The sequence below is a fragment of the Apostichopus japonicus genome, chromosome 9 (assembly GCF_037975245.1).
Source record: "Apostichopus japonicus isolate 1M-3 chromosome 9, ASM3797524v1, whole genome shotgun sequence".
Lineage (NCBI taxonomy): Eukaryota > Metazoa > Echinodermata > Holothuroidea > Aspidochirotida > Stichopodidae > Apostichopus > Apostichopus japonicus.
The window spans coordinates 26,548,386-26,794,667 of NC_092569.1; the positions used below are offsets into that span (position 1 = coordinate 26,548,386).

The window sequence follows — 246,282 nt, forward strand, 5'->3', positions numbered from 1 at the left end:
AATGCGATCGATTGTATGGTGACGAGTTCGATTCTACGGTGATGTGATCGATTGTATGGTGTTGTGGTCTATGGAACGCGAAAAGGACCACAACATATGATGATGTTAATGATGATCTAATTGTTTACGTTCATGTACTAAAAAACTTACGAGGTCAGATGCTTGTAGGAATAAATGGCAAATGTTCACACCTGCATACTGAGCCATACTCGATGTGTGATCCAACTTTGGATTGCATGGTGAGATCCCTGATAGGAGCCAATAACGATGCTGGAACCTGTTACATCTTAATAGATAATGGGAGAAAATGAGAAGGACAAGAAAGGAGTCGGGGGTCATGCACACATTAATTCAACAAATGTAGGTTCTATTGATAGGGTTAGGCATAATATCGACAGCATGTGTTTCATATCCTCTGCAAAATTCTGCGAGTTGTTAAAATCATTACCTCAAAAATAGCAATTTCTGGAGATATCTTCAGATCGAATTTAGCATCAAATGTGGCACCATTTTGCATCTAGCCCATCCTCCGTATGCGAAAATGTTCCCCTCCCCCTCCCCTTAGACCCCTCCCCCAGGACAGCGATTCGTATCCACCTAAGTGCCCCCCATCAAATGCTGCCCCCCCTGTGCCCCCCCCCCCCAGACTGAAAAGTCTGGTGACGCCACTGTATGAAAGGCCAATATAGTTGGAGCAATAAACCCTGATGAACCGCGTTTGATTAATATGACATTTACTTACGGGGTTTTATTAATCATGAGTTTGTAAGGCTTATTATATATATATTCTATTTGAAAATTGAATTTCTTTTTAATATCGTCTACCATGTTCAAAACGTGATATCTGTGCTATTATCAGAAGCAATTACCGCATCGCTGAGAATTAATATTCCCTTTATGATAACGAGAGTCTTTTTTTTCTGATTTTGAACAATGAGATGAGCCTATACAAAAAAATTGATGTAACTTTATGAGATATGAAAGATCACTGTTGTATATGCTCATGGATTTACAACTATATGATATAGTATAAAGAAAGTAATATCCAAAGATTAATCACTAATTCGTATATTGACGTTGCGTCCATTTTAGTTCACGATTTGGTACAAAAATCCAATATTTTGTAGATATTTATTCCAGTTATTGGATGACTTTCATGCTTACCAACGAAAAACCCCAAGTGACATAAACCAGTAGAGTTTGAGAAAGGAGCTTTCACAAATATTTTCTTGTGGATTTTTTAATGCTGTCAGAGCTCAGACGTCGCATAATAACTGTTCAAATAATATGCTTAAAAAAAATCGTGCAAAAGTGCTCCTTTCCATAAATTTTAGCGCAATTTTCTGAATGACATAGCAATTTCCCCCAGTGGCGTACTAAGCGGGTGGGGGTGGGGGTCCGCCCGGATTTCCGTCAGGGAGGTGCCATGCTACAGCCCCATGCCCCCAAATTCATTACTGTTTTGAAAATCATTGTGTAATCAGTTCAAGGCTTTGCCAAAGATAGCATCATTTTACATTTAAGTCCCCTTACATTAAACACAATTTTCTCAAAGGGGAGGGGAAGCCTTAGACCCCCAGGCCGGCATTCCCGGCACGGGGTGACAAGGAAGAATTCGCCACGGGTGCCAGCTATTCTAGGTACGCCACTGGATTTACCATATTGTTATATTTATATATAGTTTCTTTTCTGGTTCCTTTATACTCTGTTGGCTATGCCTTGTCGTATTCCTATTCATTGGAGTCAAAAGGTTCCCGACCTACAACAGGCTCATTTTGCATCATGGATGTACACGTAATCATGCAAGGTATAACGGCCATGGCACCATTTCTTTTCTATTTACCCGTTGTGATACATCTGGTATCAATGGAGGCGTTAACGTTGGTCAAGATGATAATGAAATGAGGACCAGAGTGGGGGAGGGGAGGGGTGACTGACCGGTCGGCCAATCGGAGATGGGCACAGAGCAATGGGGGTGGGGTGGGGGAGGTTATTAGCCGCCAAATCATATCCGATATTCAGCAAGTGTAGTACAATATTTATTCCATAGTTCTACCTACGCGTGTTGTTATCACTTAGAGAGTAAACGAAAGAAATAAAACGTCTACAAATATATATTTTTTAGCTTCACTCCCATTCAAGCAGGTTTGGTTATATTTAAGGATGAATTTAGTCTTAATACGTCATATTGACTGTCCAAGAAATAGGAATGAGTTGAGTGTCGGTAATGTTTCTGTATATAGTCTGGTTTGCGAGATATTAATCTTTAAAGTGTGCTCAAGTCCTGGAATGCTCCTTTAAGGATAAGTCGATGATGACGTCAGTTCCTCAGTGTAGGCCTGAATGTTAATCCATTGTTTAACAAGAGCACAACATGCACTATGTTTCCTTGCTTAGTAGAATATTAAAGTGTTGTAATACATGTACCATTTAGCATTTACTAACCAACAACTGTATTCCATGTTTGGGTACAATCCGATTTAAGGTTGTGGAGTTATTGGAATTTCAATATTTGGCTATGATTGCAGCAAACAAATTATCTCTTAATATAGAAAAAACTAATTATATGGTGTTTAATGCTAGTCACTCATTCAGATGGGATCACAATATTACCATGAATGATAAAATTATTAATCGGGTTAACACTACTAAGTTCTTGGGTGTGCACATAGACAATAAACTTTCGTGGCGTGATCATATATCAGCAGTCTGTAACAGAGTGGCTAGAAATACTGGTATTATATGCAAATTAAAACATTATTTACCTCCAAATATACTCAGAACACTCTATGTAACTCTAATGTTACCCCAATTAACTTATTGCACGACTATTTGGTCAGGAACCTATTCTACAAATCTTAATCACCTATGTGTCCTCCAGAAGAGAGCTATCCGCCATATTTCACATGCTGCACCACGTGATCATACTAGCCCATTATTCAAAAGATTAAATTTATTAAAACTAAATGATATTATAAGAGTCCAGCTTGCAACATTTGCATATAAAGCATGGAATGGATTGCTACCCGAGGCGTTTAAAGATTTTATATATAGTAATAGACTAATCCACAACCATCAAACACCCCATTGTAATAACGCACATGTTTTATCCCAACGAAGTACTTTAAATTCTTTTAACCCTCGTATTCGTGCTATAAAAACGTGGAATAATCTCCAGGATAATGTTAAGAATAAGCCTTCTTACTCTGTATTCAAAAGGAATCTCCAAACTGTAATTATTTTTCACTATTGATGGATTTATTCTTGTGTGTGTTTGTGATTAGATCATTATAAAGATTGTTAGAATTGTTTATTAACATAATTAATTTCAATTAGTGTCAATTCGATTATTTCATCATTGTAGATGATACTATTAACTTTTCTTTTTCTATTCTTAAGTTTTTCTTTCTTTTTTCTTTTTGGGGAGTCTCCTACTTTGTTAAGCCTTGCAGGCTTTATAGGAGACTTCCCGTCACACTGTAAATTGTGATGAAACAAATAAATATACAAATATACAAATATACAAATATTTTGGCCTCTCTCCAAACAAGAGCTCAAAGGGCACAATGGTTCCTTGCTTAGTGGAATATTAAAGCGTTGTATGTCCTCACCCAATATCATCATATTTATGCCCACATGTACCAGATATTATAACCAACAACTGTATTCCATGTTTGGATACAATCTGATTTAAGGTTGTGGAGTTACTGGAATTTTAATATTTTGGCCTCTATGCAAACAAGAGCTCTACGGACACTATGGTTCCTGGAGTTATTGGAATATTTAAGCGTTGCATGTCATCACCCAATATCATAGTATTTATGCCCAGATGTACCATATATTAACCAAACACTGTATTCCATATTTGGATACAATCTGATTTCAGTTTTTGGCGTTATTGGAATTTTAAAATTTTGTCCCCTCCCAAATACTTTGGCCCAATAAAATTTGCACCTAAATGCCCCCAAAAATATTTGTCCCAAACAATGTGGCTCAAAGATATAATTGCCCCCTCCCCCAATATTGAATCCCAAAAACTGTGGACCCCAAAATATTGGGCCCCACAAATCCGTGCCGGAATGCATTTGAGGTGTTAATAAAACATTTGGGCCCACTCAGCCCAAATATGGGCTCAGGAGTTTTTGGGGCCCAGACAGCCTGTTGTAACGAAGTACATCCTGCGGTGATAACAGAGCTGTTTAGCGGTCTATATACCAAAATTAATTTGTGCTCTCAGTCAACCTTCAAGTTCTTTTCTGATGTTCACGCAATTGAATATTATACTCTCTTCATAATGATCTCGTTAATGACTGTAAAAATGAGTTGGAAATTTAGAACCAGTGGGCCTTATATGATTTACAAAAAAGTTGTATTCAGAACTTGGGATTAATCTCGACACTTTGTCCTGGGAGAGGATGCGAGGAGGGGGATGGGGGCTATGGGCAGTGTCGTAACTAGGTCAGTGCAGCTTGTGTGCCAGGGCCCTTTGGTATGAGCGATAACAGCCTGAAGATAAGTGTTTAAAATCAGAATATTTATCAGTTTTCTTAAATAATGTTCAGTTCGTTAAGTTCTCTCACGATAACCATTAAATTGGGAATCAAACCAAAACCTGTCCTCAACAGGGAAAGCCTGATAGTGCCATATATATATGTCAGGAGGAGACAAGTTTAAAAACTTCTCAGCCAAAACCCAAACCATGACTGGGCTTAGTTGAACGCAGACTCTCCTCTGTGGGCCCATTTCTATTGCTGCACCAAGGGTAGACTGCTCCCTGCAGCACCACTGGTTGGACTGGGCCAGGGAGTTGGGAGGGGGGATTGGTTGCATGTCACCTATTTTTATCTGGCTATGCTTCTGGTCGAGTGGGCATATTACAGTTGTAATGAGACACTTCATCCCAAGTAATTATCAGTGATTTTCCTGGCACCAGTTAAAATCATTGACTCAAGTCACTGTGTTAGTTCTATGGGGGATTTTTATTACAATCTTCTTGGATTCGCTAACTACCTGACATTTTAGTGACTTGAGTGTTGCTTTTGCCATGCTGGCGCTAATGACAGTGGGTCATGGGCCAGTCTGCCCCTGATGATGACTCCCAGATATGGATGGAACGAGTGACAAAAGAACATGGACAGAATTAGTGTTGATAATTATTACGCTATGTTTATTCGATGAATCTTGCACTAAGTAACAAATAAATAAATACATAAATATATATATATATATATATATATATATATATATATATATATATATATATATAAATATATATACATTTGCCTTTGTCGTTTACCTCCATTCCACTAACATAAAGTCTGTTCAAAGTATCACTTTCGAGATCCAGCTTTAGGAATCACAAATGATTTTCGAGTTGGTTAGCATCATGTTTGATCTCTAGAGTAAGGCAAAATATGTCACCAAAAACAGAACTAGTATTGTTCGATACAGGTGCCAAACGCCTACAGTGAAGTTACGACCTTCCTAATACCGGTTTTGGAACCTCTGGACATACAATCAGCGTCCCTGGCCTAGTTGGTTAGGGTGTCCGTGTACAAAGCGGAAGGCCCAGGTTCAAATCCCGGTGGAGGCTGGAAGTTTTTTCACTGTTCCTGGATTTTCCTTCTCATTACGTTTTCATTCATATATATATATATATATATATATATATATATATATATATATATATATATATATATATATATATAAAAATACATAAATGTATGTATGTGTATGTATACATATATATATATATATATATATATAAATACATAAATATAAATACATAAATATATGTATGTATGTATGTGTATGTATATATATATATATATATATATATCCAGTAAGGATTATAATATCTTAAATGAAAAAAATGCAGCACAGTGAAACATAATTGCTTTAAAGCCTGGACTGTAGATACAACAAACTGATGGACAATATAGTGCAAGATATACATGCTGCAGATGTGACCATTCAACCAACAATGAAACTATACGGTGAATTCTCATTCTAAACAAACAAATATATTATCACTAGTCTTATATCCTTTACATAAACCAACCGATGTAATCATTTTTACCAACTTCACATAATCACCATTATCATATACATGTAATCATACACTGTTTACCTCCATTTGTAATCATCCTTACCAAACTGATGTAATCATAAACTGTTTACCAATCTTATGTAATCATCGTTACCAAACTGATGATGTAATCATTAACTATATATATATATATATATATATATATATATATATATATATATATATATATATATATATATATATACAGTTACAGTTACGAAGGAATTGGAAGCAAAACTAGATGGGTGCTACACAAGACTTTTACGGAAATGTTTAAATGTACATTGGAGTCAACATAGGACAAATACTGAACTGTATGGCTACGAACCAAAACTATCCTGTAAGACACAACAACGCCGTCTCAAACTAGCAGGGCACTCATACAGGAACACCAAGGAACCAGTCTCCCAACTTATCATGTGGACACCAAAACATGGAAGGAGAAATAGGGGAAAACATAAGCTCAGCTATATAGATGTAGTTGCTAGGGACATCGGGGTGCTTCAAACTGATCTTCCTAACTTGATGAGGGACAGAAATAAATGGGCAAATCTCAACATGATTCCGACTTCTGTCGACTAGATATATATATATATATATATATATATATATATATATATATATATATATATATATATCCAGTAAGGATTATAATATCTTAAATGAAAAAAATGCTGCACAGTGAAACATTAACCAACTGCTTTAAAGCCTGGACCTTAGATACAGCAAACTGATGGACAATATAGTGAAGATATACATGCTGCAGATGTGACCATTAAACCAACAATGAAACAATATGGCAAATTCTCATTCAAAACAAACAAATATATCATCACTAGTCTTATATCCTTTACATAACCCAACCGATGTAATCAGTTTACCAACTTCACATAATCATTACCCAACTGATGTAATCATAAACTGTTTACCTATCTTACAAAATCACCATTATCATATACATGTAATCATACACTGTTTACCTCCCTTCGTAATCATCCTTACGAAACTGATGTAATCATAAACTGTTTACCAATCTTATGTAATCATCTTATCAAACTGATGTAATCATAAAATGTTTACCAATCTTATGTAATCCTTACCAAACTGATATAATCATTAACTGTTTACCAATCTTATGTAATCATCGTTACCAAACTGATGATGTAATCATTAACTGATTACCTTCCTTCCGTTAGCATCGTTTCCAAACTGATGTAATCATAAAGTGTTTACCAATCTTATGTAATCATCCTTACCAATCAGATGTAATCATACACAGTTTACCAATCTTATGATGTACCTAAAGAAGCCTTAATAATCATTGCCTGCTTACCGTGTTTACACAAATTAACTTTGAAGTAATCTCAACATCACCTAAACGGATGGTTACCATAAATTCATTTTCATTGAGCTAATCTCAACATGACCTAAACCGATGGTTACAATGAATTCATTATCATTCCTACCCATCCAGTTTGACTATTTCACAATTAACAGGTTACTTCTCAATGGGGCGCTCTCCAGCCATCCCCATGAGCCAACAGAGGGTGCTGTCACAAGATCTTACCTATAGTTTCGTGAACCTGACCAGCTACAGTCTCAGACCGTATATCACATCGGTACTGTGAGCTGATCACTAATAGTATATATATGCAACTTCCTTTTAATTATTGAAGTAGACAGGTTTTTGAAACATATTTTCGAAGTTAGAAGTCAAACTAATTGTTTTAAACACCTTAACTTGTTGCATTTCAAAATACTTTTTTAAACCTTGAGTCAATGTTTAAGCATGTGTGTATCCAAAATTATCTTGAGACTGTGCCCGTTTTACCTTGATTCAGGGATAATATCACAGTCCCCTTTGTCAAATTGCTAGAGAGCCCCTTCCTCTGCTGGAAAGTCTACCAATCAATTCTCAATAAAAATCGAACATTAATATGTACATAGTAATTAAAATAGAATACAGAGAGTCAAGATAATAAATTATTTCTGTGTAAAACAGTGTTATGTAATCTAATGTTTGCATAAACTATGCATAAAGGTTAGGAAAATATTTCAATGCATTTGATTCTGCAACACAACCTTTTAAGATGTATATTTTTTTGTGAGAAATGCATGTCGAGAATTCCAATAGGCTATCCCATCCATCCCATGACGTGATATGGGTAACTACTCTTATTGAGAACAAGTATCTGAACTTATACCTGCGCACATAATATTAGTATATATTCAGGGCTGACAACAATACATAAGAATTTGTGTGTGTGTCTGAACTTGTTTTGTATTCTGACTAAGAGCTTGAACAAAGAAATTGCGATTCTTCAGATGGAAAGAATCACAAGGTCCTCAGACAAATTCTATTGTTAATGGATATCGTTAAAATTAGGTAGGGTACATGGACTAAAAGAGTGTCAAAAACAATGGGATCCTCAGTCTGAATGTAAAACACGGCTGGCTGGTCTGTGTCTGTTTAGAGTAGTTTTGAGAAGGCTGTGTACATGGAGGGGGGGGGGGGATGAAATTTTGGTTATCTGTAACATCTCTGTTTGCTGATATGGATGATATATTAGCTGAACTCCAGTGTGTTTGTTAGTTTTGATCCTCTTATCAAGTACTTCGTGGAAAGAACCGTATCTAGACAGGTCTTATCTTCATTTCTGTGTATTTGATGTTAGATCGACCTCCAGGTAGATCATACCAGTGTATGCTTGATTGAGCACCATCTGCTGCCATATAGTCACCATTGAGGTTAGAAAGTGCACAGCTCTTGTACCACCAGGCACCATGGTGACTATCAGCACAGTGAGTACTGTCTGCTTTATCATTGTCCCTGTCAAAGGTACTGAAGGCATAGTTAAGATGATAACTCAAAGTACCACCACCAGGGGCACCTCCATCTGTGTCTGTGAATTAAACAAGTAAAGATATTCTCTTAAACTACAATCAATCACAATTAAGGGACCTATCACAATATAGACACATTAAATAATTAGTAAATATGATTGGATATATTGCATCTGTAGAGTGATATCTCTACATATCACTACACAACAGAACATTTGTGCTTAATCTCTGTGACAGTCTACATCACATATCACTGTGGTATTTGAGTTATGTTATATCTCAGCATGTCACTGTTAGGAAGTTGTGCACGTCTTTGTGTGATGACTCAGCATGTAACTGTAAGAACATTATGCTTGGTCAACTGTCTTATCATATCACTGTCTGTCATTATGCTTTGTTTCTGTGATGTACTAGCATATCACTGTCTGTCGTTATGCTTGGTTTATGTGATGTCTTAGCAAATCACTGTCAGTCACAATGCTTTGTTTTTGTGATGTCTTACCATATCACTGTCAGTCACAATGCTTGGTTTATATGATGTCTTAGCATATCACTGTCAGTCACAATGCTTGGTTCATATGATGTCTTGGCATATCTCTGTCAGTCACAATGCTTTGTTTCTGTGATGTCTTAGCATATCACTGTCAGTCATTATGCTTATTTTATGAGCTGTCGGTAATGATGCTAGGATTATGTGATGTCTTAGCATATCACTGTATGTCGTTATGCTTTGTTCATGTGATGTCTTAGTATATCACTGTCATTCATTATGCTTGGTTTATGTGATTTCTTAGCATATCGCTGCCTGTCATTATGCAGGGTTTATGTGTTGTCTTAGCATGTCACTGTTTGTCATTATGCTTGACATGTGATGTCTTGGCATATCACTGTCAGCCATTATGCTTTTTTTCTGTGATGTCTTAGCATATCATGGTCTGTCCTTAAATGTGACCTATATGATATCTCACAGCTCTTAACAATAATAAACTTTAATAATTTTGTTTTAACTGTAATTTTATATTTAAACATATTAATCAACCCAGGAACCATACTGTAGGTTAATCCAATAACTGTTTATCCTGCTTCATAGGACTAGTATAGACCAGCCAAGATCTATTACCTTACTAATCACATTTTAATTATTATAATGATAGCAAATGATTTCTCACTCAATTATCTGCATTTTATGCCTTGTTTATGTAGCAATGTAACAGGAAGGCATATTCTCAGGCAAATATTGTGGTGACTTGAGGACACCCACACTGGAGTGAAGATAGCAGCAGACATGAGCTGGGTCTATCCAAACTCTGTTCAAGGTTTGCTCCTACTGTACAAACTAAGGCAGCAATTAATGGGATCATAGCTGATTGATGCATTAGCTGAAATTGAAACGACCATCGCAGCTTCCACCCTTTTTAATTTCAAACAGCTAATGATGCCGCTGTTAAAACAAGTTTCCCCCAAAAGTGTCATATTTTAAAAAAAATTGGTCACAAAGGGAACAATTAGTAGCCTACAATAGAGTAATGAATTGAAAGGTTTTTATAGACTTGTAGACTTCACGCCATGGTTCAGACGCGGAAATGGATTTCATTTTACCTCTAATATGGCTAAAATTATTATCATGTGTAATAAAGAAACATGACATAGACCCTTACTACAAAACTGGACATTTCACCATGTAGCAACACAAATTTGATTGCAAACCAAATAAAAATGTAATCCATATATTCCATCACGATGATAGCAGGATATTTTCATTCATGCGATAATCTTAAAACCACTTGCCACCATCCCCATCCATAAAGTAACATACCCTGCCTCTCCACCCTCCCACTGCTACAATAACTGAAAAAAAATATTTAAAAAATGTACATGGCCTTGAAAATGTTTGTTAATGTATTTGTGGCTTCCATAAAATTCTTATCACAACTTAAGTTGCACGCCAATGAACTTCCCTGGTAATCTGGGTCCAGGGGTGACCACTTGGGTTACTTAAAACAATGAAGGTCATGCAGCTGGCTGCCCTAAAGAATGAACATAACACGATAAAATATACTTACCGAGTATATTATGAAACAAACAGAACATGACATTTAATAGTACAGTGAAGTTGTATACAACAAACACAGAGAGAAACCTATAATTTGGACAAACCTGCAGTTCCATTAAAAGTTCCCAGTCCAGACAGTCTGTAATTGTCACTTTCATCGTTGATCCGGAACAAGTCAAACTTTGCGTAGTATGGATCTCCAATTTTATTCACCATGTTGATCCGGATTTGATATTCACCTTGATTGGTGAGGTGATACAGCTTACCATTTCCCAACCAAAACTCATGGTCCAGCTCACCAAAGCCTTCCTTATAGCTGTCCCAGTTACGATAGAAGTCAACGGAACCATCAACACGACGTTGGAACACCTGTATAATGTAAAAACAAAAAGAATAACTTTAATCATAATAAAGAATAAATTTATTTCAATAACATTTTCACTGAGAAGTGGACTGTTTTACTTATGTTACATAAAGGAAAGGATGACCTCTGAATGAAGCAGTAATTGACAATGTTCCACTGAAGTCCACATTCTCACCTGTAATTTACCCTTCTGTCAGTGGTATGGCATTCCCACATAGTATCTACAGACTTGTTATTATCTGAAACAGTAGTCGACAACCTTTGAGACCCACATGCCAGGATCATCCATGAGGATTGAGCCAGCACCCACCGGACCCCAATCCCCCTCAGAATGGATGCTCAGAAATCTTTGTGTAGTTGGCCCCCCCCCCCCTTCCCAGAATAGATGCTCAGAAAGCTAGTTTGGTCTATGGACTTCATGTTTAGTAAAAGAAACAAAACTTTAGATAAATCTTCTAACGTCTAGAAAAAACCAGCGACCCACCAAAACTGATTTTTGTGACCCACAATTTCATCTACTTTTCAATTAATACTTGGAAGGATTGGTAAAGGTGAGACCCTACCTTAAAATCAGAACGCATTGAAGTTTCCATGAGGCAGTGAGCTGTATATTTAGGGAATCTAGTACATGAAAAATTTCTTAGGATATCATGCTAACAAGGCCTCAGATTCCACACATTGTTGTATCTTTCACTGACATAAAAGGACCACTACATTAAACTAACCTAGAATGTGTGTGACGTTGTACCTGAACTGACTTAAATTGCAAAGTGAATTTCACCTTCTACCATAGTTGATTGTACACACACCAGGACAGAAAACTGTAGAACTGATGTCTGTGTGTGTAATATAGATAATTAGACCACTGTTGGATATTGTTGCTTAAATATATTAACTCTGTCCCATTACAAACAATGGAATATTGTCAAACTTCCACACTATTCATTTGAAAGAGAAACATTCTGAAAGATTTTGAGCTCAACTCTGGGTTTGTATTGAAATGCCCAATTCTTCATATCCCCTTTGATGATTATTTCAACAAATCTAAAATGACCTCATTATTTGAGAGAAAGAGCCTAATATCGTGACAGGCAGATTGCTTTCGTAATAAAACTCTAAATTTATATCAAGTGAGCAACACATCAACTCTGAAATTTCCCAATTTATAGATACTGTAATCAAACACTGTAATAACCACAAATGGACTGGAACTGTAGGTTCATAATTAATCATGAAAATTAAGATTCAAAGGAAGATGCAAAGACCAATGGGAAGAATATCAATGTACTGCTACCATCTGCATGGTTTCATTAGTGTAACCATAAGTTTATTAAGTTGGAACTTGTTTCTAATTCCAGAGGATGCTGAAAGGCTCTTTTTTGTTTGTGGCAAATTCACTGCCATTGCAAATGTATAGGTAGGAACAGAACCCATCACCCTTGCGTGACAAACTAATTCCGTACCAAGCGACCACTGTGATTCTGCTGACTAGTGTGATTGCATAATATTACAGGATGTTATAACTGTCAATGAGAATGTGTGTATTACTATTGTACAGAGCAAACCTCTGGTGCTTAGAATCTGACAATATGCACGGAATTACATTGACATTGACATTGACATTGACATCATTTATTTCCATCATCAATTAAATACAAGAATGTTGAGCGTAACATTTTTAAGCTCACAGAAAGCACAATACAATATAGAGACAACATTCGTTGAATGGATATATATGTAGATAAATCAAGATTTAATGGAAATGGAGAAAAAAGAAGCAAAATGCTTATAAATACTTTCCCTTTACTTTACTACATTTTTGAGGCAAACTTAGCCGTATTTATGAAACATAGGATATCATACTAATAACAGTGTATCCACCTCCGTCAGTCATATTATAGATAAACAATATATCGTCTATACTATAGGATGTCATAATAGACTTACCGTCCATCCTCCTCCGTCAGTCATATTATACATATACAATATATCGCATATAATATAGGATGTCATACTAGACTTACCGTCCATCCACCTCCGTCAGTCATATTATACATATACAATATATCGCACATACTATAGGATGTCATACTAGACTCACCGTGAATCCACCTCCGTCAGTCATATTATACATATACAATATATCGTCTATAGTATAGGATGTCATACTAGACTTACCCTCCATCCACCTCCGTCAGTCATATTATACATATACAATATATCGTCTATACTATAGGATGTCATACTAGACTTACCCTCCATCCACCTCCGTCAGTCATATTATACATATACAATACATTGTCTATACTATAGGATGTCATACTAGACTAACTGTCCATCCTCCTCCATCAGTCATATTATACATATACAATATATCGTCTATACTATAGGATGTCATACTAGACTTACCGTCCATACTCCTCCATCAGTCATATTATACATGTACAACATATCATCTATACTATAGGATGTCTTACTAGACTTACCGTCCATCCTCCTCCGTCAGTCATATTATACATATACAATAAATCGTCTATATTATAGGATGTCATACTAGACTCAACGTCCATCCTCCTCCGTCAGTCATATTATACATATACAATATATCGTCTATACTATAGTTAGTCATACTAGACTTACCGTCCATCCACCTCCGTCAGTCATATTATACATAAACAATATATCGTTTATACTATAGGATGTCATACTAGACTTACCGTCCATCCTCCTCCGTCAGTCATATTATACAATATACAATATATCGTCTATACTATTGGATGTCATACTAGACTTACCGTCCATCCTCGTCCGTCAGTCATATTATACATATACAATATATCGTCTATACTATAGGATGTCATACTAGACTTACCGTCCATCCTCCTCCGTCAGTCATATTATACAATATACAATATATCGTCTATACTATTGGATGTCATACTAGACTTACCGTCCATCCTCGTCCGTCAGTCATATTATACATATACAATATATCGTCTATACTATAGGATGTCATACTAGACTTACCGTCCATCCTCCTCCGTCATTCATATTATACAATATATCGTCTATAAGTTATTGGATGTCATACTAGACTTACCGTCCATCCTCCTCCGTCATTCATATTATACAATATATCGTCTATAAGTTATTGGATGTCATACTAGACTTACCGTCCATCCTCCTCCGTCATTCATATTATACATATATACAATATATCGTCCATACTATAGGATGTCATACTAGACTTACCGTCCATCCTCCTCCGTCATTCATATTATACAATATATCGTCTATAAGTTATTGGATGTCATACTAGACTTACCGTCCATCCTCGTCCTTCAGTCATATTATACATAAAAAATATATAGTCTATACTATAGGATGTCATACTAGACTTACCGTCCATCCTCCTCCGTCGGTCATATTATACATATAAAATATATTGTCTTTACTAGAGGATGTCATACTAGACTTACCGTCCATCCTCCTCCGTCATATTATACATATACTATATATCGTCTGTACTATAGGATGTCATACTAGACTTACCGTCCTTTCTCCTCCGTCAGTCATATTATACATAAACAATATATAGTCTATACTATATGATGTCATACTAGACTTACCGTCCATCCTCCTCCGTCAGTCATATTATACATAAACAATATATAGTCTATACTATAGGATGTCATACTAGACTTACGGTCCATCCTCCTCCGTCTGTCACATTTTACATATAAAATATATCGTCTATACTATAGGATGTCATACTAGACTTACCGTCCATCCTCCTCCGTCAGTCATATTTTACATATACAATATATCGTCTGTACTATAGGATGTCATACTAGACTTACCGTCCATCCTCCTCCGTCTGTCATATTATACATAAACAATATATCGTTTATACTATAGGATGTCATACTAGACTTACCGTCCATCCTCCTCCGTCAGTCATATTATACAATATATCGTCTATACTATAGGATGTCATACTAGACTTACCGTCCATCCTCCTCCGTCAGTCATATTAAACATAAACAATATATCGTTTATACTATAGGATGTCATACTAGACTTACAGCCCATCCTCCTCCGTCAGTCATATTATACAATATATCGTCTATACTATAGGATGTCATACTTGACTTACCGTCCATCCTCCTCCGTCAGTCATATTATACATAAACAATATATCGTTTATACTATAGGATGTCGTACTAGACTTACCGTCCATCCTCCTCCGTCAGTCATATTATACATATAAAATATATCGTCTATACTAAAGGATGTCATACTAGACTTACCGTCCATCCTCCTCCGTCATTCATATTATACATATACAATATATCGTCTATACTATTGGATGTCATACTAGACTTACCGTCCATCCTCGTCCGTCAGTCATATTATACATATACAATATATCGTCTATACTATAGGATGTCATACTAGACTTACCGTCCATCCTCCTCCGTCATTCATATTATACAATATATCGTCTATAAGTTATTGGATGTCATACTAGACTTACCGTCCATCCTCCTCCGTCATCCATATTATACAATATATCGTCTATAAGTTATTGGATGTCATACTAGACTTACCGTCCATCCTCCTCCGTCATTCATATTATACATATATACTGTAACGATTATTCTTTCCAAGGTACAGTAGCGTAGTTCGTCAGCTCGGGGTTCTTGGCCGTAGATGTTGTATTTTGATAGGCCACGAATAACACAGTTAATGAAGAAGACGAGCGACACGACAGAAGGCACAACACGTATTTTAACGTTCTGGAAATCTCTTATTAGCCTTCCGAGTACAGAGCTACAGTCGACTGTATCAAAAGCGAACGATATAAAAAAAACCTCGAACTAACACAACTACAAATTAACATCTAACCAACGAAACAACCTACTCCTAAAAATAACATAACCTCACTACTCAAACTACAACTGTGTGTACTACTCAAACTACAACTCTGTACTGAACGACGTGCACATCGCTCCTCCTTATAACTACGCCCCCGAACAATAGGTTGGAATGCATGGGGCATTCATGTAAACTGCTAAACCCTATTGATAGGGTATACATGTAAATTCGTTACTATTCAAAAGAGATTACCCCACAGCTTCCATTCAGATGCATAGTGATAAGAGAGCATACAATGGCGCCTGTCACCATGGAGAGAAACAACCGCCGCCACGAATGCAACACTAGGCTACACCTGGCGGAAGTTCCTCCCCATATAGTGATCCACGTGCGCACAGCCGGCTCGGGTGTCTTAAAACAAAGCCCCAGCGTTACCAAACGTTCACACGCTCCCGCACGACACGACACGGTCGGCCAGCGTTACACTCTCCTCAACTTGCTTCCACCATATGACCCCATATGATCGCAGACACCAACAATGATAAAAACAGCTGCGCACAAATGGATCACCATTCCTGACGACTATATGCACACGTTGAACCTCACATACATTGATTACACAAAACTAAACGTAAATCGGATCAGTGCTTTCTGTCCGAAAATAATAATTACTAAGTTCGTGTACAGTTCAAATAAAAAGTCCAATATAGTTCTCTCTCGGCGTCACTGTGTCCTCTACAGGCCTTCGGTGTGTCGCTGTGTCTCCCTCTGCAGGAAATTCTCCCAACCAGCCGGGTTGTCCATAGGCATCCTCTTGGGGTTTGCCGCTCCAGGAGGTACTATACCACCATACGCCGGGTAGGGGGCATAGACGGGCGGCACATAAAACTGCCGATAAGGACCCCCGTATGTCTGTAAATCTCGGACCGGGCAGCTGTAGGTATGGGTAACCTCGGTCCGCGAGAGAGCATTTCCCTCACTGTCGACACCAAGAGAAACATTCCTCAGTGACCACCGTTCACGGAAGTCCAAGCCGGTGGTCTCCTCGGTCTGCGTGGGGGTAGAGGTAGGGCCCTCTTCGCGAACTGCGAGCAGTGTCGCAGCTCTTCGTAGTCGATAGAGCTGTCCTCGTACCCTGATAACTTCCCCTTTGTCCAGCTGGAGGTTGCCTTGGATCTGCTCCTCTGTTTGGACCTCCCGGTTCGTTCTCCCAGTTAATTCCAAGGCTAGATCCTCTGCCGAGTCCACGTTGATGTCCAAGATGTCGACAACCGGTGGGTGTCGACTGCTGCAGGGTAGATCCGGTCGGTGTACCCTTCGGGAGCAATGTGCCGATTGGACATTCTCCTTAGCAGCTTCTCTGCACGTAATCTCGTGTCGTCGGCGTACATCTTCCCGGAAGAATCCGGCGCCGCAATTGGAGCACTTCTCCGTCTTCTCATTTCCCGTCGAAGGGCAACTCGTTGCTAAATGCCTCTTCAAAAACCGCTCCCGCACGAAGGTCTTCTTACATGGGTTGCACTTGAACATCTTTACTTGTAGGCTAGTTTAAAACTATGTGTGAGATGTGTTCTCTCCCAAATATTTATACGGTTTTCAAGTCATTCACGAATTATCCACTCCTATTCAATCTTCAATTTTCCTTTCAAAGTTTCCGCAATTCAGAACAATCGGCATCCGCGGTCTCCTCTCACTCATACGGGCCATACACTCCATAGCCTAAGCGGGCATTGTCTCAGTATAATCCGCTTAAAGGAGGGATACTGGACCGGGAATTTTTTTAATCCGCTGCTTCCACAATGCAACGTCAAGCCCCAATAAAGCTCCTTTACATTATCTCCTTCGGAATGTTGATTGTCACTAATTAACACAGTTCAGAGACGTGAAACCGTTTTGCCGCTTCTTAAAATTTTCTCGCTCGTTGTTTCCTCGGACGCAGATTATATTTCCCAACAGGTTCCTTGTCTACGCTCCCATTTGTAGAAGTCTGTACACAATCCGCCCCGGGGCTTTCTTGATCGGAGTGTTCCGACGGCCCTGGTTCGGGTTGCAGCCGCCTGTTATCCCTCGTTTTGTTCTCCGGGATAATTGGAGCCCGGATTTCTGTTTCCGTCACATCTCGCGGTTCTGTTGATTCCTTCAACTCCCACCAGGACTTATCGTGAGTCGCCAAGAACGGCTTCAGTCTGTCAGAATGAACTATTTTGGGTATCGTCTTCGCTGATTTCTGAATGCGGTAAGTCACTTCTGTCAATTTCTTGGTAACTACATATGGGCCATCCCAAATAGGCCGCAATTTGGGGTTGAGTCCAACTTTCCTCACGGGTGCATGTAACCAAACGGAATCCCCTTCCGCATAGGAGGTCCATTGTTTACTAGCTCTGTCGTAGTGTTTCTTCTGCCGCTCGATCGCTTTACCAAGGTGTGTACGGACTGCTTCATAAGATAATCTCATCTTCTCTCTCAACTGAGCAGCATACTCTAGGTGCCTGTTCTGTCTTCCATCGAATAATTCGACAGATTCCTCAGTGGGTGGTAAACCAACGATAATGTCCAAAGGCATTGTAGTTTCTCTGCCCAACATTAGCAAATTGGGTGTACTCTTAGTGGAGTCGTGCTGGGTGGAGCGGTACGCCATGGTTATGAAAGGAAGATGGCGATCCCAATCCTTCTGGTTATCAGCAACATAGTTAGTCAACATGCATTCCATGGTACGGTTGAACCGTTCTATCATCCCATCGCTGCCACCACTGTAACGATTATTCTTTCCAAGGTACAGTAGCGTAGTTCGTCAGCTCGGGGTTCTTGGCCGTAGATGTTGTATTTTGATAGGCCACGAATAACACAGTTAATGAAGAAGACGAGCGACACGACAGAAGACACAACACGTATTTTAACGTTCTGGAAATCTCTTATTAGCCTTCCGAGTACAGAGCTACAGTCGACTGTATCAAAAGCGAACGATATAAAAAAAACCTCGAACTAACACAACTACAAATTAACATCTAACCAACGAAACAACCTACTCCTAAAAATAACATAACCTCACTACTCAGACTACAACTGCGTGTACTACTCAAACTACAACTCTGTACTGAACGACGTGCACATCGCTCCTCCTTATAACTACGCCCCCGAACAATAGGTTGGAATGCATGGGGCATTCATGTAAACTGCTAAACCCTATTGATAGGGTATACATGTAAATTCGTTACTATTCAAAAGAGATTACCCCACAGCTTCCATTCAGATGCATAGTGATAAGAGAGCATACAATGGCGCCTGTCACCATGGAGAGAAAACAACCGCCGCCACGAATGCAACACTAGGCTACACCTGGCGGAAGTTCCTCCCCATATAGTGATCCACGTGCGCACAGCCGGCTCGGGTGTCTTAAAACAAAGCCCCAGCGTTACCAAACGTTCACACACTCCCGCACGACACGACACGGTCGGCCAGCGTTACAATACAATATATCGTCCATACTATAGGATGTCATACTAGACTTACCGTCCATCCTCCTCCGTCATTCATATTATACAATATATCGTCTATAAGTTATTGGATGTCATGCTAGACTTACCGTCCATCCTCGTCCGTCAGTCATATTATACATATAAAATATATCGTCTATACTATAGGATGTCATACTAGACTTACCGTCCATCCTCCTCCGTCAGTCATATTATACATATAAAATATATCGTCTATACTATAGGATGTCATACTATACTTACCGTCCATCCTCCTCCGTCATATTATACATATACTATATATCGTCTGTACTATAGGATGTCATACTAGACTTACCGTCCTTTCTCCTCCGTCAGTCATATTATACATCTATATACAATATATAGTCTATACTATATGATGTCATACTAGACTTACCGTTCATCCTCCTCCGTCAGTCATATTATACATATACAATATATATTGTCTATACTATAGGATGTCATACTAGACTTACGGTCCATCCTCCTCCGTCAGTCATATTTTACATATAAAATATATCGTCTATACTATAGGATGTCATACTATACTTACGGTCCATCCTCCTCCGTCAGTCATATTATACATATACAATATATCGTTTATAGTATAGGATGTCATACTGGACTTACCGTCCATCCTCCTCCGTCAGTCATATTATACATATACAATATATATAGTCTATACTATAGGATGTCATACTAGACTTACGGTCCATCCTCCTCCGTCAGTCATATTTTACATATACAATATATTGTCTGTACTATAGGATGTCATACTAGACTTACCGTCCTTTCTCCTCCGTCAGTCATATTATACATCTATATACAATATATAGTCTATACTATATGATGTCATACTAGACTTACCGTTCATCCTCCTCCGTCAGTCATATTATACATATACAATATATATTGTCTATACTATAGGATGTCATACTAGAGTTACCGTCCATCCTCCTCCGTCAGTCATATTATACATAAACAATATATCGTCTATACTATAGGATGTCATACTAGACTTACGGTCCATCCTCCTCCGTCAGTCATATTTTATATATAAAATATATCGTCTATACTATAGGATGTCATACTAGACTTACGGTCCATCTTCCTCCGTCAGTCATATTATACATATAAAATATATCATCTATACTATAGGTTGTCATACTAGACTTACCGTCCATCCTCCTCCGTCAGTCATATTATACATAAACAATATATCGTCTATACTATAGGATGTCATACTAGACTTACAATCCATCCTCCTCCGTCAGTCATATTACAGAAGACTTCAAAGGGTGGTCCATTCCAGTTAGTTGGTCTGATGGTGTATATGCTAGTATTATTACACCCAGCATTGAACCAGTCCAGGCAATTGGTCATCTGACAATTATCACAGAAATGAAACATAGAAAGTACAGAGATAACACAAATGATCACATACAAAGGTACCTGTCATACAGCAAATTTCATCAATTTGTTGTTATTTATGGTATTATCAGCCTTGCCAGAAATAGAAACTCCCTGCGGTGATTGAACCCATTCAGCTCAATTTATCTCAAAACATTATTAAATTAAATTTTTACAATGAAATAATTTATTTTAGTGCTCAATATTGTGACAGGCAGATTGCTTTTGTAATAAAACTCTAATTCTATATCAAGTGAGCAACACATTAACTCTGACATTCTCCAATTTATAGATACTGTATCAAACACTGTAATAACCACAAGTGGATTGGAACGGTAGGTTCAAAATTAATAAAGAAAATTAAGTTTCGAAGGAAGATGCAAAGACCAATGGGAAGAATATCAATGTACTGCTACCATCTGCATGGTTTCATTAGAGTTATCACAAGTTTATTGAATTGGAACTTGTTTCTAATCCCAGAGGATGCTGAAAGGCTTTTTATTTTTTTGTGGCAAATTCACTGCCATTGCAAATGTATAGGTAGGAACAGAACCCATCACCCTTGCGTAACAAACTACTGTAATTCCGTACCACTCGACATCAATGATTCTGCTGACCAGTGTGATTGCATAATATTACACGATTTTATAACTGTCAATGAGAATGTGTGTATTACTATTGTACAGAGCACACCTCTGGTGCTTAGAATCTGACAATATGCACAGAATAACTACATTTTGAGGCAAACTTAGCCGTATTTATGAAACATAGGATATCATACTAATTAAAGTGTATGCTCCTCCGTTAGTCAAATTATACATACAATATATCTTCCATACTATAGGATGTCGACTTACCGTCCATCTACCGCCTAAGTCATATTATTCATATACAATATATCGTTAAGGATGTAATACTAGACTTACCGTCCATCCTCCTCCATTAGTCATATCGTACATATACAATATATCGTATGGTATTATCTAGTGTTTACACGGGTCCAAAAATCGGGAACCGGGTACCCGAGGGCCGTTACCCGTCGGGTATCTGGGTACCCGGAACAATTTGTTTACCCTCGTGTATCACGATTTTCAAGAAGTTACATATTGGATGCTGTAATAAATACATTATTTTCTCTACTGACAACGTTTTCATGTTGAAATACGTAGGTGTAAGATAAGGTATAAAACCTCCCTCAATAATTTTTATTTGCATCTGTTTCTTTCATTAACTTGTTAATAAATAAATTATTTAATTATAATACGCATTACTACTAGCATCGCACTGCCGCCGCTGCTTATGCTAGCTCGTGCACCTCTATTGGATCAAACCATATATATATCCAATTTAGCTCTTAAACAGTTTCTAATACTACTACTATCTATTATGCAGGCCCAGGGTTTGCATTAGCCGCGAGATTGCGCGATTTGCGCAATTTGATCGCATCTGGAATAAACGATTAGTAAAAAGCCACTTGCGATTACTATTTTTTAGTTATCACGTCTATAATCCATAAACATTGCGTAAAATTCCTTGTCAGCCTTTCCTTCTTTGAAATAAACGAATGAATAAATAATCATTTCTTCCACATGGTAGCCTACCACCAAACTAAGTCAATGGGAAATCTAGCTAAGCCTAACCATCTATTTATTTGCTGGAGTTGTGACACAGTTATAAGACATCCATGGAATACTTTCGTTATTGCTGTTACATTCGACCACATGGTTGGCTAACACCACACTAAGTCAATGGGGGTAGTCTAGCCTAGCCATCTGTTTATTAGCTGAAATTGTGACGCAGTTACTCTATATCTGTGGAAAGCTTTCGTTATTGCTGTTATCTTCGAACACATGGTAGCCTAACAATACACTAAGTCAATGGGAAATCAGCCTAACCATCGGTTTGCAATTTTTTTTGAAACAATCACACTTTGCGTATGATTATTCGGGTAATAAATTAGGAACCGGGTAGTATCACGTCCGGTGGGTACCTTCGTTATTGCTGTTATCTTCGAACACATTGTAGCCTAACACCACACTAAGTCAATGGGAAATCTGCCTAACCGTCGATTTGCCAATTTTTTTTTTTTTAAATCACACTTTGCTTAGGATTCTGGTAATAAATTAGGAACCGGGTAGTATCGCGTCGGGCAGGTACCCGGATAACCCGTGCAAACACTAGTATTATCAGCCCTACCAGAAATAGAAACTCCCTGTGGTGATTGACCCCAATTAAAACAATGTTAATAAATATGTTTCACAAGAGCAATTTATTCAGTGTTCATATTTGTGCAACAGTCTTACAGGCTCCGATTTCGTCTCTAATACAATAAATGTGGTTCCTGCTACCTATCTTCATACTTGTATTATGTACAGTAATTTGACTATTACAATTTCAGAGCAATTTGCTTTGTGATAAATTATTACCTGCAATCAGGAAGAAGATTATGACAATCAGAGAATAATTTATCGGATATCACATCGCAAAATGTTATTCAAAATAGGCAAATCGCTACACAAATGTGGAGATATATACCAGTGTTTGCTTACAGGAACCATAGTAAATTCATAAGAGAAAGTTCAGAGCTTTCAATACTGAGCTATGTACAAAAAATTTGAACACTAATTTCATTGAAAGGACAATGACAATATGTTGAGCATGGACGAGAACCAGGACAATGACATTTTATTGTACGCTTCAAGACCTGCATTAACTATCTCCTTGCAGTATAATATTGTTCCATGGTTTACAAGTTTGACAATTATTTATACTTTTATTAGAGTTTTTAAATAGCTAACAGAAACTTGCATGCTGAATGAGAAAGGACAATTATGTCACATGGGACGGTCGAAGTACCTCATCCTATAATATACTGTACACTCCACGAACAGACATTTTATTTGGGGTATATAATTCGGGCAATAAGGAAACATTTATGCCTGGATACTTTGTGTCAAATTCATTGCAAATCTCTGACGATTCTAAGCTATTACAAACCGAATGTTCTAATTGGTCCTACTGATAGTGTTAATGTTGCCAAGCTTCATGTAATGTACTTTAAATGCAAATCACAACATCAAACCTTCTCTCCTAAAAAGAGTAACAATTAACATCATAACCAAATAGTCTCATGGGTACCATTACCTTTTGGATGACATTGAGGAAAAATATCCCAATTTCAGGTTATTACTGCAGTATTCCAAGCTTATTTCATTGCTATGTAAGATCTCTATTCAACACTGGAAGTGATAATTTACAGCCAACATACAGTATTGTACAGCAAAGCAAAATCATAATTGCTCAGATCATCATCAAAATTCTAATCTAAAATCTTTCTCCCCAAAACATAATATTCTCTAATTCGAAACTGTATGTAATTAAGTATGTAATTCTCACCTCAATAGAAGGATCACGAGGACAATCACCACCAGTAGTGGTTTGCTTTGGGGTGGTCTCCACTGATTCGCTGGCTATCGTTAGGTTAAAACAAGAAAACAAAAAGAAAATATCTAATTTTGCTAAGTCTTGACATCAGGTACAATAATTTAGTGATGCAGTCATGCTTTACTATCTAGGTGTGCTCAAATTTGAAGTACTTCAGACAGATATTTTTAGAGATCAATTCTGATAAATACATACATCCACGTCAAGAGTAAGGCAACAGTGATATTGCTTGTCCATGCATACCAAAAGCCTACATGTATGTATGCCTCATGGTTTGTCTACCGTGTCAGCCTATTGACAAATTCGGTACTGATTTAGAATCCGTACCAATCGACCCTACTTCCTAACCCTATTCCCTACTTCCTTACCCTACTCCCTAACCCCTAACCATATTCCCTACTTCCTAACCCTTATTCCTAACCACTAACCCTACCTCTTAACCCTACTTTCTAACCCCTAACCTTATTCTGCCGATTCGAAGTAAGCTTTCCCATTCATATGGTACGGATTCTAAAGTTAGGCCACAAATTCTACCAAAAATTCCAAGTATGAACTATGATGGTATAATACGGTAAACTAGGGATGGTTAGGGCATTAACTGTTCTTTGATAGGATAGCTTTGATGAAGCTCTCGCTGATTTTGCTATCCTGCAGCTATGTGATTTTCATTGATGGTTTGACCGCATTCCCCAAGAAATAAAGAGAAATATACTTGGAAAGGTCGGGAGAATCTAACTACTCAAAACAAGGAAAAAGTTCCCTTACTTACGGCATGTGTTGAAGTTTACGCCGTGGTTCCCCTGAACAGTTGTATCTTCAGACACTTTTGTGGGGAAAGTGTCTGAAGATACAGAACTGATGTTTACTCGATCACATGGCAATTTTGGCCGTTTCGGCTTTGTAGATTATAATTGGGATTGAAAAAGTGGTTACAATTTGACTAACGCGGACAGCAACTACAGTGTTTATCACTGCAACTACATATGTATAACCATGGAGCTATAGTAGCTCCGTGGTATAACCGTGGAGCCATTTACAGCTCCATGGTATAACACAGCTAGTAGGCGACTTACTGTAAGGGACACAGGGAGTTAATTACCGTACACCAACAAAACAAGAGGCCAATCTACTGTCTTTGCGTGAAGTTAGGGTGGTATGGTGATTACAGTGAACCAATGCATAGCTCTGTATCTATAATATTATAGGTCTAACAATACAGGCTAACCATATATTTTACAATTTGGCAATGGTCGCAAAGAAAGAAGCTCAGGTGTACTTGTAAGCATGAATCCTTCCTTCTTCCCTTGCATACCTAACATCTACATTTACTGTACCTTCCCTGACAGTCGAGCCAGATGCATCACCACTAGTAGTTTGCATTGGTGTGGTGTCCACAGGTTTGCTTGAGTACAGATTGGTAGCTATCAGTAGGTCAAAATAAATGTGACAGGAAATAAAATATTGATTTAGAGCTTTAACCAGAATGCAAAATGCATTGAGGTTTCGATGACTTCAATGCACTAGACTTCTGCTTGTTAGTATAACCAGAACTAGCTGTTACAATAACACTATGGCATGCTAACACAGGTCAGTCTATACGTGGTTATACACACCTCCATCAAAAACAGTAGGGTTATTGTACTCAATGTTATGAATCCGCACACCCAGTATTACAAACCAAACCAAATCTCTAATAACTTCACACATTAAGGTTGCAGAGGAGTCCACTTATGGACAATTTTGATTGGAATATGCCCACGAAACTTGAAAGAATCAACTTGAAAGAAGCTAATACAGGTCACTGGAGGTCAACCTGAGGTCAAAGGTCACCCAAATGCAGGTCTACTATTGTATTGCAATAGTGTAACTCCCAACCTTGATGGACATTTGGTTCTAAAGTTATTGCAAAAATACTAGTTTTTGACCCCTGATTGACCTTTGTTGACATTGGATCACATGACTGTTATGTTTTGAAACAATCCCTTACCCCATTCACAACTAGTCCCAAAATATCAACCTTGTGGATCCTGTCAATGGTAGTTTCACAAGTTATTGAGAAAAACTAGGCCAACATTACAGCCAACTCCATGAAGTGAAAGCAAATCTCAAGTTCACAGGTGCTTGACCTAGTTTCTCCTTGGCAGCTGGCCAAGAAATGTTTTGAAATTCGTGGTACCTGAGCAACTTACATCCAACCAGAACTACCAATGATCTACAAATATTTTCTAGAGAAGGCATGCTTCGCCATTCAAGTGCACTATTCCATCGAAATCACATCAACTCTTTAGCAAAATATCCATACGGATGCGTGACAAGTGTTGCAAAAGCTCTAGCACTTTTATATATCTATGGTCTGCAAGCAAGCCTTGGAAGACACTGTAACACACACACATCTATGTAGTTATGTACATAGCAATTCAGGACTTCTAGCGACACAGTTAAGTCAATGGGGATATTGTCGCGAGTTCAGATTCAAATCTACGGATGCCCGTAAGATCATTTTCAATTGTCAATAGGCTCTCCTATTCTTATCAGGCGAATCGCCCATGTCATCTACTTATAGGCTGGACGAAGGGAGATACAGTATATTATGAAAAGGTTTTTACAAGTTGACCCCTGGTGACCCTAAATGACCTTCGACATCCACCAAAAACGATAGGCTTTTTGTACTTAATGTGGTCAACCTACATACCAAAAATGAAATCAATCCAAACTTTGTTTCTTGAGATATCATGTTTACAAGCTTTTCACTATTTGACCCCTGGTGACCTTAAATGACCTCTGACCTACACCAAAAACAATAGGCTTCTTGTACTCAATTAGGTACTCCTATGTACCAAATATGAGAACTGTCCAAGCTTCCCTTCTTGAGATATCGTGTTTACAAGCTGGGCGTCACAAACGCACACACACACACATACACACACGCATGATTACAAAGGTTACGATTATCATCGAAACCAAAAACTGTTATTGGAAAGGTGAAAGAGCAGGTTTGTGGCCTGTTGGATAATGACATGAAAGTTTATCTACATACCAGTACAGCTGTCTAGACATTGAACAGTTTTAACCAATGCAAAGTTATAAATGGAGATATTAGTTTGAATGACAGAAGTGACCTAACTTAACGAGGACGTCTTCACTCATCATTACATGATGTAGTTCAAATGTGAAGGGGTCAGTTGAAAGACAATATGATTCTTAACTACTATTGAAAATTGGTTCATAACAGCTGAGTTGGGTCAAGTCACGTACGTCAGTCAGTCGGGTCACGTCGGTCAGTGTGGTCATTGTCCGTCAGTCGGGTCACTTCAGTTAGTCGGGGCAGTGAGCAGCTAGCTTAACTCCTTATTATAGACAATTTTCCTGTCATATCATTGTCCCTTGGGGAAACTATTTACACATTGTAATTACTTAAAATCTGTTCATTTTTGTCAAGAGGGACCCAAGTATTGACAGATAGGTATTGAAATGAGGTTTTAATTTTTATATTTTTTTCTTTAAAATTAAGCTAATTAGACATTTAAATATGCAAATGAGGTTATGATACAAACACTGTACTATTTTTGCCCATTTGAAATTATTTTGATGAAATCTGCTGGACTTTTGATAGTTTGATGAGTTTAAGACATGTTATTTTATAAGTAAAATATAATTTGATGTTTGAATGTGAGGAATATGACTGATTTGTCCCCCTCTACTTGACCTGTATGTATTATGTAATACAATGTTAATCAAGCGTAACGGCAAGTCATATATACCTATTGCGCTACGACAGTACATGCGTACACAATACATAGTACATACAGTGTGCAACAGAGCGGCTTACCATATCATGATTTCATCGTCAGAATCTTCTTCCTCCAACGGCTGGATGGTCAAATTGCCCATAAAAAGAAGGTCTAACGCCTCTTAGAAGTATTTAGCCATGATAATATGTGCTAAATAGTTACCGTTTCAATTACGTGAGTGATTGCATTGACCCTAACAACATGAAGCATATATCAAATGTGGTTGACCGAAATTCTATACCGTAGAAATGCTCGAGTTGAATTGCTAGAGATTACTCACAAAGTAAAGGCGCTATTGCTAAATCGTTTCTATGTAGACAGGCGTTTCAGTGTGGCGCTTCTGGAGAGCTAAAAATCTACTCTGTAGGGTGAGGCATTCTGGAGAAATATTTTCGGAAATCTTACAGTGTTTTGGCCCTAAACTTAGACCGAAAAATGTCATTTTTGACATATTTTCCACAAATATAGAGCCATCTCTCTACATATGCCTGTGAGGCTCCTGATTTGATTCCTTGTATGTATTAGCTAGTTGTTTGAGATAGGGTCAGTTGACTTGAAAGTTTTCACTGTTCTCACGATTGTTTAGAAAAAAAAGGTCAAAACGACCGGTTTTTTGAATGTAAACAAATCTTTGAAGACAAAAAAAAGAGTCCATGTGACCCCCTCGGAAAAATGTTGTTTATTGATGCAGGCTGTCTTATGTGCAAAATAAAGCTATAGGAAGCTCCCTAGTGTATTCCTATCTCGAGTAATGATTTTCTAAACACATGGGGGTTTCAGTGCTCGAATTTGTACAGACATGGCTTTAGGTACAGAATTAATGTTGATATGTTGTAGACTATTTAAACATGTATATATTTCTATCAGTCAAGGTTGTACCCAGCAAACACAAAGCGTTATCATAACATTTTTAAAAGAGCCTCTAAAATATGTTTTTATAACGTTTAATGTGGTGTTATAAAAAACGTCGACATAACGTGTTTATGAGATATTAATGTTATATTAATGTTTTTACGAAAAATTGTTTTGAAATAATAGCCTGAAAACGTTTTTGTGACATATTTATTACACCACAAATAACGTTATCAAAACAAAAGACGAAACGTTTTAATAACGTTTTAAAAACGTTTTTGTGTTTGCTGGGATAATTCAATTGCACAGTGGTAATCATCTGAGTGTCATTAATTTAAGTGGCTGGACTATGTAGTCTAACATGCAGAGACCATTGTTAAGACAGCTCATGTTGAAATGCAATACAAAAACATGATAAAACACATGTACAATGTTTGGCCTCTAATAATACGTAGTGAAACTTACAAGGAGTTAGAGTTTGTCATGGCAAAAATGGTGCTTAATAAAGACAACAAGGATGCCATGCTGTTTTAATAAACACATTTCAGATCAAAAAAGTGTAACACAATTCAATTAAAGACACTGTGGCAATGGTTTCAAAGAAAGAGGCTCAGGTGAACTAATAAGCATGAATCCTCCCTTCTTCCCTTGCATACCTAACATCTATATTTACTGTACCTTCCCTGACAGTCGAGCCAGTTGTTTCACTGCTAGTAGTTTGCATTTTAGTGGTCTCCACAGGTTTGCTTGAGTACATATTGGTAGCTATCAGTAGGTCAAAATACAGGCCATAAGTTTGTCTCAAGAAGAGATGATTTTTACCATGAATTAGCAAAGACAATACAAATTAGGCCTAGGTGTTCAGTGTGTACGTCTGAAAGGTACAACATAATATGATCACAAACGAGTATATGTGCTTAAAGTGATGCAAAGGAGAAGCAATGTTGTGGCCTCAAATGATATGAAGAATGACTTACAAGGTGTATAGATGTTTGTCAAAGCAAAAATGTGATCTAATAATATCAACCAAGGATACAATGTTGTTTATATGAAGTCAAAGAACATGTTTTGGTCCAAAATATTAACATTTAAGCCAGCACTGAGGAAGCAATGTCATCATCAATTTAGCTTTAACTGCGTTTTCCATAGCTTTTAAAGCGTACCTATATCTTATATAGCCAACCACCTTGGAAATTGAATAGCCAGAAACATCACAGTACTAGTCAAAAACTGTTTCCTTTTACTATAACTTTTCAAGATTAAAGGTCTGTTCGAAGTCATCCTTTCACTGACCCAACAGTCTTTCGTAGTTTTTGATATTTTCCTTACATCATTATGATTTAACGTCGTCACAAAAAAAAAAAAAAAAACCTTTTCATCCTGAACTAACCTTATCAGATCAACCTCCAAAGGTGTAAACAACATTTCGATAAAGGCAACTAGGCAGTTGGTTTGAGGGAAACTTGTCTCAAAAGAAGCTCATGTGAGCTTGTAAAAGCCTTCAATACTCTGTTACCTACAACTTCAAAACTTCTATTTTACCTCAACTTAAACGTATATAATCACCGACATTACCTTGCTCTTCGTTTGATTCGGAAGTCCCGTATTGACGGTTCGTGCATTTAAAGTGCCCCCGAACTCGAGAATCGTCAGCTGTTTAGATGAAACAAAACCAAAACTGAAAGTGACGATGTGAGGGAGATTTTAATTTGGCCGCAAACTTCATCAGAATACTAAGAAAATTTCGCTCAAAAAACAGATGAACAAGCTGACATCCAAATGTGTGGTAGATGACATCAACACTTTCACTTTAAAAACTATCGAACCTGATCAGTGTTCCACTACACAAAATGATTCATAGTACTCAGACTTTTAAACCAACACATCAAAAGCATAGACTATGACCTTATATAATTGATAAACATGACTTTTCGCTCCCAAGTTTCATGAATGAGAAATCATTCTTCCAGAGTGTCCAGGAAGATCGCACTTTTGAGTAGTGAAGTTCACTAGATGGCAAAGGGTGGCTTCAAACCAAAGTAGCTGTAAACAAGAGATATATTCTTTTCATTCGGACATGAAGTTTGAGGACTCCTCGGACACTCGAACAGTGGCATTTCCAAAATATCGATTGTTCCATTTGACAAGATATCATCATATAAAAAGTCCTGTCTGGGAGCAGTTGTCGCATTGTATATCTGTGATGTCATTATAATGCCACTAGGATCTTAAATCTGTTACTTTCTCTTTGTTTTTCTTTCCATATTTCAAGGTTAATTGTTAACAGTGGCGACACTGAACATGCAATACCATGACTACAGGTAGAGGTCATGTTAAGAGGCTTTACAATACTTAAATCAATATTCCAGATCAAAATTTAAATTTGATATGTTTTTTTAATATATTTTTCAGTCTATTGATTTGAACTTGGATTGGATAGGGTTACTAGTTTGTCTAAAGGGGATGTGAAGTTTATAAAATACCAATACCTATATGGTAAATTCACATTATGGATGCATCCAATTGTGAAGTATGAAATTAGAGGTAAATTTAAAGGAAAACAAAACATTATTTATCAGTGTGCAATAATGACGTCACACCTCCTTGCTCCAAGTTCACTTTTGAAAGGTGGCAACTGCAACTGTCAATATCGCAAAAACGGTACATAGGAATTGAATGCAAATTTCACCAGAATGCTTAAATTATGTTCCGCTTTAACTAAATTTATTTTTCATGACTTTGACAGTATCTCTATCACATATGACATACATATTTATCACGATGATTGAGTTTGTGTCTACTTTTGTATACTGTGCTGATTTTATGCACATTATTTGTCCTGTGAGATTGGACACTGAAACTTTCTATTTTGTAATGAAGTTTATATGAATGAGTACTGTACAAAGGTACCGTAGCAATAAAAGAACCATGTACATTGTAGATTCCAAAATTGTGAAGTCCCTTTGTATATGAATGGTACGCGTTTTTATGACAAACTAGTCAGACAAATTTAATTGAGTTGTTCATACTTGCCAGTTAAATATAACACATGGTGAAAGAACACACTACATACAAACAGGTCAGTTTCTATGATGTTATGCATTTACTGCAATATGGTGACATTCTTTTTATTGAATTCAACATTAATTTGTGACATTGGCTACAGTTTGCTGACATTCCCTGAGTCACAAAAAAACATTCTCTGCTCAGGGAAATGTGGACCTTTGAAAATAAGGGATGGGGCGGGGAGGGTGAGGGATGTGCACTCACCCATTACACTCTCTCTATATGGGCCTAACAAAGGTGATGTCCATTCAAAAATAGTAATCTGAGGTTTGAAAAGCAATTGGTTGATTTGTTAACCAAATTTAAACAGATGAACTCAATATTACTACCATAAACTTAAACTAAAATATGGCAACATTTCTCACTTTCTTACAGCCCGACTGTGCATAAATTTGATCAAAATGTACAGTCTAAAGATTTTTGTTGGTACTTTTCTTTTTTAAATCATCACACATTCATTACGAGGTTATTTTTTGCAAAAGATTTTGCCCATTTGTAGAGATGAAGCAAATGAAAAATGGTAACAGCAAACATCCAGTTCTGAGTCCCAAAATAGTCACCCAACTCACCAGGAGCACATGGCTTGACCTCAACATGGAGCTATACACAGTGAACAATTTTCTCTAAACTCAAAGCAAGGGAAACTATTACAAGTCAAGGTTACTGGGGTAACATAAAGAGAGAGAGAGACACTATGGAATGGTGCTGGCATGGTAATTGAGAAGAACATGTAAACAGAGCAAATTACCTGTACATACTTGTTTTAAAGTTCAGTAATGAACCGAAAGGTCAATACATGTTCTACGTACCAATGCATGCATCCGATTGATGTTTTGATTATCGAACAAAACTATAGCAAAGACTGGACACCTTGCTTTAGCTTACATTTTTCATTTGCATGTAGTTAAGTACTTTTCCCCAAAAATTATCAAGTTCAAGGTATATTGGTGATAGCATTCGTACAGTGTATGACATTATTAGAAGAAGACCAAACGCCAGGGATTTTATTTGGGATTGATTTTGAAAAGGCTTTTGATAGTAGGCCTATTTCGATTAGGTTCATTAGAAATGTACTCCTCCTTTTTAAGTTCGGTCCTCCATAATCCAGTGGTTTGATACTTTTTATAGTGATATTTATTTCCTCTGTTCTTGTAAATGGTTTTTCATTTCTATTGATCGTGGTTGCAGACAAGGAGACCCTTTGTCTCCATATCTCTTTATTTTAAGTGTAGAATGATTGAGCATTCTTATTAATAATGATAATTCTATCCAGGGTATTGATATAGGAGGAAGCTGTTATAAACTAGTTCAGTATGCTGATGAATCAACCTTTTTCATGCACGGGATGAAATATCTTTTATTAATATTATGAAACAGCTAGATTATTTTGGTTCTTTGTCTGGGCTAAAAATAAAGCCTAGCAAGTCTCTTCTTGTTGGGTTGGGGAGTTGAAAGGGTCTTTGTTTCCTTTCAATAAAAAATATCATATCTGTTGGAATAAAGATGATGATTTTACACTATTGGGGATTGTGTTTATAATACTAATCTAACAAGTATGATTAATAACTATGGTAATGCACTGACTAAAGTGTTTAATGCTTTAGAGATTTGGGCTAAACGTAAATCTTACAGTGCTGGGTCGCATTACCATTGTTAAATCTTTATTATTGCCTTGTTTTAATTACTATATTATGACGCTCCCATTACCCAGTGCAGAGTACATTAAAAAAGTGCCTTCCATGTTTTTCCGTTTTGTGTGGAAAATAACCAGACCGTATAAGTCGAAGACAATTAATACAAGGATATCCCGATGGGGGATTGAAAATGGTAGTTTTTGTAAACAATGTATTGCTCTTAAGATCTTTACGTTTGGTCGTTTGTTGAAGAGCAAGAGCTCTAGTTTTGTCTGCTGTATTTTACGTAGGTACAATATAAGTATTGACTCTTTCTTTGATAATGGGGATTTTTATGTAAAGTTAGTGAGTTCAAAATCTGTTATCCTTTTTGAAAGAACCATTTTTAGAAACTACACATAATTTTATTCATGATGTTTTCTCTACTATTTACAATGATACTACTATGTTAACATTGCCAATTTGGAATAGCAGTTTATTTAAAGTTGGAAATAGCCCAGTATATTACAAGCGTTGGTATGACAAGGGTATACGTTTTATTGGCGATTTGATTAGTAATGGTACTTTTTATAATTTGATAATTTTACTCAAGAGTTTAACATATCAACCAATGTTTTGGAGTATTATGAGCTCTATTTAGGAAAAAATGGAAGGGTTTATCCAATGATATAATTTTAAGGGTTATTTTTCCTAATAATAGTTATATAAATACTCTGCATGCAAGTGGTTATTTTTGTTCTAAAGCAGTTTACAATAGATTGCTGGAGTTTTCAGGTGATGAGCACAAATCCTATATTAAGTGGTACCAGACTATTGATATCAGTAAAAAGGATTGGTCTTTTTATTGTTTTGTCCCTTTTCGGTGTTCGAGTGACGTTAAACTTACATGGTTTCAATATAGACTGTTGCTAGGAATATTCCAACTAACAAGTATTTGCATTTCATAAAAGTTATCACTTCTGATAATTGTAATATTTGTCAAGAATATACTGAAACCATTGAACATATATTTTATGATTGTGCTCACTCGGCTAAGATTTGGAATAATTTACAAAATTTTGCCTAATAATGCAGGTGTGAATATAATAGTTAGAGATATCTCCATAGTGTTATTTTGGTTCAAAGTTCGCTCATGAATTAAATTAAATTATAATATTAATCAAAAGTTACATCTTCAATTGCAAATTACAAAAAAATTGATCAATACTTTCCCCAAAAGCTCTCTGATATTGAAATGGACAAAGCTATAATCACTGTATACAACACATGAATGTTAGATTAATAATTACATTGTAATCATGCTTTATTTATTGTTCCATCAACTTGTAAGCTACATTCATTGCTCATGCTCTCTTCATCCTTGTACAACATATAAGTTCCAGGTAATACAGGCTACATATATACTGCTGGAGCAGAGATGCAGTCCTGAACATAGCTGTAGCACTAATGTCAAGAAATACTGCAGATTTCAAGAAAAATGTGTGAGTTCGCGACCCGCGAGCATGTCACAATTTATGTCTCTCAAAATTATACGATTTTTTTTCAGCCATTTGTTAGTTTTGATTGGAGATTTGCTATTTACCAGATTGCACAAACGATTCATTTGATTTAATTGCTTGGCAAATTGAATTTGGAACACATTTTGAAAGGAAACTGTTTTATAGAATTGGAGGCGGCTGCGTCTTTCGGCGTAAGTCAGCCCTTCACTATACAAATATGAGTTCTGCTAATTCTAGCCACCGTAGACATGTTAGTAAAGAGCAACGGCAGAAAATCAACAACCTGAAGGATAATAGCATAAAATGTATTGATTGCTCGTTTAACAATATTGATGCGATAAATGCTATCTAAAGTGACGTCGGAAGGAAGAACATCATCGGATGTGTTCACATTTTTGGGCAATGAATTGTCACACTTAGAAACGTGAAGGATGCTGAATGGTTACAGGAGTCGGGCTTACAAATTGAGTCGTGATTGGTGTAACAAGACATATATTGACTGTTACTTTATTCAACGTCCCTGTTTTTATTGATGATTCTGAACTAAACGACAAATTTACAGAGCTTGCCTGCAAAATTTGATCTGAATGGACCCATAAATTCTACAATGATTTTCCCAAGTTCCAAAACGGACACGATTTGTAACGGCTTGAATTACCAAGCAAGGTAAAAAGTCTACCATATGCTGTTGTTATTGGAGGCATTCATATAAGACTCAAACACAATGGCCAAAGTAGGGTTTGTAACAATTGCAAGGGAGAGGATCATCTAATGAGAAACTGCCCAAACTATAGATGTAAACAATGTGATGAGCTGGGACACTCCGAATCAAGATTCCCCAACAATAGAATGCTTTAACTGTTATCGTTTTGGCCACAAAAACTTCAACTGTAGGATCAGCAAGACAAAGAGAAGACAAGAGAATCCGATCAAGGGAACAATGATGAAGTTCACAAACAATCTAACCTTAAAGGAGACACTAGAAAAGACAGTCAAGTGACAGATCAAGCCACTGGATCGAACTTAGACACGGGCGAAAGTGAAACTTCGATCGTCATGGACACAGAAAGCGAAGATTTACCAAAGCAAAGACATAGTGAAAATAGCAATAACAAACAGACCAAACCAGCAGAAAAATATAGTAAAACCCAAAAGAAAACCTTTCTACAACATCCAATTCCCAACCCGCGAGAACTTGATCCTCGGCAACAGAAAACACAAGAATGAAGAGAGCAGTTTTAACCATTGAAGTCTACACTATACCGAAGAAGTTAACCAGTCAACAAAAGAAAATCACACAACCAGCGATCGAGAAAACCTACAATTTCCGCCTCCAAGAAGCAAGGACAGACAGGAACTGCTAATAAAGGAGGCCATAAAAACTAACTGAATTTACTATTGGACTCAATTCATTTCAGTGAAAATGGCAATCAAACTTGACTTTCTACTAGTCATTATACTTTTTAACATTAATTCCACGGAGGACATGAGCGAAAATAATATATCTTGTAAGTAGTATGGTATCGATTCTTTTAATAATTAACCACCCAATAAGTGTATATCATTACTACATCACAATAGTCGGAGTCTAAGAAAACAATTTTCCGATATTGCTACTTTGATCTCTTTGTTAAATCAAGATTTTTCCATAATTGGCTTTACTGAAACCTGGTTTATAAATGACATATCTCCTCATCTCGAGTCATACATATTCATGTTTCTTTGTTCTTATATTATATTACGCCCTCCCTATATCAGTTGTTCACTTGCTCTTGCAATGTAGAATGCAGTTCAATAAAATAAATGGCTTTCATTAATGATTGAGTTCTCTCATATTTAGTGTCTTTACCCAAGTTTACATATATATTTTTTATGTTCTTTACTCCAGTATATAACACCGGCGACAAAGATTTTCTTATGAAGAAACTTGGGTTCTATTTCTTAGCTGGTTCCAATGTATAGGCCTACATTTGTTATAGTATTGATTCAACCAATGACGAGTTCGTTAGCTATGAAGAGAGATATTAGCTTGACAAACAGTATAGTTCTTCTTGGCAAATAGTGTCAAAGACGATAACAATAATGGTTGTAGTATACTTTAGTCTTATTCCCTCTGCCTGTGAAATGGCAGAAAGGAACGTTGATGAATTCAAAAGGACAATTAGTAACGTTCTAGTGGTAAAAGAGTCGCAAAATGCAAAACAAGCACTGCAAACAGTGACTTCAAAATAGGACAAACTGTAACCCGCGTTGTGGACTCGAGGGATAGGTCATGTAGTACCAAACCAGTGCAAGTTGAAGACTTTTACAGATGTTACAGTGTCTTATGGATCTCAGAAAACAAAATTACCAAGGAGGTGTAAGAGCCACATTACAAAACAATCTTTACAATGGAAGCATTTAGCCTAACTTATTATGCTCATAAACAGTGGCGGGCACAGGACCTAAATCCTAATGTCAATATGCCACCGAATGCGGCATTTGACGCTTTTCAGGATTTTTTTTTTATGGAGGAGGTGGGGGGTAACCACAGCTCTGACGTCAAAGACCCATGTGCTACCCCTCCTCCATCATTGTTCTTAAGCCTCGGAGGAGGATGAAAAGCCATGAAATAAACATAAACTATTTTCTAGAATCTTTGCTGTTAATATAAGTCTAGCCTAATATTATGTGTAACGCAAAGAATATTGCCTATACCAGGGATGACAGTTTATCAGATGGTAAAATCAGGTCTGTTTGCGATTTGTTGCAGAGTTGGAGACCTCTTGGATGAACTCTATGGAGTGGAACGTACGGTTGAGAATTGTAATGGTTTTGCCATAGCCTAGGCAAAGCTATATTGAGTTGGACTGATCGAACAACATGAAATGTTTGATATCAATGCTCTTTGGGAGAATTTGAAAACTTCAGCTAATGTTTCTCTTAAATTTGTAAGCCTCTACAAAAATGTTCTCCGGTGTCCCGACCACGCCCATGCCCCCTCCCCCCCCCCCGAAAAACCCTGCTTGGCCGGACTTTTCATTTTCCTACTGCTAATGAAACTTAAAAATCGCGAAATTTGTGATTTTTGGGGCGCCTAACTGGCAGCGCTGGCTTATATTCCTACAGTCCAGTTGGACTGGAAGTATAGCATATATAGTTCACCTTTGCTCTTATACGAATATTACGGGTATGACCCTGGGGTCGTTGAAGGGAACTCTCATGTAGGGGGTTTGGAGGTCCGGACCCAGAAGAAGAAAAGATAAATGTGACAAATTATGCATGTAATGTAAAATATTGCCTACCTTGAGACCTTCCTCCAAGAAGCAGAACGACAGCACTCAGAAGATGAATAAGAAAAGGTGATCGACACTGCTTTAATCCTCCTTTCTCCATTTTGAACAAATCCAGAAGCGGAAAGGGAAAAGCAACCTAAGTTTATCAAATGTGTCTTTTCCTGTGGTAAATTGGTATATATCATATATGTATGTCTTGCCGTCTCTGTGATACTAATGAAGATTAACTGACTTTGCCAACACTTTTTACCATCTTCATAGAGTGATGTCCAACAAAGGCACACATTTAGTGACTTTTCATTGGTGATTATGTGGCTGACGTATGTAATGTTACATGCATATTCAAGATCAACGATTGTGATTATACAATGTGGAAGTTATGTACACATTTAGTGTTCAAATCATATCAAATATCAAGTGGTAACTCTGGATGCCGCTGAGTGGTCGATTGGTAGACGATACCTATACAATATGAATATTCAATGAAAATTGCTTATTCTCAATTGGCTGTTTGTCCCTCCAACACCCAGTTAGACTGTGACAGCTCGTTAGATGTCAAGGGTTAATTACCTTCTTTCATATGACACGTCTTGAGAAAAATTTGTTGTTGCTATGCAAAGCAAAGTCACATATTCCATACCCTTCGAGGTTTCTGCATTCTCCGATTGATCAATTTTCCTACTCCTCTGGTACCAAGTTTCTCTTGAAAAGAGGACAAAGAATGTAAATGACGTTTTCAAAAAACATTTGTATCCGCGTACTTCGTAAAGGGTTTCAGAGATGTTGTGATGATCGTTTATGGTAGCCTATATATGACAGACTTCTGGTGACCAGTGAGCATGCATATGGCAGTAATGCCGTTTATAAATCACAACAATATTAGTGTATCAGGAGAACTTGAGTTGTCTTCAGACCCAGATCAGCCCTTTATTGTTCTACAGCTAATAGGCAGGGGTGCAGCAACTGTTTTGTAGGCCTACTTTGGAGGGGGGGGGGGGGATACGATGTTAACGTTTACATAAGATACAGTAATACCGCCTGAACATTGAAAACCAATATGAGTTCACCGTAATTTTGTTACACTCGTAGCCCCAGTCCTCTGACATTGTGACTATGTAAGAGATGTTTGTTCACGAGGGTAAAACCAAACTACTTAACTGATCCGCATACAATCCCGGTCCCCCTAGCAAGGAGACTGTGACTATGTGTTGTCATACCGGTCTTACGTCAAAGCAGGAACTTGCTACAGACACCTTGGTCAAAGTTACTATCACGAACCCCTTGCAGAGGGAATAGATACTACACATGATCAGGTTATACTGTTAAATGTTTACTGGTAATCATGATCATAGCCAATATGTTTACAGGTATATGTAGCAGCGCATGCACAGGTGGAAGCCTGAGGGAGAGGGAGAGGGGAGGGGGTTCTAAAATTCTTCCGACTGATTTAGGTAGGGGGCATAAAACGGGAACAGTGCTGGCACTTGATCTTAGCCAAAAGTTATGATAACCTCCAAGAACCTGAGCACAACTCCTTTAGGAAGGGAACAGTTCTTTTTCGTGCTTATTCAAGGGCATATACACGAGAGCGACAGCTAGTTCGAGGTGAAAGTCTTCTGTGAACGTCTTCGTCACAATGGTATTATATATACATTATTAACTGGGGAGATGAATAAACGGCTGTGCGGATCTGACAATGAGACAAATTGACTGTACACAATATGTTTGTAACCAGTGTAATAGGATCCAATCGACAAATATGAGTGGTTCAATATCAATTTGAATATTCATATTATCGAAAATGATCAATTTAACGTCATTGACGGAGATATCATCAAGATCAGTGTAAAAAAACAGAGAGATCAAATAATTACATAAGCACAACGAGTCGTGTACACGGGCAAATGTTAGTTAACATTGTAGAAATAATATCATTGTTTTGCATCTAATCCCCCTTACTAAACACATTTCTGAAAGCGGAGTTATTGGTCGCCCCTCTCTTTATATGCGTCCCAAAAAACGGACTTCGGCCCCCCTTTCGGGCCAGCCAACCCTCTCAAAATTGCAATTCGTAACAGAGGTTACAGTCTGTATGGTGTCATATCAACATAGGCGGCCTTAATTAAACTTAAATTCTCTTATTTTTGAAATCGGGGAGGTGTTGTCTTTACCCCCTGGTCTTTATACAATTATTGAATTATCTAGTTCCAATATTATTTAAACATGTTAACTTCAAAAAATTATGAATTATATAAATAACTAAATCCATATCTCGATAGGCATGCTCAATATACCATACCAAAACAATATCATCGAGGGGGAGGGGATGGGATGGGGGGTGGGTGGATAGAGTGGAAGTCTGGTGGACGACGGCTCAGTCCTCATGAGATATTAATCGGTCGTTGGCTGGAATGTTGGACGATTGCTGGTCTTTAAATATGTAGATTTTCGTGTTTGGTCGCCTACTGGTGATAATGTTATCCAAAATTGTGTACCGACTATAACTATCAGTCAGCTAGCTAAACCGTTACAATTTTCTCTTGTTATTGAACAATAACGAAAATGAATTTAAAATCAACACCAAAATTGGCTTTTTAGGGAGTGTTTCCTTTTTAACAAAGGAGTTATTAACTATTGGTGGCGATATATGGTTTTCTTCTTTTCAAATTTAGAGACATCTATTTTGCAAAGAAGAGTTATATTTTGATGTTTTTTGCACAATTGTATATTAACAAGTAACGTTTTTCTGTTTTAATTTTTTATCTCTTTACGGTGGCCCTGAAGAGACATGCGAGTTGTAGACTTACTGTTTACCGCTTAACTTGACGAAAATTGTCAAATTATAGAGTTGGTGATTTGCATGTATACTTGTTAACATTTACAAAAAAAATCGACATTTGTCGAGTTGACACGTTACGATAACATGACATCTTGAAGAAAATTGTCAATTCGTAAATTGTCGAGTTTTGGCGTTAGATATGTAAAACTTGACAAACACGTCAATAAACAAGATAATTGATGACTCGTCAAGTTACAGTTAACATGACATCCTGACATTACATATCAAATTGTCGCGATATCGTGTAACTCATACCAGAGAATTGTTCCCTGCTTATACTTTACACGATAGGACTATGTACAACTCATTTGCCCTCTTAGAACCACCGTACTTTTTAGTATCACTTGAAGGCCTACGTGTGCAAGCAATTAGAAAGCGGTGGCGATGACATTTATTTATTCATATACCTCTATTGTGTTTGAATGTAGCTTAAGACAGTTGAACGTCAAATTTATAGAAAACTATACTATTTAATGAAAGCTCTAAATTAATTTCTAGTAAAAAAAGGCAATTTAGTGTGTTAATGATCGCCACAAATGTCGTAAAATATTCAATATTGATAAAAAATTAATCAGAATTTGTTATTGATGTTTTTTGGAGGTTGTTATGGCAACGGATTTTATTTTCACTAATACTCCAGTCGGCGATAGATAACCAAATTTATAAAAACACAAAAAATAAGGCTATTTCAGGTGAAAGATTATTTTGGACTGATGGAAGAGGAATACATTATAAGTTTCCAGTTGAAGCTTGAATTCATTTCCTAGGCAACGTTTTCAGTTAACATCAGATTGATACTGGAGACCAAAAGTGAACTTGAAGCAAGCAGATGTGATGTCAGACGTACAATGATAAATTTGTTTCAGGGTATTTATTGTTGTTGTTGTTGTTGTAAGATACAAAATAAGTACTTCATAATTGTGTTGCATTTGAAAACGATTACATCACAGTCATTTGCATAATTGTGAACCTCACATCACTTCAGGTAAATTTGGAACCCCTTGTCTAACCCAAGTTAAAAACAACAAAGTGAAATTATACAAAGGAGAACAATTTACATGTTAGTGCTGGTCAAAGGCTTCTTGTCAGTATGTAGAATCAAATTATGAATGGAACAAGCAGCCGCTTCTTTATGGTGAAAAAAAAAACATTTAACGGTAATTATTAAAGTTTAAAATATTTTGTGTGTATATTTCGGCAATGTGATGTCCCTTCTAAAATCCGTACATAAATAGCCCCTAACTTTGTTATTGTGATCTGCAACTGGTTGGTGGGGGGGGGGGGGGGGATGCCCCAAACTGCTATCGTATTTTACATTTAATTGGAGCTCGCTCGAAAGAATGTTAAAGTGCCCACCAACATTCAACTTTGAAATCCTGTGCTCGCCTTGTTGAACCTCAGATGTATACTATGTATACTAGATATATCCTTGACTATTAGCAGTGCATTTTTTTATCAGCATATCAAAATTAATTCTGTGCATAAAGTTACTCTTGAAACTAACGAACTATAAGAAGTCCAGCAAGTTTAATTAAAGAGCATAAACTGTTCAAATGATCACTTCTAAAAAATTGAAAAAAAAGAAAAGAAAAAAAAGCAAAATAAAAGTGGTATAGAAACACATCCTGCACTGAAAACAGTTTCTGTCGTAAAAATATCCTCGAATGTTCACCTTGAGATATTATACTATACGTAGAATATCAGTGGGCAGGATCAGCCCTCACCCTCAACAGGCAGAATATTCCAGAAAAAATCTTAATATGCCAGTATATAAATATACAACATGCATATGCGGTACAACCTGGTGGTAAATTCTTCAACATTGTTTCAAAACTTTCAAAATATAGCACTATTTTCAATCTAAGAACACACGGTCACCCTTTTACCGAAATTTCTCACACCCCTCTCCTTACACCCACCACTTCGCGACTTAGTATTTTATACCCCCCCTCTCCCCACCGTACAAGGAATGTGTTTACGCCCGTCCGACAAGATACTCATGCTTACCATCTAGTAGTTCACAGGTTCTATATATATACATCCGTGGCAGACAATCCTTTCAAATATTCGTCAAATTTCTGATGTACGTGAAGGGCTAATGAACAATTGAAACTAAAGTAAATAGCTCTCGTCATGTATCCACGAAGGCCTATTTATTAACCTAACGAAGGTTTTTTAATGATATTTCTGACATAAATGTTGGTTAAACCGAACGACTTACAGAGCGAAAAACACAATGAACGTTTCATGCCCGTTATACCAAATAAATATGTTGTTAAACTGTGAACGAAGGAAATCATTGCAAATTATTAGCTGCATTGTATATAAAGCCACACCTGTAGAATACCATTTGGTATCATTTTCTTGCGGAAGATTGTATCGTTGCAAGGAACTTTGTAGTGGCGACTCAAATTCTACCTTTTCCTATGGCTTGAGTTATTCTTATATCTCTCTGTGGACTTTATCATTATTCTGTAACAAGAAGAAATATGAAGCAGAGCTACCGTTATCAAGCTGTTGATGGTTCATCTTGTAACTATACTGCTTTGACGAAAGGTGATCATATTTTAATTTTTACTTTATCTTTATTTGAACTTTCGCAAAGAAGAGTGTACCTCAGTAAGCCGGGCATAACTTTCCCCGAAGTCATCAGTTACAAAATGCATAAAAACATATGATGGTTGAAAATATGGCAGTAAACGAGCAGTAAATACTAAAGTAAGCAAAACTATAAGCTTACAAAAGTTCAGTAAAATAGAGGAAAACATAAAGTAAGAGCACAGAAAAAAAAAAATTATGCAGATGAAGAGACAAACAACGATAAGATAAAATTAAAAGAGTCATAAGTATCCTTAATTAAAACGGTTTATGCTTGCGGCACTCTTAACATTACTTGGGAAATGGTTCCATTCTTTTGGCCCCAATATAAGAAAACCGTCTTTTATTCAATTCGGTTCACTGAACCCCCCCCCCCCCCCGATAGACCTCTTGTTCTTTAAACTTTGCTTTATATATATATATATATATATATATATATATATATATATATATATATATATATATATATATATATATACATACACACATGTATATATTTCAACAAACAATTTTAATCTTCTTCTTTTTTCTTTTCTAATATATATATATATGTATATATATATTTCGAAATATATAAATTTATGTGTGTATTTGTAGGGGGAGTGTAGATTGATTATCATTTTTGCTGATTTTTTTCTTACTATTCTTACTATTTGTATGCATGTCATTAAGCACAGTAAAATGTTGGTTATCGTGGTACCTTCAAATGTAGGAACCCGAGAGAGGAGAAAGGTAGGGTGATATTTTAATTGCTTTTCATATACTGACACAAAGTGTTAATGGAAAATATCATTTTAATATCATTATATTTTATTATATATATATTGTTTTGGTTGAGTTGGTTAGAATCGTGTTTGATCTCTAGAATAATGCAAAATATGTCACCACAAACAGAACTAGTATTGTTCGATACAGGTGACAAACGCCTACAGTGGAATACGACCTTCCTTACCGGTTTTGAACCTCTGGACATACAATCAGCGTCCCCCAACTCGAAGAGTTGGTCAAGGTCTGCTGTACAGTAACATCACTACTTATGCTTCAAATAATGGTTTCTTGTCAAGGTATTTCGGGGTTTCGCGAGGTGTCCATCAAGGGTGTCCTCTCAGCCCTTACCTTTTTATCACGTATACTGAAATATTAAACTCATTAAATAAGACTAATATTCTCATCAATGAGATAGATATTTCTATCAAATCAAGTATCAAATTTGTTTTCGTGTCAGGGCTTAATATCGATAAATCAAATGCTTTTCTCATTGGTTCTTTTGTTAAGCTCTACAGAGTTGTTAAGCTTTCAGAGTTGTTGACAATTGACAATTCATAACCATGGACGTTAAATATGAATCTAAGAGACTGACTTTGGTCAGCTTGCGGCTCTGAAATGCCAATGATGGCTTCTTCGTGAGTTCCCGAGGATCTAAAATACATACAAACATTCATACCGTGATTACATTAATTTGTTCAATATTTGAATTTGTAAAAGCTCTATAAAGTATCTAGGTATATCGCTTTCTCGCACCATTGCGGAAGACTTTTTCCGTTTGAATTATGTCCCAAACATGATTCTAACCAACTCGAAAGAGATGCTTTGAACTGACTTTTGTTAATGAAAATGGAGGCAAACGACAAAGGCAAATGAATATATATAATTGAAATCGTAATGAGTTGTAAAATCCAGAACAGTGAATAAACTTCCAGCCACCGGGATCCGAACCCGGGCCTCCCGCTTTATATGCGGACACCCTAACCACTAGGCTATGGACGCTGATTGTATGTCCAGAGGTTCGAAACCGGTAAGGAAGGCCGTAATTCCACTGTAGGCGTTAATCACCTGTATCGAACAATACAAATATATATATATATATTTATATATATAAATATATATATACATATATTTATATATGTATATATATATTTATATAATATTATTAATAATATAATTTTATTTATATCATATGTATTTATTCAAAATAATTCTATATAACTTTAAACTTTTTTCCTTGACATGGTTTACTCTTTAATTTTGACTGTGGAAAAGTTGTGATCATATATGACTTTCATTAAAATAATAAGGCTTCGCACAGATTGGTACCAGTTACACAGGAAATGAAAACATGATTCAACTTGGTCCATATGTGACGTCGCAGATTATTGCCCATTCAACTCTTTTACGTTACAAAGGTCTAGCTTGTGTACGTCTAGATATAGACTTGCTTCAAATTTGGTTTGATTCGAAGTATAAAAGAATAGTTTAATTGATTTGGTCACAAATAATCTTGCTGTTTACAGTTCTGCCACGTTACATTTTTTACATGATTGTTTGCAGCCAGCGAACAACATCCTTCTGTGCCACCTGTTGAGAAGCACAACTAAAATGGCGACATCATCTAACACGTGCACTAAGAAGATTCAGACGACCACTGCTACCTCTGGCTCTAATGTAGGTTTACCTTTTAGCGATTCGTGTAGAGGAGTAGCTGGACTTTTTCTTATGGGGTGGGAGAAGAGGCGGGGGGTGGGGTGGGGGTGGAGCAGGTCATGCAGAACATACTTCTACCAAAAAACCATACTTTTGACAATGTTTGCCATGGAGGGGGGGGGGGGTGGTTGGGATGGGTAGGGTTAAGACAAAAGTATATTTTTTGTGGAGGAGGAGAACAATACTGACAAATTATTCAGAGCAGATATAAAAACCTCTAGATCGTGCGTAATAACAAAGCTATACTGGCTCATTTGATTTTGTTACATTATGATTTTACTCAATATTGCAATTTGAAATTGCGGCAATTGAAATACAAATTTATTTTCATCCTGTGTATGAATGCGTTTTGAACATATTTGAATATAAAAACAGAAACATATGTCCAATACTCGTCAGAGATCCACGGGATATCCCCCACTCTCGCTCTATTTCTCTCTATATTTTCATTTGTCCCTGCTCTTTCTCTCATTCATATCTTCATATTTACTAACCAGTCTGTATACGACTCTTCTTTGATTTTATGAATATGAGGTCCAGCTTTTCTAAAAAACAAAGCAAATATCGGTTAAAAATCCAAACAAATTTACATTTAATATTTATTCGAATTTCTAATTCGTTGTTGACAATTTCGACTATTTTATGAAAAGTTTACCTTCTTACGGTTATATGTTTCTGTTATTTATTAAATTTTAAGTTCTTGTCTTACATTTCGACCATTTGGTAACAAACTTGCAACTACTAACCCCAAAATATCATTTTTATTTTGCATTTTATCGCATTTTTATGATATTAAAACTCGAATAAGTATAGGAACAAGTGGAAATTTCGACATTTATTTTCAAACATCCCACTATTTTAACTATAAATTCCTAATAGTTTATTTCAAAATGTAAACTTTTCCTGACGACTAGAATTAGGCTTCCTTCTAAATGTCGATTGTTTATTAGATATTTTATAGAAATTGTATGTGTTTTATGTACAAATTTGGAGATGATTTATCTCGAAACGTTGCCTTTTGAAGTATTATTTTTTCCTTCCGCCGCTTCGTTAGTTATCGACTTTTCATCATTAAATATCAGTTTTTTTTTTAAATTTCTGCTGTTCATGAAATTGTGACATGTTAGGGCGAAATCCATCGTCAAAGTATCGACAAAAAAGAAAATGGTCGACGGATTTTTTTGGAACCGGAAGACCTTGTGTTAGCCTACTGGAAAGATTAAGCTGAATGATTGTGTACACAAGTTATATATTATCCAAATTGGAAAAGATATGTCACTTCATGGATTGCTTGCTTGCTATTAAGTAACTTGATTATTTCAATGTTATTATTAGATGAAAGACTGCTCGGATGTCTTCAATGCTGGTTTTACTACCAATGGCATATACACCATCAATCCAACTAACTGGAATGGGGCGTCATTTGATGTCTTCTGTAACATGACTGACGGAGGAGGATGGACGGTAAGTCTAGTATGACATCCTATAGTATACAGGCGCGTATCCAGGAGGGGGGGGGGGGCGTTGGGGGTGCGCGCCCCCCGGGTAAGAAAAAGAGGAGAGAAAAAAAGAGAAGAAAAAGGATAAAAAGAGGGGAAAAAAGAGGAGGAGGAGAGGAAGGAAGGGAAAAGAAAAAGAAGAAAGAGAGAAAAAGGAGAAAAGGAGGGAGTAAAAGAAAAACCCCAAGACACCGGGAAGAGAAAGGGGAACAGTGACATCATTTCAGCGCTTATCCCTATTATATACACAGGGTAGCCAATGACGGATCAAGGATTTCCGAAGGGGCGTGTGCCTCACCCTACCCCTTACACCGACAACTCCATTTTTGAAGTTCCATTTTTCCTCTCTCACTCATGATCTATATATATATACTATATATGGTCTGTCATAACGCGTGTGTGTGTATATACGCCTCAAAATTGTGCTATGAAACCAACTGTGGCTGGTCTCGAACTCGACCATGTCGTCGGGGAACATGACGCATTTCGGTAAGGGGGCGATCGCCCCCCCCCCTTCAGCATATTTTTTTTAATATGATATTGCTAGTAATTTCAAAATAGAAAGTGCTTAGATGCAACTTACAAGGCCTGGGAAGTGTCATTTCCAGCGATCTGGGAGGCATTTCGGCCAAAATTTTCATGTACGCTTCGCGCCAAATTATGGTGGCGCTATGCTTAGATAATTTGCCTACCCGCTTCGCCCCTCCCTTGGCAAATTCCTGGCTAAGCGCCTGTTCGAATTTGTAAAGCAAACAGCAGATATCACATCATATAAGTGAGCATGAAAATGGCGTTCCAGGATGAACAGCCTCAAAACTGTCCGACTTGCCCGAAAAAACAACCAAAAATTTCGCGCGCTCCACGCGCTTTCAATATGTTAATGTCAATATCATATAAGCAAGCATCGGTTATTACATCGCATGCCATCGTATACCGTACGGTCCGTGAAAGTTGCGCAGTATACCGCGGGATGCTAATGTAAACAACGAAATGTCTTATGTAGATAGAGAAAAAGCATGGAGGTCCAATTATGTCAAAACTCTCTTATACATTAGTAATGGCGAATTAGGGGCTGCAGCCCCCCCCCCCCCCCCCCCGCCTCTTACACCTATGTGTGTAGTGTTCGGTTTCGGAAATATCTGTTATTTTTCATTTCCTTCAACCAAGTTTTATAATAGCCGTTATAAGAGGTTTTAATATTTGGACACCAATAAATTAACTGTGTCTGAATTTTCGAAAATTTCTGACCAGCATTGTTCATCACACTTCCCTCCACTCGTGCAATTTTGACCGGTCTGTTAGGGGTTGAAGGAGGTTTTTCTATATTGGTTGTCCATAGATGAAATTTTTTGGAACATTATGGGTATGTTTTGAAGTGAGTTTATTCACGAGAATGCGAATTTTCAAATTCTGAACAGATAATGGGCTTAAAACCTTGAAAAGTGGGGGTGACGGATATTGTGGGCCGCGACGTAGAATCACCTACAAAAGCAATGATCCACAGGACATGCGATGAGGTCGAACATGATTTGTGACTGGTGACAATCTTCAAAAAGTTTATGGATTGAAAAAAAACTATTGGGAAATACTTGGTTCTCAGGCAAAAGGTGTACATCTGGTTGGTCATTTTCAAGCCCGAGAAGTACCATTTCCGGTGATCTGGGGGGTATCAAAACCCGAAATTTTCTTATACGCTGCTCGCCAACCGATGGTGGCGCTCCGCTTAGATAGTAATTCGCGCCCCCCCCCCCTGGTTAGAAAATCCTGGATACGCCCCTGTATACTGTATTGCTTTATTTCGATTTCTTTATTGTTACTTCCACATTATTTGTTATTGTATTGTATGTATAATTTTGCTTTTGAATTGGTAGAAATAAATCAATCAAATCACACTGTACAAAAATGGTGTCTGCGTCCTGATCTAAAAGAATATCGAAAGGTCCAATTGTGTATGTAATTATATGCGCTTGCTTTGAAGGTCAACTGCGTTAAATGTTCCCAAAAGTAAAACATAATTGACGTTTTAACTATTCTATATCAATGTAGACTTTTCTTTTTGAGTCGCTCGCGAAAGTCTATCTTGACATTTAGATGTCAAAATGAGGAAATGTCTCTCAAAGGGTAACCAACAGGTGACATTTTAGGGTCCTTGTGGCAAATTAAATGCGTCAAACAAGTACCCCGTCACAGATTAGATTTTGTATGGGGGGGGGGGGGAATGGGTGTGCTGGCTTAGGCAGGAGTCAACCCAGTGCTCAGGAAAGTACCACGTTTGTCTATTCACCACGTCCGCATACGACCCATTGTTCTGTAAAGAATTCGGGAAGGGAGGGGTTGCCCTGTAATACCTAGGAAGTAGTTTCACAGCAAGTGACTTGGGTTAAGACGGTGGATCAGTAGTTTGGTTTTCGTGGACAGGTTCTCCTTTAGGTGACTCTGGCGAACATCCCCTGATTTTCGCTATGTGAGAAGCTCCCGCCTTTCCCAGGAGAACTCTGGGTTGCACCCTTGACCAGTATTAGTAGAAAACGATTGACGAACAAATGCATCCCTGTATTTTGACAAGTAGCGACAATCTAAGGACGCTATTTCACTAAAACTTCTCTGTCAGTTACTTATGGGTTTAAATGGGGGCGTTATAAAGAATTTTTCTTCAATCTCGCCATATTAATCTTGACCAGGACCAAACCAAGAGTTTTGACATTACGTGGTCACATGTATGTATTCATCTTGTTTAAGCTTTGAAGCCGTCAAATAGAGATTGTGCAGGGTTTACGCTCCCTGCTGATTGACTGTTTCATGGTTACCTTATCGAGATGTGAGGCAACTTCACAGTGGTGTGTGTCTGAGGGTAGGTGGGTACTACCAAAAGGAACAGGGTCAACAGGGATTATGAAATTTACACTATTTCATCTTCACAACAAGTCAGAATACCCCCTCGAGGCTCCCAAAATGACCAATGTATGCTGAAAACTCTAAATATGTAGCGTTTAACGTTACAAGTTTCTACAAATATCATGGAAACTAAGACTTGGTCCTACGTTGTTCTCTCTTTGTCAAAATCAACGGAATAACTGTCTAGAAATAAACCATATTTGACTCAATTTTGACCCGACAATTTGCACCATTAATGCTTTCGCTGTGAAAATTTAAGGAAACACCCATTCGGATACTAACAATTGTCCTTCAATGTTGAAACAGACCAGTTAAGCTGTCACAAGATGTAAATATAACAAAATGTAACTTTGCAAACATCTGCAGTAAGACTAAATATGTAACCCTTTCTTCACTTTCACAAGTATGATTTATTCTGTTCTAATTAAGTGTTAACTAAGTGCAATTTTTTGTAAGAACATTTATTGCAAACATGAAGATATTCGTTTATAGCTCAATTAACCCTTTACCGCATGGGGGGGGGGGTGCCGCCAGGATGCAAAAATGCATTGTAGTTTAGTTGATGTAACATAAGCAGTTTTCTTCACTTTCACAATTTGACCACTGGTGACCCTAAATGACCTTTGACCTCCACCAAGAACAATATGCTTCTTGTAATTAATGTGATACTTCTACACAACAAATATGAAAGTGGTCTGACATTCCCTTCTAGAGATATCGTGTTTACAAGCTGGGCGTCACAAACGCACTCACACACATACATACACACATACGCCATCATGAACGCAAAGGTTAGGATTATCATCGAAACCAATAAATGTCTTTCACAGAAAAGAAACTACCTGGATGCCATTCTCACCTGCAGGTGCAGAACACTTTCATGATTTTTGTTGTTGTTGACAATTTAGGAAGATTTACTGAAAATATTCACTTAAAGAAAAAAAAAAAAAAACTCAAGAAGCATGCTTGGTAAGTTTCACTCATTTTATTAACTGTTTGAAAAACAGGCAGAAATAAATTTCTGAAAATATCAAACATTATCATCGACAACTGGATGCCTTCAGTCATATGGCGGCTGATGTTTCCAGTCTATGCATCGGCGATGGTGACCTCAACCTCGACACCAGGTTCGATGCTGATCGATGTCTGGTCAAACAGATAATTAAGGAAAGAAGAAGATGTAATTAAATCAAAAAGAGGTGTGTGTAAATCCCCTAACTACCCCCCTCCCACATCTAACAGAGACAATACCTGACCAATTTATCTTTGGCATATATGAATAATCTTGTTCCATTTGGGAGATATATCCTAGTTTTAAAAGTAACTGTCTGGGGGCTTAGGGGCTACCATTTACTAAATCTATGATGTCATACTGCCACGGGGATCTGTAACCTTTGACCTCATCTGATCGGACTTCATGCAAATCTGTTCTCTGGACCTACCCTTTGTAAAGCAAGACCTGCTCCAGTCGTAAGCCTTGAGACCTTATGCTATGCATAGAGATCACACTCCCATGCAGCATTCCTGCCCCTTTCTTGGCAAATATCGAAGGCCTTTTTTACCCCGGTTGTCCCCCGACAGCCGGGCCTTAATATTCGGTTGTCTGAACAGCAAATTTGGTTCTCCTACTATTTTTAGCAATGTAACAAAGGATGACAAGTATATACATCATAAGAGAGAGAGAGATGTGTAGGTCTCATGAAAAGAACACCAGCTTTGTGGGTGTGACAAATATTTCATTTGACCTATCTGGGGTTATTTGGCTACAAAAGCAATCTGAATTTAATGTAAAGGACTAGTCCTCCGTGTGACAAACTCCAAAGTTGATGATATTGGCCATCCAAACAGAAATTTGAGCCTTTGGCACAATCATTTAAAAAATTGTCCTGCTATTAGAGCAGTTGTATTGTATTAATTTTTCCTAAAATGTCTTCATGTTGTTTTCCATACTAAACTGATTTTGTTTCTTCCTCTTTCAATACTGAAATCTTAGAGATAATGCTGTCTGACTTTAACTGGCTGGAATCATCTTGTTTGTAATATACCCAGTAAGCTTGGCTCAAGGTCATTGACCCGACACAAACAGTTACTTTAAAGCCTCATTACGTGTTCTGTCATATTCACGGCCATATGGACACTCATATCGATGGTCTTTTTGACAATTAATTGCATTAGTTATTGACAATATGATATGGTATATACTTTTCTGCCAAAACATCGGCACACCAATAGAGATTGAGAGGATCGTAATCCCAATGTGAACATCACTCACATGATAAGTGTCAGAATTGCTTTTAAAAACACTCCATCTCTTCAATGGACAAAAAGCAAACCAACCAGAAGGCAACAATGCATTGTGGTTTCGATGATGTAACATGAGCAGTTTTCTTCATGAATCTGAAGTAATATATAGTGAGGGTGTACATGTTTACAAGGGTTTCACGATTTGACCTCTGATGAACCCAAATGACCTTTGACATCCACCAAAAACAATAGTCTTCTTTAACTCAATGTGGTACTTCTATCGAAACCAAAGACAGTCACCATTGTAATTATGTGATCGTTTACTACACAATAGCCAATGTTTTTTCGTCATTCTTTAATGACCATTGGAATTGAATGGTATAAAATGAGCCTATTAACTACTGACAGGCTGAGGCAATACTCTTCAAAGAGAAGGATACAATCTGCTTGACAATCTCTGACGGGCTCTGGAGATCAATGATCCTCTTATGGATCCTCATCTGAAACCTGTCCCATGTCTTGGATCCTTCTCCACATGGTGTCTTCCTGGTGGTGATCCGGAGGGTCTTGGTGGGCATCCTGACGGGTCCTTTGACCTTCAGGTTCTTGGCGAGAGCACCTGCTTTCAAGTCAGCACACACTGAATGGAAAATAAAAAAAAAAAATGACAATCCACTTTCTTCAAGTATTCGGAACAAAAGTGTAACAATGAAAGGAAAGTATACAATGACAGTGTTAGAGTATAATAGTGACATCACAGACCATTTTATAAGAGACATCACAGACTATAATCAAGGATAGAAACAAAAAAAAAAGGTACTTTGGGAGTTGAATAACTCAATTTAAATGCATCTAATATTTAACTCTGTGGTAACTGTCTTCAGGAAATAGCTGAAAGGGTTGGATTAACATTTAGAAAGATAAGACCAGTTACAGTAGAAAAGTCAAAGCAAAACAAAGCCTGCTGCCTCACTAGGACTAATGAATATATAATCTGGTCATTTAGAGCAAAGTGCTATGCAAAATTGCTGAACAAGTGTAGGGATGCACCGGACCCAAATTTTTGGATCCGGCCGGAACCGGATTTTTCCGTATAGTACATGAAATCCGGCCGGATAAAATCCAGCCGGAACCGGATTTGTTCATTACACAAAAGAAAGTCATTAATAAGAAGTAGAAGTATGAAACAAGGAGCAAATCTTAGGAGAGGTATACGCATATTATAATGAAGGTGAAATTAAGACCCCATTTATGAGATTATAAATGACTTGAAGTGGTTTAATCTACATTCTTTAATAAAATAACTACTGTACAATATAATTGTTGACAAGCTTGATACAGTACAGTATGTAAATTTCTTTGCTGGAAAAATACTGCATACTACCTATGAAGTTTGTTTTAAAACGGGAAGCTACATTTCACAAATCTCATACTTTATACTAAATAAAAAGATTGTTTAATTGTTGTAATAAAACTACTATCTGAATTTAGAATTGTCTTTTATTATTCATTATTTGGTAACAAATGTTTACACTGCAATATTATCTGTAAAATAAATAAAAAAAAGCATTGTATCTTTCCAGAAGAAGAAGAAACTTCTTATCTATCTTTATCTATCCTTTAAAATGGTATTGAATGTTAATTAGAACACTTAATGATTTACGTTTTTCATGAACTTTTAGGAACTTTCATGGTGACAAGAGATATCCAAGAGAATGCCAACAATCATGGGAAAGTAAAGATTCAATGGAACAGTATTTTGACTGATAAGTATATGAATGGTCTATTTTAACTGCACAATATTAAACTGATGAAGGCTGCAAGAAATGACTTCACTGCAAACTGTATTTGTTGTATATAGCTTCATATTATTACAGTAGTTGTATTATTTTGGTTGATCTTTAGAAACAGTGGGTCAGACCATTGAGAACATTAAATTAAACATGTTAAACCTAATTTTTCCTTACTTTGAATGTTTTTATTAATTTTTGGAAATAGTTTACATTGATTTAAGTTAATACCAACACCTTTTAAGGAATAATTCAGGCCAGATTTTGAAAAAGATCCGGCAAGATTTTGAAAAATATCCGGCCGGATTTTGAAAAATATCCGGCCGGAACCGGAACCGGATAATTCCTCATGCACTATCCGGCCAAATAGTCCAGCCGGACCGGATATCCGGTGCATCCCTATACAAGTGCACAGATATATAAAATGATGTACACAGGAACCAAGGAACAGTTTCAAATTAGAGACAAAATTCAGAATCTTATACAGAAACTGCACTTAACTAAATTCTTCCCTGTATTGCACATGTTCAATTTAGAAACATTTCCTTGTGTCAAGGCTTTTTCAATATTCCACTGCTGAAACAATCTCATCTTTACAATTCTACAGCTTGCTTACCTACTTACCTCCCCCAACCCCTTCCCCCAAAATCAGGGACTAACTTTGTTATCCAGGCATGCTAAATTTACTTTGAGGTTTACAAAGGTTTTTTTTTCTGACATTAATAAACGTTCTAAAATCACTCAAGTGTACAAAACATTTTTCGTTAAAAGCATCTATTTGGTAACTAATAAATATTGCCAGTTTCCAATCATTTTGTAATATATCACACCTTTCTCCAAGCTTTTGACATTCCTACTGGTGAGGGTGATCCTGATTCTGTGGGCCTGTTAGACTGCAGGTCTGATAAAAATGTTGCTGGTTGTATTCTGACAACTTGGGATTTCTCTTGCAGTTACAATCTTCATTGAATATGTCACAATCGGGTGGGAACCCACCTCCACCATGGATGGATAGATACAGCCTCACAAGACTGTCTTGCGACAAGAAACAATGAAATTGTGCCTTTTTTCTTCAGGAAACCGGTGTTACACATAGAGCACAGACCAAACAGGTTTTATTGGAACAGGCCTAGTAACAGCCATACGCCAGTACAAACTGAAATTAAGGTGTGTAAATATTTATGGTTGCCAAAGTCGAAAGCAATCAACTAATCACTGTTACTGCTCGCTTAGTTTAGTATAAAAAAAAGGATTGGGAGGGACACTCAACTTACCATCAATGACCCTATAGGAGAGAAAAACAAACTGAAGACACCAAAAATCAGACCTGATTACAATTCTTAAAGTGCTTGTCCAAAGCGTTCTTAAACCCATTCACACTACTTGCAAGTTCAACTAATTCACAACCCTATTAGCAAAAAGTTATGCCAAATATTAATCCTACTTTGTAACTTCTGGAGTTTAAGACAATGACCTCTGGTACAGCTACTATTAGCAACCATGAAAAAGTCCGTGAAGGATAAATGGTGAAACACAATCTTGAAAACCTGAATCAAGTCACCACATTACCTCCTAACCAGGCTTACTCTGATACACCCTATTCACCTATGCATTCCCATCCGGGAGGGGGTGGGGTAAGTGGCTATCTGTCCCCTAAATTACAGTAATGAAACATAAAAAGAATGATTGTTTGGTTGTTATGCTAGGCCTAGTATGACTATCATTGAAGAGGCCTCAGTATGCTGTGAGCATTCTTGATTCCTGCAAGATATACTAACACTGTTGTTCTAGTGCTACTAGGCTAGGCTGGTATAGACTAGGCTCTTTGAGTGTACATTAACTTCAAAGTGGCTATTCTTACGACTAGTTGTAACAATAATTCCCTTTTACGCATGCGCAGTTGCTTTAACGTGGCTTTTTTTAACACTAGGAGTACTATTTTTACGACTAGGAGTAAAAATATTTTCCGGTTAGGGGTTGGGTTAGGGGTTAGGGTTACCCCTACTACATGCCCAGTTGCTTTATTTACTTTAGTTCGCATGAATTCTCCGATGTCGTGAGAATAGTTTATAAATAATTGTTACGACTAGTCGTGAGAATAGCCACGGCCCATTAACTAAGGCTTTCATTGCATCAAGTCTCATATTTTGACCAGTGATTCCTACCATGTGTAGCCTAACGTAAGGAATACTAGTTTTAATAGAACTTGTACAATGAATGATGGTGTATAGTAACTTCGCCATGGAAAGCACAATAAGTTTGTTAAATGATAGCAGTGATGACGATCTCGCTGATTATAAGTTTTAATGAGCAGATTAGTTCTATTCTTTATGATTTCATAGATAGTTCGACCAGATTGCGAGATAGAAAGAACTAAACTGGCATTGGTCGGTAGTTTAACTGCACGAAGCAGGGTAAACTTCCCTAACTACATACTGGCCTGGAAATTTACTGACTGTAATTCCGCTTAGTGGGTGAGATTATCAATGAAGTTGTCTCAAAATATGAAATTGATGTTTCTTAGTTTTACTGTGGGAATTAGTTTTACTGGCTCTGTTGGTTAAACTGAGAGATTTGTAGAATAAAATTGCGACTGAAAAGTGGTTTGAATTCGACCAACGAACACAACTACAGTGCTGTGTCTGTTTACCAGTACAGCTGCATACGTATAACTCTAATTTAGGGATCGCGCGAAATTACCGTATTCTACCATTCAGCCCACGTTAGGCTAGGCTATGTTTTGTCACGTTGACTTTCATGCAAACGTGCTGATAGGCTGACATTGGTTGCACATGTGCATTTGTATGTCAACCATCATAATGTATTTGTTGTAGTGGCAGAGTTGCTTATTCGGCCTTCCATAGAAAAGTTAGTTTTATGTTTTCGGGTGTTCAAAGCCTACAAGCCAACACGGTATTTACGAGTCAAATTATCACCATTTGTGACCTACGAGTACGTTTATATTATTTCGAGTATATATCCAACCATTCTATAGCGTTTAGAGTGTATCATTCTACAGTTATTTTGTTTCCTTGTTTTTCGTGTTTTTTTGTGAGGAACGGTGTAAATATCTCTGTAAATACAAGTTGTTTTATTACTTTACTACGGACTTTCGTCAGTGTGTGTTTTTATCTTACGGATTTTCGTCTTCGTTTTCAGCTAATTTTAGTCGGCTTTTCAGCTCCGTGCACGGACATCACATTTGCCATTTTATCTTTCATGAAGGAACCATATTACTCAAATTTACGACAAGGAATTTAAAGGAACATTACCATTGTTTCTAATTGCTGACCGACGTAATCAAAGTCTGATGTGTGGCAGAATTTGAACAGCGGTGAGCCAGCAAAATTCTGCAGTTCTTCTGAACGTGTTGGGTTGATCGAAAAGAAAGATCAATGGAAAAGATTGTGATATAGCGCCACTACTTTTATACCAAACAACGTATGGAAATGACAGAGAGGTTCAATGTTCCCAATATTTTCTTTTCTAAGAGGGATGTGAATGAAAGAAATGACTTGCCTGTGTCAACTGTCCTTTCTAAAAGTGTCAATGGTTTATAGAATGGTTTGGATGGTTTTTTTTAAGATTTACAATAAGGTTTGAGGTTTCTGTCATTATGTGATATTGTTTTTCATAGGGAACATGATGTCCCTCCTGAACCCCTTTCCCAACTAAACTTCTAATCTAACTAACAACACAGTAGTTCTAAATCATTCAATTTTATGAGCAAAAGCAAGTTTTACGCGGTCAAATCATCATTTGTTTGTTTCATTGAAATTTGGACATAAAATAGTCGAGATATTCAATGCGTCTTTTAGGCCACTATAACATCTACAAAAAAAAAAAAAAAAACTCGTCTGATGAACCACTTAAAACCAACCAGAATGGTATAACTGCACTATAGACAAATAGTTGTAAACGCGGCAAACTCAGCATTGTGAAACCCGGTGTAAGTATAGGTTGGGGTTGAGATCAGCTAGTTTGGTTTGAATAGTATCGCCCAGCCTCTTTCTTGAATACTAGAGCAATATATAGACATTTACCTCCGGATAAATCATAAAGGATTAAAGGCCGGGAAGCTCGAGGTTTAACTTCAGTCTTGGTATATCGCCTATAGGGCCAAAATTATAAAAGAAGTGAGTGGTATAGAAATGCTTTTTTTCTAGCTATTCGGTTTTCAAAACTATTCAGCTTTGAAATATGAAAAATATCTGGTTCTGACCAGATCATAACGTTGTGTCCTTGGGCAATGCAAAATCTCCATTGCCTCTCTTCACCCAGGTGTATAAATGGGGACTTGCGAGGTAACTTGTAAATATATTTGCGTGCGCCGGTTTGTGGCTGAACCCTATATGTACTGTGGGAAGTCTCCGAGGGGACAAGTAGATAGTGGATGTGACCAGTTACCAGTGACCAGGGCTTAAGTTGATAAGTCGTGTGACGGGGCCTTGGCCTTGTAAAAGACTGTAAACCTTTAACTTTAATTTGGCAGTGATGACGTCGGCTCCTGTGTGCAGGCCAAAATAATCAGGTTGATCCATTGTTTGATATATTCTGATAACTTATTCACCTAAGTTCTGTTGTTCTGCATATGAAAAACAAACATCACTGAATGACATTGAACACCATGTCATAGATAATTTGTTCTAACATGTTCTGTTGTTCTAAGCAGTCATAAAACTGGTTTATTTGCTATTGAGTATATATATATATATATACATATATATATATATATATATTTATATATATAGGGCTTTAGTGAGATGCATATATATATATATATATATATACATATATATATATATATATATATATATATATATATATATATATATATATATATATATATACATATATTCCATATCCTAAAAGCCAAAATTTAACAATCGCTATATGATCTCACTAAAGCCCTCAATTGAAAAGCGACACTTCCTGCGTCATCACATTTCAGTGACCTTATACTGCCAAAAATAATGCATCCTTGTTTCTAATGTTAAAAATAATCATTAATAACAAACAATGCGCTTATCGGTGTATCAATTGGATTTTAAACTGCCTGGCGAAACATAAAGTATAGTCATAAACATGAGAGGGAAACTAATTAAAAAAAGGAAGGAAGAAGGTGTATCTGATATAATAAGAAAAGAACTGTATGTTTATGTTTATATATATATATATATATTTATATATATATATACATATATATATATATATATGTATATATATATATATATATATATATATATATATATATATATATATATATATATATATATATATATATGTATATATATATATTTATATATATCAGCCTATTCATTGCAACGAGATGACCGAAAAATGACTGATATTACATTGAGATATGGAGGGTTAAAGTGAGCAGCAATATAGGAAAACCGGGGAAATTCTTCTTCTTTTTTAATTTGTTTTTTCCACTCCATTTATTGATATTTTTCGCTTCAATTGAAAAATCAACTTTAATTCGGATTGCTACAATTTATATCAACGATAACATTTACGACGTAACAAAATAACACTTATTCCCCCAAACAATATAAAGAAACAAACAGAATTAATGGAAAAGGAATTCGCAAAAAAAAAACAGGGGAAATTCTTTTTAATGGGGCGATAATAATCGCTGACGTGGTCAGCAAGTCTGCGTTTACTTTCCGCCACATATAAGACTTTACAATTTGTGCAGACGATAATATAGACGACATTACTAGAGATGCAAGTAAAATGATTGGTGACCAGAAAAGTACTATTAGGTCCAATAATACTGATAAGTTTGTCTTTAAACACGCATTTACAAGTGTTACATCTCTTGCGTTGGCAAGGGTATGTTCCCGGGTTCTGATTAACGTTTGTGAGGGAGTGTGTGTTTGAGGCCCGGACCAGGTGATCAGAAATATCAGTACGGTCCCGTTTATATGACATTAAGGAAGATATTGCAATATCTCCTTCAGGAGCGTCTTGTTGCAGAGAATATGCGGATTTTCTCCTTGGGTACTCTCTTCCCTAAAGGTCTAAATTCCAAGTTCGATATACTTTAGTTCTCTCCCTCAGCTAATACCCTGTCCTTATCCTCAGTTCATTGTGCTCTTCTCCCGTCCGTTCAGTGTGTGGTTCTCTTATTCATTTGTGCGTATCCTTAAAGACTGTGTGTTTTATCGTGTCTTGTTAGTTGTACTCTTGTATTTTTGTATCACTCGTTGAAGGGTTTATACCCGAAACGAAGTAATTTAATAAATTTACTCTTGCATAGTATAAACCATGTTTTCGAGCTCCATGTATTTCTATCCTATGCAACGCAGTATTTCGACCTATATATATATATATATATATATATATATTAATAATAACAAAAAGTAAGATTTAGCAACAGCTGACATGTACTTTACTACTCTACTCGGTTTAATTTCACGATTCATAGAAAATGTCATAAAAGTTACACTGAATAAAAAATCGCACCATAAAACCATTTTATCGCAGAGATCATTAATACATTAAAAGAGATATATCAATCGTATACATGCATGCAACAGAGCAAAGATAAATGACAGAATAGGATGTTAAGAGAAGGTTGAAAAGAGGCAGAGTCGTCAGTGTGTTTATTTATGAATCTTCTTAGTAATCAATAAACGATGTTTTATAGAGATTCAAAATGATGCATGAGTGATTGCTAAAACTTATTAAGAATATGATATGCGATCACTCATCCGTTGACAATATAACCGTTATATCATTAAAGATATAGATCAGGGTATAGACAAAATCACACCGGCATATAGCACACCGAGAGGGTGAAATGAAAAGCTGTATTTTGAGCTGTATATGGTTAAGTTGATTTTGTTTCATTCTGACCAAGTCTCAGTTTAGTTGCACATAATTTGTTACCCCATAATATCTCACTAAGTATTCGATATGGTTGTCACGTCACCGCTGAATCGATCACAGTACAAGCAACACAACATCGTTCAACCGATCACATCACCGTACAATCGATCACATCACATAACAATCGATCACAACACCATACAATCGATCACATCACAGTACAAGCAACACAGCATCGTACAACCGATCACATCACCGTACAGTCGACCACTATGGAACGCGAAAAGGACTTGTTTTGAACGATGAGTCATGTAGCTCGCGAAGCGGACGTGTATAGCCGCTGGTATGGCGTGAGCACTGACACATTCAATGTAAATATCGACACCTGTTGTGATGGCGCGGGTTACGACTTCCATACCCGACGGTCAAGGATAAACTTTTTCATTTTTTCGCAGCTCATTTGAAGAAAATACGAATTACTGTGCTTCTTTGTCCTTATGAAAAACCAACTCAGATGATGGGAGTTGAATATAACAAACTATATATATATTTTTTTACCAACCCAAATCTCAGATGGGGGGGGGCTCGGGGGGGGGGCACTAGGTTTTCCAGGGGGCATGTCCCCCCTGGCCCCCCTTGGCGACGCCACTGCTTTCATAACAAAAATTATCATAATAATATTTAAATACACTCATAAAACAGATCGGGCTTTTCATACAAAATAAATGAAAAGTTAAAGCGGAATAAATTTCATTTACAGAGTAACATGGATATGCAGACCTTCACACACACACACATCGCAATGCGATCGATTGTATGGTGTTTTGATCGATTGTATGGTGTTGTGGCCTATGGAACGCGAAAAGGACCACAACATATGATGATGTTAATGATGATCTAATTGTATACGTTCATGTACTAAAAAACTTACGAGGTCAGATGCTTGTAGGAATAAATGGCAAATGTTCACACCTGCATACTGAGCCATACTCGATGTGTGATCCAACTTTGGATTGCATGGTGAGATCCCTGATAGGAGCCAATAACGATGCTGGAACCTGTTACATCTTAATAGATAATGGGAGAAAATGAGAAGGACAAGAAAGGAGTCGGGGGTCATGCACACATTAATTCAACAAATGTAGGTTCTATTGATAGGGTTAGGCATAATATCGACAGCATGTGTTTCATATCCTCTGCAAAATTCTGCGCGTTGTTAAAATCATTACCTCAAAAATAGCAATTTCCGGAGATATCTTCAGATCGAATTTAGCATCAAATGTGGCACCATTTTGCATCTAGCCCATCCTCCGTATGCGAAAATTTTCCAAAGGTGCACCCCCTCCCCTTAGACCCCTCCCCCAGGACAGCAATCCGTATCCACCTAAGTGCCCCCCATCAAATGCTGGTGCCCCCCTGTGCCCCCCCCCCAGACTGAAAAGTCTGGTGACGCCACTGTATGAAAGGCCTATATAGTTGGAGCAATAAACCCTGATGAACCGCGTTTGATTAATATGACATTTACTTACGGGGTTTTATTAATCATGAGTTTGTAAGGCTTATTATATATTCTATTTGAAAATTGCATTTCTTTTTAATATCGTCTACCATGTTCAAAACGTGATATCTGTGGTATTATCAGAAGCAATTACCGCATCGCTGAGAATGAATATTCCCTTTATGAGAACGAGAGTCTTTTCTTTCTGATTTTGAACAATGAGATGAGCCTATACAAAAAATTTGATGTGACTTTATGAGATATGAAAGACCACTGTTGTATATGTTCATGGATTTACACCTATATGATATAGTAAAGGGTGTAGTATCCAAAGATTAATCCCTAAATCGTATATTGACGTTGCGTCCATTTTAGTTCACGAGTTGGTACAAAAATCCAATATTTTGTAGATATTTATTCCAGTTATTGGATGACTTTCATGGTTACCAACGAAAAACCCATTGTGACATAAACCAGTAGAGTTTGAGAAAGGAGCTTCCACAAATATTTTCTTGTGGAGTTTTTAATGCTGTCAGAGCTCAGCCGTTGCAAAATAACTGTTCAAATAATGTTTAAAAAAATCGTGACATAACAATTTCCCCAAGTGGCGCACTAAGCGGGTGGGGTGGGGGTGCGCCCGGATACCAGTCAGGGAGGTGCCATGCTACAGCCCCCATGCTCCCAAATTCATTACTGTTTTTGTAAATCATTGTGTAATCAGTTCAAGACTTTGCCAAAGATAGCATCATTTTGCATTTAAGTCACCTTACATTAAACACAATATTCTCAAAGGGGAGGGAGAAGCCTTAGACCCCCATGTCAAGGAAGAATTCGCCACGGGTGCCAGCTATTCTAGGTACGCCACTGGATTTACCGTATTGTTATATATATATATAGTTTCTTTTCTTGTTCCTTTAAACTCTCGTTGGCTATAACTTGGAGTATTCCTATTCATTGGAGTCAAAAGGTTACCGACCTACAATAGGCTCATGTTTTCCGTTGGCACAATTGATGTACACATAATCATGCAAGGTATAACGGCCAATGGCACCATTTTGTTTCTATTTCCTCGTTGTGTTAAATCTGGTATCATTGGAGGCGTTAACGTTGGTCAAGACGATAATGAAATGAGGACCAGAGAGGGGGAGGAGAGGGGATGACTGACCAGTCAGCTCAGGAGTTTTTGGGGCCCAGATGGCCTGCATGTACCAGCTATTATCCAACAAAGGTCGCAAGTTATTACAATGTAACTTTTTTACGTTTGACCCCATAACCTCATTAATTTTCATAAGGTCAGTGTTAAAAACGATAGGCACACGCACCTCAATATAATACATCCACATATATCCAACACTCCGTTGTTGAGTTTTCGCGAACCAAAGCAAGTGTCTCAGACGTACACACATACGCTATAACCTGACTGCATAGGTTCCTTCAATCAAGAAACCAAATATGGCAATAACTCAACCAAAATATTGTTCCTGTAACTTCATATGAACAGCAGAGCACCATTGGTCGACATTCAACACTATTTGTCACTGATAAACTGTTAATGTTAATGTAAACAAATATTTCAGGCTATAGGTCTTGTTTTCCTATTGAGTTTTGTGTTGCATCTGAGAAACTGAACCAATGATAGTGTGTCAAACTAAGTAGTCCAGCCGCTTTAATTGATAGGCCTCGGATGTACTGAGGGTTGTTTCTCAAATATTAAAAGTTGTAACGCAGTACATCCTGCGGTGATAACAGAACTGTTAAGCGGTCTATATACCAAAATTAATTTGTGCTCTCAGTCAACTTTCAAGTTCTTTTCTGATGTTCACGCTCATTAAATATTATGTCTCTTCATAGTGATCTCGTTAATGACTGTAAAAATGATAGTTGGAAAATATTGAATCAGTGGGCCTTATATATTTACAATAAAGTTGTATTCAGAACTTGGGATTAATCTAGACACTTTTTCCTGGGAGAGGATGCGGTGGGGGGGGGGTGGTGTAGGCAGTGGCGTCGCCAAGGGAGGGGGGCAGGGGGAGGGCACGTGCCCCCTGGAAAACCTAGTGCCCCCCGAGTGCCCCCCATCTGAGATTTGGGTTGGTAAAAAAATATATATATATTTTGTTATATTCAACTCCCATCATCTGAGTTGGTTTTTCATAAGGACAAAGAAGCACAGTAATTCGTATTTTCGGATAATGGGAGAAAACGAGAAGGACAAGAAAGGAATTGGGGGTCATGCACACATTAATTCAACAAATGTAGGTTCTATTGATAGGGTTAGGCATAATATCGACAGCATGTGGTTCATATCCTCTGCAAAATTCTGCGCGTTGTTAAAATCATTACCTCAAAAATAGCAATTTCTAGAGATATCTTCAGATCGAATTTAGCATCAAATGTGGCACCATTTTGCATCTAGCCCATCCTCCGTATGCGAAAATTTGCCAAAGGGCACCCCCTCCCCTTAGACCCCTCCCCCATGACAGCGATCCGTATCCACCTAAGTGCCCCCCATCAAATGCTGATGCCCCATGTGCCCCCCCAGACTGAAAAGTCTGGTGACGCCACTGGGTGTAGGGTATGGGCAGTGGCGTAACTAGGTCAGTGCAGCTGGTGTGGACTCATTTTGCCAGGGCCATATGGTTCCTATGACCGATAACAGCCTGAAGATAAGTGTTTGAAATCAGAATATTTATTATTTTCCTTAAACAATGTTCAGTTCGTTAAGTTCTCTCACTTTAACCATCAAATTAGGAATTCAAACCAAAACCTGTCCTCAACAGAGAAAGCCTAAACGTTGTCATATCTAGATGTCATGAGGTGACAAGTTTAGCCAAAACCCAAACCATGAGTGGGCTTACTAGGTGAATGCAGACTCTCCTCTGTTGGCCCATTTCTATTGCTGCACCAAGGGTAGACTGCTCCCTGCAGCTCCACTGGTAGGACTGGGCCAGGGAGTAGGGGGGAGGAGAAGCGGGGGGGGGGGGGGTTGATTGCATGTCACCTGTTTATATCTGGTTATGCTTCTGGTCGAGTTGGCATAGTACAGAGTTGTAATGAGACACCTCATCCTAAGTACAAGTAATTATCAGTGATTTTCCTGGCACCAGTTTAATCATAGACTCAAGTCACTGTGTTAGTTCTATGGGAAATTGTTTTACAATCTTCTTGGATTCGCTAACTACCTGACTGTTTTGTGACTTGAGTGTGGCTGTTTACAACACTGGCGTAATGACCGCAGTTTTACTCAAGGGTGTAGGTCATGGGTCAGTCTGCCCCTGATGATGACTCCCGGAAATGGATGGAACGAGTGACCAAAGAACATAGAGAGAATTAGTGTTGATAATTATCACGCTATGTTTATTCGATGAATCTTGCACTAAGTAACATAAATACATATATCTACATATAAATACATACATACATAAATATATATATATACATATATATATGTATATATATATATATATATATATATATATATATACATATATACATAATCCAGTAAGGATTATAATATCTTAAATGAAAAAAATGCTGCACAGTGAAACATTAACCAACTGCTTTAAAGCCTGGACTGTATATACAGCAAACTGATGGACAATATAGTGAAAATATATATGCTGCAGATGTGACCATTAAACCAACAATGAAACAATATGGTGAATTCTCATTCTAAACAAACAAATATATTATCACTAGTCTTATATCCTTTACATAACCCAACCGATGTAATCAGTTAACCAACTTCACATAATCATTACCCAACTGATGTAATCATAAACTGTTTACCTATCTTATGTAATTATCTTTACCAAACTGATGTAATCATAAACTGTTGACCTATCTTACATAATCACCATTATCATATACATGTAATCATACACTGTTTACCTCCCTTCGTAATCATCCTTACCAAACTGATGTAATCATAAACTGTTTACCAATCTTGTCATCATCTTTACCAAACTGATGTAATCATAAACTGTTTACCTCCATTCCGTAAGCATCCTTACCAAACTGATGTAATCATAAACTGTTTACCAATCTCATGCAATCATCCTTACCAAACTGATGTAATCATAAACTGTTTACCTCCTTTCTGTATAATCATCGTTACCAAACTGATGTAATCATAAACCGTTACCAATCTTATGTCATCATCCTTACCAAACTGATTTAATCATAAACTGTTTACCTCCTTTCTGTATAATCATCCTTACCAAACTGATGTAATCATAAACTGTATACCAATCTCATGCAATCATCCTTACCAAACTGATGTAATCATAAACTGTTTACCTCCTTTCTGTATAATCATTGTTACCAAACTGATGTAATCATAAACTGTTTACCAATCTTATGTAATCATCCTTACCAAACTGATGTAATCATAAACTGTTTACCTCCTTTCTGTATAATCATCGTTACCAAACTGATGTAATCATAAACTGTTTACCAATCTTATGCAATCATCCTTACCAAACTGATGTAATCATAAACTGTTTACCTCCTTTCTGTATAATCATCGTTACCAAACTGATGTACTCATAAACTGTTTACCAATCTTATGTAATCATCCTTACCAAACTGATGTAATCATAATCTGTTTACCTCCTTTCTGTATAATCATCCTCACCAAACTGATGTAATCATAAACTGTTTACCAAGCTTATGTAATCATCTTTACCAAACTGATGTAATCATAAACTGTTTACCTCCATTTCGTAATCATCCTTACCCAACTGATGTAATCATAAACTGTTTACCATTCCTATGTAATCATCTTTATCAAACTGATGTAATCATAAAATGTTTACAAATCTTACGTTATCATCCTTACCAAACTGATGTAATCATAAACTGTTTACCAATCTTTGGTAATCATCCTTACCAAACTGATGTAATCATAAAGTGTTTACCAATCTTATGTAATCATCCTTACTAAACTGATATAATCATAAACTGTTTACCAATCTTTTGTAATCATCCTTACTAAACTGATATAATCATTAACTGTTTACCAATCTTATGTAATCATCGTTACCGACCTGATGAAATCATTAACTGTTTACATCCCTTCCGTTAGCATCGTTACCAAACTGACGTAATCCTAAAGTGTTTACCAATTTTATGTAATCATCCTTACCAATCAGATGTAATCATACAGTTTACCAATCTTACATAATCACCATTATCATAGACATGTAATCATACACTGTTTACCTCCCTACGTAATCATCCTTACCAAACTGATGTAATCATACACAGTTTACCAATCTTATGAAGTACCTAAAGAAGCCCTAATAATCATTGCCTGCTTACCGTGTTTACACAAATTAACTTTGAACTAATCTCAACATCACCTAAACGGATGGTTACCATAAATTCATTTTCATTGAGCTAATCTCAACATGACCTAAGCCGATGGTTACAATGAATGCATTATCATTCCTACCCATCCAGTTTGACTAGTTCACAATTAATAGGTTACTTCTCAATGGGGTTCTCCAGCCATCCCCCAGATCCAGCAGAGTGTGCTGTCACAAGATCTTACCTAGTTTCGTTAACCTGACAAGCTGCAGTCTCAGACTGTATATCACATCGGTACTGTGAGCTGATCACTAATATATATACAACTTCTTTTCTAATTATTGAAGTAGACAGGTTTTTGAAACATATTTTCGAAGTAAGTAGTCAAACTAAATGTTTCAAACACCTTAATTTGTACATTTAAAATCCTTTTTTTTTAAACCTTGAACTAGTCAATTACCAAGCATGTGTGTATCCAAGCTTATCTGGCGAGTGCGAACGTGATACCTTGATTCAGGAATAATATCACAGTCCCCTTTGTCAAAATGCAAGAGAGCCCCTTCCTCTGCTGGAAAGTCTCTACCAATCAATTCTCAATAAAAAGCCAACATCAATATGTACATAGTAATTCAAATGGAATACAGAAAATCAAGATAATAAGTAAAGTCTGTGTAAAAAAGTGTTATGTAATCTAATGTTTGGGTAAACTATGCATAAAGGCTAGGAAAATATATACTTTTTTTTGGTGAGAAATGCATGTTGAGAATTCCAATAGGCTATGCCATCCATACCATGACGTGATATGTGTAACTACTCTTATTGAGAACACGTATCTGAACTTATACCTGTGCACACAATATATATTCAGGACTGACAACAATACGTGTGTGTCTGCATTTGTTTTGTATTCTGACTGACTAGGGCTTAAACAAAGAAATTGCGAGTCCTCAGACGGAAAGAATCACCAGGTCCTCAGACAAGTTCTTATTGTTAATGGATATTGTTAAGATTAGGTAGGGTACATGGACTTGAAGAGTGTAAAAAACAATTGGGTCCTCAGTCTGAATGTAAAACAGGGCTGGCTGGTCTGTGTCTGTTTAAGATATTTTGGGAAGGCTGTGTACATGGAGGGGGGGGGGGGATGAAATTTTGGTTATCTGTAACATTTCTGTTTGCTGATATGGATGATATATTAGCTGAACTCCAGTGTCTTTGATAGTTTTGATCCTCTTATCAAGTACTTCGTGGAAATAACCCAATTAGACAGGTCTTATCTTCATTTCTGTGTATTTGATGTGATATTGACCCCCAGGTAGATCATACCAGTGTATGCTTAATTCTTCATCATCTGCTGCCATATAGTTACCATTGAGGTTAGAAAGTGCACAGTTCGTGTACCACCAGGCTCCATGGGATTTAACAGCACAGTGAGTGGTGCCTGATTTATCATTGTCCCTGTCGACGGTACTGAAGGTAGAGTTAAGATGAGTACTCAAAGCATAACCACCACGGGCACCTCCATCTGTGTCTGTGAATTAAACAAGTAAAGATATTCCCTTAGACTACAATCCATCACAATTAAGGGACCTATCACAGTATAGAAACATTAAACAATTAGTAAATATGATTGGATGTATGTTGCATCTGTAGAGTGATATCTCTACATATCACTACACAACAGAACATTTGTGCTTAATCTCTGTGACAGTCTGCATCACATATCACTGTTGTATTTGAGTTATGTTATATATCAGCATATCACTATTAGGAAGTTGTGCTTGTCTTTGTGTGATGTCTTAGCATATCACTGTCTGTCATTATGCTTGGTTTATGTGATGTCTTAGCATATCTCTGTCAGTCATTATGCTTGGTTTCTGTGATGTCTTAGCATATCTCTGTAAGTCATTATGCTTTGTTTCTGTGATTTCTTAGCATATCTCTGTCATTCATTATGCTTGGTTTCTGTGATGTCATAGCATATCACTGTCTGTCGTTATGCTTGGCTTCTGTGATGTCTTAGCATATCTCTGTAAGTCATTATGCTTTGTTTCTGTGATTTCTTAGCATATCTCTGTCATTCATTATGCTTGGTTTCTGTGATGTCATAGCATATCACTGTCTGTCGTTATGCTTTGTTTCTGTGATGTCTTAGCATATAATTGTTAATCCTTGTATGTGATCTATTTGATATATCAGAGCTCGTTACAACAATAAACTTAATAGTTTTGTTTTAACTCTAATTCTATATTTAAACATATTAATTAACCCAGGAACCATAGTGTAAGTTAATCCAATAACTGTTAATCCTGCTTCTTAGGACTAGTATAGACCAGCCAAGAGCTATTACCTTACTAATCACATTTTAATTATTACAATGATAGCAAATGATGTCTCACTGAATTATCTGGATTTTTATGCCTTGTTAATGTAGCAATGTAACAGGAAGGAATACTCTCAAGCAAATATAATGGTGAGTTGTGGACACCTACTCTGGAGTGAAGATAGCAGCAGTCATGAGCTGGGTTAATCCAAACTCTGTTCAAGGTTTGCTCCTACAAACTAAGGCAGCAATTAATGGGATCATAGCTGATTGATGCATTAGCTGAAATTGAAACGACCATCCCAGCTCCCACCCTTTTTAATTTCAAACAGCTAATGATGCCGCTGTTAAAACAAGTTTCCCCCAAAAGTGTCATATTTAAACAAATTGGTCATAAAGGGAACAAGTAGCCTACAATAGAGTAATGAATTGAAGGTTTGTTTAGACTTGTAGACTTCACGGCATGGTTCAGGCCCGTTTTACCTATAATAAGGCTAAAATGATTACCATGCGAAACAAAGAAACATGACATAGACGCTTACTACAGAACTGGACAATTTACCACGTAGAAACAAATTATATTGAAAACCAAATAAAAATGTAATCCATATATTCCATCACGGTTATAGCAGGATATTTTCATTCATGCAATAATCTTAAAACCACTTGCCACCATCCCCATCCATAAAGTAATATACCCTGCCACTCCACCCTCCCACTGCTGCAATAACTGAAAAAAAGTGTCTTTAAAAAATGTCTATCGCCTTGAAAATGTTTGTTAATGTATTTATGACCTCCGTAAAATTCTTACCACAGCTAAAGTTGCATGCCAATGAACTTCCCTGGTAATCTAGGTCCAGGGGTGACTACTTGGGTTGCTTAAAACAATGAAGGTCATGCAGCTGGCTTCCCTAAAGAATGAACATAACACAACCAATATACTTACTGAGTATATTATGAAAGAAATAGAACAAGACATTTATTAGTACAGTGAAGTTGTATACAACAAACACAGAGAGAAACCTATAGTTTGGACATACCTGCATTTCCACTGTAATTTCCCAGTTTAGACAGTTTGTAATTGTCACTTTCATCGTTGATCTGGAAAGAGTCAAACTTTGCGTAGTGTGGAGCTCCATCTTTGTTCACAATGTCGATCCGAAGTTGATATTTACCTTGATTGGTGAGGTAATACAACTTATCATTTCCCAACCAAAACTCATGGTCCAACTCACCAAAGCCTTCCTTATAGCTGGTCCAGTTACGATAGAAGTCAACGGAACCATTAACACGACGTTGAAAGACCTGTATATAATGTAAGAACGAAAAGAATAATTTTAATAATTATAAAGAATAAATTTATTTCAATAACATTTTCACTGAGAAGTGGACTGTATTCCTTCTATTACATAAGCAAAGGATGACCTCTGAATGAAGCAGTACTTGACAATGTTCCAAACTGAAGTCCTACACTCTCACCTGTAATTTACCCTTCTGTCAGTGGCATGGGATTCCCACTTAGTATCTTCAGACTGGTTATTATCCGAAACAGTAGTCGAAAACCTTTGAGACCCACATGCCAGGATCATCCATGAGGATTGAGCCAGCACCCACCGGACCCCCCCCCCCCCCCGAATAGATGCTCAGAAAGCTAGTTTGGTCTATGGACTTCATGTTTAGTAAAAGAAACAAAACTTTAGATAAATCTTCTAACGTCTAGAAAAAACCAGCGACCCACCAAAACTGATTTTTGTGACCCACAATTTCATCATCTACTTTTCAATCAATACTTGGAAGGATTGGTAAAGGTGAGACCCTACCTTAAAATCAGAACGCATTGAAGTTTCCATGAGGTAGTTTGCTGTATATTTAGGGAATCTAATACATGAAGCCTTTCTTAGGATATCATGCTAACAAGGCCTCAGATTCCACACATTGTTGTATCTTTCACTGACATAAAAGGACCACTACATTAAACTAAACTAGAATGTGTGTGACGTTGTACCTGAACTGGCTTAAATTGCAAAGTGAATTTCACCTTCTACCATAGTTGATTGTACACACACCAGGACAGAAAACTGTTTAACTGATGTATGCGTGTGTAATGTAGATAATTAGACCACTATTGGATATTGTTGCTTTAATATATTAACTCTGTCCCATTACAAATAATAGAATCTTATTGTCAAACTTCCACAGTATTCATATGGAAGAGAAACATTCTGAAAGATTTTGGGCTCAGCTCTGGTTTTTATTGAAATGTCCAATTCCTCATTTCCCCCTTGATGATTACTTCAATAAATCTAAAATGACCTCATTATCTGAGAGAAAGAGCCTACTATTGTGACAGGCAGATTAATTTTGTAATAAAACTCTAAATTTATATCAAGTGAGCAACACATCAACTCTGAAATTCCCCAATTTATAGATACTGTAATCAAACACTGCAATAACCACAAATGGACTGACACTGTAGGTTCAAAATTATTAAAGAAAATTAAGATTCAAAGGAAGATGCAAAGACCAATGGGAAGAATATCAATGTACTGCTACTATCTGCATGGTTTCATTAGAGTAACCATAAGTTTATTGAGTTGGAACTTGTTTCTAATTCCAGAGGATGCTGAAAGGCTTTTTTTTGTTTGTGGCAAATTCACTGCCATTGCAAATGTATAGGTAGGAACAGAACCCATCACCCTTGCGTGACAAACGAATGAGAATGTGTGTATATTGTACAGAGCACACCTCTGGTGCTTAGAATCTGACAATATGCACAGAATTACTACATTTTGAGGCAAACGTATAGCCGTATTTATGAAACATAGGATATCATACTAATGAAAGTGTATCCTCCTCTGTCAGTCATATTATACATATACAATATATCGTCTATACTATAGGATGTCATAATAGACTTACCGTCCATCCTCCTCCGTCAGTCATTTTATACATATACAATGTATCGTCTACACTATAGGATGTCATACTAGACTCACCGTCCATCCTTCTCCATCAGTCATATTATACATATACTGTACAATATATCATCTATACTATAGGATGTCATACTAGACTCACCGTCCATCCTTCTCCATCAGTCATATTATACATATACTGTACAATATATCATCTATACTATAGGATGTCATACTAGACTTACCGTCCATCCTTTTCCATCAGTCATATTATACATATACAATATATCGTCTATACTATAGGATGTAATACTAGACTTACCGTCCATCCTCCTCCGTCAGTCATATTACAGAAGACTTCAAAGGGTGGTCCATTCCAGTTAGTTGGTTTGATGGTGTATGTGCTAGTTTTATTACAACTAGCATTGAACCAATCCAGGCAATTGGTCATCTGACAAAAATGACAAAAATGAAACATAGAAAGTACCGAGATAACTTAATGATCACATACAAAGGTACCTGTCATGTAGCAAATTTACATAAATTTGTTTTATGGTACTATCAGCCCAGCCAAGAATAGAAACTCCCTGTGGTGATTGAACCCATTCAGCTCAATTTATCTCAAAACATTATTAAATAATTTTCACAATGAAATAATTTATTTTAGTGTTCACAATTGTGCAACAGTCTTGCAGGCTCCGATTTCGTCTCTAATTAAATAAATTTGGTTCCTGCTATCCATCTGCATACTTGTATTATGTACACTAATTTGACTATATAAATTACAGAGCAATTTGCTTTGTGATACGTACCAGCTAAATTATTAACTGCAATCAGTAAGACCATTATGACAACAGAGAATAATTTATCAGATATCACATCGCAATATATGTTTTTCAAAATGGGCAATTCGCTACACAAGTGTAGCCATGTATAGCAGTGTTTGCACACAGGAACCATAATAACTTCATGAGAGAAAGTTCAGAGCATTCAACACTGAGCTATGTACAAAAAATGTGAACACTAATTTCATAGAAAGAACAATGACAATATGTTGAGCATGGACGAGAACCAGGACGACGACAATTGTCATTTCATTGTACGCTTAAAATTAAATGTGCATTTAACCAGATCCTTGGAGTATGAGATTGTTCCATGGTTTACAAGTTTGACAATTATTTGTACTTTTATTAGAGTTTTAAAATAGCTAACGAAAACCTACATGCTGAATAAGGAAGGACAATTATGTCACATGGGAAGGTGGAAGTACCTCATCCTATAATGTACACTCCATGAACAGACATTTTGTTTGGGGTAATTCGGGCAATAAGGAAACATTTATGCATGGATACTTTGTGTCGAATTCCTTGCAAATCTCTGACGATTCTAAGCTATTACAAACCAAATGTTCTTATTGTTCCTACTGATAGTGTTAATGTTGCAAAGATTCATGTAATGTACTTTAAATGCAAATCACAACATCAATCCTTCTCTCCTAAAAAGAGTAACAATTAACATCATAACCAAATAGTCTCATGGGTACCATTACCTTTGGATGACAATGAAGAAAAATATCCCAATTTCAGGTTATTACTGCAGTATTCCAAGCTTATTTCATTGCTATAGAACTGTAAGATCTCTATTCAACACTGGAAGTGATCATTTACAGCCAACATACAGTATTGTACAGCAAAGCAAAATCATAATTGCTCAGATCATCATCAAAATTCTAATCTAAAATCTTTCTCTCCAAACATAATATTCTCTTACATCGAATTGTATGTAAGTATGTAATTCTCACCACAATAGAAGGATCATCACGAGGACAATTAACACCAGTGGTGGTTTGCTTTGGGGTGGTCTCCTTTGGGGTGGTCTCCACTGATTCGCTGGCTATTGTTAAAACAAGAAAACCAAAAACAAATATCTCGTTTTGCTGACTCTTTACATCAGGTACAATAATTTAGTGATATACAATCATGCTGTACTATCTAAGTGTGCTCAAATTCGAAGTACTTCAGACAGATCCTTTTAGAGATCAGTTCTGATAAATACATACGTCTCATGGCTTGTCTACCGTGCCAGCGTATTGACAAATTCTACCAACAATTCCAAGTATTATGGTGTAATACGGTAAACTAGGGATGGTTAGGGCATAACTGTTCTTTGATAGGCTAGCTTTGATGAAGCTCTCGCTGATTTTGCTATACTTCAGCTGTGTGATTTTCATTGAGGGTTTGACCACATTTCCCAAGAAATAGAGAGAATTATACTTGCAAAGGTCGGGAGACTCTAACTGCTCGAAACAAGGAAAAAATTCCCTTACTTACGGCATGTGTTGAAGTTTACGGTATGGTTCCCCTGAACAGGTGCAATAACCCACGAAAGTGTCTGAAGATACAAAACTGATGTTTACTCGATCAATGGCAATTTTGGCGGTTTCGGCTTTGTAGATTATAATTGGGATTGAAAAAGTGGTTACAATTTGACTAACGAGGACAGCGACTACAGTGTCTATCACTGCAACTACATATTTATAACACAGTAGCTAGGCGACATAAGGGAACACAGGGAGTTAATTACCGTACACCAACAAAACAAGCGGCCAATCTACTGTCTTTGCGTGAAGTTAGGGTGGTATGGTGATTAAAGTGAACCAATGCATAGCTCTCTGTATCTATAATATTATAGGTCCAACAATACAGGTTAACTATATAGTTTACAATTTGGCAATGGTCGCAAAGAAAGAAGCTCAAGTACACTTGTAAGCATGAATCCTTCCTTCTTCCCTTGCATACCTAACATCTACATTTACTGTACCTTCCCTGACAGTCGAGCCAGATGCATCACCACTAGTAGTTTGCATTGGTGTGGTGTCCCCAGGTTTGCTTGCGTACAGATTGGTTGCTATCAGTTGGTGAAAATAAATGTGAAAGGAAATAAAATACTGATTAAGAGCTTTCAAACCTGTTATTGGAAAGGTTTGAAAGAGAAGGTTTGTGGCCTGTTGGATAATGACATGAAAGTTATCTACATACCAGTACAGCTGTCTAGACATTGAACAGTTTTAACCAATGCAAAGTTATAAATGGAGAAATTAGTTTGAATGACACAAGTGACCTAACTTAACGAGGACGTCTTCACTCATCATTACATAATGTAGTTCAAATGTGCAGGGGTCAGTTGAGAGACAATATGATTCTTAACCACTATTGGTTCATAACAGCTGAGTTGGGTCAAGTCACGTACGTCTTTCAGTCAGTCGGGTCACGTCGGTCAGTGTGGTCATTGTCGGTCAGTCGGGTCACTTCAGTTAGTCGGGGCAGTGAGCAGCTAGCTTAACTCCTTATAGACAATTTTCCTGTCATATCATTGTCCCTTGGGGAAACTATTTACACATTGTAATTACTTAAAATCTGTTCATTTTTGTCAATAGGGACCCCAGTATTGACAGATAGGTATTGAAATGAGGTTTTAATTTTTATAATTTTTTCTTTAAAATTAAGCTAATTAGATATGTAAATATGCAAATGAGGTTATGATACAAACACTACTTTTTTGCCCATTTGAAATTATTTTGATGAAATCTGCTGGACTTTTGATAGTTTAATGAGTTCAAGACATGTTATTTTATAAGTATAATATAATTTGATGTTTGAATGTGAGGAATATGACTGATTTTTCCCCCTCTACTTGACCTGTATGTATTATGTAATACAATGTTAATCAAGCGTAACGGCAAGTCATATATACCTATTGCGCTACGACAGTACATGCGTACACAATACATAGTACATACAGTGTGCAACAGTGCGGCTTACCATATCATGATTTCATCGTCAGAATGTTCTTCCTCCAACGGCTGGATGGTCAAATTGCCCATAAAAAGAAGGTCTAACGCCTTTTAGAAGTATTTAGCCATGATAATATGTGCTAAATAGTTACCGTTTCAATTACGTGAGTGATTGCATTGACCCTAACTACACGACCGGTGTGAAGTTAGATACTTATTCCCCGTTCCTCGTTCGATATTCGCGAATGAGTAACTGAGCTACCTATTCAGTTACGTATTCGACAATGGTACAAAAGCTTCTTACAAGATGTTCAACATTTGGTCGTGGAAAGAGGTTTTATCAATGGCCCATGGTCATATGAACTCTAACGACTATGTGGAAGGGTACCATAATGCATCTTGCCCGGTCCAAATAGTTCTTGACCAACTAAAATGACCACTACTTCATGAGTTCTTAAATTAATGTAACTGGACCAGAAAAAAATCACTTTAGGCCCTAATCAAGACTAGCACGCCTTGGACCACCTTACCAATGGGTCATATGAATTTTTAACACATTGTAGAAGGATACCATAATGCGTCTTGCCCGGTCCAAAGCGTGCTTGACCAATTAAACTGACCATTAAATCAACATTTTTTTAAATAAATGTAACGGGAACTGAAATAAAAACATTTGGGCCCTAATCAAAACCAACACGCCTTGGACCACCTAACCAATGGATAATATTAACTCTAAGGACATTGTAGATAAGTACCATAATGTGTCTTGCCCGGTCCAAAGAGTGCTTGACCAATTAAACTGACCATTAAATCATTACTTCTTAAATGAGGGAAACGGGACCACGAAAAAGCTTTGGGCCCTAATCCATGCAGCACGCTTTGGACCACCTAACCAATGGGTAACATGTACTCTAAGGACATTGTACAAGAGTACCATAATGCGTCTTGCCCGGTCCAAAGAGTGCTTGACCAATTAAACTGACCATTAAATCATTACTTCATCATCTAGTGTAACCGGACCACGAAAAAGCTTTGGGCCCTAATCCATGCAGCACGCCTTAGATCACCAAACCAATGGTTAACATGAACTCTAAGGACATTGTAGAAGAGTACCATAATGCGTCTTGCCCGGTCCAAAGCGTGCTTGACCAATTTAAATGACCACTAAATCATTACTTCTTTAATGAGTGTAACGGGACCACGAAAAAGCTTTGGGCCCTAATCCATGCAGCACGCTTTGGACCACCTAACCAATGGGTATCATGTACTCTAAGGACATTGTAGAAGAGTACCATAATGCGTCTTGCCCGGTCCAAAGAGTGCTTGACCAATTTAAATGACCACTAAATCATTACTTCTTCAATGAGTGAAACGGGACCACGAAAAAGCTTTGGGCCCTAATCCATGCAGCACGCTTTGGACCACCTAACCAATGGGAAACATGAACTATAAGGACATTGTAGAAGAGTACCATAATGCGTCTTGCCCGGTCCAAAGAGTGCTTGACCAATTTAAATGACCAATCAATAATTACTTCTTTAATGAGTGTGACGGGACCACAAAAAAGCTTTAGGCCCTAATCCATGCAGCACGCTTTGGACCACCTAACCAATGGGTAACATGTACTCTAAGGACATTGTACAAGAGTACCATAATGCGTCTTGCCCGGTCCAAAGCGTGCTTGACCAATTAAACTGACCATTAAATCATTACTTCATCATCGAGTGTAACGGGACCACGAAAAAGCTTTGGGCCCTAATCCATGCAGCACGCCTTGGACCACCTAACCAATGGGTAACATGTACTCTAAGGACATTGTAGAAGAGTACCATAATGCGTCTTGCCCGGTCCAAAGAGTGCTTGACCAATTTAAATGACCACTAAAGCATTACTTCTTTAATGAGTGTAACGGGACCACGAAAAAGCTTTGGGCCCTAATCCATGCAGCACGCTTTGGACCACCTAACCAATCGGTAACATGTACTCTAAGGACATTGTAGAAGAGTACCATAATGCGTCTTGCCCGGTCCAAAGAGTGCTTGACCAATTTAAATGACCAACCAATCATTACTACATCATCGAGTGTAACGGGACCACGAAAAAGCTTTGGGCCCTAATCCATGCAGCACGCCTTGGACCACCTAACCAATGGGTAACATGTACTCTAAGGACATTGTAGAAGAGTACCATAATGCGTCTTGCCCGGTCCAAAGAGTGCTTGACCAATTTAAATGACCACTAAAGCATTACTTCTTTAATGAGTGTAACGGGACCACGAAAAAGCTTTGGGCCCTAATCCATGCAGCACGCTTTGGACCACCTAACCAATCGGTAACATGTACTCTAAGGACATTGTAGAAGAGTACCATAATGCGTCTTGCCCGGTCCAAAGAGTGCTTGACCAATTTAAATGACCAATCAATCATTACTACATCATCGAGTGTAACGGGACCACGAAAAAGCTTTGGGCCCCAATCAAGACCAGCACGCATTGGACCACCTAACCAATAGGTCACAGGAAGTCCAAGAACATTGTAGAACGGTACCATGATGCGTCTTGCCCGGTCCAAAGAGTGCTTGACCAATTTAAATGACCACTAAATCATTACTTGATGAATGTTAATGGACCTGCAAATATGTTTAGGCCCTTGTGAAGACCAGCACGCCTCGGACCACCCAACCAATTGGTCTTATGAATTCTAAGGACATTGTTGAAGAGTTCCATAATGCGTCTTATCCGGTCCAAAGAGTATTTGACCAATACAAACGACTAATGCACAATCATTATCCAGTAGATTCATTAATATCTTCTTTTTTGAATTTCAACTCTACGTCTGTACCAGTGTGGTGATACAAAACAAAAGCAACACCTTTGGCTCGCAAGTTTAATGCTTATTGGTGCTTTACAATCATCAGCATACAAAGTTTCCTTCCCATTCCGGAGAAACACACGCGCACTCTTCTTTTTTTTTGGGGGGGGGGGGAGGGCCTTAGCGCAACTACATTTTCAGAATGAAGTGATTTCTGTAGACTGGCAACGAACTGAAAACGTTTTTGTTTTAATTATTCGTTTATAGAACTTAATTTTATTTCTTTTATTCATTTCACCCGTCAACCCTTCACATATTTACAGATTTAAAGAACAAAGAAGTGTTCTTGCCTCTCTTCTTGAAAGTGGTTTTGAACGCTTTAACCCCCTTCGTAGATTCTGAAAGATTCCACTGCTGACCATGGAGCTATAAACAGACAATCAGTCATCTCGGGTCAAGCGGAGATAAACTGACTTTAATAGTTTATTTAGCAAAATAGTCTTCAAGTGAAATAGGTCTACCCAGACATATATTTTATGCCGAAATCCCTTTCTGATTTATTTATGATCTCCATTAGCCATAGTTGGTAATGAACCATCCAAGTTACCCTATAGTGCCATTCTATGCATTTTGATTTTATCGTGTTCCCATGCATGTGCTTGTTCTTTCTCTTAGCGATTTTTTCAATAGAAAGTTTCTCTTGGAGTGTAGAAGGCAGATCCACCATAAGAAGTCTCACTGGGTTTATTCCAACTAAACACAGACCAGAGTTAGTGTGATTTTTTAGTTGATTTCCTTTCATTCAGTTCTACCTAATTATTAATTATAACGTCCATAATCTAGCCAGGGACGTCGCTAGAGGGGGGTGTGGGGTGTCTCATCCCCCCCAAACTTGGTAAAACTGACGAAAGTTGGAAAATTTTTGTGCGACAGTCGAATATTTCCGACTGGCGCACTCGAATTTTCAAATATTCTTGTAGTGACCTAAAATTTTCGGTCAAAATTGACCTTCAATCAGTCATATTTGCTACGATTTCCTTGTCACAATGAGAAATTGTATGTCGCGATCTTTATACTCCACCATACAAAACTTCGTATGATTTTGAATACTCTAAAAAAAATGCCTAATAGAACTTCTGCACAACATATACTATTAATACGCTCAATGCTAATCTACGGAAGCTTAAAAATGCCATCAACATAAGAAAAACTTTGCCCTATAAGGTGAAATTTTTCTGTAAATTGTTTAGATAACAAGATAAAATGTTATCAAAAAACAGAAAAATGTTGCATTGCTTACTTGCTTTAAATGAGTAATTGAACAATTTTGTGAAAAATGTTTAATTGAAAACTAATCAAATCTCGTCAATTAGTCATTTTTTGCTGCAAAATGTTCATTTGTTTACTTCATTCCATAAGAACAATTGAAAAACTTTTCTGAGAAATGTTTAATTGACAACGTATCTTATCTCGTCAATTGGACATTTTTGGCAAAATGTTCAATTGTTCACTTCATTCCAATTGAGCAATTGAAAAAATTTCTGCAAAATGTTTAATTGACAACTTATCGTATAACGTCAACTCAACATTTTTCTGCAAAATGTTTAATTGTTCACATCATTCCAAATGCTCAGTTGGAATGAAGTGAACAATGTTTTTTTTATTCATGTGAGTAAAAATAGCCCCACCCCCACCCCAAGAAAATAATATTAAGCCCGCTAGGAAAAAGCACTGTATTTTGGGGTAATTCACTATGTCGTCGAATATAATTTTCGAAAAAAAGTTTCCCCTTTGTTACATTAACATAGCTTTTTTAGTCAGTAGTCTATGTAGCTTATCAAGCAGATAACTTGTACTCAGTTGCTTACTCGCTTAACCAGAGTGATTGATAAGTTTGTAAAGTGAGGGCCAGTGGTACAAATGTACCGAGAAAAGTTTGGAACAAAAGTGCAGTCGCGAAAGATAGGGTGTCTGACTGACACTGACCGTATCGTTGACGAGTATAGTGCGGGGGGGGGGGGGGGGTACAAGGCAGCAGTCGGAATTTTCTGGCTCCAAAACCCATCCAGTTGGAATTTCAGCCACTAAACCCCCAATCATCATGCATTAGCTACGTCCCTGTATCTAGCTATTCAAATTTTACACAAAACACATTAAATCCATTTGCAAAAGTGCTAGATTTAAGGTCAATTTCACGTTTGTTAATTTAAGTCAAAAATACACTTTCTAATCACTTACAATTGTATTTAATGTATTAATTCTTCGGTAAATATCAATTAGGCTATATGCTGAGTCAATTATGGAAGTATAGAAGTCAAGAGAAATATTACATGCTTAATATCCACCCCCCCCCCCCTCACCCCTCCCCATTTATTCTCTGATTGGATTGAAATGTACTTGCAGAAGAAAAATTTTCATGCCAAATTACTTTAATCTGGTAGAATTGATACACTTTTACCAATCTATGTGCAAAGATGTTCCATACACTATTACTCAATACTTCATAAGATAAATTTGAAGGAGCGGAATAAAGGACCATGCGTTCTGATTGTAATTGAATGATTCATTCAGGATGTTTCCTAGAAGTTTTCTCTCGTAAAAGAGCGCTTGAACATTAGGCTCGAACTAATTGATACCAATGTACGAACTGACTGCCTACCGTCATTTCAAACGTCCATGGAATTACCTTTAAAAGGCTGAGAGTTCATATTTATCATAGCGTGATTGCTCCCTTGCGTCGAACCATTAAAATTGATAGATAACTGAAATAATCTGCAGCATGTTGACAGTTTAACTGCTTTTTTGCATTTGTATTCCCAAATGAATGAAATATCGGAATATCTTTCCTTCTACGAATGTCTCTGACCCACGTTAGGAGAGTTAAAGTGATATTGTTCAATGTTTGAACGTTACTGCATGTACCATTACTGCATGGTACTTGGTAGGCCTATATAGGGGATGGTTTATTTCTTTGATTGTTTGTCCGGCTGTAAGCTTCATAAGCTTCATGGGGCTATCATGACAGTGCATGCCTGCTACAAGCCTGCTACAGCCTTGCTACGGCCTTGCTACAGCCATAGAAAGATGCTGTCGCTTTATGCCATCGTGTTCAAATATCTGCCTCATTGCAATTTTTCCCTTTTGATTAGGCTGAAACACTGAAATTTCGTAAGTGATTTGAGTAAGTTAAAGTGTTATATGCTAACATATCGATGAACTCGGAAGTCATTTAGAGGCTTTCTTAAATTGTAAAAACTTTCCGACAGAATTTGGCCATGTATATAGACATGCTGCCATTAATTGGAATGCACTTAAAACGAGTTCTCTCTTTTTCATTCCTTGAGGGTCCAAAGTGCAATTTGTAATGCTACCGGTTGACACTAAACGCACGATACATAACATATGAGATGGACACTCATTTAAGAAGTGATGATGTAGTGGTCATTTAAATTGGTCAAGCACACTTTGGACCGGGCAAGAAGCATTATGGTAATCTTCTACACTGTCTTAAAAAATCATATGACCCATCGGTTAGGTGGTCCAAGGCGTTCTGGTCTTGATTAGGGCCCAAATGCTTTTTATTCGTGATCCTGTTACATTCATTTAAGAAGTGATGATGTAGTGGGCATTTGAATTGGTCAAGCATTCTTTGGACCGGGCAAAACGCATTATGGTAATCTTCTACACTGTCTTAAAAAATCATATGACCCATCGGGTAGGTGGTCCAAGGCGTTCCGGTCTTGATTAGGGCCCAAATGCTTTTTATTCGTGATCCTGTTACATTCATTTAAGAAGTGATGATGTAGTGGGCATTTGAATTGGTCAAGCATTCTTTGGACCGGGCAAGACGCATTATGGTAATCTTCTACAATGTCCTTAGAGTTCATGTTAACCATCGGTTTGGTGGTCCAAGGTGTGCTGCATAGATTAGGGCCCAAAGCTTTTTCAGGTGCCGTTACACTCATTAAAAAAGTAATGATTTAATGGTCATTTAAATTGGTCAAGCACTCTTTGGACCGGGCAAGACGCATTATGGTACTCTTCTACAATGTCCTTATAGTTCATGTTTACCATCGGTTTGGTGGTTCAAGGCGTGCCTCATGGATTAGGGCCCAAAGTTTTTTGTGGTCACGTTACACTCATTAAAGAAGTAATTATTTAATGGTCATTTAAATTGGTCAAGCACGCTTTGGACCGGGCAAGACGCATTATGGTACCCTTCTACAATGTCCTAAGAGTTCATGTTAACCATCGGTTTGGTGATCCAAGGCGTGCTGCATGGATGAGGGCCCAAAGCTTTTTCGTGGTCCCACTTTACTCATTAAAGAAGTAATGATTAAGTGATCATTTAAATTGGTCAAGCACTCTTTGGACCGGGCAAGACGCATTATGGTACTCTTCTACAATGTCCTTAGAGTTGATGTTACCCATTGGTTTGGTGGTCCAAAGCGTACTGCATGGATGAGGGCCCAAAACTTTTTCGTTGTCCCGTTACACTCATTAAAAAAGTAATGAATTAGTGGTCATTTAAATTGGTCAAGCACTCTTTGGACCGGGCAAGACGCATTATGGTACTCTTATGCAATGTCCTTAGAGTTCATGTTAACCATTGGTTTGGTGATCTAAGGCGTGCTGCCTGGATTAGGGCCCAAAGCTTTTTTTGTGGTCCCGTTACACTCATTAAAAAAGTAATGAATTAGTGGTCATTTTAATTGGTCAAGCACTCTTTAGACCGGGCAAGACGCATTATGTTACCCTTCTACAAGGTCCTTAGACTTCATTATGACTCATTGGTTGGGCGGTCCAAGGCGTGCTGGTTTTGATTAGGGCCCAAATGTTTTTATTTCAGTTCCCGTTACATTTATTTAAAAAAATGTTGATTTAATGGTCATTTTAATTGGTCAAGCACTCTTTGGACCGGGCAAGACGCATTATGGTATCCTTCTACAATGTGTTAAGAATTCATATGACCCATTGGTAAGGTGGTCCAAGGCGTGCTAGTTTTGATTAGGGCCTAAAGTAATTTTTTTACATTAATTTAAGAACTGATGAAGTACTGGTCATTTTAGTTGGTCCAGAACTATTTGGACCGGGCAAGATGCATTATGGTACCCTTCTACATAGTCATTAGAGTTCATATGACCCATGGGCCATAGATAAACCTCTTTCCACGACCAAATGTTGAACATCTTGTAAGAAAGCTTTTGTCTTGCCAGAGGTATTACGTCGATACCATTGTCGAATACGTAACCGAATAGGTAGCTGAGTTACTCATTCGCGAATATCGAACGAGGAACGGGGAATAAGTATCTAACTTCACACCGGTAACTACACGAAGCATATCAAATGTGGTTGACCGAAATTCTATACCGTAGAAATGCTCGAGTTGAATTGCTAGGGATTACTCACAAAGTTGAGGCGCTATTGTTAAATCGTTTCTATGTAGACAGGCGTTTCAGTGTGGCGCTTCTGGAGAGCTAAAAATCTACTCTGTCGGGTGAGGCATTCTGGAGAAATATTTTCGGAAATCTTACAGTGTTTTGGCCCTAAACTTAGACCGAAAAATGTCATTTTTGACATATTTTCCACAAATATAGAGCCATCTCTCTACATATGCCTGTGAGGCTCCTGATTTGATTCCTTGTATGTATTAGCTAGTTGTTTGAGATAGGGTCAGTTGACTTGAAAGTTTTCACTGTTCTCACGATTTTTTTGAAAAAAAAGGTCAAAACGACCGGTTTTTTGAATGTAAACAAATCTTTGAAGACAAAAAAAAAGTCCATGTGACCCCCTCGGAAAAATGTTGTTTATTGATACAGGCTGTCTTATGTGCAAAATAAAGCTATAGGAAGCTCCCTAGTGTATTCCTATCTCGAGTAATGATTTTCTAAACACATGGGGGTTTCAGTGCTCGAATTTTGTACAGACATGGCTTTAGGTACAGAATTAATGTTGATATGTTGTAGACTATTTAAACATGTATATATTTCTATCAGTCAAGGTTGTACCCAGCAAACACAAAGCGTTATCATAACATTTTTAAAAGAGCCTCTAAAATATGTTTTATAACGTTTAATGTGGTGTTATAAAAAACGTCGACATAACGTGTTTATGAGATATTAATGTTAAATTAATGTTTTAACGAAAAATTGTTCGGAAGTAATAGCCTGAAAACGTTTTTGTGACATATTTATTACACCACAAATAACGTTATCAAAACAAAAGACGAAACGTTTTGATAACGTTTTAAAAACGTTTTTGTGTTTGCTGGGATAATTCAATTGCACAGTGGTAATCATCTGAGTGTCATTCATTTAAGTGGCTGGACTATGTAGTCTAACATGCAGAGACCATTGTTAAGTCAGCTCATGTTGAAATGCAATACAAAAACATGATAAAACACATGTACAATGTTGTGGCCTCTAATAATACGTAGTGAAACTTACAAGGAGTTAGAGTTTGTCATGGCAAAAATGGTGCTTAATAAAGACAACAAGGATGCCATGCTGTTTTAATAAACACATTTCAGATCCAAAAAGTGTAACACAATTCAATTAAAGACACTGTGGCAATGGTTTCAAAGAAAGAGGCTCAGGTGAACTAGTAAGCATGAATCCTCCCTTCTTTCCTTGCATACCTAACATCTACATTTACTGTACCTTCCCTGACAGTCGTGTTATGAAATAGTAATACCATCTCTTTGATGTTACCGAAACACTCCATCGAGACACCTTACGGGCCTCTTATGTATTTATCTAGGTCATGGATTCAGTTTTCCCACGAGAAGTTTTTAACTATCTTATTGAATCTTGGTACAGGGCCTTTTCCCAAAATAGATTCCATTATGTCTGTGGAACATTCGAGAAGGTTCTCTCACGTGGTATGGAAGTTTCCATAAGAAAGGGGATGGACTTCCAAACTCCCAACCAATCAGGGCAGATCAGTGCCAGCGCACTTATTTTTATATCGTTAAGTTGATACAGGATGGTCAGGTTATTGGCTGCCTACTGATTGTGCGCAGAGAGATTTGATAGAAGTAAGGTATAAAAGAAAAATGCGGCGGAAAGTTTATCACTTGATCAGAAAATTTATCACTCCGCCGAAAGTTCATCACTCCCTCTAATTGTTTAATTGACGGAGTCAAGTCAAGTCAAATCATTGTAATTTAGTTTTATTTGTTAAGAGAATCGACAGAGAAGAAATTATACCGAATCATTAATCAAATCCTATCTCGTCAAATTGTAATATTGTGTCGAGCCCGGCTCCTCCGATAGTAAAACTATATCGGGACTCGCGATAGAAAGGTACTGGGATGTCTTGATGCCGTATTTACGCTTCTTCAGGAGATGTCTCGAACGGAAGAAAACAATGACTTCACACAAAAAACAATTTGACGAGATAGGATTTGATTAATGATTCGGTATAATTTCTTCTCTGTCGATTCTCTTAACAAATAAAACTAAATTACAATGATTTGACTTGACTTGACTCCGTCAATTAAACAATTAGAGGGAGTGATGAACTTTCGGCGGAGTGATAAATTTTCTGATCAAGTGATAAACTTTCCGCCGCATTTTTCTTTTATACCTTACTTCTATCAAATCTCTCTGCGCACAATCAGTAGGCAGCCAATAACCTGACCATCCTGTATCAACTTAACGATATAAAAATAAGTGCGCTGGCACTGATCTGCCCTGATTGGTTGGGAGTTTGGAAGTCCATCCCCTTTCTTATGGAAACTTCCATACCACGTGAGAGAACCTTCTCGAATGTTCCACAGACATAATGGAATCTATTTTGGGAAAAGGCCCTGTACCAAGATTCAATAAGATAGTTAAAAACTTCTCGTGGGAAAACTGAATCCATGACCTAGATAAATACATAAGAGGCCCGTAAGGTGTCTCGATGGAGTGTTTCGGTAACATCAAAGAGATGGTATTACTATTTCATAACATCCCCCTCAATCTTTTAAAATTTTTGGATACTCCAAAATTTTAACATCATACTGCTTTAACTTATCATTATCTCAAGAAGGTAGAGTACTGTAAGCACATTCACTAATATTCATTGACTTCCATAAATGGTCTGCATGTATCTCAAAGGTTAACATCTTGGTTACGAATTATTAAAAATGATCATATGGTATATACATTGACACTATCTCCTTGAAAATATTGTGTACCTCTTCAATATTGATGGCATCATATGATGTAATCTAAAAAAAAAAAAACATCATTAAGATATCTTAAAGTTACATGACACAGCAAAATATGCAGTATCTCTTACAAAATACATTTATGCATTTCAGACATCAATAATACACTTATATCAAAAGTGAAATCATGCCGTGATTGGGGAGAGATCAGAGAAAACTAGACTTAGTTATCTTTTAACTGAACAGAACACCTCAGCGTTCCATAAAAAATTCGTATATTAAAAAAGAAACCTTAAAATATTACAAACTCATTTACAAAAGCTCCTCTTTAATGAAGGCATACAGTAGTTTCAAAACTGTTTTGAAACCTTGTGAATCATATACATCCACTTCAAGAAAATCAACAAAATGTGACTCGATAGCATGGTGACCCTAGGTATGCACTCCGAAATGATCTAGTAAAGTACCAAAGTACTAGATATTCGATACCATAAAAGAGACCCCATAGACTATGACATCAACAAATCTTTCTTCAAATTTACATAATACTTAACATCTTGTCTTTTCAACATCATGATGAAATTTACTTTTGCATGAATAATTGAGGAAAAGAAAATATATACACAAGTTCCTCAAAAGATCTATACTCTCATTTGCTTCGGTAACTGTTGCTGTAAGCAAAAGTTGCAAATCTTCAATGCTGTCTCTGAATAGCCTTCAATATAACATCAATGATGCAATGTAAATATCCTTAAAATATTTCTCAATATATGAAAACCCATGTTGCTAATATTCCGGATATGTTCTAATTGCCGGGTAAACGTTTGAACGAATTCATAAGGAGAAATAAGGTATACTCATTACACATTTGTCATAAAAGATGAAACTAGGTCACTTGGTGGCGTTTTAAACAATAAAGCTTATATTGTTACACCATACAGTACAATGACTTCCACTTAATAGGTATGCAGGTAATTGCCATGACACATTCCATTCATACAATCGTGGGTAAAACACCTGTTCATCTGAACTTAAAGCAATATGCAGTTATACATTCTAACCATATAATGTTTGCAACATCCTGCCTGGATTGCCTGTAATGTTCAATCCCTTTTCATGGAGAAAATTCATTATTTCCCCTGTGTTAGAATATTTTCCTACATTCCACCAAAAATCATGACTCTTAAAGCCTGTTGGAAAACATGGTGTCTGATAGGTGACCAGAACCTGTAATTCACCCAATTTGTATCGAGCACGTTGGACTTTCATGTCTCCTTGTGGAGCATTTGCAAAAACTTTCTTTTGCCTTAATATACTATCTTTGATGGAAGGATAAGGAATTGCTAATCCTTCATTATGTGCTCTATTCTCTAGAAATGATGCAACATTCATTGGCTTAGTGGTCATAAGACACATGATGTGATCTGAAGTTACCCCTGGCAAAATGTTACCAAACTCATCATGAAACTCAATATGTGCATCTTGCATGACATTAACATTTTCTGCATTAGAAGTGTTACTACTCAAAACATTTCGCATTCGTGCAACCTTTTCACTTGATGAACCCTTCGTTTTCAAGACATTCCGCAATTTCTGAATGTTGGTGATATTCTTAGTTTCAGAAGATGCTCTTACAAAACATGGTTTAAGCCTGTTATAATTGAATACATCACTAAGAATTTCTCCTTTGAGAGTGGCCAACAAATAATGAGTCCTATCCAAAACTTGATGGATCACTAGTGGTCCACACCATTCTGCAGCAATTTTGCGAGAGTTCGCAGTCAAGGAGGAAGACGTTGGCTTATACAGATACACTAATTGACCCGTTGAATAAATTGCACCTTTGTCTAGTTTTGCACTTATCTTAACATTTTGAGCATCTTGTTGCTTCTTTTGTAAGACTAACATTACCCTTGACAAATGATCAAATCGTTTCTTTAACAATGCAGCATATTCTCCATGAGATTGTGATAATCCTGCCATTGGATTGAATGATAAATTTGTAAGATTTGGCGGCTTACGTCCAAATGCAAGTTCAAATGGGCTATAGTTACCTAACTGAGGAGAGGAAAATGTGTTATATGCATAGGCTGATGTTGGGACAAATCGTACCCAATCCGTACCAAACTGATTTAAGTTCACTTTGAGGAAATTTGAAAGAGTCTGAATGTGTCTTTCAACCTGTAAGCTTCCATGATTGCTTACACTGATGAACTTTTGTTCAATGCCTAAAGCTTTACTTAAGAGCTCCACTAATTTTCCTGTAAGAGAAGCTGCCGCATCACTTATGATACAAGACGGTGGACCAAAGGTTGTGACTACCCTCTGCAATAATGCTTCACATATTGTTTCAGCATCAAGAGTCTTAAGAGAAACACATACAACAAATCTAGTGATCTCATCACAAACAACCATCAAATGTTTAAATCCTGTAGCCGTTGTGGGCATAGTCTTGAAATCCAGACTAAGTCTGTCAAAAGGACGATAAGAATCAGGAATGCGAGCATGATATTGTCTCAATTTGTCCGGTTTCTTACGGAATTCTTGACAACGGAGACATGCCTGAATATAATTACTGATGCGTTGAAACATATTACGCAGATAGAAATGCTGTCTAATGGTCAAATATGTACGCATTACACCCTGATGATTACTTAACAAGTCATCGTGATATCGAGATATTATCTGTTCTACCATAGTCTCAGGTACGACTAACTGAAGAGTCATCTTAGCATCATTAGTCTCATGCAAAAATATCCTGAATAACAAACTATTACATAACAAATAATCCTCTGCTTGAGAACGAACAGTTCTAGCATGCTTAACATTACTTGGAATAATGTCGTGTGCAAGAAAGTCATAAATTGGTTTGTAGTAAGGACATGTCTGTTGTTGAATTTGTAACTCTTTTACGTCAAATGGCAGATCATAGTTTTTGATCAGCTTTCCTTGAATTGCCTTCATGACTTTATTCAATTCCTTTTGTTTTGGAATGTGTCCTGTAACCAAATGATCAATGTTTGTTATGACTGGCTTCGGCTGAACAAATAATTCTGGTGGTGGTTCTCTGACTACCTCTTGCACTCTATGTCTATTCTGATCCACTAATCTTGGCTCTGAAGGTTGAGAAACACTTGTAAAATTTGGCACAACTAATACATCAGGACTATATGTATGTCGATTTTCACTCGGCATAGTAATAATAGGCCTTTGAATATATGTTTCTCTCTTATCAGTAGAAATTACTGGTGTAGTCGTCCTTTGTGACTCAGATTGTGGTCTCTGTGTAACATGCTCATTAGAATGTGTTGCCTTAGGAACGGATGTCCTATTTACTCTATTTGTTGATTCTTTGGCTGGGGAATCCTGCTTGGACTCCTTTGTGACTTTATTCGGAAATAAATCTGGAACCTTGACTCCCATTGACCTTGCCATTGACCTTGTCATGATTGGATTAAATGTCTCCTTAGGTGGAGTTGAAAAATCCTCACAAGAATTGACCTCTCGAGCAACCTGATCTATTTCAGAGTGAAATTCCTGTGGTGCTCTAGACAAATAATCTGCCAAAACCAATTCTGAGCCTTTCTTATAACCAACCTGAAATGTATATTCTGACAACTTGAACAGAAGCTTACGTAAGCGTGAAGTTGCTGGTTCTTGTTTTGACTTAAACAATTCAACAATGGCTGAGTGATCAACATATGCCTCAAATTCTACATTTTGCAATAAATGTTTGAATGCTATCACATTAATAAATAGACCCATCATTTCTAATTCAGTTACACTATACCTCTGACATGCTGGTGGTAATATCTTAGAGTAATATGCAATAATATTCTCTTTGCCATTAACTCTTTGTGTCAGGTACGATCCTGTTGCTACTCGTGATGTGTCACTATATAATACAAAACGACCATATTTCTGTGGCATATGCAATATAGGTGGATTACACAACAACTCTTTAATACTTTGAAATGCACACTGATGTTCCTCTGTCCATTTAAATACCTTTCTCTTACGACTCAACTGATGTAATGGTCTCAATAGTGCTTGAATATTTGGGAAAAATGAAGCCACATAATTAACTGCACCTACAAATCGTCTTACTGACTTAACATTGTGTGGTTTCGGTGTGTTCCTGATCGCTGCACATCTGTCATGTAAAGGTTGGATACAAGCCTCACCTTCTGGGGTTATTGAGAGCAAATGTCCCATATATCGGACTGAATTTTGAAAAATGCTACACTTTTTCGGAGAGATTTTCAATCCATTGTCCATTAAAACCTTAAAAATTGCCTGTAGGTGTTGTTTGTGAGATCGTTTGTCTGCACTGTACACAATAATATCGTCATGATGAGCAATACAGAACTTATTTGAATTTGGGATCGTTGCCAAAATATCATTAATTTGCGACTGAAAGATCGCTGGAGATAAATTCAATCCCTGTGGTAAGCGTTTATAATAATAATGCTTTCCTCCATGAAATGAAGCAATACCTGTATATTGTTGTGCATGAACACTAAGTGGCAGACAGAAGAATGCAGACTTTAAATCAAGAACACCCAAAATTTTGGCTCCAGAGTACCCTATGGTACGGATAGTCTCATTCAGTAATGGAAATGGGTGATTGAGACGTTTTATTCTACTGTTCAAGTAGCGAAAATCTGTGACAACCCTTTTGTCTTTTGTTCCCTTCTTTGGAATGAGGAAAACCGGTGAGGTATAAGACTGATGTCCTACCGCTAAGATTCCCAATCGCACTAATTTGTCTAGCTCACTAGCGACAATGACTTTGTCCTCATCTGAAAGTCTATAGGGACGTATGTAAAATGGCTCATCATTAGTAAGAGTAATATCAGCCTCATAATTTGGACAGTGAGATAATTCACCATAAAGAGAAAATGCATCTCTATGTGAGTCTAGAAATTCATAAATGCTTTCTGTTTCTGAAGCATTCAGAATACTTTGTTCCAAATTAATGTTATCTCTCATGATTCCCTGTTCGGATTTCGAAACCAGGGGATCATCGGCTGTTAAATGTGGATAACGATGTAAATTATATCGTGTAATTGCATCACGATTCTCTTTAGAGTTAGAATTGGTTCGAAAAAGAGACGGTTTTTCGATGTCTCTCATGACATTGAGAAAATCTAGAGAATCAGTAGGTATGTCTTCTGTGACCGTAATGATATCTGCTAAATCTAAATGAGCCACTGTGCGAGAAGGATGCAGAAAAAATTTTTGGTTACCCATGTTCCTTAGTAGAATTTTTGTTCTACCTTTATGCATTTTCACTAACATTCGTGAAGGACACATACGAGATATCAGAGGAAACGGTTTAATAACCACATCTGCATTTCGTGCATATAGTGGAAGACGTCCCTGTACAGTAATGTATCTTTGCTGACCTGGGTAAATAACAAATCTCTGCACTGGCCTAAGGAAAACTTTGGCTTGTTTAATTCTAAAACAGTTTGTGGTAAAGTCCAAAGATCCATTCAATTCCTTGAGAGTTTGACTACCTAATATTAAGTCAATACCTGTCAGGTTTGCAGCAATTAAAGCAGAAAGCTGAAATTCATGACCTTGAATTTTGACCTGAAATGTTATCGTGCTATACGCATGAATAAACTGACCATTACCCAACTTTAGGTTTACTACATCAACTGAGACTGGCTGTATAGAGGATAAATACTTTGAATTTTGCACTGTAGAAGAAGAAATGATAGAGCGTGTCGCTCCACTATCAAACAACAGTGAAATTCCTTTACCATCATGTAAAGTACCTCTTACAAAATTACGTGTGTCCAGTTGAATATCCACATTACGGTCGTTCCCTGTATATCTAGAACTAGGAATATTACTATTCTTCCAAATATTATCTGCTTTACGTTTCGATCTTCCCTTACTTGGTACTTTGTCTGGAGTCACTGTATGATGAGTGCAATCATAAGTGCTCCCTACTGAAAATTCTGTGTTGGTACTTTGTTTACATTAGCCTCCATTTCATGGCTTAGGCGAATTTGACAATATTGTGCAAAATGACCTCGATTTTGGCAGTAGTAACATGTGATTGAAGGATTAAAATATGGTAACCTTCTCCTGTTATTATTCTGCCCTGTCCTAGGACCACGAGAATCACGAGAACTATATCTTTGCCTCATATCTTTAGGATTGTCTTGCGATTCTGACCTACCTGTACGTGACTGATCAAACTTGGTCTCTAATTCCTGAATTTTGGTACACAACTCGTGTATCTCAGAAGATGCAGAAATAGTAGGAGTCTGAACAGAAGATGCTTTGTCATGCATTGCCATAAATGGTTCGGAAGAAGCTGGGGGTTGACTTTGGATTTGTAAGTCAAAATAGCATTGCACTTTCATGACCAAATCTGCAATTGTTGCTTGTGGTGATGCAGACATTAACACTGCTGAACGGCATTGCAATGGCAGGGTCGAGATGAATTTATCTCTAATTTGGTCCTCGCCATAGCTTAATTGTGCTGCAGCTTTTGAAATTTTGGCCAAATGAGCTTGAGCTGTATCACCTGGCGTATAGCTTAATGCGTGAAATGCCTGTGATTTAGCGTAGGAAGAAGTGCCTGGACTGAAACGAGCAAGGAATTGCTTGCGCACATCAGCAATAGTTGAAAAACTTTTGTTCTCAATCCAGAGTCTGGCTTGGCCTTTAAGTGTTCGCTTAAATATGCGACATATTTCATTAAATTCTTCCGCTACAGCCTCAGGGGTGGTTTGGGACGGCAATTTATGCACCTCTAAATAATCTTCAAATCCCAAATAATGAGCTTCGGCTAAATCTGCATCTATTACATCGCCCTGAAATTGTGATGGCAAAAAATCAGTGGGCCTATGTTTCTGCATAACATTAACAGAGGTCGAAGTTTCCTGTTCACTGACGGGCATTTTATGCCGAATGCAAGTAGGCTAGTTACCCAGTATACAACATGAGCCTATACCTAATTGAACACACTATCGACCGTAATACAAATAACAAATATGCAATACATGGACACGATTAAAATAACTTATCGGTACACTCTGATCTCAAATAGGGGTTTGGGATACAAATTGGCATGATTTCACTCACCCTTAAGTTTAACTAAGAACTGGTAGTGGAACTGCAAACGATGATTGAAGTCCCTCGGTTAGTAGTAGTAGTAGTGGCAGGTAGTAGCAGTAGCAGGCGGGCCTACATCTCGTAAGAACTTCAGATTCGTTTGCCGTAAACATCGGGTAGAGCCTAGGCTTAGATCGCGAAAATGTTCAGTTCTGATGTTTAGAGCTGTAGTATTCTACGTACTAGTTGCGCGAATGTTCAAACGCGAACTGCATGCTGGGTTGATTAACGTTAGTGTACAGATCAGTGGTTCCGGTGTACAGGTTTAGGCTAGTAAAGGCCGTCTTCCCTCGTAGAGTGTTTCCGTTAGGCTAGGTCGTGAACATACGTTGTGTTCCTCGTTAGGTCTTCGGGCCAAAAAAAAAAAAAATCACCTGTTCGTTATTGATCGTAACGAACGAAAGTTGTGAAAGTTCCGTTACCGATTTGTTCCTGAACTTTGCCCCGCTCCTCCACCATGTAATATTGTGTCGAGCCCGGCTCCTCCGATAGTAAAACTATATCGGGACTCGCGATAGAAAGGTACTGGGATGTCTTGATGCCGTATTTACGCTTCTTCAGGAGATGTCTCGAACGGAAGAAAACAATGACTTCACACAAAAAACAATTTGACGAGATAGGATTTGATTAATGATTCGGTATAATTTCTTCTCTGTCGATTCTCTTAACAAATAAAACTAAATTACAATGATTTGACTTGACTTGACTCCGTCAATTAAACAATTAGAGGGAGTGATGAACTTTCGGCGGAGTGATAAATTTTCTGATCAAGTGATAAACTTTCCGCCGCATTTTTCTTTTATACCTTACTTCTATCAAATCTCTCTGCGCACAATCAGTAGGCAGCCAATAACCTGACCATCCTGTATCAACTTAACGATATAAAAATAAGTGCGCTGGCACTGATCTGCCCTGATTGGTTGGGAGTTTGGAAGTCCATCCCCTTTCTTATGGAAACTTCCATACCACGTGAGAGAACCTTCTCGAATGTTCCACAGACATAATGGAATCTATTTTGGGAAAAGGCCCTGTACCAAGATTCAATAAGATAGTTAAAAACTTCTCGTGGGAAAACTGAATCCATGACCTAGATAAATACATAAGAGGCCCGTAAGGTGTCTCGATGGAGTGTTTCGGTAACATCAAAGAGATGGTATTACTATTTCATAACAGTCGAGCCAGTTGTTTCACTGCTAGTAGTTTGCTCTGGGGTGGTCTCCACAGGTTTGCTTGAGTACATATTGGTAGCTATCAGTAGGTCAAAATACAGGCCATAAGTTTGTCTCAAAAAGAGATGATTTTTACCATGAATTAGCAAAGACAATACAAATTAGGCCTAGGTGTTCAGTGTGTACGTATGAAAGGTACAACATAATATGATCACAAACGAGTATATGTGCTTAAAGTGATGCAAAGGAGAAGCAATGTTGTGGCCTCAAATGATATGAAGAATGACTTACAAGGTGTATAGATGTTTGTCAAGGCAAAAATGTGATCTAATATATCAACCAAGGATACAATGTTGTTTATATGAAGTCAAAGAACATGTTTTGGTCCAAAATATTAACATTTAAGCCAGCACTGAGGAAGCAATGTCATCATCAATTTAGCTTTAACTGCGTTTTCCATAGCTTTTAAAGCGTACCTATATCTTATATAGCCAACCACCTTGGAAATTGAATAGCCAGAAACATCACAGTACTAGCCAAAAACTGTTTCCTTTTACTATAACTTTTCAAGATTAAAGGTCTGTTCGAAGTCATCCTTTCACTGACCCAACAGTCTTTCGTAGTTTTTGATATTTTCCTTACATCATTATGATTTAACGTCGTCACAAAAAAAAAAAAAACCTTTTCATCCTGAACTAACCTTATCAGATCAACCTCCAAAGGTGTAAACAACATTTCGATAAAGGCAACTAGGCAGTTGGTTTGAGGAAAACTTGTCTCAAAAGAAGCTCATGTGAGCTTGTAAAAGCCTTCAATAGTCTGTTACCTACAACTTCAAAACTTCTATTTTACCTCAACTTAAACGTATATAATCACCGACATTACCTTGCTCTTCGTTTGATTCGGAAGTCCCGTATTGACGGTTCGTGCATTTAAAGTGCCCCCGAACTCGAGAATCGTCAGCTGTTTAGATGAAACAAAACCAAAACTGAAAGTGACGATGTGAGGGAGATTTTAATTTGGCCGCAAACTTCATCAGAATACTAAGAAAATTTCGCTCAAAAAGCAGATGAACAAGCTGACATCCAAATGTGTGGTAGATGACATCAACACTTTCACTTTAAAAACGATCGAACCTGATCAGTGTTCCACTACACAAAATGATTCATAGTACTCAGACTTTTAAACCAACACATCAAAAGCATAGACTATGACCTTATATAATTGATAAACATGACTTTTCGCTCCCAAGTTTCATGAATGAGAAATCATTCTTCCAGAATTTCCAGGAAGATCGCTCTTTTGAGTAGTGAATTTCACTCTTTGGCAAAGGGTGGCTTCAAACCAAAGTAGCTGTAAACAAGAGATATATTCTTTTCATTCGGACATGAAGTTTGAGGACTCCTCGAACACTCGAACAGTGGCATTTCCAAAATATCGATTGTTCCATTTGACAAGATATCATCATATAAAAAGTCCTGTCTGGGAGCCGTTGTCGCATTGTAAATCTGTGATGTCATTATAATGCCACTGGGATCTAAAATCTGTTACTTTCTCTTTGTTTTTCTTTCCATATTTCAAGGTTAATTGTTAACAGTGGCGACACTGAACCTGCAATACCATGACTACAGGTACAGGTCATGTTAAGAGGCTTTACAATACTTAAATCAATATTCAAGATCAAAATTTAAATTTGATATGTTTTTTTAATATATTTTTCAGTCTATTGATTTGAACTTGGGTTGGATAGGGTTACTAGTTTGTCTAAAGTGGATGTGAAGTTTATAAAATACCAATACCTATATGGTAAATTCACATTATGGATGCATCCAATTGTGAAGTATGAAATTAGAGGTAAATTTAAAGGAAAACAAAACATTATTTATCAGTGTGCAATAATGACGTCACACCTCCTTGCTCCAAGTTCACTTTTGAAAGGTGGCAACTGCAACTGTCAATATCGCAAAAACGGTACATAGGAATTGAATGCAAATTTCACCAGAATGCTTAAATTATGTTCCGCTTTAACTAAATTTATTTTTCATGACTTTGACAGTATCTCTATCACATATGACATACATATTTATCACGATGATTGAGTTTGTGTCTACTTTTGTAAACTGTGCTGATTTTATGCACATTATTTGTCCTGTGAGATTGGACACTGAAACTTTCTATTTTGTAATGAAGTTTATATGAATGAGTACTGTACAAAGGTACCGTAGCAATAAAAGAACCATGTACATTGTAGATTCCAAAATTGTGAAGTCCCTTTGTATATGAATGGTATGCGTTTTTATGACAAACTAGTCAGACAAATTTAATTGAGTTGTTCATACTTGCCAGTTAAATATAACACATGGTGAAAGAACACACTACATACAAACAGGTCAGTTTCTATGATGTTATGCATTTACTGCAATATGGTGACATTTTTTTTATTGAATTCAACATTAATTTGTGACATTGGCTACAGTTTGCTGACATTCCCTGAGTCACAAAAAAACATTCTCTGCTCAGGGAAATGTGGACCTTTGAAAATGAGGGATGGGGCGGGGAGGGTGAGGGATGTGCACTCACCCATTACACTCTCTCTATATGGGCCTAACAAAGGTGATGTCCATTCAAAAATTGTAATCTGAGGTTTGAAAAGCAATTGGTTGATTTGTTAACCAAATTTAAACAGATGAACTCAATATTACTACCATAAACTTAAACTAAAATATGGCAACATTTCTCACTTTCTTACAGCCCGACTGTGCATAAATTTGATCAAAATGTACAGTCTAAAGATTTTTGTTGGTACTTTTCTTTTTTAAATCATCACACATTCATTACGAGGTTATTTTTTGCAAAAGATTTTGCCCATTTGTAGAGATGAAGCAAATGAAAAATGGTAACAGCAAACATCCAGTTCTGAGTCCCAAAATAGTCACCCGACTCACCAGGAGCACATGGCTTGACCTCAACATGGAGCTATACACAGTGAACAATTTTCTCTAAACTCAATGCAAGGGAAACTATTACAAGTCAAGGTTACTGGGGGAACATAAAGAGAGAGAGAGAGACACTATGGAATGGTGCTGGCATGGTAATTGAGTAGAACATGTAAACAGAGCAAATTACCTGTACATACTTGTTTTAAAGTTCAGTAATGAACCGAAAGGTCAATACATGTTCTACGTACCAATGCATGCCTCCGATTGATGTTTTGATTATCGAACAAAACTATAACAAAGACTGGACACTTTGCTTTAGCTTACATTTTTCATTTGCATGTAGTCAAGTACTTTCCCCCCCCCCCCCCAAATTATCAAGTTCAAGGTATATTATTGATAGCATTCGTACAGTGTATGACATTATTAGAAGAAGACCAAACGCCAGGGATTTTATTTGGGATTGATTTTGAAAAGGCTTTTGATAGTAGGCCTATTTCGATTAGGTTCATTAGAAATGTACTCCGCCTTTTTAAGTTCGGTCCTCCATAATCCAGTGGTTTGATACTTTTTATAGTGATATTTATTTCCTCTGTTCTTGTAAATGGTTTTTCATTTCTATTGATCGTGGTTGCAGACAAGGAGACCCTTTGTCTCCATATCTCTTTATTTTAAGTGTAGAATGATTGAGCATTCTTATTAATAATGATAATTCTATCCAGGGTATTGATATAGGAGGAAGCTGTTATAAACTAGTTCAGTATGCTGATGAATCAACCTTTTTCATGCACGGGATGAAATATCTTTTATTAATATTATGAAACAGCTCGATTATTTTGGTTCTTTGTCTGGGCTAAAAATAAAGCCTAGCAAGTCTCTTCTTGTTGGGTTGGGGAGTTGAAAGGGTCTTTGTTTCCTTTCAATAAAAAATATCATATCTGTTGGAATAAAGATGATGATTTTACACTATTGGGGATTGTGTTTATAATACTAATCTAACAAGTATGATTAATAACTATGGTAATGCACTGACTAAAGTGTTTAATGCTTTAGAGATTTGGGCTAAACGTAAATCTTACAGTGCTGGGTCGCATTACCATTGTTAAATCTTTATTATTGCCTTGTTTTAATTACTATATTATGACGCTCCCATTACCCAGTGCAGAGTACATTAAAAAAGTGCCTTCCATGTTTTTCCGTTTTGTGTGGAAAATAACCAGACCGTATAAGTCGAAGACAATTAATACAAGGATATCCCGATGGGGGATTGAAAATGGTAGTTTTTGTAAACAATGTATTGCTCTTAAGATCTTTACGTTTGGTCGTTTGTTGAAGAGCAAGAGCTCTAGTTTTGTCTGCTGTATTTTACGTAGGTACAATATAAGTATTGACTCTTTCTTTGATAATGGGGATTTTTATGTAAAGTTAGTGAGTTCAAAATCTGTTATCCTTTTTGAAAGAACCATTTTTTGAAACTACACATAATTTTATTCATGATGTTTTCTCTACTATTTACAATGATACTATACTATGTTAACATTGCCAATTTGGAATAGCAGTTTATTTAAAGTTGGAAATAGCCCAGTATATTACAAGCGTTGGTATGACAAGGGTATACGTTTTATTGGCGATTTGATTAGTAATGGTACTTTTTATAATTTGATAATTTTACTCAAGAGTTTAACATATCAACCAATGTTTTGGAGTATTATGAGCTCTATTTAGGAAAAAATGGAAGGGTTTATCCAATGATATAATTTTAAGGGTTATTTTTCCTAATAATAGTTATATAAATACTCTGCATGCAAGTGGTTATTTTTGTTCTAAAGCAGTTTACAATAGATTGCTGGAGTTTTCAGGTGATGAGCACAAATCCTATATTAAGTGGTGTCAGACTATTGATATCAGTAAAAAGGATTGGTCTTTTTATTGTTTTGTCCCTTTTCGGTGTTCGAGTGACGTTAAACTTACATGGTTTCAATATAGACTGTTGCTAGGAATATTCCAACTAACAAGTATTTGCATTTCATAAAAGTTATCACTTCTGATAATTGTAATATTTGTCAAGAATATACTGAAACCATTGAACATATATTTTATGATTGTGCTCACTCGGCTAAGATTTGGAATAATTTACAAAATTTTGCCTAATAATGCAGGTGTGAATATAATAGTTAGAGATATCTCCATAGTGTTATTTTGGTTCAAAGTTCGCTCATGAATTAAATTAAATTATAATATTAATCAAAAGTTACATCTTCAATTGCAAATTACAAAAAAATTGATCAATACTTTCCCCAAAAGCTCTCTGATATTGAAATGGACAAAGCTATAATCACTGTATACAACACATGAATGTTAGATCAATAATTACATTGTAATCATGCTTTATTTATTGTTCCATCAACTTGTAAGCTACATTCATTGCTCATGCTCTCTTCATCCTTGTACAACATATAAGTTCCAGGTAATACAGGCTACATATATACTGCTGGAGCAGGGATGCAGTCCTGAACATAGCTGTAGCACTAATGTCAAGAAATACTGCAGATTTCAAGAAAAATGTGTGAGCTCGCGACCCGCGAGCATGTCACAATTTATGTCTCTCAAAATTATACGATTTTTTTTCAGCCATTTGTTAGTTTTGATTGGAGATTTGCTAGTTACCAGATTGCACAAACGATTCATTTGATTTAATTGCTTGGTAAATTGAATTTGGAACACATTTTGAAAGGAAACTGTTTTATAGAATTGGAGGCGGCTGCGTCTTTCGGCGTAAGTCAGCCCTTCACTATACAAATAGGAGTTCTGCTAATTCTAGCCACCGTAGACATGTTAGTAAAGAGCAACGGCAGAAAATCAACAACCTGAAGGATAATAGCATAAAATGTATTGATTGCTCGTTTAACAATATTGATGCGATAAATGCTATCTAAAGTGACGTCGGAAGGAAGAACATCATCGGATGTGTTCACATTTTTGGGCAATGGATTGTCACACTTAGAAACGTAAAGGATGCTGAATGGTTACAGGAGTCGGGCTTACAAATTGAGTCGTGATTGGTGTAACAAGACATATATTGACTGTTACTTTATTCAACGTCCCTGTTTTTATTGATGATTCTGAACTAAACGACAAATTTACAGAGCTTGGCTGCAAAATTTGATCTGAATGGACCCATAAATTCTACAATGATTTTCCCAAGTTCCAAAACGGACACGATTTGTAACGGCTTGAATTACCAAGCAAGGTAAAAAGTCTACCATATGCTGTTGTTATTGGAGGCATTCATATAAGACTCAAACACAATGGCCAAAGTAGGGTTTGTAACAATTGCAATGGAGAGGATCATCTAATGAGAAACTGCCCAAACTATAGATGTAAACAATGTGATAAGCTGGGACACTCCGAATCAAGATTCCCCAACAATAGAATGCTTTAACTGTTATCGTTTTGGCAACAAAAACTTCAACTGTAGGATCAGCAAGACAAAGAGACGACAAGAGAATCCGATCAAGGGAACAATGATGAAGTTCACAAACAATCTAACCTTAAAGGAGACACTAGAAAAGACAGTCAAGTGACAGATCAAGCCACTGGATCGAACTTAGACACAGGCGAAAGTGAAACTTCGATCGTCATGGACACAGAAAGCGAAGATTTACCAAAGCAAAGACATAGTGAAAATAGCAATAACAAACAGACCAAACCAGCAGAAAAATATAGTAAAACCCAAAAGAAAACCTTCCTACAACATCCAATTCCCATCCCGCGAGAACTTGATCCTCGGCAACAGAAAACACAAGAATGAAGAGAGCAGTTTCAACCAATGAAGTCTACACTATACCGAAGAAGTTAACCAGTCAACAAAAGAAAATCACACAACCAGCGATCGAGAAAACCTACAATTTCCGCCTCCAAGAAGCAAGGACAGACAGGAACTGCTAATAAAGGAGGCCATAAAAACTAACTGAATTTACTATTGGACTCAATTCATTTCAGTGAAAATGGCAATCAAACTTGACTTTCTACTAGTCATTATACTTTTTAACATTAATTCCACGGAGGACATGAGCGAAAATAATATATCTTGTAAGTAGTATGGTATCGATTCTTTTAATAATTAACCACCCAATAAGTGTATATCATTACTACATCACAATAGTCGTAGTCTAAGAAAACAATTTTCCGATATTGCTACTTTGATCTCTTTTTAAATCAAGATTTTTCCATAATTGGCTTTACTGAAACCTGGTTTACAAATGACATATCTCCTCATCTCGAGTCATACATATTCATGTTTCTTTGTTCTTATATTATATTACGCCCTCCCTTTATCAGTTGTTCACTTGCTCTTGCAATGTAGAATGCAGTTCAATAAAATAAATGGCTTTCATTAATGATTGAGTTCTCTCATATTTAGTGTCTTTACCCAAGTTTACATATATATTTTTTATGTTCTTTACTCCAGTATATAACACCGGCGACAAAGATTTTCTTATGAAGAAACTTGGGTTCTATTTCTTAGCTGGTTCCAATGTATAGGCCTACATTTGTTATAGTATTGATTCAACCAATGACGAGTTCGTTAGCTATGAAGAGAGATATTAGCTTGACAAACAGTATAGTTCTTCTTGGCAAATAGTGTCAAAGACGATAACAATAATGGTTGTAGTATACTTTAGTCTTATTCCCTCTGCCTGTGAAATGGCAGAAAGGAACGTTGATGAATTCAAAAGGACAATTAGTAACGTTCTAGTGGTAAAAGAGTCGCAAAATGCAAAACAAGCACTACAAACAGTGACTTCAAAATAGGACAAACTGTAACCCGCGTTGTGGACTCGAGGGAAAGGTCATGTAGTACGAATCCAGTGCAAGTTGAAGACTTTTACAGATGTTACAGTGTCTTATGGATCTCAACAAAATTACCAAGGAGGTGTAAGAGCCACATTACAAAACAATCTTTACAAGGGAAGCATGTAGCCTAACTTATTATGTTCATAAACAGTGGCGGGCACAGGACCTAAATCCTAATGTCAATATGCCACCGAATGCGGCATTTGACGCTTTTAAGGATTTTTTTTTTTTTTATGGAGGAGGTGGGGGGTAACCACAGCTCTGACGTCAAAGACCCATGTGCTACCCCTCCTCCATCATTGTTCTTAAGCCTCGGAGGAGGATGAAAAGCCATGAAGTAAACATAAAATATTTTCTAGAATCTTTGCTGTTAATATAAGTCTAGCCTAATATTATGTGTAACGCAAAGAATATTGCCTATACTAGGTATGACAGTTTATCAGATGGTAAAATCAGGTCTGTTGGCGATTTGTTGCAGAGTTGGAGACCTCTTGGATGAACTCTATGGAGTGGAACGTTCGGTTAAGAATTGTAATGGTTTTGCTATAGCCTAGGCAAAGCTATACTGAGTTGGACTGATCGAACAACATGAAATGTTTGATATCAATGCTCTTTGGGAGAATTTGAAAACTTCAGCTAATGTTTCTCTTAAATTTGTAAGCCTCTACAAAAATATTCTCCGGTGTCCCGACCACGCCCCTGCCCCCTCCCCCCGAAAACCCTGCTTGGCCGGACTTTTCATTTTCCTACTGCTAATGAAATTTAAAAGTCGCGAAATTTGTGATTTTTGGGGCGCCTAACTGGCAGCGCTGGCTTATATTCCTACAGTCCAGTTGGACTGGAAGTATAGCATATATAGTTCACCTTTGCTCTTATACGAATATTAGGGGTATGACCCTGGGGTCGTTGAAGGACACTCTCAAGTAAGGGGTTTGGAGGTCCGGACCCAGAAGAAGAAAAGATAAATGTGACATTATGCATTTCTAAAAAATAAATCATAAATTAGGTCTAAACTTATGTCGACACGGTTGTTCCATTACAGAACACTATTTTCATTGTACATTCATGGATACTCACTCATATATCATTTTTAAAAATTAGTAATGTAATGTAAAAATTAAGCCTACCTTGAGACCTTCCTCCAAGAAGCAGAACGACAGCAATCAGAAGATAAATAAGAAAAGGTGATCGACACTGCTTTAATCCTCCTTTCTCCATTTTGAACAAATCCAAAAGCGGAAAGGGAAAAACAATCTAAGTTTATCAAATGTGTATTTTCCTGTGATAGTAAATTGGTATATATCATATATGTATGTCTTGCCGTCTCTGTGGTACTATAATGAAGATTAATGACTTTGCCATGTACTTATTACCATCTTCATAGAGTGATGTCCAACAAAGATACACATATAGTGACTTTTCATTGGTCATTATGTGGCTGACGTATGTAATGTTTCATGCATATTCAAGATCAACGATTGTGATTATACAATGTGGAAGCTATATACAAATTTCGTGTTCACATCATATCAAATATCAAGTGATAACTCTGGAAGCCGCTGAGTGGTCGATTGGTAGACGATACCTTTACAATATGAATATTCAATGAAAATTGCTTACTCTCAATTGGCTGTTTGTCCCTCCAACACCCAGTTAGACTGTAACAGCTCGTTAGATGTCAAGGGTTAATTATCTTCTTTCATATGATACGTCTTGAGAAAAATTTGTTGTTGCTATGCAAAGCAAAGTCACATATTCCATACCCTTCGAGGTTTCTGCATTCTCCGATTGATCAACTTTCCTACTCCTCGGGTTCCACGTTTCTCTTGAAAAGATTACAAAAAATGTAAATGATGTTTTCAAAAACATTTGTATCCGCGTACTTCGTAAAGGGTTTCAGAGATGTTGTGATAATCCTTTATGGTAGCTTATATATGAAAGACTTCTGGTGATCAATAGACAGGGGAGCAACAACTGTTTTGTAGGCCTACTGGGGAGGGAAGCGGGGGGGGGGGTACGATGTTAAAGTTTACATAATATACAGTAATACCGCCTGAACATTGGAAATCAATATGAGTTCACCGTAATTGTGTTACACTCGTAGCCCCAGTCCCCTGACATTGTGACTATGTAAGAGATGTTTGTTCACGAGGGTAAAACCAAACTACTTAACTGATCCGCATACAACCCCGGTCCCCTTAGCAAGGAGACTGTGACTATGTGTGATCATACCGGTCTTACGTCAAAGCAGGAACTTGCTACAGACACCTTGGTCAAAGTTACTATCACGAATCCCTTGCAGAGGGAATAGATACTACACATGATCAGGTTAAAGGTTGGTGAACCACCTATACTGTTAAATATTTACTGGTGATCACATGATCTTAGCCAATAAGCTTACAGGTATATATGTAGCTAGTCGTGCACAGGATTTCAGAGGTGGAAGCCGGAGGGAGAGGGGGAGTGGGAGGGGGTGGTTCTAAAATTCTTCCGACTGATTTAGGCAGGGGCATAAAAAGGAAACAGTGCTGCACTTGGTCTTAGCCAAAAGGTATGATAACCTCCAAAAACCTGAGCACAACTCCATGACGAAGGGAACAGTTCTTTTTCGTGTTTATTCAAGGGAATATTAACCAAAGCGACAGCTAGTTCGAGGTGGAAGTCTTCTTTGAACGTCTACGTCACAATGGTATTATAAATTATTAGCTGGGAAGATGAATAAACTGTGCGGATCTGAAAATGAGACAAATTGACTGTACACAATATGTTTGTAACCACTGTAATAGGATCCAATCGACAAATATGGTTGGTTCAATATCAATTTGAATATTCATATTATCGAAAATGATCAATTTAACGTCATTGACGGAGATATTATCAAGACCAGTGTAAGAAGTGGAGAGATCAAAGAATTACATAAGCACAACGAGTCGCGTACACGGGCAAACATTGTAGAAATAATATCATTGTTTTGCATCTAAGCCCCCTTACTAAACACATTTCTGAAAGCGGAGTTATTGGTCGCCCCTCTCTTTAGATTCGTCCCAAAAAATGGACTTCGGCCCACTTTTCAGGCCCGCCAACCCTCTCAAAATTGCAATTCGTAACAAAGGTTACAGTCTGTATGGTGTCATATCAACATAGGCGGCCTTAATTAAACTTAAATTCTCTTATTTTTGAAATCGGGGAGGTGTTGTCTTTACCCCCTGGTCCTTTATACAATGATTTGATTATCTAGTTCCAATATTATTTAAACATGTTAACTTCAAAAAATATGAATTATATAAATAACTAAATCCATATCTCGATAGGCATGCTCAATATACCATACCAAAACAATGTCATCAAGGGGGAGGGGATGGGATGGGGGGTGGGTGGATAGAGTGGAAGTCTGGTGGACGACGGCTCAGTCCTCATGAGATATTAATCGGTCGTTGGCTGGAATGTTGGACGATTGCTGGTCTTTAAATATGTAGATTTTCGTGTTTGGTCGCCTACTGGTGATAATGTTATCCAAATTTGTGTACCGACTATAACTATCAATCAGCTAGCTAAACCGTTACAATTTTCTCTTGTTATTGAACAATAACGAAAATGAATTTAAAATCAACACCAAAATTGGCTTTTTAGGGAGTGTTTCCTTTTTAACAAAGGAGTTATTAACTATTGGTGGCGATATATGGTTTTCTTCTTTTCAAATTTAGAGACATCTATTTTGCAAAGAAGAGTTATATTTTGATGTTTTTTGCACAATTGGATATGAACAAGTAATGTTTTTCTGTTTTAATTTTTTATCTCTTTACGGTGGCCCTGAAGAGACATCCGAGTTGTAGACTCACTGTTTACCGCTTAACTTGACGAAAATTGTCAAATTATCGAGTTGGTGATTTGCATGTATACTTGTTAACATTTACAAAAAAATCGACATTTGTCGAGATGACACGTTACGATAACATGACATCTTGAAGAAAATTGTAAATTCGTAAATTGTCGAGTTTTGGCGTTAGATATGTAAAACTTGACAAACACGTCAATAAACAAGCTAATTGATGACTCGTCAAGTTACAGTTAACATGATATCTTGACATTACATATCAAATTGTTGCGATATCGCGTAACTCATACCAGAGAATTGTTCCCTGCTTATACTTTACACGATAGGACTATGTACAACTCATTTGTCCTCTCAGAACTACCGTACTTTTCAGAATCACTCGAAGGCCTACGTGTGGAAAAAATAGAAAGCGGTGGCAATGACATTTATGTATTCATATACCTCTATTGTGTTTGAATGTAGCTTAAAACAGTTGAACGTCAAATCGATCGAAAACTATACTATTAAATGAAAGCTCTAAATTAATTTCCAGTAATAAAGGGCAATTTAGTGTGTGTTAATGACCGCCACAAACTGTCGTTAAATATTCCATATTGATAAAAAATAAAACGTTAATCAGAATTTGTTATTGATTTTTTTTTGGAGGTTGTTATGGTAACGGATTCTATTTCCAGTGATACTCCAGTCGGCGATATATAACCTAATTAATAAAAACAGAAAAAATAAGGCTATTCCAGTTGAATGATTATTTTGGACTGATGGAAGAGGAATACAATCTAAGCTTCCAGTTGAAGTTTGAATTCATTTCCTAGGCAACGTTTTCAGTTAACATCAGATTGATACCGAGACCAAAAGTGAACTTGAAGCAAGCAGATGCATGTGATGTCAGACGTACAATGATAAATTTGATTCAGGTTTTTCTTTGTCGCTGTAGTTGAAAGTTACAAAATATAAACTTCAAAATTATGTTGCATTTGAAAACGATTTCATCACAGTCATTGGCATAAATGTAAACTTTACATCACTTAAGGTAAATTTGGAACCTCCTGTCTAATCCAAGCTCAAAACAACAAAGTGAAATTATACAAACGAGAAAAAAAAACGTTTTGATGTTTGCAGTTAACATGTTAGTCCTATGTAGAATCAAATTATGAAAGAAATAAGCAGCCGCTCCTTAAAGACATTGAAGACTCGCCCCAAACCGCGTGCCGCCCTCTGAAAAAGTTAACTTTCCGTTGCTTGCAAGTGAAGTTTTTTTCTTGTTGCTACAAAATGCAGACAGTAATGAAATGTGATACCTTGTTATCTTTAGCTGGACCTGAGATGTCCATCGCTGCTATGTACTCTGCGACTTAGTATTTTACCCATCCCCGCCCTCTCCCCACCGTACAAGGAATGTGTTTACGTCCGTCAGACAAGATACTCATGTTTACCATCTCTTAGTTCACAGGTTCTACATCCGTGGCACACAATCCTTTCAAATATTCGCCAAATTTCTGATGCACGTGAAGGGCTAATAAACAATTGAAACTAAACTAATTAGCTCTCGTCATGTATCCACGAAGGCCTATTTATTAACTTTACGAAGGTTTTTAATGATATTTCTGATATAAATGTTGGTTAATGTTTAAGATGGTTAAATCGAACGACTTACACAATGAAAAACACAATGAACGTTAGTGCCTGTTGCCAAGGAAATATGTTGTTAAACTGTGCGTGATTGAAATCATTGCAAATTGTTAGCTGCATTGTATTTAAAGCAGCACCAGAATACCATTTGGTATCATTTTTCTTGCGGAAGATTGTATCGTTGCAAGGAACTTTGTAGTGGCGACTCAAATTCTACCTTTTCCTAAGGCTTGAGTTATTCTTATATCTCTCTGTGGACTTTATCATTATTCTGTAACAAGAAGAAATATGAAGCTTTCTAGAGCGACCATTATCAAGCTGTTGATGGTTCATCTTGTAACTACTGCTTTGACGAAAGGTGAGTATATTTTAATTTTTAATTTATCTTTATTTGAACTTTCGCAAAGAAGAGTGTACCCCAGTAAGCCGGGCCTAACTTTCCCCCCAAGTCATCAGTTACAAAATGCATAAAAATATATAATGGTTGAAAATATGGCAGTAAACCAGCAGTAAATACTAAAAAAAGCAAAACTATAAGCTTACAAAAGTTGACTAAAATAGAGCAAAACATAAAGTAAGAGCCCAGAAAAAATATGCAGATGAAGAGACAAACAACAATAAGATAAAATTAAAAGAGTCATAAATATCCTTAATTAAAACGGGTTATGGTTGCGGCACATTTAACATTACTTGGGAAATGGTTCCATTCTTTTGGCCCCAATATATGAAAACCGTCTTTTATTAAATTCGGTTCACTGAACCCCCCCCCCCCCCCCCCGATAGACCTCTTGTTCTTTAAACTTTGCCTTATATCTTTGAACGCTTTTCCTTTTTAGTGGAGCATCCAATTTATTTTAATTTAATTTTAATATTTATATTTTTTTGGGTGTATTCATGTGCTGAGTTTATATATATATATATATATATATATATATATATATATATATATGAATATATTTCGTACAAACAATTTTAATCTTCTTCTTTTCTAATATATATATATATATGTATATATATATATGTATATATATATATATATATATATATATATATATATATATATATATATATATATATATATAATTGAAAATCGTAATGAAGTGGAAAATCAAGAACAGTGAAAAAAATTGCAGCCTCCACCGGGATTCGTACCCGGGCCTTCCGCTTTGTAAGCGGATACCCTAACCAACTATAGGCCATGGACGCTGATTGTATGTCCAGAGGTTCGAAATATATAAATGTTTGTGTGTATTTGTAGTGGTGTGTAGCTTGATTATCTTTTTAGCTGATTTTTTTTTCTTTACGCTGTTCTTACTTCTAATTGTTACTATTTGTATGCATGTCATGAAGCACAGTAAACTGTTGAGAATTTAAACAAGATATAAAAAGATATATATATATATATATATATATATATATATATATATATAAATATATATATATATATATATATATATATATATATATATATATATATATATATATATATATATATATTATACCCTAAATCATTAAAGAGGAAACTAGACTGCTCTCTTTTTCTCACAGCTAAAGACACTGGTTATCGTGGTACCTTCAAATGTAGGAACCCGAGAGAGGAGAAAGGTAGGGTGATATTTTAATTGCTTTTCATATACTGACACAAGGTGTTAATTGAAAATATCATTATATTTTATTATATATATATATATATATATATATATATATATATATATATATATATATATATATATATATATATATATATATATATATATATATATATATATTGTTTTGGTTGAGTTGGTTAGAATCATGTTTGATCTCTAGAATAATGCAAAATATGTCACCACAAACAGAACTAGTATTGTTCGATACAGGTGACAAACGCCTACAGTGGAATACGACCTTCCTTACCGCTTTCGAACCTCTGGACATACAATCAGCGTCCCCCAACTCGAAGAGTTGGTCAAGATCTGCTGTACAGTAACATCAATCAGTGTTCGATTTTTCCGGTATCGCATCGCAAAATGCGATCCAAAACGACAAACTTGCGAGACGTTTCCAAATCAGCATCGCACATTGTGCCGATTTGTGCGATACAAATTCCTAGTCAGATTTGGGAGCAAACACTCAAACCTTAACTTACGAACTGTCGATCACAATGTAGAAGTTATAATTTATTGAGTTTATAATCAATGTACAACTTATTCACTTGACCGTATAGCGAAAAAAAAAACCTGAAAAAATATTATCCTACCATAGTTAAGTGTGAAGCAAATAGCCTAACCACCTCGGCGGTTACGGATCTCACGTAACTAAGCTCCCTGGCAACGTGCCAAAAAAATGTTAACAAACAGGTGTTACACAGGGGATGAGCTCACAGTTGTTGGGAAGGTACCTGGGCAAATTCACAGCACATGTACCGTGGTACAGTAGTTGGGTATAGGGTTAAACACTGCAGTTGTAAAAATGTACGCATAGTGCACGCTATTCATTGTTAGGCAGTCTAGAAACGGGGCTTTGCTGAACGTTGTTTGTTTCATAATATCGGAAGTTTTGTAAGTTGCACTTTTTAAAGATTGAAAGACAGATTAAATCTCTTTTCATTTTATACGATAATATAGCTACTCTAACTTGTCATTTTAAAATTTTCATCAGTTTCGTGACAATTTAAATAAAAAAAGTTGTCAGTATTTTGCATCCTCAACTGCGAATTTTTTCATCGCCAGACATCGCAAAAAATGACAATTTTCGGGGGCTTTCGCCCCCAGGATCCCCACGAGGGGTTCTACCCCATAACCCCACCATAGCCCTAAGACGGGCCCCTGGACACCACGCCTTTATGCTCGCACGTTACGCGTGCTAGGCAGGCGAACACCGGCGGGAAATCGACAGTGTGTTCGCGGGTAATTGAACAAGGTTTTCCAACACTGCTGAACTGTGCAGTTACTGTATGCATCATGTTCAAGGTTTTCACGGAGGCCTTTGAGGAAATGAATGGTTAGCAAGGGCGTAGGAACCGGGGGGCTGGGGGGCGCCAGCCCCCCAGTGAAAAATGTGGAGGGGCGGAAGTATCATTCCGCCCCCCCGGTTCGCAAGTCAGAAAACCCCTTTTTCATTTCCAAATGAGAAAAAAAATCTCATTTGGAGCACCAAATTGCATCTAAGGCCAGGTGAAAATACAAAATTAAGTTTACAAAATGGAATGGAATGGGTTTGAAGTGTGCTATATTGCACCAAATTGCATCTGAGGCCACCTGGAAATGCAAAAAATTCCAAAGGGGAGGGGGACACCCCCTCCCCTTAGACCCCTCCCCCAGGCCGGCCATTTGTCTTCAGCCCCCCACTCAAAAATACCTTCCTACGCCACTGATGGTTAGTACAGTGTATATATGCAGCACTAATGCTGTGTGTAGGCCAAGGTTCACGAAGGTCATTGGTTATATTCGCGCGCCGTAGACGTGTTTTTAGATGTTACGGAGAGTCAGGTTTCCATGGATATTAATCGAAAATGAATCTGAGTTTAACTGACGCTAAAGAAATGGATCGTCTTGGGCAGATTAACAAATCATTGCAAGTATAAATAAGTACAGGTAGCTCAGCTGTTAAAAAGAAAAGTTCAATATCGGTTTGCTGTTATCGGCAATTAGGCACATTTTACCGATACCGATATGCTGCCGATATTGCAAATATCGGCCGATACCGATATTGAAAACGATTATCGTAGCAACACTAGTTTAAATAATAATAATAAACAACCATTTTCTAGTTAATACATTGATCGCCAACATTTGGTCCGTTTTGTGGTAATTTCAAAACTGCTATTCAATATTGGGGAACTGCTATGCAACAAAAATATTGTATAGCAATTGTCGAAATTTGTTGCTATGCAATTTTTTGGCCATAAGTCGAACACTGACATCAATACTTATGCTTCAAATAATGGTTTCTTGTCAAGGTATTTCGGGGTTTCGCGAGGTGTCCATCAAGGGTGTCCTCTCAGCCCTTACATTTTTATCACGTATACTGAAATATTAAACTCATTAAATAAGTTTAATATTCTCATCAATGAGGTAGATATTTCTATCAAATCAAGTATCAAATTTGTTTTCTAGCGTGTCATGGCTTAATATCGATAAATCTAATGTTTTTCTCATTGGTTCTTTTGTTAGATTTTACAGAGTTGTTAAGCTTTGTTAAGCTTTCAGAGTTGTTGACAATTGACAATTCATAATCATGGACGTTAAATATGAATCTAAGAGACTGACTTTGGTCAGCTTGCGGCTTTGAAAAGCCAATGATGGCTTCTTCGCGAGTTCCCGATGATCTAAAAAGCATACAAACATACATACCGTGATTACTTTAATTTCTTCAATATTTGAATTTGCAAAAGCTCTATAATGTATCTAGGTATATCGCTTTCTCGCAACATGCGGAAGACTTTTTCCGAAGTTTGAATTATGTCCCAAAACATGATTCTAGCCAACTCGAAGTCATTTGTGATCCTAAAGTCGGATCTCGAAAGAGATACTTTGAACAGACTTTTGTTCATGAAATGGAGTTAAACGACAAAGGCAAATGAATATATATATTTGAAAACGTAATGAGTTGTAAAATCCAATCCAGCATCCACCGGGATTCGAACCCGGGCCTCCCGCTTTGTATGCGGATACCCTAACCACTAGGCTGATTGTATGTCCAGGGGTTCGAAACCGGTAAGGAAGGCCGTAATTCCACTGTAGGCCTTTATCACCTGTATCGAACAAAACAAGTTTATATATATATATATATATATATATATATATATATATATATATATATATATATATATATATATATATATATATATCAACTTGGTCCATATGTGACGTCACAGACTATTGCCCATTCAACTATTTTGCGTTACAAAGGTCTAGCTTGGGGACGTCTAGAAATTTGGTTTGATTCGAAATATAAAAGAATAGTTCAATTGATTCGGTCACAAATAATCTTGCTGTTAAAAGTTCACGTTACAATTTTTCCATGATTGTTTGCAGCCCGCGAACAACATTCTTCTGTGCCACCTGTTGAAAGCACAACTAAAATGGCGACATCATCTAACACGTTCACTAAGCAGATTCAGACGACCGCTGCTACCTCAGGCTCTAATGTAGGTTTACCTTTGAGCGATTCGTGCAGAGGAGTAGCTGGACTTTTTCTTATGGGGTGGGAGCAGAGGCGGGGGGGGGGGTGGGTGGGTGTGGAGCAGGTTATGCAGAACATCCCTTTTAACAGAAAACCCTACTTTTGACAATGTTTGCCCTGGAGGGGGAGGGGAGGGTGGTTGGGATGGGTAGGGTTAAGACAAAAGTATATTTTTGGTGACGGAGGTGAACAAAACTGACAAATTATTTCGAGCAGATATAAAAGGGAATGGGGGGGTGGGTGGGTGGAGCATGTTTTTCTAAAGGTCAGGCAGAACATACTTCTACCAAAAAACCCTACTTTTGATAATGTTTGTCCTGGGAGCGGGGGAGGGGGGGGGGTAAGACAAAGTTTTTTGTGGAGGAGGAGAACAAAACTGACAAATTATTCAGAGCAGATATAAAAACCTCTAGATCGTGCGTAACAACAAAGCTATTTTGGCTCATTGGATTTTGTTACATTACGATTTTACTCAAAATTGCAACAGTTCTCGAAATTGCGGTAATTGAAAAAAAAAAATCATTTTCATCCTGTGCCTCATCCTGTGTATAGCGGCTTTTTGAACATATTTGAAGATAAAAACAGAAATATTTGTCCAATATTCGTCTTCATCAGAGATCCACGGGATATCCCCCACTCTCGCTCTATTTTATGCAAAAAATTGGTGATGCTTTTTCTAGAAAGGTCGCCTATTAAATATTAATTTTCCCTTTCCGCCGCTTCGTTAGTTGTCGACTTAATATTATTAAATATCACTTTCTTTTTAATTTCGGCTGTTTATGAAACTGACATATTAGGGCGAAAGCTTTCGTCAAATTATCGTCAAAAAAGAAAATGTTCGACAGATAATTTGGAACCTGAAGACTTTGTGTTAGCTTAATGGAAAAGATGAAGCTGAATGATCGTGTACAAAGGTTATATTTGATCCAAAATTGGTATAACTATAATATATGGCACTTCATGGATTACCTGCTTGCTATTAAGTAACTTGACTTTCTTTCGATGTTATTATTAGACGAAAGACTGCTTGGATGTCTTCAACGCGGGTTTTAATACCACTGGCATCTACACCATCACACCAACTAACTGGACTGGGGCATCATTTGATGTTTTCTGTAACATGACTGACGGAGGAGGATGGACGGTAAGTCTAGTATGACATCCTGTAGTATAGACGATAAACTGTATATGTATAATATGACTGACGGAGGAGGATGGACGGTAAGTCTAGTATAGATAGACTGCAATATATACGATATATTATATATGTATATTATGACTGACGGAGGAGGATGGACGGTAAGTCTAGTATGACATCCTATAGTGTAGACGATATATTGCATATGTATATTATAACTGACGGGGGAGGATGCACGGTGAGTCTGGTATGACATCCTATAGTATAGACGATATATTGCATATGTATTATATGACTGAATGAGGAGGATGGACGGTGAGTCTAGTATGACATCCTATAGTATAGACGAAATATTGCACATGTATAATATGACTGACGGAGGAGGATGGACGGTAAGTCTAGTATGACATCCTATAGTATAGACGATATATTGCATATGTATAATATGACTGACGGAGGAGCATCGACGATGAGTCTAGTATGATATCCTATAGTATAGACGATATATTGCATATGTATAATATGACTGAAGGAGGAGGATGGACGGTAAGTCTACTATGACATCCTATAGTATAGACGATATATTGTATATGTAAATTATATGACTGACGGAGGGGATGGACGGTAAGTCTAGTATGACATCCTATAGTATAGACGATATATTGTATATGTATAATATGACTGAAGGAGGAGGATGCACGGTGAGTCTAGTATGACATCCAATAGTATACAGAGACGATATATTGTATATGTATAATATGACTGAAGGAGGAGGATGGACGGTGAGTCTAGTATGACATCCTTTAGTATAGACGATATATTGCATATGTATAATATGACTGAAGGAGGAGGATGGACGGTGATTCTAGTATGACATCCTATAGTATAGACGATATATTGCATATGTATAATATGACTGAAGGAGGAGGACGGACGGTGAGTCTAGTATGACATCCTATAGTATACATAGACGATATATTGTATATGTATAATATGACTGACGGAGGAGGATGGACGGTGAGTCTAGTATGACATCCTATAGTATAGACGATAAACTGTATATGTATAATATGACTGACGGAGGAGGATGGACGGTAAGTCTAATATAGATAGACTATAATATATACGATATATTGCATATGAATATTATGACTGACGGAGGAGGATGGACGGTAAGTCTAGTATGACATCCTATAGTGTAGACGATATATTGTATATGTATATTATAACTGACGGAGGAGGATGGACGGTGAGTCTGGTATGACATCCTATAATATCGACGATATATTGTATATGTATATTATAACTGACGGAGGAGGATGGACGGTGAGTCTGGTATGACATCCTATAGTATAGACGATATATTGCATATGTATAATATGACTGACGGAGGAGGATGGACGGTGAGTCTAGTATGACATCCTATAGTATAAACGATATATTGTATATGTATAATATGACTGACGGAGGAGGATGAACGGTAAGTCTAGTATGACATCCTATAGTATAGACGATATATTGCATATGTATAATATGACTGAAGGAGGAGGATGAACGGTAAGTCTAGTATGACATCCTATAGTATAGACGATATATTGCATATGTATAATATGACTGACGGAGGAGCATGGACGGTGAGTCTAGTATGACATCCTATAGTATAGACGATAAACTGTATATGTATAATATGACTGACGGAGGAGGATGGACGGTAAGTCTAGTATAGATAGACTATAATATATACGATATATTGCATATGTATATTATGACTGACGGAGGAGGATGGACGGTAAGTCTAGTATGACATCCTATAGTGTAGACGATATATTGTATATGTATATTATAACTGACGGAGGAGGATGGACGGTGAGTCTGGTATGACATCCTATAATATCGACGATATATTGTATATGTATATTATAACTGACGGAGGAGGATGGACGGTGAGTCTGGTATGACATCCTATAGTATCGACGATATATTGTATATGTATATTATAACTGAAGGAGGAGGATGGACGGTGAGTCTGGTATGACATCCTATAGTATAGACGATATATTGCATACGTATAATATGACTGACGGAGGAGGATGGACGGTAAGTCTAGTATGACATCCTATAGTATACATAGACGATATATTGTTTATGTATAATATGACTGACGGAGGAGGATGGACGGTAAGTCTAGTATGACATCCTATAGTATAGACGATATATTGCATATGTATAATATGACTGACGGAGGAGGATGGACGGTAAGTCTAGTATGACATCCTATAGTATATACGATATATTGTATATGTATAATATGACTGACGGAGGAGCATCGACGATGAGTCTAGTATGATATCCTATAGTATAGACGATATATTGCATATGTATAATATGACTGACGGAGGAGCATGGACGGTGAGTCTAGTATGACATCCTATAGTATAGACGATATATTGCATATGTATAATATGACTGACGGAGGAGGATGGACGGTAAGTCTAGTATGACATCCTATAGTATAGACGATATATTGCATATGTATAATATGACTGACGGAGGAGAATGGACGGTAAGTCTAGTATGACATCCTATAGTATAGACGATACATTGCATATGTATAATATGACTGACGGAGGAGGATGGACGGTAAGTCTAGTATGACATCCTATAGTATAGACGATACATTGCATATGTATAATTTGACTGACGGAGGAGGATGGACGGTAAGTCTAGTATGACATCCTATAGTATAGACGATATATTGCATATGTATAATATGACTGACGGAGGAGGATGGACGGTAAGTCTAGTATGACATCCTATAGTATAGACGATGTATTGCATATGTATCATATGACTGACGGAGGAGCATGGACGGTGAGTCTAGTATGACATCCTATAGTATAGACGATATATTGCATATGTATAATGTGACTGACGGAGGAGCATGGACGGTAAGTCTAGTATGACATCCTATAGTATAGACGATATATTGTATATGTATAATATGACTGACGGAGGAGGATGAACGGTAAGTCTAGTATGACATCCTATAGTATAGACGATATATTGCATATGTTTAATATGACTGACGGAGGAGCATGGACGGTAAGTCTAGTATGACATCCTATAGTATAGACGATAAATTGTATATGTATAATATGACTGAAGGAGGAGGATGGACGGTGAGTCTAGTATGACATCCTATAGTATAGACGATATATTGTATATGTATAATATGACTGACGGAGGAGGATGGACGGTAAGTCTAGTATAGATAGACTATAATATATACGATATATTGCATATGTATAATATGACTGACGGAGGAGGATGGACGGTGAGTCTAGTATGACATCCTATAGTATAGACGATATATTGCATATGTATAATATGACTGACGGAGGAGCATGGACGGTAAGTCTAGTATGACATCCTATAGTATAGACGATATATTGTATATGTATAATATGACTGAAGGAGGAGGATGGACGGTAAGTCTAGTATGACATCCTATAGTATAGACGATATATTGCATATGTATAATATGACTGAAGGAGGAGGATGAACGGTAAGTCTAGTATAGATAGACTATAATATATACGATATATTGCATATGTTTATTATGACTGACGGAGGAGGATGGACGGTAAGTCTAGTATGACATCCTATAGTGTAGACGATATATTGTATATGTATATTATGACTGACGGAGGAGGATGGACGATGAGTCTAGTATGACATCCTATAGTATAGACGATATATTGCATATGTATAATATGACTGACGGAGGAGGATGGACGGTAAGTCTAGTATGACATCCTATAGTATAGACGATATATTGCATATGTATAATATGACTGACGGAGGAGGATGGACGGTGAGTCTAGTATGACATCCTATAGTATAGACGATGTATTGCATATGTATAATATGACTGACGGAGGAGCATGGACGGTGAGTCTTGTATGACATCCTATAGTATAGACGATATATTGCATATGTATAATATGACTGACGGAGGAGCATGGACGGTAAGTCTAGTATGACATCCTATAGTATAGACGATATATTGTATATGTATAATATGACTGAAGGAGGAGGATGGACGGTAAGTCTAGTATGACATACTATAGTATACATAGACGATACATTGTATATGTATAATATGACTGATGGAGGAGGATGGACGGTGAGTCTAGTATGACATCCTATAGTATAGACGATATATTGCATATGTATAATATGACTGACGGAGGAGGATGGACGATGAGTCTAGTATGACATCCTATAGTATAGACGATATATTGCATATGTATAATATGACTGAAGGAGGAGGATGGACGGTAAGTCTAGTATGACATCCTATAGTATAGACGATATATTGCATATGTATAATATGACTGACGGAGGAGGATGGACTATGAGTCTAGTATGACATCCTATAGTATAGACGATATATTGCATATGTATAATATGACTGACGGAGGAGCATGGACGGTGAGTCTAGTATGACATCCTATAGTATAGACGATATATTGCATATGTATAATATGACTGACGGAGGAGCATGGACGGTAAGTCTAGTATGACATCCTATAGTATAGACGATATATTGGATATGTATAATATGACTGAAGGAGGAGGATGGACGGTAAGTCTAGTATGACATCCTATAGTATAGACGATATATTGCATATGTATAATATGACTGAAGGAGGAGGATGGACGGTAAGTCTAGTATGACATCCTATAGTATATACGATATATTGCATATGTATAATATGACTGAAGGAGGAGGATGGACGGTAAGTCTAGTATGACATCCTATAGTATAGACGATATATTGCATATGTATAATATGACTGACGGAGGAGGATGGACGGAGAGTCTAGTATGACATACTTTAGTATAGACGATATATTGTATATGTATAATATGACTGACGGAGGAGGATGGACGGTGAGTCTAGTATGACATCCTATAGTATAGTCAATACATTGTATATGTATAATATGACTGAAGGAGGAGGATGGACGGTAAGTCTAGTATGACATCCTATAGTATAGACGATATATTGTATATGTATAATATGACTGACGGAGGAGGATGGACGGTAAGTCTAGTATGACATCCTATAATATAGACGATATTTGTATGTGTGTAATATGACTGAACGAGGCGGATGGTTGGCACATATATACTATGATATTCTACGTAGCAGGGGTTCTCAATAGGTGGCCTCTCAATAGTTGGCAACGAGAAATTTCAAAAAGAAGAAAACAGTAACTGTTGCACTTATCTTTACATCTACTGTAGGTTAGGCGAGATAAGTGGAATCTATCCAATGTGAATAAAAATAGATATAAATAGATAAAAATGAATGAATGAATAAATGAATGAATGAATGCATGAATGAATGAATGAATGAATGATCGAATGAAGGATGGAATGAATGAATAAACGAAAGACCGAATGAAAGAATGACTGACTGAATGAATGATTGAACAAATGTCTTTAGGGAGGCCGTTACATTGTGCTGTGGTCAATGTAGCCTTGATTGGTTGGTATCTAAATAACAGGTTTATAATGGTCTTTGAATTTTCAATAAATTGAAGCCCATTTCAGATGGAAACACATTGAATTACTCAGGTTGTATGAAAATCACACGTTAAGGCTATAGCATACAAAAACTAGAATCCACAACGTCTCAAAATGATAGTTGTCATACCTTCCAACCTGCCGCACTTTGTCCAGTAAAAGATTGCATTCACCTACTCCTTTTATTTTACCATAAGCTGTACTATACAACCTTTTTAATAAGTGAGATTTAATGCCATAGTTCTTTAAAATGTCGAAGAGCTCACTTGTTTTCTGTTATATATAGATTAATATAAAAGTTATTGCTGATTTAGGTGATACTTTGGACAAATAAAAATGATTTTATTTTATCTAAATAATTTTAATTATGTCTGAAAATGCAGTAATTGATACATATACGAATTAGTACATGAAGTTATACAAATGCATCGTTTCTTTTCTTCTTTCAATAAACAGGTATTCCAACGTCGCGTTAATGGTTCTGTTGACTTTTATCGTAACTGGACCAGCTATAAGGAAGGCTTTGGCGACCCCCGTCATGAGTTTTGGTTAGGTAATGATAAACTGTCCCACCTCACCAATCAAGGTGACTATGAAATCAGGATTGACATGGTAAACAAAAATGGAGAGCCCTACTACGCTAAATACGACTTATTCCGCGTCAACGATGAAAGTGATAACTACAGGCTGTCTGAGCTGGGAGCTTACACTGGAACTGCAGGTTGGTATTCACAACTAAAACAACCCGTTTGAGAGTTGTCACTTGTCTCCAATTTTCCCAAATCCCAATATTGTTCAAAAGTAGATTATAATTGTTAATATTGCTATCAGACATCCATCGAGTAAGGGCCGGGAGGGGAAAGGGTGGTACGGGTGGGGGGGGGGGGGGGTTATATGTCACCCTTGCGATTGTGCTACTCATCTTATGATTATTTACTGTTTTGATCTATATTTGCTCACCATCAGTTTAGTAGGCTGCATACTCCACCGTTGAAAGCTACAGGTTGGTATGCACAATTAAAGCTCTTTGAGCATTGCCTCTTGTTTTCCTCAAACTTGCCATATCTAAAACTTGTTCAAAAGTACATAGCAATTGGTAATAGGTAATATTGCTGTTAGAAATCCATCAGGAAAGGGGAGGAGGGGAAATTATTGGAATTATAAATTCATAATTTACTAGTTATGAGAAAGCAAATTGTTGCAAAGTTACATTAAAATTGTGGGACGAATTCTATATGTGATTGGAATTATAAATTATTGACTAATTATCAGAAACCAAATAGGTGTTATGTTCGTTAGGATATCGTAGGATTGAAAACAAAAGTATCCTTCTGATCTATAAAAGTCAGAGGTGTACATACTGATAATGTGATTCGTTTTGTATGTCATTCACAGATAACAACACAAAGCTTGATTTGCAAGGTTTGGAATATCACCGTAACCAGGCTTTTAGTACCAACGACAGAGATCATGATAAATTCAAATATATGAACTGCGCAAAGAAGTATCAGGGTGCGTGGTGGTATAAAAACTGTCACTACTCTAACCTCAATGGTGATTATCATGCTGCCGATGATAATCCTAAGCAAGATAAACGTGGCGTTAGTATATCCTGGAAGTTTCTACCAGGAAACTATTACAACATCAAATACACTGAGATGAAGATCCGTCCTGTCTAGATCTAGATTCAGGAATCTACAGATGCAACAAAGGATTGTGTGTAGAATCACAAAAGTCTTAAGAAATAATACTATATGTATAAATGCCTACATTTTGTTAAATGTCTACAGACATGCACATATTTAATGAGTTTCAAATGTGTATATCTTGTGAATGAAAAAGAGCTTTCTGAAAATTTTCCACAGATTTTGAATGAGAATTTCACACACAACAAATGAACTGAATATAGCGCAATTTGGCTTATAGGTGTCCTTAGTACTTTAATCTCTAAAGGATTTATTACCAGACATCACTTTTTTTCTCCAATATTAAATCTCTGTGAAGTAAGAGATGGAAAATAATACCGTTGGCAAATACCTCCTGTGGTGTGACATAACCTGTCATCGTTATGTTACATCTAATAAAAGTGTTCATATTTTCCTTATCATTAGCCATTGTATCGAGGTGTGGCGGGAGTGGGGAGGCTAATGGAGGGGGAGGGGGAGGGGAGGGGGAGGCTGTAAAGGAGGCGTTGTGAAAAGGAGAAGTGAAATGACACAAATGCTTAAAATGAACAGTTTAATGGACAGGTATAAGTACTGTATTTATCACAGCATTATACTAACATTATATTAACACATGTAGGTATCCAAAAAGCCACCTGACTTTAATTGCAAATTGGGGATTGATGTTGAACTCTATGGAGCTAAATCTGACGAAATAACTGTTCAAAAAAGATTGCATTTTCTTTTCAAGAGAAACTATATCAAGGGCGGCGGAAGCACTTTTAATCTGGGGGGCACCGACATCAAAGGGCACTTTTCAGAAATTCGATTGGACTGATGCAGCCTGATATTAAGTACCCTTTATAACTCTTATTGTATTATCTTATTTGCATATACACATCATTCCATCAACGCCCCCCCCCCCCCCCTCAAGGAAAATATGCATACTAGCACTGCAATATCCAATGTGCAAATTGGGAAACAAGGAACAAGTTTTCTTTTGAGACAAAATGAGGTGAAATCATGCTAGTTGCTAATGTAGGAATCTTCCGATTAAGAGTTTATTTCTTGTTATTATCTTAACAAATTTTCCATTCGAAATAGCGTTGAGTTTGACCCACAGAAATTCATTGAAAGTCAGGGGCGTAGCCAGGATTTGCAAAGTTATGCACGACTATCTGAGCGGAGCGCCACCATCGGTTGGCGCGGAGCGCACAAGAAAATTTTTGGTTTTACAAACCCCTCAGATGGCCGGAAACGGCCCTTCCCGAGTGTTCATTCTGGTTCTCTGGCCTCTTGCTAACTTGAGACACCTCAATTATTATGTAGAAAAAGGGCACATTTTTAATCTGAGGAAAAGTGGGGGGGCACGTGCCCCCTGTGCCCCCCCCGGTTCCGCCGCCCTTGAACTATATGTAAATTGCTGTTAATATTTAGAATAGTCATGACTAAGGACGGACGCAGCAATTCGGCAAATTTGATGGCCCATTTGGTTCCGAGCCGGTTAACCGCTAGGCCGATCGACCCCTGATCAGTGGTTACTGCTTCTATTCAAGTGAAAGGGAATAGTAGGAGGACTAAAGTATGACTTAGATGATTAGTTTTCAAGGAAAGACAATTGTGTTTGTGGGAAGGGGGGGGGGGGCTATTAGGGTAGTGCTTGTAATAACTAAGGGACTTTGACATCATTTTTTTCACAGATAATTTCAAAGAAATAATAATACTATTTTCGCAGACTTTATTTATTATTGTACTCTTCTATGCTATAAACACAAATTTGAGCGACACGATCAATAATTATGGAAAAAAAAACCTCTGTATCTTTATCGTTTCATTTTGATGTATAGTATATGGCGTAACATTCAGTCGTATTTATATTTTTTTATGAGCCAGTCAAGAATGATGGTAGGGCTTTTAGGTGAGTTTATGTTCAGACATAAAAGTAAACATGGATCATAGGTGAGTTAAATGTTCAGATAAAAAAGTAACATGGATCATAGGTGAGTTAAATGTTCAGTCATGAAAGTAAACGTGGGTCAGAGGTGAGTTAAATTTTCAGACACGACTCTTGAGATTATCTCACTTTTTTTGTCCTTTTGAAACAAAAGAGGTTCCAGATTTTCTTTATATTTGGCTTTCTGTTGAAAACATCCTTTTGTTAAGGCCTCTTCTGCAAGGTTTTACGGATCATTTTAAATTACTTTTGGAAGAAAGAATAAGAAATAAAACATGCAGGTTTAGGACACTAAATATATATATATATATATAATATAAAATATGAATATGATCATACGGGTGTACTTTCATGATAATTACGGGACAAATGCACGACATGTTTGGATGACTTAGACGTGACCAGGTAGCCTGGTTACCAAGGGCGGCGGAAGCACTTTTAATCTGGGGGGGGGGGCACCAACGTCGAAGGGCACTTTGCAGAAATTCGATTGGACTGATGCAGCCTGATATTTGGTACCCTTTATAACTCTTATTGTATTATCTTATTTGCGTATACACATCACTCCATCAACGCCACCTCCCCCCCCCCCTCCAGTGTCGGAGCTAGAGGTATTGGTCAGGGGGCGAGAATGGTCTGTAGGGGCGCTTTCGACACTATCTAAGCGGAGCGCCACCACAGGTTGGCGCGGAGCGTACAGACATTTTTTTTAGTAAAGGTACTCCCTAGATCGCCGGAAATGACCCTTTCCGGGCCTTGCTAAGTTTCAGATAATGTGACAAATGTCAACAGGTAGATGAGAGCCAATAAGTAAAAAGTGGTAAAAAGCTGAAAAGGGCGCCAGCAGTCCATTTGAGTGCGTCGGGGGGGGGGGCATTCGCCCCCTGACTGTAAGGGCGCTCCGCCCCACTGCCCCCTCAAGGAAACAATGCATACTAGCACTGCAATATCTAATGTGCAAATTGGGAACACGGAACAAGTTTTCTTTCGAGACAAAATGAGGTGAAATCATTATAAAGTCCAAGTCCCTGCACACGCGATCGATACATGCATGAAAGCAAATGAAATATGTCAAAATACGAAAGGATGGGGTAGGTTATGGGATATTAAAACATACTCATTATTCATAGTAGGCTATAAATGGCTTCTGCTTATTACAAAGTCACAATGTAATATAGCAATTCATTTTTGGAAATGCATTAGGATTTTTGTGGCAAATTGAATATGCATAATGGCACTCGCCAGAATGTTGGAAGCCTCGCGGTGGTAGTAAACATAGGCGTAGGAACCGGGGGGGGGGGGGGGGCTGCAGCCCCAAACCAATAATTTTTTTGGAAAATTCGGGCAATATGCTGAGAATTTTTTGGGCACCTACTGAAAGAAAAATAACATGCTATGTGTTTTTTAATGGTTTCATTATTATTGTAACGACTTTCCCAATAATTATAACCAATATGGGAGGGTAATTACACGACAAATGATTGTATGTTATTGGCATGCGATGTAATGTTGAGCGCGCGCGGAGCGCGCGACAAATTTTGGGAATATTTTCGGGCAAGTCGTTACAGCCCCCCAAATCAAATTGGGCTCCTACGCCTATGGTAGTAAACATTTAAAACTTCCCGAAATATTTCATTCGACATGGGTTTCGCTTTGTAAACTCTTTTTTTATTTAGAAATTTTTATGTAGAAAAAGGGCATTTTTTTAACCTGAGGAAAAGTGGGGGGGGGGGCACGTTACGAATAAGTGATTATTAACAAATTTCGTTTCGGGGAGAATGATTCATATGAATGGTTGTCTTTGTTATACGGATATGTAAATATAGTATTAAACATATCTGATTGGAGGAGATTGAACACGTGATAGCGACGTGTGAAAACGTATTCAGTATCATTCTTCATTTGCAGCATATTGTTAAGAGCTTCGTTTCTCTGTACTTTAACAGCTTAGTCAATAATCACCCATGAATCAATAAATCATCGTTAAAATAAACTTTATTTGATTGCTTGAGCCTTTGTTTTGCTAGTTCGTCGTTGTCTTTTCTTGCCACGCGATCAAACATTGAAATTAATTTAAGATATATTGGACCGGAGTTGGTGCGACACAACCGGAATGAAACTGTTACGTTACTTTGATAGATAATTAAAAGTATGGTATCTTTAAACCGTTTCACAAAACGGTATATTTTTATATACTTTAGTACAGTAGTGGTTTATGCTATGTGTGTAGAAGCCGTCAATGTACTGTTCCTTCTACAATCCCGTATACGGTAGGTATAGGTTTAGTACTAACAGTGTTATTGTGATCGGCAAAAGTCGATACAGCGGATATGAAAACAGAACACGCGCTATGCGGTTATCACATCCTCATCGTCAACCGTAGCTTGTGAGTCCTGGTAGAATTTCTCACCAGCTCGACCCTACCAATGACTGGAAAGCTGAAACTTCGGCCATTCATGGCACCTTCAGGTTTCCGTATCATCACCATTTAGATTATTAATCTTAAGAGCTCAAAGTTTTCGTCACATGTCAAAAAGCCTCATTACTCTCCTGACCTGTCAACAAGCTATAATTACACACCGAAGCTGATAACAAGCTTACTTACACACCGGTAAACAACTTTCGTGCACCACTCTTGGGAAAGCCTTAACTTGGACAAACTTTGCCTCATTTTCCCCGATTTTGCACGATATGTGGAGTGTTAGTCCACATGTCGTGTCCACATGGAGTTGCACGACATTGGAGTGTTAGCTCAGTGGTTAACGCAGGTGCCTTTCAATCATAAGGTCCCCGGTTCGAGTCACTCCAAGATAAATGTATGTCGTCCAGTTACAGAGTTGTTGACAATTGACAATTCATAATTATGGACGTTAAATATGAATGTGAGAGACTGACTGTGAGAGACTGGTCATCTTGCGGCTTTGATAAGCCAATGATGGCTTCTTCGCGAGTTCCTGCTCGCAGGATGATCTAAAATACATACATACCATACACCCATACATACATACACACCCACATACATACATACATACATACACACATACAAACACACACACACATATATATATATATATATATATATATATATATATATATATATATATATATATATAAACATTTATATTCCTTGCTGCATATTGTAATAAGCTGACTTAGCAAATAAGCTATATTAATGCAAAGTAAAGTAAGTAAAAGTAAAGTAAATAAAAGTAAAGTAAATGTAAATAAAAGTAAAAGTAAATAAAAGTAAAGTTAATAAAAGTAAAGTAAATAAAGTAATTTAAATAAAAGTAAAAGTAAATAAAGTAAATGTAAATAAAGTAACAGTAAATAAAAGTAACAGTAAATAAAAGTAAACGTATATAAAAGTCAAATTAAATAAAGTCAAAGTCAATAAAAGTCAGAGTCAATAAAAGTCAAAGTCGATAAAAGTCAAAGTAAATCAAAGTCAATAAAATTAAATAAAAGTCAAAGTTAATAAAAGTAAAGTTTTATTAACAGAAGTACTACAATTTATAGAAAAAACACAAGAATCCCTGACTTACTAGAAAAATATTACAACGAATAGCAGCAAAATATAAAAATTACCGTAGTTATCAGTTGGATTATTAAAAGATATTTCACACCAAGCCTAAATATCTCACTAACGAAGTTATTTGCATATTTGCATATATCTCTTTTGTTGCAGTTACATTGGAACAGAAACTGCTTGCCAAGTTCGTAAAGCTCCAAATCAAAGAAAATTTTCCATGGACTGTGAATATCGTTACAGCAACGTTTGATCCATGTGCACTTAAGGCTATTGATAAACTATTAATATGAATGACCTTTAGCCCCCTCCATCTGTTAAACGGTTTATCATTGATGATTTCTTTACTTTATCAGAACTACCTTCCAAAATGTAATCGAAAATAATGCTCTCGAGCTCTTTAATTAATCCAATTGGAGGGTTTAGCAAAACCAAGAAAAGGAAAACCAGTTGAGAAAGAGCAAACGTTTTGGCAATAATATTCGACCAATCGGGGTCAGGTCTCCACCAGACTATAACCGGAGGCAGTTTTTCAATCTAGACAATTTAGGTTGGTAGTTCAAACGAAAGTGATCGTCTCTATTTTGAGTAAAAGAAACACCCAACATAGTAGCAGGACAAGTTGTGACATTCAAAGCTAGATCACTAATACATTTTGGGGGATTATTAATAAACGGACCCTAAGGCATTATATTACACTTAGAAAAGTTGATAGCAAGCCCAGAGGCTAATCTGAAATCGTCCAGAACACTAAGGGTTTCCTCAAAGGAATCCCTACTACCATCAAGGAAAAACGTATTGTCATCTGCGTATTGTGATAATTTAATTACATTATTCCATACCCTAATACTTTTGATGTTAATGTTAGAAATAACCTTTAAAGCAAGCACTTTCGCACAAAGTATAAAAAAGATAAGGACTCAAAGAACATCCCTCTCTAACACCCCCCTGGATGTTGAAGAATACCGTTGAATAGCCATTGTTACACACACATGCATTTCCCCTCTTATAAAACACAGTAATCCACTCTCTAAGGCTATTACCAAAAAGACCGACTAAAGACCGACAGGGTGTAATCAATAAAATTCCATTCCAACTTATCAAAGGCCTTTTCAAAGTCTATAAGAAAGAGTAAGCCAGGAATGTTGTGATTTGACGCATTTGTCTGACGACTCAGTTTGACGACAAACTGACGACTCAGTTTGACAGTAATAATAACCTAGATTGTTTAGCCGCTAAAGCACCCTCCTGAAAACCGGAGTTAAGAGAGTTAATAAACACTGGTCCAATAATATGCCGGAAGTTTTTATACAAATTGACAGTTAGACCGTCTCTCCCAGGGGCATTATCATTCTTCATTGAAGAAAGAGCACTAAAACGTTCCTATAAATCTAAAGGTCCATCGCAAGAACTTGAATCATCTGGGTTCAACTGGGGGTGATCTAGTTCATTAAAGAAGCTAGATGGGGAGCAATTGTTAGAAGTATATAATGTCTTATAAAAAATTTTTAATATTGATTAGAATATCAGTACTCTCTGAATACATTTGGCTGTTTTCTCCAATGAGCTTACGAATTGTATTACTAATCCTATTTCTTTTTTTCTAAATTAAGAAAACACCTTGTTTTCCCCCTTCCTCTACCCATCTTGCACGAGATCTAATAATATTTCCTTTGAACTTATAATCGTAGGAGGTTAATGCTCGATTTGAGCGTTTTTTAGCTTAAAATGATAAAATGATGACATGGTAAATGATGACATGGTAAAATGATGAAATGGTGATATGGTGAAATGGTGATATGGTGAAATGGTGGAATGGTGGAAAGGGTAAAATAAAAAAATGGTAAAATGGTAAAATGATAAAATGATAAAATGTTAAAATGGTGAAATGGGAGATGATGAATTGATGAAATGGTAATAAAGTAAACTTACTTATGGATATCTGTGGCTTACAATACTTACGAAAGGTTTAACTTACTCATGAATATATGTGGCTTACAATCCTTAGGAACAGTTCAACTTACTTATGAATATATGTGGCTTACAATACTTACGAATAGTTAAACTGACATGAATATATGTGTATAATACTTAGAAATAGTTAAACTTACTCTTATTTATTTCTTATTTAATTAAATCTTATGCTTTAATTACCTACGAATAGTTAAACTTAGTTATGAATATCTGTGGCTCACATTCGTAACGAATAGTTAAATTCTCTTACTAATATATGGCTTTAAATACCTACGAATTGTTAAACTTACTTAAAAATATCTGTGGCTTACAATTTACCTACGAATTGTTCAACTTACTTATGCATACATTGGCGCACAATATACCTACGAATAGTTCAACTTACTTATGCATACATTGGCGCACAATACTTGTGAATGGTTAAACTTACTAAGGAATATCTTTGGCTTACAATACTTACGAATAGTTAAACTTACTTATGAATATATGTGGTTTACTTATGAATATCTGTGGCATAGAATAACTACGAATATGTAAACTTATTTATGAATATCTGTGGTTTACTTTACTTACGAATAGTTAAATTCACTTATAAATATATGAGGCTTAAAATACTTACGAATAGTTATACTTACTTATGAATATCTGTCGCTTAAAATATTTAGGAATGGCTAAGCTTACTTATGGCTTACAATATTTCCGAATAGTTAAACTTAATTATGAAAATATGAGGCTTAAAATACTTACACATAGTTAAACTTACTTATGTATATTTGTGGCTTTAAATATCTAAGAATAGTTAAACTTACGTAAGAATATCTGTGGTTTACAATACTTAGGAATAGTTAAAATTTCTTAATATGTATACCTGTTGTATTGTTTGGAAGCATGGCATCACGGTAGCTTGGTAGCATGGTTACATGGTAGCATGGTATCATGGCAGCATGCTAGCAATGTAGCAATGTAGCATGGAAACATGGTTCAATGGTAGCATGGCAGAATCGTAGCAATGTAGCATGGTAGCATGGTAGCAGGGTAACATGGTAGCATGGTAGCAAGGTAGCATGGTAGGATGAATATCTGTGACTAACAATACTTAGGAATGGTTAAACTTAATTATGTATATCTGTGGCTTTAAATACCAAAGAATTGTTAAACTTACTTATGAATATCTGTGGCTTACAAGAGTAACGAATAGTTAAAGATACTTATGAATATCTTTTGTTTACCTTACTTACGAAAAGTTAAATTCCCTTATAAATATATGTGGCTTGCATTACTTACGAATAGTTAGACTTACGTAAGGATATATGTAGCTTTCAATACTTACAAATAGTTAAACTTACTTATGAATACTTGTGGCTTAGAACACTCACGTAAAGTTAAAGTTACTTATGAATATATTGTACTTACAATACTCAGGAATAGTAAAACTTACTTATGAATATCTGTCGCTTAAAATATTTAGGAATGGCTAAGCTTACTTATGTTTATCTGTGGCTAAAAATACCTAAGAATAGTTAAACTTACTTATGAATATCTGTTTTTTACCTTACTTACGAGTAGTTAAATTCACTTATAAATATATGTGGCTTAAAATACTTAAGAATAGTTAATCTTACTTATGAATACTTGTGGCATAAAATACCAACGAATAGTTAAACTTACTTTTGAATATATGTGGCTTACATTACTTACGAATATTTAAACTTACGTAAGAATATATGTGGCTTGCAATGCTTACAAATAGTTCACCTTACTTATGCATATTTGTGGCTTAGAACACTTACGTATAGTTAAACTTACTTATTAATATATGTGGCTAACAATACTAAAGGAATAGTTAAACTTACTTATGAATATCTGTCGCCTACAATACACAAGGAATATTTAAAATCAATTATGAATATAAGTGGCTTACAATATACCTACGAATGAATATCTACTTAATCATGAATATATGTGGCTTACAATGCTAAAGGAATAGTTAAACTTAATTACGAATATATGTGGCTTACAATATACCTACGAATAGTTCAATTTACCTACGAATATATGTGGCTTACAATACTAAAAGGATAGTCTAACTTATTTAGGAATAGCTGTTGCCTACAATACACAAGGAATAGTTAAAATTAATTATGAATATAGGTGGCTTACAATATACCTGAGAATAGTTAAACTTACTAATGAGTATCTGTGGCTTACAGTGCTAAAGGAATAGTTAAACTTACTTATGAGTATCTGTCGCTTACAATACTTAGGAATAGTTTAATTTACTTGTGGATATATGTAGCTAGCAATACTAAAGGAATAGTGAAACATACTCATAAATATCTGTGGCTTACAATACTTAGGAATAGTAAAAATTAATTATGAATATCTGTGGCTTACAATACTGAAGGAATAGTTAAACTTCCTTATGAATATCTGTCGCTTATAATACTTAGGAAAAGTTAAACTTAATTATGAATAGAGGTGGCTTACAATATACCTGCGAATAGTTAAACTTACTTATGAATATCTGCCGCTTACAATACTTAGGAATAGTTTAATTTAGTTATGGATATATGTAGCTAGCAATACTAAAGGAATAGTGAAACATACTCATAAATATCTGTGGCTTACAATACTTAGGAATAGTTAAAACGAATTATGAATGTCTGTGGCTTACAATACTGAAGGAATAGTTAAACTTACTTATGAATATCTATCGCTTACAATACTAAGGAATAGTTAAACTTATTAATGAATATCTTTGGCTTACAATATACATACGAATAGTTCAACTTACTTATGCATACATTGGCGCACAATACTTGTGAATGGTTAAACTTACTAAGGAATATCTTTGGCTTACAATACTTACGAATAGTTCAACTTACTTATGAATATATGTGGTTTACATGCTTAAGGAATAGTTCAACTTACTTATGAATAGCTGTTTTCTTTTACAATACATAAGAATAGTTAAACTTAATTATGAATATCTGTGGCTTAATATACCTACGAATAGTTAAACTGACTTATGAATATATGTGGCTCCCAATACTTACGAATACTTTAACTTACTTATGAATATATGTGGCTTACAATCCTTAGGAACAGTTCAACTTACTTATGAATATATGTGGCTTACAATACTTACGAATAGTTAAACTAACATATGAATATTTGTGGCTTACAATTCTAAGAAATAGTTAAACTTACTTATGAAAATCTTATGCTTAAATTACCTACGAACAGTTAAACTTAGCTATGAATATCTGTGGCTCACATTCGTAACGAATAGTTAAATTCACTTATAAATATATATGGCTTTAAGTACCTACGAATTGTTAAACTTACTTAAAAATATATGTGGCTTATAATACTTACAAATAGTTAAACTTACTTATGAATGTCTGTGGCTTACAATATACCTACGAATTCTTTAACTTACTTATGCATATATTTGGCTTATAATATTTATGAATGGTTTAACTTAGAAATTTCTGTGGCTTGAAATCCTTACGAATAGTTAAACTAACTTATGAATATAGGTGGCTTACAATACTTACGAATAGTTAAACTTACTAATAATTATCTTTAGCTTACAATATACCTACGGATAGTTCAACTTACTTATGCGTACATTGGCGCACAATACTTGTGAATGGTTGAACTTACTTATGAATAGCTGCCGTTACAATACTTACGGATAGTTAAACTAACATATGAATATATGTGGCTTACAATTCTTAGAAATAGTTAAACCTACTTATGAATATCTTATGCTTTAATTACCTACGAATAGTTAAACTTGGTTATGGATATCTGTGGCTCACATTCGTAACGAATAGTTAAATTCACTTATTAATATCTGTGGCTCAAAATATCTACGAATAGTTAAACTTACTAATGAATATCTGTGGCTTATAATACTTACAAATAGTTTAACTTACTTATGAATATCTGAAGCTTACAACCATTAGGAATAGTTAAACTTACTTATGAATAGAGGTGGCTCACAATCGTAACGAATAGTTAAATTCACTTATAAATATCTGTGGCTTTAAATACCCACGAATAGTTTAACTTACTTATAAATATATGTGGCTTACAATACTTAAAAATAGTTTAACTTACTCATGAATATATGTGGCTTGCAATGCTAAAGGAATAGTTAGACTTAATTACGAATATATGTGGCTTACAATATACCTACGAATAGTTAAACTTACTTATGAATATATGTGTTTTACAATACTAAAGGAATAGTTAAATTCACTTATAAATATGTGTGGCTTTAAATACTTACGAATAGTAAAACTTACTGATAAATATATGTGGCTTATAATACTTAGAAATAGTTAAACTTACTTATGAATATCTTATGCTTTAATAACCTACGAATAGTTAAACTTGGTTATGGATATATGTGGCTCACATTCGTAACGAATAGTTTAATTCACTTATAAATATCTGTGGCTTCAAATATCTACGAATAGTTAAACTTACTTATGAATATCTGAAGCTTACAACCTTAGGAATAGTTCAACTTAATTATGAATATCTGTGGCTTAAAATACCTAAGAATAGTTAAACTTACTTATGAATATATGCGGCTTACAATACTTAGGATAAGTGAAACTTACTTATGAATATCTGTTGCTTAATATACCTACGAATAGTTAAACTGACTTATAAATATATGAGGCTTAAAATACTTACGAATAGCTAAACTTACTTATGAATATCTGTGGCTTACCATACTTCCGAATAGTTAAACTTAATTATGAATATATGTGGCTTACAATACATACGAATAGTTCAACTTACTTATAAATATCTGTGGCTTAAAATACTTACACATAGTTAAACTTACTTATGTATATTTGTGGCTTAAAATACCTAAGAATAGTTAAACTTACGTAAGAATATCTGTGGCTTACAATACTTAGGAATAGTTAAAATTTCTTAATATGTATATCTGTTGTATTGTTTGGAAGCATGGTATCACGGTAGCATGGTAGCATGGTTTCATGGTAGCATGGTATCATGGCAGCATGCTAGCAATGTATCAATGTAGCATGGAAACATGGTTCAATGGTAGCACATCAGCATGGTAGCAATGTAGCAATGTAGCATGGCAGCATGGTAACATGGTAACATGGTAGCATGGTAGCAAGGTAGCATGGTAGCATGGTAGGATGAATATCTGTGAATAACACTACTTAGGAATGGTTAAACTGAATTATGTATATCCGTGGCTTACAATAGTAACGCATAGTTAAAGATACTTATGAATATCTGTTGCTTACCTTACGAATAGTTAAACTTACTTATAAATATATGTGGCTTACATTACTTACGAATATTTAAACTTACGTAAGAATATATGTGGCTTACAATGCTTACAAATAGTTTACCTTACTTATGAATATTTGTGGCTTAGAACACTTACGTATAATTAAACTTACTTATTAATATATGTGGCTAACAATACTAAAGGAATAGTTAAACTTACTTATGAATATCTGTCGCCTACAATACACAAGGAATATTTAAAATCAATTATGAATATAAGTGGCTTACAATATACCTACGAATGAATATCTACTTAATCATGAATATATGTGGCTTACAATGCTAAAGGAATAGTTAAACTTAATTACGAATATATGTGGCTTACAATATACCTACGAATAGTTCAATTTACCTACGAATATATGTGGCTTACAATACTAAAAGGATAGTCTAACTTATTTAGGAATAGCTGTGGTTACAATACTTAAAAATAGCTAACCTTACTTAGGAATATCTGTGGCTTAATTTACCTACGAATAGTTAAATTTAATTATAAATATCTGTGGCTCACATTCGTAACGAATAGTGAAATTCACTTATTAATATATATTGCTTTAAATACTTAAGAATAGTTAAACTTACTGATAAATATATGTGGCTTATAATACTTAGAAATAGTTAAACTTAGTTATGAATGTCTGTGGCTTGCAGTGCTAAAGGAATAGTTAGACTTAATTACGAATATATGTGGCTTACAATATACCTACGAATAGTTAAACTTACTTATGAATATATGTGTTTTACAATACTAAAGGAATAGTTAAATTCACTTATAAATATATGTGGCTTTAAATACTTACGAATAGTAAAACTTACTGATAAATATATGTGGCTTATAATACTTAGAAATAGTTAAACTTACTTATGAATATCTTATGCTTTAATAACCTACGAATAGTTAAACTTGGTTATGGATATATGTGGCTCACATTCGTAACGAATAGTTAAATTCACTTATAAATATCTGTGGCTTCAAATATCTACGAATAGTTAAACTTACTTAAAAATATATGTGGCTTATAATACTTACAAATAGTTTAACTTCCTTATGAATGTCTGTGGCTTACAATATACCTACGAATTCTTTAACTTACTTATGCATATATTTGGCTTATAATATTTATGAATGGTTTAACTTAGAAATTTCTGTGGCTTGAAATCCTTACGAATAGTTAAGCTAACTTATGAATATATGTGGCTTACAATACTTACGAATAGTTAAACTTACTAATAATTATCTTTGGCTTACAATATACCTACGAATAGTTCAACTTACTTATGCGTACATTGGCGCACAATACTTGTGAATGGTTAAACTTACTTATGAATAGCTGTTGCTTACAATACTTACAATACTTACAAATGAATATATGTGGCTTACAATTCTCAGAAATAGTTAAACTTACTTATGAATATCTTATGCTTTAATTACCTACGAATAGTTAAACTTGGTTATGGATATCTGTGGCTCACATTCGTAACGAATAGTTAAATTCACTTATTAATATCTGAAGCTTAAAATATCTACGAATAGTTTAACTTACTCATGAATATATGTGGCTTACAATGCTAAAGGAATAGTTAAACCTAATTACGAAATATATGTGGCTTACAATATACCTACGAATAGTTAAACTTACTTATGAATATATGTGACTTACTTATGAATATATGTGGCTTAATGGTAATAAAGTAAACTTACAATATGTGGCTAACTACTTTTGAATAGTTCAAGTAAATTATGAAAATTTGTGGTTTAAAATACTGAAAAATAGTTAAACTTAGTTTTGAATATCTGTGGCTTATTATACTTCCGAATACTTAAACTTACTATGAATATCTGTGGCTTACAACACTTACGTATAGTTAAACTTAGTTATGTATATCTTTTGCTTACAATACGTATAAGTAATTAAACTTATTTATGAATATCTGTAGCTTAAAATACCTACGAAAACTTAAGCTAACTTCTGAATATCTGTGGCTGACAATAGTAACGAATTGCTCGACTAAATGATGAATATCGTGGCTTACATTACTTACAAATAGTTCAATACACTTATGTATTACTGTGGCTTACATTACTTACGAATAGTTCAACTTACTTATGAATATCTGTGGCTTTGAACACTAAAGTATAGTTAAACTTACCTATGGCTTACATTACTTACATTACCAGTGATTTAATTTAATTATCAATATATGTGGCTTAAAATACCTACGAATTGTTCAACTAACTAATGAATATATGTGGCTTACAATACTTCAAAGTAGCTCAACTTACTTATGAATATCTTTACCTTACAACACTTATAAGTTATTAGACTTAATAATGAATATCTGTGGCTTAAAATACCAATGAATAGTTTAACTTACTTATGAATATCTGTGGCTAACAATAGTAACGAGTAGTTAAATTTACTTATGAATATATTTTGCTTACAATACTTATAAGTAATTAAACTTAATTATGAATATTTGTGGTAAAAAATGCCTACGAATAGTTTTACTTACTTATGAATACCTGTGGCTTACAATAGTAACGAATAGTAAAACTAAATTACGAATATCTGTGGCTTACAATACCTACAAATAGTTCAACTTATTTATGTATTTCTGTGGCTTACATTACTTAGAGTAGTTAAACTTCCTTATGAATATCTGTGGCTTAAAATACCTACGAATAGTTCAACTTACTTATGAATACCTGTGGCTTACAATAGTAACGAATAGTAAAACTAAATTACGAATATCTGTGGCTTACAATACTTACAAATAGTTCAACTTATTTATATATTACTTACGAGTAGTTAAACTTACTTATGAATATCTGTGGCTTACAATAGTAAGGAATAGTTAAATTTACTTTTGAATATCTTTGGCTTACAATACTTATAAGTAATTAAATTTAATTATGAATATCTGTGGCTTAAAATACCAACGAATAGTTAAACTAATGAAAAGCTGTGGCTTCCAATAGTAACGAATAGCTAAACTAAATTATGAATATATGTGGCTTACAATACTTACAAATAGTTCAACTTACTTATGTATTTCTGTGGCTGACATTACTTACGAGTAGATAAACTTACTTATACTTATAAATGTCTTTGGCTTATTATACTTGAAAGTAATTAAACCTAATTATCAATATCTGTGGCTTAAAATAGTAACGAATAGTTAAACTTACATAGAAATATCTGTGGCTTAAATAGTAACGAATAGTTAAACTTACTTATGAATATCTGTGGCTTACAACACTTACAAATAGTTAAACTTACTTATGAATTTTTGTGGCTTACAATGCTAATGAATAGTTTAACTAAATTATAGTTAAATAAAAATATAGTTAAACTAATATATGGATATCTGAGGCTTACAAGAAGGGTATAATGATAAAATGACAAAATGACGAAATGACGAAATGACGAAATGATCAAATGACGAAATGACCAAATGACCAAATGACCAAATGACCAAATGACCAAATGACCAAATGACCAAATGACCAAGTGACCAAGTGACCAAATGACCAAATGACCAAGTGACCAAATGACCAAATGACCAAATGACCAAATGACCAAATGACCAAATGACCAAATGACCAAATGACCAAATGACCAAATGACCAAATGACCAAATGACCAAATGACATAATGACCAAATGACCAAATGACCAAATGACAAATTGACCAAATGACAAAATGACAAAATGTCAAAATGACAAAATGACAAAATAGTGAATATATGATTTATATATTTGGTTAACAATAGTAACGAATAGTTAAACTAACTAATGAATATCTGTGGCTTACTATATTCTGAATAGTTAAACTAAAGGATTAATATATATTATATGTGGCTTACAATACCCACAACTAGTTAAATTTACAATAGAAATGATTAGTTAGACTTTCTTATGAATATCTGTGGTTTACACTACTCGAAAGTAATTAAACTTAAATTATAAATATCTGTGGCTTAAATAGAAAAGAATAGTTAACCTTATGAATATAATAATTTATGAATATAAACATTATGAATATATGTGGCTTACAATAGTGACACATATTTAAACTTACTTATGAATATCTGTGGCTTACAATGCTAAAGGAATAGTTGAACTTAATTACGAATATATGTGGCTTGCAATATACCTACGAATAGTTAAACTAAATTATGCATATATTTGGCTTAGGAATAGTTGAACTTACTTATGAATATCTGTCGCTTACAATATTTATGAATAGTTAAACTTACTTATGAATATCTGTGGCTTAAATAACATACGAATAGTTAAACTTACTTATGAATATCTGTGGCTTATCATACTTATATATGTGGCTTACAATATACCTACGAATAGTAAAACTAAATTATGAATATATTTGGCTTAGGAATAGTTGAACTTACTTATGAATATCTGTCGCTTACAATATTTATGAATAGTTAAACTTACTTATGGATATCTGTGGCTTAAATAACATACGAATAGTTAAACTTACTTATGAATGTCTGTGGTTTATAATACTTATATATGTGGCTTACAATATACCTACGAATAGCTAAACTAAATTATGAATATATTTGGCTTACAATGCTAAAGGAATAGTTAAACTTACTTATGAATATCTGTCGCTTACAATATTTATGAATAGTTAAACTGATTTATGAATATCTGTGGCTTAAATGACATACGAATAGTTAAACTTACTTATGAATATCTGTGGCTCACATTCGTAACGAATAGTTAAATTTACTTATAAATATATACGGCTTTAAATAATCACGAATAGTTAAACTTACTTATAAATATATGTGGCTTATAATACTTACAAATAGTTGAGCTTACTTATGCATATATTTGGCGCAAAATACTTGTGAATGGTTTAACTTAGTTAGGAATATATTTGGCTTACAATACTTACGAATAGTAAAACTTTCTTATGTATATATGTAGCTTACAATACTAACGAATAGTAAAACCTACTTATGAATAGCTGTCGCTAACAATACTAAAGGAATAGTTAAACTTATTTATCAATATCTGTCGATTACAATACTTATGAATGGTTAATTATTATTATGAATATAGGTGACTTACAATATAGCAAAGTATAGTTAAACCCACTTATAAATATAAGTGGCTTACAAAAGTAACAAATAGTTAATATCACCTATAAATATATGTGGCTTGAAAGACTTAGGAATAGTTAAACTTACTTATGAATATCTGTCGCTTACAATACTTAGGATGAGTAAACTTAATTATGAATATCTGTGCCTTAAAATACCTACGAATAGTTAAACTTACTTTTGGATATCTGTGGCCTTAAATATCTACGAATAGTTAAACTTACTAATGAATTTATGTGGCTTACAATACTTACAAATAGTTTAACTTACTTATGAATATCTTTCGCTTACAATACCTACAAATAGTTAAACTTACTTATGAATATCTGTCGCTTACATTACTAAGGATGAGTTAAACTTAATTATGAATATCTGTGGCTTAAAATACCTACGAATAGGTAAACTTACTCTTGAATAAATGTGGCTTACAATTTTTACGAATAGTGTAACTTACTTATGAATGTATGTGGCTTAAAATCCTTAGGAGAAGTTAAACATGCTTATGAATATTTGTGGCTTACAATACTTAGGAAATAGTTGAAATAACTTATGAATATCTGTTGCTTAAGTTACCTACGAATAGTTAAACTTATGAATATCTGTGGCTTACAATATACCTACAAATAGTTTAACTCATTTATGCATATATTTGGCTTATTATACTTATGAATGGTTAACTTACTTATAAATATATGTGGCTTTCAATAGTTACGAAAAGTTCAACTTACTTATGAATATCTGTGGCTTACAATATACCTACGAATAGTTTTACTTACTTATGCATACATTGGCACACAATACTTGTGAATGGTTTAACTTACTAAGGAATATCTTTGGCTTACGGTACTTACGAATAGTTAAAATTACTTATAGTTTTTTTTTTCACTTATAAATATTATAATAAATATTATAATATTATTGTATTATTAATATTATAATTATATAATTCATTTATAAATATATCAGGCTTAAAATACTTACGAATAGTTTAACTTACTTATAAATATATGTGGCTTAAAATACTTACACATAGTTAAACTTACTTATGTATATTTGTGGCTTAAAATACCTAAGAAAAGTTTAACTTACGAAAGAACATCTGTGGCTTACAATACTTAGAAATAGTTAAAATTTCTTAATATGTATACCTGTTGTATTGTTTCGTAGCATGGTAGCACGGTAGCTCGGTAACATGGTTACATGGTAGCATGGTACCATGGCAGCTTGCTAGCAATGTAGCAATGTAGCATGGAAACATGGTTCAATGGTAGCATGTCAGCATGGTAGCAATGTAGCAATGTAGCATGGCAGCATGGTAGCATGGTAACATGGTAGCAAGGTAGCATGGTAGCATGGTAGGATGAATATCTGTGAATAACAATACTTAGGAATGGTTAAACTGAATTATGTATATTCGTGGCTTACAATAGTAACGAATAGTTAAAGATACTTATGAATATCTGTTGTGTACCTTACTTACGAATAGTTAACTTACTTATGAATATATGTGGCTTACATTAATTACGAATATTTAAACTGACGTACGAATATTTAAACTGACGTAAGAATATATGTGACTTACAATGCTTACAAATAGTTCACCTTACTTATGAATATTTGTGGCTTAGAACACTTACGTATAGTTAAACTTACTTATTAATATGTGTGGCTAACAATACTAAAGGAATAGTTAAACTTACTTCTGAATATCTGTCGCCTACAATACACAAGTAATAGTTACAATTAATTATGAATAAAGGTGGCTTACAATATATCTAAGAATAGTTCAACTTACTAATGAATATCTGTGGCTTACAATGCTAAAGGAATAGTTAAACTTACTTATGAATATCTGTCGCTTACAATACTTAGGAATAGTTTAATTTACTTATGGGTATATGTAGCTAGCAATACTAAAGGAATCGTGAAACATACTCATTAATATCTGTGGCTTACAATACTTAAGAATAGTTAAAATTAATTATGAATATCTGTGGCTTACACTACTTAGGAATAGTTAATCTTAATTATGAATAGAGGTGAATTACAATATACCTACGAATAGTTAAACTTACTTATGAATATCCGTGGCTTAAATTACCTACGAATAGTTAAACTTACTTATGAATATCTGTGGCCCACAATCGTAACGAATAGTTAAATTCACTTAAACATATATGTGGCTTTAAATACCTACGAATAGTTTAACTTACTTATGAATATATGTGGCTTACTATACTTACAAATAGTTCAACTTACTTATGTATTTCTGTGGCTTACATTACTTACGAGTAGTTAAACTTACTTATGAATATCTGTGGCTTAAATTACCTACGAATAGTTAAACTTACTTATGAATATATGTGGCTCTCAATCGTAACGAATAGTTAAATTCACTTATAAATATATGTGGCTTTAAATACCTACGAATAGTTTAACTTACTCATGAATATATGTGGCTTACAATGCTAAAGGAACAGTTAAACTTAATTACGAATATATGTGGCTTACAATATACCTACGAATAGTTAAACTTACTTATGAATATACGTGGCTTACTTATGAATATATGTGGCTTACTTATGAATATATGTGACTTACTTATGAATACATATGGCATAATGGTAATATAGTAAACTTACAATATGTGGCTTACAATACTTTCGAATAGTTAAACTAAATTATGAATATTTGTGGTTTAAAATACTTCCGAATAGTTAAACTTACTTATGAATATCTGTAGCTTACAATACCTACGTATAGTTAAACTTACTTATGTATACCTTTGGCTTACAAAACTTATCAGTAAATAAACTTAATTATTAAAATCTTTGGCTTACAATACGTATAAGTAATTAAACTTAATTATGAATATCTGTAGCTCAAAATACCTACGAATAGTTAAACTTACTTATGAATATCTTTGGCTTACAATAGGAACGAATAGTTAAACTAAATTATGAATATCTCTGGCTTACAATAGTAACGAATAGTTAAATTAAATTATGATTATCTTTGACTTACAACACTAACAAATAGTTCAACTTATTTATGAATATCTTTGGCTTACAATTCTTATAAGTAATTAAACTTTATTATGAATATCTGTGGCTTAAAATACCTACGAAAGGTTATGCTAATTTCTGAATATCTGTGGCTTACAATAGTTACGAATTGCTCAACTAAATGATGAATATCATGGCTTACAATACTTACAAATAGTTCAATACACTTATGTATTACTGTGGTTTACATTACTTACGAATAGTTCAACTTACTTATGAATATCTGTGGCTTTGAACACTTAAGTATAGTTAAACTTACCTATGAATATCTGTGGCTTAAAATACCAACGAATAGTTTAACTTACTTATGAATATCTGTGGCTTAAAATACCAACGAATAGTTTAACTTATGAAAAGCTGTGGCTACCAATAGTAACCTATACCTAAACTAACTAATGAATATATGTGGCTTACAATACTTACAAATAGTTCAACTTACTTATGTATTTCTGCGGCTTACATTACTTACGAGTAGTTAAACTTACTTATGAATATCTGTGGCTTAAATTACCTACGAATAAATAAACTTACTTATGAATATATGTGGCTTACAATAGTAACGAATAGTTAAACTATATTATAGTTAAACTATAATATAGTTACACTAAATTATGAATATCTGAGATTTACATAAAAGGGTAAAAGGGGAAAATGGTAAAATGGTAAAATGGTAAAACGGTAAAATGGTAAAATGGTAAAATGGTAAAATGATAAAATTTTTAAATGGTAAAATGGTAAAATGATAAAATTTTAAAATGGTAAAATGGTAAAACGGTTAAACGGTAAAACGATAAAACGGTAAAATGGTAAAACGGTAATACGGTAAAATGGAAAAACGGTAAAATGGTAAAATGGTAAATGTTAAAATGGTAAGATGAAAAATGGTAAAATGGTAAAATGTCAATATGGTAAAATGGTAAAATGGTTAATAGATGATAAATATATGTGGCCTACAATAGTAACGAATAGTTAAACTTACTTATGGATATCTGTGGCTTACAATACTTACAAATAGTTCAACTTACTTATGTATTTCTGCGGCTTACATTACTTACGAGTAGTTAAACTTACTTATGAATATCTGTGGCTTAAATTACCTACGAATAGTTAAACTTACTTATGAATATATGTGGCTTACAATAGTAACGAATAGTTAAACTATATTATGGTTAAACTATAATATAGTTAAACTAAATTATGAATATCTGAGATTTACATAAAAGGGTAAGTGGGTAAAATGCTAAAATGGTAAAACGGTAAAATGGTAAAATGGTAAAATGATAAAATTTTAAAATGGTAAAATGGTAAAACGGTTAAACGGTAAAACGATAAAACGGTAAAATGGTAAAACGGTAATACGGTAAAATGGAAAAACGGTAAAACGGTAAAATGGTAAAATGTTAAAATGGTAAGATGAAAAATGGTAAAATGGTAAAATGTCAAAATGGTAAAATGGTAAAATCGTTAATAGATGATAAATATATGTGGCCTACAATAGTAACGAATAGTTAAACTTACTTATGGATATCTGTGGCTTACAATACTTACAAATAGTTCAACTTACTTATGTATTTCTGTGGCTTATATTACTTACGAGTAGTTAAACTTAACAATGAATATCTGTGGCTTAAAATACTTACGAATAGTTCAACTTACTTATGAATATATGTGGCTTACAATAGTAACGAATAGTTAAACTAAATTATAGTTAAACTATAATATAGTTGAACTAAATTATGAATATCTGAGATTTACATAAAATGGTAAAAGGGTAAAAGGGTAAAAGAGTAAAAGGGTAAAAGAGTAAAAGAGTAAAAGAGTAAAAGAGTAAAAGAGTAAAAGAGTAAAAGAGTAAAAGAGTAAAAGAGTAAAAGAGTAAAAGAGTAAAAGAGTAAAAGAGTAAAAGAGTAAAAGAGTAAAAGAGTAAAAGAGTAAAAGAGTAAAAGAGTAAAAGAGTAAAAGAGTAAAAGAGTAAAAGAGTAAAAGAGTAAAAGAGTAAAAGAGTAAAAGAGTAAAAGAGTAAAAGAGTAAAAGAGTAAAAGAGTAAAAGAGTAAAAGAGTAAAAGAGTAAAAGAGTAAAAGAGTAAAAGAGTAAAAGAGTAAAAGAGTAAAAGAGTAAAAGAGTAAAAGAGTAAAAGAGTAAAAGGGTAACAGAGTAAAAGAGTAAAAGAGTAAAAGAGTAAAAGAGTAAAAGAGTAAAAGAGTAAAAGAGTAAAAGAGTAAAAGAGTAAAAATGTAAAATGGTAAAATGGTAAAATGGTAAAATGGTAAAATGGTAAAATGGTAAAATGGTAAAATGGTAAAATGGTAAAATGATAAAATGGTAAAATGGTAAAATGTCAAAATGGTAAAATGGTAAAATCGTTAATAGATGATAAATATATGTGGCCTACAATAGTAACGAATAGTTAAACTTACTTATGGATATCTGTGGCTTACAATACTTACAAATAGTTCAACTTACTTATGTATTTCTGTGGCTTATATTACTTACGAGTAGTTAAACTTAACAATGAATATCTGTGGCTTAAAATACTTACGAATAGTTCAACTTACTTATGAATATATGTGGCTTACAATAGTAACGAATAGTTAAACTAAATTATAGTTAAACTATAATATAGTTGAACTAAATTATGAATATCTGAGATTTACATAAAATGGTAAAAGGGTAAAAGGGTAAAAGAGTAAAAGAGTAAAAGAGTAAAAGGGTAACAGAGTAAAAGAGTAAAAGAGTAAAAGAGTAAAAGAGTAAAAGAGTAAAAGAGTAAAAGAGTAAAAGAGTAAAAGAGTAAAAGAGTAAAAGAGTAAAATGGTAAAATGGTAAAATGGTAAAATGGTAAAATGGTAAAATGGTAAAATGGTAAAATGGTAAAATGGTAAAATGGTAAAATGGTAAAATGGTAAAATAGTAAAATGGTAAAATGGTAAAATGGTAAAATGGTAAAATGGTAAAATGGTAAAATGGTAAAATGGTAAAATGGTAAAATGGTAAAATGGTAAAATGGTAAAATGGTAAAATGGTAAAATGGTAAAATGGTAAAATGGTAAAATGGTTAAATGCTAAAATTGTTAAATTGTAAAATGGTTAAACTCTAAAATGGTAAAATGGTTAAATGGTAAAATGGTAAAATGGTAAAATGGTAAAATGGTAAATTGGTAAAACGGTAAAACGGTAAAAGGCTAAAAGGCTAAAAGGGATGAATGGTAAAATAGTACAATTGTAAAATGGAAAAATGGTAAGATGATAAATGGTAAAATGGTAAAATGTCGAAATGGTAAAATGGTGAATAGATGATAAATACATGTGGCCTACAATAGTAACGAAAAGTTAAACTAACTTATGAATATCTGTGGCCTACAACAATAACAAATTGTTCAACTTATTTATGAATATCTGTGGCTTACAATACTTGAAAGTGATTTAACTTAATTATGGATATCTGTGGCTTACAATAGTAGCGAATAATTAAACTTACTTATGAATATCTTTGGCTTAAATTGTAACGAATAGTTACTAAATTATGAATATCTGTGGCTTACAACACTAACAAATAGTTAAACTTACTTATGAATATCTGTGGCTTACAATACTTATAAGTAATTAAACTTACATATGTATATTTATGGCTTAATATACCTACGAATAGTTAAACTTACTTATGAATATATTTGGCTTACAACAGTAACGAATAGTTAAACTAAATGATGAATATTTGTGGCTTACAACACTAACAAATAGTTCAACTTACTTATGAATATCCGTGCCTTAAAATACTTATAAGTAAATAAACTTACTTAATTATATCTATCATATATGTGGCTTACAATACTTAGGAAATAGTTGAACTAACTTATGAATATCTGTTGCATAAGTTACCTACGAATAGTTAAACTTACTTATAAATATATATGGCTTTAAATACCTACGAATAGTTAAGTTTACTTATGAACATCTGTGGCTTACAATAGTAACGAAAAGATCAACTAAATGATAAATATCGTGGCTTACAATACTTACAAATAGTTCAACACACTTATGTTTCTGTGGCTTACTTTCCTTACGAACAGTTAAACTTACTAATGAATATCTGTGACTTACAATACTTACTAATAGTTCAACTTATTTATGACTATCTGTGGCTCAAAACAATAAAGGATTGTTAAACTTATTTATGTATATCTCTGGCTTACGATACTTACATTACGAGTGATTCAATTTAATAATCAATATATGTGGCTTAAAATACCTACGAATGGTTAAACTTATGAATTTCTGTGGCTTAAAATACCTAGGAATAGCAAACTTACTTATGAATATCTGTGGCTTACAATAGTAATTAATAGTAAAACTTACTTATGAATATCTGTGGCTTACAATAGTAACAAATAGTTTAACTTACTGATTAATATCTGTGGCTTACAATACTTGAAAGTAATTAAATTTAGTTATGAATATATGTGGCTTAAAATACTAACGAATAGTTAAACTCACTTATGAATATCTGTGGCTTAAATAGTAACGAAGAGATAAATTAAATTATGATTATCTTTGGCTTACAGTACTAATGAATACGTTAACTTAGTTATGAATATCTTTGGCTTTCAATAGTTATAATATCTGTGGCTAACAACACTAACAAATAGTTCAACTTACTTTGAATATCATGCTTATAAGTAATTAAATTTACTTATGAATATCTGTGGCTTACAACATTAACAAATAGTTAAACTTACTTATGAATACCTGTCGCTTACAATACTAAAAGAATAGTTAAACTTATTTATCAATATCTGTCAATTACAATACTGATGAATGGTTAAATATTATTATGATTATAGGTGACTTACAATATACCAAAGAATAGTTAAACTCACTTATAAATATATGTGGCTTGAAAGACTTAGGAATATTTAAACTTACTTATGAATATCTGTCGCTTACAATACTTGAAAGTAATTAAGCTTAGTAATGAATGTATGTGGCTTACAATAGTACCGAATAGTTAAACTTACTGAATAATATCTGTGGCTTACAATACTTGAAAGTAATTAAACTTACTTATGAATAGCTTTGGCTTAAATAGTAACGAATAGATAAATTAAATTATGAATATCTGTGGCTTACAATACTAATAAATACGTTAACTTACTTATGAATATATTTGGCTTTCAATACTTATAAGTAATTTCACTTAATTATGAATATCTGTGGCTCACAACACTAACAAATAGTTAAACTTACTTATGAATATCTTTGCCTTACAATACTTATTAGTAATTAAACTAACTTACGTATATCTGTGGCTTAAATCACCAACGATTAGTTAAGCTTACTTATGAATATATGTGGCTTACAATAGTAACGAATAGCTAAACTAAATGATAAATATCGTGGCTTACAATCCTTACAAATAGTTCAACACACTAATGTATTTCTGTGGCTTACTTTCCTTACGAATAATTAAACTTACTTATGAATATCTGTGGCTTACAATAATTAAGGCTTGTTAAACTTACTTATGTATACCTCTGGCTTACATTACTTACATTACGAGCGATTAAAATTAATTATTAATATATGTTGCTAAAGATACCTATGAATAGTTAAACTTACTTATTAATATCTGTGACTTGCAATAGTAACGAATAGTTAAACTAATTCATGAATATCTGTGGCTTACAACACTAACAAATAGTTCAACTTGAGTACGAAAATCTTTGGCTTACAATACTTATAAGTAATTTAACTTAATTATGAATATCCGTGGCTTAAAATACCTAGGAATAGTAAACTTGCTTATAAATATATGTGGCTTACAATAGTAACAAATAGATAAACTTACTTATAAATATCTTTAGCTTATAATACTTGAAAGTAATTAAACCTTATTATCAATATCTGTGGCTTACAATAGTAAAGAATAGTTAAACTTACTTAGAAATATCTGTGGCTTAAATAGTAACGAATAGTTAAACTTACTTATGAATATCTTTGGCTTACAATACTTATAAGTAATTTAACTAAATTATGAATATCTGTGGCTTACAACACTTACAAATAGTTAAACTTACTTATGAATTTTTGTGGCTTACAATACTAATGAATAGTTTAACTAAATTATAGTTAAACTAAATTATAGTTAAATAAAAATATAGTTAAACTAATATATGGATATCTGAGGCTTACAAGAAAGGTATAATTATAAAATGACAAAATGACAAAATGATAAAATGACAAAATGACCAAATGACCAAATGACCAAATGACCAAATGAAAAAAATGACTAAATGACCAAATGACCAAATGACCCAATGACCCAATGACCAAATGACCAAATGACCAAATGACCAAATGACCAAATGACCAAATGACCAAATGACCAAATGACCAAATGACCAAATGACAAAATGACCAAATGACCAAATGACAAAATGACAAAAAGACCAAATGAAAAAAATGACCAAATGACCTAATGACCAAATGACCAAATGACCCAATGACCCAATGACCCAATGACCCAATGATCAAATGACCAAATGACCAAATGACCAAATGACCAAATGACCAGATGAAAAAAATGACTAAATGACCAAATGACCAAATGACCAAATGACCAAATGACCAAATGACCAAATGACCAAATGACCAAATGACCAAATGACCAAATGACCAAATGACCAAATGACCAAATGACCAAATGACCAAATGACCAAATGACCAAATGACCAAATGACCAAATGACAAAATGACAAAAAGACCAAATGAAAAAAATGACCAAATGACCTAATGACCAAATGACCAAATGACCCAATGACCCAATGACCCAATGACCCAATGATCAAATGACCAAATGACCAAATGACCAAATGACCAAATGACCAGATGAAAAAAATGACCAAATGACCAAATGACCAAATGACCCAATGACCCAATGACCCAATGACCAAATGACCAAATGACCAAATGACCAAATGACCAAATGACCAAATGACCAAATGACCAAATGACCAAATGACCAAATGACCAAATGACCAAATGACCAAATGACCAAATGACCAAATGACCAAATGACCAAATGACCAAATGACCAAATGACCAAATGACCAAATGACCAAATGACAAAATGACAAAATGACAAAATGACAAAAAGACCAAATGAAAAAAATGACCAAATGACCTAATGACCAAATGACCAAATGACCCAATGACCCAATGACCCAATGACCCAATGACCCAATGACCCAATGACCCAATGACCCAATGACCCAATGACCCAATGACCCAATGACCCAATGACCAAATGACCAAATGACCAAATGACCAAATGACCAAATGACCAAATGACCAAATGACCAAATGACCAAATGACCAAATGACCAAATGACCAAATGACCAAATGACCAAATGACAAAATGACCAAATGACCAAATGACCAAATGACAAAATGACAAAAAGACCAAATGAAAAAAATGACCAAATGACCTAATGACCAAATGACCAAATGACCCAATGACCCAATGACCCAATGACCCAATGACCCAATGACCAAATGACCCAATGACCCAATGACCCAATGACCAAATGACCAAATGACCAAATGACCAAATGACCAAATGACCAAATGACCAAATGACCAAATGACCAAATGACCAAATGACCAAATGACCAAATGACACAATGACCCAATGACCCAATGACCCAATGACCCAATGACCCAATGACCAAATGACCAAATGACCAAATGACCAAATGACCAAATGACCAAATGACCAAATGACCTAATGACCAAATGACCAAATGACCAAATGACCAAATGACCAAATGACCAAATGACCAAATGACCAAATGACCAAATGACCAAATGACCAAATGACCAAATGACCAAATGACCAAATGACCAAATGACCAAATGACAAAATGACAAAATGACAAAATGACAAAATGACAAAATGACCAAATGACAAAATGACAAAATGACCAAATGACCAAATGACCAAATGACCAAATGACCAAATGACCAAATGATCAAATGATCAAATGACCAAATGACCAAATGACCAAATGACCAAATGGCCAATTGACCTAATGACCAAATGACAAAATGACAAAAAACTTTATGAATATAATAATTTATGAATATATACATTATGAATATATGTGGCTTACAATAGTAACAAATATTTAAACTTACTTATGAATATCTGTTGTTTACAATGCTTAAGGAATAGTTGAACTTAATTTCGAATATATGTGGCTTACAAAATACCTACGAATGGTTAAACTAAATTATGAATATATTTGGCTTAGGAATAGTTGAACTTACTTATGAATATCTGTCGCCTACAATATTTATGAATAGTTAAACTTACTTATGAATATCTGTGGCTTAAATAACATACGAATAGTTAAACTTACTTATGAATATCTGTGGCTCACATTCGTAACGAATAGTTAAATTTACTTAAAAATATATACGGTTTTAAATAATCACGAAGAGTTAAACTTACTTATAAATATATGTGGCTTATAATACTTACAAATAGTTCAACTTACTTATGAATATCTGTGGCTTACAATATACCTACGAATAGTTGAGCTTACTTATGCATATATTTGGCGAAAAATACTTGTGAATGGTTTAACTTACTTAGGAATATCTTTGGCTTACAATACTTACGAATAGTTAAACTTACTAATGTATTTATGTGGCTTACAATACTAACGAATAGTTAAACTTACTTATGAATAGCTGTCGCTTACAATACTAAAGGAATAGTTAAACTTATTTATGAATATCTGTCGATTACAATACTTATGAATGGTTAAACATTATTATGAATATAGGTGACTTACAATATAGCAAAGCATAGTTAAACCCACTTATAAATATATATGGCTTACAAAAGTAACAAATAGTTAATATCACTTATAAATATATGTGGCTTGAAACGCTTAGGAATAGTTAAACTTACTTATGAATATCTGTGTCCACAATACTAAGGATGAGTAAACTTAATTATGAATATCTGTCGCTTACAATACTGAGGATGACTTAAACTTAATTATGAATATCTGTGCCTTAAAATACCTACGAATAGTTAAACTCAAATATGAATATATGTGGCTGAAAATACCTACAAATAGTTAAACTTACTTATGAATATCTGTCGCTTACATTACTAAGGATGAGGTAAACTTAATTATGAATATCTGTGGCTTAAAATACCTACGAATAGCTAAACTTACTTATGAATATATGTGGCTTACAATTCTTACGAATAGTTTAACTTATGAATGTATGTGGCTTAAAATCCTTAGGAGAGGTTAAACATACGTATGAATATATGTGGCTTACAATACCTACGAATAGTTAAACTAACTGATGCATATATGTGGCTTACAATACTTAGGAAATAGTTGAACTAACTTATGAATATCTGTTGCTTCAGTTACCTACGAATAGTTAAACTTACTTATTGATATCTGTGGCTTAAAATATCTACGAATAGTTAAACTAACTAATGAATATATGTCGCTTACAATACTTAGGAATAGTTTAACTTACTTATGAATATCTTTCGCTTACAATACTTAGGAATAGTTAAACTTACTTATGAATATCTGTCGCTTACAATACAGGGGATGACTTAAAATTAATACCTACGAATAGCTAAACTTACTTATGAATATATGTGGCTTACAATTCTTACGAATAGTTTAACTTATGAATGTATGTGGCTTAAAATCCTTTGGAGAAGTTAAACATACTTATGAATATATGTGGCTTACAATACCTAGGAATAGTTAAACTAGCTGATGCATATATGTGGCTTACAATACTTAGGAAATAGTTGAACTAACTTATGAATATCTGTTGCTTAAGTTACCTACGAATAGTTAAACTTACTTATGAATATCTATGGCTCACATTCGTAACGAATAGTTAAATTCACTTATAAATATAAATGGCTTTAAATACCTACGAATAGTTAAACATACTTATGAATATCTGTGGCTTACAATATACCTACAAATAGTTTAACTCATTTATGCATATATTTGGCTTATTATACGTATAAATGGTTAAACTTACTTATAAATATATGTGGCTTACAATAGTTACGAAAAGCTCAACTTACTTATGAACATCTGTGGCTAACAATATACCTACGAATAGTTTAACTTACTTATGCATACATTGGCGCACAATACTTGTGAAGGGTTTAAGTTACTAAGGAATATCTTTGGCTTACGATACTAACGAATAGTTAAAATTACTTATGAATATCTTTGGCTTAGAATACCTACGAATAGATAAACTAATTCATGAATATCTGTGGTTTACTTTACTTCCGAATAGTTAAGTTCACTTATTAATATATGAGGCTTAAAATACTTACGAATAGTTTAACTTACTTATTCATATATTAGGCTTTTAATACTTAAGAATGATTAAACTTACTTATGAATATATGTGGCTTACAATACTTACGAATAGTTAAATTTACTTATGAATAAGTTTGCTTAGAATACCTACGAATAGGTAAACTTACTCATGAATATCTGTGGTTTACTTGGCTTCCGAATAGTTAAGTTCACTTATTAATATATGAGGCTTAAAATACTTACGAATAGTTTAACTTACTTATGCATATATTGGGCTTATAATACTTAAGAATGATTAAACTTACTTATGAATATATGTGGCTTACAATACTTACGAATAGTTAAATTTACTTATGAATAAGTTTGCTTAGAATACCTACGAATAGGTAAACTTACTCATGAATATCTGTGGTTTACTTGGCTTCCGAATAGTTAAGTTCACTTATTAATATATGAGGCTTAAAATACTTACGAATAGTTTAACTTACTTATGCATATATTGGGCTTATAATACTTAAGAATGGTTAAACTTACTTATGAATATATGTGGCTTACAATACTTACGAATAGTTCAACTTACTTATAAACATATGTGGCTTACAATATACCTAAACAATTAGTTGAACTTACCTATGTATATTTGTGGCCTAAAATACCTAAGAATAGTTAAACTTACGTATGAATATATGTTGCTTACAATACTAAGGAATAGTGAAAATTACTTAATATAGATACCTGTTGTATTGTCCCGTAGCATGGTAGCATGGTAGCACGGTAGCTCGGTAGCATGGTAGAAATATAGCAAGGTTGCCTTGTTACATGGTATCATAGCATGGCAGAATCGGAGCAATGTAGCATGGTAGTAAATTAACAAGGTAGCATGGTATCATGGTAGGATGAATATCTGTGACTACAATACTGAGGAATGTTTCAACTTAATTAAGTATATCTGAGGCTTAAAATACCAAAGAATAGTTAAACTTACTATGAATATCTGTGGCTTACAATAGTAACGAATAGTTAAACTTACTTATGAATATCTGTTGTTTACCTTACTTACGAAAAGTTAAATTCCTTTATAAATATATGTGGCTTACAGTAGTCTTGAACAGTTAAACTTACGTAAGAATATATGTGGCTTACAATACTTACAAATAGTTAAACTTACTTATGAATACTTGTGGCTTAGAATACTCACGTATAGTTAAACTTAATTAAGTATATCTGTGGCTTAAAATACCAAAGAATAGTTAAACTTACTTATGAATATCTGTGGCTTACAATAGTAACGAATAGTTAAACTTACTTATGAATATATGTGGCTTAGACATTTACGTATAGTTAAACTTGATTATGAATACTTGTGGCTTTCAATACTTCAAATAGTTAAACTTACTAATGTATATATGAGACATAAAATACTAACGATAAGTTAAACTTACTTATGTATATATGTGGCTAACAATACTAACGAATAGGATGAAATGGTGATGAATTGGTGATAAAAAAAGAGTGAAGAAATGGTGATGAAATGGTGATGAATTGGTGATAAAAAATGGTGATGGAAATGGTGATGGTAATGGTGATGGATGGTGATAAAATGGTTATGAATTGGTTATGAAATGGTGATGAAATGGTGATGAAATGGTGATGAAATGTTGATGAAATGGTGATTAAATGGTGATGAAATGGTGATGAAAAGGTGATGAAATGGTGATGAAATGGTAATAAAATGGCGATAAAATGGTGATAAATTGGTGATAAAATTTTGATAAAATAGTGGTAAAATTGTGATCAAATGGTGATCAAATGGTGATAAAATGGTGATAAAATTGTGATCAAATGATGATAAAATGTGATTAAATAAAATGATGATAAAATGGTAAAATGGTAAAATGATAAATGGTGATGAAAATGGTGATAAAATGGTGATAAAATTGAAAAACTATAAAATAACCAAAAAATTGGTGATAAAAAAAATGGTGATAAAAAAATGGTGATGGAAATTGCGATGGAAATGGTGATGGAAATGGTGATGGAAATAGTGATGGAACTGTGATGGAAATGGTGATGAAAATGGTGATAAACTTGGAAAACTATAAAATAACCAAAAAATTGGTGATAACAAAAATGGTAGTAACAAAAATGGTGATAAAAAAATGGTGATGGAAATTGCGATGGAAATGGTGATGGAAATAGTGATGGAACTGTGATGGAAATGGTGATGAAAAGTTGATGAAATGGTGATAAAGAAATGGTCATAACAAATATGGTGATAACAAATATGGTGATAACAAAAATGGTGACAAAAATGGTAATGCAATATGCAATATTTTATTCAAAACACTCTGCAAATTGAAATAGAAACATATAATAAACTCATTGCAATACAAACACATGCGTTATTACTCTTTTGCTCGTGGCAAGAGGCTGGGCGGTAGCTGGTGGAACTTGGTTGGTGGTGGATTTTGTTATTTGGTTGCTGGAGACGTTTGGAACATCTATAAATATATAAACTAAAAAAGAACATTAGTTTAAACACTCTTCAAATCGGCATAAAATATATAGTAAAATCATTGCAGTACCAACACACATACGTTATTACTCTTTGGCTCGTGGCAAAAGGCTGGGCGGTAGCTGGAAGCTGGTGGAATGTGGTTGGTGTGGTATTGTTAGTTGGTTGCTGGAGACGTCTGGAACATCTATAAATATATAAACTAAAAAAGAACATTAGTTTAAACACTCTTCAAATCGGTATAAAATATATAGTAAAATCATTGCAGTACCAACACACATACGTTATTACTCTTTGGCTCGTGGCAAAAGGCTGGGACGGTAGCTGGAAGCTGGTGGAATTTGGTTGGTGGTGGTATTTGTTAGTTGGTTGCTGGAGACGTCTGGAACATCTGTAAATTTATAAACTGAAAAGAACAATCAGGCATTTTATTTTAGTTTAAACATTCTTCAAATCGGCATAAAAAATATATAGTAAAATCATTGCAATACCAACACACATACGTTATTACTCTTTTGCTCGTGGCAAAAGGCTGGGGGAAGGTAGCTGGTGGAAGGTGGTGGTATTTGTTATTTGGTGGCTGGAGTGGTCTGGAACATCTATAAAATATAAACTAGAGAGAACAATCAGGCATTTCTTTAACAAATCTGCATAAATATATGTATTAACATCATTGCAATACAAATTACAAATATCAATTACAAATATCAGTGGCGGAGCGTCCATACAGTCAGGGGGAGGATGCCCCCCCCCCCCGACGGACTCAAATGGACTGCTGGCGCCCTTTTCAGCTCTTTACCACTTTTTACTTATTCTAGATTATTGACTTTTTTATTGCGCTCTCTCCACTTATTGATATTTGTCACATTTTGTTGGTGTAATTTCCGATGACACCTATTTATTCTTCGTTTATCTGCAAATTAGCCAGGCCCGGAAAGGGTCATTTCCGGCGATCTAGTGAGCATCTTCACTCAATTTTTTTTGTGCGCTACGCGCCAAGCAGTGGTGGAGCTCCGCTTAGTGTCGAAAGCGCCCCTACAGACCATTCACGCCCTTCCTGACCAATACCTCTAGCTCCGCCACTGACAAATACACATACTTTATTACTGTTTTGCTTTCGGCAAAAGGGCTGGTGGCTGTTGGCTGGTGGCATGTGGCTAGTGGATGATGGAAAACCTGTAACACCTGCAATATATAAACTAGAAATGAGCAATTAAAACTTTTTTCAATTCATACCAGTACTACACCATTTTTGGTTCTTCTTCTGTTTAGTTCATATCATGGTCTCTTTCGTTCTTTAGTGTATCTGTCGTCTTGGTCCTAGTCCGCGTTGCCATCATTCTAGAAGCAAACCAGAAAAGTTGTACATTAAGTTTCTCTTTAATTTTAGTTCGAGTATGTCCTAAATTTAAACTGCAATATTCGTAATAATGCTGGTTGCTAAATGAGGGAAATCCTTGCGGTTTCCTGGTACCAGCAGACGTATCCAAAAAAGAAAGTCCCATCAAATAAGAAACGTTCTAGAACGTACCGTCAAAAATTTCATCTTCAAGTAAATATATTGACATTTTGCAGCAAAATGAGAAATTTGTTAAGTGTAATAAGTGAGGAAATTAACTTTGTGCTGCAAACGCCAACATAACTATTTATCAAATGTCACCCACTTCAACATTTGGAAACAAAAAGATAACTTATGCTCACATCAGAAATTCATCATTACCACGGACAATTTGCAGCAAAACTTGATGACGTCATTTCAACATATTCAACAAAAGGTTTGATTACGCTTCCATCAGAATGCTATCCGTTCAGCATTTTGCAGCAATTATCCAGAAAAGGATCTTAATATTTTGATGGCACCATTACTTGTTCATAGGTTACTACAACTGGATTAATCGACAGTAACTGTTAACATTTGGTTTCTTGTCATAACATATAGAGACGTATGCTTAACCGCATGAAAAAGTATGGTAAAAGATAACATGTTTTTCGTATTAAATATGAATGGTATCTAAGAACATCAATTAGTAGTAGAGCATTTTAGCTAGAGTTTTTACTACTCTATTAAAGAAGACAATAACTCTAAAATCATTCTTGGTTCATATGATATATGCCATGCATAACTTCTTTAAACATCTAAGAAAAATCTTATTTCATTTAGGAGATATGGTATAGATTTAATGCTTCTTTACACACAAGGCTGGATAACTAACCAAGTTTACATATGACATCATATAGCCAGATGTGATTCATTGTTCTTCTATTGTCCTTTAATAATTACATAATTAAATCTGTTATGTTTGCATAAATGATGGCTTTTGTGTAAATTTGTTTTTGAACAAATGCTGAATCTCAAATATTGAACCTCTTTAACACGATCAACAGCTAGTTTACCTAGGGATTGTGTCGAAAGAAAACCAAAGAGAAAGTATGAATGAAGAGAATCCAAGACAGAGATGGAACAAACACCATGGAAGTACAGGGATGTGCCCACACTGGGCGGCACTGGGTGGCCCCTCCCAGCACTAAAAATTACCGCCCAGCACTGCAGTCTTAAAAATCGTGAATCCCGCCCAGCACTATTTTCATCTAAAATCCAGATATTCCTAACATTATGCTCAACATAAATTGGCCCTGGTCTATGCCAAAATCATACAGACTAATAATGCATCAGTTACGCATGCGAGAAACATTACTTACGGCTCTCAATCGGTCCCTTGTAAAATCTCTTTGAGACAAACTAATAACTTTTACCAGGTACGTAATAAATTTCACTAAAAAAAATATAAAAGGAAATTTTTAGCAAAACTAGTTCTTGTGTATGTGCTTAAAAAGCTACACAAGTGCTAGCATTTGGCATCTGAGCACCTTCAAAAATCGGGGGGATGGCAACACACCCTCCCCCTTACACCCCTCCCCAGGACGGCGATCAGTATACCCGGCACTCAGAAAATCCTGGGCAGTATATGCTCTACTGAAATACTTCTCCCTTTGCATCTTTACAAACAGTAGATCATTAATATGTGACTATACATTCCTGGATGTAAGCTGATCTTTACTTGCTTATAGGCTTATACAGATTAGGCCTACTCTTAGCATTACCATTGAGTAAAGGCCACCAACGTTGCACTTAAATATCTGACATCATTGCCTTCTGTTTACATGCATATGGTGTTATAATTATTTTACAGTTACGCACATTATTAACAATTTCTTTAAGATATGTTGCATTGCTCAGCCAAAACAAAGGAAAAGTAACTTAATTAAGATACTCTATTTAGATTCCTCAACTCACCCTTCACTGCAAAGCAGCCCGCATTCTGTATGCAAAGTCTGTAAACATGGTTACACTGTTTCTCTTCCTAAAGTCTGAATGAATTGAATTTCCCGCCCAGCGCGTCTGTCGCGTGCCTTACCTCATTACTATGGATGTTTTCTAGTCTTGTCTTTCATCGAAGTCAGTCAACTATACATACTAAGCTGTTGGCAGCTAGACCAAGTAACCCCTGCAAGTTCTGCGTATCTTTTCTTGTGGTTGACTGACTTCGTCTATGGGTATATTTTGGGTTGTACTTCCCCATTACACTTCACTATGGAACTACTTGAGATTGTATAATTGAGGATTAGCTCCAGTGTGTGACTTGGATTTGGAGAGTGTAGACGTATTTTGCGGCTCTCTCTCCTTTGCATGGTTTAACGTTGAGTGTTTTGTTAACAAAACCGTCGCGCTTGAACTATGTGCTTCAGAAAACTCAGTGTTGTGTCACCTTTTGTTTTGCTCTTTAACAAGCTTGTGTTCAATTACGTAACAAAAAATCGCACAGCATTTAAACAATGCTGTCGGGTTATCTTCCGTTCTTCCTATTTAGTCGGTGACAATATCTTCCATTCTTGTCACTTGCAAACGAAGCCTCCAGCTCTGTATAGTCCCCCTCAGCCAAGTAATCCCTTCGTTCGTGTAATGTCTCAGTAGAATCTCAATCAAACTTCAACCTATGGTCTCGTTTAATTTTACGAATATATGCACTCCACGCATAGGCGTACGGGACCATTTCGGTTTGTGGGGGGGGGGGGTTCAGAAACTTTTGTGCCCGAAAGTGCCCGTGACACTATCTAAGCGGAGCGCCACCATCAGTTGGCGCGTAGCGTACAAGATTTTTTTGGCAAAATATGCCTCTCAGGTTGCCGGAAATGGCACTTCCCAGGCCTTGTAAGTTGCATCTAAACATTCTTTATTTTATAATCTCACGTTTAGAAATTTTCACTTCCCAAAAAATTTGGTAAATTAGAAGAAGAAAAATTGGTTAAGCCACTTTGAAGGGGAAAATAGGACAGTATATTTTTTAAGCTCCTATTTAGTTACGGTATTTATTGTTTTAACACAGTACTCAGCTATCACCAGAAAAATATAAATTGTAGGCTGGAAAATGTTGCTGTGTCGGGTAAGACTGCAATTTGTTTTACAAAAAAGTGTAAAAAATAATAAAGAATAGGATAAACCTGTACTTTTAGGCTTGAAGGCACCCCCCCCCCCCACACCATCCATGAAGAAGAAAATGTTTCTTATATACACTCATGTCGGGGATGTCCAGGTATACAGTTGACAAGTTAGATAAAATGTTTGGTGCGGTTTTATCACTTCAGAGACTGCTAATCGCCATGCATGCATGTCACTACTATTGTGAGCGGCGTTCTCTGTTAATAATTTTGGGCGATAGTGCAAAAAGCGTGGTAGCCCAGATGAGCTGCGCTTACCAGGTGCGTATCCAGGGGGGCGTTGGGGGCGCGCGCCCCCCGGGTAAGGAAAAGAGGAGAGAAAAAAAGAGAAGAAAAAAGGGAAAAGGAGGGGGGAAAAAGAAAAGGAGGAGAGGAAGGAAGGGAAAAGAAAAAGAAAAAAGAGAGAAAAAGGAGAAAAGGAGGGAGTAGAAGACAGCCAAGGCCTCGGGAAGAGAAAGAGGAACAGTCATAGTTAAAGCGCTGATCCCTATTATATACACAGGGTAGCCAGTGACAGATCAAGGATTACGGAGGGGGTGTGCGCCTCACCCTACCCCTTACACCGACAACTCCATTTTTGACGTTTCTATTTTCCTCTCTCACTAATGTATCTATATAAATACTATATATGGTCTATCATAACGCGTGTGTGTGTATGGACACCTTAAACAATTGTACAATTGTGCTATATGGAACCAACTGTGGCTGGTCTTGAACTCGACCGAGTCGAGTTCAAGAACATGACGCATTTCGGGAAGGGGGCGACCGCCCCCCCCCCGAGCAAATTTTCTTTATGACATCGCTAGTAATTTCAAAATATACAATGCTTAGATGCAACTTACAAGGCCTGGAAAGTGTCATTTCCAGCGATCTGGGAGGCATTTTCGGCCAAAATTTTTTAATGTACGCTTTAATGTACGTTGGCGCTTCGCTTAGATATTTTGCCTACAGGCTTCGCCCCTCCCTTGGCAATTACTCGCTACACGCCTGTTCGAGTTTGTAAAGCAAAGAGCATATATAACATCATATCAGTGAGCAATGCATGCATGTTCCACGATGAACAGCCTCAAAAACTGTCTTTGTGTGTAGTCAAAGGCGTAGGAGCCCAATTGGATTTGGGGGCTGTAATGATTTCCCCGAAAAAAAGCCCAAATTTTTCGCGCGCGAAGCGCGCGTTCAACATACCGGTGCCAATATCATATAAGCAAGCATCGGTCATTACATTGCATGGCATAGTGTACCTTACGGTCCGTGAAAGTTGCACATTATACCGCCGGATGCTAATGTAAACAACCAAATGTCTTATGTAGATGGAGAAAATGCATACAGATCCATTTATGTCAAAACTCTCTTTTACAGTAGTAATGTCGGCCAAGCTTAGACCTTTATTTTAATTACCAAGGAGATCATTTTTAAGCTATTCATTGCTATTTATTTTTCTTTCAGTAGGTGCCCGAAAAAGTGGGAAACATTTGGTTGCGGGGGAAGGGGGGGGGGGGGGTGGGGCTGCAGCCCCCGCCTCCTACGGGACCTACGCCTATGTGTGTAGTGTTCGGTTTCGATATACCTGATATCGGAAATATCTGGTATTTTTCGTTTCCTTGAACCAAGTTTTATAATAGCCATTATAAGAGGTTTTAATATTTGTACACCAATAAATTAACTCTGTCTGAATTTTAGAAAATTTCCTCACCAACATTCTTCATCATACTTTCCTCTACTCGTGCAATTTTGACCTGTCTGTTAGGGGTTGAAGGAGGTTTTTCTATATTGGTTGTCCATAGATTGAATTTTGTGCAACATTATGGGTATGTGTTGAAGTGATTTTATTCACGAGAAATGTGATATTTCAAATTCTCAACAAATAATGGGCTTAAAACCTTGAAAAGTGGGGCTTTCGGATATTGTGGGCCGTGACGTAGAACCACCTACAAAAGCAATGATCCATAGGACATGCAATGAGGTCGAACATGGTGTGTGACTGGTGACAATCTTCAAAAAGGTTATGGATGGAAAAAAACTTTTGGGAAATACTTGGTTATCAGGCAAAAGTGTACATCTGGTTGGTCATTTTCAAGCCCGATAAGTGCCATTTCCGGTGATCTGGGGGGTATCAAAACCAGAAATTTTCTTGTACGCTCCGCGCCAACCGATGGTGGCGCTCCGCTTAGATAGTACTTCGCGCCCCCCGGGTTAGAAAATCCTGGATACGCGCCTGCTTACGGTGGTGTTACACGGAAATATTCGGGCATCATGATGCTAAATAAAGAAAATCATTAGGCCTATATCAATATTAATGTCACAAAACAAATAACACAGAACGCTTTCCACGGAATTGTAGGGCAAAAACATGAAAAAGATTCGGGCAAGATACTGCAATTTATATATATATATTTTTTCTCTTCTTAGGCTGCCCGAGCTTTCAGGACTTTTGCCCTAATTTCTTGTCCTCTGGAAAAAAAAATTGGGGGGGGGGCACTCTGCACCCTGCACACCCCCCCGCCTCGTACGCCTATGACTCCACGGCAGTGCTAGATCAAACAGCTGGATCATTTCTATTAGCGGCAAATGATAATTTTCTCCGCTTCAGACTGAATTTTAGATTGAAACTGAATTGAATATTTCAAGATGAACAGTCGACGTTTCGAGATAAAAAGTCTCCAAATTTCGTTGAAGCCAAAATTTCAGAAACAAAATGTCAGCTGAATTTGAAGTAAAAGTGTCGCCCAATTCCCCCTTCCATGTTATTTTCTAACCGTGCAAATAGATTACGTCATTGAAACCGTCACTCTTTATTAGTCCAAAGTAGTACCAGTAGTTATTATAGGACAGTATGATACATTGCCGCGATGAGACGAGACGGGAAATAAGGCTGCTAAATGCCGATTATTCGTTCCGAATGAAACAAGGAAAGGAAAATTCAGGGAATTCAGAGATTTAGTTGAAACCGGTTGGCATTTATTTTGGAGTTAATATTGAGTATGTTTATAACTTCTTATCAAAAGATATCATACGGAGAGGCGGTTGTACGTACGCGACTTCGGTCGAGCCTACAGAAAATAATAGTATTACTATCAAGACATTACACCTTGCTATATATGACTAGGCCCGTAGTACCACGCCTAGTTATTGCCTATACTATAGGCTTGGCCATAGTTGAGGTAACATTACATATTGAGTAAGGTTGACTAGGTCTAACGTTAGGCCTATACTTATTGCGAACTTGTGAACTAGTACTAGTAGTATAGTTGCGGTAGGGATGTTTGCCTACAAACTAGTGAACTAGCACTAGTAGTAGTAGCACTAGCAGTAGTAGCTAGCACCAGTGGCAGAGCTAGGGGTATTGGTCAAAGGGGGGGGGGGGAGAATGGCTGTAGGGGCACTTTCCACACTATCTAAGAGTGCCACCTCAGGTTGGCGCGGAGCGTACAGACATTTTTTGAGTAAAGATACATCCCAGATCGCCGGAATTGACCCTTTCCTGGCCTTGCTAATTTGCAAATAAATGAAGAATAAATAGGTGTCATCGCCAACAAAATGTGACAAATGTCAATAGGTAGATGAGAGCGCAATTAAAAAGTAAATAAACGCAAACAAGTAAAAAGTGGTATAAAGCTGAAAAAGGCGCCAGCAGTCCATTTGAGTCCGTCAGGGGGGGGGGGGGATCCGCCCCCTGACTGTATGGACGCTCCGCCACTGGCTGGTACGTACTTGCTGTAGGGGGGGGGGGGGTTAGGCATACAATTTCAAAGGCAATATTAGTATTAATCGCACTTAATATGCATGGCTTAAACCTAACAATTGCGTAAACAAGTTTGTTACAAATACTATTACTAGGCTGATATCAATATTTTCTTTCATTTATGTTATCACCAAAGATGTGGTACTTGTGGATAAAGAGGATGAAGCAGAGATCACAAAGATGCTCTTGTACCTCTCATTGAAATGGAGCCAAACACAGCCATCAAAGTGGTAAAGAGAGATGGAATGTGGGGTAAGCGACAATTTAGCTCCAACCTAAACCTATCCAAAATACTCTGTTGACATGAATAATCAGCAGTGTTTCGAAATGTGTGCATAAAAGTTGGGGATGTTCTTTTCGTCAAACACACTAATGAAGCCTCATGTGAAGGATTTCCCCGGTTCCTTCAAATATAAAAGCCCAGTCACATCTCACCGGATTGCAATAACGGAGAGGGAACGAAGACAAAAAATGGCACTCCGTTGATGTACGTTATTATCGTTTAGCATGCGGTTCTCCTCCGTCCGTTTACGTTTCATTACCGGGAAGGTCCGGTTTGTCCGGTGACGATTTTGAACATGCACAAAACTTGGAATGGACATCCACCGAAAACTGTCTCCGTTATTTACTCGTTACTAATCCGTTAAGCTTCCGTTTTATCAGTTTCTCATGCATTTTGTTCGTTCTGTATGCGTTTGGCATACTGTATTTCTCCGTTCGTCTCTGGTTATTGCTATTGCTCACCGGATCATTAACGGACAAAGAACGGATGAAACGTAGAAGTACAGTACCTATACCGTATATTCAACGGACGCTAACGTAGAAATAACGGAAGTGTAAATGAATAGAACTGACAATGAACAGATAGGTAACGGACGTTACACGGAAGAAACGGAAGAACTTAGGCCAGGAAAGTATAACAGACAGACATAGAACGGAGATGCATCGTACCTCCACCATGTCCACTCCAAGCGTCCCATGCCTCATTCTGCTCCTATAACCTCTACCGTCAACACCTACATCATGGACCCTTCAAAAAGATTCAAGCTTCAGACCGCAGTGTCAGCTTTACAAGCACAGATGCGCATCACTGAAGCCAACATCAAGACCAATGAACTAGTCAAGAAGAGAAGGAAGAGACATGCTCGGCGTAAATGCTGGTCTAGGGCCTTGCTAGGTCCAGAAGACGGCAGTTTGGTCTTTATGACCAACTAATGCAGGAGCTGTGAATGGAAGACCAAAATCTTTCATCAACTTCATGAGGATGCCCCTGATTTTGAGGCACTCCGGAGGCCCAGGTTTTAGACCGTTTCTTCTCCGTTGTTAGTTCGGTATGTCCGTTACTTTTCCGGTACTGCAAAGTTTTGTATGTTCTTTATCCGTTAATTGTCCGTTGGTGTTCATTAGTTCGTATGTTGTTATTCCGTTGTTCATCCGTTGTTCGTCCGTTGCTGTCCGTCCCTTGTATGTTTGTAATCCGTTTTCACCGTTGAACTTCCGGTACGTTGCAATCTCCAGATGCATGCGCGACAACTTTTGCCAACGGAAATAACCGGATGACTGTTTTTCGCGAGTACTCTTATCCGTTTGTGTAATCCGGCGAGATGCGACTGGGCCTTAACATTGGAGGTGTTCAAATTGCAGATTCCCCATCAGTTGACAGGAGAGTAATTTTACTTATGAAAGAAGTTTCAACTTTGCTCTGAACGTGGATGATTCTTAAACAATCTTTAACTATCAAACAGGTGGCCTGAACAATTATGGGTTGAAGGGAATCACCTCTTGAAAATTATAAGTGGATTTCCCAAGGTCTTTGAGTACCCCCGGCGAGAATTTCAAACACGCCAGGACTTGGAAGAACAATACTCATATTATGAAAGTTTTGTAGGCCTATAATGTATGTTATGTAAGCTCTGATTATGAACCTAATATATTCATTTCAATTTTCAAGAATACTTGTATTTTGTTTTCCACACGTAATTTAAAACTCAGTCATCTTGGCAGCTCTTCAGAAAGTCATGCTGGTGGTCGCTGTTTTAGCCAAATGTCAACATATCTGAATGCAGAATGCAGGAGTTCGTTGGTAAACATAGCAGTTGCTAACATGATGTACATGGGGAAGTTTTTTTTTATCATCATGATTTCATATGAATTTGATGTATACAATAACATGTTTGTAAACATTGATATATTGAGACTTGTAACCAATATATGTTTATGCCCAATTGATATAAAATTTACATGGTCAACCCATGTTAAGGATATTCTGTTCAGGTCAAGTATCTGCAACATGTTCCAATTTTCCTGCTTAAAGGCATGATTGCATTGCAATGAACTTGAAAGCATTTCAATGTACACAGACAGAAGGTACGTATGCAGCTACTGAAGTGAGCTGTATGATGTCAAATTGTAGTTAGCAGCTTCCGAATTAAGATGTAAAATGCATGTTTAGTGGTGAAAAGTACTTTCATTAAGGTAAAACTTGAGCTGTTGACCTCACTGCAATATCGGAATGAACGTTATAGATCTCCTAGTTGAACATACTGCGAGCGGCTGTTGCGAGCTGACACCTTGCCAAACTTTGTCTGTTCAAGGTGAGAATACAGCTTGTCTAATGAACATAATATTACAGTACAGCGAGCGAATTGTAATGGGTCCATCTGACAAGATATTAACGACTTAAGAGAATTTAGGACTAAACGCTCACAGGTCTACATGGCAACCGAAGTTAAAACAATAGGTCGAAGATCATTCATGCGTGTTATTATTGGCTCTTTGGGCGCAGGGATGATACATGGCTGTTTCGAAATAGATCATGGAATGGACTGTGTAGTGAAACACATATTGAAGATATGTAAGTAAATATACCAGCTAACTGTCGACTTGCACAATCTCTAAGCACACAGGGGGGGGGGGGGGGATAGATTATAAGGGCCAGCAGCCTTAGATGGAATAATCTTTCTAAAATTATGCCGAACTTCCTCTTTAGTGATCACCGTCAAAAAGGGCACAGAATTTGTGAGAATTAACACATAGGAGGTTGTCAACTGTGGTCGAAAAAATCATGACAATCAAAACGGCTGTAAAATGCATTCAAAGCATTAGCATAATCCAAATAAATATTAGGTAAGACACTACGTTTGTTGTCGTTCACACACCCACTCATTAATCGCAAACCGTCCCATACACGTTTCATGTTATTGTCGGTGAAATGATCTTCAACCTTTTCCTTATAAACCACATGTCTCTCTGTCTTAATTGCTCTATTCAATTCTTTCTGTATCGCTTTGCAGTTCTTCTTTATTGCCTCTACCAGACCGCCCCTTCTTAAGGCTAATGATCCCTTTAATCCAGTGGCGGAACTAGAGGTATTGGTCAGGAGGGGCGAGAATGGTCTGTAGGGGCGCTTTCGACACTATCTAAGCGGAGGGCCACCACTAGTTGGCGCGTAGCGTATAGACAATTTTTGAGTAAAGATACTCCCTAGATCCCCGGAATGACACTTTCCGGGCCTGGCTAATTTGCAGATAAACGAAGAATAAATAGGTGTCATCGCCAAATTACACCAACAAAATGTGACAAATGTCAATAAGTAGATGAGAGCGCAATAAAAAAGTCAATAATCTAGAATAAGTAAGTGGTAAAGAGCTGAAAAGGGCGCCAGCAGTCCATTTGAGTCCGTCGGGGGGGGGGGGGGACATCACCTCAAGCCCTGCCCACTAATTAATGTTCATAATATCACATTGAACATGCATTATCATGTACCCGCTATCTATCAACACCTTCACACAAATTATGATTCAATTCTGAAAATGTTTACATTTGACCCTGTGACCTCATTAATATTCTTGAAATGTGCACCAAAATCAATGGGGCTCTGACTTTCGGTTGCGGAGTTATAAGCATTTGAAGATTTTTACGTTTGACCCTGTGACCTCATTATTGTTTATTAGATGAGCACCAAAATCAATAAGGTTCTTATACTCAGTATGGCGCATAAATTTTTCAAGTATGACTTCAATACATATACTTTTCATTGTCCAGTTACCGTATTGACAAGCTATTTTAGTGAAAATCAACTTAAGCCCCTCCCCCTAATAAATATGCATAATATCAACTTGAACATATGTTACCATGTACCCACTGTCTACCAACACATTAAAACCAAGTATGAATAAATTCTGACTTTTGGTTGCGGAGTTATTAGCATTTGGAGATTTTCACATTTGACCCTGTGACCTCATTATTCATTAGATGAGCACCAAAATCAATCTACTCACTATGGCGCATCTATGAACCAAGTATGACTTCAATCCAACTTGCCATTCTTGAGTTATCATGTTTACGAACCAAGTGCGTCACATACACACACATACACCCTGCACACACACACACACACACACACACAAAATCCCATAAGATATCAACAAAGATGATCCTCTATTACTTTTAGGCAATTTTTTTTTCACGATGATCATGTACAAGTCAGAAATCATGGCTTGTTCTTATCAGTAAACCTGTAAGTTTAAATTTACATATAGTATTTTGTTCACACCAACGCTTATTGGTGATATTTCAATTGAGGATATTATATTTAGTTGGAATTTGAATAAATGAAATAGGGTCATCAGAAACATCATCATTTTTTTCCTTTTATCTTTTTTATGCTGGTTTCAATTTTTCTTGATACATCATTTTTTTAGTTTCGTTCATATCTCGTTCATATCTACTAGAAACGCGAATTGAACGGGTTTTAACTGTGCGGTCATTATGTGTAAACTGTAGGTTAAACCGATTTTTTTCATTGTTATGACGTCATTTTAAAACTTTTGTAGGATTGGACGGACCTACAGAACATAGAAAGGAAAGACAGCCCAGCAACAACTAAATATCTAAGTTATTGCTCTGTCTAATCTCGACTAATTAATCCCATCTTAATCCCAGCTCCAAAAGCAAGCTGTACTGATAACGGCAGTGTATAGAAATCAATTGATCGTACATAATACACGAAGCATTTATTTCGTCATGAAGCCATTAATCATAAATTTACGAGTAATTTTGAGACTTTCTTGGCTGTTAACCTCCTAATTCACGTGATTACAGATACGAAATCGGCTCATTAATTTTTATTGATCGACGTACGAAAGCAATAAAGTTATGAAAAGCACGCATTTTGGAACTTTATGGAGGATATTTATTAATGTTTGGTTAGTATTTTGGATGTTTAAATGTACGGTTTACTGTTATGTTAATCACCCTGAAAAGAAAAGAAACGATGAACGCTTGTGTTGGTTGCCTAGGAAATCTATTGTGACTAAGAAAGAAATAAACAGAAGAAATAGAAGAAGAACAAATATCCATTTGAAAGGTACAACACGCTTGCTCGATTAAATCATATATTATTATGAGCTGCTTTAAAATCCACACCAGACATCATTTGGTTACGGAGGCACCCACCCAAATCATCCACACCAGCGCTATTAAATATCCGTTAGAAATATTCTCCATTGTGAAAGATATTATGTGCGGAAGACCTGTGTTCTTTTGTTCATGGAAATGCACTTTCTATTGGATTTGTATCCTTACAGTTCAGCCTATGTCTGATAATAAGACGAGGAGCCATCATTCTTAAGGGAATTTGCATCGCTTTTTCTTTTGAACTTTGAGCTGAGGATTCATTTGCAAATTATTCTTGAATTTTCTTTACATCTCAATAGCTAAAGTGTCTCTGTGTGTTGGCTTTATCCTAATTATTTTTGTAACAAGAAGAAACATGAAGCTTTCTAAATTGACCATTATCAAGCTTTTGATGGTTCATCTAGTAACTACTGCTTTGACTAAAGGTAAGCATATTATATCTTTCTATAGTATCTTTATAAGTATCCTTCTATAGGTGTGGGTATTTTATATGATGGGAGAGCAGGAAGGGGTGTCTCAACTATCCTAAAAATTTATTTTATTTATGATTTTATTTATATTCTCGAAAGTCTAAAACCTAAGCTTCTCTCAAAGGCACACTGGAGGTGGGGCAGGGGGGGGGGTTGGGGAGGTTCTACACGATTGCAGAATCTCCCCATCCCTTTTTTTTTCCTGGAGAAGTTTAAACACTCTCTGACAAAATGGTTCTTCTGTATATATTCCTAACAACAAATTCCAGTATTTGAATGTTATTTCAACATACGGGAAATTCTGTAATCACGTTTTCCAACGGGACTCTTTTTAACTACATTTTGATATAGCTTAAACAAAAGGCCCTTTGTTAGCTTGCTCAAATGAAAAAAAGAGTATTTCTTCCCAAACGGTGCACTTATTATATATTAAAGTCGGCACTAGGGGTTTACCATCAATCCAAACTTTTTCAACCTCACACAAAGTATTTATAAAACAAAAATGCGTTTTTGGCTTCTTATATGTGGACCTCATACTATAGTCTAAATATATGCCTCAGAAATGCACCAGTTGGCGTAGCCGCGGACCACATACCTCCCTAATGGATAGGGAAACATAGGTTTTCAATTACCCCATGGAAGCACCCTCCTCCATTATAAAGTCCTTGCTTTACTTCTGGCCCTCCCATTAAGGTTCAGGCCTCTACTTAAATCAGCCGGAGGAAATTTTGAGTCTAAAATTATATTTATTATTACAGCCTTCCTTTTAGACTTGACTCATATTATCTTAATAATAGTGTATATATGCCTCACACTGCATCATTTTTCTTCTAAGTTTTTTTAATTTTGTCGGGGTGTTGGGGGGGGGGGGGAAGGGAGGGAGGGAGCGACACCCCTACATGTGAGTCGGCTTCAATATCCCCACGGCAAATACTTTATTCGCATCAGACCCTCCAACTAAGATTCAGGTGTCTAGCTTCAATCAGTCGGGGGATCGTTTGAGTCTATTATTATTTATTGTAGCAATCTTCCGTATAAAGTGTTACTTCTGTGTTACTCTCTTTGCGTCAGAATGCACCAAATAAAATTGTATATATCTTTTGTGGGGAGGACCCCCAGACCCCCCTACCTACATAGGATTCGATTTTAAGGACCCCAGGGTAGTCCTCTGCCTTTATTAAAAAAAAAATATTGTTTTGCCTTTGGCCTTTCTATAAGAGTTCAGCTTCCTATCTAAATCTGTCCGAAAAGTTTTGAATTTGGCCTCTCCCCCTCCCCCTCTACCTCTAAAATGCTGCGCACGCCACTTGGGCAACCGATTGCTGGGAGTAGGGTAATCCAAATTTGGCAATAATTAGATCATTTTTATATATGATTCATTGATATTTTAAAGAAATCAAAGTGGGTATCAAAGATAGACTCGAAGAGCTGTTTTAGTGTTTCATACTAATTTAAATAACAACAGGAAATTGAATGCAGCTTAACTGCTGATAATATATAAATAAAATCATTAAGAAAACATATATACTAATCACAATTTCAGTATAATGATGCACTTTGAATTTGGCCCATCCCCCTCCCCCTCTACCTCTGACATGCTGCACACGCCACTGGGGCACTTTTCCTCACAAAATATCACTTTAATATTGTCTTATTGGCTTCTCTCTCCCCCCCTCCAAATAAAAACTGTGACTGATGCACGACTCCAATATCAGCTTTCACAGTCTGTTGTCCCATAGTCACTTCGTCAAACGCCTCCATCTCGACAAAGAGACTGAGATCACGTGACAAGGCTTGACAAATCATACAGCGACACAAGTTCATAATAGATATGTAGCGTCTATGGAACGAACGGACCATAGGCTGTCGTGTTTTCGCATACATACGTCATAGGACTGTAAGCCGTCCAAATCGTCAAAGGACAGGATAGAACTTTGCAAAACCTACACAGGTGTTAAAATACTCAAGGGGTGGGGCGGGGGGGGGGGTAGATTCTACACTGTCACACCGGTTTCGTCCTTTTGGGACTCATTAGGCGAGGGTAGGAACCGAACCCGGACCTTCCGTGTGAGAGAGGTATAAGTCCGTATCACTCCGTCACAGTGATGTTACTTCTGTGATTGAGTATTATATATGGCTTTTTATTACAACATTTATTGTTGCTTCCTCTCTATTGCAGATATGGTTGTTTACTTTGCCAAATTAATATACGTTGCGGGTTGTTTGCTTTCCTTTCAAGTCGTATGCTCAGAAACCATGATTTGATTTTGATTTCTAAGAACCTGTCAGATTTACTACCAACACCGAACCGTTAATATTTACTTTAAGATAATAGTTTACATGTTTACACTTACCGGGTGTGTTTCGTTCCGCAATTCAACATAGCCTTTGGCGAGCATACTAAAAAATGAAATTACAATTGATTGTATACAACCATAAACTCCAAGATTGATTTTTTTGATGAGTATTAATGAGCAAGAAGTTACTGATTCAATTCCGTTCTCAATAGTTCTTCACACAGACACAGACGTTCGAGTGCGATTAAACAGGTCTTACACTCAATACAATTTTATAAAATTACAACATACCTTTTTTTTCACTATATATTTAAAATGAATGGGCATCGGGGTGGGTAGGAAATTCAGCTTCCCCTGGACTGATTTAAGTAGGGCATGTATTTTGGTGGACTGGTGACAGGCGGATCCACTGTTTCATAAAGGGGATGATGTGACCATGGGATCGTTGGACCTGACTCCACGTTGTTGGGGTAGGGCTGAGGGGGGGGGTGATAAATAAATTTGAAACGGTGCATTCTAAAGTATGTGAAGACTTTAAATTAGGTTTTATAATACGGTTAGACAATAAGCAGGGTTTATATTTTAATGAACGTCTCCTCTCCCATTTTTACTTATCACCGAAGACGAAAAGTTTGTTTATTCAGATCTATTCTCTTGGCTATAATGTTACCGCTCCCAGGATCGTAAGTATATGGGAAGAAAAAACTCTACATAGAATTATTGACCAAAATGACTATTTTATTTCGCACTTAAATTAACCGATTCTCCTCAAATATGCTAATTTTGTGGTTCTGAGAATGACACTCTGGAGCACCATGGCAGTTTTGGTACTATACTCTTCTGTTGAGAACAATTTTGGAAGGAAACTTGTTGAAAAAATTCGAGAGAAATGAGGGACATGGATTCATTATAGCGTTGCACAAAGTCTGATTAATTTTTCTCCTTAATTCATGCACAACATTTTTTATATTCATATGGAACTTCGTTGCTCCTGATGAGACCAACCTGCTACTATAAATTCAAATTTATCTATGGAGTTGTACTTTCTATTTTGGTTAAACGCAAGAATATCGAGATAATAATTAGTTCAATGCGTTCTTTAATTACATTTAATATTTAATGCTTTGTTACTGCTCTTTGTTCTCAAGTTCATTTGATCGTTTTTGTCATTTTAGCTGTATAGTTTCCTTTTCCATCGGCGATATCTTGAGTATTATTTACGCTATCTAGCATTATGTAGAACGAATCTATTTACGATAAAATATATCATGCACCATATATGTCATATTTGGCTTCCCATGTTTAAGCTATTGTTATCGAAAAGAACGAAATTAATAAAAGAGAGATGAAAATCTAAACAAAACTGTGCGACAAATCCTAAGTCTTCCAGACTTCCTACAACCCAAAGTACGTGTGGAGGTAACACTGGTTATAAGGAACTATACGCTGTTCGATATATCCCCGTGCACATTGCCAAAGAGACTAATGTTACTATACTAAATTTCCCATTAATATTCCTACCCTCCCTTTCTTGGGTCTAACAATGTTGTTTTAATTGTTGGATGTATAATTTGTAAAGGAGGCAAATGACGAATATAGGTGAAATAGACACTATTTTCTGCCTGCGTTTCAATAACCGTAAGAAGTCGAAACGGGACCGTTTCTTTTTTGTGATACACCGTGTGCTGACCACTACAAATCTCCCCCATATTCCCGCCAAAATGTTAAATGTATTTTAAAATATTTCAGATTTCAAATCTACTCAGTGCAGAACGAATGCGAAAAGAACTAGGGTATGATTTTTCCGGATCAATTCACGCCTCAACGATCTTGACATAGAGTTATTTTTGCGAACACTAATAAAGTTCCATATCATAATTTGATTAGTAAAAATCCTACTTATAACAATGTTGATTATAATTGGGCGATAGTTTTTTTGATGCCCTCTAATTAGGTCTTTAAATAAGTCTTCATTCATACTTAGTAAAGATTCCTAAATCCTACTGGTCCATTCAGGTCAGCTGACCGTGGTTAATCCTGTGAGTAACGCACGGTAAAATTACGGGGCATCACTTTAATAAATCTTTGGTTATATGTAACCAAAAATGTTTTGTTTTATGATTCCCCCCCCCCCCACACAAATGGTAGTGTATGAATGAACGGGTGCACTCGAGCTCCGCTACGCTCCGCCCTCGTGCATCGCTTGCATTATCACGATCGGGGGATCGTGCATTAATCCATGTGAGTAACGCACGCTAGACCGTTGATTAACCCCTTATTTGTTTCTCGCCCAGAATCTTGGGTAGGCCTACTAATTGTTTGCTATATATAGAATAAAATGTAAAGGTTGTCTTTTTATGATCTTCTTGTAATGAAGATATCGAAAAGTTAGAACATTTATGTTGGTCCTATATACCCTTATGTCTAGATACAGACTATATAGTTCATATCTGTTGAGTAAAAGATTTTCATTGCACTTAAGAAGTAAATACAATTAGATATAAAAATAAAATAAATAAATGAATATCCGGAAGATATGACGTAAAATATGGATATTTTAAATTGCAATCTCAATAACAAACGTCCCAACTATGTAGCATTTAATTATAAATTCAAGTGTTGACTTTCAAGAGAAGAACGTATTTTTCAAAAACAAACAAAAAACAAGAGCTATGTGGAACATGCCTTACCTTCAGATCAGGCCTCGACAATTTTTTTTAAAACTACTCGCCAACTGGCGATCGAGTCTAAAATTCTAATGGGCCAAAACGTTAAATTTACTCGCCATCATTTTCTAGCTAAGTGTTTGTGTGATATAAGCCTAGGTAGTATGTTGCCTATAACTTAGGATATCGCGTTATAGTGTTACTTACTGTTAGTTGTTTACAGCAAAAACGATCTATTTAAATTGTGTTCGTCAAAAGTGATTAAAACATGATATATTTGTAAAAGTGACCACAAAAATAAGCAATGACATGGCTGACCATCTGTAACTTTCACTGGCCATGACATAAGAATACTGTATCAGTGTATGTGTTAGTATATCGTTAACAAGTTAAGATAACGCTTGGTACTGACAATTATTATTATCGATGATTACTGAGTGTCCGACTTGCAGCTTTCACTGGTCAGGTCTCGAGAATTATCAATTTTTGGGACTCAAAATTAATCCAATAAACTTCCTGTTGTTCATTTGGAGAAATGTAATGTTATTTCGGCAAAACAATTATTTTACGTTTGTTTCCTTGAAAGTTCAGTTCATATCAATACACTTCGTAGAAAGTCACCGCACCTGAAAAATTCTCCGTACATAATGCACTTAAGTTAAGAATAGTGGGCGATTTTACACAGTTATCTCCCATTCATATTGGTCGTTCAACAAAAATGCGATTTGGACTTGCTTCAAGTTCACTGCAATAAACTTTCTTATACTAATATACATTTACTGTTACTGACGAAGGAAGAAACCACCAAGCTCAGACAGCAGTTACATTGTGATACTTTAAAACTTTTTGGTGAAAATACGCGGGCTTTTTTTTTCCTTATATTTTTTTAGCACACATTCTGTTTCTGCTAAGGTTCCGCGCATACTGCTTGCTTACTTATCTTTGGGAAATGAATACATGATGTTGTTGAATGAAATTGAATCTTTAGAAGATAAGGATGGGGACTTAAGACTAATTGAGTTGAGCCCACTCTTTTTTTAATTTCCTCCTTTATTTCTTCAAGCCATCTGGGTTATTCTGATTATTAAGCAGCAAAGTACTACAATGATCAGCCATACTCCCAACTTCCCAAGTTCTTCAACACCCGATGAATTCAAAGTTTCGTCTTTTCTTGCTGGCCATTATAAGGGTCAACAATTTGGTTACAGAACTGAAAGTTTGTCGACAAAAGCCGAAGCTATGACTCATATTACTGATTTGTGAATTGGGATACAAATGTTCTACTTATTGACATGTCAGGCAGGCCTTATCGCACGATTGCGGTTAACCTACTGACAACGTTGTTTCCATTTGTACCGTTCGTACACACAAGGTACCCAGTTGTCGTTACGCATTTATTTAAGTTTGATGTTTTCCATTTTGGTTACACCATGGAGTACCTTCATGGTTACACCTATCGTGCATCAGTTTGAGAGATTAGTATCAAATTAGTTTCGAGCTGGTGAACAGAGCTGTTCCTTTAGGACATACTTGTAACAGTGCACTTGATAATTATACTGTGATGTTTAACATTAGGCCTTTGTTGATTGGCTCACAAGTTAATAGTAATCCTATCGTATAAAGGCAGTGAGCGAATGAGCCACTCGCCAAAATGGCGAGCGTAATGCATATTTTGCCCGCCAGTCGCAAAATTCTAGTCGCCATTGGCGAGTTGGCGACCGTATTTGTCGAGGCCTGCTTCAGATACATATTCTATATCCATACGAGCTGAATCTGCGTGTGTGTGTGTGCAGGGGGGGGGGTGGAAGGGGTGGGGGTTCGAGTAGTGGATGTGGTACTGGACTGTTTCTGAATTTGTTACGTTGCATTTTCTTAGATATTACGCTCACTCTTTAAGTAATTGCAGGACAGAGTTATAATGGTATGTTCTAGAAAATTGAAAAAAGAAATCAAAGAGATAAAAGTGAAAAGAAAAAAGATTTTCAGTAATGTATACATTGAGTAAAAATATGATTTGTTTTATTTTACTAACAGCTCATTACGATGGCTATCGTGGTACCTTCAAATGTACTAACAGTAACACGAGAGAGGAAAAAGGTAGGGTGATATCATCATTATTATTTATATACGTCTACAACGTTCTTCCCGTTCGCCCGCCCAGCTTTTGTTCTAAAAATAAAATATCAGAAAAGCAGTTTTGACGAATTCATGAAAAGTAATCTGTTTTCACTAAAAGCTGTGCCCTTTTGTTTAAAGCTTAGCAAAAAGTAAATTGAATAGGCTAGTGCCATTTGCTGAAAATAAATTCAAAACTTGTGGAACAGCATGCACAGTGGTTCCATTTTGTCTGGACGTATGATATGATTTAGTGGTTTGCAACCTCAAAACCACATATCTCGCAGCCCTTCGAAACTCGATCTGTTTGATCTTATAACCTTACAAAGAGATGTGTAAGTTTCGTTAGTTATATCAAAGGCATGATGTAACAGTGGGATACATTCAACATAAGTTGCATCATACATAGCCTATGCCTTCTTACCGATGGATACTAAAATATAAGTTGCATGAGTTATATCCTATGCCTTCTTACAAATGTATACATGCAATGTAAGTTGCTTGAGTAACAGCATATGCCTTCTTGCAGATGGATACATACAATATAAGTTGCATGAGTTAAAGCAATTATGCCTTCTTAATTGCAGATGGATACATGCAATATAAGTTGCATAAGTTAAAGCAATTATGCCTTCTTGCAGATGGATACATACAATATATGTTGCATGAGTTATAGTTTACGCCTTCTTACAAATGGAAACTTGCAATATACGTTGCATTAGCTACAGTTTATGTCTTCTTACAGATAGATACATGCAATATAAGTTGCATTAGTTACAGCCTATGCCTTCTTACAATTGGATACTTGTAATATGACTTGCATGAGTTATAGTTTATGCCTTCTTTCAGATGGATACATGCAATATAAGTTGCATGTGTGATAACCTATGCCTTCTTACACAGTGATACATGTAATATAAGTTGCATGAGTTACAGCATACGCCTTTCTACAATGGATACATGCAATATTACTTGCCTCAAGTATAGCTTATGCCGTGTCGTATCTCATATACATTCAATAATAATTGTATGAGATATAGCCTATGCCTCAGTGTTACAGTTGGATATGTTTCATAAAAGAAAACAAAATATTATGTACATATTTGCAGCCCATGAGCAAGTTTCTTCCTCTCAACCAGTGGAGAGTACCACCGTAATGACGACTGCTGCTAAATCTTGCACCAAGATGAATCAGACCACCAATGCTCAGGGTTCTTCTGTTGAGGTAGGCTTCATACCAAAAATATGTGCACTTAATCAACCTTTGTTTAGGCAGTGCATTTGGTGACTGTTTCATTCACTTGATTGCAAAGTTGGTTTGATGAATAGGCCTAGACAATTCTTAAAAATTGATTAACTGCAATACATGGCACGATGGTATAACGTTTTAGAACAAAGGAGAGTTATACAAAACACTTAATCATTGTGATTGCCCAGTTGTCACTCTCTGAACTGCTGATCAAAACTGTAAAAGAAAATCCTTTCACAGCAAACGCAAACCTACTGTGATTCACATTATTGGAATACAACTTCATTTGCTAAGGTTAAGCAATTTGAATCATGAACTGAAATCGAAATGAAAAATCATATGAACTTAAATACAAATGAGTTTTTAGTCAAAATTAGTTTTTTTTTCTCCAATATTCTTTATCATCAGATATCAATAAGATTTCCCCGCCTCTAACTCTGTTTTGTCTTTGCTCCTTTCTTCATTTCCATTCCTTTCTTCATCTCCATTTTCCCCTCTGCTTTTTTTAAATAAAATGTATACTCCATGTCAAGATGAGCGGATAACACTTCCATCATTCATTCATATCCTCAAAGCCGGGAATTGAATCAAATTTCAAGAAAGTTAATATCAACGTAACGATCTGTTTCAAACAAATTGCGTCCAAATCAAATCTTAACTTGGTGCATATTCGTTCACATTAATTATTATCAAAGTTAGGACTAAAATGTAATGATATATCATATAGCAAGATCATAACCATAAACAAAAGAACACACTGCCTACTGATATAGCCTTCCTTTTCTATGGATTTCATAGCGATTGTGTGGATGATTGGATTATTTATTTCATCCATATATTCTTATTCATTATCTCATTCAGACATGAATATTTATTGTGTAAAAGTAAGTTGGCCTGACGTTTCGATCCTAGCAGGATCTTCCTACAAGGCTTAATGACAAGTAACAGTAACAGAAGGGACAAAAACACACACAGAATGACCTCAAACGATCTTTCAACTCCCCCAATTTCAATAAGAATATTGAGCTCAAATAGTAAGACAACTACCAAGTATGAACTTCGGCCAATTTGCATTTTATGATTTACAGTGTTACAATGTTCAGAATTTGACCTATATTGACCTCGAATTACCTTTTACAACCACCAATGTCAATAGGATTCATTTACTCACCAGAAAGATTAACATACTTAGTATGAATTTAAACTGAATCTGAATTATCGTGTTTACAATCGATTCAGATTTTGACCTCTGTTGATTTCCAACTACTGTTGACGTTCAAAAAATGTCAATATGGGTATATACATGGACTTTCTACTCACCAAGGGAAATGTACATATTACGTATTAACTTCAACTGAATATACTCTTTGAGTCGTTGAGTTTAAATAGTTTTCAGACTTTTGTCATCTTTTGACCTGAAATGACTTTTAACCTGCATGGGAAAGAATAGGGTTCTTGCAAATACTAAATATGAAGTTTATCCACCACATACTAGCAGTGTTTACAAGCCAAGGTAACACAAACACACACACTCACAAGCCTTCAACATCGAATAATTTCCTTTCGTCTATGGGAAGGAATAAGAAAATGCAAAAAATCAAGTGGCGAAAAGATATCAAGGGTCAAGCTGGACAAAATTTGTGCAAAACGCGTGTCGCTCACCTCTATGAAACCGAAATGCCGATGACCTTCAAACATGAAACAATTCTCTATATTGTTTAGGTCGTATAAATTATCGTAAAATGTCAAAGGTCATGGGGACTATGGAGTTCAATATGATGTTTCATAAGCTTGCAAACGCATGGTTACACATTAAATCCCTGTGGTTTTATGGTTCGGTATGGTACAATATGATTGCATCAGATGGTCAAAGGTCAATATTACTAAATTTGGAATAAACCCTATCAATACATGGATTGAATGCTTGCTATTAGGTGACTTCATTATTTCAATGTTATTATTAGATGAAAGACTGCTTGGATGTCTTCAGTGCTGGTTTTACTACCAATGGCATCTACACCATCACACCAACTAACTGGACTGGGGTGTCATTTGATGTCTTCTGTAGCATGACTGACGGAGGAGGATGGACGGTAAGTCTAGTATGACATCCTATAGTATAGACGATATATTGTATATGTATAATATGACTGACGGAGGAGGATGGACTGTAAGTCTAGTATGACATCCACATCCTATTGTATAGACGATATATTGTATATGTATAATATGACTGACGGAGGTGATGAACGTTAAGTCTAGTACGAAATTAACATAAATGTAAGCCTAGATATTAATAGATGAATGGATGGATGGATGCATTGATTAATAGATGGATGAATTAATGGATGCATGGCTGGATGGATAAAAGAATGGATGAGAGCATTAATGGATGAATGATTGACTGACTGAACATGGGCGTAGGAACCGGGGGGCTGGGGGCGCCAGCCCCCCAGTGAAAAATATGGAGGGGCAGAAGTATCATTCCGCCCCCCCCCTTCCCCTTCACAAGTCAGAAAACCCCTTTTTTCATTTCCAAATGGGAAAAAAAATCTCATTTGGAGCACCAAAGTGCATCTAAGGCCAGGTGAAAATGCAAAATTATATACAAAATGGAGTGGGTGGGTTGAAGTGTGCTATATTGCACCAAACTGCATCTGAGGCCACCTGGAAATGAAAAAAATCCACCACCTCCCCTTAACCCCTCCCCCAGGCCGGCCATCAGTCTTCAGCCCCCCGACTCAAAAGTACCTTCCTACGCCACTGTGACTGAATGAATGATTAAACAACTTGAGTCTAGGAAGGCCGTTATATCCTGCTGCTGTCAATGTAGCCTGTCTTGGTATCTTAATATCAGGGATATACTCGTCTTTGGTTTGTCAATAAAGGGAAGCCCATTTCAGATGGAAAAGCCTTGAATTGCTCAGGTTGGATAGAATTCCCACGTTACCACATTAGCCGTCCAAAAATAGAATCTTCAACCTGTCAAGATGATAGGTTTCATAACTTCCGACCAGCTGCCGCACTTTGTTCACTATAGAAAATTGCATGCACTAACTCCCTTTATAGTGTTATATAATTATCGTCAGAACATTTTATTACTGAATTAGGTGATACCTAAGTTTGGGCAAATATTGATGATTTTTTAATCTAAATATTCTTAATTGTCTGAAAATGCAGTCATTGATACTTGTACGAATTAGTACATGAAGGTATACAAATGTATTTATTTCCTTCTATCATTGAAAAGGTATTCCAACGTCGCGTTAATGGTTCTGTTGACTTTTATCGTAACTGGACCAGCTATAAGGAAGGCTTTGGAGACCCCTGTCACGAGTTTTGGTTAGGTAATGATAAACTGTCCCACCTTACCAATCAAGGTGACTATGAAATCAGGATTGACATGGTGAACAAATATGGAAACCCCTACTACGCTAAATACGACTTATTCCGCGTCAACGATGAAAGTGATAACTACAGGCTGTCTGGGCTGGGAGCTTACACTGGAACTGCAGGTTGGTATTGCAGCATTAAAGCAAATCTTTGAAAGTTTTCACTTGTCTCTAATTTTGCCAAATCCCCAAATTGTTCAAAAGTAGATTGCAATTGGTAATACTGCTATCAGACACCCATCTAGTAAGGGGGAGGGAGGGAGGGGAGGGGGAGGGGGAAGGGTGGTAGATGTCAACCTTGCGACTGTGCTACTCATCTGGTACGTGTCTCTCTTGATTATTTACTGTTCTGATCTATTTTTACTTGACTTGCGTTGAATTACTCACCATCAGTTTAGTAGACTGCATACTTCACTGTTAAAGCTGCAGGTTGGTATGCACAATTTAGTTTAAATTTGGCTAAATCCCAAAAATTGTTTAAAAGTGCATTGTAATTGGTAATATTGCTATCAGACATCAATCGAATAAGGGGGAGGGAGGCAGGGAGGGGGTGGAGAGAAAGTAGATGTCACCCTTGTGACTGTGCTACTCATCACGACATGTCTCTTATGGTTATTTACTGTTTTGATCTATTTTTACTTGACTTGCGTTGAATTACTCACCATCAGTTTAGTAGGCTGCATACTACACTGTTAAAGCTTCAGGTTGATAAGCAAAACTAAGAGGCATTTGAGCTTTGCCTACTGTTTGTCCTCAAATTTGTCATATTCAAAACTTGTTCAGAAGTAGATAGCAATTGCTGTCAGACATCCATCGTGAAATGGGAGGAGGGAGAATTATTAGTTAATAATTCACTAGTTGTGAGAAGCCAAATGGTTCTTTAGGTACCTTAAATATGTGTGACACAAACATTTCTGTGATTGGCATAATTAGTTAATAATTTACTAATAATGAGAAACCAAATAGGTGTTATGGTACAGTCAAAATTATGGGACATAACATTTCCTGTGATTGGAACTATTAGTTAATAATTTTTAATGATCAATAAGTTACGATATCTAATTAATACTCTGGTTGGTAATAGTGACAAATACTGCAAATAGAAGAGTTACTAAATGATGTTAACAAAAATGATGACATGAACTTTAACAACATCCATTCGAGTTTAATTTCAGTTGAGTCGTGGAGAGAAGTAGAATTGGTAGTCCAGTTGTAGTGAAAACGGATTACACCGTCAGATATACGCACGACCTATAAAAGTATAAAGAGCATTCGGTATTGCTTACTCAAGTACAAACCCATTTTATCTGAGAGATTATGAGAAAGATATAGAGTTATAGGAAGGGGGGATGGGTGAAGAGGGGGAAACACTGTACGTTTAGAAAGTTTATCTCACTTTAATCAAATCACGATCGCCATGACACGTCACATGCATCGTCGTCAACTTGATTCTCAAAGTTGGGAGAGAGAGGAAGGGGAAGGAGAAGGGGGGGTGTAATTGGTAAATGAGCGGGGGAGGGAATGATAAGTAGCGTGGTTTTGAGATCTTTCCGAGGAGAATGTTGTGGCTTAATGGGACAATGAAAACTGCAATTATTTTATTTGAAAAATTTGATTCTCTTATCCCCAAATTTTGAATCTTTTCTGGAAATTATTACAGGGGCTTTTAATTGAAATTGTGAGTCACTTTGCAGATATTTACACATAAACTGGTCAAGATACAACCTAGAGCAAGTTTTTTTCTGCGCCAAGCCAAAAGACTTTCAAAGTATTTTTAATGCAAGTTATTATTTTTTAGACCAGTGAGTGTGGTGGTGGGGTTGGGGGGGGAGGGGGTAATTGTGTGCATGAGTATGAAAGGTTTGATGAAACATTTAAACGACAATAATCGAGAGCGGAAAAGTTCTTTGAGCAACCCTCCATTAAGGGCTCCAAACCACAAAAAGAATAAATAAATAATAAATAAATGGGAATAAATTTATTAGTGTCCCTGACTTCAAAGTGTTTACGTGGCGGTGCGGGGGGAAGGGGTGGGGGGGGGGTAGCCGTCTCCAATTATTGGAGTGATAAGGCAAATGACGAAAAGGCTGTTCGTGTTAGAGATTGCAAAATCTAAAATTGAAAATTGAAATATTTTCTTCACAATAACAAGTTTGGATTAAAAATTCAAAATGATTGAAAAGTTTTTAAGACGGAAATATTTATTAAATCTGTTTGAAATTAGTGACCAATCTAATTAAAAAATCTAAAGGCAATTAAAATAACCTTTAATGATTAGTAAAATACCTACAAGTAACTACCAAGATATAAAATACGTAGAAAATAAATGACGATGACGTACTAGGAAGTAGCTAAAGTTGAATTAATCGAAGGTCAAGATTGTAACGATCTTCAGGAAATCGTAACATTGAAAATAAAAATCAATAAAAATCTTTTCAATCTATGAATGTCAGAGAAGTACATACTGATAATGTGATTCGTTATTTTTGTCATTCACAGATACAGACCACAGGCTTGATGAGGCAGGTTTGGAATATCACCGTCACCGGGCTTTTAGTACCTACGACAGAGATAATGATAATAACAATGCTGGGAACTGCGCAGTGACATATCAAGGTGCGTGGTGGTATGGCCACTGCCACCGCTCTAACCTCAATGGTAATTATACTGCTGTCGATAATAATCCTGATCATGGTAAACGTGGTGTTAGTATATCCTGGAGGTATCTACCGGGAAACTATCACCACATCAAATACACTGAGATGAAGATCCGTCCTGTCGAGATCTAGATTCAGGAATAAGTAATCCACAGATACAACAAAATGATTGTGTAAAGACTCACAGAGTAAGAGTCTGACGAAATAATACTATGTGTAAATGACTACATTTGTCAATCTCTGAAGTATTCATTTCCAGGATTCGCTTTCTCTGCAATATTAATTCTCTGTGGAAGTAAGATTGGAAGATAACTCCTTTATTGTGATAATATCATGTCATTGTTATGTAACATCTAGAATTGTTCAATTATTATTAATTTGTTTCACTGGTAATTGTATTGAGGTGTGGAGGGGGGTAGGAGTTTGAATGGGGATGGGGTGTAGTGGTATTGTGAAAAGATGAAGTTTAATGACACAATTGCTCAAAAATTCAAATTTACAGGATAGGTACAGTATAAGTGCTGTATTTACCACAGCACTATATTAGTATTATATATAACACATGTAGGTATCCACAAAGCCACCAGACTTTAATTGCAAATGAGGGATTGATGTTGTACTCCATGGAGCTAACTCTAATGAAATAACTGATAACAAAGTTTAAACTTCCTTTTCAAGAGGAACTATATGTGAGTAGCTGTTAATATTTAGTCATGACCAGGGGCAGACTGGGACATAAATAACTGCCAGCTCAGAGACCCACCCAACCAGCGTCACTCAAACCTCTCCTCTCATTTTGCTCATTTTTTTGGAGGAAGATTGAAAAAAGAAAAGTAATCCTCTATAGGAATACATATTAGAGATTAATATTTCTCTCTCTAATGTTTATCACACAAGTTGTCGATAGAGGGAAAAAAAGGGGGGCTAGTGGGAGGGGAGGTATATTAGGATTCTGCTTGTAACTAACTAAGGGACCTGACATTCTTCGCAGATAATTTCGAAGAAATAATAATACTTTTTTTCACACTTATTTCTTTTTGTACTCATGCTATCCTATATATAGAAATTTGAGCGACACAATTGTGAAAACAAAATATATGTTAACTACTTAATATCTGTATTTTGTTTTAATTTCTGTCTCTTTTCCATGGATATGATCTAAATATTTTGACCCCTGAATTAATTTCTTCTTCCAGATAAAAGTCATAATATTGTTATTGTTTTTTGCCTTTCACGCAGTTATACGGACAACAAAGAGGCATTATTGAGAAAATAACAGACATACCGGCAATCAACAATGTAACACTGAATGCAAGACTTGATTACCTTGAAAATAAAACTTTTTTTTCAGTGATTTTTTTTATTATGTTTGGACAAGTTTTCAGAGCATAAAAAAAGAGAAAAAAAGCCCCCCCCCCACCCTCCAAAAAAAAATCTCACATAGAAAAAGTTTAAGAAAGGATTCTTTTTCCAGGATTGCACATAGTCACTCTTTTCCATGACTTTTGCATGCCTGGAAATTAATTTTGAAATGTTCACGACTCTTTCATGTATCTTTCTCATGACTGTGGGAAATCCATTATGTCTGCTAAAAGGCTATCATTTCCACCTTCTTACACAAAGCTGGGTCATGTAATAGGTCTCTGAAATTGTTGGTAGGGTGAAAAAGAGAATACATAAACAGAAAATGAAAACATTTAGTGGTTCTGATGCCTAAATATATTCATAGTGTGGTAAGCCATGTATACATTAATATTCATGTACTTGTGCTCCATGAATATTAATGAGGTAAAAATTGTTGTTTTGAAAGTACATGTAGTCTGTAGACACTATGTAGTTACAGCACCATGCCGAGTATGAACTAAACTGAACATACGGTTGCAGCAAAATTCATGAATATTAATGAAGTAAAAATTATTGTTGCAAGGAACATGTACTTGTCATGTAGTAACATCACCATACCAAGTATGTACTAAATCGGACATACGGTTGAAGAGATATTGACATTTTAAGAATTTTATGGTAAGACCCACCTTCTCATTAATATTTATGAGATGGGAACCAGAAACAATATGGCACATGTACTCTTCATAGGTCATCTACCTAGCAAGTTTGACATTGATTCAACTTGTGTTTGTTTGAGATGTTGTGTTTACAAGCTGTTTTTAAAGATTTCCCATTAAGCCCCATCCACTCATGAATATTAATGAGGTCAAAACTGTTGTTGCAAAAGAATGTTATTACATCACCATAGCAAGTATGAACTAAATCGGACATACGGTTGCACAGAGATTGACATTTTAAAGCCCCCCCCCCCAACTCATTAGTATGCAAGACAACCCCACCACAAACAAGGGATCATCTACTGTCCCTGAACGACATATATACCATGACTGACCTCAATCACATATTTACTTCTTGAGATACCATGTTTATACTACTGTAGCTACTGTATGGCTACTGTTAGGACATTACAGCTACTATAGGGCATCACATACACACACATACACCAATTTGACTGCATAGGTTCCAATGAATGCAAAGCATCAGAACCCAAAGAGAAATGAAAAGTGTAAATAGTATTCCTGTACTGCTTTTATTGTCCTTTTCAATATGGCCTTTCAGGAAAAAACAAATTCATCATTAGGAACAAATCCTAAGAGAGAAACACAAGACAGCAACATGTGTTAGTTTGCACTCTGGATCAGTTGTACTCTCTACATGGTATTGGCTTTAAAATACATCCAATACATAAAAACACCGATGCGGATATCAGTGGGTCGTGCGTGCAGTTCTTCTTGGTTTTCATGTAATGGGATAACAGAGGCAGAGGGTTTCATATCATTGAATTAGATTCAAACAAATACATTGGAAGGATGAATTGGATGTAATAAAAGAACAACAAAATAATTAGCACTAAAAAAGACACAGAAATAAAAGAAAACTGTTTAGCAAACTGCTTATCCACTAAAGAGACTGCGTAAGAGAATGTGTTAAAGTAAGTTTGGTCTGATGTGTCGATCCTAGCAGGACCTTCTGCTAGGATCCTGCTAGGATCGAAACGTCAGGCCAACTTACTTTTACACAAAAAAGAAATAGCTTCGAAAAGGGCCACAAAGAACAGCGCTTACTTTATCGTCACAGCGTAACAACCTATAGATAGCATTCTGAATGGTTTCCTTTGGAAGAATGTTATCAATGAGAGAAGTCTGACTTATTTACAATGCCTTTAGTCAAGCAATGGAACAGTCATAAACTTTCACGGCAGAATAGTTCACATTCCAACTCATAACAATATTCTCGACCGGAGCTTTCTCGTACAAATATTTAGCAGGAACCATTTAGAGAGGTTAACGGTCGTTGCTATGACGATCTCCAGCTCTGAATTGCAGATGAACTCTTAAAGTGGCTTCATTAATGCATTTTAAGAGAAAGATACAAAAAAGTCCATCACAGTTTATCATCCGTCTCTAGTTTCTTCTTCTGGAAAACCGACTGCACGATGTCGTTTAGTCCGCTCTCGGTCAGTGCCTTGACCAAGACCTCCTCGCATGCTTCGTTGCCCTTTTCCTCGAGCCAGCTTTTTAAGACATGTCTGCTCTGCTCTTTGACTTCGGCGAATTCTGTCTGGGTGTTTGAAATTTCGTCTTCAGTCAAGCCTAGTTCTACTGCGAGAGTTTTCCAGTTGGCTCCCAGTTTGAGGGCGACAAGATCCATATCTTCAGGAGAAACTTTGGTCACTTCCTTTTCTGTAAAAGAGAGAAATTTGAATCGTGAAACTTTATGACCAGGACAAACAAAGATGAAAATTGTCATACCATTTATTGTAGCTCAACATACCCAGCTCAAACCATGTCACTCTGTCGTATTTTGCTTTACTTTGGTCAATGCTATTTATCACCGTTGACCCACTCCAGCCCCACCCAAGTCAATGGGAGAGGACACAAAACCGAAGTCAATATTTACAGGCACAATCAGAACCAGAATGAAGAATAAATCAGCTCTGTGATCCACCTGATGGTTCTGCTATCTTTCGATGATTTTAACTATCATCTCTTGCGACCAAGAAATAAAAAGTGATGCCATCTGTACCTTAAACTGGCTGACGGCAGCCACACGCTGGTGCCGAGCCAGCAAATTGGTGGGTCAATCCGCCACTGACCACAACTCAGCCGAGGTTGATCCAACTTGATACAGAGTCAACTCACGTAACCTCTACCACGCAATCTCAAGCAAACCTCACCAACCAGACTTTGACCAATATGACACAATTCTTCCCAAATTAACACTACCCAACTCGACCAAAACTTTGACAGACAATTCTGAGCCAAATGGACACAGACCCACTCAAGTTAACTCTTCCCAGCCCAAGACAAACAGACACCAACATGATTTTGAGCCAACATTTCCAAACTACATTAATAAAACTTAAGAAAATGACACTACTCTAACCTGACTTCACCCTGACCTGACATAAACTAAGATTATTATAGAAGACCATTATACCTTCTTCCCCAGCTTTCAGCAACTCGTCGTTATCCATGGCTTCGGTCTTGATTTCTTCAACGTTGTTGAATTGCTGTAGATGAATATTTGATACAGTTATCTTATTGGACATGTCGCTATGGGGCTGCAAGGAGGTTACACATAAGATTATGACTTTTGAGTTTATAAATGACGACATCTTGCATTGTAACCGAAGTCAATGTAAATATAAAACACATGCAAACAATTTGCCTTGTTATAAGGAAAGGTGCATAAAAAAAGAAGAGATAAAATGGGTAAACTTTGCTTCTTTTGAAATACCAAAGATCTAGAACAGGTTTTCTAACTTTGGGGTTACAGGTCCTGCTTCATGCCAACCTAGCCATCTAGCCGTAAATTGGAGGCCACCAATCCCCGTCTTACAAACCATGTCTTTGTCAATCACAAACAAAAACAACCTGAATAAAATGGTTCACTCCCAGAGAATGACAGGAAAATGAAACCAAGAGTATGGAACAATCTCTGCACAGTTTAACAAGAGAAATTGAATCAACTCATAATAATGACATGATATAAACTTTAGCTACCTATTGAGGCTGTACTATTAACTGTTCTATCGGTGATCATTGACATGGTATCAAACTGGAGGGCACAACCAGGGCCATCAAAAGCCAGGTTGGGCCCAGAGACAAATATATTACTGGGCTCCACTTTTTACTCTTCATTTTTCCTAGAGTTTATTGTGAAAATGAGAAAACAATTTTAATTCTTTTATCTCATATGTTTCCACATTTCCCGGCTCGTAATTGACAATGGGGGAGGGGGGGGGGGGTGGGTAGTCCTCTGACCTCCACCTTCCCCCTCAGGTCTGGACACATCAAATAAGGGAGACCACATGGTCTGCTAGACAAGAACCGCATTTCAAAGCTCGCTTGGAAACCTCTGAATTTTGGGTATGTCATGACCTCAATACTTATAATAGGAAATAAATGTACAGACTAAATAACAACAATTTTAATACAGTGCATATAAAAGGCTGGTGTTTGAGTATTAACATACATGTACGCTTATATGTTGAAGCCAGTACAGTACATATTCAACATACAGCCAGTACAGTACATATGCAGACCATCGGTTATGTGAAGCTGTGGGGATCTGAAAATATCGATAGTTTAGGGTTGATAAAATACTTCATTGGAACCCCTGAACAAACATACGCCCTGAGCGAGAGGTCATGCTGGACAAAGTATGGTGCTGTGACCTGGTTAGCCAGATGTTTGACCATTGGCCCTGTGACCTGGTCAGCAAGATGTTTGACCATCGCCCCTATGACCTGTTCAGCAAGACATTGACCATTGGCCCTGTGACCTGTTCAGCCAGATGTTTGACCATCGGCCCCTCCTCTGGATGCATTTAAACCATTAATATATTGTGCTCTGAAGGATACTTCAGCAATGATATTGTTAATTTATTACAATAATATCAAGAACAGTGTTTTAACTCTTGAGATAATCTAACATCTCAGCAGAGCCTACATAAATTTTCAGATAACAATCAGGGCTAAAAATATGTCCTTGTTACAAATTATTAGGGACAACTAGAGCTAACTGGACCTCTCTGGCCAAATCCAAGTTATATCCAAGGCAGAGGTGGTGGAAGATGGTTCAATGTGGAAGGAGGCTGGGTGGGTGGGGGGGGAGAGTGCAAACTTTGAGGGTGCAGGAGGACAGTCATGCCAGTTTAACATGAGAGTGGAACAACAAAATCACCTCAAAACTTCCCAACGATATGGATCCTCTGTGCTTTCTGTATCAAATTTTTCCATATTGGATGATTTTTTAATTTTTCAGTGAAGGAACTCCTTTTTAATCACATTTTTCTACAGTTCTCCACACAAAGGAGTACTTCTAACTACAAAGTTAAACTTGTTCATAGAGACTTACAAGTTTATGAGATAGGACCCATTTAAGTTTGCCCCACCCCCCTTACTTCTCATCTGTGGCACCACTACCTTTAACAGCTAGTACAGACATTGCACAGCTGGATATAAAACATATGGCAACTCATGAAATGTAACAAGCTACTTAAAACTTACCGGCATTTCCTTGGCCAGTTTTGTGGCCATCAATTCCAGATACGCTGGTATTGTCTTAACGGATGGCTGGGCAGCGATGGAGGTTGTCTGGAAAAAATGGGGGCTACGTCTTGCCAGGAGCCTCAGGGCTTGCCAAGCGTAGTTGCTATTATTAACAACTCTGAGTCGAAAAAAAAAATGAAAAAGTAAAAGTGAAAGTCAAATTTGGGAGAAAACAAAAACTTCACCAAATATTGCTAACTGAATAAATATGTTTTGATCGTAATCTTCAGATTCCTTGGACAACCAATATCATAAATGGTAAATAATACTTCTTAACAAAAAAACAGGTATCAAGTCCAGGGAATCATTTTAAATACTGCTCCAGTTTTGCAAAGCCATGTGAAGGCTTTCTTGAACTTTCTCTCTTATGAAAGTTTATGGCTTTTGTGTTCCAAAACTGACAGGGCCCAGCATTGATAAACGAGGTTATTGATTTTGCTTGTACTGTAGTGTTAGTTTACTACAAGCGCAAGTTTACTCTCTCAGACAATTTTGTTACAATTTTGCCAAAGGGTGTTCACACCGAGGGGCTTGTTGTAATACCTTCCTTAGTAGAGCTAACTTGCATACTGTTGAGCATAGATCGTTGAAAAGAGGGGACAGCCGGAGTTAAGATTGCCGAGATAACTATCTTTTTCCTTTCTTCAAATTACATTCATCCGCCGTTTAGTTTGCCGTGCATTACCTACTGGTTAATCAATGGTCAGCTGATGACAACCAACCAATCAGATTCAAGAAATTTGAAGCATGAATAAACAAGAGATAGCCCACTCGATACTCTTGCAAAAGCAAAAAAAAAAGTTGTGAAAATTAATTACAGTGGTTGCCATTAACGGGGAAGCAACTTATACAGAATTGGTGCAAAAATTAAAAAGGCACAAAAGATAACCCATTGCTAAACCTTTCACACCAATTACAGATTAGCATAATAAGTAACATTTGCTTGGTTAAAACGCCCAATTTTACCACCTTGCCCAAATTTACAACCTTGCCAATGAAACTGGTTCGCTTAAACATAACTCACTTGAAGTCATCTTCAATCATGGCCTCTGGATCAGCTTGCTCGATGGCTTCTTCAAAGAATGTCTCCAAAGATGGGAGGTACATTCTGCAAGAAGAGATACGTTAAGGAACAGTCCGTCATTTTGTAATTTAATATATCTACCAAAGCATTCAAATGGCAACTTCATTAGCTATTGTATTGTTTAAAGCATTCGTTAATGTTGGTTTTTGAGGATTTTTCTTCAATCGTCCTTAATACTGTAATCTCAAAATTAACATTTTCGATGTCACTTTTCCTAAGCGATTGATGAAATTGATGAAACTTGAACCTTGACCTCAAACATGGTCACACCGATTACAGCTAAAATCTACCAAAATTTTGCAGATAAGAAGGTAACCAATATTAGCTTTCCATGGAAAATAATAACTCTAACCACCATCTGAGTGTAACTAATCAAACAGAAAAAAGTACAATCACTTTCTCAGGAAAAATCCGAAAAAACAATCGTGAATGAAAACCTAGCTAAATTTGGTGGGATTTGAACGAGGGAGAAATTGTTTTTTTTTCTTAAAAATGAACTGCATTTCAGTGTCCGTAAGTGTATGCACGCATGGCGTATGTACTCTCTTTATTATGAATCAAGACGGTAAAATAACAGATTGAATGGAATAATATTTGTATATCTTAGCTGTTTGTGGGGAAGGCATTCATGTGAATTACCTCTATTCCTAAGATCGACAATAGTTGTGTGCAGTTTTTTTAATTTTAATAGCTCTCAAAAGTTATAAATTTTCACCGACTGATATATTTCTCTTACCTTTTCTCTGATCTACAAGCCTCGAGATTATTTGAACTCTGGTTCCAGAGTCGAGTCAGTTCCGGGCTACCCATGTCTACTTTCTCACTAGTAGGATTGAGTTCCAACTCTTCTCCTAGGGTTCTCTTTCGCGGTCTAAAAGGATCAATAAAATTACGGGAGAATAAACGACAAATGACTATACGTATCTTAGCTAGGTAGTAATCTAATTTTCAGGGTTCAAACTCCAACTAAAGAAATGTTTACTCTAATAGTCCCCTATTTCTCTTAAAACACAAGAAGTAACGAAAGGCAATATTACTTTGGCGGTTATTCAATAAACTAAACAATAATATTACAAATTTTTACTATCTAATATTTCTCCATCAACTGTGTCTCTGAATTCACAAAATGGATTCCATAAGCACTAAAAACTATACTTTTAAATATTTATTATTCTTAAAACATAAACATGTATTCATACCTCCTGTTTGGTTCTGATTCCTCTTTTGGCCTGGTAAGAGCAAGGAAAAAAATATATATATATAAATATTGAAACTTTAAACTGTAAACTTGAGATCAAATATAAGAAGAAATCATAGTACTAGAGAGTGAGTACCTCCTGTGGATCTGGTCCTCCTTTACAATTTTGAAAGCTAAACATGTTGACTTCAGCAAGTTGTTAGAACCTTTAAGAGACAATCAAATTGTTTCAATGATTGAAAATGCTCGCTCGTAACCAGATATGACACGTTAATATTATATATCATTATCCCCATTATTTTCAATCAGATTTTGACCACTTTTCTGTAAACCATCGGTCGCATACTTTGCTCGAGTTATGAATTATCTCGACCGTACTGAACTTGATCATTTCGAGCATTGCCTCTTCGTTACCAACCATCAGATGCTTTTCAGACACGAACATGTTTATATGTGATATCGACCTGACAGAAAGTTTGGACATTTAGTAACGCTGGAGACTCTCTGTGGACCCCCTACCTGACTGGATACATTTTTGACAAGGATGATATCATATCTATTTCTTCGCCAGTTCCTACTAAACCAAAAACGTGATCAGTAGCTTAAATCTGTGTGGTAGTGGGTTGTAACCAGCTACCGCGTACATCTCCGACACAATAAAGGTTTTGATGTGATCTTCGTTTTCTGGATTATGATGATAGGATCTGTCAAGTACTGTACTTTTCATAGTCAAACTTTGTAATAAACACCTTTGGCATCTTTCTGAGTGGTACTGAACCATCTCAACCTTCCTGAACTTCACAGCAGTGTTTGCGCTAGGATGTTAAGAAAGGGGGGAATTCCCTTCCCCAGTCAATTTATTTGGGGGGATCATAATAATAACAGTCATAATCATAGCGATTTATAATGCGCACATATCTGCCCTGCGGGGTGCTCAAGGCGCAAAATAGAGAAAACAAAAGGTATTGTAAAAGAACAGAAAAACTTAAATTAAATCAAATTTGGGGAGGGGATTGGGGGGGGTGGGATTTCTTGCTGTTAGTAGTTAGATGTAAATTGATATTTTGAAGGCACAAGGGCTGCATCCTGAAGAGGTAATTTGTACTTACTTCTCCTTCACAAAACTTGGACATCCTTCATTCTTCCAATTATTCCAGTGTTCCTCTCTGTCCAAAATATGCTAAGAGAGAAAAAATACAAGCAAAGTTATAATATAGCATTAACATGTTAAAAAAAATAAAAAATGAATCTCTTTTTATCTCATCTCCTAATATCCAGTCATCATTTCTTCTCCTTTCCATCATATTTAGACAACAATTTATCTAAATAACTAATGTTCAACATGATTATGTGCTGTTTGTTTTTGGGATGGACAGATTTATATATTTGCAAAAGTTTCTCCGTTTCTAATTCTTGCTTCCTGTAATAATAACAACATGTAACTTCTTTGGAGACTGCAGAGGGCTTCAGGAACTTGTCTTGCCCTTGAGGAAATAAAATAGCCGACTCCGGACGCGTCTAAATATGAGAACGGGTCGCACGAAACAGCATCGCGCATGCGCCAAAAGTACACGATTGCTCAATACAAACCAGTTGTCTAGTGATCATAATAGAGTGTGTTTGCCTTCAGGCTTGCACCTATCTGTCTATCTTGTGCACTAGTGAAGAGGGCAAGTTACTGGAGATCTTGGGTCTCATGATTTCCAGAGCATTAAAACTCGATCTTGATCGCCTTCGTGGGGGTTAGTGTCTCTGTGAAAGGGAGAACTTAAGGGGCTTTTTATCACGGCTACTCAAGCATTCGAACTACTAAGTCAATCACCCTTGCAGTATAAAATGACCCCTTTACATTTTTAAATGTACACAAGGATGTATCATAACCACTTTTCATATAGGTCCCCTCTCGGTGTTTTGACCAGTTGTGAAATCGTTTTTAAGGTTAACATATATATTTTTTTATTGCAATTAATTGGAGAATTAGTAGTCAGGTATGTTTGCCCTTCCCACAGAATGTGACCTTTACTTATTTTAACGTTTTTTTCATTTTTTTTATCACGAAATGACATCAAAACTGCATGATGAGGGGCTAATTTTAGCAACAAAGTTCATCTGGTATTTAACCTCCCCTTCCTCCCTGAATCCAGGTTACTACCTTTATATCTGCCGCAAATTTCTGTCCATCTGGTGGAGTTTCCTTCAGGAGTTCATAAACTTTATCCAGAGTTGTTTTCATAAATAGTTGCATCTCTTCCGTTAGCACCAAAGTTGCTCTAGAGGAATGAATAAAGGAACAGAGATAAAACTTCAATACAAAACACATCCCCCACAAACACACAAAAGAAAAGAAAAGAAAAAAACACATCCCCCACAAACACACAAAAGAAATAAAAAACACATACCCCACAAACACACAAAAGTTAATACAAAACACATTCCCCACAAACAAACAATAAAAAGAAATGAAAAAAGGGGGCAAAAAGACTTTTGTGTAAAAGGAAATAGTTCGGAAACCATGGGAACTACGACAGCACATTTTCACAACACATTACTAGTACTACTACTACTACTTATTATAAAAACACATTAATATATAGCGCAGAAAAATTTGCTCTTCACAGTCAATTTAAACAACACACAATCAACTGAAAGCGATTTGAAAGAAGTGCGTTTTGAGTTTGGACTTGAGCGAGCTCGGGCTGTCGATGGAACGTACAGAGGCAGGGAGCTTATTGCAACTGGGTAGGTGCCTAGAAGTAAAAGGTAGGATGGCCGAGGGTCTAACATTTCATTCTAGGTATGTAGAGAGCAGGCCATTTATTGTAGCGTAGCAGCGAATACCTCTTATTAAGCAAAAAGGCAAATGAATTCAGACAGATAAAATGGAGCTTGATATTGCAACGATTTAAAGATAAAATGCTCTATCTTAAATTTCTTCTGAAATTCAACAGGCAAGATTACAAAAGTATTAAAAGAATTAAACCGTACGTTTTGAATTTGACCTGCTGGCTGAGATACTGGAAAAGAATGAGGAATTGGACCAGAACGTAACGACGGAAAGATGAATCGCTCAGCTGAAGGTCAAATAACTGCAAGGAATGATGAGAAATGAGTATTAATGGTGGGCAGATTATGCATACTATGCGAAGCTAACATGTGGAAAGAAAAACATATTTCACACTTTTGAAAACCCCATACTCCATATCTGATGCCTAATTTGAGGTACAGCTCAAAGAATGCAACCTGTTTTTACAGGCTACTAAAACCATTGATTCTTCCCTGAAGTCAGACCACAGTAGGTGGTCTGTGATGTCATGATGATCAATCACAGTATGTGGTCTGTAATGTCATGACGATAAACCACAGTAGGTGGTCTGTGATGTCATGATGATAAACCACAGTAGGTGGTCTGTGCTGTCATGATGATAAATCACAGTAGGTGGTCTGTGTTGTCATGGTGATAAACCACAGTAGGTGGTCTGTGCTGTCATGATATTAAATCACAGTATGTGGTCTGTAATGTCATGATGATAAACCACAGTAGGTGGTCTGTGATGTCATGACGCTAAATTACAGTAGGTGGTCTGTGATGTCATGACGCTAAATTACAGTAGGTGGTCTGTGATGTCATGACGCTAAATCACAGTAGGTGGTCTGTGATGTCATGATGATAAATTACAGTAGGTGGTCTGTGATGTCATGACGCTAAATCACAGTAGGTGGTCTGTGATGTCATGACGCTAAATCACAGTAGGTGGTCGTTGATGTCATGATGCTAAATCACAGTAGGTGGTCTGTTATGTCATGCCGATAAATGACAGTAGTATAATAAAATATATACCTATATATAGAAAAAAATGTATACCTACTGTACATATACAAATTATATAAATATACCTATATATACTAAATATGTTGACGGTCAACTTAGTTTCTTGTATTTTGTAGGATGATGATTTCACAGACAAATAAAACCCTCCAGACTATCTTTACCACACTAAATTTTGCAAACAACTTTTGGAGTGCTATACCTTCTAACACAAGAACGATGTCTCACACAAGTCCACTCTCTATCTGAAGCAAACAATGTTTTCCTGCATTGGTAAATGTCAATCGTGCTAGTAGTAAGTTGGCCTTACATAGTCTTACCAGATGATTACCCCTAGGTGACATACAGTGAAGGGATAATAAGTGCTTGGTTCTCAGTTAAATTGATTAAGCAGCAGTTTCCTCCTTTGGAGCACGGAGGAATTCTCCTTCTACTTGAAACAAATACTATAAACTTATAATAACGCACAAACTTCCAGCTCTCCTATGAAATAAATTATGGACAAGACAGTTTGGTAATGTTTGCTTCTTGCGGCAAGATAGAAAAAAGAACCAAAAAATCAGCTACCTTTGATGTTCAAGATGTACTTCAATTATCATCTGTGCATTTTTTTGGTGCTGTTTTTTTGTTGTTTTTAAAACCCGAACGTTCAGACCCAAGTTTCCAGTGGTTTCTTTAAAAAATACTGTAGCATTCCTTATAAATTAATCTCAAGTACCCATTTGCAGAATTGCTTTGGAAATGTTTAAGTTATGGCTTTGGAAAGTGCATCGATATGTAGAAAAGTCATTGAAATCTGAGACACCTAGAGTGAAATTTCAAGTCAGGGTCTCTCAACAGAAAACGTGAATTCAGTCTGACCTTTGAAGACAAAATCTCACCCATAACTGCACTATTCTGGTATATGCATGTATATGCTGAATACCCTACCATTCCACCCTGCCACATTTCATTTCATTTCTTTTATTTCATCATAGATACATAAGAACAATAGAACAAAGTGGTATAGTATAAACAGGACACTAGAAAAACAATAGCAGTTTATCAAGCTAGCGACCAAAAATTAACCAATAACAATGAAAGAAAGAAACAAGGTAGAGTGTAGAGAAAAATAAACATGAGATTTTATCAATACTCAGTCAGCGTAGTTTTCAATTAGGTGGGCTTTTAGTTTGCGCTTAAACGTTACATAAGATTTAACATTGCTGAAACTAGGTTTGGATAGAGTCTGTTTCTACTGTCATACACTGTACTGGTTACTATGTAAAGTTATTAACTACTTTGAAGATTACTAACACATATTCCCTTGCCATCTAAATTAAAAAAACAAAAAAACATAGATCTCACAGACTATATTCGCATTTATATTATGAGCTGTTTCATTCAGGTGGGACTCCTATTGTTTGGTAGACAATAGCCTGAGCCTGCCGCAGTTGAATATTTATTTGTTGTCTGAAGTCTTTGGAGGTGACTATGTGATGTCATTAGCGATATTTGTAAGTCACTAGATTGTTCTCCCATTATGTCATCGAACTTTGAGATTTGTAGCGTCCCTGCATAGCCTTTGTTGCAACCGATCTTGTTTTTTTGCTCTGGCTTAGTTAATTATGTGAGAATCCCGGCTCTTCAAAGGATTCCTGACCGCCTCAAAGTGCTTAAGAAAAATAGGTTTTGAGATTGCTCTAACGCACACCACAGATTGGAAAATAGTGGAATTATGACAAAAGCGTCACCATGACTACCCACGACTACTTCTTGGAAATAACCTATACAATATCAAATTACACAATAAGGTTTAAACATTTTCCTAAGTTAGGTTCAATATCACTTTGATCTTTTGTATGCAACCATCAGTTTCTTTGACAAAAAAAAATGACACAAGAAAACTTGGTTATCACAGCACTTCTTACAAGAAAATGAAAAAGACACATATTTGGTGACATAGGATCAATATCACTATACCACACCATTTACTTTAAAAGCAAAACAAAAAGGCAGTTGTGGAAAAACGTCTTTCGAGAACATAACAAAACCAATGCATATTTGTGTTTAGTATCAAGCAAGGTCTTACCTTTTCACTGGTGAGATACTTAGCAAAGAAAACTGATGATTTGTCTTGAACGTTCGGCTTCTGTTTTGTTGTCATCGGTTCTTTGCCTTTTGTCGTCGTCGACGACGACGACGTGGAGTCTGTCTCTAACTTCATGCTACTGCAGGCGGCGAGAACGGAACGAGTATTCTGTGCAGAGTATTTCCAAGAGTTAAGTCAGTTAATTCAGAAATATAGAGGAGTGTACCCGTTATATTAAACTCAGTCTTAAAATGGGATCAAGATCTAGAATCGTAAACGGGTGGAAAGAGGTTGGTATAAATGGTTTTTATACCCTTTGGAAAGCAAAATATTCTCATTAAAATACATTTATTGACAAGTTTGGTTACAGGCTGCTGCAAAAGAATTTTTCATATTAAGTTTGACAAAATTACTGATACTGTTAGGAAAGGGGGGAAAAATACACAACTATATGAAGTTCATTAGCCCCACCTATCATAGTATGTCCCTTAGCAATGCCAAGGAAACGAAAAGAAAAACGTGCAATTTTCCCACCCCCCAAAAATCAAATAAACCATGAATTGTGTGGCTCATACAATAACATAAACAATTTCTTACCACCATCTAGGGTCAGAACGGTCCATAAGAAAAGTAGATTTTTAGTTATAATGCAATTTAAGGTACGTCCAATTATGAGATTGTTAGATTGCATTGCCTAAGATTGATATACATAAGTTTACCTTCATAAACTGTTTCCATTTATCCTTGGTGTAGCACTGCACGGGATCCCTGAAGTAGTCTTGCAGGGACCAGAACTTACGATACAGCTGGTAGTCGATGTGGTGTGAGGATGGTCCTTCACTCATCTCACCCTCTTCATACTCCATAGAAATAACAAAATAACACTTATTACCCAAAACAATATCAAGAAACAAACGAGAATTAATAGAAAAGGAATTCGCAAAAAAGGGGAATTCTTTTTAATGGGGCGTAAATGTTCGGTGACGCGGTCAGCAAGTCTGCGTTTACTTTCCGCCTCATATAAGACTGTACAATTTGTGCAGACGATAATATAGACGACACTAATTAGAGATGCAAGTGAAATGATTGGTGACCAGAAAAGTATACTATTAGGGCCAATAATACTGGTTAGTTTGTCTTTAAATACGCATTTACAAGTGTTACATCTCTTGCGTTGACAAGGGTATATTCTCTGGTTCTGATAAACGTTTGTGAGGGAGTGGATGTGTGATGGCCGGACCAGGTGATTAGAAATATTACGGTCCCGTTTATATGACATTAAAGGAAAATATGGAAATATCTCCTTCAGATCCATCTTGTTGCTGAGAATAGACGGATTTTCTCCTTGGGTACCCTCTCCCCTAAAGGTCTTCATTCCAAGTTTAATTTTCTTCAGTTCTCTCCCTCAGCTAATCCCCTTGTCATTATCCTCATTTCATATTCCTCTTCTCCCTTCCGTTCAGTGTGTGGTTCTCTTATTCATTTGAGACTGTGTGTTTTATCGTGTCTTGTTAGTTGTACTTTTGTATACCTCGTTGAAGGGTTTATACCCGAAACGTAGTAATTTAATAAATTTGCTCTTGCATAGTATCAACCATGTTTTCGAGCTCCATGTATTACTATCCTATGCAACGCAGTATTTCGAGCTATATATATATATATATATATATATATATATATATATATATATATATATATATATATATAAATTTAAATATAAATATATATATATATATATATATATATATATATATCTATATATATATATATAATAATAAAAAGTAAGATTTAGCAACAGCTGACATGTACTTTACTACTCTACTCGGTTTAATTTCACGATTCTTCGAAAATTTCATGAGAGTTTACACTAAATAAAATATCGCACCATAAAACCATTTTATCGGAGAGCAGGCCTACGCTTGTGTAATACAATAACAGAGATATATCAATCATATACATGCATGCAACAAAGCAAAGATAAATGAAAGAATAGGATGATAAGAGAAAGTTGAAAAGAGGCAGAGTGGTCAGTGTGTTTACTTATGAATCTTCTTAGAAATCAATAAACGATGTTTTATAGAGATTCAAAATGATGCATGAGGGATTTCTAAAACTTATTAAAAATATGATATGTGATCACTCATCCGTTGACAATATAACCGTTATATTATTATAGATATAGTTCAGGGTAAAGACAAAATCACACCTGCATATATTACACTGAGGGTGAAATGAAAAGCTGTATTTTGAGCTGTATAGGGTTAAGTTGATTTTGTTAGATTCTGACCAAGTCTCAGTTTAGTTGCACATAATTTGTTACCACATAATATCTCACTAAGTTGTCGATATGGTTGTCACGTCACTGCTGAATCGAACACAGTAGAAGCAACACAGCATCGTACAACCGATCACATCACCGAACAATCGACCACAACACCATACAATCGATCACATAACCGTACAATCGATCACATGACAGTACAATCGATCAAATCACAGTACAGTCGATCACATCACAGTACAATAGATCACATCACAGTACAGTCGATCACATCACAGTATAATCGATCAAATCACAGTACAGTCGATTACATCACCGTACAGTCGATCACATCACAGTACAGTCGATCACATCACAGTACGATCGATCACAACACCATACAATTGATCACATCACCGTAGAATCGAACTCGTCACTGTACAATCGATCGCATTGCCATGTGTGTGTGTGTGTAGGTCTGCGTATCCATGTTACTCTGTAAATGAAATTTATTCCGCTTTAACTTTTCATTTATTTTGTATGAAAAGCCCGTTCTGTTTTATGAGTGTATTTAAATATTATAATTATCATTTTTGTTATGAAAGGCCTATATAGTTGGAGCAATAAACCCTGATGAACCGCGTTTGATTAATATGACATTTACTTACGGGGTTTTATTAATCATGAGTTTTTAAGGCTTATTATATATTCTATTTAAAAATTGAATTTCTTTTTTATATCGTCTACCATGTTCAAAACGTGATATCTGTGCTATTATCAGAAGCAATTACCGCATCGCTGAGAATTAATATTCTCTTTATGATAACGAGAGCTTTTTCTTTCTGATTTTAAACAATGAGATGAGCCTATACAAAAAATTTGATGTAACTTTATGAGATATGGAAGACCACTGTTGTATATGTTCATGGATTTACAACTATATGATATAGTATAAAGGAAGTAATATCCAAAGATTAATCACTAATTCGTATATTGACGTAGCGTCCATTTTGGTTCACGAGTTGGTACAAAACTCCAATGTTTTGTAGATATTTATTCCAGTTATTGGATGACTTTCATTGTTACCAACGAAAAAACCATTGTGACATAAACCAGTTGAGTTTGAGAAAGGAGCTTCCACAAATATTTTCTTGTGGAGTTTTTAATGCTGTCAGAGCTCAGCCGTCGCATAATAACTGTTCAAATAATATGTTTAAAAAAAATCGTGCAAAAGTGCTCCTTTCCATAAATTTTAGCGCAATTTTCTGAATGACATAACAATTTCCCCCAGTGGCGTACTAAGCGGGTGGGGGTGGGGGTCCGCCCGGATTTCCGTCAGGGAGGTGCCATGCTACAGCCCCCATGCCCCCCAATTCCTTATTGTTTTTGTAAATCATTGTGTAATCAGTTCAAGGCTTTGCCAAAGATAGCATCATTTTGCATTTAAGTCACCTTACATTAAACACAATTTTCTCAAAGGGGAGGGGGAAGCCTTAGGCCCCCAGGCCGGAATTCCCGGCACGGGGTGACAAGGAAGAATTCGCCACGGGTGCCAGCTATTCTAGGTACGCCACTGGATTCACCATATTGTTATATATATAGTTTCTTTTCTTGTTCCTTTATACCCTTGTTGGCTATAACTTGGAGTATTCCTATTCAGTGGAGTCAAAAGGTTACCGACCTACGACAGGCTCATTTTTTTCCGTTGGCACCATGGATGTACACGTAATCATGCAAGGTATATCGGCCATGGCACCATGGATGTACACGTAATCATGCAAGGTATAACGGCCATGGCACCATGGATGTACACGTAATCATGCAAGGTATAAGGCCCATGGCACCATTTCTTTTCTATTTACCCGTTGTGATAAATCTGGTATAAATGGAGGCGTTATCGTTGGTCAAGATGATATGAAATGAGGACCAGAAAGGGGGAGGGGACTGACCAGTTGGCCAATCGGAGTGGTGGGGGATGGTGGGGGGGGGGAGGTTATTAGCCGCCAAATCAAATTCGATATTCAGCAATTGTAGTACAATATTTATTCTATAGTTCTACCCTACGCGTGTAGTTATCACTAAGAGAGTAAACGAAAGAAGTACAACGTCTACAAGCTCTTAAAGCATAAAAGAATATATATGTTTTTTAGCTTCACTCACATTCAAGCAGGTTTGGTTATTATTTAAGGATGAATTTAGTCTTAATACGTCATATTGACTGTCCAAGAAATAGGAATGAGTTGAGTGTAGGTAATGTTTCTGTATATAGTCTGGTTTGCGATATATTAATCTTTAAAGTATGCTCAAGTCCTGGAATGCTCCTTTAAGAATAAGTCGATGATGACGTCAGTTCCTCAGTGTAGGCCTAAATGTTAATCCATTGTTTAACAAGAGCACAGCGGGCACTATGGTTCATCGCTTAGTGGAATATTTAATAATGTTTGTCCTCACCCAAACTCATCATATTTATGCCCACATGTACCAGCTATTATAACCAACAACTGTATTCCACGTTTGGTCTTACAATCCGATTTAAGATTGTGGAGTTATTGGAAGTTTAATATTTTGGCCTCTCTCCAAACAAGAGCTCAAAGGGCACAATGGTTCTTTGCTTAGTGGAATATTAAAGCGTTGTATGTCCTCACCCAATATCATAATATTTATGCCCACATGTACCAGATTTAACCAACAACTGTATTCCATGTTTGGGTACAATCTGATTTAAGGTTGTGGAGTTATTGGAATTTTAATATTTTGGCCCCTCTCCAAACAAGAGCTCAACGGGCACTATGGTTCCTTGCTTAGTGGATTATTAAAGTGTTGTATGTCCTCACCCAATATCATAATATTTATGCCCACATGTACCAGATTTAACCAACAACTGTATTCCATGTTTGGTCTTACAATCCGATTTAAGGTTGTGGAGTTATTAGAATTTTAATATTTTGGCCTCTCTCCAAATAAGAGCTCAAAGGGCACAAAGGTTCCTTGCTTAGTGGAATATTAAAGCGTTGTATGTCCTCACCCAATATCACAATATTTATGCCCACATGTACCAGATATTATAACCAACAACTGTATTCCATGTTTGGATACAATCTGATTTAAGGTTTTGGCGTTATTGGAATTTTAAAATTTTGGTCGCTCCCCAAATACTTGGCCCAATAAAATTTGAATCTAAATGGCCCCAAAAATATTTGGCCCAAATAAAGTGGCTAAAAGATATAATTGCCAACTCCCCCAATATTGAATTCCAAAATCTGTGGACCCCAAAATATTGGGCCCCGCAAATTCGTGCCGGAATGCATTTGAGGTGTAAATAAAACATTTGGGCCCACTCAGCCCAAATATGGGCTCAGGAGTTTTTGGGGCCCAGATGGCCTGCATGTACCAGCTATTAACCAACAAAGGTCTCAAGTTATTACAATGTAACTTTTTTACGTTTGACCCCATAACCTCATTAATATTCATAAGGTCAGTGCTAAAAACGATAGGGCACACCTCAGTATAATACATCCACATATATCCAACACTCCGTTGTTGGGTTATCGTGAATCAAAGCAAGTGTCACAGACGCACACACACGCTAACCCGACTGCATAGGTTCCTTTGCTTCCAGCAAGAAACCAAAAATGGCAATAACTCAACCAAAATATTGTTCCTGTAACTTCATATGAACAGCAGACCACCATTGGTCGACATTCAACACTATTTGTCATTGATAAACTGCTAATGTCAATTTAAACAAATATTTCAGGCTATTGGTCTTATTTTCCTATTGAGTTTTGTGTTGCATCTGAGAAACTGAACTAAGGGATAGTGTATTAAACTAGTCCAGCCGCTTTACTTGATAGGCCTCGGATGTACTGAAGGATGTTTCTCAAATCTTTAAAGTTGTAACATCCTGGGGTGATAACAGAGTTGTTTAGCGGTCTATATACAAAAATTAATTTGGTGCTCTCAGTCAACCTTCAAGTTCTTTTCTGATGTTCACGCTCATTGAATATTATTGTCGCTTCATAATGATCTCGTTCATGACTGTAAAAATGATGGTTGGAAATTTAGAATCAGTGGGCCTTATATATTTTTACAATAAAATTGTATTCAGAACTTGGGATTAATCTCGACACTCTGTCCTGGGAGAGGATGTGAGGGTGGGTGTAGGCTATGGGCAGTGCCGTAACTCAGTGTAGCTGATGTGGACTCATTTTGCCAGGGCCCTATGGTGAGTATGACCGATAACCGCCTGAAGATAAGTGTTTAAAATCAGAATATTTATTAGTTTCCTTAAACAATGTTCAGTTCGTCAAGTTCTCTCACAATAACCATCATATTAGGAATTCAAACCAAAACCTGTCCTCAACAGGGAAAGCCTGATAGTGCCATATATATATATGTCAGGAGGGGACAAGTTTAGGAAGTTCTCAGCCAAAACCAAACCATGACTGGGCTTAGGTGAACGCAGACTCTCCTTTATGTATATCTATTGCTGCACCAAGGGTAGACTGCTCCCTGCAGCACCACTGGTAGGACCGGGCCAGGGAGTGGGGGGGGGGAGAGGAGAAGGGGGGGTTGATTGCATGTCACCTATTTTTATCTGATTATGCTTCTGGTCGAGATGGCATAATACAGAGTTGTAATGAGACACCTCATCCTAAGTACAAGCACTGATCAGTGATTTTCCTTTTACCGTGCTGGCGCTAATGACAGTAGGTCATGGGCCAGTCTGCCCTTGATGATGGCTCCCGGAAATGGATGGAACGAGTGACCAAAGAACATGGACAGAATAAGTGTTGACAATTATTACGCTATGTTTATTTGATGAATCTTGCACTAAGTAACAAATAAATAAATACATAAATACATATATTTATATATAATATATATCATTACGATTTTCATTTATATATATATATATATATATATATATATATTCATTTGCCTTTGTCGTTTACCTCCATTGCATTAACATAAAGTCTGTTCAAAGTATCTCTTTCGAGATCCGGCTTTAGGAATCACAAATGATTTTCGATTTGGTTAGCATCATGTTTGATCTCGAGAGTAAGGCAAAATATGTCACCAAAAACAGAACTAGTATTGTACAATACAGGTGACAAACGCCTACAGTGGAATTACGACCTTCCTTACCAGTTTCGAACCTCTGGACATACAATCAGCGTCCATAGCCTAGTGGTTAGGGTGTCCGCGTACAGAGCGGAAGGCCCGGGTTCGAATCCCGGTGGAGGCTGAAAGTTTATATATATATATATATATATATATGAATGAAAAGCGTAATGAGTTGGAAAATCAAGAAGAGTAAAAAAAAGAAAATCGTATATATATATATATATTTATATATATATATATATATATATATATATATATATATATATATATATATATATTAACATAAAGTCTGTTCAAAGTAGATCTTTTGAGATCCGGCTTTAGGAATCACAAATGATTTTCGAGTTGGTCAGCATCATGTTTGATCTCTAGAGTAAGGCAAAATATGTCACCAAAAACAGAACTAGTATTGTTCGATACAGGTGACAAACGCCTACAGTGGAATTACGATCTTCCTTACCGGTTTCGAACCTCTGGACATACAATCAGCGTCCATAGCCTAGTGGTTAGGGTGTCCGCGTACAGAGCGGAAGGCCCGTGGTTCGAATCCCGGTGGAGGCTGAAAGTTTTTTCACTGTTCTTTATTTTCCAACTCATTACGATTTTCATTTATATATATATATATATATATATATATATATAAACAATGAAGATTATAATATCTTAAATGAAAAAAAAAAATGCTGCACAGTGAAACATTAACCAACTGCTTTAAAGCCTGGACTGTAGATACAGCAAACTGATGGACAATATAGTGCAAGATACACAATGCTGCAGATGTGACCATTAAACCAACAATGAAACAATATGGCAAATTCTCATTCAAAACAAAGAAATATATTATCACTAGTCTTATATCCTTTACATAAACCAACCGATGTTATCAGTTTTATCAACTTCACATTATCATTACCCAACTGATGTAATCATAAACTGTTGACCTTTCTTACATAATCACCATTATCATATACATGTAATCACACACTGTTAACCTCTCTTCGTAATCATCCTTACCAAACTGATGTAATTATAAACTGTTAACCTATCTTACATAATCACCATTTTCATATACAAGTAATCATAAACTGTTTTCCTCCCTTCCGTAATCATCTGTACCAAACTGATGTAATCATAAACTGTTAACCTATCTTACATAATCACCATTTTCATATACAAGTAATCATAAACTATTTTCCTCCCTTCCGTAATCATCCTTACCAAACTGATGTAATCATAAACTGTTTACCTCCATTGCATAATCATCCTTATCCAACTGATGTAATCATAAACTGTTTACCAATCCTATGTAATCATCTTTATCAAACTGATGTAATCATAAACTGTTTACCAATCGTTTGTTATCATCCTTACCAAACTGATGTAATCATAAACTATTTACCAAATACCAATCTTATGTAATCATCCTTGCTAAACTGATATAATCATCAACTGTTTACCAATCTTATGAAGTACATAAAGAAGCCCTAATAATCCTTGCCTGCTTACCGTGTTTACACAAATTAACTTTGAACTAATCTCAACATCACCTAACCAGATGGTTACCATAAATTCGTTTTCATTGAGCTAATCTCAACATGACCTAAACCGATGGTTACAATGAATGCATTATCATTCCTACCCATCCAGTTTGACTATTTCACAATTAATAGGTTACTTCTCAATAGGGTTCTCCAGCCATCCCCATGAGCCAACAGAGGGTGTTGTCACAAGATCTTACCTAGTTTCGTGAACCTGACAAGCTGCAGTCTCAGGCTGTATATCACATCGGTACTGTGAGGCTGTGAGCTGATCACTAATAGTATATATATACAACTTCCTTTCTAATTATTGAAGTAGACAGGTTTTTGAAACATATATTCGAAGTTAGAAGTCAAACTAATTGTTTTAAACACCTTAACTTGTGCTTTTTAAAATCTTTTTTTTTAAACCTTGAACTAGTCAATGACCAAGCATGTGTGCATCCAAGCTTATCTGGCGAGTGCGAACGTGATACCTTGATTCAGGGATAATATCACAGTCCCCTTTGCCAAAATGCAAGAGAGCCCCTTCCTCTGCTGGAAAGTCTCTACCAATCAATTCTCAATAAAAATCAAACATGAATATGTACATAGTAATTCAAAGAGAGTCAGATAATAAATAAATTCTGTGTAAAACAGTGCTATGCAATCTAATGTTTGCGTAAACTATGCATAAAGGTTAGGAAAATATTCCAGTGCATTTGATTCTGCAACACAACCTTTTAAGATGTATTTTTTTGTGAGAAATGCATGTTGAGAATGCCAATAGGCTATGCCATCCATACCATGACATGATATGGGTAACTACTCATATTGAGAACACGTATCTGAACTTATACCTGTGCACACAATATTAGTATATATATTATTTCAGGACTGATAACAATACATAGAGATGTGTGTATCTGCACTTGTTTTGTATTCTGACGAAGGGCTTGAACAAAGAAATTGCAAGTCCTCAGACGGAAAGAATCACAAGGTCCTCAGAAAAATTCTTATTGTTAATGGATATTGTTAAGATTAGGTAGGGTACATGGAATTGAAGAGTGTAAAAAACAATGGGGTCCTCAGTCTGAATGTAAAACACACCTGGGTGTGTCTATGTCTGTTTAGATAAGTTTTGAGGAGGCTGTGTACATGGAGGAGGGGGGGGGGGGGTAGAATTTGGGTTATCTGTAACATTTCTGTTTGCTGATATGGATGATATATTTGCTGAACTCCAGTGTGTTTGTTAGTTTTGATCCTCTTATCAAGTACTTATTGGAAATAACCGTATCCAGACAGGTCTTATCTTCATTTCTGTGAATTTGATGTTAAAATTACCTCCAGGTAGAAAATACCAATGTATGCTTGATTGAGCATCATCTGCTGCCATGTAGTCACCATTGAGGTTAGATGTTGCACAGGCATTGTACCACCAGGCACCATGGTTATCATCAGCACAGTTAACAGGGTATGTTTTATCATTGTCCCTGTCAAAGGTACTGAAGGCATAGTTAAGATGATAACTCAAAGCATAACCACCGGGGGCACCTCCATCTGTGTCTGTGAATTAAACAAGTAAAGACAGTGGCGTAGGAAGGTACTTTTAAGTGGGGGGGGGGGGGCTGAAGACTGATGGCCGGCCTGGGGGAGGGGTCTAAGGGGAGGGGGTTTCCTGCTCCCCTTTGGAATTTTTTGCATTTCCAGGTGGCCTCAGATGCAATTTAGTGCAATATAGCACACTTCAACACCCACTCCATTTTGTAAACTTAATTTTGTATTTTCACCTAGCCTTAGATGCAATTTGGTGCTTCAAATGAGATTTTTCTTCTCATTTGGAAATGAAAAAGGGGTTTTCTGACTTGCAAACCGGGGGGGCGGAATGATACTTCCGCCCTCCACATTTTCACTGGGGGGCTGGCGCCCCCCCAGCCCCCCCGGTTCCTACGCCCTTGAGTAAAGATATTCCCTTAGACTACAATCCATCACAATTAAGGGACCTATCACAATATAGACACATTAAACAATTAGTAAATATGATTGGATATAGGTTGCATCTGTAGAGTGATATCTCTACACATCACTACACAACAGAACATTTATGCTTAATTTTTCTGACAGTCTACATCACACTTGTATTTGAGTTATGTTATATCTCAGCATATCACTGTTAGCAAGTTGTGTTTGTCTTTGTGTGATGCCTTAGCATGTCACTGTAAGAACATTATGCTTGGTCTACTGTCTTATCATATCACTGTCTGTCATTACGCTTTGTTTCTGTGATGTCTTAGCATATCACTGTCAGTCATAATGCTTGGTTTGTGTGATGTCTTAACATATCACTGTCAGTCATTATGCTTGGTTTATATGTCTTAGCATATCACTGTCAGTCACAATGCTTGGTTTGTGTGATGTATTAGCATATCACTGTCTGTCGTTATGCTTTTTTTCTGTGATGTCTTAGCATATCATGGTCTGTCCTTAAATGTGACCTATATGATATCTCACAGCTCTTAACAACAATAAACTTTAATAGTTTTAACATATTAATCAACCCAGGAACCATAGTGTAAGTTAATCCAATAACTGTTAATCCTGCTTCTTAGGACTAGTATAGACCAGACAAGATCTATTACCTTACTAATCACATTTTAATTATTATAATGATAGCAAATGATTTCTCACTAAATTATCTGCATTTTATGCCTTGTTTATGTAGCAATGTAACGGGAAGGCATATTCTCAGGCAAATATTGTGGTGACTTGAGGACGACCACACTGGAGTGAAGATAGCAGCAGACATGAGCTGGGTCAATCCAAACTCTGTTCAAGGTTTGCTCCTACAAACTAAGGCAGCAATTAATGGGATCATAGCTGATTGATGCATTAGCTGAAATTGAAACGACCATCGCAGCTTCCACCCTTTTTAATTTCAAACAGCTAATGATGCTGCTGTTAAAACAAGTTTCCCCCAAAAGTGTCATATTTAAAAATAAATGGTCACAAAGGGAACAAGTAGCCTACAATAGAAATAATGAATTGAAAGGTTTGTTTAGACTTGTAGACTTCACGGCATGGTTCAGGCCCGTTTTACCTATAATAAGGTTAAAATGATTACCATGCGAAACAAACAAACATGACATAGACGCTTACTACAGAATTGGAGAATTTACCATGAAGCAACACAAATTGTATTGCAAAACAAATGAAAATGTAATCTAATTATTCTATGAATACTAAATGTGCAGTGATATATGATGTAGGATGCCACATGTTGCCACCATCCCCATCCATAAAGTAACATATCCTGCCTCTCCACCCTCCCACTGCTACAATAACTGAAAAAAAAGTTTCATTAAAAAATGTCTATCGCCTTGAAAATGTTTGTTAACGTATTTATGTATTTATGACCTCCGTAAAATTCTTATCACAGCTTAAGTTGCACGCCAATGAACTTCCCTGGTAATCTAGGTTCAGGGGTGACTACTTGGGTTGCTTAAAACAACGAAGGTCATGCAGCTTGCTGCCCTAAAGAATGAACATAACACAACCAATATACTTACCGAGTATATTATGAAAGAAACAGAACATGACATTTAATAGTACAGTGAAGTTGTATACAACAAACACAGAAAGAAACCTATAATTTGGACAAACCTGCAGTTCCACTGTAAGTTCCCAGTCCAGACAGTGTGTAATTGTCACTTTCATCGTTGATCCGGAACAGGTCAAACTTTGCGTAGTATAGCGCTCCATCTTTGTTCACCATATCGATCCGCAGTTGATAGTCACCTTGATTGGTGAGGTAATACAACTTATCATTTCCCAACCAAAACTCATGGTCCAGCTTACCAAAGCCTTCTTTATAGCTCGTCCAGGTACGATAGAATTCAACGGACCCATTAACACGACGTTGAAATACCTGTATATAATGTAAGAACGAAAAGAATAATTTTAATAATAATAAAGAATACATTTATTTCGATAACATTTTCACTGAGAAGTGACTGTATTCCTTATATTACATAAGCAAAGGATGACCCCTAAATGAAGCAGTAATTGACAATGTTCCACTGAAGTCCTACATTTTCACCTGTAATTTACCCTTCTGCCAGTGGCAGGGGATTCCCACATAGTAACTACATTATCTGAAAGAGTAGTCGCCAACCTTTGAGGCCCGCATGCCAGGATCATCCATGAGGATTGAGTCAGCACCCACCAGGCCCCAATCCCCCTCAGAATGGATGCTCAGAAATCTATGTGTAGTTTGCCCCCCCCCCCCCCAGAATAGATGCTCAGAAAGCTATGGACGTGATATTTAGTAAAAGAAACAAAACTTAAGATAAATCTTCTAACGCCCACAAAAAACCTGCAAACCCACCAAAACTGATTTTTGTGACCCACAAGTCTTAATTCATGATTTTCATCATCTACTTTCGAGTCAATTCTTGGTAGGTTTGGTAAAGGTGAGACCCCACCTTAAAACCAGAACGCATTGACGTTTCCATGAGGCAGTTAGCTGTATTTTTAGGAAATCTAATACATGAAGCCTTTCTAAGGATATACAAGGCCTCATATTGCACACATTGATGTATCTTTCACTGACATGAAAAGACCACTATATTAGACTAACTAAATTAGAATGTGTGTGACGTTGTACCTGAACTGACTTAAATTGCAAAGTGAATTTCACCTTCTTCCATAGTTGATTGTACACACACCAGGACAGAAAACTGTTTAACTGATGTATGTGTGTGTAATGTAGATAATTAGACCACTATTGGATATTGTTGCTTACATATATTAACTCTGTCCCATTACAAATAATGGAATTTTATTGTCAAACTTCCACACTATTCATTTGGAAGAGAAACATTCTGAAAGATTTTGAGCTCAACTCTGGTTTGTATTGAAATGCCCAATTCCTCATTTCCCCCTTGATGATTACTTCAATAAATCTAAAATGACCTCATTATCTGAGAGAAAGAGCCTAATACTGTGACAGGCAGATTGCTTTTGTAATAAACCTCTAAATTTATATCAAGTGAGCAACACATCAACTCTGAAATTCCCCAATTTATAGATACTGTGATCAAACACTGGAATAACCACAAATGGACTGGAACTGTAGGTTCAAAATTAATCAAGAAAATTAAGATTCAAAGGAAGATGCAAAGTTCAATGGGAAGAATATCAATGTACTGCTACCATCTGCATGGTTTCATTAGTGTAACCATAAGTGTATTAAGTTGAAACTTGTTTCTAGAGGATGCTGAAAGGCTTTTTTTTTGTTTGTGGCAAATTCACTGCCATTGAAAATGTATAGGAAGGAACAGAACCCATCACCCTTGCGTGACAAACGAATGAGAATGTGTGTATTACTATTGTACAGAGCACACCTCTGGTGCTTAAAATCTGACAATATGCACAGAAGTACTACATTTTGAGGCAAACGTATACGCCGTATTTATGAAACATAGGATATCATACTAATTAAAGTGTATCCTCCTCCGTCAGTCATATACAATATATCTTCTACTCTATAGGATGTTATACTAGATCGACTTACCGTCCATCCACCTCCGTCAGTCATATTATACATACATACAATATATCGTCTATACCATAGGATGTCATACTAGACTTACCGTCCATCCTCCTCCGTCAGTCATATTATACATAATATATCGCACATACTATAGGATGTCATACTAGACTTACCGTCCATCCACCTCCGTCAGTCATATTATACATATACAATATATCGCACATACTATAGGATGTCATACTAGACTTACCGTCCATCCACCTCCGCCAGTCATATGATACATATAAAATATATCGCACATACTATAGAATGTCATACTAGACTTACCGTCCATCCACCTCCGTCAGTCATATTATACATATACAATATATCGTCTGTACTATAGGATGTCATACTAGACTAACCGTCCATCCACCTCCGTCAGTCATATTATACATATACAATATATCGTCTATACTATAGGATGTCATACTAGACTAACCGTCCATCCACCTCCGTCAGTCATATTATACATATACAATATATCGTCTATACTATAGGATGTCATACTAGACTTACCGTCCATCATCCTCCGTCAGTCATATTATATATATACAATATATCGTCTATACAATAGGATGTCATATTAGACTTACCGTCCATCCTCCTCCGTCAGTCATATTATACATATACAATATATCGTCTATACAATAGGATGTCATACTAGACTCAACATCCATCCTCCTCCATCAGTCATATTATACATATACAATATATCGTCTATACAATAGGATGTCATACTAGACTCAACATCCATCCTCCTCCATCAGTCATATTATACATATATACAACATATCGTCTATACTATAGGATGTCATACTAGACTGACCGTCCATCCACCTCCGTCAGTCATATTATTCATATACAATATATCGCACATACTATAGGATGTCATACTAGACTTACCGTCCATCCACCTCCGTCAGTCATATTATACATATATATCGCACATACTATAGGATGTCACACTAGACTTACCGTCCATCCACCTCCATCAGTCATATTATACATATACAATATATCGTCTATACTATAGGATGTCTTACTAGACTTACCGTTCATCCTTCTCCGTCAGTCATATTATACATATACAATATATCGTCTATACTATAGGATGTCATACTAGACATACCGTCCATCCTCCTCCGTCAGTCATATTATACATATAAAATACATCGTCTATACTATAGGATGTCATACTAGACTTACCGTCCATCCTCCTCCGTCAGTCATGTTACAGAAGACATCAAATGAATCCCCAGTCCAGTTAGTTGGTTTCATTGTGTAGATGCCATCGGTTGTATTACCAGCATTGAAGACATCGAAGCAGTCTTTTATCTAATAATAACATAACAAGTTACCTAATAGCAAGCAAGCAATCCATGAAGTGACATATCTTATCTTATTATGGATAATATATGACCTTTGACAGCAGTACACGATCATTCAGCTTTTTCTTTATATACCTTTATTGGAGTATTAAAATAGCTAACAAAGACCTATAGAACAATATGCTGAACGAGGAAGAAACATTAACGTCACATGGAAAGGTGGTTCCTCATCCTATATTCACTCCATGCACAGACATTTTGTTTGGGAGTAATTCAGGCAATCTGGAAACATTGATGCCTTGATACTTTGTGTCATAGGCGTAGGAGGTCGGGGGGCTGCAGCCCCCCAACCAAACAGTTTGGTGAAAATTCGGGCAATATGCTGAGAATTTTTCGGGCAACTACTGAAAGAAGAAATTTTTTTTGTGTGTTTTTCAATTTTTTGGGTGAAAATTCGGGCAATATGCTAAGAATTTTTCAGGCCCCTACTGAAAGAATAATAATTTGCAATGTGTTTTTCATTTTTTTTTTGGGGGGGGGGTGAAAATTCGGGCAATATGCTGAGAATTTTTCGGGCACCTACTGAAAGAAGAATAATTTGCAATGCGTTTTTCATTTTTTTTGTGGTGAAAATTCGGGCAATATGCTGAGAATTTTTCGGGCACCTACTGAAAGAAGAATAATTTGCAATGTGTTTTTCATTTTTTTTGTGGTGAAAATTCGGGCAATATGCTGAGAATTTTTCGGGCACCTACTGAAAAAAAAAATAACTTGTAATGTGTTTTTCAATGGTTAAACTGATATTATTATTATCGTTATTATTGTAACGACTTGCTCAATAATTATAACCAATATGGAAGGGTAATAACACGGGAAATATAACCAAAATTTTTCCTGCGCCCCGCGCGCGTTCAACATCTTAATTTGCATGTCATATAGGCGTTCATTCCTTTATACAGTATTCCAGGAATTGGTTCTTTTCTAGTGCTCTTGAGCATGTTTTATATCATGATAACAGCACTTTAATATTTGGTATTTATTTATATAACAGTTATCAGCATGTGATGTAATAACCGATAAATGCCTATATGATAGCACATTAAGATGTTGAACGCGGGCGAAGCGCGCAAAAAATGTTGGTTATATTTTCCGGGCTAGTCGTTACAGCCCCCCAAAATCAGATTAGGCTCCTACGCCTATGCTTTGTGTCAAATTCATTGCAAATCTCTGACGATTCTAATTAAGCTATTACAAACCGAATGTTCTAATTGGTCCTACTGATAGTGTTGATGTTTCCAAGATTCATGGAATGTACTTTAAATGTCAATCACAACATCAAGCCTTCTCTCCTACAAAGAGTGACATCATAACCGAATAGTTTCATGGGTATCTTTACAATTTGGATGACAAAGGGGGAAAAATATCCCAATTTCAGTATTTTTTTTCTATTTATTTACAGTATTCCAAGCTTATTTCTTTTCTTTTTCTGTGATATCTCTGTAGTCAACACTGTATGTGATAATTATAGACAACATACAATATTGTACAACAAAGTAATATCATAATTGCTCAGATCATCATCAGATTTTTAATCTAAAATCTTACTCCCCAAACACAATATTCTCTTACTTCGAAACTGTATGTAATTAAGTATGTAATTCTCACCACGATAGAAGGATCATCACCAGTAGTGGTTTGCATTGGGGTGGTCTCCACTGATTCGCTGGCTATTGTTTAAACAAGAAAACCAAAAACAAATATCTCGTTTGGCATGACTCTTTACATCAGGTACGATAATACAATCATGCTGTACTATCTATGTGTGCTCAAATTCGAAGTAGGCCTACTTCACACAGATCCTTTTAGAGATCAATTCCGATAAATACATACATCCATGTCAAGAGTAGGGCAACAGTAATATTGCTTGTCCATGCATACCAAAAGCCTACATGTATGTACGTCTCATGGCTTGTCTACCGTGCCAGCCTATTGACAAATTCTACCAAAAATTCCAAGTATGAACTATGATGGTATAATACGGTAAACTAGGGATGGTTAGGGCATTAACTGTTCTTTGATAGGATAGCTTTGATGAAGCTCTCGCTGATTTTGCTATCCTGCAGCTATGTGATTTTCAGTGATGGTTTGACCGCATTCCCCCAGAAATAGAGTGAATTATACTTGGAAAGGTCGGGAGAATCTAACTGCTCGAAACAAGGAAAAAGTTCTCTTACTTACGGCATGTGTTGAAGTTTACGCCGTGGTTCCCATGGACAGTTGTATCTTCAGACACTTTTGTGGGGAAAGTGTCTGAAGATACAAAACTGATGTTTACTCGATCACATGGCCATTTTGGCGGTTTCGGCTTTGTAGATTATAATTGGGATTGAAAAAGTGGTTACAATTTGACTAACGCGGACAGCGACTACAGTGTTTATCACTGCAACTACATATGTATAACCATGGAGCTATAGTAGCTGCGTGGTATAACCATGGAGCCATTAATAGCTCCATGGTATATATACCAACTCCCTAGCTGTGTCCCTTAAGTCGCCTACTGTGTTACAACACAGTAAGCGACTTCAGGGACACAGGGAGTTAATTACCGTACACCAACAAAACAAGAGGCCAATCTACTGTCTTCGTGTGAAGTTAGGGTGGTATGGTGATTACAGTGAACCGGCCAACTAATGCATAGCTCTGTATCTATAATATTATAGGTCTAACAATACGGGCTAACCATATATTTTACAATTTGGCAATGGTCGCAAAGAAAGAAGCTCAGGTGTACTTGTAAGCATGAATCCTTCCTTCTTCGCTTGCATACCTAACATCTACATTTACTGTACCTTCCCTGACAGTGGAACCAGATGCATCACCACTAGTAGTTTGCATTGGTATGGTGTTCACGGTTTTGCTTGAGTACAGATTGGTAGCTATCAGTAGGTCAAAATAAATGTGAAAGGAAATAAAATATTGATTTAGAGCTTTAAAAACTGTTATTGGAAAGGTGAAAGAGCAGGTTTGTGGCCTGTTGGATAATGACATGAAAGTATATCTACATACCAGTACAGACATTGAACAGTTTTAACCAATGCAAAGTTATAAATGGAGAAATTAGTTTGAATGACACAAGTGACCTAACTTAATTTAACGAGGACGTGTTCACTCATCATTACATGTAGTTTAAATATACAGGGGTCAGTTGCAAGACAATATGATTCTTAACAACTATTGAAAATTAGTTCATAACAGCTGAGTTGAGTCAAGTCACGTACGTCAGTCAGTCGGGTCCACTGATCTGTACACTAACACTAACTAGTGTACAGATCAGTGGTCGGGTCACGTCGGTCAGTGTGGTCATTGTCGGTCAGTCGGGTCACTTCGGTTAGTCGGGGCAGTGGGCAGCTAGCTTAAAGGATGGCTTTAGGTACAGAATTAGTTTTGATATGTTGTAGACCATCTAAACATGTGTATTTCTATCATTCAAGGTTGTATTCCTATTGCACAGTGGTAATCATCTGAGTCTCATCAATTTAAGTGCCTGGACTTTGTAGTCTAACATGCAGAGACCATGGTTAAGTGAATGTTGTGATGCAATACAAAAACGTGATAAAACACACGGACAATGTTGTGGCCTCAAATGATATGAAGAATGACTTATAGGTGTTAGATGTTTGTCAAGGCAAAAATGTGATCTAATAATGTCAACCAAGGATGCCTTGTTTTTTTTATATGAGGCTAAAGAACATGTTTTTGTCTATTAATATAGTGTAAATAAAAAAATGGCTTAAGAGAATAACATTTAGGCCAGCCTTGCGTGCGTATAGGCTACATCCACATTTACTGTACCTTCCCTGACAGTCGAACCAGTTGTTTCACTGCTAGTAGTTTGCTTTGGGGTGGTCTCCACAGGTTTGCTTGAGTACAGATTGGTAGCTATCAGTATAAAAATAAATGTGAAATGAAATAAAATACTGATTTGGAGCTTTAAAAATTGTTATTTGAAAGGTTTGAAAGAGCAGGTTTACGTGTATATACACCAGTACAGACATTGAACAGTTTTAACCAATTATGCAAAGTTATAAATGGAGAAATTAGTTTGAATGACACAAGTGACCTAACTTAATGATCGAGGACGTCTTCACTCATTGTTTAATGTACAGTTTAAATAAGCAGGGTCAGTTCAAGGACTATATGCTTCTTTACCAATATTGAAGATTAGGTCTTAACAGTGGAGTTGAGTCGGGTCACGTCGGTCAGTGGGGTCACTGTCGGTCAGTCGGGTCACTTCGTTCAGTCGGGGCAGCTAGCAAGGATGGCTTTAGGTACAGATCTAATTGTGATATGTTGTAGACCATTTAAACATGTATATTTTTATCAGTCCAAGTTGTATTTCTATTGCACAGTGGCAATCAATTGAATGTCATTAATTTAAGTGCCTGGACTATGTAGTCTAACATGCAGAGACCATTGTTAAGTCAGCTCATGTTGTGATGCAATACAATAAACATAATAAAACACACGTACAATGTTGTGGCCTCAAATAATATATACAGTAACTAACAAGGAGTATATATGTTGGTAAAGGCAAAGATGGTGTTTAATAAAGTCAACCAAGGATACAATGTTGTTCAATATGAAGTCAAAGAACATGTTTTGGTCCAAAATATTAACATGTTAGCCAGCACTGAGGAAGCAATATCATCATCAATTTAGCTTTAACTGCGTATTCCATAGCATTTGAAGCGTACCTATATCTTATATTGCCAACCACCTTGAAAATCGGAATAGCCAAAGCAACACCACAGTAGGCCTACTAGTCTAAAACTCTTTCCCTTTTCTAGAACATTTCAAGATTAAAGGTCTGTTCATAGTAATCAATTCACTGACCCAACAGTCTTTCGTAGTTTGTGATATTTACCTTACATCATTATGATGTAACGTGTTCACAACAAACAGTTACTTTTCATACTCTGTTACATACAACTTCAAAACTTCTATTTGACCTCAACTTAAACATATAATAACCGACATTACCTTGCTCTTCGTTTGATTCGGAAGTCTTGTATTGACGGTTCGTGCATTTAAAGTGCCCCCGAACTTGAGAATCGTCAGCTGTTTAGATGAAACAAAACCAAAATTGAAAGTGACGATGTGAGGGAGATTTTAATTTGGCAAACTTCATCAGAATACAAAGAAAATTTCGCTCAAAAAAGAGATGAACAAGCTGACATCCTAATGTTTGATAGATGACATCAACACTTCCACTTTAAAAACGATCGAACCTGATCAGTGTTCCACTACACAAAATGATTCATAGTACTCAGACTTTTAAACCAACGCATCAAAAGCATAGAATATGACCTTATATAATTGATAAACATGACTTTTTGCTCCACAGTTTCATGAATGAGAAATCATTCTTCCAGAGTGTCCAGGAAGACAATTTATGCTGCTGGAAACTGGTATAAGTCGAAGGAAACTGGTATATGTCGATTTAAATCGGTATAAGTCGATCCCCCACGATTTGAGACTGATGGCCCGCCATAAACCGAAAGGTCAATACATCTACGTACCAATGCATGCATCCGATTGATGTTTTGATTATCGACCAAAACTATAACAAAGACTGGACACCTTGCTTTAGCTTACATTTTTCATTTGCATGTAGTCAAGTACTTTTCCCCCCAAATTATCAAGTTCAAGGTATATATATATATATATATTGGTAATAGCATTCATACAGTGAATGACATTATTAATAGTCTTGAAGAAGACCAAACGCCAGGGATTTTATTTGGGATTGATTTTGAAAAGGCTGTTGATAGTAGGCCTATTTCGATTAGGTTCATTAGAAGTGTACTCCGCCTTTTTAAGTTCGGTCTTTCCATTATTCAGTGGTTTGATACTTTTTATAGTGATATGTATTCCTCTGTTCTTGTAAACGGCTTTTCATTTCTATTGATCGTGGTTGCAGACAAGGAGACCCTTTGTCTCCATAAGTGTAGAATGATTGAGCATTCTTATTAATAATGATAATTATATCCAGGGCATTGATATAGGAGGAAGCTGTTATAAAATAGTTCAGTATGCTGATGATACAACCTTTTTCATGCACAGGGATGAAATATCTTTTAATATATATGTATTATGAAACAGCTCGATTATTTTGGTTCTTTGTCTGGGCTAAAAATAAAGCCTAGCAAGTCTCTTCTTGTTGGGTTGGGGAGTTTGAAAGGGTCTTCGTTTTCCTTTCAATAAAAAAATATAATATCTGTTAGAATAAAGGTTATAAATTTTACACTATTGGGGATTGGGTTTAATAGTAATCTAACTAGTATGATTAATAAGAACTATGATAATGCACTGACTAAAGTGTTTCATGCTTTAAAGATGTGGGAGAAACATAATCTTACAGTGCTGGGTCGCATTACCATTGTTAAATCTGTATTATTGCCTTGTTTTAATTACTATATTATGACACTCCCATTACCCAGTCCAGAATATATTGAAAAAGTGCATTCCATGTTTTCCGTTTTGTGTGGAAAATAACAAGACCGTATCAGTCGAAGACAATTAATACAAGGATACCCCGATGGGGGATTGAAAAATGGTAGATTATTGTAAACATTGTATTGCTCTTAAGATCTCTTCATTTGGTCATTTGTTGAAGAGCAAGAGCTCTAGTTTTGTCTGCTGTATTTTATGTAGGTACAATATAAGTATTGACTCTTTCTTTGATTATGGGGATTTTTATGTGAAGTTAGTGAGTTCAAAAATCTGTGATCCTTTTCGAAAGAACCTTTTTGAAACTACACATAGTTTTATTCATGATGTTTTCTCTACTATTTACAATGATACTACTATGTTAATATTGCCAATTTGGAATAGCAGTTTATTTAAAGTTGGAAATAGCCCAGTATATTACAAGCGTTGGTATGACAAGGGTATACGTTTTATTGGCGATTTGATTAGTAATGGTACTTTTTATACTTTTGATAATTTTACTCAAGAGTTTAACATATCAACCAATGTTTTGGAGTATATTAAGTGGTGCCAGACTATTGATATCAGTAAAAAGGATTGGTCTTTTTATTGTTTTGTCCCTTTTCGGTGTTCGAGTGACGTTAACTTACATGGTTTCAATATAGACTGTTGCTAGGAATATTCCAACTAACAAGTATTTGCATTTCATAAAAGTTATCACTTCTGATAATTGTAATATTTGTCAAGAATATACTGAAACCATTGAACATTTATTTTATGATTGTGCTCACTCGGCTAAGATTTGGAATAATTTACAAAATGTTACCTAACAATGCAGGTGTGAATATAATAGTTAGAGATATCTCCATAGTGTTATTTGGTTCAAAGTTCGCTCATAAATTAAATTAAATTATAATATTAATCAAAAGTTACATCTTCAATTGCAAATTACAAAACATTTGATCAATACTTTCCCAAAAAACTCTCTGATATTGAAATGGACAAAGCTATAATCACTGTATACAACATATGAATGTTAGATCAATAATTGCATTGTAATCATGCTTTATTTATTGTTCCATCAACTTGTAAGCTACATTCATTGCTCTTGCTCTCTTCATCCTTGTACAACATATAAGTTCCAGGTAATACAGGCTACATATATACTGCTGGAGCAGGGATGCAGTCCTGAACATAGCTGTAGCACTAATGTCAAGAAATACCAATGTCAAGAAAAATGTGTGAGTTCGCGACCCGCGAGCATGTCACAATTTATGTCTCTCAAAATTATACGATTTTTTCAGCCATTTGTTAGTTTTGATTGGAGATTTGCTAGTTACCAGATTGCACAAACGATTCATTTGATTTAATTGCTTGGTAAATTGAATTTGGAACACATTTTGAAAGGAAACTGTTTCATAGAATTGGAGGTGACTGCGTCTTTCGGCATAAGTCAGCCCTTCACTATACAGATATGAGCTCTGGTAATTCTAGCCACCGTAGACATGTTAGTATGGAGCAACGGCAGAAAATCAACAACCTGAAGGATAATAGCATAAAATGTATTGATTGCTCGTTTAACAATATTGATGTGATGAATGCTATCTAATGTGACGTCGGAAGGAAGAACATTATCGGATTTGTTCAAGTTTCTGGGCAATGGATTGTCACACTTAGAAACGTGAAGGATGCTGAATGGTTACAGGAGTCGGGCTTACAAATTGAGTCGTGATTGGTGTAACAAGACATATATTGACTGTTACTTTATTCAACGTCCCTGTTTTTATTGCTGATTCTGAACTAAACGACAAATTTACAGAGCTTGGCTGCAAAATTTGATCTGAATGGACCCATAAATTCTACAATGATTTTCCCAAGTTCCAAAACGGACACGATTTGTAACGGCTTGAATTACCAAGCAAGGTAAAAAGTCTACCATATGCTGTTGTTATTGGAGGCATTCATATAAGACTCAAACACAATAGCCAAAGTAGGGTTTGTAACAATTGCAAGGGAGAGGATCATCTAATGAGAAACTGCCCAAACTATAGATGTAAACAATGTGATGAGCTGGGACACTCCGAATCAAGATTCCCCAACAATAGAATGCTTTAACTGTTATCGTTTTGGCCACAAAAACTTCAACTGTAGGATCAGCAAGACAAAGAGACGACAAGAGAATCCGATCAAGGGAACAATGATGAAGTTCACAAACAATCTAACCTTAAAGGAGACACTAGAAAAGACAGTCAAGTGACAGATCAAGCCACTGGATCGAACTTAGACACAGGCGAAAGTGAAACTTCGATCGTCATGGACACAGAAAGCGAAGATTTACCAAAGCAAAGACATAGTGAAAATAGCAATAACAAACAGACCAAACCAGCAGAAAAATATAGTAAAACCCAAAAGAAAACCTTCCTACAACATCCAATTCCCATCCCGCGAGAACTTGATCCTCGGCAACAGAAAACACAAGAATGAAGAGAGCAGTTTCAACCAATGAAGTCTACACTATACCGAAGAAGTTAACCAGTCAACAAAAGAAAATCACACAACCAGCGATCGAGAAAACCTACAATTTCCGCCTCCAAGAAGCAAGGACAGACAGGAACTGCTAATAAAGGAGGCCATAAAAACTAACTGAATTTACTATTGGACTCAATTCATTTCAGTGAAAATGGCAATCAAACTTGACTTTCTACTAGTCATTATACTTTTTAACATTAATTCCACGGAGGACATGAGCGAAAATAATATATCTTGTAAGTAGTATGGTATCGATTCTTTTAATAATTAACCACCCAATAAGTGTATATCATTACTACATCACAATAGTCGTAGTCTAAGAAAACAATTTTCCGATATTGCTACTTTGATCTCTTTTTAAATCAAGATTTTTCCATAATTGGCTTTACTGAAACCTGGTTTACAAATGACATATCTCCTCATCTCGAGTCATACATATTCATGTTTCTTTGTTCTTATATTATATTACGCCCTCCCTTTATCAGTTGTTCACTTGCTCTTGCAATGTAGAATGCAGTTCAATAAAATAAATGGCTTTCATTAATGATTGAGTTCTCTCATATTTAGTGTCTTTACCCAAGTTTACATATATATTTTTTATGTTCTTTACTCCAGTATATAACACCGGCGACAAAGATTTTCTTATGAAGAAACTTGGGTTCTATTTCTTAGCTGGTTCCAATGTATAGGCCTACATTTGTTATAGTATTGATTCAACCAATGACGAGTTCGTTAGCTATGAAGAGAGATATTAGCTTGACAAACAGTATAGTTCTTCTTGGCAAATAGTGTCAAAGACGATAACAATAATGGTTGTAGTATACTTTAGTCTTATTCCCTCTGCCTGTGAAATGGCAGAAAGGAACGTTGATGAATTCAAAAGGACAATTAGTAACGTTCTAGTGGTAAAAGAGTCGCAAAATGCAAAACAAGCACTACAAACAGTGACTTCAAAATAGGACAAACTGTAACCCGCGTTGTGGACTCGAGGGAAAGGTCATGTAGTACGAATCCAGTGCAAGTTGAAGACTTTTACAGATGTTACAGTGTCTTATGGATCTCAACAAAATTACCAAGGAGGTGTAAGAGCCACATTACAAAACAATCTTTACAAGGGAAGCATGTAGCCTAACTTATTATGTTCATAAACAGTGGCGGGCACAGGACCTAAATCCTAATGTCAATATGCCACCGAATGCGGCATTTGACGCTTTTAAGGATTTTTTTTTTTTTTATGGAGGAGGTGGGGGGTAACCACAGCTCTGACGTCAAAGACCCATGTGCTACCCCTCCTCCATCATTGTTCTTAAGCCTCGGAGGAGGATGAAAAGCCATGAAGTAAACATAAAATATTTTCTAGAATCTTTGCTGTTAATATAAGTCTAGCCTAATATTATGTGTAACGCAAAGAATATTGCCTATACTAGGTATGACAGTTTATCAGATGGTAAAATCAGGTCTGTTGGCGATTTGTTGCAGAGTTGGAGACCTCTTGGATGAACTCTATGGAGTGGAACGTTCGGTTAAGAATTGTAATGGTTTTGCTATAGCCTAGGCAAAGCTATACTGAGTTGGACTGATCGAACAACATGAAATGTTTGATATCAATGCTCTTTGGGAGAATTTGAAAACTTCAGCTAATGTTTCTCTTAAATTTGTAAGCCTCTACAAAAATATTCTCCGGTGTCCCGACCACGCCCCTGCCCCCTCCCCCCGAAAACCCTGCTTGGCCGGACTTTTCATTTTCCTACTGCTAATGAAATTTAAAAGTCGCGAAATTTGTGATTTTTGGGGCGCCTAACTGGCAGCGCTGGCTTATATTCCTACAGTCCAGTTGGACTGGAAGTATAGCATATATAGTTCACCTTTGCTCTTATACGAATATTAGGGGTATGACCCTGGGGTCGTTGAAGGACACTCTCAAGTAAGGGGTTTGGAGGTCCGGACCCAGAAGAAGAAAAGATAAATGTGACATTATGCATTTCTAAAAAATAAATCATAAATTAGGTCTAAACTTATGTCGACACGGTTGTTCCATTACAGAACACTATTTTCATTGTACATTCATGGATACTCACTCATATATCATTTTTAAAAATTAGTAATGTAATGTAAAAATTAAGCCTACCTTGAGACCTTCCTCCAAGAAGCAGAACGACAGCAATCAGAAGATAAATAAGAAAAGGTGATCGACACTGCTTTAATCCTCCTTTCTCCATTTTGAACAAATCCAAAAGCGGAAAGGGAAAAACAATCTAAGTTTATCAAATGTGTATTTTCCTGTGATAGTAAATTGGTATATATCATATATGTATGTCTTGCCGTCTCTGTGGTACTATAATGAAGATTAATGACTTTGCCATGTACTTATTACCATCTTCATAGAGTGATGTCCAACAAAGATACACATATAGTGACTTTTCATTGGTCATTATGTGGCTGACGTATGTAATGTTTCATGCATATTCAAGATCAACGATTGTGATTATACAATGTGGAAGCTATATACAAATTTCGTGTTCACATCATATCAAATATCAAGTGATAACTCTGGAAGCCGCTGAGTGGTCGATTGGTAGACGATACCTTTACAATATGAATATTCAATGAAAATTGCTTACTCTCAATTGGCTGTTTGTCCCTCCAACACCCAGTTAGACTGTAACAGCTCGTTAGATGTCAAGGGTTAATTATCTTCTTTCATATGATACGTCTTGAGAAAAATGTGTTGTTGCTATGCAAAGCAAAGTCACATATGTCCTACCCTTCGAGGTTTCTACACCCCCTACCCCTATTCTCCGATTGATCAATTTTCCTATAAAATTCTTCCGACTGTTTTAGGTAGGGGGTATAGAAAAGGGAACAGTGCTCCACTTGATCTTAGCCAAAAGGTATTATAACCTCCAAACCTGAGCACAACTCAATTTCGAAGGGAACAGTTCTTTTTCGTGTTTAATCAACGGCATATTAGCCAAAGCGACAGCTAGTTCGAGGTGAAAGTCTTCTTTGAACGTCTACGTCACAATGGTATTATAAATTATTAGCTGGGAAGATGAACAAACGGCTGTGTGGATCTGACAATGAGACACATTGGCTGTACACAATATATTGTGTAACCACTGTAATAGGATCCAATCGACAAATATGAGTGGTTCAATATCAATTTGAATATTCATATTATCGAAAATGATCAATTTAACGTCATTGATGGAGATATTATCAAGACCAGTGTAAGAAGTGGAGAGATCAAAGAATTACATAAGCACGAGTCGTGTACACGGGCAAATGTTAGTTAACATTGTAGAAATAATATCATTGTTTTTCATCTAAGCCCCCTTATTAAGCACATTTCTGAAAGCGGAGTTATGGTCGCCCCTCAGGCTTTAGATTCGTCCCCAAAACGGACTTGGGCCAAATTTTGGGCGCGCCAACACTCTCAAAATTGTAATTCGTAACAGAGGTAACAGTCTGTATGGTGTCATATCAACAAAGGCGGCCTTAATTAAACTTAAATTCTCTTATTCTTGAAATGGGGGAGGGGAGGGGGGTGGTTGTCTTTCCCCCTGGTCTTTATACAATTATTAAATTATCTAGTTCCAATATTATTTAAACATGTTAACTTTAACATTAAACTTAAAAAATACAAAAATTTAAAATTATGAATTATATAAATAACTATATCCATATACTCAATATGCTCAATATACCATATCCAAAAAATATCATCTAGGAGGGGGTGGGGTTGGGGGGGGGGGGTTGTTGGATAGAGGGGAAATCTGGTGGACGACGGCTCAGTCCTCATGAGAGATGATCGGTCGTTGGCTGGAATATTGGACGATTGCTGGTCTTTAAATATGTAGATTTTCGCGTTTGGTCGCGTACTGGTGACAATGTTATCCAAAATTGTGTACCGACCATAGCTATCAGTCAACTAGCTAAACCGTTACGATTTTCTCTTGTTATTGAACAATAACGAACATTAAATTAAAATCAACGCCAAACAAATTGCTTTTTAGGGAGTGTTTCATTTTTAACAAAAGGACTAAAAAACTATTAGTGGCGATATATGGTTGTCTTCTTTTCAAATTTAGAGACATCTATTTCGCAGAGAAGAGATTTATATTGATAAGTTCTTTGCATATTAACAAATAGTGTTTTGTTAATGACCTTTTTACGGTGGCCAAGAAGAGACATCCGAGTTGTACTGTTTACCGCTTAAACTTGACGAATATTGTCAAATTATCGAGTTGGTGATTTGCATGTATATTTGTTTACATTTACAAAAAAAACTTGATATTTGTCGAGTTGTGGCGTCAGATTTAAACACGTCAATAAACAAGATAAGTGATGTCTCGTCAAGTTACAGTTAACATGACATCTTGACATTACATATCAAATCGTCGCGATATCGTGTAACTCATACCAGAGAATTGTTCCCTGCTTATACTTTACACGATAGGACTATATACAACTCATTTGTCCTCTCAGAACCACCGTACTTTTCAGAATCACTCGAAGGCCTACGTGTGCAAACAATAAGAAAGCGGTGGCGATGACACTTATGTATTCATATACCTCTTTTGTGTTTGAATGTAGCTTAAAACAGTTGCACGTCAAATTGATCGAACACTAGGCCTATACTATTAAATGAAAGCTCTAAATTAATTTCTAGTAAAAAAGGGCAATTTAGTGTGTTAATGATCGCCACAAACTGCCGTTAAATATTCCATATTGATAAAAAATAAAACGTTAATCAGAATTTGTTATTGATGTTTTTTTTGGAGGTTGTTATGGTAACGGATTCTATTTTTACTGATACTCCAGTCGGCGATATATAACCAAAGTAATAAAAACAGAAAAAATAAGGCTATTCCATGTGAATGATTATTTTGGACTGATGAAAGAGGAATACAATCTAAGCTTCCAGTTGAAGTTTGAATTCATTTCCTAGGCAACGTTTTCAGTTAACATCAGATTGATACCGAGACCAAAAGTGAACTTGAAGCAAGCAGTTGTGATGTCAGACGTATATAATAAATTTGATTCAGGTCTTTTTTTTTGTCGCTGTAGTTGAAAGTTACAAAATATAAACAAATAAAATTATGTTGCATTTGAAAACGATTTCATCACAGTCATTGGCATAAATGTAAACTTTACATCACTTAAGGTAAATTTGGAACCTCCTGTCTAATCCAAGCTCAAAACAACAAAGTGAAATTATACAAACGAGAAAAAAAAACGTTTTGATGTTTGCAGTTAACATGTTAGTCCTATGTATAATCAAATTATGAAAGAAATAAGCAGCCGCTCCTTAAAGGCATTGAAGACATTGAAGACTCGCCCCAAACCGCGTGCCGCCCTCTGAAAAAGTTAACTTTCCGTTGCTTGCAAGTGAAGTTTTTTTCTTGTTGCTACAAAATGCAGACAGTAATGAAATGTGATACCTTGTTATCTTTAGCTGGACCTGAGATGTCCATCGCTGCTATGTACTCTGCGACTTAGTATTTTACCCATCCCCGCCCTCTCCCCACCGTAAAAGGAATGTGTTTACGTCCGTCAGACAAGATACTCATGTTTACCATCTCTTAGTTCACAGGTTCAACATCCGTGGCACACAATCCTTTCAAATATTCGCCAAATTTCTGATGCACGTGAAGGGCAAATAAACAATTGAAACTAAACTAATTAGCTCTCGTCATGTATCCACGAAGGCCTATTTATTAACTTTACGAAGGTTTTTAATGATATTTCTGATATAAATGTTGGTTAATGTTTACGATGGGTAAACCGAACGACTTACACAGCGAAAAACACAAAGAACGTTTAATGCCTGTTGCCAAGGAAATATGTTGTTAAACTGTGAGCGATTGAAATCATTGCAAATTATTCGCTGCATTGTATTTAAAGCCACACAAGAATACCATTTGGAATCATTTTTCTTGCGGAAGATTGTATCGTTGCAAGGAACTTTGTAGTGGCGACTTAAATTCTATCTTTCCTAAGGCTTGAGTAATTCTTATATCTCAAGTGACAGTATCTCTGTGTGGACTTTATCATTATTACTTTAACAAGAAGAAAAATGAAGCTTTCTAGAGCTACCGTTATCAAGCTGTTGATGGTTCATCTTGTAACTACTGCTTTGACGAAAGGTGAGCATATTTCTTTATTTGTTTTATTTTTAATCGAAATTTCGCAAAGAAGAGTGTACCTCAGTAAGCCGGGCCTAAACTTCCCAGAATTCATCAGTTACAAAATGCATACAAACATATAATGGTTGAACATATGACAGTAAACGAGCGGTTGATACAAAAGAAAGCAAACCATAAGCTTAAAAAAGTTGACTAAAAATGGCGCAAAACATAAAGTAAGAACCCCCCCCCCAAAAAAAAAATTAATAAATAAATCAAATAAAAACAGGTGAAGAGAAAAACAACAATAAGATAAAATTAAAAGAGTCATATAATATCCTTAATTAAAAAGGTTAATGGTTGCAGCACTTTTAACATTATTGGGAGATGGTTCCATTCTTTGGCCCCAATATAAGTAAACCGTCTTTTATTAAATTCGGTTTCCTAAACCGAAGAAACAAAATCAGCAAAAACGATAATTAACCTACACTCCCCCTACAAATACATACATACACACACACATTTATATATATATCTATCTATCTATCTATCTATATATATATATATATATATATATATATATATATATATATATATATATATATATATCTATCTATCTATATATATATATATATATATATATATATATCTATATAAAAATTATACCCTTAATAATTAAACAGGAAACTAGACTGCTTTATTTTACTCACAGCTGAAGACACTGTTTATCGTGGTACCTTCAAATGTAGGAACCCGAGAGAGGAGAAAGGTACGGTAATATTTTAATTGGTTTTCATATACTGACACAAAGTTTTAATGGAAAGTATAATTTTTATATGATTATATTTTAATACATATATATGTATATGTATATTGTTTTGGTTGAGCTAGTTGTTTGATCTCTAGAGTAAGGCAAAATATGTCACCAAAAACAGCTCTAGTATTGTTCGATACAGGTGACAAACGCCTACAGTGGAATTAGGACCTTCCTTACCGGTTTCGAACCTCTGGACTTATACAATCAGCGTCCCCCAACTCGAAGAGTTGGTCAAGGTCTTCTGTACAGTAACATCACTACTTATGCTTCAAATAATGGTTTCTTGTCAAGGTATTTCGTAGTTTCGCGAGGTGTCCATCAAGGGTGTCCTCTCAGCCCTTACCTTTTTATCACGTATACTGAAATATTAAACTCATTAATTAAGACTGAATCCTCTCATCAATGAGATAGATATTTCTATCAAATCAAGTATCAAATTTGTTTTCGTGTCAGGGCTTAATATCGATAAATCAAATGTTTTTCTCATTGGTTCTTTTGTGAAGCTCTACAGTGTTGTTAAGCTTTGTTAAGCTTTCAGAGTTAAAATAAAATAAAACTGTTAGCAAACTGCTTATCCACTAGAGAGCCTGTGTAATAGAATGTGTAAAAGTAAGTTGGCCTGACGTTTCGATCCTAGCAGGATCTTCTTCAGAGGCTAAAAGACAAGTTACAGTAACAGAGGGGACAAAAACACGCACAGAATACAGACAGGTTAATGAGCACGGTGAACACAATGAGATGGATGAAAGGGGATTATAAGTAGAAAGCAATAGGAGAAGAGGAGAGGAAGGAGATAAATTGTGGAGGGACAAAGAGAGGATTAAAGGCACAGGGTAGGGAATAAACTGGAGAGGGACAAAGACAGAAAGGTGTGAAGAAAAATGGAGGGGAAGAGAGCTGTGAGAAGAAGAGTGAAAGGGGAGGGGGGGAGGGAGAAAGGGGAGAAGGAGTAGGGAGCAGAGGAAAGTTAGTCATGTCCTTCCTGAATGTTCAGCCCATGAGGTTGAATGGTACGAAGGCGTTGCATCCAGAGCCTCTCTCTGCTGATTCGTACTAGGTCAGGACGGCTACCTAAGGATTCAATCCCCTGTAGGGACATGTCGTTAATGGTATGGTTGGGAAGGTTAAAATGTTCTCCAACTGGGGTCTCAGTCTTCATGGTGTTGACTGTGGATCTGTGACCATAGAATCGCTTCTTGAGGGTGGTTTTGGTTTCGCCAACATACTGGATGCCGCAAACTCTACAAGAGATCAGATACATGACATTGGTGGTAGTGCAAGTGATGTGACCCTTAGTCTTGTGTGTGAGTTGCATGCTGTGGCTGGTGATGGAATTGGATTCAACAATGTGGTGGCTGCAGACGATGCATCTCGAAGTACGATCACATTTGAAGGTACCATGATGAATGGGTGTGGGATAGAAGTTAGAGGTGGAACAGCAGCGCGTACAAGAAGGTCTCGTAGGTTGCGTGGTCGTCTGCAGGCGATGATGGGTTTTTCAGGGACGGCTCGTTGGAGTCTATCTGAAGTGAGGAGAATGTTGTGGTTGTTAGAGGTTGTTAGAGGTGATTTAGCCTCTGAAGAAGATCCTGCTAGGATCGAAACGTCAGGCCACTTACTTTTACACAAGCTTTCAGAGTTGTTGACAATTGACAATTTATAATCATGGACGTTAAATATGAATGTAAGAGACTGACTTTGGTCAGCTTGCGGCATTGACATGCCAAAGATGGCTTCTTCGTGAGTTCCCGAGGATCTAAAATACATACAAACATTCATACCGTGATTACATTAATTTGTTCAATATTGAAGTTTGTAAAAGCTCTATAAAGTATCTAGGTATATCGCTTTCTCGCACCATTGCGGAAGACTTTTTCCGTTTGAATTATGTCCCAAACATGATTCTAACCAACTCGAAGTCACATGTGATTCCTAAAGCCGGATCTCGAAAGAGATGCTTTGAACAGACTTTTGTTAATGAAAATGGAGGCAAACGACGAAGGCAAATGAATATATAAAACTGAAATCGTAATGAGTAGTAAAATCCAGAACAGTGAATAAACTTCCAGCCACCGGGATTCGAACCCGGGCCCCCCGCTTTATATGCGGACACCCTAACCACTAGGCTATGGACGCTGATTGTATGTCCAGAGGTTCGAAACCGGTAAGGAAGGCCGTAATTCCACTGTAGTCCTTTATCACCTGTATCGAACAATACAAGTTTATATATATATATATATATATATATATAGAGTAGGTTGGCGTCTATCTTGGCGCAGAGTGCTCTATGTCCATTGGACAGAGCGTAATATATGTTGATACTAGATGAGACTAGTGGAACACTAGTAGTTGTTACTCGGAGTTTCACGCGTTATAGCGATCTTCAGACAACAGTTGTCTGAAGATCGCTATAACGCGTGAAACTCCGAGTAACAACTACTAGTGTTCCACTAGTCTCATCTAGTATCAACATATATATATATATATAAATATATATAATATATATATATATATATATATATATATATATATATATATATAGATATATATATATATATATATATATATAATATAATATAATATGTATATATATATATAATATATGTATTTATTTCAAAAAAATATTCTATATAACTTTAAATTTTTTCCTGGTCATGTTTTACTCTTTAATTTTGACTGTGGAAAAGTTGTGATCATATGTGACTTTCATTAAAATAATAAGGATTAGCACAGAATGGTACCAGTTACAACGGAAATAAAAACATAAATCAACTTGGTCCATATTTGGCTTCGCAGATTATTGCCCATTCAACTCTTTTACGTTACAAAGGTCTAGCTTGTGTACGTCTAGATATAGACTTGCTTCAAATTTGGTTTGATTCGAAGTATAAAAGAATAGTTTAATTGATTTGGTCACAAATAATCTTGCTGTTAAAAGTTCACGTTACAATTTTTACATGATTGTTTGCAGCCCGCGAACAACATTCTTCTGTGCCACCTGTTGAGAGCACAACTAATATGGCGACATCATCTAACACGTGCACTAAGCAGATTCAGACGACCACTGCTACCTCTGGCTCTAATGTAGGTTTACCTATCAGCGATTCGTGTAGAGGAGTAGCTGGACTTTTTCTTATGGGGTGGGAGAAGAGGCGGGGGTGGGGGTGGGGTGGGGGTGGAGCAGGTCACGCAGAACATCCCTTTTAACAGAAAACCCTACTTTTTACAATGTTTGCCCTGGAGGGGGAGGGGAGGGGGGGTTGGATGGGTAGGGTTAAGACAAAAGTATATTTTGGAGGCGGAGGTGAACAAAACTGACAAATTATTTCGAGCAGATATAAAAGGGAACCCTACTTTTGATAATGTTTGTCCTGGGGGCGGGGGGGGGGGTTAAGACAAAGTTTTTTTTTGTGGAGGAGAACAATACTGACAAATTATTCACAGCAGATATAAAAACCTCTAGATCGTACGTAATAACAAAGCTATTTTGGCTCATAGGATTTTGTTACATTACGATTTTACTCAATATTGCAACAGTTCTCGAAATTGCGGTAATTGAAAAAAAAATCATTTTCATCCTGTGCCTCATCCTGTGTATAGCGGCTTTTGAACATATTTGAAGATAAAAACAGAAATATTTGTCCAATATTCGTCTGCATCAGAGATCCACGGGATATCCCCCACTCTCGCTCTATTTCTCTCTATATTTTCATTTGTCCCTGCTCTTTCCCTCATTCATATCTTCATATTTACTAACCAGTCTGTATACGACTCTTCTTTGATTTTATGAATATGAGGTCCAGCTTCTCTAGAAAACAAAACAAATATTGGTTAAAAATCTAAACAAATTTACATTTAATATTTAATCGAATTTCTAATTTTTTTTGACAATATCGACTATTTCATAAAAAGTTTACCTTCTTGCGGTAATTTGTTTCTGTTACTTCAAACTTTAGGGGTTTTCCTTACATTTAGATCATTGGTATAAATTTGCAACTATATACTCACCCCAAATCTCCTTTTTTTATTTTGCATATTCTCTAACTTTTATGATATTAAAACTCGAATAAGTAGTGACAAGTGGAAATTTCGTCAATTATTTTTGAACATCCCACTATTCTAACTATAAATTCCAATTTTTTTTATCTCAAAATGTAAACTTTTCCTGACGACTTGATTCAAGCTTCCTTTTAAATGTCGATTATGTGTTTTATGTCAAAATTTGGAGATACTTTATCTCGAAGCGTCGCCTTTGAAATAGGCGAAAGCCGTCGTCAAATTATCGACAAAAAAAAAAAAAAAAAGGTTCGACAGATTATTTGGAACGTGAAGACTTTGTGTTAGCTTAATGGAAAAGACGAAGCTTAATGATCGTGTACTGCCGTCATAGGTCAAATATAATCCAAAATTAAGATAATATATGTCACTTCATGTATTACTTGCTTGCTTGCTGTTAAGTAACTTGATTACTTCAAGACTGTTCAAAACTGTTTCAAAACTGTTCACTACGCAGACGATACAACCTTTTTCATGCATGGTGACAGTATTTCTTTCAATAGGGTTATGGTACAACTTGACTATTTCAGAGATTTGTCTGATCTCAAATTGAATTTGGACAAGTCCCTTTTAGTGGGACTGGGTAGTTTGAGAGGGCTTTCCATTCCAATTGATAAGAAGTATGCTATTCGTTGGAACACAGGTGAAGATTTCACTCTTTTAGGAATTGTTTTCAATACAGATTTGGGGGGCATGGTTAAAAGAAATTACGATAAAGCATTGAATAAAGTTTCAAATGTGATAAAATTGTGGGAAAAGCGTTATCTTACAGCTCTTGGTCGTATTACAATTATTAAGTCTCTCATGTTACCATGTTTCAACTATTATATTATATCACTTCCACTGCCTGACTTGGAGTATAGAAATAGGGTAAATTCTCTATTTTTTCCGTTTCGTATGGAAAAATAAACCAGACCGTATAAGCCGTAAACAATTAAAGCTCAGTTATGCAGATGGAGGGTTGAATATGATAGATTTTTCTAAACACTGTGAGGCACTCAAAATAAGCATTTTTGGTCGTCTTCTGAAGAGTGATCATTTCAGCTTCAGCTCTTGTTATTTACGTAAATATAATATTTGCACCGACATGTTTTTTACCAATGGGGATTTCTATATAAAATTAGCTAGTTTGAGATCTGCTAACCCCTTTTGGAGAAATCTCTTCGAAATAACATATATATTTATTCGAGATGAGCTATCTACCATTAATGATGATGCGACCATATTAACTTTGCCTCTCTGGAATAATGGGCTGATTGAAATTGGTAACAGTCCAGTGTATTACAAGCGCTGGTATGACAAAGGTATCCGTTTTGTTTGCGATTTTGTCACAGTTGATGGCAAGTTTTATAGTTTTGACAATTTCATCCAAAAATATCTTGTTTCCACAAATTTTGTAAAATATTATGGTATTATTAACTCCATTAACATTTTTTTGAATAGACCTGCTCTGGATGGGAATATAGATATTGCTTTTCCAAACAATTGCTACTTTAACAAAATGCTTTACAATGGTATGTTCCGTTCGAAAGATATTTACAACAAGTTACTACAGGAATCGAAGTTGATTCAGAAATCCTATACGAAATGGTGTGGTACCCTCGATATTACTGAGGAAGATTGGTCTTTTTATTGTTCAGTGCCATTCAAGTGTTCTAGTGATGTTAATTTGAGGTGGTTTCAGTATAGGCTGCTTCAGAGGATTATCCCGTCCAATAAGTACTTGCATTTGATAAAAGCAATTACTCATGATACTTGTACTTTTTGTCATAGGTATGTTGAGACAATTGAACATTTGTTCTATTATTGCCTACTTTTAGTTAGGCTTTGGAATCATCTCCAAACTATGTTAAATAATATAGATATTGGTATAGTACTAGACATTAAGACAGTGTTGTTTGGTGCGGACATTGCCAGAGAGCTGAATTTGATTATAATTTTAGTTAAGAAATTCATTTTCAACTGCAAAGTACGGAAAGAAATTCCACTGCAGAATAAGTTACTATTGTTTCTGAGGGACTATTTTCTATTACAAAAAAAAAACATTTTGTTGCGTAATATGAAAAGCAGTGTTTGGAGGAAATATTGGTACCCTTGGTATATTTTTTTAAAACTTCAGAATGTGTTAAAATAAATACGTTTTAGTTTCATCTAGGAATTTCCCCTAAGTCACCACTAGAGTGCTATATTATGTTAAGTTATAGTTGCAAGAGAAATAAAAAAAGAGAGAGAAAAAAAAAACTTGATTACTTCAATGTTATAATTAGATGAAAGACTGCTTGGATGTCTTCAATGCTGGTAATACAACCAATGGCATCTACACAATCAAACCAACTAACTGGACTGGGGCGTCGTTTGATGTCTTCTGTAACATGACTGACGGAGGAGGATGGACGGTAAGTCTAGTATGACATCCTATAGTATAGACGATATATTGTATATGTATAATATGACTGACGGAGGCGGATGGACGGTAAGTCTAGTATGACATCCTAGTATAGACGATATATTGTAAATGTATAATATGACTGACGGAGGAGGATGGACGGTAAGTCTAGTATGACATCCTATAGTACAAACAATATATTGTATATGTATAATATGACTGACGGAGGAGGATGGACGGTATGTCTAGTATGACATCCTATAGTACAAACAATATATTGTATATGTATAATATGACTGACGGAGGAGGATGGACGGTAAGTCTAGTATGACATCCTATAGTATAGACTATATGTATAATATGACTGACGGAGGAGGATGGACGGTAAGTCTAGTATTACATACTATAGTATAGACGATGTATTGTATTTGTATAATATGACTGACGGAGGAGGATGGACGGTAAGTCTAGTATGACATCCTATAGTATAGACGATATATTGTATATGTTATATGACTGACGGAGGAGGATGGACGGTAAGTCTAGTATGACATCCTAGTATAGACGATATATTGTAAATGTATAATATGACTGACGGAGGAGGATGGACGGTAAGTCTAGTATGACATCCTATAGTACAAACAATATATTGTATATGTATAATATGACTGACGGAGGAGGATGGACGGTATGTCTAGTATGACATCCTATAGTATAGACGATATATTGTATATGTATAATATGACTGACGGAGGCGGATGGACGGTAAGTCTAGTATGACATCCTAGTATAGACGATATATTGTAAATGTATAATATGACTGACGGAGGAGGATGGACGGTCAGTCTAGTATGACATACTATAGTATAGACGATGTATTTTATGTGTACCTCGAGGTACATATTATATATTTATAATGTGACTGATGGATGATTATGGTTGGTATATATAATATGATATCCTATATAGCAGGGTTCTCAATAGTTGGCAACGAGACAAAGAGGAAAACAATAGCTGTTGCACTTATCGGGTATGGCCTTATTTCTAGGTATGCTTAGATAAGTGGAGTATACTCAATGTGTATAAAAATAGATATAAATAGAAAAAAATGAATGAATGAATGAATGAATGAATGATCGAATGAAGGATGGAATGTATGAATAAACGAAAGACTGAATGAATGATTGAACAAATGTCTAAGAAGGCCGTTACAATGAAGCCTTGATTGGTTGGTATCTAAATAACAGGTTTATAATGGTCTTTGGTTTGTCAATAAATTGAAGCCTATTTCAGATGGAAACACATTGAGTTGCTTAGGTTGTATAAAAATCCCACGTTAAGCATACCAAACTAGAGTCCACAACGTCTCAAAATGATAATTGTCATACTTTCCAACCTGCCACACTGTGTTCAGTAAACGAGCTCATTTATTTTACCATAAGCTGTACTATAAAACCTTTTTAATATTTAATTCAATAGTTCTTTAAAATGTCGAAGAGCTCGCTTGCTTTCTGTTATATATAGATTAATATAAAAGTTATTGCTGATTTAGGTGATACTTTGGACAAATATTAATGATTTTAATCTAAACAATCTTAATTCTGTCTGAAAAAATGCAGTAATTGATACATATTAGTACCTGAAGGTATATGTAAATGCATCGTCATTTTTCTTCTTTCAATAAACAGGTATTCCAACGTCGTGTTGATGGTTCTGTTGACTTTTATCGTACCTGGACCAGCTATAAACAAGGCTTTGGCGACCCCTGCCACGAGTTTTGGTTAGGTAATGATAAACTGTCCCTCCTCACCAATCAAGGTGACTATGAAATCCGGATTGACATGGTCAACAAACATGGAAACCCCTACTACGCTAAATACGACTTATTCCGCATCAACGATGAAAGTGATAACTACAAGCTGTCTAAGCTGGGAGCTTACACTGGAACTGCAGGTTGGTATTCACAACTAAAACAACCCGTTTGAGAGTTGTCACTTGTCTCCAATTTTCCCAAATCCCAATATTGTTCAAAAGTAGATTACAATTGTTAATATTGCTATCAGACATCCATCGAGTAAGGGCCGGGAGGGGAAAGGGTGGTACGGGGGGGGGGGGGGGGTTAGATGTCACCCTTGCGATTGTGCTACTCATCTTATGATTATTTACTGTTTTGATCTATATTTGCTCACCATCAGTTTAGTAGGCTGCATACTCCACCGTTGAAAGCTACAGGTTGGTATGCACAATTAAAGCTCTTTAGCATTGCCTCTTGTTTTCCTCAAACTTGCCATATCTAAAACTTGTTCAAAAGTACATAGCAATTGGTAATAGGTAATATTGCTGTTAGAAATCCATCGGAAAAGGGGAGGAGGGGAAATTATTGGAATTATAAATTCATAATTTACTAGTTATGAGAACGCAAATGGTTGCTAAGTTACATTAAAATTGTAGGACGCATTCTATATGTGATTGGAATTATAAATTATTGACTAGTTATGAGAAACCAAATAGGTGTTATGTTCGTTAGGATATCGTAAGATTGAAAACAAAAGTATCCTTCTGATCTATACAAGTCAGAGGTGTACACACTGATAATGTAATTCGTTCTGTTTGTCATTCACAGATACAAACAATCAGCTTGATAAGGCAGGTTTGGAATATCACCGTAACCAGGTTTTTAGTACCTACGACAGAGATCATGATAAATTCAAATCTATGAACTGCGCAAAGAAGTATCAAGGTGCGTGGTGGTATAAAAACTGTCACTACTCTAACCTCAATGGTAATTATACTGCTGTCGAAGATAATCCTGATCGAAGTAAACGTGGTGTTAGTATAACCTGGAAGTATCTACCGGGAGACTCTCACCACATCAAATACACTGAGATGAAGATCCGTCCTGTCAAGATCTAGATTCAGTAATCTACAGATGCAACAAAGGATTGTGTTTAGACTCACAAAAGTCTTAAGAAATAATACTATATGTATAAATGACTACATTTTGTTACATGTCTACAGACATGTACGAACAACATTGTCCTATAATCACTCTAATAAGCATAATAAATCATGAAAATACATGCAACTCTCATTTAAATCCATCAAAGATTGACAAGTTTACAAGTTTTGTTGTTGTTAACTCTAGTTTTATTTATTAATTGTACACATTGATTATGTAAAAGTAGTAACTGCCTTATTTTCTGTTATGTTATCCCTTTTGCTTTTTTACAACCTTTGCTTCAAGGACACTGGTAACATGAGTATGGCCGTCAGGCGATTTTCTGAATTTTATGGTCTTCTCCGAAAAGAGGAACATCATATTATTCAAAGAAAATATGTGGGGTTGTTAGCAGGGGTAAATTTATGATGGCCTAATATAACGAATTATGATGAGCGCTACACTCCACGTCATAGTTTGCACATATTTAATGAGTTTCAAATATGATGATTTTTATGATTTTAGGTTTATAGTCTTGTTCAGGGCCAAGGCCATCTCACACGACTTTACAACTTAACCCTGGTCATTGGTAACTTGTCACACCTACACACCAAAGTGTGCACAATTCAATCAATCTCTCCTGGGGCACCACAGTGCACCACAGCCACGTGTCCCCCGGGGGACTTCCCATAGGGTGCAGCCACAAACCGGCGCAAACAACTATATTTACAAGTTACCTCGCAAGTCCCCATTTATACACCTGGGTGAAGAGAGGCAATGGAGATAAAGCGCCTTGCCCAAGGACACAACGTAATAATCTGGCCAGGGCTCGAACCTGTAATCCATAGATCACAAGTCCACTGCCTTAACCACTTGACCACAACGCCCTCACAAATATGTATATCTTGGGAACAAAAAGAGCCTTTCGAAAATATTTCCACAGATTTTGAATGAGAATTTCACACACAACAAATGAACTGAATATAGCGCAATTTGGCTTATAGGTGTCCTTAGTGCTTTAATCTCTAAAGGATTTATTACCAGACATCGCATTTTTCTCCAATATTAAATCTCTGTGAAGTAAGAGGTGTGGCGGGAGTGGGGAGTCCAAATGGGGGGGGTGAGGGGAAGGCTGTAGAGGAGGCGTTGTGAAAAGGAGAACTGAAATGACACAAATTCTTAAAATGAACAGTTTACTGGACAGGTATAAGTGCTGTATTTACCACAGCACTATATTAGCATTATATTAACACATATAGGTATCCAAAAAGCCACCTGACTGAAATTGCAAATGGGGGGGGGGGGGGATTGATGTTGAACTCCATGGAGCTAACTCTGAGAAAATAACTAATGAAAGAGATTGCATTTTCTTTTCAAGAGGAACCAAATGTTAGTTGCTGTTAATATTTAGACTAGTTATGACTAAGGACGGACGCAGGAATTCGGCACATTTGATGGCCCATTTGGTTTCGAGCCGGTTAACCGCTAGGCCAATCGACCCCTGACCAATGCTTACTGATTCTATTGAGAGGGAATAGCAGGAAGACTAAAGTATGACTTAGATGATTAGTTTTCAAGGAAAGACAATTGCTTTTGTGGGAAGGGGGGGGGGCTATTATAGGGTAGTGCTTGTAATAACTAAGGGACTTTGACATCGTTTTTTCACAGATAATTTCAAAGAAATAATAATACTATTTTCGCAGACTTTATTTATTATTGTACTCTTCTATGCTATAAACACAAATTTGAGCAACAATTATGGAAAAAAATCTCTGTATCTTCATCGTTTCATTACAATGTATAGTATATGGCGTAACATTCAGTCGTATTTATATTTTTTATGAGCCAGTCAAGAATAAGATGGTCGGGCTTTTAGGTGAGTTAAATATTCAGACATAAAAGTAAACATGGATCATAGGTGAGTTAAATGTTCAGATCAAAAAGTAACATGGATCATAGGGGAGCTAAATGTTAAGATAAAAAAGTAACATGGATCATAGGTGAGTAAATGTTCAGATATAAACTTAACATGGATCATAGGTAAGTTAAATGTTCAGAGAAAATAGTAACAAATATTATAGGTGAGATCAATGTTCAGACATAAACGTAACATGGATAATAGTGAGTTAAATGTTCAGATAAAAAAGTAACATGGATCATAGGTGAGTTAAATGTTCAGATATAGAGGGTAACATGGATGGTGAGTTAATGTTCAGAAATAAAAGTAACATGGATCAGAGGAGAGTTAAATGTTCAGACATGACTCTTGAGATTATCTCACTTATTTTCTTTTGAAACAAAAGAGGGTCCAGATTTTTTTTATATTTGGCTTCCTGTCTAAAACATCCTTTTGTTAAGGCCTCTTCTGCAAGGTTTTACTGATCATTTTAAATTACTTTTGGATGAAAGAATAAGAAAGTTAACATATATATTTGTATATATATATATATATATATATATATATATATATATATATATATATATATATATATATATATATATATTCGCAGATTGCAGTTTCGCAGATTGAATATTATCATACGGATGTGGTTTCATGATAATTACGGGACCAATGCACGACATGTTTGGATGACTTAGACGTGATCAGGCAGCCTGGTTACAATTTTAAATGAAATTTGCAGTAAAAATATTGGATTGCCTTTCTTCTTGGTCCTCGTTATTTAAATGGAATATTGCCCTACAAATGTGTTTTCTCAAGACGTGCAGCTATATTCAAAGAAAAAATGCAAGAACAGGGAGATGAGGTATGTTGTACAGCAATTATTTACAGTGATGAAAACGTTACGAATAAGTGATTATTAACAAATTTCGTTTCGGGGAGAATGATTCATATGAATGGTTGTCTTTCTTATACGGATATGTAAATATAGTATTAAACATCTCTGATTGGAGGAAATTGAACATGTGATAGCGACGTGTGAAAACGTATTTAGTATCATTCTTCATTTGTAGCATATTGTTACGAGCTTCGTTTCTCTGTACTGTAATAGCTTAGTCAATAGTCACCCATGAATCAATAAATCATCGTTAAAATAAACTATTTTTGATTGCTTGAGCCTTTGTTCTGCTAGCTCGTCGTTGTCTTTTCTCGCCACGCGATCAAACATCGAAATAAATTAAAGATTTATTGGACGGGAGTTGGTGCGACACAACCGGAATGAAACTGTTACGTTATTTTGATATATAATTAAAAGAATGGTATCGTTAAACCGTTTCACAAAACGGTATATTATTATATACTTTAGTACAGTAGTGGTTTAGGCTATGGGTGTAGAAGCCGTCAATGTACTGTTCCTTCTACAATCCCGTATACGGTAGGTATAGCTTTAGTACTAACAGTGTTACTGTGATCGGCAAAAGTCGATACAGCGGATATGAAAACAGAATACGCGCTATGATGCGGTTATCACATCCTCATCGTTAACCGTAGCTTGTGAGTCCTTGTAGAATTTCTCACCAGCTCGACCCTACCAATGACTGGAAAGCTGAAACTTCGGCCATTCATGGCACCTTCAGGTTCCCATATCATCACCATTTAGATTATTAACCTTAAGAGCTCAAAGTTTTCGTCACATGTCAACAAGCCTCAAGATTATTAACCTTAAGAGCTCAAAGTTTTCGTCACATGTCAACAAGCCTCATTACTCTCCTGACCTGTCAACAAGCTATAATTACACACCGAAGCTGCTAACAAGCTTACTTACACACCGGTAAACAACTTTCGTGCAACACTCTTGGGAAAGCCTTAACTTGGACAAACTTTGCCTCATTTTCCCCGATTTTGCACGATATGTGGAGTGTTAGTCCACATGTCGTGTCCACATGGAGTTGCACGACATTGGAGTGTTAGCTCAGTGGTTAACGCAGGTGCCTTTCAATCATAAGGTCCCCGGTTCGAGTCACTCCAAGATAAATGTATGTCGTCCAGTTACAGAGTTGTTGACAATTGACAATTCATAATTATGGACGTTAAAATATGAATGTGAGAGACTGACTTCGGTCAGCTTGCGGCGTTGATAAGCCAATGATGGCTTCTTCGCGAGTTCCTGCTCGCAGGATGATCTAAAATACATAC

The 246,282-nt window shown here is 36.2% G+C and overlaps 8 protein-coding genes and 1 non-coding gene across 18 annotated transcripts in view; 4 read left to right on the top strand and 5 right to left on the bottom strand.

Moving 5' to 3' along the window:
- LOC139974341 (fibrinogen-like protein A) overlaps positions 1 to 38,914 on the bottom strand; it is a 196,080-nt gene extending 157,166 nt beyond the window's left edge. For 2 of the 4 annotated variants that reach the window (XR_011795454.1, XM_071981392.1), the window contains exons 1-5: positions 38,702 to 38,914; positions 30,794 to 30,871; positions 29,897 to 29,983; positions 25,910 to 25,996; positions 24,540 to 24,601 (exon numbers count right to left, since the gene is read on the bottom strand). Coding sequence is in view for 3 of the 4 variants with exons in the window: in XM_071981392.1 (XP_071837493.1) it covers positions 24,540 to 24,601; positions 25,910 to 25,996; positions 29,897 to 29,983; positions 30,794 to 30,871; positions 38,702 to 38,792 (405 nt within the window). In the remaining variant the exon portion in view is untranslated. Of the gene's footprint in view, positions 1 to 6,301; positions 8,992 to 11,089; positions 11,355 to 20,975; positions 21,105 to 24,527; positions 24,602 to 25,909; positions 25,997 to 29,896; positions 29,984 to 30,793; positions 30,872 to 38,701 lie in introns of those variants that run through there. The other 2 variants (XM_071981393.1, XM_071981396.1) reach the window with 2 other exon arrangements.
- Positions 38,915 to 46,478: 7,564 nt separating this feature from the next.
- Positions 46,479 to 124,168, top strand: LOC139974347 (ryncolin-1-like). Of its 2 annotated transcripts, XM_071981408.1 has the most exons (6): positions 110,384 to 110,597; positions 111,788 to 111,844; positions 115,258 to 115,370; positions 116,421 to 116,549; positions 122,595 to 122,859; positions 123,534 to 124,168. In XM_071981408.1, the coding sequence occupies exons 1-6, from the start codon at positions 110,528 to 110,530 to the stop codon at positions 123,815 to 123,817; spliced, it is 918 nt and encodes a 305-aa protein (XP_071837509.1). In that variant the 5' UTR covers positions 110,384 to 110,527; the 3' UTR covers positions 123,818 to 124,168. The 2 variants fall into 2 exon arrangements, with proteins under 2 accessions (XP_071837510.1, XP_071837509.1); XM_071981409.1 differs by lacking the exons at positions 110,384 to 110,597; positions 111,788 to 111,844; positions 115,258 to 115,370; positions 116,421 to 116,549 and adding exons at positions 46,479 to 46,571; positions 47,946 to 48,074.
- On the bottom strand, positions 51,991 to 59,579 carry LOC139973792 (small ribosomal subunit protein uS10-like). Its single transcript, XM_071980658.1, has 6 exons — positions 59,446 to 59,579; positions 59,082 to 59,149; positions 56,313 to 56,323; positions 55,869 to 55,923; positions 53,689 to 53,888; positions 51,991 to 52,150 (listed from the first exon to the last, which is right to left on the bottom strand). Exons 1-6 carry the CDS (start codon positions 59,577 to 59,579, stop codon positions 52,094 to 52,096), a joined length of 525 nt encoding a protein of 174 aa, XP_071836759.1. The 3' UTR covers positions 51,991 to 52,093.
- Positions 67,038 to 106,110, bottom strand: LOC139974344 (fibrinogen-like protein A). The gene is made up of 7 exons (XM_071981399.1): positions 105,903 to 106,110; positions 97,868 to 97,945; positions 76,739 to 76,825; positions 75,720 to 75,811; positions 74,241 to 74,369; positions 72,044 to 72,308; positions 67,038 to 70,211 (listed from the first exon to the last, which is right to left on the bottom strand). Exons 1-7 carry the CDS (start codon positions 105,991 to 105,993, stop codon positions 69,943 to 69,945), a joined length of 1,011 nt encoding a protein of 336 aa, XP_071837500.1. The 5' UTR covers positions 105,994 to 106,110; the 3' UTR covers positions 67,038 to 69,942.
- Positions 67,038 to 228,185, bottom strand: LOC139974340 (fibrinogen-like protein A). The gene is made up of 9 exons (XM_071981391.1): positions 227,990 to 228,185; positions 221,884 to 221,961; positions 220,696 to 220,782; positions 219,693 to 219,779; positions 218,509 to 218,570; positions 216,722 to 216,850; positions 213,583 to 213,847; positions 209,347 to 211,488; positions 67,038 to 67,776 (listed from the first exon to the last, which is right to left on the bottom strand). Exons 1-8 carry the CDS (start codon positions 228,078 to 228,080, stop codon positions 211,193 to 211,195), a joined length of 1,095 nt encoding a protein of 364 aa, XP_071837492.1. The 5' UTR covers positions 228,081 to 228,185; the 3' UTR covers positions 67,038 to 67,776; positions 209,347 to 211,192.
- LOC139974346 (ryncolin-2-like) lies at positions 165,055 to 187,329 on the top strand. 6 transcript variants are annotated; one of them, XM_071981402.1, is made up of 7 exons: positions 165,055 to 165,190; positions 166,090 to 166,205; positions 178,839 to 178,901; positions 180,029 to 180,144; positions 182,133 to 182,261; positions 183,419 to 183,683; positions 186,060 to 187,329. In XM_071981402.1, the coding sequence occupies exons 2-7, from the start codon at positions 166,157 to 166,159 to the stop codon at positions 186,347 to 186,349; spliced, it is 912 nt and encodes a 303-aa protein (XP_071837503.1). In that variant the 5' UTR covers positions 165,055 to 165,190; positions 166,090 to 166,156; the 3' UTR covers positions 186,350 to 187,329. The 6 variants fall into 6 exon arrangements, with proteins under 6 accessions (XP_071837503.1, XP_071837504.1, XP_071837502.1 ...); XM_071981401.1 differs by lacking the exons at positions 165,055 to 165,190; positions 166,090 to 166,205 and adding an exon at positions 171,259 to 171,796; XM_071981404.1 differs by lacking the exons at positions 165,055 to 165,190; positions 166,090 to 166,205 and adding an exon at positions 177,890 to 178,176.
- LOC139974338 (THO complex subunit 1-like) lies at positions 188,795 to 201,884 on the bottom strand. The gene is made up of 11 exons (XM_071981388.1): positions 201,738 to 201,884; positions 201,019 to 201,186; positions 198,107 to 198,207; positions 197,274 to 197,391; positions 196,231 to 196,301; positions 195,123 to 195,152; positions 194,660 to 194,794; positions 193,864 to 193,947; positions 192,798 to 192,957; positions 190,724 to 190,796; positions 188,795 to 189,966 (listed from the first exon to the last, which is right to left on the bottom strand). The coding sequence occupies exons 1-11, from the start codon at positions 201,882 to 201,884 to the stop codon at positions 189,668 to 189,670; spliced, it is 1,386 nt and encodes a 461-aa protein (XP_071837489.1). The 3' UTR covers positions 188,795 to 189,667.
- On the top strand, positions 208,455 to 208,526 carry Trnac-aca (transfer RNA cysteine (anticodon ACA)). Its single transcript has one exon. It is a non-coding gene; the product is annotated as a tRNA-Cys (tRNA).
- A 3,588-nt stretch (positions 228,186 to 231,773) lies between the features above and the next one.
- On the top strand, positions 231,774 to 243,270 carry LOC139974353 (fibrinogen-like protein A). The gene is made up of 6 exons (XM_071981424.1): positions 231,774 to 232,010; positions 232,702 to 232,758; positions 235,778 to 235,890; positions 239,130 to 239,258; positions 240,937 to 241,201; positions 241,872 to 243,270. The coding sequence occupies exons 1-6, from the start codon at positions 231,941 to 231,943 to the stop codon at positions 242,159 to 242,161; spliced, it is 924 nt and encodes a 307-aa protein (XP_071837525.1). The 5' UTR covers positions 231,774 to 231,940; the 3' UTR covers positions 242,162 to 243,270.
- Positions 243,271 to 246,282: the final 3,012 nt, after the last annotated feature.

Excerpts from the sequence above, each read along its gene's own strand:
- LOC139973792 (XM_071980658.1), bottom strand. The coding sequence starts at position 59,579 with ATGGATCAACCTGATTATTTTGGCCTGCACACAGGAGCCGACGTCATC. Across the intron at positions 53,889-55,868 it reads TGTCAAAAGCTTGGAGAAAG|TGTGTGCTGACTTGAAAGCA; the intron begins GTGTGATATATT and ends TTTTCCATTCAG. Across the intron at positions 52,151-53,688 it reads CAGAGATTGTCAAGCAGATT|ACATCGATCAGCATCGAACC; the intron begins GTATCCTTCTCT and ends CTGTTTGACCAG.
- LOC139974344 (XM_071981399.1), bottom strand. The coding sequence starts at position 105,993 with ATGGAGAAAGGAGGATTAAAGCAGTGTCGATCACCTTTTCTTATTTAT. Across the intron at positions 76,826-97,867 it reads CGAATCAAACGAAGAGCAAG|CAACCAATCTGTACGCAAGC; the intron begins GTAATGTCGGTG and ends ACCAACTGATAG. Across the intron at positions 70,212-72,043 it reads AAATTACAGTGGAAATGCAG|ACACAGATGGAGGTGCCCGT; the intron begins GTATGTCCAAAC and ends TTTAATTCACAG.
- LOC139974347 (XM_071981408.1), top strand. The coding sequence starts at position 110,528 with ATGAAGCTTTCTAGAGCGACCATTATCAAGCTGTTGATGGTTCATCTT. Across the intron at positions 115,371-116,420 it reads CTGCTACCTCAGGCTCTAAT|ACGAAAGACTGCTTGGATGT; the intron begins GTAGGTTTACCT and ends TGTTATTATTAG. Across the intron at positions 122,860-123,533 it reads AGCTTACACTGGAACTGCAG|ATAACAACACAAAGCTTGAT; the intron begins GTTGGTATTCAC and ends TGTCATTCACAG.
- LOC139974346 (XM_071981401.1), top strand. The coding sequence starts at position 171,727 with ATGAAGCTTTCTAAATTGACCATTATCAAGCTTTTGATGGTTCATCTA. Across the intron at positions 171,797-178,838 it reads AACTACTGCTTTGACTAAAG|CTCATTACGATGGCTATCGT; the intron begins GTAAGCATATTA and ends TTTTACTAACAG. Across the intron at positions 180,145-182,132 it reads CTCAGGGTTCTTCTGTTGAG|ATGAAAGACTGCTTGGATGT; the intron begins GTAGGCTTCATA and ends TGTTATTATTAG.
- LOC139974338 (XM_071981388.1), bottom strand. The coding sequence starts at position 201,884 with ATGGAGTATGAAGAGGGTGAGATGAGTGAAGGACCATCCTCACACCAC. Across the intron at positions 198,208-201,018 it reads AGTATCTCACCAGTGAAAAG|TTATTTGACCTTCAGCTGAG; the intron begins GTAAGACCTTGC and ends CATTCCTTGCAG. Across the intron at positions 192,958-193,863 it reads ATGATTGAAGATGACTTCAA|AGTTGTTAATAATAGCAACT; the intron begins GTGAGTTATGTT and ends TTTTCGACTCAG.
- LOC139974340 (XM_071981391.1), bottom strand. The coding sequence starts at position 228,080 with ATGGAGAAAGGAGGATTAAAGCAGTGTCGATCACCTTTTCTTATTTAT. Across the intron at positions 220,783-221,883 it reads CGAATCAAACGAAGAGCAAG|CTACCAATCTGTACTCAAGC; the intron begins GTAATGTCGGTT and ends TTATACTGATAG. Across the intron at positions 211,489-213,582 it reads AACTTACAGTGGAACTGCAG|ACACAGATGGAGGTGCCCCC; the intron begins GTTTGTCCAAAT and ends TTTAATTCACAG.
- LOC139974353 (XM_071981424.1), top strand. The coding sequence starts at position 231,941 with ATGAAGCTTTCTAGAGCTACCGTTATCAAGCTGTTGATGGTTCATCTT. Across the intron at positions 235,891-239,129 it reads CTGCTACCTCTGGCTCTAAT|ATGAAAGACTGCTTGGATGT; the intron begins GTAGGTTTACCT and ends TGTTATAATTAG. Across the intron at positions 241,202-241,871 it reads AGCTTACACTGGAACTGCAG|ATACAAACAATCAGCTTGAT; the intron begins GTTGGTATTCAC and ends TGTCATTCACAG.